The sequence below is a fragment of the Monodelphis domestica genome, chromosome 1 (assembly GCF_027887165.1).
Source record: "Monodelphis domestica isolate mMonDom1 chromosome 1, mMonDom1.pri, whole genome shotgun sequence".
Lineage (NCBI taxonomy): Eukaryota > Metazoa > Chordata > Mammalia > Didelphimorphia > Didelphidae > Monodelphis > Monodelphis domestica.
This window is the reverse complement of record NC_077227.1, coordinates 646079659-646368016: the sequence shown is the minus strand read 5'-3', so window position 1 is coordinate 646368016 and position 288358 is coordinate 646079659. Positions and strand designations below refer to the sequence as shown.

The 288358-nt window shown below is 35.1% G+C and overlaps 1 protein-coding gene and 1 pseudogene across 1 annotated transcript; one reads left to right on the top strand and one right to left on the bottom strand.

Moving 5' to 3' along the window:
• Nucleotides 1–63741: 63741 nt before the first annotated feature.
• Nucleotides 63742–64256, top strand: LOC100033331 (lipopolysaccharide-induced tumor necrosis factor-alpha factor homolog). Its single transcript, XM_056794106.1, has one exon. It carries the CDS (start codon nt 63780–63782, stop codon nt 64254–64256), a length of 477 nt encoding a protein of 158 aa, XP_056650084.1. The 5' UTR covers nt 63742–63779.
• An 88078-nt stretch (nt 64257–152334) lies between these two features.
• LOC100033329 (anamorsin-like) lies at nt 152335–153472 on the bottom strand (annotated as a pseudogene).
• Nucleotides 153473–288358: the final 134886 nt, after the last annotated feature.

Below are 288358 nucleotides of genomic sequence, written 5' to 3'. Positions count from 1 at the left end.
GACTCTTAGATTCACTGCTCACATGTGAAGAAAGCATCTTCTGCTGAGACTGATTGACTCTATCCTATCATATGAATTGTGACTCTATCTTATCATAAGAATTGGAGATAATAATCCATAGACAAATGGATGCTGGTTTTTTTTCTCTCAAGAATATATTGAATTACTGATTTTTTTTCTTATTTTTTCTTATTTCTTTTCTTTTATTTTTTATCAGAATAATTGATTTTTTCTCATGTTTTGTACTGAAGGTACACATAATTAATATTAATATTTTTTCCCTGCAGTAATACAAGTTAATATATATACTCTTGCTATAATATCAATATATGCCTAAAAGCTTCAAACTATGGGAACCTGCCATTTATTGATAAAATATTATAGGACTGTGATTAATGTTTGTGTCTGATTCCAGGAAAAGGGATAAAAACAAGGAGCACAGACTAAACCTGAATAGTGCCAATAGAGCACACAAGAAATATTAAAGTGAGACTCGAGGTTGCGACGCTTAACTTATGTTTAAGTCGTAGGACTTCCTTGTATCTACACTCTTTTCGAAGTACTCCAACAAGTACAAAGCTTGACTATCATGCTGGCTCCCTATATCCCTGAGGAAAAAATCAGCCAAGGGAATGACATTTCCCCATCAAAATAGAATTCTAATTCTTTTCTTCTTATATTATGGCAACTTCCTGTAGTCTTGGCTACAAATGGCTAAGTGAAATATTACTGCATTCTGTCCTACATACTTGTGGGATAGAAATTACTTTAAACTGGACCTATACAAGGTCTATTTTGAAATTTTCTTATGTTTTTGATTATTTTTCTATTCTTTTGATAATTGACACGTACACCCCATAACTGAACATTGCATTCTGAGCTAAACTTGATATTTTTTTTTTAATACTTACTTCAGGGGGGATTGTTTTTTAATTTAAAATCTAAGAATTTTTGAATTTTTTTTTGTTTGAGATTGTATTTTTATAAAAATCCAAGAATTTTGTTTAAGATTTTACTTTTATAAAAAAATTCAAAGATTTTGATTTTGTTCAAGAAAAGATCTTCAAGAAAGAAGCCTGAAACTTTTATATCCAGAGAATGAACTGTTGCAGAAAGATGCCAAAAACCTACACTTCATCAAGAAGATCAAGAATGAACTTTGGATGTGATTGATTGGACTGAACTTTTGATTGAACATTTATTGTAACATTTATGCCAAAAGGGACTGCCCCTAATTTGGCTTTCTGTCAATGCGCCTAGCAAACATTGGTTTTGCTTTCTTTTCTTTTCTTTTCTATTTCCTCTCTCACTATTCTAATTTCTCCTAGAAAATTGAATATTGTGTATATCTTTAGTTAGAAGTGAATTTAGAACTACAAAATGATTATGTTAAATGATCAATGGGGAGACTAGTCTCCCAATGATCATCAGGGGGGATTGTAAACCCCAAATTTCCTTAGACTTATAAATGTTGGAAATTTCACCATTGGGATATTTCATACTTGGAAAATTTCTTACTGATAGTCTATTGGAATGGGAACCCCATAGGCATGGGAGGTTCCTTCTCTTCCCTTCTTAAGATTACTTTAGGACAGAAACATTTTGCTGAACAATGGAAAGGACTTTGACCTATGCTTAAGCATAGAACAGGAATTTCTTTGAGTCTTGATTGATTTTAGAATTGATACAATGGAGATACTCCACCCTATTCAGTCCCAATAGGATTGAGTAAGGGCTGCAGCCTAGATCAAAATTTAATTATTCCAATCTCTACCATACTCAAGTTAACAGGATTTAGAAAGGGTTGTAGCAAAGGAGTAAAGATTTAATCATTTGAAAAATATGACCTTCAACAGACATGTGCAAAAGCCAGAAACCTCTGGGCGGTCCTGGGTTAAGCAAGAGCCTCCATTGACAGGGAAATGGATGAAGAGTGATTGGTAGATGTGAGGACTGAGGGGAGGCAACTTGGATGGTTTCCTTAAAGATAGGAGGGTCTGGAGACTGGAGGAGGTTGAGGTTTTGGTCGGTGTGGTTCCTGGGCTCTGAGAAGGCTTGCTCTGAAGGAAGCTGAAGGTGGGGGCCCCTGAGACTGTTTTTCCATTTTGGACACGTGAGTAATAGGGACTGGTCTCTTTTCTTTGCTCCAGCTATGTAAGGGCTTGGGCCTTTTGGCCCAGCCTAAACAGAAGGGGTATTTAAGCCCTATTCCCTTCTCTCCCCTTTCTCTCTCTCTCTCTATCTCTAATTCCTTTCTTACTCCTATTGTAATTAAACTCCAAAAAAGGCTGACGGCTGACTTGACTTTTTCATTTAGGAATTACATAGCTGATTCCTTGGCGACCTTAAATTAATATATATCAGTCTTTTAAAGTGATTCCCTTGTTACAACCTCATCTGTTTTGTTTAAGATTTTTTCACACCCACTATTTTAGAAAGCCACCTGCATATAGTAAATACTTCGTAATTCCATAATCTTTCAAATTTCTTATGTCTTTACTCAGGCTTAAAACCAGGGACAATTTTCCATTCTCCAGGTTTTAACTGGAAGGAGGCAAGCCCCTCTCCCACAAAGTTACTTTCATTATACTAATTATATTTAATTAAGTAAATGCAAATGATGTGCTTATATCATATCTTGAAACTTCCTTCAATATCTGAGACTTCTAAACCCTAGAATATTCAACCATCTCTAGCATTTTTATTCTGTAATATACCTCTAACTAAATGGCCACCTTCTCCAATTGATAAATTGCTTCAGGGAGTTTCATTTTGTGGAGGAGAACCTTGACTGGTTGGTCAACCTTCAATCGTCCCCTAACTCTAATCTCATCTGACTTTCAGACTTTAATGCCATGTTTATCTTATCAGGTAACATCATTCCCATGAATCCTCCCACTTTTTATTTTAAGTTCTCTTTTGTCCATTGTCTTCTCCAACTCAAAGGTAACATCTTTGAGAGCAATGATTGCCTTTTGTTTTAATATATTTTATCCAGTTTTTAGTACAGTACCTATCAAATCAAATAAAAGATTAATAAATATTTACTTAGTTCCTTCTTTCTAAATAAAATGTAATCTCTTTGAAGGCAGGGACTTTTTTGTTGCTGCTTTTTTATCTATAGAGATGAAGAAAATTCATTTCATGTCTTAAATTTTTTGCTAAATAAAATATATTTAGTTCATGGTCTTATACTGGTCAAATGATATACTAAAAAAGAAACACTTTTTAAAAAGGAAGAAAATGAATATATATGTATATATATACTGTATAAATGTACAGTATCCTTATTTTCATTTTCTGTTTAAAAATAATTGAACTCTATGCCTAGCACATCTTTATAAAATCTTTTTTTTAAACAACTTATTTTCTGCTTAGAATCAATTTGTTTCAAGTCAGAAAAGTGGTAAGGGCTAAGTCATGAGGATTAAGTTACTTTCCCAGGGCCACAAAGCTAAGAAGTTTGTGAGGGCAAACTTGAACCCCAAACCTCTCATCTATACAATTGCCTCTCAATCCACTGAGCCACCTTATCAAAGAGGTCCACAACCATGCCGAAGTACTTGCTGTAACAATCCACATTGTAGGACTTCCGGTTAAGATGGCGGCTTAGAGAAAGCTAAAGCTCAGATCTCCGGAAAACCCTTCCCGACCGATCTCAAAATATAAGCTCCTAAGGCGCCGAAATTCAAAACGATCAACAGCACAGACCCTGGGAAGCCTCCTCCTGGACCTGGACCCGGTTCAAAAGGTACGGCTCCCCTCAAAAGCCAGAACCCGAGATCACTTGGACCTCAGGGGTAGGAGCACAGAGTCCAAGGCTCCTGGAAGCCGCAGCCCGGCCGGGCTCAGAGAGCAGAACCCTCAGGGCCTTCTACCCAAGTCCCAGTGAAAGTTACTGCCTGGGGCTTCCGCTGCAGAGAGCTGGTGGAAACAACAGCAACCCTCAGGGCGGGCAAAACAGCCTCACGGGCTGGATCCTGCTATCCAATTCTCAGTGAAAGTCCTTACCCTCAGAGCTTGGGTTAGCTGCAGCCCATCCCCCCGCAGGCCGACGAAACAGCCTCATGGCCAGCGATTCTGAAGGCAACTTCCGGAAAGCAAGCCGGGGGGAGAGTGTGGCCTCGTGGTCCGACCCTTCCATTCCAGTTCCAGTGAGGCATATTCAGTTTAACCCAGGGAAAGCTCATAGAAGGGACAATCTGCCCTGGACTAAAGCCTCTGATCACCAGACAGAGATAAGAAAACCTAATCCTCCACATTCAGAGATGGCAGCAAACTCCACAGAAGCACAGAAGCCCGAAAATGCCAAGAAAAATAAGAAGAAAGGGGCGACTTTGGACACATTCTATGGAGCCAAAATACAAAATACAGAGCAGATAGAAGAAGATATACAAGAAAATTCTCCAAAATCTTCCAAAGGAAATAGAAACTCTCCACAAACCCATGAAGAATTTGAATCAGAAATGACCAAAAAGATGGAAGCCCTATGGGAGGAAAAGTGGGAAATAATGCAAAAGAAATTCACGCATCTACAAAACCAGTTTGACCAAACTGTAAAAGAAAACCAGGCTTTAAAGCAAGAACTAATAAAGCAAAGCCAAAACACCAAGAAATTAGAAGAGAACATAAAATATCTCACCGACAAGGTGATAGATCTGGAAAATAGAGGGAGAAGAGAAAATTTAAGAATAATTGGACTCCCAGAAAAGCCAGAAATAAACACCAAACTGGACATGGTGATACAAGATATAATCAAAGAAAATTGCCCAGAGATTCTAGAACAAGGGGGCAATACAGCCACTGACAGAGCTCACAGAACACCTTCTACACTAAACCCCCAAAAGACAACTCCCAGGAATGTAATTGCCAAATTCCAAAGCTCTCAAACAAAAGAAAAATTCCTACAGGAAGCCAGAAAAAGACAATTTAGATATAAAGGAATGCCAATCAGGGTCACACAAGACCTTGCAAGTTCTACTCTGAATGATCATAAGGCATGGAACATGATCTTCAGAAAGGCAAGAGAGCTGGGTCTCCAACCAAGAATCAGCTACCCAGCAAAACTGACTATATACTTCCAAGGGAAAGTATGGGCATTCAACAAAATAGAAGACTTCCAACTTTTTGCAAAGAAAAGACCAGAGCTCTGTGGAAAGTTTGATACCGAAAATCAAAGAGCAAGGAATACCTGAAAAGGTAAATATTAAGGAAAGGGGAAAATGTTATTTTCTTTTACTCAAACTCTCTTCTATAAGGACTACATTTATATCAATCTATGTATACTAACATGTGGGGAAAATGTAATGTATAAATAGGGGGTAAAGAAAGACCAAATAGAATAATGGTTCTCACACAAAGATTCACATGGGAAGGGGAGGGGAAGAAAACTCCTATAAGAAGGAGAGGAAGAGAGGGGGGGGTTACTTAAACCTCAATCTCAGGGAAATCAACTCTGAGAGGGAAAAACATCCAGATCCATTGGGATCTTGAATTCTATCTTACCCAACAAGGGTAAGGAGAAGGGAAAACCGAGGGGGGGAGGGGGAGAGGGAGAACAAAAAGGGAGGGAAAGAGAGGGGGTGGGGGAGAGGGAGAACAAAAAGGGAGGGAAAGAGAGGGGGGAGGGGGAGGGAAGAAAAAGGGAGGGACTAAAAAGGGAAACATCAAGGGAGGGGACAAGGGGACTGATTCAAAGTAAATCACTGGACTAAAAGGTAGAGCCGAAGAAGAAAAGGTTAGAATTAGGGAAGGCTATCAAAATGCCAGGGAGTCCACAAATGACAATCATAACTTTGAACGTGAATGGGATGAACTCACCCATAAAACGTAGACGAATAGCAGAATGGATTAGAATCCAAAATCCTACCATATGTTGTCTTCAAGAAACACACATGAGGCGGGTTGACACCCACAAGGTCAGAATTAAAGGATGGAGTAAGACCTTCTGGGCCTCAACTGATAGAAAGAAGGCAGGAGTGGTAATCATGATATCTGATAAAGTCAATGCAAAAATAGACCTGATCAAACGGGATAGGGGAGGTAATTATATTTTGTTAAAAGGGACTCTAGACAACGAGGAAATATCATTAATCAACATGTATGCACCAAATAATATAGCACCCAAATTTCTAATGGAGAAACTAGGAGAATTGAAGGAAGAAATAGACAATAAAACCATACTAGTGGGAGACTTAAACCAACCATTATCAAATTTAGATAAATCAAATCAAAAAATAAATAAGAAAGAGGTAAAAGAAGTGAATGAAATCTTAGAAAAATTAGAATTAATAGACATATGGAGAAAAATAAATAGGGATAAAAAGGAATTCACCTTCTTCTCAGCACCACATGGCACATTCACAAAAATTGACCATACATTAGGTCACAGAAACATAGCACACAAATGCAAAAAAGCAGAAATAATGAATGCAGCCTTCTCAGATCACAAGGCAATAAAAATAATGATTAGTAATGGTACATGGAAAACCAAATCTAAAACCAATTGGAAATTAAACAATATGATACTCCAAAACCGTTTAGTTAAAGAAGAAATCACAGAAACAATTAATAATTTCATCAAGGAAAATGACAATGGCGAAACATCCTTTCAAACCATTTGGGATGCAGCCAAAGCGGTAATCAGAGGCAAATTCATATCCCTGAATGCTTATATTAACAAACAAGGGAGAGCAGAGATCAATCAATTGGAAATGCAATTGAAAAAACTCGAAAGCAATCAAATTAAAAACCCCCAGCAGAAAACCAAATTAGAAATCCTAAAAATTAAGGGAGAAATTAATAAAATCGAAAGTGATAGAACTATTGATTTAATAAATCAGACAAAAAGCTGGTACTTTGAAAAAACAAACAAAATAGACAAAGTACTGGTCAATCTAATTAAAAAAAGGAAGGAAGAAAAGCAAATTCACAGCATTAAAGATGAAAAGGGGGACAGCACCTCCAATGAGGAGGAAATTAAGGCAATCATTAGAAATTACTTTGCCCAATTATATGGCAATAAATACACCAATTTAGGAGAAATGGATGAATATATACAAAAATACAAACTGCCTAGACTAACAGAAGAGGAAATAGAATTCTTAAATAATCCCATATCAGAAATTGAAATCCATCAAGCCATCAAAGAACTTCCTAAGAAAAAATCCCCAGGGCCTGATGGATTCACCTGTGAATTCTATCAAACATTCAGATAACAGTTAATCCCAATACTATACAAACTATTTGACATAATAAGCAAAGAGGGAGTTCTACCAAACTCCTTTTACGACACAAACATGGTACTGATTCCAAAACCAGGCAGGTCAAAAACAAAGAAAGAAAACTATAGGCCAATCTCCCTAATGAATATAGATGCAAAAATCTTAAATAGGATACTAGCAAAAAGACTCCAGCAAGTGATCAGAAGGATCATTCACCATGATCAAGTAGGATTTATACCAGGGATGCAGGGCTGGTTCAACATTAGGAAAACCATCCACATAATTGACCACATCAACAAGCAAACTAGCGAGAACCACATGATTATCTCAATAGATGCAGAAAAAGCCTTTGATAAAATACAACACCCATTCCTCTTAAAAACACTAGAAAGCATAGGAATAGAAGGGTCATTGCTAAAAATAATAAACAGTATATATCTAAAACCAACAGCTAATATCATCTGCAATGGGGATAAACTAGATGCATTCCCAACAAGATCAGAAGTGAAACAAGGATGCCCATTATCACCTCTACTATTTGACATTGTACTAGAAACACTAGCAGTAGCAATTAGAGAAGATAAAGGAATTGAAGGCATCAAAATAGGCAAGGAGGAGACTAAGTTATCACTCTTTGCGGATGACATGATGGTCTACTTAAAGAATCCCAGAGATTCAACCAAAAAGCTAATTGAAATAATCAACAACTTTAGCAAAGTTGCAGGATACAAAATAAACCCACATAAATCATCAGCTTTTCTATATATCTCCAACACAGCTCAGCAGCAAGAACTAGAAAGAGAAATCCCATTCAAAATCAACTTAGACAAAATAAAATACTTAGGAATCTATCTCCCAAGACAAACACAGGAACTATATGAACACAACTACAAAACACTCGCCACACAACTAAAACTAGACTTGAACAATTGGAAAAACATTAACTGCTCATGGATAGGATGAGCCAATATAATAAAAATGACCATCCTACCCAAACTTATTTATCTATTTAGTGCCATACCCATTGAACTACCAAAATACTTCTTCACTGATTTAGAAAAAACCATAACAAAGTTCATTTGGAAGAACAAAAGATCAAGGATATCCAGGGAAATAATGAAAAAAAAACACATATGATGGGGGCCTTGCAGTCCCTGACCTAAAACTATATTACAAAGCAGCAGTCATCAAAACAATTTGGTACTGGCTAAGAAACAGAAAGGAAGATCAGTGGAATAGACTGGGGGAAAGCGACCTCAGCAAGAGAGTATACGATAAACCCAAAGATCCCAGCTTTTGGGACAAAAATCCACTATTCGATAAAAACTGCTGGGAAAATTGGAAGACAGTGTGGGAGAGACTAGGAATAGATCAACACCTCACACCCTACACCAAGATAAATTCAAAATGGGTGAGTGACTTAAACATAAAGAAGGAAACCATAAGTAAATTGGGTAAACACAGAATAGTATACATGTCAGACCTTTGGGAGGGGAAAGGCTTTAAAACCAAGCAAGATATAGAAAGAATCACAAAATGTAAAATAAATAATTTTGACTACATCAAACTAAAAAGCTTTTGTACAAACAAAACCAATATAACTAAAATCAGAAGGGAAACAACAAATTGGGAAAAAATCTTCATAGAAACCTCTGACAAAGGTTTAATTACTCATATTTATAATGAGCTAAATCAATTGTACAAAAAATCAAGCCATTCTCCAATTGATAAATGGGCAAGGGAAATGGATAGGCAGTTCTCAGATAAAGAAATCAAAACTATCAACAAGCACATGAAGAAGTTTTCTACATCTCTTATAATCAGAGAGATGCAAATCAAAACAACTCTGAGGTATCACCTCACACCTAGCAGATTGGCTAACATAACAGCAAAGGAAAGTAATGAATGCTGGAGGGGATGTGGCAATGTAGGGACATTAATTATTTGCTGGTGGAGTTGTGAACTGATCCAACCATTCTGGAGGGCAATTTGGAACTATGCCCAAAGGGCGACAAAAGAATATCTACCCTTTGACCCAGCCACAGCACTGCTGGGTCTGTACCCCAAAGAGATAATGGACACAAAGACTTGTACAAAAATATTCATAGCTGCTCTCTTTGTGGTGGCCCAAAACTGGAAAACGAGGGGATGCCCATCAATTGGGGAATGGCTGAACAAACTGTGGTATATGTTGGTGATGGAGTACTATTGTGCTAAAAGGAATAATAAAGTGGAGAAGTTCCATGGAGCCTGGAACAACCTCCAGGAAGTGATGCAGAGCGAGAGGAGCAGAACCAGGAGAACATTGTACACAGAGACTAATACACTGTGGTATAATCGAATGTAATGGACTTCTCCATTAGTGGCGGTGTAATGTCCCTGAACAACTTGCAGGGATCCAGGAGAAAAAAACACCATTCATAAGCAAAGGATAAACTATGGGAGTGGAAACACCGAGAAAAAGCAACTGCCTGAATACAGAGGTTGAGGGGACATGACAGAGGAGAGACTCTAAATGAACACTCTAATGCAAATATTATCAACAAAGTAATGGGTTCAAATCAAGAAAACATCTAATGCCCAGTGGACTTACGCGTCAGCTATGGGGGGTGGGGGGGAGGAAAAGAAAATGATCTATGTCTTTAACGAATAATGCTTGGAAATGATCAAATAAAATATATTTAAAAAAAAAACAATCCACATTGTAAAAAAAAAACAAGCGAATGAAGAATGTTGTTCAGATTTATGAAAAAGCAGTCCTTTGATTTTGATTTATATATATATACATATATATATACATATATATTTAGAGTATGTACATACATACATATATATACATACATATATCTCAAACATATATTACAACTAGATAACAAAAATAAATAAAAATTAAACAAGAGGAATTTAAGCAAACTGGTGCAAATGGAAAAGAAAGATAGAAGTATAATGTGTTTAACCTTTCTCCTTATACAAATTGTATATTTTAAATATCAGTATCCTTGAATAATGCTATATGTCTGCAATGACTGAAATATCACAAGCCTTCTTTTTAAGGCTAGATTAGAAATCAGATCTACCTGACTCCAAATACAGTACTCTTTAAAATATACCCTTGAGGCATCAAGTGGCTTTATTTTATACTGTTTCTTGACACTCCAATTCATGTCTGTTGATCTCATGGTCTATTATCAGTGATTGTCATCCCAGCTCCATTTGTTAAAATAACATGTATTTGCTTTATCAAAGGGATATTTCCTTCACAGATATAACTAGAATGAAGGAGAAATATTTTCCCAAAGACCTTTCTTGGTATAAATGTCCCCTATACCATTGCGGTCTTTGAGAAGAATGGAATTAGACTCAGCATAGCTTTTATGTATCATTAATTCCTCCAACTTCAGATTTTAAATATGGAATCACATGCTGCTTAGTCTCAGCTCCAAGAGGATAGGTTTAAAAAGTAATTATAATACCCTTATTTCTAGCCACAAAACCTAACAACTAAGATTCTATCCTGGATCACAAAGAATTTTTGAAGTACACAACTTTGGAGCTATCTCCAAGCTCCTGCACCTAAAAGATGAAGTAATAAAGACAAAGTGGGAGGAGACCATATGCCCAGGTCATATGTCATCCTCAAATATGGAGAGCCTAAGTCCTTTTCATTTAAAATATGGTCTTTCTGAACTTTGGTAGTAAAAATGCTGAAGAAAAAACATATCATTTACCACTTGTTTATATGGCTATAGAATTTGGGGTTCTGGTTTTAATAGATTAGTTTATAACAAAAATAAATAATATGGAAAAGTATTGAGTAATAATATATGTATAACCCAGTGAATTTGAAGTTCCAGGAGCAGGGAGGAAAGAGGTGTGGGAGATAACATGAATCATATAACCATATAATCATATAACCATCTAACCATAGAAAAAAATTAAAAATGAATAAATAACTAATTTTAAAATAACATATGGTCTTTCTTCTTTCACTAGAATGTTACCAAGTCAGAAAGAATTATAACAAAAAATAGCAGAGGTGACCAGTGCCTTTTAAATGAACCTAGATTGAACTCACTGTTAATAAAAGAATCTTCTCTGAACTACTTAATTAATAGTCCAGAAACAAATGCAAAATATCTCTGCATACTTTAAAATCCAGATTGGAATTCCATCAGTAAATGCTCTATTCATGTTCATAATATGTGTGCTCATTGCCAGTTCCCTGCTACATTAGTTTCCTGGTGGAAGAGTAGAAGGGGGAAGGAGGAACAGAGGTGTGCATCTATCTGAGTTATAATGACATGAGAGTTGAGCTATACTAATATTCTAATCAAATAATGATTTTTAAAAGTCTGGAATCTTCTATCTTCTCCATTATTGCCAAAGGCAAAGTTTGCTAAGAAAATTATAACTTTTTTTCTTCCCTCTACACTTTTCCTAAATGAAAGTAGCTCTTTATCCTATTAGGATTTTTTTTAATACAACTTTCTCTTTGCCCTTGGAAAGGATGTTTGCCTTTTTGCTATTGCTCCTGATGGAAACCTAATGACTCTTTGCTTTTCAAACAAGCCTGATGTACTGCTATTTCTCGAGTCACAATCTGAAAGATTAGTGAGTTTCCTTATTTATAATATGACTTTGGGAGAAGAAGTGATTCTCATTGAAGAAGAAATAGCTCACCAGAAAAGCTTTAGTAGATTTACTTGACAGGAACCCCAATGTAATAGCTCTAGAGGCATTTCCTTCCTGTGTCTCCAATGACTTTCCAAAGCTCTTTAAACAGAAACCTCCCTTTTTGTGTCCAGCTCCCAGTTCCCTGTAGGGAGGAGGAATTTGGTTGCTTTCTTCTATTTTCTTAACAAAAATTCTGACAGTGATCACTGACCCAGAGTGGCGGGGTGGGGTGAGAGAATAAGGATAGTGGGTAGAGTAGACCTTTTCAAAATATAAAATTAAAAATTCATAATTTGAGGCAAAATAAGTTTTGGAAAGTATATGAATTTAAATATTTTTGGAACACTTTCTCCCTTCAAATTTCAAATTATTCAAAGTTCAAATTATTTTCTCTTAAACACATTGATTTACTTTGGAGTCCATGTTGTGTAAATTCCTGATTTTAGTATAATGTCAGAAAGAAAAAATGCAGACTGTCAGCCATCTAGTTCATTTCATAATGCCAAAAAAGAGAGAAAGGGAGGGGGAAAGAAAGGTGATAGAAAAGGGAGGGAAAAAAGAGAAAAGGGGAGAAAGAAAGAGAATAAAGGAAAGGAGGAAGGAAGGGAAGAATAAAGGTAAAAAAGGAAGGGAAAAATAATTTATTTAGCCATTTTACTTTATACTGGGCACTGTGAATTTTAAAAATACTCCACCCTACTCAGACCATACTTTAGAAGATTTGATTTAGCTATCTCCTGATTGCAACAATGAAGACACTCTCTTTAACAGAATCAGGAATGTCTTGTAGTACTTTACATTACTCCACCCTACTTAGACATACTTTAGGGGAAGATAAAGTTGTAATATCCTAATTGAACAATGAAGATACTTAATTCTCACCTTATAGAAACTAGAACTTTAAGCTAAGTCTATTTTTAGACCTTAATACAAAAAGGTGTTGAGTAACTATAACGGTTAAATTAATCACAAAAAGGTCAAGTAACTAACAAAAGGGGAACTTAACACAGAACTGTGAAGTAGCTCAAAAGATATAAACTAATCAAAGAGGGTGAGAACTAAAAGTATGGGCAGTCCTGGAGAAAGCCTTTGATGTGATTGGTAGATGTGAAAATTTAGAGGTGGAGACACAAGGGTGAAAGGTGTACATATTTGGGATTTTTTCATCTCTCAGAAACTCTTTCCCCAGAAAGTTGTGGCTGGCTGATCACTTCCTGTGAGTAGCCTGGGTGCCAGTTCAATCCTGGAACTAAGCCTGGAGGAGCTCACTCAGACAGCTTCCTTGAGATGGTCTCATGGTGAGTGATAAGACTGACTTCCTTTCCCCTTGGGCTCCGGGAGGCACCTTTGGCCAAGGCCTTTAACTCTTCTTTTTCCTCTCCCTCTTTCTTATTCTTAAATTCCTTCCCTCTATATTAATTAAATTATGATAAATTTCAAGACTGACTTGGGAATTTTATTTGGCGACCATTTAAATCTAGATTTAAAGTCACAACTCTAAATTCATCTTTACAGCACTGAGGTAAGAGATAGAGGTGTAAATAATTTAAAAAAAACTCTGAAGGAGTCCTTTCATGAAATGGCAAAATAGTTAGTTACCTTTTCATGGACTCCCTGGTTATATCTGTGTCTCACATAAATCATCTACTTCCATTACCATGCATTGTGTACAGATCCATTATTTCATGGTTAAAATGTCTATCTTGCTTTTTTGTTTCTAAGTTCATAAAGTTAACATTTGTAGCTAGAGGACTCTAGAACATGGAGGTTTTTAAGGTTAATGTTCACAAACTCCTATGATTTCTTGGAATCTCATGCTTGTAATGAAGGGATTTTTAAATCAGGGGCAGTAAGAAGCAGGCCATGGGGATCTTTAGAACATTAAATTTTGCCCTTAAAGCAAGTATGGATTCAAAAATACTATTACAGATTTTATTGTCACTCTTGAAAGTATATGTTCCTCAAAAGACTCTCTCATGTCTATTCACACCTGACCAAGTGGAAGCAGGGGTAGTCAGGTCTTAAAGAGATTCTATAAAAAGAGCTACACAAACCAGAGGCAGTCCAAGGAAGTGAAATTATATTAAAAATGGAGCTAGAGTGTTTAAGACTAGAATCTGAAATACTGAGAGTCAAAAAGAGTAGAATTAATGTGTAATGATGTAGTTTGATTCTAGGAATGCATCCAATTTCAGGAAGCCAGAAACTCTTAAAATTGGCACTTATCAATATACTATTTAAAGGAATCAATTTCAACATTAATTATTGTGTCCATTGTTATTAGGCATCAGGGATAAAAATAAAAGAAAAGAGTTCTTGCTTTTGAGGGACTTACTTCCTATAGTGAGAAACAACATATACACATATAAGTAAATACAAAATATTGATAAAGTAAACATGAGGCAATTTTGATAGGTTGAAAAGAAGGATTAGCAACTGGTAGAATCAGGAAAAACCTTATGTACAACATTTTTCTAGGACTTTTCTAGGATGTTAGGTATCCTAAGACATGAAGGTAAAGAAGAAATATATCCCAGGCATGGAAGACAAGCTATACAAAGATATGGAGAAATATAATGGAATAACAGAAGTGGGGTACAAAAAATCAATTAATTTTATATAGCTTATACCATTTGTGAAATGATGAAATGTTTGTTGCTCAATCATTTTGGTCCTGTTTAACTCTTCTTGACCACACTTAGAATTCCTTTGGCAAATATGATGGAATGGTTTGCCTTATCCAGTTGTCCTTCCCCAGTTCATGTTATAGATGAGGAATCTGAAGCAAATAGGGTTAAATGGCTTGCCCAGGGTCACATAGCTAATAAATGTCTGAGGCAGTACTTGAACTTGGACCTGAGTTCAGGCCCTGAGCTCTATCTATTTCACCACTTGATTTCCATTAAGGGAAATAAAAAGGTGTTATAAGTCTTGAAGATTCATATAAGCTGGAGCTACTGGATAATAACTTTCTTTTAATCTTATTTCATACCCAGATCCACTTATGCTTCTCCGGAATTTTTATCTTTGTCCCTCTGATTTCCTCTGGCTGAAGAATCTCTGGTCCAGACCATGCAAATAATCTGTGCTCACCTTACTTTGAGTTCTCCTGGATTTTGAATATTTCAGTGTTCTTAGTAGCCTTTCAACTGTGTGTTCTTCCCTATTTCTAGTTCCCTGGTATGTATCATCTTCATCCATTGCAGTATGAGACTACTTGAAGATTAAAACTGTTTAGTTGCTTATATTGCTATTTTCAATGTTAACATAGTACTTGGTATATAGTCAATACTTAATAAATTATCTTTCTGAAGTCTATGTAGTGTTCAGAGAGGGATAGTACCCCTCATGTGAGAGCTTGCTAAGTCTTCTTCAGGGCTGCTCATTCACCATTTCTGTTCACATTTCCCCTAACCCCCATCTTTGGCTCCAAGAAGCTGCACTATATGCAGTGGATATGGTCAAACTCCAAAATAATAAAATAAAACAAAACATCTTCGCAGACAGTCTAAACTGGTTGGTGAGTTGGAGATGTCTACCCCAGGCATGTGAAGACTTCCTCTATCAGAATGGGTGGTTGAGAACAATTTGTTCCAAAGTCCATGAAAGCAGTCATGCAAAATCCAAAACCACCACAGCTCTAAACATTGTAATGGGTCATTTGTGCCTGATATGTGATATTTCCTTCAGAACTCAAAATAGTCTGATTAGACATTGTGATTTCATTAGTTTTCAAAAACTAAGGTGGAAGAACAATAACAACACATTCAGTGTGGGATATCTATTTCAAAATGATTGGGGGAGGTAAAGAAAATAACTTTTTTACCACCTATCACTTTATTAATGTCATATTTTATCCTATGTTAGCTGTGCAGAGCATAACGAATTCCCTAATTGTGGTGCTTCCAACCAATTACTGTCAACTCTTTGAGAACAAGGATTGTCTTGTTTTTTTTTTTAATTGTATCTTTAGTACTTAGTACAAATGCATATAGTAAATGGCTAACAAATTATTTTCCTTCTATACAACCATTCATTCAAGTATTTTTAATTAAGTACTTACTTGATGGCAAGCACTATGCTAAATCCTAGGTATACAAATAGCTCTTTGAGACCTCATACCATAATTGGAATGGACAATATATTTGGGGACCATTGACCAAGCAGTGGCAGGCAGTTTGGCTTGAGAAGTCACAGAGATTGTGAATGGATTTATAGAGCAATTGCTTAGCACATAATTTCCAGGCTTAGTCGTGATGTTTTAATTACTTCTTTCACTGAAAGGAGGCAGAGTGAGAAAAATAAATGAGATGGCATTTTCTTCCAATTATGAATGCCACATGCCAACACAAGAACTGATATGAATGGTCAGAAGAGTATAATGCTCACTCAGTACTATGGTGGGAAAATGACTTGCATATAATAGGCACCTTTTTGATCTGTGTAATTGAATCATATTAACATAATTATAATTAAGGGAAATATGAAATTGTTCCTTAGTTATTTTTAATTCAATCCAACTCTTCCACCACACCCCCCCAAACATAGACCAGGATCTTCCTCCACTACTGGGCTGCATTCTTCTAAATTTCTTCTCCCTCCTTCCATTCCTTAATACCATTTAGCCAGCCCAGTTACAGAAGAAATAGGAAGATGACCCCTTCCCACTTCCTTGACTGTGTATCTGCTTACTAAGCATGATCATAACTAATTATTTTATTCCTCCAAAGCCTAGACTGCAGTACATTAGTATCAATAGCTCTTTTCTGCCATTCTATAAATAGGGAAAGTTGTGGTTACATACTACATTTGCATCTATTAAATCACCATGGCCTAATTAAAGTAGCAAATGCAGTTGAAAACATAATAAGGTAATAGATGTGAATAATCATTTTGCTACCTGTCATCATGGTTGAGAGGAAAAAGGCAATCTCATTGAAAGAACACCGTCCCCTCCTAAAGCAGAGAAAATGCATAATCTCAGTGTCAATGATTTTATATATTAAAAACTCTGCCATTAATAATGAAAAAGGAGTATATTTGCATCTATTAATAACTTGGGCTGCAGGAGGACTTGTGAACCTTTGCTAAATACATGGCATGGTTGGTGTTTTCATAATTACAATCAGCTAGACTGCTTAAGTGAGTGATGCCATTTAAATTAGGAAATTAAAATGTTTGGATGGTTTTCCTACAGATTTGGTACAAGTTCTTAAGGAAGCCAAGTGTCAACTGAATTCCATCATTTTCTATAGCCACTGATTGTGAGTTGTTTGCAATCAATCTGCAATTTGCAAAGCAGCTTCCAATAAAATATTAATGTAATCAACACTAAACTGTATGTTTCCCCTTTTTCCTGTTCATCATATCATGCCAGGATTTATCTTTTGTTTGGGGGTTCTGATGTAGCCAACCTACTAAAAACTTTACTGATAAAAGTTTGGAAACCTATGACCTCAGAGGTGTGTTAAAATTTAAATTATCTTGAAAGATAAATTTTTAGATAAGAGTATAAAGTGATTTATTATATCAGGTTTATTGTTAGGGGCCAAGATCATGACCAATAAATTGCTATTAACCTCCATAAATCTCTAATAACCAGAGATGACCTGAGCTATGTCAGGCAGTTTAATAAACAGCTTTTTAAGAGCGAATTATTCGACCTCTCCCTTGAACATCCCAAGACATCTTTAATTGGTGATAGCTAATTAAAATGTGGTCCATCAAATCCACATCCCTTCCCTAACTGGACAAGTGAAGTCTACATGTATGGTGTAAACGAATCATTCTAAAACGCTCCCATAAGCCAGAATCCATGAAAGGACTATATTCCTAAGGACAAAGAGAATGCAAAAAGCAGCATACTGGATGGTATCTATGATCCAGATCCCAGACTCAGGAATACACAGTAACTCTCCCTAATGTATACTGTATATAAAAAATAAATTCTCAATGATGGAATAGTAAAGCCTTTTTAAATAATCCTTTCTTGCCAGTCTAGGACTTTGATTTGGTAAAGCAAGCACAAGATGAGTGACTTCCTGTGGAAAGAGTAGGGTTAAACAGTAGAGTGAATTCTTTTGGTGCCGTAGAATAATAAAAATTAGAAGATATAGAATGCATTCTGATAAAACTTATAACATTGTCAACAGAAGGGTTGCATATTTTAATCACAACAGAGAAAGTAGTTTAGAATTAACTGCTTTTTGGGGCCATATAAAGGTTAAGTGACATTAAGATTCAAGGAAGGTAGAAATCAGTATAGTTCGCAGAGGCACAGGCTTATAGATATTCAGAGCTGGAAAGAACAGCAGAGAATTTCTAGTCCAAACCTTTCATTCAATAGTTCAAGGAAGAAAAAGAAAAGATCAGTATAGAAAATGAGGCTCATGGTTTGCTCTCAATTTACTTGAACCTAAAATAATCAACAATGTCTATAGATTCTAATGCATCTCTCTGATCTTTCATGTTTATAGATCTAGTCTGGTCTCCTGACATCTGTTTTTGTTTTTGTTTTTTTTTTGTTTTCTTCTGATGGTTTCTTTGGCTTGGCAAGTGACTGTAAATTAATCTCTAAGAAATCTTTATGTTTTAGTGTCCTCATAGTTCTACTACCAAAAGTGTTGTTATATGACCTCTTCAAAGACAAATATAAATTAATCCTATGTTCATTTAACTTTAGGAATAAACATTTGATGAGGTATTGTTGACAAATTTGGAAATCATTGGCAAGACTTCCTTCCAAAAAAGAGAAGAGCAAAAAGTTATGGATGTCCAGTATATGAAGGTCAAAGTCTAGCTCTTCATTCAGAAAATTTTTAAAGTGTAGGATAATATTAATTGTACTTTTTAACTCCTCCCCGTTTGTATGTGATTTAAAGGGTCTGTATACATGCTCCATGTGGAGACTACATGGGAAGATGAATAGAATTCTGTGCTTGGGCAGGAAGAATGGATTGAAATCATTCCTGCAACAATTGCTAGTTGTGTGACTTCAGGCAAGTCACAATTTCTGTGGGTGTCAGGCAACTTCCTAGGACTTTATCTATTAAATCAGAGACAGCTTTCTCATATGTTATTAGAAGCTGTCACAACATGAAGAATCTACACTGAAGAATTTATAGAGAAGGGAAGAAGAATTAAATAAGGGAAGGGAGTAAGGGAATATTCATTTATTAAGTACTACCCTGTATTAGGCACTTTGCTAAGCACTTTACATATGTTTTATCTGTTAATTTGAATATTTCTTCATATTTTAATAGGAATAGGAAGACTTCCAAAATTATATTAATATTAAAGGAGCATTGTGAGTCCTCTTCAGAAATCTCAAGATAGAGGAAAAACTGGAAAACTTCATGCCTTTTCTGAAGGAGTATTGAACAAAGAGTATTTTTTAAACAAAGTAATGGGGGCAACAAGGTGGCTTAACAGATAGAGTGCCAGACCTGGAGATGGAAAGTCCCTCAGACATTTCCTAGCTGTCAGAACCTGGGCAAGTCACTTAACCCCAATTGCCTAGGCCAAACCATTCTTCTGCCTTGGAAGTGATATATAGAATAGCTTCTAAGACAGAAAGTTAAGAGTTTTTAAAAAGGGAGTGGGGAGAGGAAGTAATGACAATGGTGTTTAAATAAGCTCTGGATTTTCACTTGAAAAAATGGTTTTCAGGGTGCTACTCAGGGTCTATGAAATATAATAAAAATTTAACAATCAGCAGTCTCTTTTCCATTCTTGCCTTCAGGTCTTCTGGAGTAGAAATGCAGGATACTTTTCCTTATTTTCTCAAGCCTCCAAAATATGTCATTTAAATTTCAACCATACTAGATTATTCATAATTTCCAAAATATTTCCATAATTGCATGTTTCTGTTTCTGTTGTTCACACTGATATCATAACCTATGATATTCTTTAATATTTGGAATGCACCTATCCATTTTAAAATCTATCTCCACTGACATTTCATCTGTTATGATAGAAGCCATCTTGGAAGATTATTATTTTCACCTCAAGCCTGATAAAAGATACTTTACATTTTTCTTAAAAGGACTAGAAATAATCCTTAACTTAATAACTAAAGTTCAGGCTAATATCATTTCCTACTTGCCTGAATACATAGGCAACCATGACAAACTAATGTGTGGCTGGTAGACCACAATGGGCAAACCAGGTAAGGTAGCTACACTTACTTGAATCAATCTGGGTGTCCTCAATGGTTATCTTTGTTGAATATTTCTCACATTCTATAATTAATCTTGCATGTACATAGTTATTTTGAGTTTGGCCCACCCTTTACACTATAAGCTTCTTGAGAGCAATGACTACTTTTTTTTTCTTTTCTTAGTTCTTAATGTTCTTAAATGACTTAGTTCTTAAATGACTGACACAAAGTAGCCACTTGATAAACACTTATTGATGTATTGAATATAGCTAAGTAAATCCTTACATGGACATTTGAATGTCTCATTCTGTTTTTGTATTGAGCAATAGAAAACTGGCCTTGGTCAGGCCCAGGCCATAACATCCACAATACCTCAAAGGTATTTTTATTTGTTAGATTTTTTAAAGATTATATTAAGCATATTTACATTTTCATATCCCCTTTAATTTTCAGTAGGATCAAATGTAACAATATTGATAAAACTTTAAGTAAACCACAAACATAAAAATGTTAACAATTACTGATTATTCATACTGAAATTTGAGGTTTGGCTTTGTGTTTTAGCTTTAGAAATACCACTTAGTTTTTCTTTGGAACTCAGTTACTTTATCTGTAAAATGGAGTTCATTTGATTCCCTCTATAGTCCCTTAGAGGCAGCATGGTATAGTGGACAGAAATCTAACCTAAGAAAAGGAAAGCTAGGGTGCAAAACTCAAGTGTAATGCACATTTTTGCTTTATAAACTCCAGTAAGACACTAATGATCTCAGAATCCCCAGACAACCTTGTAAGACCAAATTATAGATCAGTCCCCAGTTCATGTTGATAAATATATTTCTTTAATAGAAGTATCATTAACCATTTAAGTCACAGGTTTGCTCAGAAAAAAGAAATCTAAATCTGATAGTCTGCATACATTAATCTACTATACCTCTCTTGATTTTGTCCCCAGGCCATAGAGAGATATGTTTGCTCCTTCATCTGAATAATCTTGTTTTCTCTCTCTCTCATGACACTTATTGGATCCTGTCTTTCATTAAGGTTATTTGTATATGCATCTTCTCCCCATTACAAGATTATAAGTTCTTTGATAGCAAGACATTTTCACTAATCACTATCTATAGTGCCCAATGGGGACACAATGCCTGTTTATTGAATGATGTAATAAATTTAATAACTCAAAACATTTAAAGGAATAAAACAACTCAATAAATAAATCCTTCCTACTAAGCATTAACTTAATGTTTGAGATCCAATGAATGGAGATAATACTGAAGGAAATGAATTTTATCAATGAGATTTTCACTATAAATGAAAGCAGGACAAAAGAAAGCTAATATAACTAGTTCATGGATTCACTCCTTGGCTGTGATCCTTAGAGTCCTCTACCTCTATTTCCAGGCTTCATTTTCTGTTATAAAAGAAGTAGAAAGGCATGGGATGGGAGCCATTTTGTATTTTCCATACATAAATGGATAAAAGATAGATACAAAAACATATAAAATAAGTATTTATAAATCATTTGCTATGTGCCAGGTACAATGTTTGCTTTTTTTTTTTTAATTTCCATGGCTAAATCATTCCTCCAGTGGTAATCTGTTGATAATGAGCCCCAATCTACATAGCTAAACTAAATGGTAGATGGCAGATGTAGTATAACAGATTAAATATGTCCAAACGATTTCCAGCATAAGAGAACTACCAGTGTTTATGCTCCATTGCCATAACTATTGAAATCACAAAGTTACTCCTATATCAAAGAAGTTACTAAGTAAATTACTACAAGTCATAAGTCATTTAAAATATATGAAATTAAGGGTTAGAGATGATTAAATAACAAGATACTGTCTATTGAAAATGTAGGCAACCAGTAAAAATAGTCCACCATGTATCCTCTTAGACTAAATTCTGTAATTCAGTTAAGAGTGATAGATGAACATTATAACTAGATTGTTATATTACATTAACATAAATTAAATATTTAATTTCTCAATCCTTGACACACAGAGAATACTGGCAGTGAAATTAATGTTTTTAGATACGCTAAAAAGTGTAATCCTTAATTCATCCTGCCCTTTTCCCCCCACTCTTGTGTCACTTCAGAAGAGGAAGAGAGGTGTGTGGATGGATGGATGGATAGTAGTCTCTCGGTAACCGAGGATGACGATTGTCTTTGTGCGTTTTCATCTATGGTGTATAGATGAGTGTGTACAAAGACACTTGTGCATGAAGGAGATTTAAGTGGAAAAGTCATTGCACAGAGACAGTCCCACTCCCTCGGCATTGGAAGCCTGGGTCCAATGGCACGAAAAATCATTACACCTGGAGACTTCCTCAGCTGCATTGGATGGCGGTGTTGTCCTTTGTGCTCCAACACGCCCTAAGCACTCCACAGTGCTTTGCTGCGTCGCCATCTCAGCCATTGAACCTTCTTATCGGTTTCTTCCATCTGTTTGGCTGAAGCAGTCTTCACATGCTGGGTGAACAAAGCCCTGTTTCACCAGGGGTCTACGACCCGATGGCTACCCTCACAAGGTTTAGCCAGCCTGTTTGCCCGGGGTGTGGCCTCTGCCGCATGCTAGCAGCTACTAGGAGCCACAAGTGAGAGCTGGGTGTCAGGTGAGGGTCAGAGGCTGGAGAGCTGACCTAAGAGGGCATGACAAGCCCTCCATACCAGAGATACCAACCCTCCCTGAGCACCCCATACCCCATAGTAGATTATATCTACTAATTCTTCAGTCTAAGTCTAGGGTCAATCTGGGACTTCCTCAAAGGCACATGGTTCTGTCAAAGTCATCAAGGCAGTCCAGTCCCATATGTATATATGTATGTATGTATGTGTGCCATGCAGGACAAATACAATACTCATCCACATAAAAATCCTTCAAATATTTGAAGATGAGTTTTTCCTCTTTAAACAACTGAAATTTTATGAAACAACCTATGTATAAGATGATCTCTCCTCTTTTGGTCATACTAGTTGCTTTCTTCTGTATATGTTCCAGTTGCAAACTTGCAAAAGTTTCTTTAATATTTGCAACTAGATACAATGCTCTAGATTTTGTCTGTTCAAGGAAAAGGATGGAAATATAGTTTTCCCAAAATGAACATGGTATATCTCAATACAACTCCAGTTTGAATTAGTTTTTTTTTTTTTTGGTCCTCCATAAAAATCTATACATATGTTTGGCTTGCAATTCCCTAAATCTTTTTTCAATGTATATTTTTCTTTTCTATTGAATTCAGTGCTATTGATATTGTCACTATAGTTCTAAATGTATTGTAGGTGAATTAAAAATAGAATAGTAGATAAAGTCAAAGACTTTACGAGATATGAGAAAATTTGGAACAGATATTATGGGAAGTAGGATAAGTCAATTAAAATTAAATAAAAGCGTATATGTGAAGCTATATGGTTCTAGTTTATATTAGATAATAAGAATCTATTGCAAACTCAGAACAATGACCTAGTCTTATTCCAAACAGTTCCCAATAATCAGTAATAAGGATGAGGAAAGTAGATAGAAAAACCAAAATTGGGAAGCACTAAGTCAAGAATAATGGAAAACTAAGAAGTCCAATGATAAAAGCATAGAAGACAGCATATAATTAGAATTATCTAACAGTATGTTAGATATTTATGGGGTAGGGAAGCTGTCAGTAAAAAAAACAAGCATCTAGATGAATAGGGGAAGTGACTGCAAGAGTAAAAGCCACAAAAAGAGCAAAGAACATTTATAGAAAAAGAAATCAAAGTACTAAGTTATTAATGAAGATGAGCATAGGTAAATAATACATTTTCTTGCTTTTGATTTGTAAGAAAAATTTTGATAACCAATATATTTAATAAAAGCAATAAAATTATAATAATTAACCCAATTGAATTTTAAATGTGTGCTACGAGAGCTATTTCTTAGTTTTCAAAGGTTCATTGAGACTATTTGAGGGTAATAAATTATGATACATTGTTTACCAGGTTAGCAAGGACCACTAATCCAATAGCAGAAACATTGGGTTGAGACTCAAATATATATATTTATATATATATGTGTGTGTGTGTGTGTGTGTGTGTGTGTGTGTGTGTGTGTGTGTGTATAATATAGAATAATTATCTTCCCTCAAACATAAATGGGTACAACCCCTTAGAGGCACAAGAAGTAGTATAATTTAATTTCCCTTAAATGTATAATAATAGCCCTAGCTTATCCAGAATGGTAAACAGTTACTTTAGAACTCATGGCCTAGTTGTGTATACTTAGGGCACAGTGCCTTCTACTTCATGTAGTTATACAGACATTTCTGGGCCATCAGGAAAACTATGAAACTATCTGACTTTAGTTCTAGGATGGTTAGGATCTTGCTTGGATGCCTTGCTTTAAAGTAATGTCTATTTCAAGCAATTCCTTTTTTCTTCCCCTACCTGATAAGCAGCACAATGTATTTGTTTTTCCCTATTCACTTAATTCCTTTCACCTCCATTTCTCAGCCATGATTTTTTAAAAACTCATCACTATAAAAAACACTTAGGGAAAAAATGTTGTACCAATCAAAGTCATTACTTGATTCTGCCACATTACATTCAAACTTCTAAGAAATATTTACTAGGATATTTCTCCTTGTGATCATGTCAATTCAGTCAAGTCATTAGGATGAATTAATATTATTCAAAAATTTCTTAATTGTCCACTTAAAAGAGCAACATAATATAATGGACAAGTTTACTAAATCTAGAGCCAATATACTGGGTTTCGGTTCATATTCTACTTTTGACCCCAACTAGCCTTACCACTTGAGTATGGATAACCTTCTCTTATTGAGTGTGTAACTAGAATAGGTTGCCTGTTTAAAGTCAGAAAAATTAAGATGATTACTCTCTTCTTGTCCCAGGAGTGAAGATCATACTTAACTTCTTGGCTACACAAATTGAACTTGTAAGAAGGGAATAACTGGCTTCCCTGTTCCCTCTTTAACCCTAGCTCTGATAAATGGGCCTAAAGATATTTGTATCTGTTCTTTTGGGTTCATGCCTCAGTTTTAGGTATCAGCAGTGATCTCCACAAGACCCAGAGGTTCATGCCATGGAGTCCTTGGAGCCAGTATTTCAGATAGAACATGTCAGATAGCTAGCCTAACAGACAATCCCTGAAAATGTAGGAGGTTAAGGACTCAAGCCCAAGTTTGAGTGGTTTGTGACATGAAACAGAGATTACTATCTACAACAAAAATACCAGTTCATGGGTCATTTTCTCTCACAATACTTTTGAGTCATTAAGTCTCAAGTTTGTTGCTGAAATTGAACCAGATTTAAATAAATACAACTAAAAATAATTATATAAACACACAGATAAAGGTACAATAAGGCATAAATATTTTTTAAATGTAGCCCATATGTGGCCTGTTTTGATATTTATGTACAGAATAGCAATCCCATTTCTATTTTAAATTACACTACTATTCTATTATAATCATGCTGAATTTCTTGTATATTTGTTATATACCTCTGAAGTAATTGTTTTTGGAGTAGGTAATCTGACTATAAGTGGTTAAAGGGGACTAGGATGCAGGAAATCACCCATAAATGAGGTAACATTGTTAGTAGAAGACTGAAACCACTTACAGAGAGTCTAGACACTCTCCAATCGCTTTAAGGATATCTGAAAACTCTGTAGGAAAAGTGAAATGCAATCTATCTGAATTTTAGGCAATGAGAATCAGTGTAGGCCATGTTAAATGTGGAACTTTGAAATAAAATTGGGACTTCCCCATCTGGGGTGACTCAAAAATTCTGTCTGAGATTTTTTATTTTCCAGCAAAGAATCCAATGGATAGAGAATAATTGTTGCTGAACTCTTAGAAAAAGTTGGCAATGTTTTTCAAGGTGGCATATATAGTCAATTTTTCCCCAGGGGGTAAGCCTCAAGATTCAGTTCTATTTGTCAGTTTTTTCAAACTTTTCATTTATAGATTACTTAATTATTGGGTACTCACTTTTTTGTATTTTTGAAATTTGTACAAATTTTCAGTTCTAGTAAATGGTCATTTGTATGTACTTTTGAATTATATAGAAGTATTGGTATACCAAAAGCTGAAAATGGTATACTAATATTAATACTGTTCTATATTACTAAATGCCATATAAGTACTAATATTATAAGAGAGAAATCTGAAATTCTAGACTGCTAGTATTTAGTAGAAAAGTCAATATTGCCCTTTTAGCATTTAAACAGACTGACATCAATTAATTTTTGTGAAAACAAACTCTTCTCTATCGTTATGATTTAGGAATACTTGTGCCTAATGATGTGCCTAAAATCTTCATATAATTAACATCCTCTGATATTTCTCTGATTCTACTTGTTTTCTTGTCCTGATGGATGAGTTGATAATTCATTTGGTTTACCTTGAGAATAACAAATAAAAGTCCTGGAGTAATTTGGGATAAGGAACCAAGAGGAGATTGTTTGGACCTCCATGGAAAACATCTATGCTAGAAAGATTGCTAGAGAGTTTTGTTGTCTCCTGTGTAGAAAGAGACTTTTTTTTGCACTGGATTTTAATCTTCACCAGAGGAATCACTGGAAAAGTTTCCATTCTGAATGTTTTGCCATTTGGCAATGGGACAACTCCAAGTTGATACCAGATACCCAATCCCTATCATGTAAACAGTATATAGTTTGAAAAGTTCAGTGTGAGCCAGGTTTCTGTTTGTGATGCAAACCAGTTTTCTTTATCATCTACTCTTACTTTTCTTTGTGGATTATGAAAGGCCTAATAAGGCTAAGACTAAGCAAGCAGAAATATTTGCTAACTTTTGAAAAATGTTTCATATATTGTTGAATCTACAACACTGCATATTTGAAGATAATTATTTTCTTTTATAGATGTGAGAAAGTATATTATCATGCAGCATCCACTGTTTTTTTTTAAACCCTTCCCTTCCGTCTTGGAGTCCATACTGTATTTTGGCTCCAAGGCAGAAGAGTGGTAAGGGCTAGGCAATGGGGGTCAAGTGACTTGCCCAGGGTCACACAGCTGGGAAGTGGCTGAGGCCAGATTTGAACCTAGGACCTCCCATCTCTAGGCCTGGCTTTCAATCCACTGAGCTACCCAGCTGCCCCTGCATCCACTGTTTTGAGAATTCGTATGGTGCTAGAAAGCAAACAAAATATCATTACTTATATTTCATCAGAGATCCCAGAGAAATGCTCTGAAAAATGAAGGACTGTCCTCAAAAAAATGAATTGCTGTTCTTTACCAGGATGACAAATTTCAAACTTGGGGGAACATTTAATGGGGTCTTTATATGCCCAAGTCATCTAATATGAAGCCACCATTAAAGAAAATTGTCTAGCTGTGCCCCAATCTCCTTTGAAGCACTCTTCATACCCTTTTCTATAGGTGGATATAGCCTCTTTTGACTGAATATGGACTTGGAACAAGCTGAGTTACTTACCATTGGGGAGACTGAGGAAACAGAGATGACACCTTCTTTCTGGTATTTTCAGAGGCAGATCATACTTTACCCAAACTACCAATAACATGTATCAACTAGCATAAAAGGAATAGTGCACAATGCTGGGAGAATTATAAATTGATGAAACATTTCTGGAGAGAAGTCTGGAACCATGATGAAAGGACCATAAAATCATACATACCCTTTGACCCAGAGATACCACTGTTAAGTCTTTAAACCAAAAAAGATTTAAAATGGACAAAAAAAGATTAAAGAGGACAAAATATTTATAGCAGTCCTTTTTGGGATGGCAAAGAACTGGAAAATAAAGAGATGTTCATCAACTGGGGAATCTCTGAACAAATTGGAGTATAAGCCTGTAATGGAATATTCTCGTGCCATGAGAAATGACAAAAAAAAAAAAAAACCTTGAAAGATTTATATAAAGTAATATAAAGTAGAAGTGAGTAAACTGAAAAGAATGTACTCAGTAACAGTAACAGCAACAATCTATGTTGATCAACTGTAAATGAATGAACTATTACCAATAAAATAAGGATCTAGGAGAACTCCAAAAGTCGGATGACAAAAAGGATATCTACCCCCATAGAAGGACCAGATGGAGTCTGAATACAAATTGAAACATCTCATTCTTTATTTTATTTCCTCCATAAATTCTTTTCTAGTAAAAGTGATATGTTTTCTTTCACAGTATGACAAACATGGGAATATGTATTATGTTATAATATATGTATAATGCATATCATATTACTTGCTTTCTTGGTAAGGTGGAAATGAGAAAAAGATCATGAATTACAAAATATCAGAAAATGAATACTGAAAAATTATATTGGTATGTAATGTGGAAAAAATTTAAATGCATTATAATTTTAAAGGAAAAAGTGTGATTTCCCAACTTACTCATTTATCCTGCCTCTAGGAAATGTACCTCAGAGTTTTTACTTCTGTTCTGTTTCATTTTTCCTCCTAAATTTCAGTTTCCAATGGTGAAGGAAATCTTCACCAAATTAAATTTGAGCCATGATTGCCTTGAAGCCAAGATTTCAGATGAATTGCTGCAATCATTTAGCCTGGCAGGGAATCCATGAAATCAAGGGTATTGCCCAAAGGAGATTTTGAACTTGGAATTTGGACTGGAATACAGAGAAACCAAGCTAAGTGGTTTGTATATTTTAAAAAATATCTTTGAAATAGATATTCCTTTGTAAAAGTTAATCTCACTATCAATGATTAAAAGGCACTCAGAGGAACAGTTTCCTATATTTCTATATTCCAGTATCAAGTATAAAATGGGGCTTTCTTGGATTCTCCCACTTTTTAGGGGCAAATGAAAAAAAATAAAATACAACATCTGCTCTTTTTAAAAGTCACATGACATTGAAGTAGGATGATTATCTTCTTTCAACAAAATGATTTAAATAAAGCTTAGAAACAAGAATGGTAAGAAAATTCACATTCATGTTATAATTCAGTATTAACATAACAACATTAGTGAGGACTAAAATCATTTGCAGAGAACTTAAATACCCTGATCCCCCAGTCTTCTTAAGGGTAGTGAAGAACCATTATGAGGGAGTAAAATGTAAACTACCCTAAAGCTTATTTGTAAAAGGGAGGGAGAAGGTGACAATCAAAACTCAGATCCACCTGGTTGGGTTTTTGTGAGAATTAAATGAAATAATGTATATAACAACGTTCACAAAATATGAATCACAATATCAAATCCAGTATTATATTATTGTCATATATATATATATACATATACATTTTTCAGATAAGATGTCAATATAACTTTTTAAATATTTATTTTCTGATATTTCTCAATTCCTGCTTGCTCTCTCTCTCCCTCCTACATCCCTACCATCCAATTAGGCTAGAAGCACGAGGTAGATTTTATATGTATATGTATATATATATATATATATATATATGCATATATATATATATTTAGGTATACATGTAATTATATATTACATATTTCCATGTTTATCATATTGTGAAAGAAGATACACACTGTCAGTAATACAGAAAAGCTCATAGAAAAAAAAGAATGGTATGTTTCAATTTGCATTCCAATTCCTTCTGTGCCTTCTGTGATGGTGAATTTTCCTTTTTTTTGGCATGATTTTCTTGGAGTTGCCCTGGGTCATTGCCTTATTCATAAGTTGTCATTCACAATTGATCATCCTACATCATTGTTGTTACTATGTACAACATTTTCCTAATTCTATTCACTTCATTTTACATCACTTTAGGTGTCTTTCCAGGATTTATTTTTTGTGATCATCTTGTGTCATTTCTCATTGTACATTAGTTTTCCATTACAAGTATATATCACAAGTGATCAGCCATTCCTCAATCTTTGGACATCCATTTAGTTCCCCTTTGCCACCACATAAAGAGCTGCCATAAATATTTTTGTACAGGTAAGTTTTTTCCTCTATATTTAATCTCTTTTAGATACAAACCTAGTAGTGGTATTGCTGGGTTTTTTATCCCTTCTCCCATAATAGGTATTTGAACCTGGGTTCTCTAAATGAGAAATGTCAAGCTCACATTGTAGTTACTTCCCTAAGGAAGCCAACCTAGAATGAAATTTAAATGGGACAGTGAAGCTAGATGGCTCAGTAGATAGAGAGCTAGGCCAGGAGAAAAGAGTTCCTGGGTTTAAATATGTCTTTTGACACTTCCCAGTGATATGTACCTGGGCAAGTCACTTAACCAAACTGCCCAACCCTTACTATTCTGCTTTGCAACCAATACTTAGTATTGATTCTAAGATAGAAAATAAGGATTTAAAAAAAATTAATAGGGAAAAATGTAAATACAATGAAAAAATAAAAGAATAATTTTTATTTTACTAATTCACTATGCTCCCGGAGATCTATTTTCATATAAGTTTCACACAAATGCTTAAAATTGTCCATGCCTCAGCTGTCTTTGTGTCAAATGCACATCAAATATTGTATATTTTCTGGGATATAAGTTCCTGTATTGAATTACTAAGTATAAAATGGGGCTTTCCTGAATCTCCTCATTCTTGAAAGGCAGAACAGAAAAAAAAGTACATCACTTTTCCTTTTAAAAAGCTACATACTGGAAATTCAGGTAAGAATGGCGGCAATCTAGACTCAGGATGCTTCCTCTCCCCAGCACCCACTGATATAGACTACATCAAAAGCCAAAAAACAAACATTCCATAAGAATGGAGGGACTCTACAGTAGGGTGCAGCATTGAAGGTACATGGGATTTGGGAATTTCCACACTATAAGGGGGTGAAAAAGCTCCCACACAAACATTAGCAGATCTACCCTCCCCCACCTTGCCTACAGAGCCAGTCAGACCCAGTGAGCACCAGAATGAATGAGTGAGTTAAGGACACCTTTAGAGTGAGGAAGGGGCACCTCTAGGTCCTTGGGAGGTAACTAAAACCAACAAAAACCTGCCCTTGAGAGCAGCTACACCTGAAATCCTGACAGGCAGAAGAGAGCAGACCGTGGGCACTCCAGCACAGAGAAGAGCTGAAAACAGCAGCAGAGCAGCAGCTGCAGACATTTGAGAGCTTGCCTTAGGCAAAATCCTTGCTCCTTAACTCCATACACAGAGAATCTGCCCAGCTCACTCAGATTTCTGACTAAAAAGGTAAGGTACAACCTCCACAGTGATGGCAAATTGTGCCCCAGGGCAAACATCCTCCAAGAAAAAAAAAAAGGCAAAGACCCTCAAAAAATTTTACAGAGGAAAAACCCAGGCTACAGAGGAAATACAGGAGGAAATTCAAATAAATACAAAACCTTCTCCCCCCAAATGGAAATTGTCCACAAGCTCTGGAAGAATTTAAATTGGAGCTTACCAAAAAGATGAAAGCCTTCTGGCAAGAGAAGTGGGAAATGGTTCAAAAAGAAAATCAAAAAATTATAGCAGAAAACCAAAAACTAAAGCAGAAAACCAAAAGATTATAACAAAAAACAGGCCTTAAGGACCAGAATTGATCCACTGGAAACCAATGATCTTTCAAAACAGCAAGAATTAATAAAGCAGAGCCAAAAGACTGAATAAAACATAAACTATCTCACTGAAAAGGTGACAGATCAGTAAAACAGGTCACAACAAGACAGGTTAAGAATCATTGGTCTAACTGAAAAGCCAAAAATGAACAGAAATCTTGTTATCACACTTCAAGAAAGCATCCAAGAAAACTTCCCTGATGTTCTTGAATAAGGGAGCAAAACAGACATTGAAAGAGTTCAAAGAACATCCTGTACAGTAAACCACTAAAAGACAACTCCCAGGAATGTAATTGCCAAATTCCAGAGCTTTCACCCTAAGGAGAAAATTCTACAAGAAGCCAAAAAGAGACAATTCAGATACCAAGGAGCACCAATCAGGATCACACAAGACCTAGTAGCTTCCACAAGAAAGGACTGCAAGGCCTGGAGCCTGATATTCAGAAAGGCAAGAGAACTGGGTCTTCAACCAAGAATCATCTATCCATCAAAATTGACTACATACTTACAGAGGAAAGTATGGGCATTCAACAAAATAGAAGATTTCCAATATTCTTAAAGAAAAGACAAGAAATAAGTGGAAAGTATGATATCCAAACACAAAGAATCAAGAGAAACATTAAAAGGTAAATAAGAAAGAAAGGGAAAAGGGGGGAAATGTTTTTTTTAATATTCAAACTCTATTCTTTAAGGGCTACATTTAGATCAAATTATATATATTAATATATGGGGAAAATGTTATTTGTAACTCTCAAAAATTGTATTCATTATTATAGTAATTAGAAGAATAGCACAACGGAAAAGATTGGGGCATTAAGGGGTATAAGATGATATTTAAAAAAATAGAAAAATGGTGGGGGGAATAAAAGATGGTACCAAGAGATACCTGAAGAAATTAAATTGGATTATCTTTTTCACACAAAGATACACATGGGAAGGGAAGAGGAAAATATTCTTATAAGAAGGAGAGGAAGAGAGTACTAATAGGTAATACTTAAACCTTACTCTCAATGAAATCAGTTCTGAGAGGGAAGAGCAACTAGATCCATTGGGATCATGAATTCTATCTTACCCTACAGGGTAAGTGAGAAGGGAAAACTAAAGAGGCAGGGGGCGTATGGAGGGTGTACAAAAAGGGACGGAAGGAGAGGGGGGAGGGAACTTAACAGACCCTAAATTTAAATTAAAAAAAAAACAAGAAGGAAACAAAAATGGAGGGACTAGAAAGGGAAGCATATTAAGAGAGGAGATTAGGGGGATTGATTAAAAGTAAACCATTGGCTTAAAAGGATATAGCAAAAGAAGAAAGGACAGAACTAGAAGAGGATATCAAAATGCTAGGGAATTCACAAGTGACAATCATAATTTTAAGCATGAATGGGATAAACTCAACCATAAAATGTAGACGAATACGAGAGTGGATTAGAATCCAAAATTGTACCATATGTTGTCTACAAGAAACTCACCTGAAGTGGGTAGATAATCCCAAGACCAGAATTAAATGTTGAAGCAAGACCTATTGGGCTGCAACTGATAGAAAGAAGGCAGGAGTTGCAATCATGATATCAGACAAAACCAAAGTAAGGATAAACCTGATTAAAAGGGACAGGGAAGTTAAATACATCCTGACAAAAGGGAGTATAGACAATGAGGAAATATCACTAATCAAGATGTATGCACCAAATGATGTGGCATCCAGATTTCTAAAGGAGAAACTAGAAGAATTGAAGGAGGAAATAGATAGTAACACTATACTAGTGGGAGACCTGAACCTACCACTATCAAATTTAGATGAATCAAATCAAAAAATTAATATGAAAGAAGTAAAAGATGTGAATGAAATCTTAGCAAAATTAGAGTTGATATATGGAGAAAAATAAATAGGGAGAAAAAAAGAATACAACTTCTTTTCAGTAGCACATGGTATATTCAAAAATATTGACCATATACTAAATCATAAAATCATGGCATACAAATGCAGAAAAGCAGAAATAATAAATGCAAACCTTTCAGATAATAAAACAATAAAAGCAATGATCGTTAAGGGTAGATGGAGAGCCAAATAAAAATAAATTGGAAATTAAATTATATGATTCTTCAAAATCAGTTAGTTAGAGAATAAATCACAGAAACAATTAATAATTGCATAAAAGAAAATGACAATGATGAGACATCCTTTCTAACTATATGGGATGCAGCCAAAGCAGTATTCAGAGGAAAATTTATCTCCTTGAGTCCACATATTAACAAATTAGGGAGGACAGAGGTCAATAAATGAGATAGGCAAAACAAAAAACTTGAAAGAGAACGAATTAAAAATCCCCAGAGGAAAATCAAATTAGACATCCTAAAAATTAAGGGAGAAATTACTAAAATCAAAAGTGATAGAACTGTTGAACTATTAAATAAGTCTAGAAGTTGGTATTTTGAAAAAACAAGCAAAATATTAAAAGTAATGGTCAATCTAATAAAAAAGGAAAGAAGAAAACCAAATTAACCGTATCATAGATGAAAAAGGAGAACTTATATCTAATGAAGGGAAAATTAAGGCAATCATTAAAAACTATTTTGCACAATTTTATGGCAATAAATATCCCAATCTAGGTAATATGAATGAATACTTACAAAAATTTAAATTGCCTAGATTGACAGAAGAAGAAATAGAATTCTTAAATAATCCCATATCAGAGAAAGAAACTGAACAGGCCATCAAAGAACCCTAAGAAAAAATCCCCAGGCCCTGATGGATTCAAAAGTGAATTAAATCAAACATTCAAAGAACAGCTAATCCTAATACTATACGAACTATTTGACATTATAAGCAAAGAGGGAATTCTACCAAATTCTTTTTCTGACACAAATATGGAACTAATTCCAAAACCAGGCTGGTCAAAAATGGAGAAAGAAAACCACAGACCAATCTCCTTAATGAACATAGATGCAAAAATATTAAATAGAATATTAACAAAAAGACTACAGGAAGTCATCATGAGGGTTATTCAGTATGATCAGGTGGAGTTGATTCTAGGAATGCAAGGATGGTTCAACATCAGGAAAACCATCACATAATTGATCATATCAACAAGAAAACCAACAAAAATCGCATGATTATCTCAATAGATGGAGAAAAAGCCTTTGACAAGATACAACACTCATTCCTATTGAAAACACTGGGGATTATAGGAATAGAATGATCTTTCCTAAAAATAATAAATAGTATATATCTAAAACCATCAGCCAACATCATCTTCAATGGGGATAAACTAGATGCATTCCCAATAAGATGAGGAGTGAAACAAGGATGCCCATGATCATCTCTATTATTTAACATTGTACTAGAAACACTAGTAGTAGCAATTAGAGAAGAAAAAGAAATTGAAGGCAGTAAAATAGGCAATGAAGTGACAATGATATCACTCTTTGCTGATCATATGATGATCTACTTAAAGAATCCTTGAGAATCCACTAAAAAACTAGTGGAAATAATCAACAACTTTAGCAAAGTTGCAGGATACAAAATAAACCCACATAAGTCATCAGCATTTCTATATATCCCCAACTAATTTCAGCAGCAGGAATTAGAAAGAGAAATTCCATTCAAAATCACCCTATACAATATAAAATACTTAGGAGTCTATCTGCCAAGTTAAATACAGGACATATATGAACACAACTACAAAACACTTTCCACACAACTAAACCTAAATCTGAGCAATTAGAAAAACATTAGTTGCTCATGGGTAGGATGAGCTAACATAATAATAATGACCATCCTATCCAAACTTATCTATTTATTTAGCACCATACCTATTAAACTTCCAAAAAACTTTTTTAATGAATTAGAAAGAAACATAACAAAGTTCATTTGGAAGAACAAAAGATCTAGGATGTTCAAGGAAATAATAAAAAAAAGGCAAAGGAAGGTGCCCTTGCAGTACCAGATATGAAACTATTCCATAAAGCAGTGGTCATCAAAACAATTTGGTACTGGTTAAGAGACAAAAAGGAGGATCTGTGGAATAGACTTGGGGTAAGTGACCACAGCAAGACAGTCTATGACAAGCCCAAACATCCCAGCTTTTAGGGGAAAAATCCACTATTTGATGAAAACTTCTGGGAAAATTGGAAGACAGTTTGGGAAAGATTAGACTTGGATCAACACCTCACATCCTACACCAAGATAAACTCAGAATGGGTGAATGACTTGACCATAAAAAAAGAAAACTATAAGTAAATTAGGCAAACACAGAACAGTATACATGTCAGACCTTTGGGAAGGGAAAGATTTTAAATCCAAGCAAGACTTTGAAAGAGTCACAAAATGAAAAGTAAATAATTTTGACTATATCAAGTTAAAAAGTTTTTGTACAAACAAAACTAATGTAACCAAAATTAGAAGGGAAATAACACATTGGGAAACCATCTTCATAACAAAAACCTCTGACAAAGGTTTAATTACTCAAATCTACAAAGAGCTAAAATCAATTGTACAAAAAATCAAGCCATTCTCCAATATATAAATGGGCAAGGGACATGAATAGGCAATTTTCAGTCAAAGAAATCAAAACCATTAATAAGCACATTAAAAAGTGTTCTAAATCTCTTATAATCAGAGAGATGCAAATTGAAACAACTTTTAGGTATCACCTCACACCTAGAAGATTGGCTAACATGGCAGCAAAGTAAAGTAATGAATGTGGGAAGGGATGTTCATTGATGCATTACTGGTGGAGTTGTGAATTGATCCAACCATTCTGGAGGGCAATTTGGAACTATGCCCAAAGGACACTAAAATACTGTCTGCCTTTTGACCCCAAAGGGAAAATAAGAAAAAAGACATGTACAAGAATATTCATAGCTGCACTATTTGTGGTGGCAAAAAATTTGAAAATGAGGGGATGCCCTTCAATTGGGGATGGGCTGAACAAATTGCGATATCTGTTGTTGATGGAATACTATTGTGCTCAAAGGAATAATAAAGTGGAGGTATTCTATGGGAACTGGAACAACCTCCAGGAACTGATGCAGAGTGAAAGGAGCAGAACCAGAAGAACATTGTACACAGAGGCTGATACATTATGGTACAATCTGATGTAATGGACTTCTTCATTAGTGGTAATGCAATTTTCCTGAACAACTTGGAGGAATCTATGAGAAAGAACACTATCCACATTCAGAGGTAAAACTGTGAATGTAACAACACCAAAGAAAAACAATTGCGTTATTACATGGGTCGAGGGGGATATGATTTGGGATGTAGACTCTAAGTGAACATCCTAGTGCAAACACCAACTACATAGAAATAGGTTCTGAACAAGGACACATGTTATACCCAGTGGAATTGTGCATCAGTTATGGGAGGTATGGGGGGAGTGGTGGGAGGAATAGAAAATGATTTTTGTAACCAATGAATAATGTTTGAAATTGACCAAATAAAAAAATAATGTTGAAATTTTAAAAAGTGATTTTTTTCTGTTTAAAAAAATAAAATTAAATTAAAAAGCTACACACAATTGAAGTAGGATGATTATCTTTTCCATAAAAATGATTCCCATAGAGCTTAGAAACAGGAATGGTAATGAAAATTCACAGCATTATTATAACACTTCATTATTGATCTAACATTAAATGTTTTCTTTCTTTACAAGTACATGAGATATATATTAGGAATACTATAATCCCATTATTACAATTAATGAAATAGAGGCTCAGAGATTTCAATTCAGGCAACAAAATGTACTAAAGACTTACTATATGTGAGGTATTGTGCTAAACTCTAGAAATATAAAGAAAGAGGAGTGGGAAGGCTAATATTCAAACAGTGAAGATTATATGCAAATAAGTAAGTAGAAATACAATATGTACTATATACAAGAAGAAGCCCAGGAAGTCATGAAGTAAAACTGTGGTGGGAGAGAATTCTAAGCATGAGAAAGAGTCACTGAAAACAAACTTAGTGACTTGAACAAGATCACAAAGCTAATAAATATTAGACATCATATTTGAAACCAAATATTCCTGATTCCTCATCTTCTCTTTCCTAGCCTTAAAAATATACACCGAAAACTAATGAGCATATGAGATGATTTCTATTGAATAGCATGGCATTGAAATACTAGGAAGATTAAATGAGATAATTGATGGAAAGTGCTTTTTCATAATAAAATAAAATATTTTTTTTTTACATTCTGGAAACAAATCTTTCCAATTCACACTTGATTAATGGCAACAACTCTAAAGGAAAACAACAACAAAATGACAGCTGAAATATCCCAAGCTGACAAAGTGTCAACTTACCTGAGGGAACAGAGGTATTTTGAAGACATTTGATGTACTTGAATCTTGAATGCTTTCTTGATTGTCATTGGTAATGAATATTCATATATCGATTCTTTTTCTAAAGGAAAGACATGAGTGTAGAACCAGGTAAGATTTTCCTTGTTGTAAAAAGTAGGATATTACAGGATAGGAAAGTCTCCAACCCATCCCCTGAGAAGGAGTACTGCTAGTGTCTTAAATATCGCATCATTGCAACTTGTAAATGTAGAAAATCTAATCCCTTTTATGGGGGGAATATTATGGGTGTTGAAGTTAATATACTATTCTCACTTATTTATAATACTGTTTACATACACTATCTTCTCCAAGCCACCCTGTACAACAGGGTCAATATTATTTTACCCATTTTAAACATGGGGAATACGGAACTTGAAGAGCTTAAATGGCTTGCGTAAAGTCACACAGCAGTAAGAAGTTCATCTGAATTTCAAACCCAGATTTGATCATTAGAAAAATATGTGCCTTCTATTATACAATAGTGACTCCCTACAAGATCTATATCTAGTGAAGGAAATTAATATTTACATAACACTTATTATGTGTATTTTTCTAAGTGCTTTACAAAAACTGTCTCATTTGATCTTCACAACAATGATGAAGTTTGTTTTCAGTGACTCTTTCTCATGCTTAGAATTCTCTCCCACCACAGTTTTACTTCATGACTTCCTGGGCTTCTTCTTGTATATAGTACATATTGTATTTCTACTTACTTATTTGCATATAATCTTCACTGTTTGAATATTAGCCTTCCCACTCCTCTTTCTTTATATTTCTAGAGTTTAGCACAATTTTTCAATTGATAAAACTGAGGCAGACAGAGGTTGTTTCTTGTATAGGGCTGTCCAGCTCCATGGGAAATGTAGGAAGTGACTTAAGGCAGAATTTGAACTAAGGTCCTCCTTTTTCCACTGTGCCATCACTTTCCCAGACAGTTCTCACTTGTCAGAAAGACGTCCTTATTTAGAGATAATAAATTAATTTGTATAAGACTTTCTATTCCTTTAACTTAGGAAAGTTTTCAGGGTTGAGCAACCCCAAATAGCTTTGTCATGCTTCTAGCAGCTGTCTCTATGTAAAGAAATGACTGATACTCAAGAAAAGTGATATGTGCCTGAAGGACATTCTAAACTCACCAAGGAGAAGAAATGGCACAGATGCACATGACCCCAGGGAGGCAGAGGCTCTAATTCCCATCAGGGTACTGAGAAAGTGACTGAAATAGCTAGGCTCTAACCAACATCACTTCATTCATTTATGTCACTAATAGATGTTAGTTCAACTTAAGACAAATATGTTGTGCAGTATTCGAAGTTTTCCTCCATGGATTTAACCATTAGCCCTTGAAATCTATTTCACCACGTGAGAAAGAAACAAGAATCCTTACTGACCTTTCTAACAGTGGCATTGAGAGAGGAATTCAAAGCACATATATATATAATGTGTGTGTGTGTATGTTTTGAGTTCCTCTCTATGTATGAATACACACACACATATATACATATGTAGAGAGATAAGTCAATAAATACAGTAACTAGCAGTAACTATGCAATATTTTTTTTATTTTATGATTTGAGTGGTGCTGATTGCTTCCTTCTGACATAGGGTGGATGTGATCTAAATAATAGCAAAGAGGTAGAGATTAAAAGAGAAAGCATGTGCAACCAAAAAAGCAGGAATAATCAGTGAAAAAAAATAAAAGCCTCAAGGAGGGAACATACTAACTTAAATGAAATAAGTTTCTTAATCCAGTTGAAGAAAACAAATAAGAAATAATAAAGAGTGATGATTAACTATGACTACTAATAATAACAGCAATAATTTACACAAAACACCATAAGGGCTAAAACATTAAGTGATTATTCCTTTCAATTATTATTATCATCAATTAGTAATAAAGCCAATTATGTAGCAATTATCTGAAAGCTTAAAAAAATGCTGGTTGTCACTTACATTCTTCAAATCTTAGAATGGGATAAAAATGAAAACATTTCCATGGTTTTGTTCTTAATCTTCTCTCCTACACACTGTCCCTTTAGTAGATTCCGGTACAGAGGAAAGCAACTTTTACCATCTCCATGAGGGTTGGTCGGAAGGTGTGCAGACCTCATTAATGGGACTTAGTCAGTGAGCACATGTGAGACAATGGCAAAAATCTATGAAGTGAGGTAGAGGGATAGTGGTCACAGCAGGAAGCATCTCCTCTGAGGAAGGAGATAAGACCTCCTATAGTCATTTGCTGTTCAGTACTATCTGACTCTTCATGACTCCCTTGACTTTTCCATGTGGTTTTCTTGGAAAAGATACTGGCATAATTTGCTATTTCTTTTTCCAGTGTGTCCCCATTTTACAAATGAGGAATTGGGGCAAATAGGGTTTAAGCGTTTAAGCAACTTCCCAAGGGTCATACAGATAGTAAATATATGGGGCCAAATTTTAACTCAGATCTTCCCAAAGTCATACCTTGTTCTTTATCCGCTCCACAAGCTAGCTAGCTATTGCTAGTGCTGAAGAACAAAGCACTAGTCACCCATATGCTAGGTATAATTATATTTTAGCATCCTTGTATTATACCAACCAAGAAAAATTGTAAGGTTCCTAGATGGATACTGCATAGATGTGATGGACACACAGCTTGTCCAGTGGTTGAAGGATTAAAAGAAAATATTTAATTTACAAATAATATGCTATTATGCCTCAGAGGAGGTAGCAAATCCAAGTATGCTCTGAGTTCATTTATGGAAATCTCCAAAGCTACAGCAGCAGATAACAATGGGGGCATTTAAAGTTCAAAATATTTCTCTAACCATGCCCAATTCATGGTGCCAGTATATGTAGACAGAATATATTGCAAAATGATGATTGTTCATCTGTCCATGATAGACTATTTTCCCTCTCTGAATATTGTAAACCTTAAAATTTCTTAGATTTGTGAATGTTGTAAATTTCACCATTGGAATGTGAATCCCATTGGCAATGGAGGTTCCTCCTCCTCCCTTCTTAAGATTACTTTAGGACAGAAACCTTTTGCTTAACAATGGAAAGGGCTGCAGCATAGATCAAAATTTAATTATTCCAATCTCCGCCCTACTCAGGGTAACAGGATTTAGGAAGGGTTGTAGCAAAGGATCAAGATTTAATTATTTGAGAATATGACCTTCAACAGACATGTGCAAAGCCACAGACCTCTGGGAGGTCCTGGGTTAAGCTAGAGCCACCATTGGCACAGAGAAGACATGGACAGTGATTGGTAGATGTGAGAACTGAGGGGAGGGAACTTGGATGGGTTCCTTAAAGATAGCGGGGTCTGAGGACTAGAGGTGGTTGGTTGGAGAGGTTTTTGCTCTGAGAGGTGGTGCTCTGAGAAGCTTGCTCTGAAGGAAGCTGGAGGTGGAGGCCCCTGAGACTGTTTCTCCATTTTGGTCACGTGAGTGATAGGGACTGATCTCTTTTCTTTGCCTCAGCTATCTAAGGGCTTGGGCCTTTTGGCCCAACCTAAACAGAGGGGGTATTTAAGCCCTATTCCCTTCTCTCCCCTTTCTCTCTCTCTCTCTCCCTCTCTCTCTCCATCTCTAATACCTTTCTTCCTCCTGCTTGTAATTAAACTCCATAAAAGGTTGACTGCTGACTTGAGTTTTCATTAAGGAATTACATAGCTGAATTCCTTGGCGACCTTAAATTAATATATATCAGTCTTTTAAAGTGATTTCCTTGTCACAATATGTTGATCAAATATTCATTTTTCAACTCAGCAGTATAATATATAATATGTGAAATAGAGGAACAAGAAGAGAAAAGAAAAGAAAAACACTTTCCATGTAGTTGGGAAGGCTGCTTGGCTTAATTTGTATAGGACAGGCCTATAAGTCATGAAATGTCACATGAACTTCTGCTTATATATCTGTAATGGGGATAATATTACTTCTAGTATTTTATTAGGTTTGTGAGAGCTCAACTGAGTAAAGTTATTAAAGTACCTGGAAAACATTCAAATGTTGCTAATTGAGAGGCAACATGATAAAGTAGACAGTAATATATAAATGTCAGGAATTATTTATTAGTTAGGAGAGAAAACTAGTCTCTTTATCAGGAAGACATAGCCCTCAAGTCCCATATCTGGCAGATACTCACTTGGTGATCCTTAAAAAAATCATGTACTGTGCTTTGTGAAGTACATGCAAAATAAATGGTCAAGTCTAAGTGCCCTAAGTAACTCTTTAAGTCAATAAGTTGAAAAGAAGTGACCAGACTGCATTAATAGATGTTATTTCCTCACCCCAAGGTGCCCTGTATCAAAGCAATTGCAAGACCACCCCATTCCTATTATGTAAGTTACAAAAACCTATGAAGACTAAGTTATAAAGAACATCTATTTCTACTTTATTTATAGCATATGAAATTATACTCAAATTTGAGATGGAAGAAGTAAGAAGTGGTCAGGCAAAACTGAGAAGTCAATATTTTACTTTTTTAAATTTTAAATTTTTGTTTTGTGTTGATTTTTATTTTATTGTTTTTTTTGTTTCAATTATAGTTATTTTATTTGTATTATTTATTTTATGTTTGTTTTACTTAACTTTTCTTTAATTTTCCTTTAAGAGCTCATCCCAGTCCCATCCCTATTTGGGATTTGGTATGCCTCCACTTGTTATGATGTATGCTCAAGAAAAAGACCAGTATTAGGCAGACATGTTAGGGGAAATTTAAATCTAGTAATCAAAGTGTTATAAAAGTTGCAGATACTGGATTTGGATGCTGGAAGACCTCTTTTCAAATCCTGTCTCAGGCATCTGCTAATTGTTTGACTCTAGGTAAATCTCTTAGACATTCTAACACTCAAGTTCCAGACTTATAATTAGATAATGCCTATTATATCCATCTCACAGAATTGTAGTGAAATTCTAATGAGATCTCATAAACAATCACAACTTTTGGTTCCAGGAAATCAAGCAACTTTGGACTTACACAAATTGAGTTCAGTCTTCATATCCTTACTCCAAATGATCATTATCTCACTGGTCTTACTCCACAGGAAATCTATAAGGAAATCCCCAAGTAAAACCAAATATATATATGACTCAAATCTAGGCTATCTCCAATAAGTCTAATAAAGTCCCTTCTTATATGGTTCACAAGAGATATCAAGAATGGGTGCCAATGCATAGGACAGATATTAGTCAAAGGTTATTTACTACCCACCACAGAAAATTCATAAGTATCATTGAACAAATAGAGATTTTTTTAAAGTCCCATTATATTCACTACATCTTTCCAGAAGGTGAATATAATTTGAAGGATTGTCAAAAAGTTTTCCATTTCATCTTGGATATTCTACACTGACTGAGAAATTCACAATAATATGATGGAGCAATGGCAAAATTCAGATCATCTGCCCAACCCTGATATGAATTTAGTCCTTCAGATCCAAAATTGGCCTGTCTCTGTTACAAATTATGGAAATATTTTCCCTTTGGGTATCTAGTGCATGACTCTCAAACTCAGAAACTGTCAACCTTCAGAGTTCATCATCTGAAGGTTACCTTCAAAGTCTCTCCAAATGTCCATTCTCTAGATTGCTAGACTGACTTCTGTTAAAAAAAAGACATTTAAAAGGAAGATGGTAATCAGGAATATTAAGGCAAGAACAGTCTACTGTCTATTCACTGTGTGCTACTCCTGAAAATGGTCCTTTTTCTGCATCTTGGGGAGAAAAGATTGCCCCCCTCCAGGGTCACATTCTTTTCTGCAGATCCAAGTCCAGAAGGAGTCTCATCCTTATTTCCCTTTAGCCTTGCTAATTATTCTGTAGAAGGCCAGTGCAGGTAGTGGGGAAGGTAAGAGATATCTCATGAATCTTCTCAAAGCAAGTATTATAAGTCCAGCTCCATATGCAGTTCCTCTTTCTATGCTTTGTAAAATCATCAAGATGATTGGAAGGGGAGTGAATATGTCATGTCAAACTGATCAAGTGCTCATCTCATAAATTCTCATTACACATAGAACTTTAATAACTTTAAAGCATTATATATTATATTTGTATTATTATTAAATTCTAAGAATAAATTACATTTGAAATCCCTTCTCATTTCAGAACACACTTTTGTCATCAATTCACTTGTGTAGCCAACAAATATTTGTTGAATATAATATGAAAGAAAGCATACTAGAACTATGGGAGAAAGATAAATGACTCAGTCCTCAAGGAGGTTATAGTCAAGTGTGGAAATAAAACACATATGCATATAATTATAATATAAGGAAACCTAATGTACAGAAATGCCATCAGAAAGGACCAAACAGTGTGGGATAAGTTGAAACAAGGGAATAATTATGCCTCACTAGAGAAATCAAAGAATATTTCCTAAAGTAAGAGATACATTACTAGTGAAGAAAAATAATCAGATATTCAAATATGATTAGAAGAAGACTTATTGAGTAAGAATGGATGACAAGTAAAGGCAAAGAGGTGCAAAAATACAGTGTAGGATTAGTTGGTTGAGTTTGACTCTTGTAGGGTAACAGTGGGATCTGCAACTGGAAATGGTAGGTCAAAGACAAATCCAGGAAGGATTAAGTGGTATTTAATTTATTTGCCTACCATAGGGAACTTTCAAGGAAAGATGGTCCCTGCATCAGACATTAAAGAAAGAGAATGACTTTAATGACACAAAAACATATCAGTAAATTTTCAAAAACAAAAATAGATTGAAAAAATTTTAGAGGCAGAAAGAAAACTTTGTGGTGGTTCAGTGGTATCCAATCCTTTGTGATCCCATTTAAAGTTTTCTTGGCAAATATGCTGGAGTGGTTTATCATTTCCTTCTCCTCTTCATTTTCTAGGTGAGAAACTGATGCATACAGAGTGAAGTGACATGCTTAGACTTTGAGAGCTGGCCAGCAATCTCCCTGAAGGTGAGGGCTCACTCCATCTAGATGTGATGATCTGGTTAAAAAAGGGAGATGAGAAGCACTGTGTGCTCAGGCCCACATGCATTGGCTTCACAAAGTGTTCTGCAATAGCATGGAGGTTTGTTTATTATATAGGGTTTCAAGTTTCTTTGGCACACAATCAATTTTCTACATATATGATTCCATGGAACTTAACAATAAGACATGTAGCCTAAGGATATAGTCATTGGAATATTGTTGCTATAGATGAATGACATAAATAGGGTGATCTAGAGGTTAGTTCTCCCTGATGTAGGGGAATCATTTTTACTTTGGTAAGCTTTCAAAATCAATCACAATTACTTAGGAGATGGGTAACAAAACATTTCATAGCTAGGTACAAGGTTAGAAGGCAATTTAATGACAGACCAGATTTGAGGTTTTCCTCAATTTACAAGTTTTATTTTTCTTATGTTATTTTAAAGCACCTGACAATGTGGCCTGGTTTCTGTCCATAAACAGAATTCAGTGGAGTATGTCTTGAAGGTGATTGATGTTCTTGGCTTGCCTGACTTGTAGTGGGAGTGAATGTAATTTCTTTGGAATAGGAAAAGGGGGGCAATGGGTAGTAATCTCTAGATTTTAATTCTGTGAATGTAATCTTTTAGGGTAATAGTCTGGAGGGATTAAGGTGGGATATATGTTTATTCTATAAGTTTTGCTCTTATATTATTTCTTTTGTGTTGGAGAGAGAACAATAATCATCCATTATTGGGGAAAGTTAAAGAGAGAGAAGTCACAGAGGAGGATCAGTGGGGGACTCATTCTCTGGGAGCTGTCTTGCAGTCCACATTTCCACAGACTATGACCTTGTCAGTCAGTGAGGGTATGATGGCCTGCAGCACTTAGAGTCACACAACTAGTAAGTGACTAAGGTCATATTTGAACTCAAGTCTTCTTGAGTCCAGACTAGGGGCTCTTTATATTTTATACTTAGTTGCCCAAATAGAAGTTAGGGGACAACTAACAAAGTTTAAGGTGGAGGCCAACTCTTACCTAAAAGGAGGGTAACTGCAATAAGGAATTGAAATAATTTGCCATATTATTATTATTATGCCTTGAAATAGCAGAATGAAAATGCATGAGTATATGCTGTGATTCTTTATGGAATTTTCATAATTTAGTTTTGATATCTTTTATTATAAGGTATTTAGGCAGAATGTGGCATAGTTTTATGTAGTTGTCATCTCGTGAAATCCATATAGAAGTATATTTTCTGTGTAAAATTTATTTTTATATTTAAAATTTATTTTATTAGTCAATTTTCCTTGGTTACAAATATCATATTCTTTCCATCCTCACTCCCCACCCCTTCCCTTAGCCAACATGCAATTCCATTGGGTTTTACATGTGTCCTTGATCAAAATGTATTTCCATGTTGCTGATGTTTGCACTAGGATGATAATTTAGAGTCCATATCATCAATCATATCCCCATGAGCCCATGTGATCAAGCAGTTGTTTTTCTTCAGTGTCTCTACTCCCACAGTGTTTCCTCTGAATGTGGATAGTGTTCTTTCTCATAAATCCTTCAGAATTATTCTGGATCATTGCATTGCTATTAATGTAGAAGTCCATTACATTCGGTTGTACCACAGTGTATTAGTGTCTGTAAATAATTTTCTCCTGGTTCTGCTCCTCTCACTCTGTAAATTCCTGGAGGCCATTCCAATTCACATGTAATTCCTCCAGGTCATTATTCCTTTGAGCAAAATACTATTCCATCACCAACAGATACCACAATTTGTTCAGCCATTCCCCAATCAGAGGGCATCAACTAAATTTCCAAATTTTTGCCCCCACAAAGAGCACAACTAGAAATATTTTTGTATAATTATTTTTCCTTACAAACTCTTTGGGGCTAATCCCAGCACTGGCATGACTGGATCAAAGGGCAGACAGTCTTTTAGTGCCCTTTGGGTATTGTTCCAAATTGCCCTCCAGAATAATTGGATCAATTCACAACTCCACCAGCAATGCATTAATGTCCCAACTTTGCCACATCCTCTCCAATATTCATTACTTTCCTTTGCTGTAATGTTAGCCAATCTGCTGGTATGAGATGATACCTCAGAGTTGTTATAATTTGCATTTCTCTGATTATAAGAGCTTTAGTACACTTTTTCATGTGCTTATTAATAGTTTTGATTTTTTTATCAGAATATTTCCTATACATCTCCCTTGCCCAATTATCAATTCAGGAATGGCTTGATTTTTTTTTTGCACAATTGATTTAGCTCTTTATACATTTGAGTAATTAGATCTTTGTCAGAGTCTTGTTATAAAGGTTTTTCCCAATGTGTTGCTTCCATTAAAATTTTGCTTGCATTGGTTTTGTTGGTACAAAACTTTTTTTTAATTTAATGTAATTAATTAATGTAATCAAATCAAAATTATTTATTTTACATTTTCTAATTTTTTTTCTAAGTCTTGCTTGATTTTAAAATCTTTCCTTTCCCAAAGGCCAAACATGTATACTATTCTGTGTTCACCTAATTTGCTCATAGTTTCCTTCTTTATGTTCAGGTCATTCACCCATTCTGAATTTATTTTGGCATAGGTTGTAAGATGTTGATCTAAGCCAAATCTCTCCCATATAGTTTTCCAATTTTCCCAGCAGTTTTTGTCAAATAATGAATTTTTATCCCCAAAGCTTGGATATTTGGATTTATCATGTACAGTATTGCTGACGTCACTTACCCCAAGTCTATTCCACTGAGCCTCCTTTCTGTCCCTTAACCAATACCATATTGTTTTGATGACCCCTGCTTTATAGTCTAGTTTGAAATTTGGTAGTGCTAGGTCACCTTCCTTCACATTTTTTTCATTATTTCCCTGTATATCCTTTGCCTTTGTCATTCCAAATGAACTTTGTTATGTTTTTTTTTTCAGTAAAAAAGGTTTTTTTTTTTTGGTAGTCCGATGGGTATGGTACTAAATAATTAAATATACTTCAGTAGGATTGTCATTTTTATTATGTTAGCTTGTCCTACTTTATAATTGAAAATCTGTTTCCCTTGATTTCTAAAGCTCATTTAATAAATCCCTTATATATATATATATATATATATATTTATTATTTGAGATTTAAATATAATTTTATACTACCCATGAACAATTAATGTTTTTCCAATTATTTAGATCTAGTTTTAATTGCGTGGAAAGCATTTTATAGTTGTATTTATATAGTTCCTGTGTTTACATTGGCAGATAGATTCCTATATCTTTTATACAGTCAAGGGTGATTTTATATGGAATTTCTCTTTCCAATTCTTACTGCCGAGATGTGTTGGAAATATATAGAAATGCTGATGATGTATGTGGGTTTGTTTTATATCCTGCAACTTTGCTAAAGTTGTTGATTATTTCTACTAACTTTTTAGTTGATTCTCTTGGATTCTTTGAGTAGACCTATCATATCATCTACAAAAAGTGATAACTTGGTCTCCACATTGACTGTTTCAATCCCTTCATTTTCTTTTTCTTCTCTAATTGCTACTGCTAGTGTTTCTAGTACAATGCTAAATAATAGAGGTAAACATGGGCACCCTTGTTTCACTCCTGATCTTATTGGGAATGCATGTAGTTTATCCCCATTGCAGATGATATTTGAGGATGGTTTCAGAAATATGCTGTTTATTATTTTTAGTAAAGGCCCTTCTATTCCTATATCTTAGAGTGTTTTCCATAGGACTGAGTGTTGTATTTTGTAAAAGGCTTTTTCTGCATCGATTGAAATAATCATGTTATTTTTTTGGTTTGCTTATTGATAGGGTTAATTATGTGGATGGTTTTCCTAACATTGAAACTTCATAGCATTCCTGGTATAAATTCCATCGGATCATAATCAATAAGCCCCATGATCACTTGTTGGAGTCTTTTTGTTAGTATTCAATTTGAGATTTTTGCATCTATGTTCAATAAGGAAATTAATCTATAATTTTCTTTTTCTGTTTTTGACCTGCTTGTCTTTGGAATCAGTACCATATTTGTGTCATAAAAGGAATTTGGTAGAACTCCTTCTTTGCCTATTCTGTCAAATAGTTTTTATTATATTGAGATTAGTTGTCCTTTGAATGTTTGATAGAATTCATTTGTGAATCCATCTGGTCCTGGAGATTTTTTCGTAGGGAGTTCCTTGATGGCTTGTTCAATGCCTTTTTCTGATATGGGGTTATTTAAGTATTCTATTTCTTCTTCTGTTAATCTAGGCAATTTATATTTCTATAAATATTCATCCCTTTTGCCTAGATTGGCATATTTTTTTGCCATATAATTGGGCATAATTGATTTTAATGATTGCCTTACTTTCTTCTTCATTAGAGGTGAGGTTTCCCTTTCCATATTTGATACTGTTAATTTGGTTTACTTCTTTCCTTTTTTAAATTCGATTGACCAACTCTTTATCTATTTTATTTGTATTTTTTTCAAATTGCCAGCTTCTAGTCTTATTTATTAATTCAATAGTTCTTTGACTTTTGGTTTTATTAATTGCCCCTTTAATTTTTAGGATCTCTGAATTAGTTTTCATCTGAAGATTTTTAATTTGTTCACTTTCTAGTATTTTTTTAAATTTGCATGCCCAATCCATTGACCTCTGCACTCCCTAATTTGTTAATATATGAACTCAAGGATATACATTTCTTCATACATACTGCTCTGATGGCATCCCATAGATTTTGAAAGGATGTCTCATCATTGACATTTTCTTCAATGAAATTATTAATTGTTTCTATGATTTGTTTTTTAACTAACTGGTTTCAGATAATATTTTTCTCCATATATCTACTAACTCTAATCTTTATAAGATTTCATTCACATATCTTACCTCATTCTTATTTATTTGTTGCTTTAATTTATCTAGATATGATAGAGGAATGTTCAGATCTCCCACTAGTATAATTTTTCTATCTATTTCATCCTTGAGCTCCACTAGTTTCTGATTTAGCAATTTGTATGCTATGCCATTTGGTGCATACATGTTGAGTACTAATATTTTCTCATAGTCTGTACTGCCTTTTATCAGGATGTAATTATATTCCCTATCTCTTTTAACTAGATCTATTTTTACTTTAGCGTTTTCAGATATGATGATTGTGGCACCTACCTTCTTTTTCTCATTTGATACCCAATAGATTTTGCTCTATCTGCTTTACCTTTACCATGTTTGTGTCTACCTTCCTCATTTGTGTTTCTTGTAGACAACATATAGTAGGTTTTTGGTTTCTAAGCCACTCTACTATTTGCTTCCATTTTATGGGTGAGCTCATTCCATTCTCACTCAGAGTTATGATTACCAGCTGTGTATTTCCCAATATTTTGATTTCCACTTCTAATCTTGCCCTTTCTTCATTCACTATTTCCTTTTTTACCATTGTTTTATTTTAATCTGTCCTCATATTTCCCACCCTTTTTTTTTCCTTTTGTTCCCCCTACTTTCTTATTCCTTTCTTATTTTTCTTTAGGGTCTTTTTAATCTACCACCTACACTCTCTGTCCCTTGTGCTACTTCCATCTCACTAGTCCATTTGTTACCCTTCTACTTCTCCACAGGGAGGGAATCAACTCTCTGCCCCAATTGGTCTGATTGTTCTTCCCTCTTTGAGTCAATTTCAATACAAGTAGAAATTCTCTATTTCCTGTCTACAACCTCTTTACCCTTCCAGTATATTGATGTTCTTCCTCACTCCCACCATGTGGTTCTTTATGACACAAAAACTTACCCCATTAAATTTTTTTTTCTTTTCCCATGTCTTTTAATATTAACCTCTTTTTTACTTCTAATTCTTCATATACACAAACACAGACAAACAGACACACAGACACACACAAACAGACACACATATCTATATCTATATATATATGTATATATATATATATATATATGTCTTGGCATTTCATCCTATATATTTTGTCACTGTTCCCTCTAAGTATAATTCTTCTAGCTACCCAGATGATAATAACAATTTTTAAGAATTTCCAATATTCTCTTTTCTTGTAGGGAAACAAATCATTTGAACTTATTGGGTCCCTTAAATTTTTCCCCTTTTTTAATTACATTTTTGTGATTCCCTTGAGTTCTATGTTTGGGCATCTAATTTTCTGTTCACATCTCATCTTTTCTTTTTGAGTACTTGGACGTCCTCTATATAATTAAATGACCAAACTTTCCCCTGCAAGATTATAGTCAATTTTTCTGGGTAATTGATTCTTGGTTGTAAACCTCATTCCCTTGCTTTCTGGAATATCATATTCCATGCCTTTCAGTCCTTCAGTGTAGATGCAGCCAGGTCCCTTGTTATCCTAGCTGTGGTTCCATGGTATCTGAATGACTTCATCCTAATTGTAGTTTCATGGTATCTGAATGACTTCTTAGCAGCTTGTAATATTTTTTCTTTGGTCTGGTAGTTCTTGAATTTGGCTATAATATTCCTGGGTGTTGTCAATTGAGTATTAAGTACAGGAAGTGATCTGTGAATGCTTTCAATCTCCACTTTCCACTCTTTCTCTAGAATGTCAGGGCAATTTTCTTGGATAATTTGCTGTGGAATGAAGCCCAGGCTTTTTCTTTTGCCATGATCTACTGGTAGGCCATTGATTCTTAAGTTTTCTTTCCTGGAACTGTTTTCTAGATCTTCCACTTTGTGGATGAGGTGTTTTATATGTTCTTCAATTTTTTTTTCATTCTTTTGTTTTTGTTCTATAGTTTCCTTCTGTCTTGTGAAGTTATTTACTTTTAGTTGTTGGATTGTAGTTTTTAAAGACTGAATTTCATCCCTGGCTTTTTTGGTCATCCTTCTCCTTCTGGTCTCATTTTCTTTGGAGGTCATTTTTCATCTTATTTGCCTCATCTTTCATCTCCTTTGCCTCATTTTCTTTTTTTGAATATTTTATTTAGTCATTTTAGAACATTATTCCTTGATTACAAGAATAATATCCTATTCCTCCCTCCCCTCCCCCACCCTTCCCATAGTTGATGCTGAATTCCACTTGGTTTTACTTGTATCCTTGATCAGAACCTATTTCTATGTTGTTGATATTTGCACTAGGATGATCATTTAGAGTCTGCATCTCCAATCATATCCCCCTTGACCCCTGTAATGAAGCAGTAGTTTTTCTTCATTTTTCTGCTCCCACAGTTTTTCCTCCAGATGTGGATAGTGTTTTTCCTCATAGATCCCTCTGAGTTGTTCAGGATCACTGAATTACCACTAATGGAGAAGTCTATTACATTAGGTTGTATCAGATTATATAAGTCTCTGTGTATAATGCTCTCCTTGTTCTACTCCTTTCACTCTCCATCAGTTCATGGAGATCATTCCAGTTAACATAGAATTCTTCCAATTTATTATTCTTTTGAGTACAATAGTATTCCATCACCAACAGATTCCACAATTTGTTCAGCCATTACCCAATTGAAGGACATCCCCTCATTTCCCATTTTTTTTTACCACCACAAAGAGTGCAACTATAAATATTCTTGAATAAGTCTTTTTCCTTATTATCTATTTGATGTATAAATCCAGCAGTGCTATGGCTGGATCAAAAAGCAGACGGTCTTTTAGCACCCTTTGAGCATAATTCCAAATTGCCCTCTGGAATGGTTGGATCAATTCACAACTCCACCAGCAGTGCATTAAGGTCCCAACTTTGCCACATCCCCTCCTACATTCTTTACTTTCCTTTACTGTCATGTTGGCCAATTGCCTAGGTATGAGATGATACCTCAGAGTTGTTTTGATTTGCATCTTTCTGACTACAAGAAATGTAGAACATTTTTCATGTGCTTATTAATAGTTTTGATTTCTTTATTTGAAAATTGCCTACTTATGCCATTTAACTATCATTTGGAGAATGGCTTGAATTCTTTTTTGTACAATTGATTTAGCTCTTTGTAAATTTGAGTAATTAGACCTTTGTCAAATGTTTTTTTTATGAAGTTTTTTTCCAATTTGTTGTTTCCCTTCTAATTTTAGTTGCATTTTATTTTGTTGGTACAAAAGCTTTTTAATTTGATATAATCAAAATTATTTATTTTACATTTAGTGATTTTTTCCAACTCTTGCTTGGTATTAAAATCTTTCCTTTCCCAAAGATCTGACATCTATACTATTCTGTATTCACCTAATTTACTCATAGTTTCCTTTTTTATATTCAAGTCATTCACCCATTCTGAGTTTGTCTTGGTGTAGGGTGTGAGATGTTGATCCAAACATAATCTCTCCCATACTGTCTTCCAAATTTCCAAGCATTTTTTCTCAAATAGTAGATCTTGATCTGAAAAGTTAGGGTCTTTGGGCTTATTGTAGACTGTCTTGTTGAGGTTTCTTACCCCAAGTCTATTTCACTGAACTTCCTTTCAATCTCTTAGGCAGGACACCATTGCTTTATAGCATAGTTTGAGATCTGGGACTTCAAGGCCACCTTCCTTCACATTTTTTTCATTATTTCCCTGGATATCCTTGATCTTTTTGCCTCATTTTCAACCTGATTAATTTTGACTTTCAAGACACTATTTCCTGCTTCCAGATGATTTATTTTCCTTTTGAAATTCTTTTCCAAGTTGCCTTTGGCTTCTCTTAATTTATTTTGGAATTGTATTTTGAGTCCTTCCAAAGACTGTGTTCAATTCACTGGGGTTTCTGTGTTTTTGCTTGTTGTTCTTTGATCCTCCTTTGTTTCATGTTCTCTTTCTTCATTGCCTGGATAGAAGCTGTCAATTGTAATTTCTTTTTTTTGTTGTTGTTGTTTACTCACATTTCCCCCTTCTTTTCTCCCTCTCTAGTTGCCTGAAGTCTTTCTCCTTTCATTATGTACTGGATCTGTGGATTTGGGCACTTCTGTCTTGAAGGGGCTTCTTCTCTGTTTTGCTGTTTGATCAGGTTAGTCAGATCTTCCCTAGCTGACAGCAGAAGCTGAAAAGGAGCTGGACTTTCCACCCTGTTATCAAGATAATTGCCTGTAGTTTATTGTAGCCTTTGCCCTTGGAACTTAGTAAGCAAGGCTCTCAGATCATTCTGTGGGGGAAGGGTGTTGAAGCTTGAGCTTACCTGCTCTCTGAAGGCTTCTTATCTGCCCTATTGATGAGCTTGAGCCAGGGCAGAGTTGATCTGCAAATCTGGATGTGCCCTGAGGCCAAAACCTTGAGAAAATGAAGGGGGAATGGGATATTGAGCATCTTGGCTGAGAATAGACTGCCTGCTCTTCTCCAGCTGCCTCTATGCTGCCTGTGTTCAGTGCCCTGAGCCTGGCACATCTTTGACAGCAAGGTACTCCCTCAGGACTAGTACCCTTGCCCTCCCAGAGATTCTAGTCACCACTGGAGGCTCAGCACTGTAGGTAGGGTAGGGGTCTTTGGACCTTCCTTCTTTCTTCCCTTTAAACTCATGTATTGTAGAATTCAGGCTTTGGGGGGGGTACTTTTTAAGTTGGGTCCAGAGGGAGGGTTCTCTAGCTCTGTCCTATTGTTAGATTTGATTTGCAGTCCCCTCAAAACATTGTGTTTTTGATTAGTGAGAAAGGGTTTGTAGATGTCTGAACTGTTGCTATCTCTGAGCCACCAACTTCTCTGTGTAAAATTTAAAAAAAGAAAGAAAAAAAGGATATTTTGGTGGCAACACAGATGTAATGATGGACTTGGAGGGAGGAAAATCTAAGTTTGAATATTGTCTCAGAGATATTAATTGTATGATTCTAAGCAAGTCATTTTAGCACTCTAAATCTCCATTTCCCTATCTCTAAAATGTAGGAAATATTAAAGTGTTATACAAATGCCAGCTAATATTATTTTATTGTTGTAATTGTAGACATAAAAGACTAAAAAAAGATCAAGTGGAAATAAAAATATAAAGGATATGGGAGAACAAAGGAGTGGGAGGATTTGAAGATGACTTGGATCTTTAAAAGAATTATTGAGAAAATTGGGGAAGTTTTTAGTTAATGAGGAATGCTTACAATGAACTGTGAAATCTACTCACATTAATAAAGCCAGGAAAAAGTTTTTTTAAATACTGATGTTCTCTGTTAGACTTGGTAAGAGGATTTGAGGATATACATTTTTTCTCAAACAAAGTTGGTTGTCCTACCTGTGATATTCAGGTGCAATTCCATATGTGAAGAAAGAAGATGAAATATATAGAGGAAAAGAATTCAAGTCCCTTGACCCTCACTTATAAGTCTTTGATATGTGTGTTTATATTATAATGAGCATATGGAATATTACATTCCTCCATTTTGCTAACTACCAAGTGAAGAAATGATAAGACATGTGGTGCTTTTTTAAAAGGCAGTTAATTTGTCTAACTGGTGTTCCTAACAATTAACTTACTACCAATATGATCATTGCTTTCCACATGAACAAAATCTTCATACAACTATAAGTGGGACCAGTTTTATTACTTTGAAAGTTTTATCTCCAAATCAATTAGATCATTCCCTTAATGGTGAATGTTTGAAAACCAAATGTTATATAATTTTAACTCCTTGGCCCTTGAGAAGGAATGGAATGAAAATCATTTTATTAATCAAAGAGATGAAGGACTATGAACATGGAATGGTGTAGAAATTATAATATATGCTTGCTGTGTGTTTAGTGGTGCCTTTCTTTGTTATAAGAAAAATGTCACTGAACTTGAGAAGGGAGTGATTTATCTGGAATTGACCAAAAGAATAACAACATATATTAATGAAAGAAAATAAATTCAAAGCTTAATGAAAATAATTAATTGTTAGTCTTGATGACATTTTGAGATTTTCATAGATAATATCAGAGTGTCTTGCACACAGAAGGCATTAAAATATTTCATGAATTGAATATATTGAACTAAACACAAATTTGGTATATGTTGCTTAAAGCTTGGCTTATTGCACTATAAGATCAACAAGGACAAGAGCACTGTCTCATAGAAGCTTTATATTGCCTTTATTTAGTCTCAAAAGGCACCTTGATATAATGGATTCTATGCTTTCCTTCAGGAAGATTTCTCTTGGAATTCCACCTAAGAACAATAGATATGTGAAGCTGGGCAAGTTAATTCATCATTAAGCCTTATTCTTCCCATGTATAAAATGGGATTAATAACAGTACCTAATTCACAGGGCTAGCAAGAAGATAAAATAAATCAGTAGTGCCAAGCTCTTGGAAAAACCTTAAAGTGCTATATAAATACTCTTTATTAGGCTAGCACAGTGTCCTGTATATTACAGATTATTTCAAGATTGTCAGATTAGAATAAAACTGTGGTTAAAAGATGCATATAATTGAAAGACAAAAAACTAAATTGGCAAGAACAAAGCAGAATGATGATGAATCAGTGGAGAATAGACTCTTCTTTTCTTCCTCTGAAGGAGGTTTTCAGTGTCTTTCATGAAGATATCTACCTTGGGGAATTGTCTTCACTGATAGGGAAATTAGTTTGGTTTTGAAGGGTGAGAAATGGCTCTGAGGCTGTGTCAACAGGGCTTGTCAAGCCTGTTCACTTGCAGTTGCCTATTTGATCAGGTATTATACAAGAATTGCAGGAAAGATACATACATACATATATATATATACATATATAGATATAGATATAGATATATAGACATAGATATACCACAAGCTCCTAAAGCTCAAGAAGTTGGAACACTACTATTTTACTTTCTTACTAGGCCTGGGTAGATTCCCTGATATTTATCTCCAGGGCACAATCTAAGCTGAGCTTTAACTTTGTTATAGCTCCTGTTATAACTCATTTTCAGGATTTAACCCTAGCCAAACCACTTTATCTCTGCCAGTCATTCATTCTCATTTCTGCTGCATAGTTCTAGTTCAGTTCTTCAAACTAAACTTGTCATTAATGCTTTACCAAACTCCTCTATCTAAGGAAAGATAAGATGGATATTTCTCTGTATAAAGTATTTGTCTTTTACTGGATAAAGTGCATCCTCACACATCTGGCCTTTGTAACTATGTATTTGCTATCAGGTTAAAACTGGTGATTGAACCCCTGTAATTCAATGAGAATGGGGTCTTAATTTTTCTTTTGTAGTTACAGTTCTGAAGAAATTCTTATCCATACCTTTTCACAGGAGGAGAGTTTAACTTCTCATAGCCAAGATAAACCATATTCATGAGTTATTCCTTTCTATACTATCTTTTATAGATTATTCTTTTTTCATCTACACTTTTACTCTTTCACTATTCTTCAGTCTGCTTCCCTACTGTCTAAAAATAGGCCCATGTCTTCACCAGTCTCAAAATCACTGATTTGATTTTACTCTCCCCACTATCTATCATTTTATCTGTATCTATCCTTTCTTTTGTTGTTAAACTCTTTCAGATAGTTGTCTATAATAGGTTCCATTTTCTTTCTTTTTCCTCTTATCAATTTGCAGTCAGACTTTTGAGCTCATCAATTAAACGAAACTATTCTCTTCAAAGTTACCAACAATCTATTAATTTCTAAATCTACTGAACTTTCCTTATCTACAGCCTTCTGGACCTTTCTGCAGCATTTGAAGCTGTCACTGACCTCTCCTTGGTGTTTAAGTTTTCATGAAACTACTCTGTTCTGTCCCCCACCCCCTGCTTATTCCTCTTCTTCATTAGCTGGGTATCTTCATTCATTATACTCTCACTAATTGTGAGGGACACCCCAATGCTCTGTACTAGTCTCTCTTCTCTTCTCCCTCAAGGATGCTGAATTTGATGAACACATTAGTTTCTGTGGTTTCACCAAACATTTTTATAGTGTTAATTCAAATCTACTTAACCAACCTGAATTTCTCTTCTGACTTGATGACTTGCATTCTGTGAAGACTAGATTTAGCTATCTCCTGATCAGAACAATGAAGGTACTTAACTCTTCCTTAATTGGGAAAATTAAATCTACAAAAAAAATCTACAAAGAAAAAGATCTACAAAAACTCAGTTTTTGAAGTATAACTACCCATTTAACTACAATAAGGTGTTAACTAACTACAAAAGGTGAATTAACAAAAAAGGTGTTAAGTAACTAAAAAAGATATAATCTAACCAAAGAAAGTATGAACTAAGAGTGGGCAGTCCTGGATAGGAGTGTCTGCTGTGATTGGAAGATGAGAAATTTAAGGGGAGGTGACACAAGAGGAAAAGATTTTTAGAAAGAGGACCAGAAGCCAGAAGAAGAGTTTCAATTTGAGATTAGAGAATCGAGTTGGATGGAGTGGACTGGAGGAACTGAACCCCTGGAGGAACTCATGTAGGAGACCTCAGACTGCCTTCCCTTTTAGATGGTCATCATTGGTGAGTGAAAGATGGGTTTAGTGACCCCACCTTTCTGGAGGTGTGAAGCCTCTAGGAAAAGTCCATTTCCTTCTCTTTCATTCCTTAATATCTTCTCTCTATTGTAAATAAAAATACCATGAATACCATTTACTTTAGTAATTTATTTGGGATTTAGAAATTAAATCCCTGGCAACCACCTATATAAATATTCAGAGTCCAACCACAATTTAAAATTTAACAATTCCCAATTCTATTTTAGGTATCTCAGACTGAATATCCAATAATCATCTTTAAATTAACATATAAAAATCCAAATTCATTATCTATCTCCCAATATATCTCCTTTTCCTATTTTCACTATTAATGTTAAGAGTGCTACCAACAATCCAGTTATCAAAGACTGCAAATTAGATAGGTGTCATCTGAGACCTCTTACTCTCTCATGTTCTCTCTCTGTATCCATTCAGTTGCCAAATTCTGTTGTTTTTACCTTCATTATATCTCTATTATATTCTATTTTATCTCCTCTGACAATGAAACCACACTGGTGTGGCCCTTATCATCATATTTATGAATAATTGCACTTGTCTGCTGATTAGTCTACCTGTCTCAAATATCTCTCTCCTCTCCCTTCAATCAATCCTCCATTTGTTGATTTGATCCGTCAACATATACCATCCCTCTATTTAATAAAACACAAAGATTCATTTTACCCTCCAAAATAAAATATAATATTATCTTTTTGGACTTTAAATTCCTGCAAAACCGTATTCTGCTCTATCTTTCTGTTCTCTTTACCACTTGCTCCTTTCCACGTGACTTTGGCTTCCTTGTTGTTCCTCAAACATGATACTCCATCTCCCAATACTGAGCCTTATCAATAATATATTCCTATAATACTCCCTCTCCTCAATTTTGACTACAAGTTCCCCTGATATTATTCATAATCCTGCTAAATTGCCTAGATCATATTAGGCATTCAATAAATATTAGTTCACTTGATTTGAATATAAAAGCTTATGGTAACTGATATGAAATACAGAGTAACTTCCAGACCCTAGTTTTATTTCATATGTTATATGATTCAAAACTGTGGGATAGTAATGTAAATGTTAAAATTAATAGTTGGACAGTGATTACATAAAATTGTTGTCATCAGTATTTATTATATCTTGAGTCAGAAATTTATTTATAAATATTTACAAATAGAGAGGAAACAATAAAGAAGAGAAATGTGAGGGGGATACAGAAGCTATCTATATCATCAACCAAAATGTTTTGCTCCAACTGTTTAATCCAGGCAGACATTAATTAGCTCTCACCCAGAAAGGTTAGTAGTGAGTCACCACACAGCCTGCTCCAAGATGGAAGCTAGTCTCTCTAGAAGCTAGGAAAGGAGTCAGTCTTTTACTCACCCAACAAACTAATCCAAGAGTCAAAGTCCAAGTAGAAGCCAAGTTTGGAGCCCAAAATCCAAACCATAGTCTCCACAGGAGCTCCCTCAAAGACTATATATGACTATCTCCAGAGGACAATATCTTCAGATTATCTTCTCAAAGACAATCTTCTTTGATGGAGTTCTGGGCTTTCTTTTTATGGTGACTTCTTGTCCCTTCCCCTCTTCACAGGGCCAATAACAATTTCCAAATTGTCTAGGACTGCCTACAGAGCAGTGTCTGTAGGTTTGACTTCTCACCTTTTGAAGGTTAAATTCTCATCAAAAAGTTTCACAGATTCCCAGTTGATTGAATCAAAAAGGTTCACAGTTTATGATTTGGTTGAATTTCTAAGGGTGTAAATTCTCTAAGTAACTTGCTAGTTTCTTACCTAGTACTAAGTAGAATGTTTAATCTTTTGTTGATTCAATTTAAAAGTAGACAAGGGGTAGTTAATCCTGTCTTCAATGTAGTGAGGTACTAAGTAGGGGTACTTAAGTTAGTGTTAACTCAGGATAGACAATAGAATAAAGAATTCTCTTTCATAGTAAGCAGTATTGAAGAATATTCCCAAAGATCCTAATATTTTAAAGTGAACACAGCAACTAATGTGTCTGAGGCTATGTTTGAACTTGTCATGACTCAAAGTTCAGTGCTTCATCTATTGTGTCAACTAGCTCCTTTAAATAAGTATAAGGATTCTTCAACAACCTCATAAAAATTCTCCAAATCACTGATATAAGAAATCCAAATAAAAATAATTCTAAGATCCAACCTCAAATAGACAAGACTATCAAAAATGAATAAAAGAAAAATAGCATAAGTTGATGGAGTTGTAGGAGCACACATTCAGTAGTACCTTTCTGGGAGAGCCTTCAAGTGATTCAATATTCTTGAATAAAAATTAGGAATTACACTAAAAAATCAGCAAACTGTACACATTCTTGGTCCCCAGAAATAATTATTAAGAAGTCAAGGAAACAAAGGGAAACATTATTCATGCAATAATATTTATAATAGCAATTTTTATTGTTGAAAAAAATAGAAACCAAATAGATGCCTATAAAATGGAGAATGGTTAAATAAATTGTGTTCTATGAATGTGATGAGATTTTATTCTACTATGAAAAATGATGAATGTGAGAAATATGGACATTACTATGTGAATTGAAGCAGAGAGAAGTAAGCAGACTGACAAAATTTATGCAATGATCACAATTAAGTGTGGAAAAATAACTCTGAAAGACCTCAGCCTACAGAGGAAAGCAGTAGTCAATAATGGGAACAAAAGTTTGAGCCTTATCCTTCTTTATACACTTAGCTATTTTCCTGTGATGTTGGACATGACAGGATTAGTTCTCATATGAACTAAGTACTCCTCATGATTTTTTTATAAAATACCCTCTTCATACCCAAAATGGATCTATGACCCTCTCTCCCTCCTTTAACACTTTTCACAAATATATTCTGCAGTACCAAGCCAGTTCAATAATTTCTTCAGCTCTAAAACAAAGGGCCTGCCTTTCAATGCTTCACAGTTGCATGAAGTCAAGTTTTCTTACAACTTTTTCCTTGAAAATATTTTTATTTTCTCAGCAAAATGTTGTCCCTTCCTTCTGATTTCTGTCTACCCTTGTCATTCAGGTTAATAGCTAGGTCAGGTTAATTATCATTACTAAACCCTGTGGTTCCACATATTTTTTAATTGACCATTGATATATATTCAATCAACCCCCTCCTGAAGATCTCAATCAAAACTTGTTATTCCTTAAAATAGAACAGTCTCTGAAATTCAATCATATATTCAATTTATAATTCATTCCCTTTCATAATTACAAGATCATGAATATAATTAATGCTCATTCTTCTGAAAAATTCCCTGATTATCAGCATGCCTCCATTAGTACATCCCCTCCAAAACAAGTTTGCCTTCATCAATATCAGCATTAATCAATTAAGTGATTCTTCTTAAACTACTACTTGTCAAAATGACCTAATCCCAAGCAGTTGAAAAGGTAAGATGATGCATCCTTAAAACCAACTCATACTGTACAAGGCAGCCCAAGGTCACTATTGTGAATTTTAAAACTATTCAACCCTAATCAGACCATACTTTAGAAGATCTGATTTAGCTATTTTCTGACCAATAACAATAGAGATACTTGGACTAACAGAATCAGGTTTTGGGAACCCTGCATTTCTCCACCCTCCTTAGTTTAACAAGATTAGTAAGGTCTGTACTGAACTCAAGATTTAATTATCTGAGGAAATGGCCTTCAATACACATGTGCAGAAAAAGTGGGCAGACTTCTGGGCTGTCCTAAGTCAAACTAAGCTATCATTGATACAGATGGGATGCAGGAAAGTGATGTAAAACCATCTATATAAAGCATGTCACTTCCACTTTCTTCCTCTTTCCCTGGAGAGGCTACTCTGACTGGCAGCATGCTAGGCATTCCGGCAATCTTACAGTGGTGCCAGTTATTTTGTCTGGGTTTGAGGGTGAGTTTCCCTGAACCTGATTTCAGGTTCAGGAATATTTGCTTAGCCCTTTTTAGAGTTCAAGTTGACTCCTTCCTCCTTCATACTCCAAAACCTCATCTCCTACTCTCCCTACTCAGTACTAGCCAGGCGGGGTGGAGAAAACCCACTCCTTTCCTTCTTCCTTCTCCTTAATCTCCTCCACTATCAATTAAATCACCATAAAATTTCCAGCTGACTTGGGTGTTTAATTAGGATTTTATAAATAAAATTCTTGGCGACCAAGGTAATTATTACATTCAGTCTCAACCATAATTTTAACCATTACAATTTCCAGGTTTTCTCTATAAAATGTCACAATATCTTATAGAGAGCAGATGCTTAATATATGCATACAACTTGACTTGATATGCCTTTATATTGGAATCCAGTAAAAAGAAAATCGTATTGAGTTATGTAACCTCAGATAACTGCTAGGGCTATAATTTTTAAACTGTTTTATAACTAATTGGTTATAACTATTTCCTGAACTTGTTCACTTCAAGGGTAAGGGACAATGACTTCAATAATACTGATTAATTACAGAGACACTATAATAATAGGAAATAGAATACAAGACATGAAGTAGCAAGACCTGTATTCAAAGCCTACATCAAATTAGTTTTGTGATAATTACTATCGTTTAACCCTTGGATGCCTAAGATTTTTCCTTAGGATTTATCTGCTAAGTCACAGGTTGATTCTAATTTGTTTGGAAAATTTTCTAAAATTGGCCTTTAACATAAATTCAACATATATTCTCATAGTTGCAACACTCATATGTATCACCATGTCTAGATAATCTTTGTCAATGACAAGATATTATTGTTCTTAATGTTTATAGAAGAGCATTAATGTCTTGACTTGCATGGAAAATGAATTTAAGTGAGGCAGAATTGGACAAATCCATTAGTCTTAGTTTTTCTCTCATGGTCATTAAAATATTGTGACAAGGAAAAAATCAAGGAAAACAGAAGATGGAACCAGATGTAGTAGATGACTGATGTCTTCTATATCTGACCAAGCTCTGAGCACTCCACTCTGACTGATTCATCCACCTGCATTGCAGTTGGAACAAAACATTCTTATCTGCCAATTCCATTGAAAGAAGTCTTCATATATATGGAGAACACATCACATACCCCACCAATAAAATTGAACTTTTTTGGTTATCCTCAAACTGATTTAGCCCATCTGATAGGATGGTTTTATTGTGGTTTGACTAAACCTAATGATAGCTATACTTTCATTGTGAGATCATGGATCTCTCTGCCAAGGAGATCCCTATATCTTTATAGGAGGGACTCTTTCATACCAAAGTATTGTCATAAAATAATCCCAAAGGGAATTGGAATTGTGATAACATGTCCTGAATATTGAGCCTCAGAGCTCAACCTTCATAGTTGAACTCAGTGTACCAGGTCAGGGAGAACCCACACCTCTATGTGAGGGCTTTCCAAATCCTTTTCTGTTCAACTTAACTGCTTTTGGTGCTCATCTATCACCCAACTCTTACCTGTGGTTCCAAGGAGCTGTATTTTTTATGCCCAGTGATCAAACTGTTCTTTTTCTATTTTGCTTCTTTTTCTTCTGGGGAGAATGATCTTTTTATTTGGACAAATCAAACTAAAACTATTTGTTATCAGTGGATAACCAAAATGAAGTGAAGAGGTAGTAAGAGAGCATCATTGAGAGACTTCAATAAGTTCATCTCGAGGGGAGCTCAGACCTCCTGGCTTGGCTCAGCAGGCGGTGATAAAATGACCACTCCAGGACCACATAATGCTGTTCCAGAAGGAGCATCTGCTCCAACAGTGCCTCCTACCTACGAAGAGACGATGGCGATCAATAGTTATTATCCTACTCCGCCCCCTGTGCCCGTGCCAGGAGTGGTACCCGGGGCCCAGGGGAAGGGCATGAACCGTCCTGCGTACTATACTCAGCCTCTGGCAGTTCCTAATCCTAATGCAATTGCAGTTCAGACTGTGTATGTGCAGCAGGCCGTGTCCTTTTTTGACCGCCCCGTCCAGATGTGCTGTCCTTCGTGTAACAAGATGATAGTGTTCAGTCTCTCCTATAACGCAGGCGCCCTAACCTGGCTTTCGTGCTGCAGCCTTTGCTTATTGGGATGTATAGCCTGCTGTTGCTTCATTCCCTTTTGTGTGGACGCCCTTCAGGATGTCGATCACTATTGCCTGAATTGCAAAGCTCTTCTTGGTACCTATAAAGGTTTGTAGGGCCAAGGCAAAGCGTGAGAAATATGCCTACAGAGTTTGATGACGGCTTTTCAAGTCCTTCAGAAGCTTCACCACCTCTGCAGCTGATGGTGGTCCGCTCTTTGGTGGTCTGCTCTGATTTTTCCAGTGGTCCATTGAAAGGAAAACCAATCAACCAAACCAAAACCAGCCAAACCCCCACAACCTCTGAACCTCTGAACATGGTGCTTGGAGGACTTGAAAGGACATACAGACATTAGTTTGGGTGTAGTGTGCCAATGTATGAACCAAATCATCCCTGTCTTTGACTGATTGCTGGCTTATTTAAGATTGATTTTTGGTCAGCAGACCCCTTCTGCCTCTTCTGGTAGAACCTTTGTTGATGGTCTTTATGCAGAAGTCATGGGTTGCCTTGGTTTTGAGACTGAAGTGGCCAGAAAGAGATGGAACCAATCCATAGTGCCTACAGTCTGCCCCTCCCTAGGGCAGAATCTTGGTTTAGAGACCTTAGGAGATGCTATGCTCAGATACTATTCGATTAGGGACTTTTTATGAGCACAAAAATATACTTTAACTTTTTTATTGTTATTTTAAAGGAGGGATAACCTAATCATTCTTAACACAAGGTGCTTGCTACTAGATATATCTCTCTTAGTTTGTGAGAACTTGTCAGAATTAGAATTTCTCCTTTATTATTCCCTACTTCCTCAGCTATAGTAGAGTAGTCAGAGCTTTAGCACGTGAAGTGAGTGGGTCCCTCTGATCAATGAATTTCTTAGCAATTGAGGTGTTGTTTTTTTTTTAATTTTAAAGAAACTTGCTTTTGGATGGACTTATCCCTAAAATGACTGCAAAGGAAATGTTTATCAGCCCATCTTGATTAATTCTATGAATGACATCATTCTTACATATGCCAGTGTTGTATCCCTTTTGATTAAAAACAAATACACAAATCAGAAATGCAAAACCACTGCCTTTCATTTGGCTCACTGCAACTGTCAACAACTTATGCAGTAATAATTTAAAAAAGTTAAAAACTTTTGGATTCTGAGGTTATTTTTTGATAACATATGTGAAAATATGTCTTTGATTTGTAGCTATATCGTATTTCGGGAACCTCTTTACAAGAAAACCATAGGAACCTGATCTACTTCAGAGAAATCTAGAGTTGATTGTCATTCATTAAATTAGTTTAAACAAATTGCAAGATGGGATTGTTAGCCTCAGTTATCTGGCTGATAGCCCTCTCACCTAAGAAATGTATTGTGTTTAAAATCAGCATACAGACAGGACTCTGGTTCCAAGATTCCCTTACTCAGTATTGAGCAAAAGCAAAGGAAATATCTGGATAATATCTGTCTAAAAATCAGCCCTGAAATGTCGGATGGAAGCTATCCATTGGCTAAAATTTATAATTGTTATACTAATGATTAGGAAGGCTTATTTTCTTCAAGTGTGGGTGAAACCCCATCTTGCTTCCAAAGTAATGGTGAAATGTATACAGCTCTCTTGGAGTACTTTGGCTTTTATTTACAGTACTTTGGCCTTTTATTGAGCCTTTGATTTACTTGGTGAACATTTTATGAAAGGCTCCTTGTTGGTTTCGGAAAGGTTTCATATTATGTGGCAGCTGTTGCTTCCAACTCTGTCTGGCTGTCTCTCTCCCTCACTCCCTCTCACTCTGTCTCTGTCTCTGTCTCTGTCTCTCTGTCTCTCTCTCTCTCTTTCTCTCCCTTCCTCTCTGTCTCTGTCTCTCTCACTCTGTCTCTGTCTATGTGTCTCTCTCTCCATCCAACCCTTTATTAGTCACATGGTAGTAGAAAATATTTGATGAAAAGTGTGCAAATTAACCTAATCTCCAGAAAATATAGTTTAAAGTCAAGACAAATAATAATGAGATACACAAACTCAATGAATCAAATTTAATTAGAGCTTATTTGAACCTGTATTTTATCTCAATGACAGAAAAACAAACCAGAGCTTTTACATTATAAACAAAATGTACCAAAAAGCATGGTTATAGTTCCAACAAAAATACGGTTTATTCAATAATCTGCTGGGGCCTTTGTTGGTGCTATGAGGAAGATAGAATATCTATTAGATATATCTACACATTGCTAATCATTTGTTTGCTTTTACCTGCAAATAAGTCTACAGCTGTCTGGAAGGGTTTGGAAAAATAAAGAGCATCTTGATGTAGCTTATGTTGTCATTGAAACATTTATAATTTATGATCTTAAAAATCACTGCTTACTAATACCAGGTGTGTTTAGTATTCTTCCTTTGTTGTTTTGAACTCAAGATGGTTTGTTTCTAGCTGTTTTGTTCAAGTGGTATGCAAAATAGTCTCAGGCTATTATTGAAATTAATATATGCAAATTCTGTAATGCAGGCACTTTGCATTGTGGCAAAATATTTAATTGTTCATTATTAAAAATAAAATCAGGGAAAAATTTTAGGACATTCCAAAAAAAAATAAGTTCTTCTCACCAAGTCAAAATAAGCCAAATCCCAAAGCACTGAAAATAAAAAAAAAATATATATACAAATGAGATTAAGACAATGATGATGTTTTAGAACTACTGGAAAGTCAGAGAGTTTCTATTCAAACATAAAAATATGATAAAAATTATTTTATTTTTAATAATATTTTATTTTCCCTTTTACATGTAAAAACAATTTTAATACACTTTAAAAAAATTGAGCTCTTTCTCCTCTGCCCTCCATGAGAGGTAAGCAATTTGATATTGTTTATATTTGAGTGATCATGCAAAACATATCTCCATATTTTTCATGTTGTAGAAGAAACACATCGAATTACATAAATAAAATTAAGTAAAACTAGAATGCTTTGATCTGTATTCAGTGTGCATTTGTTCTTTCTCTAGTAGTAAGGAGACTTTTTTAAATAATATTTTTTGATCATTTCTAAGCATTATTCATTAAAGACAAAGATCATTTTCTTTTCCTCCCCTCATCCCCCATAGCCAACGCATGATTCCACTGGGTGTCACATGTGTTCTTGATTCGAACCCATTTCCATGTTGTCAATATTTGCATTAGAGTTTCTTTTAGAGTCTCTCCTCTGTCATGTCCCCTCAACTGCTGTAGTCAGGCAGTTGCTTTTCTTCAGTGTTTCCACTCCCATAGTTTATCCTTTGCTTATGAATAGTGTTTTTTCTCCTAGATCCCTGCAGATTGTTCAGGGACATTACACCACCACCAATGGAGAAGTTCATTACATTCGATTATACCACAGTGTATTAGTCTCTGTGAACAATGTGCTCCTGGTTCTGCTCCTCTCGCTCTGCATCACTTCCTGGAGCTTGTTCCAGTCACCATGGAATTCCTCCACTTTATTATTCCTTTTAGCACAATAGTATTCCATCACCAATATATACCACAATTTGCTCAGCCATTCCCCAATTGATGGGCATTCCCTCGTTTTAGAATTTTGGGCTGCCACAAAGAGCGCAGCTATGAATATTTTTGTACAAGTCTTTTTGTCCATTATCTCTTTGGGGTACAGACCCAGCAGTGCTATGGCTGGATCAAAGGGTAGACATTCTTTTGTCACCCTTTGGGCATAGTTCCAAATTGCCCTCCAGAATGGTTGGATCAGTTCACAACTCCACCAGCAATGAATTAATGTCCCTAATTTTCCACATCCCCTCCACCATTCATTACTTTCCTTTGCTGTCATGTTAGCCAATCTGCTAGGTGTGAGGTGATAGCTCAGAGTTGTTTTGATTTGCATCTCTCTGATTATAAGAGATTTAGAACACTTCTTCATGTGCTTATTAATAGTTTTGATTTCTTTATCTGAGAACTGCCTATCCATGTCCCTTGCCCATTTATCAATTGGAGAATGGCTTGATTTTTTTGTACAATTGATTTAGCTCTTTATAAATTTGAGTAATTAAACCTTTGTCAGAGGTTTCTATGAAGATTTTTTCCCAATTTGTTGTTTCCCTTCTGATTTTAGTTACATTGGTTTTGTTTGTACAAAAGCTTTTTAATTTGATGTAGTCAAAATTAATTATTTTGCATTTTGTGACTCTTTCTAAGTCTTGCTTGGTTTTAAAGTCTTTCCCTTCCCAAAGGTCTGACATGTATACTATTCTGTGTTTGCCTAATTTACTTATAGTTTCCTTCTTCATGTTCAAGTCATTCACCCATTTTGAATTTATATTGGTGTATGTTGAGAGGTGTTGATCCAAACCTAATCACTCCCACACGGTCTTCCAGTTTTCCATGAAGTTTTTGTCAAATAGTGGGGTTTTGTCCCAGAAGTTGGGGACTTTGGGTTTGTCATATACTGTCTTGCTGAGGTCACTTTCCCCAAGTCTATTCCACTGATCCTCCTTTCTGTCTCTTAGCCAATACCAAATTATTTTGATGAGTGCTGTTTTAAAATATAGTTTGAGATCTGGGACTTCAAGGCCCCCTTCCTTTGTTTTTTTTTTTCATTATTTCCCTGGATATCCTTGATCTTTTGTTCTTCCAAATGAACTTTGTTATGTTTTTTTCTATATCAGTAAAAAAAAATTTTGGAATTTCAATGGGTATGGCACTAAATAGAGAAATAAGTTTAGATAGGATGTTCATTTTTATTATATTGGCTCATCCTACCCATGAGCAGTTAATGTTTTTCCAATTGCTCAAGTCTAGTTTTAGTTGTGTGGAGAATGTTTTGTAGTTGTGCTCATATAGAGGGCTTCTCATGCCCTACTAGGGCAACTCTCCAACCTCTGACACTTAACTGACACCCACCTCTCCCTTGTGGCTCCTAGTGGCTGCTAGCATGGGGCAGCGGCCACACCCTGGGCAACAGCTTCGACAGGCCGGCTAAACCACGTGAGGGTAGCCATCGGGTCTTAGACCCCTGGTGAAGTAAGGCCTTGCTCACCTAGCATGTGAAGACTGCTTTGGCCAAACAGACAGAAAAAAACAAATGAGAAGGTTCAAAGGCTGAGAGGGCATCGCAACAAAGCACTGTGGAGTGCTTAGGGCATGTTGGAGCATGAAAGACAACACGGCCATCCAATGCAGCTGAGGAAGTCTCCAGGAGTAATGGTTTTTCGTGCCACTGGACCCAGGCTTCCAACGCCAAGAGGGTGAGACTGTCGCTGTGCATCAACTTTTCCTCTTAAATCTCCTTCATGCACAAGTGTTTTTGTGCACACTCATCTACATCATCATCCTCAGCTACCGAGAGACTGCTACTAATTATATAGTTCCTGTGATTGTCTCAGGAGATAGATTCCTAAGTATTTTATTTTATCTAAGGTGATTTTGAATGGGATTTCTCTTTCTAGTTCTTGCTGCTGAGCTGTGTTGGAAATATATAGAAATGCTGATGACTTATGTGGGTTTATTTTGTATCCTGCAACTTTGCTAATTAGTTGTTGATTATTTCGATTAGCTTTTTGGTTGAATCTCTAGGATTCTTTAAGTAGACCATCATGTCATCTGCAAAGAGTGATAACTTGGTCTCCTCCTTGCCTATTTTAATGCCTTCAATTTCTTTTTCTTCTCTAATTGCTACTGCTAGTGTTTCTAATACAATATCAAATAATACAGGTGATAATGGGCATCCTTGTTTCCCTCCTTATCTTAATGGGAATGCCTCTAGTTTATGTCCATTGCAGATGATATTAGTTGATGGTTTTAGATATATACTGTTTATTATTTTTAGGAATGACCCTTCTATTCTTATGCTTTCTAGTGCTTTTAATAGGAATGGGTGTTGTTTTTTATCAAAGGCTTTTTCTGCATCTTTTGAAATAATCATGTGATTTTTGTTGGTTTGCTTGTTGATGTGGTCAATTATGTGGATGGTTTTCCTTATAATGAACCAGCCCTGCATCCCTGGTATAAATCCTATTTGATCATGGTGAATGACTCTTCTGATCACTTGCTGGAGTCTTTTTGCTAGTATCCTTTTTAAGATTTTTGCATCTATATTCTTTAGGGAGATTGGTCTATAATTTTCTTTCTCTGTTTTTGACCTGCCTGGCTTTGGAATTAGTACCATGTTTGTGTCATAAAAGGAATTTGGTAGAACTCCCTCTTTGCTTATTATGTCAAATAGTTTGTATAGTATTGGGGTTAGTTGTTCTTTGAATTTTTGATAGAATTCACTGGTGAATCCATCAGACCCTGGGGGTTTTTTCTTAGGGAGTTCTTTGATGGCCTTTTGGATTTCTGTTTCTTATATGGAATTATTTAAGAAATATATTTCTTCTTCTGTTAGTATAGGCAATTTATATTTTTGTAAATATTCATCCATATCACCTAGATTGGTATTTTTGTAAGGAGACTTTTTTAACATGAGTCCTTCAGAATTGTCATGAAATATTGTATACATAAGAGTAGCCAAATCTTCACAGTTAATCATAGTTTAAAAAATGCTATTTACTATATATACAATTTTCCTGGTTCTGTTCATTTCATTTTAATCAGTTCATGTAATTCTTTACAGGTTTTTTGTTTGTTTCTTCCTTTAAAAATCATCTGGCCTGTCATTTCTTATACTTCAATAGTATTCCAAAATAATTATGATCATCCTCTCTGTTTCCAAATCTTTGCCACTATGAAAATACTATCATAAATATTTTTGTACAAATAGGACCTTTTACTTAAAAAAATATCTTTGGGATGTATATCTAGTAGTGGTTTTTCTGAGTCAAGGAGAATGAACAATTCGATAACCCTTCAAGTGCAACTCCAAAGTCCTCTCCAAAATGATTTCCTCAGTTCACAACTCGACCATATAGCATTAGAGTTCTAATTTCCCTTACATGTCCCACATTAACATTTCTCTTTTATGTCATATTAAACTGTCAGAGATAGAGAACGCAGAGTCTATCTAAGATCCAGATTTGAGTGCCCTCTCAGAGGTTGATTAACTCAGAGTATGTCTAGATAAGGTCTGAGTGCCCTCTCATACACCTTCTTTATGCTTAGCATAATAAAACATGCTATTTACTGATTTGACTGTTCCATAAACCCAGGTGACCTCACAGCCTTATCTAATTCACCTTCTCTTTGATGTTTCTCCAAGGATTGTTTTTCTGTCTGTGGTTCTTAGCTTTAAAAGATGTAAACTGCTTGAATTGAAGCACACTCATTTTGTAACCAGCAGTTGAGGTCTTTCTGACTCCAAACTTTCTCTGCTCTCCTTTTTTCCTTGCCATTACCTGAGGAACTCCTGGTCCTGGTACTACCTGCTGGGGGAGAACTTCATAATAAAACTGTCTAAATATGAGATTATGAGATGATACCTTGGGGTTATTTTAGTGTGTTTCTCTAGTTGATAAGAATTTAAAGCATTTCTTTTCACAGGACTATGGATAGTTTTGTTTTGTTTGTTTGTTTTTTAATAGGAAAATTACCTGCTCATATCTATTGAGCATTTATAAATAGGGAAATGAATTATATTGTTATAAATTTCATCCCATTATCTTTATGTTTGAGAAAAGTGACCTTTATCAAAAACATTTCTTAAAAAAGAATTTTCCCCACTTGAGCTTTTTTGTATTCCTTCTAACCTCCATTACATTAGATTTCTGCATTTTTTTCATTTAAGAAATTCAAGGTAATCATGGCTGCAATCTAGACACCACACGCTTCCTCTCACCGGCACCGAACGAAATAGACTACATCAAAGGAGCATAAAAATCAAGTTTGGAGAAACAGAAGGACACCCCAGTACGAGTTGCAATCATGATATCTGACAAAGCCAAAGCACAAATAGACCTGATCAAAAGGGATAGGGAAGGTAAATATATTCTGCTAAAAGGGAGTATAGACAATGAGGAAATATCACTAATCAACATGTATGCACCAAATGGTATAGCATCCAAATTTTTAATAGAGAAACTAGGAGAATTGAAGGAGGAAATAGACAGTAAAACCATATTAGTGGGAGACTTGAACCAACCACTATCAAATTTAGATAAATCAAACCAAAAAATAAACAAGAAAGAGGTAAAAGAGGTGAATGAAATCTTAGAAAAATTAGAGTTAATAGACATATGGAGAAAAATAAATAGGGACAAAAAAGAATACACCTTCTTTTCAGCACCACATGGCACATTCACAAAAATAGATGATACACTAGGTCATAGAAACATGGCACTCAAATGCAGAAAAGCAGAAATAATAAAGGCAGCCTTTTCAGATCACAAGGCAATAAAAATATTGATCGGCCAGGGTACATGGAGAGCCAAATCAAAATTTAATTGGAAATTAAATAACATGATACTCCAAAATCGGATAGTTAGAGAAGAAATCATAGAAACAATTAACAATTTCATTGAAGAAAATGACAACGGCAAAACATCCTTTCAAACCTTATGGGATGCTGCCAAGGCAGTACTTAGAGGAAAATTCATATCACTGAGTGCATATATTAACAAATTAGGGAGGACAGAGATCAAGGAATTGGAAATGCAAATCAAAAAACTTGAGAATGAACAAATTAAAAACCTCCAGAAGAAAACCATACTAGAGATCCTAAAAATTAAGGGAGAAATTAATAAAATCGAAAGTGACAGAACTATTAAGCTAATAAACAAGATTAGAAGCTGGTACTTTGAAAAAACAGACAAAATAAACAAAGTACTGGTTAGTCAAATTAAAAAAAAGGAAAGAAGAAAGGCAAATTAACAGCATCAAGGATGAAAAGGGGGATCTCACCTTCGATGAAGAGGAAATTAAGGTAATCATTAAAAACTACTTTGCCCAACTATATGGCAATAAATATACCAACCTAGGTGATATGGATGAATATTTACAAAAATATAAATTGCCTAGACTAACAGAAGAAGAAATAGTTTTCTTAAATAATCCCATATCAGAAAAAGAAATCCAACAGGCCATCAAAGAACTTCCTAAGAAAAAATCCCCAGGGTCTGATGGATTCACCAGTGAATTCTATCAAAAATTCAAAGAACAACTAACCGCAATACTATACAAACTATTTGACATAATAAGCAAAGAGGGAGTTCTACCAAATTCCTTTTATGACACAAACATAGTACTAATTCCAAAGCCAGGCAGGTCAAAAACAGAGAAAGAAAATTATAGACCAATCTCCATAACAAATATAGATGTAAAAATCCTAAATAGGATACTAGCAAAAAGACTCCAGCAAATGATCAGAAGGGTCATCCACCATGATCAAGTAGGATTTATACCAGGGATACAGGGCTGGTTCATTATAAGGAAAACCATCCACATAATTGACCACATCAACAAGCAAACCAACAAGAACCACATGGTTATCTCAATAGATGCAGAAAAAGCCTTTGATAAATTACAACACCCATTCTTATTAAAAACACTAGAAAGCATAGGAATAGAAGGGTCATTCCTAAAAATAATAAACAGTATATATCTAAAACCATCAGCTAATATCATCTGCAATGGGGATAAACTAAATCCATTCCCATTAAGATCAGGAGTGAAACAAGGATGCCCATTTTCACCTCTATTATTTGACATTGTATTAGAAACACTAGCAGTAGCAATTAGAGAAGAAAAAGAAATTGAAGGCATCAAAATAGGCAAGGAGGAGACCAAATTATCGCTCTTTGCAGATGACATGATGGTCTACTTAAAGAATCCTAGAGATTCAACCAACAAGCTAATCGAAATAATCAACAACTTTAGCAAAGTTGCAGGATACAAAATAAACCCACATAAGTCATCAGCATTTCTATATAATTCCAACACAGCTCAGCAGCAAGAACTAGAAAGAGAAATCCCATTCAAAATCACTTTAGACAAAATAAAATACTTAGGAATCTATTTCCCGAGACAAACACAGGATCTATATGAACACAACTACAAAACACTTTCCACACAACTAAAACTAGACTTGAACAATTGGAAGAACATTAACTGCTCATGGGTAGGACGAGCCAATATAATAAAAATGACCATCCTACCCAAACTCATCTATCTATTTAGTGCCATACACATGGAACTTCCAAAATTTTTTTTTACTGATTTAGAAAAAACCATAACAAAGTTCATTTGGAAGAACAAAAGATCAAGGATATCCAGGGAAATAATGAAAAAAAATACAAAGGAAGGGGGTCTTGCAGTCCCAGATCTCAGACTTTTTTACAAAGCAGTGGTCATCAAAACAATTTGGTACTGGCTAAGAGACAGAAAGGAGGATCAGTGGAATAGACTGGGGGCAAGCAACCTCAGCAAGACAGTATATGACAAACCGAAAGATCCCAGCTTTTGGGACAAAAATCCACTATTTCATAAAAACTGCTGGGAAAATTGGAGGACAGTATGGGAAAGATTAGGCTTAGATCAACACCTCACACCCTACACCAAGATAAATTCAAAATGGATGAATGACTTGAACATAAAGAAGGAAACTATAAGAAAATTAGGCGAACACAGAATAGTATACATGTCAGACCTTTGGGAAGGGAAATACTTCAAAACCAAGCAAGAATTAGAAAGAGTTACAAAATGCAAAATAAATAATCTGGATTACGTCAAATTAAAAAGTTTTTGTACAAACAAAACCAATGTAACCAAAATCAGAAGGGTAGCAACAAATTGGGAAACAATCTTCATAAAAACCTCTGACAAAGGTTTAATTACTAAAATTTATAAAGAACTAAATCAATTGTACAAAAAATCAAGCCATTCTCCAATTGACAAATGGGCAAGGGACATGAACAGGCAATTCTCAGCCAAAGAAATCAAAACTATTAACAAGCACATGAAAAAGTGCTCTACATCTCTTATAATCAGAGAGATGCAAATCAAAACAACTCTGAGGTATCACCTCACACCTAGCAGATTGGCTAACATGACAGCTATGGAAAGTAATGAATGCTGGAGGGGATGTGGCAAAGTGGGGACATTAATTCATTGCTGGTGGAGTTGTGAATTGATCCAACCATTCTGGAGGGCAATTTGGAACTATGTCCAAAGGGCGATAAAAGACTGTCTGCCCTTTCATCCAGCCATAGCACTGCTGGGCTTGTACCCCAAAGAGATAATGGACAAAAAGACTTGTACAAGAATATTCATAGCTGCGCTCTTTGTGGTGGCCAAAAATTGGAAAATGAGGGGATGCCCTTCAATTGGGGAATGGCTGAACAAATTGTGGTATATGTTGGTGATGGAATACTATTGTGCTAAAAGGAATAATAAAGTGGAGGAATTCCATGGAGACTGGAACAACCTCCAGGAAGTGATGCAGAGAGAAAGGAGCAGAACCAGGAAAACATTATACACAGAGACTGATACATTGTGGTACAATCGAAGGTGATGGACTTCTCCATTAGTATCAATGCAATTTCCCTGAACCATCTGCAGGGATCTAAAAAAAAAATACTACCCACAAGCAGAGGATAAACTGTGGGAGTAAAAACACCGATGAAAAGCACCTGCTTGACTACAGGGTTGGAGGAGATAAGACTAAGGAGAGACTCTAAATGAACACTATAATGCAAATTCCAACAACAGGGAAATGGGTTCGAGTCAAGAACACATGTGATAACCAGTGGAATCATGCGTCGGCTATGGGAGAGGGAAAGGCGGGGGGGGGGGGGGGAAGGGTAAGGGAGGAAAAGAAAACGATCTTTGTTTCCAGTGAATAATGTATGAAAACGACCAAATAAAATAATGTTAAAAAAAAAAGAACTAAATCAATTGTGCAAATAATCAAGCCATTCTCCAATTGACAAATGGGCAAGGGACATGAACAGGCAGTTCGCAGCCAAAGAAATCAAAACTATTAATAAGCACATGAAAAAGTGCTCTACATCTCTTATAATCATAGAGATGCAAATCAAAACAACTCTGAGGTATCACCTCACACCTAGCAGATTGGCTAACATGGCAGCTATGGAAAGTAATGAATGCTGGAGGGGATGTGGCAAAGTGGGGACATTAATTCATTGCTGGTGGAGTTGTGAATTGATCCAACCATTCTGGAGGGCAATTTGGAACTATGCCCAAAGGGTGATAAAAGAATGTCTGCCCTTTGATCCAACCATAGCACTGTTGGTTCTGTACCCCAAAGAGATAGTGGGGAAAAAGGCTTGTACAAAATTATTCATAGCTGCGCTCTTTGTGGTGGCCAAAAATTGGAAAATGAGGGGATGCCTTCAATTGGAGAATGGCTGAACAAATTGTGGTATATGTTGGTGATGGAATACTATTGTGCCAAAAGGAATAATAAAGTTGAGGAATTCCATGGAGACTGGAACAACCTCCAGGAAGTGATGCAGAGAGAAAGGAGCAGAACCAGGAAAACATTGTACACCGAGACTGATACACTGTGGTACAATCGAAGGTGATGGACATCTCCATTAGTATCAATGCAATTTCCCTGAACAATCTGCAGGGATCTAAAAAATACTAACCACAAGCAGAGGATAAACTGTGGGTGTAAAAACACCAATGAAAAGCAACTGCTTGATTACAGGGTTGGAGGAGATAAGACTGAGGAGAGATTCTAAATGAACACTATAATGCAAATTCCAACAACAGGGTAATGTGTTCGAGTCAAGAACACATGTGATAACCAGTGGAATCATGCATCGGCTATGGGAGAGGGAAAGGCAAGGGGGGCGGGGGGGGAAGGAAAAGAAAATGATCTTTGTTCCCAGTGAATAATGTATGAAAATGACCAAATAAAATAATGTTTAAAAATAAAAAAAAGAAATTCAAAATTATCCATCTTAAAAGTTGTAATAATATTTTCGATCTCTTGTTTGATCATAAACCGTAATCATATCCATAGTTTTAATAGGTAAACTAATCCATGTTCCTCCTAATTTGCCTATAATATCACTCTATGTCTATATTAGTGCACATTTTGACATTATTTTGATATTTGGCATGAGATATTGGTCTATACCTAGATTCTTCCACATTACTTTCCAGTTGTCTGAGCATATTTTGTCAAATAATGAGTTCCAGCTCAAATAGTAATACCAAGTTATTTCATATTATCTGCTGTCATTTAAAATGGAATTTCATTTATTTTAGCTTCTTCTCCTGGACTTTGTTGGTGACACATAGGAATGCTGATAATTTATGTTAATTTATTTTACATCTTGAAACTTGGCTAAAGTTGTCAATTATTTCAATAAATATTTCCTTTAATTCTTTAGGATTTTTAAGTGATTATTTGATCATTTAATTTCCAAAAGGAGGAGATTCCTCAATCTACAGGCTTTTTAGGTTAATTTCAGTTCTGTACAAAATTTTTAAATGTTTCATTTAAATTGCTACTTATATTCACTCGGAAGGTGGAGCAGTAATTATGTGAAAACATGAACTCCTTAAGAAAAGTCATGCTGAATTGATTTAAATGTCTCTTTTGATGTGTTCACTGTATTAAGAATTTGACAAAATGTTATAGACATAATGCATTTGGATTTCAGTAAGGCATCTGATAGCTTTTATTTGACATTATATGTAAATAATTCTGAGATATGAATTTTGATATTATGCATTGAGGTAGATTTGAAAAATAGATCAAATTCAATAAATAAAGATTAATCCATGTTTCAACTAGGAGAAATATATATAATAAGCCACCACAGGTCTCAATTGGTAGTACTATTTTGCTGAATAAATTTTATTTGTAACTATCATGAAAAATATACTATTATAAGGGGGATAATTATTTTAGATTTTGAGTCAATATTCAAAAAGGTAATTATAGACTGAAACTTTGTGTGAAATCTAATAATAGGAAATTTAAAAAGACATAATGGTTCCTATTTTTGTAACATTTTAAGGTTTGCAATGGATTTTACACATATTATCTCATTATTTCTTCACAATGACCCATTTTTGTTCTAATATTATAAATGAGAAATTGAGGCTTAGAGAATTTAATGACTTATTCAATGTCTCACAGCTAATTAGCAAAATCTAAAATGAAGTCCAAGTGTAACTATTATATCACATCTTCCATTTATGTTTGTATTACATTGACTACACAGGAAAAAAATCAATATACTCAAAAAGTAATTTATGTAAAAATAAACAAACAAAAATCCTGGGCTTAGTTTTTGTTTTATTTTAGTTATCAAGTAATTCATACTGTGATTCTACAGCTCAAACAGCTGAGATAATCTGATATTAAATTAATAAAATACTGACAAATATGGGGAAAGGGATATTCTGATTGGAATAAATCATGATTTATTTGATCTTAACTATTAGGTGAAATTATTTACCAGATTTTAGGAAGGGCTCTTATGACCTAGAGTATCCATAGTAATTCAACCAGTATGGTGAGAAGAAAGGCTAAAAAAAAAACTGACATGAGAATTGATGAAAAGAACTTGGAATGTTTAGCCTGGAGAAAAGAAAATATTGAGGTTCATTGTTATGTTTTTAAAAAAGGAATGTTATTGGACAAAAAGATTAGATTTGTCTCTTTGGTGCTGAAAGAGACAGGAGCAGGATGAATGGACAGATGTTATATAAAAGCAAATTTAGACTAAATGAACTTTCCTAGTCTTAGTGAATTCTCCTTCATTCAAAGCATTCTGAAGATTGGATGACTGCTTTGAGGGGACACTATATGGTAAAATCATGTGCTAGTCATGAATTGGACAAGGAGATTATTGAGATTCCTTCTATTTCTAAGAATGCATTGTTGTAATTGGAACATAGATAGAAGTTGGAGAAATGTGTGTGGTGGTGGTGGTCTGCTAGTGTATGGGAAGAGAACAATGAAATTCTCCATATATCTATAACATCTGCAGGGATTTTTGGAAAGCAATTCCACTACATTACAAATGTTCAATTCAAAATGATACTTCTGTTTTCTAAATAAAAAAAAAAAATCAGGGCCCAGCTACATGTGTAAGCATACTATGTTCAGATCATCAATTCTAGCAGCCATAGCTTTTGAAAACAAAATCATAAAATATGACTGAACATAAAGCCTGTAGATCATGGATAAATTTTCCCATGACAAGACCATTTTTTAAATCTACAACTTTGTCATCTGAGATATGTGCTTTATCAATAGTCTTTTCTTGTGTCAAGTTGTCAGGGTAACTAGATTTAAGAGAACTAGGAAGAATGGAGCAACATAATCAATAGGTATTTGTTCAGAGTTATGAATTAAATATCTCTCTTTTATTTGTTGTACTTGCCTATATATATTCTTAATACTTAAGTGAGATGACCAAATAATGAATAAAGTTTTCCCATACTTCACAGCTGGAGATGAGAATTTAGTTTGGAGCTGGGATTTTTTACTAAGATACTATATTTTTATGAATAATCATTCCTTCTCCAGTTCAGAATAAACTGCTTCCATGAAGAAAAATAGGAGATATTTAATTTCACTGGAAAGAAGGTTAAAAGTTAGCCTGAACCAAGCACCAGGCAAAGAGGCACAGTCCTAGGATCATAGTTGGAGAACTGAAAGTCAGTATAAAGGCTATCTAGTCCAACACTTGCTTTTACAGAGGAAGAACTTTAGGCCTGCAGAGTTTGAAGAACTTATCCATAGTCTTACATGGAGTTTCAGAAACAAATTCTGAACTATGATATTTTGATAGTATTTTGATGCATTTTTCTCTCCTGTTACAAATATACAAATAAAACTGAATATAGCAAAATGAAAGCTTTCGGGGCAGGGATAGGAGGAAATGGGTAAAAAGAAGATACATGCTTATTTTAGAATAGAAACTTAAAGACACAATCTCATTTAAACCCATCAGATATTTGTTAGACACCTACTATCTTCCAGGCACTGCACTAGACCATAAGAATATAATGGCAGAATCAAAATAATCTTTGCTTTCAAGGAGCATTCTTTTGAGAGAAGTGCATAATTGGGTAAATAAAAAACATACAAGTAATTTTAAGAGACAGTGGGAACCCACAAAATGGAATAATGATAAGCCTTCTCAGTAAATTCTTTCAATAAATCTTGAAATGTGCTAGAGATTTTGGGAGCAGGATCAGAAAATTGAAATTTCACATTTCAAATGTGAAATAGAGGATTCTATTTAATTCTATAAGCAATAGGGAACTACTACAACTTCATGAGTAATATAATGACCTATGTTGTAGGCATATCAATATGGCAGCTTTATAAAAGATAAACTAGAAGAGAGAGATTAGTTCAGAGTGACAGATTAGGACCTTAATACAATACAATTACAATAGTAATAGTGAGTGGTGATGAAAGTCTGAAATGGAGTGGAAGTTGTATAAAGGAGTAAAAGGAAGAGATGAAAGAGATATTGTGATACTTGGAAAATGATTGGATTGGTAAAGGAAAACATTTAGACTTCAGAATTATCTACATAAAAAGTCTAGGATGCAAAGTATCAAAAAGAAGGGAAAACTTCTTTGAACTAACACCTAACTTGTGCTCATTGAGGTCTCCTGCTTCCCCTGCCCACAGCCTCTTAGAAGCAAAATTGCTCTAGACTCTGGTGAGTCATAGCTTAGCAAAATGAAAGAAAGAATCCCACATGATGACCCCTCTTCCTCCTTTCCATTGCCATGGAGTTCTAAGCTCTAAACTGTACAGATTTGCTGAGGACTTGATAGCCAGCTTAATGGTAGCATTCTCTGCTAGAGTAAATCTCTGCAGTTTAAATGATGAGAAATAATGTGGTAGGAAGCATATCTGGGTTATCTACAGAACTCACTTCAAGAACATTACATCAAGAACTTCCCTTTCCTGACATTCAAACTCCAAAGGACTGCAATCACCTCGGGTTGAAAATAATACCAATGGGACAGTTCTCTGCACTGTTTGATCAGAATATTGAGCAAATTAGAAAAAAAGATAGGACACCATATAGTGATAAGGGCCTGTGTGACAGATAATAAAGTCTGAGGAAAGTAGCCAAGCTGAGGTTAATTCTGTTTCCCCAAAAGTCACTTGAAGCAGAAATTTAGGATGGTGAATCTACCATGGAAGAAAGCTGATGCTCAGTAATCCAGGCTTCAGGGAAACCATCATCAGAAGGGAAGGAGTCCAAAAGTGTATAATAGGGGAAAATAAGTGATGTGAAAAGGACTGAAAATATAAAAGATCTCAGATAAAAGAAAACTCAAAGATGATGAATATAAGCATGTACATCAACAGAGAACATATTAACAGCAGAAGGAAATAGGACATCTAGTTCTTTATTAAATTAAATTATTAAACTATTAAATGAGTTTCAGATAGCTATAAATAAATATAACAGAATTAAGGAAAATCTTTCAATATCTGATGAGATAAAGGACCATATGGATTTTGAAGAAGGAAATTAAAATTTATGACCTATAGAGAGAAAAAAATTGACAGGATCAAAAAAAGGTGAAATTGGAATGGCAAGGGGGCAGCTGGATGGCTCAGTGGATTGAGAACCAGGCTTAGAGATTTAAGGTCCTAGGTTCATATCTGGCCTTGGGCATTTCTTAGCTGTGTGACCGTAAGCAAGTCACTAAATTCCCATTGCCTAGCCCTTACCACTATTCTGTCTTGGAACCAATACACAATATTGATTCCAATTTGGCAGGTAAGGGTTTTAAAAAAAAGAAATTGCAATGGCAAGCCTCACCAAATAAACAAAATAGAGGGCCATTAATTGAGAATGAAAATATAAAGAAGTGAAGAACAATCTAAAAGAATAGAAGAAAAATAATTGCATAGAAATAAAATATCAACTGAATAAGAAAACATACTAATCTCAAATATAGGAATATACAAGGGAGAATATTTTGAGACAAATAAAAGGAAAAAGGAAGTGATTGCAAGACTATAAGTAAATTGTGGGCTACAAAATTGGAATGTGGTGTATTTATAGGGGCCCTGACTTGGGGATAGTTGTTTCTCTTTCACTTACAAGAATTAGAATATTTCTGGTTTAATAGTGATTAATAGATTTTTACTAGTTAATTAATTGACTAATTCATTAATTATGGTTAATAGAAGATGAGAAACTGGTTGTGGGCTAACTTTTAAAGCTATGACAAAAATTGGTTAGAGGGAAAATTCCAGGATATCTCAGAAGTTTTGATTTTATGATTAATACAGACAATCAAAAGAAACTAGATAAATACAGGTGCCATAAAAGAAAACAGAAAAAGAGTGTACATTATTATTCAGAGAAGATGGATAGTGAATAGAGTGAAGGAGAGATATTCTTTCTGGAAGGGAAAGTAAAAATGAAATAAAAATAAAGAGTACTATTTAAAGAAGAAAAGAGGAAACGAAAATCTACTTAACAGAGAGGAGAGGGGAAAGGAAAAATTAAATAATCAAAAAACAAATAAATATTAAAAAGTAAAAGGAACAAACAAGCAAAATTCCAAAGGATAAAAGTTGGAGGAAGAAAATGAATGTGAGAGGAAGTGGAAATAGGGCCATCTTATTAAAAATAAAGACTAAAATGATAAAATTAAAAAGAACATAGACTTATAAAGTAGAAACAATCATTTCAAAAAAATACAGTAGCATTGAGGGGTAAGAACTATTTAAAAGGGATTGTGGCACCAGCTGAGAATTCAGATAAAACTGAAAGGAAGAAAGGACATCTAGGAGGCAGATGTGAGGAAAGAGAATTCCAGGAATGGAACTCTAAGCAAGTAAAAATGACTGGAGTCAAGATATGTATCTAGTGTGAGTAATAACAAGGAAGTCAGTATCACTGGATCACAGTGGAGCGGGGTATGAAATATAAGACTGGAAAATGTAGGAAGGAGGCAGGTTAGGAAGGACTTCAAGTGTCAAAAGCAAGAATTTATATTTATCTTGGAGTCAATAGAGAGTCATTGAAGTTAATTGAACCCAGGGATGTTATAATTAGACCTATGCTTTAGGAATATCAATTTGATTCATAAGAATATAAGCCATTACCAAATTGACAAATAGTAAAAGGATACAAACAAGCAATTTAAAAATGATGAATTCAAAGTAGTCATATGAAATGATATGAAAAATGTTCACTTTTGATTAGAAAAATACAAATTAAAACAATAGTGAGATACCACCTCACATTTATAAGATTGGACAATATGAAAATAAAGGAGATTGGTAAATGTTGGAGGGGATGTGGGGAATTGGGACACTAATGTATTGTTGGTGGAGTTCTGAACTTATCCAACCAGTCTGGAGAGCAATTTGGAACTATGCCCAAAGGGCTATAAAAATGTCCATAACCTTTGACTGGTCATACCACTACTGGGTCTGTATCCCAAAGAGATAATAAAAAAAGGGAAAGGACCTATTTGTACAAAAGTATTTATAACAGCTCTTTTTGTAGTGGCAAAGAATTGGAAATTATAGAGATTTGTATCAGTTGGGGAATAGCTAAACAAATTGTGGTACATGTTGGTGATGGAATACTATTGTGCTCTAAAAAATGATAAGCAAGATGATTTCAGAAAAAGCTGGAAAGATCTGCAGGAACTAATGAAGTGTGAAATAAGCAAAATGGGGAGAACATTGTATACAATGATAGCAACATTGGATAATGATTATCTGTGAAATTTTACTAATCTCAGCAATGCAATGATCTTTGACAATCATGAAGTTCCTGTGACAGGAAAGACTCTCCACCTCCATAGGGAAAAAGAAAACTGTTGGAGTTGTCTTCCCTATCAGGGTATTTATGGTTTTGTTTTGGGGTTTTGGTTATATATGGCTTTACTCTTACAACAATTAACAATTTGGAAATTTGTTTTTCATGACAAAAAATAATTTTAAAAAATCTCCAGATGAGAAGTAAGGAAATAGTAATTGTATGAATTGTTATAGGAGCAGAGCATAGGAAAGTAAAACAAAAGGAATAAAAAGTCTATTAAAAATGAGTATCAATTTGATGGGAAAGTGGAGGAAAAAACCAGAAAGGTGAGATACTTGAAGCAGGTACATGAGCCAGCAGCCTCTTCTGAGGTGTGATTTAATGAGATCGGGTATCAGACTGGTTGAAATGTTAGAGGAGGAAAGGGCAAATATAAGAGATATGTAACTGAAAGTAGAAATGACAAGACTTGACAACTGATTAGAAAAAGGTCAGTTGAGGCAATGAGGACTTTAAAATGGTACATTAGGTGGCAAGTATGATGCTGACACCTTCAATAGAGGGGATTAGGAAGAGAGGAGAGGTTTAAATATCATGAGTTTAAGATGTCTCTGAATCATTCAGATTGAAAGTTTTAATAGGTATTTGGAGAAGGGAAACTGGAGGGGAGGCAGGGGCTAGAGGGGACAAGCAAATTTAAGAACCATCGCTATAGAGTTGATGGTTGGATCCTTGGCAACTAGTGAGATCAATAAATAAAATAGAATGAGAGAGAAGAGAAGGAACAGGATCATCCATAGGTAATGAATATCTGAATGAATAAAGTTATCATAGCAAGTAACATTGAGAAAGGGGAGTTTGTAGACAGGAGAAGAAGCAGGAGAGAACATTATGGAAATCTAAAAAAAAAGAATATCAAAAGACAGAATGATCCAAAGTTTCAAAGACTACAGAAAGGACTGGGAAAAGGTTATTAAATTTGATTATTCAAGGATAATTAATAACTTCGGAGAGAGGAATATTAGGGAAATGATAAAAAATAAAACTAGAGATTTTAGAAGAAAGTTAAGAGAAAATGAAGGCATCAAATAGAGATGGTCTTTTAAGTTTACTCATGAAAAGAAGAATTGGAATGATTCCCACTGGGAACAGATGCATCATGTCAGGGTGTTTTGGTTTTTGTTTTGTTTTATTTTCTAAGCATTGAAAAGGAATCAACATATTGGTAGTAAAAATGCAGCCAGTAGCCACACAGGATTAAGGATGAATGAAAAAGTTGGCATTACAAAGGAGGAAAGAAGGAAGGAAGGAAATAAGCATTTATTAACTTTCTAATATGTTCTAAGTACTATGTTAGGTGTTAATTTTTCCTTTGTTTTTTAAATTTTTGACCAAATACAATAATATTTGTTCCCCTTCAAATCTTGGTTGAATAGGTTTTCGTTGAAGAAAAGCTTTTAAATTTAATATAGTCACAGTTACCTATTTTATATCTAGTAGTGCTCTGTCTGTCTTGTTTGGACACAAATCCTTACTTTGTGCAAAAATTTGACAGATAAAAGATTCCATACTCCCCTAACTTGTTTTTTATTACCCATTATTTTTAAACTATGTATCCATTTTGACTATATCTTGGTATATGGTTTGAGGTGTTGGTCTGTGCCAAGTTTTTGCCATTTTGTTTGCCAGTTTTCCAAGGGCTTTTATGAAATAGTGACTTATTCTTCCAAAAGTTTGGATCTCTGGGTTTGTCAAAAACTAAATTACTCTAGTTATATACTAACATGTATTAATCTATTCCACTGATCCATATTTTTCATTAATTCTCCTGATATTCTTGGCTTCTTATTTTTCCAGATGAATTTCATCATTACTTTTCTAGCTCTATGAAATGATTTTTAGATAGTTTGATTGATTTGACATTGAACAAGTAAATTAAGTAGAGTTGTCATTTTTATTATATTGATTTGACCTACCCATGAGTAATTAATATTTTTTCCAATTGTCTTGGTCTGACTATATTTGTGTGAAAATTGCTTTGTAGCTGTGATCAAAGACTTTTTGCATTTGTTCTGGTAGGTAGACTCCCAGGTGCCTAGATTCTAGATTTATTTTAAATAGTATTTCTTTTTCTATCTCTTGTTTTTGGATTTTATCTGTAGTATAGAAATGCAGATGATTTCTGTGGGTTTATTTAATACTCTGCAACTCTACCAAAGTTGTTCATTGTTTTGATTAATAGTAGGGCTGGTGATAAATTATTTTGGACTACATTAGAAAGTTGTATTATGAGTTATTTCCCTCTTTTCTTTCTTCAGTTTTTTCTTTTTCCCTTGGTATTCCAAATACTCAGGTCCTTAAACATAGCAATCTGTGTCTTCTACTGCCATGCAAAAGCACATTTCCAGAGCTAAATTCCATTCTATGTCTGTATTACTGCATTGACAACTGCTCACTTGAAGGTGACCCTTGTAAACATGTGTGCCTATTGATATACACTCAGTTGATGGAATCCTAGTATAACATTTAATTTGGAGAGGGGCAGCTGGGTCACTCAGTGAATTGAGAGCCAGGCCTGGTGATTGGAGACCCTGGGTTCAAATTTGACTCAAGATGCTTCCTAGCTGTATGACTATGGGCAAGTCATTTAATTCCCATTGCCTAGCCCATATCACTCTTCTACCTTGGAACTAATATGCAGTATTGATTCTAATACGAAAGGTTAGAATTTTTAATTAAAAATTTATTGGAAGTAAAAGACACGAAAAAAGAGGAAAGGGCCAAAATGAGTTCATATAAAAATACAACCAAGACTATTTTGTACTATGAATATCTGGTTTTTATAAACATTAGCCTATTAAATATCAATGGTCTTTGAAACTTTAAAAGCTATTTTATTTTAGTCAAGATTTCTGAATTTGATACACAAGAATTCCTTGATTATTTGCTTTGATTGTCTAATTTTAATTTAAAAGGAATCTTGACATCATTATCTATATTTTAGATACAATTGTTGGAATGAGGTAATGTGAGCACAATATATGTATAAAGCTCTATAGCCTAACAAAACATGCCAAAGTAATAGAAGTTCAATCAGAGAATGCAAGATGAAAAGACCTTGCCTAGTGTCACTGATGCAAAGCATTATGAATCAAGATATGCTCAAGGTTTATCAAATGGTACTCATGAGGAATTCCCCACTGGTATACTGACAAATGCCATTAGAAAACCATTTGAGATGGTGAAGATGAAGCATATAGATGCTTTTCACCTCTGTGGACATTTTGAAAGTTCCAATTCCATTATAAGCATTAAGGTAAGGTGTTGGATTTTTGTCTTTTTTTTTTGCTTTCTTTTGTTTTAGAGGGGAGAAATTGTAGCCTCCTAACGTCCTCTTTTTCTTATTTTTATTTAATTTTCTTTTTTCTCCTACAAGTAAAAACAATTTTTGATAATGAGTTTTTTGACATTTTGTGATTCAGACTCTGTTCCTACTACCATTCACTCCCTCACCAAAGAGGTAAATAATCTGATAAAGATTGTCATCAATGTTTTTATGCAATACAGATTTCCATGTTCCCCATGTCACAAATAAATATACATGCCATATATATTAAGCAAAATTCATGAAGGAAATAAAGTGAAGGATGATATGCTTTGGTCTGTAATCAGATTCAAATGATTCCTTTTTATTTGCCTGTAGATATATTTTTAAAAACATGAGTCCTTTTCTCCCTAATCTGTGGTTTCCCTTCTAATCTTGGTTACATTAGTTTTATGTGTACAGAAATATCTTATTTAAATGTATTCAAAATTCTTCATTTCATTTTTAGTAATACTCTTCATGTCTTGTTTGGTCATAATGTCTTCCTTTATCCAAAAGTCTGACAGGTGATATTTTTTTTTTAATTTCCCTTACTTATGTATAGCATTCCCCATTATTTCTAGGTATGGTATTCATTTTGAATTAATTATGGTATATGGAGTGAGATATCGATCTAGTAAAGTTTCTACCAAACTTTTCTAGTTTTCCCAGAATGTTGCTCAGATCTTTAGTTTATCAAATGCATGGTTACCATAGTCATTAACTATGTGATGAATTTCTAACCTATTCCATTTGTCTAGTTCTATATTTCTTAACAACTACTAAATACTTTGATGATAACCCACTTTATATTATTGTTTGAGATCTGGCATAACTCTGACTTCCTCTTTCATATTTTTTTATTAATGCCCTTGATATTTTTTTCCTTTTGTTCTTCCATATGAGTATAGTTGTTATTTTTTCTAATTCTATTAAATAATTTTAATAGATTTTTATATAGCACAACATAGGTAAATTAATACATATAAGATTTTCATTTTTATTATACTTAGTCTATCATTAGCAATTAATTTTTTTTCCATTTTAAGGTCTAACTTTATTTGTGTGAAGTGTTTCATAATTGTTTTTTTAACCAAAAAAAGTTTTTTTTTTTGGTTAGGTATACTCCTAGAAATTTTATATTGTATATAATTATTTTGAGTGGAATTTCCTTTTAAAACTTGCTGTTGAACTTTATTAGAAGTCAATGGAAAAGTGGATTATTTATGTGGTTTACTTTTTATCCTAGAATTTTGCTAACATTTTTAATTGATACTCTTAGTATTTTGGTTGATTTTCTGAGAATCTCTATGTATACCTTCATATCATCTTAAAAGTGATAATTTTGTTTTCTCATTGCTTTTTTAATTCCTTAAATTTCTTTTTCTGCCCTTATTACTATTGCCAGTATTTCTAGTATAATATTAAATAGTAGTGGTGATAATTGGCATCCCTGATTTAGATCTGATCTTATTATGAAGAATTCTAGTTTATCCCCATTTCAGATAATGCTTGCTGATGGTTTTGTATAGATGTAATTTTTCAATTTAAAGAAAGCACTTTTTACTTTAATGTTTTTAATATTTTATTTATAAGAAAGGGATGTTATATTTTCACAGGGTTTTGTGTCTTTTAATATAGTAATGTGGTTTCTGTGGTTTTAATTTAATATGGTCAATTATGCTTATAGTATCCAAAATATACTTTATATTGAACTATTCTTGCATTCTTGGTAGAAAACTCACCTGGTCATGCTACATGATATATATAATATAATGCTATACATTTCTTGCTAATTTTAAAATTTTTGTATCAATATTCATTAAGGAAATTGTTCTAGACTTTTTTTCTGTTTTAGCAACTTCTCATATAGGTATCAATATCATATTTTTGTATTAAAAGGTATTAGGAAAGATTCTTTCCTCCTCTAACTTTCCCAATTGTTTTGGAGGTATTCGAGTTAATTGTTCCTGTATTGTTTACTAGCATTTACTTGTGAATCTGTTTGGCCCTGGGACTTTTTACTTTTTTTTTTCTTCACTTTAAACATTATTTTATTTGGCCATTTCCAAACAGTATTCATTGGAAACAAATTTTCTTTTTTTTTTTCCTTTTACTTTTGCTCCCCCCCCCCCTTCTTACCACCACTCCCATAGCCGATGCACGATTCCACTGGGTATCACATGTGTTCTTGGTTAGAAACCCTTTCCATGTTGTTGGTATTTGCATTAGAGGGTTCATTTAGAGTCTCTCCTCAGTCCTATCCCCTTCCCCCCTGTAGTCAAGCAGTTGCTTTTCCTCGGTGTTTTTACTCTCACAGTTTATCCTCTGCTTGTGGATAATGTTTTTTAGATTCCTGCAGATTGTTCAGGGACATTGCATTGTCCCTAATGGAGAAGTCCATTACCTTCAATCGTACCACAGTGTATCAGTCTCTGTGTATAATGTTTTCCTGGTTCTGCTCCTTTCACTCTGCATCATTTCTTGGCTGTTGTTCCAGTCTCCATGGAATTCCTCTACTTTATTATTCCTTTTAGCACAATAGTATTCCATCACCAACATATACCACAATTTGTTCAGTCATTCCCAATTGATGGGCATCCCCTCATTTTCAATTTTTGGCCACCACAAAGAGTGCAGCTATGAATATTTTGTACAAGTCTTTTTTCCTTATTATCTCTTTGGGGTATAAGCCCAGCAGTGCTATGGCTGGATCAAAGGGGAGACAGTCTTTTATCACCCTTTATGCACAGCTCCAAATTGCCCTCCAGAATGGTTGGATCAATTCACAACTCCACCAGCAATGAATTAGTGTACCTACTTTGCCACACCCCTCCGGCATTCATTACTTTCCATAGCTGTTATGTTAGCCAATCTGCTAGGTATGAGGTGGTACCTCAGAGTTGTTTTGATTTGCATCTCTCTGATAATAAGAGACTTAGAACACTTTTTCACGTGCTTATTAATAGTTTTGATTTCATTATCTGAAAACTGCCTATTCATGTCCCTTGTACATTTATCAATTGGAGAATGGCTTGATTTTTTGTACAACTGCTGTAGCTCTTTGTAAATTTGAGTAATTAAACCTTTGTCAGAGGATTTTATGAAGAGTGTTTCCCAATTCTTTGCTTCCCTTCTGATTTTAGTTACATTGGTTTTGTTTGTACAAAATCTTTTTAATTCGATGTATTCCAAATTATTTATTTAGCATTTTTTGATTCTTCCTAAGTCTTGCTTAGTTTTAAAGCCTCTACCTTCCCAAAGATCTGACATGTATACTATTCTCTGTTCACCTAATTTTCTTATAGTTTCCTTCTTTATGTTCAAGTCATTCACCCATTTTGAAATTACCTTGTTGTTGGGTGAGAGGTGTTGATATAAACCTAATCTTTCCCCCAATGTCCTCCAATTTTCCCAACAGTTTTTATGAAATAATGGATTTTTGTCCCAAAAGCTGGGATCTTTGGGTTTCTCATAGACTGTCTTGCTGAGGTCACTTACCCCGAGTCAATTCCACTCATCCTCCTTTCTGTCTCTTAGCCAGTACCAAATTGTTTTGATGACCACTGTTTTATAATATAGTCTGAGATCTGGGACTGCAAGGCCCCCTTCCCTTGTATTTTTTTTCATTATTTCCCTGGATATCCTTGATCCTTTGTTCTAACAAATGAACTTTGTTATGGTTTTTTCTAGATCAGTAAAAAAAAAAATTGGAAGTTCCATGGGTATGGCACTAAATAGATAGATGAGTTTGGGTAGGATGGTCATTTTTATTATATTGGCTCTTCCTACCAATGAGCAGTTAATGTTTTTCCAATTGTTCAAGTATAGTTTCAGTTGTGTGGAGAGTGTTTTGTAGTTGTGTTCATAAAGTTCTTGTGTTTATCTCGGGAGACAGATTCATAAGTATTTTATTTTGTCTAAGGTAATTTTGAATGGGATTTCTCTTTCTAGTTCTTGCTGCTGAGCTGTGTTGGAAATATATTGAAATGCTGATGACTTATATGGGTTTATTTTGTATCCTGCAACTTTGCTAAAGTTGTTGATTATTTCGATTAGCTTTTTGGTTGAATCTCTAGGATTCTTTAAGTAGACCATCATGTCATCTGCAAAGAGTGATAACTTGGTCTCCTCCTTGCCTATTTTAATGCCTTCAATTTCTTTTTCTTCTCTAATTGCTACTGCTAGTGTTTCTAGTACAATGTCAAATAATACAGGTGATAATGGGCATCCTTGTTTCCCTCCTTATCTTAATGGGAATGTCTCTAGTTTATCCCCATTGCAGATTATATTAGTTGATGGTTTTAGATATATACTGTTTATTATTTTTAGGAATGACCCTTCTATTCCTATGCTTTCTAGTGCTTTTAATAAGAATGGGTGTTGTTTTTTATCAAAGGCTTTTTCTGCATCTATTGAAATAATCATGAGATTTTTGTTGGTTTCCTTGTTGATGTGGTCAATTATGTGGATGGTTTTCCTTATAATGAACCAGCCCTGCATCCCTGGTATAAATCCTACTTGATCATGGTGAATGACTCTTCTGATCACTTGCTGGAGTCTTTTTGCTAGTATCCTATTTAAGATTTTTGCATCTATATTCATTAGGGAGATTGGTCTATAATTTTCTTTCTCTGTTTTTGACCTGCCTGGCTTTGGAATTAGTACCATGTTTGTGTCATGAAAGGAATTTGGTAGAACTCCCTCTTTGCTTATTATGTCAAATAGTTTGTATAGTATTGGGGTTAGTTGTTCTTTGAATTTTTGATAGAATTCACTGGTGAATCCATCAGACCCTGGGGATTTTTTCTTAGGAAGTTCTTTGATGGCCTGTTGGATTTCTGTTTCTGATACGGAATTATTTAAGAAATCTATTTCTTCTTCTGTTAGTATAGGCAATTTATATTTTTGTAGATAGTCATCCAAATCTCCTAGTTTGGTATATTTATTGCCATATAGTTGAGCAAAGTAGTTTTTAATGATTGCCTTAATTTCCTCTTTGTTGGAGGTGAGGTCCCCCTTTTCATCCTTGATGCTGTTAATTTGCCTTTCTTCTTTCCTTTTTTTAATTAGATTAACTAGTACTTTGTCTATTTTGTCTGTTTTTTCAAAGTACCAGCTTCTAGTCTTGTTTATTAGTTCAACAGTTCTATCAATTTTGATTTTATTAATTTCTCCCTTAATTTTTAGTATCTCTAGTTTGGTTTTCTTCTGGGGGTTTTTAATTTGTTCATTTTCAAGTTTTTTGATTTGCATTTCTAATTCATTGATCTCTGCCCTCCCTAATATGTTAATATATGCTCTCAGGGATATGGATTTTCCTCTAAGTACTGCCTTGGCTGCATCCCATAAGGTTTGAAAGGATGTTTCACCTTTGTCATTTTCTTTAATGAAATTGTTAATTGTTTCTATGATTTCTTCTTTAACTAACCGATTTTGGAGTATCATATTATTTAATTTCCAATTAATTTTTGATTTGGCTCTCCATGTACCCTTTTGGATTAATATTTTTACTACTTTATGATCTGAAAAGGCTGAATTTATTATTTCTGCTTTTCTGCATTTGAGTGCCATGTTTCTGTGAGCTAGTGTATGATCTATTTTTGTGAATGTGCCATGTGGTGCTGAGAAGAAGGTGTATTCCTTTTTGTCCCTATTTATTTTTCTCCATATGTCTATTAACTCTAATTTTTCTAAGATTTCATTCACCTCTTTTACCTCTTTCTCATTTATTTTTTGGTTTGATTTATCTAAATTTGATAGTGGTTGGTTCAAGTCTCCCACTAATATTGTTTTACTATCAATTTCCCCCTTCAATTCTCCTAGTTTCTCCATTAAAAATTTGGATGCTATACCATTTGGTGCATACATGTTGATTAGAGATATTTCCTCATTGTCTATATTCCCTTTTAACAGAATATATTTACTTTCCCTATCCCTTTTGCTTAGGTCTATTTTGCTTTGGTTTTGTCAGATATCATGATTGCAACTCCTGCCTTCTTTCAATCAGTTGAGGCCCAAAAGGCCTTACTCCATCTTTTAATTCTAACCTTGTGAGTATCAACCCTCCTCATATGTGTTTCTTGAAGACAATATATGGTAGGTTTTTGGGTTCTAATCCAATCTGCTTTTTGTCTACATTTTATGGGTGAGTTCATCCCATTCACGTTCAAAGTTATGATTGTCACTTGTGGATTTGCTGGCATTTTGATATCATCCCCTAGTTCTGACCTTTCTTCTTTAGCTATCTCCTTTTGAACCAGTGATTTACTTTAGGTCAGTTCCCCTAGTCCCCTCCCTTTATATGCTTCCCTTTCTAGCCCCTCCATTTTTATGCTCCCTTCCCCTCCCCCCTTTTTCTTCCCTCCCTTTTTATGCTCCCTCCACTCTCGCCCTCCTTGATTTTCCTTTCTTTCTTACCCTGTTGGATAAGATAGAATTCAGGATCCCATTGGATCTAGATGTTCTTCCCTCTCAGATTTGATTTCACTGAGAGTAAGGTTTAAGTAATTCTACTTCACACTCTCTTCCTCTTCATCTCATATGAGAGTTCTTCCCCTCCCCTTCCCATGTGTATCTTTGTATGGGAAAGATTTTTCTATTTAGTCCCCCCCCCATTTATTGAAATAAATGTTAGTATTATCGACGATTCACCCCCTCCCTTTTTCTTTCTTTGCCCCCCCCTTTCACCGAATCTTCTTGATGCCCCAGTCTTTCCCTATGCATGATTCTTCTAACTACTCTTATGATGCATACAATTTTTGAGAGTTACACATTTTCCCCACATCTTAATATATATAATTTGATATAAATGTAGTCCTTGTAGAAGAGAGTTTGACTTAAAGAAAAAGATAAGATTCATCTCCTTTTCCCTTTCTTTCATATTTGCCTTTTCATTTTTCTCTTGCTTTCTGTGATTGGATGTCAAATTTTCCACTACGTTCTGGTCTTTTTTTAGCAAATGCTTGGAAATCTTCTATTTTGTTGAATGCCCATACTTTCCCCTGGAAGTATATAGTCAATTTTGCTGGGTAGTTGATTCTTGGTTGGAGACCCTGCTCTCTTGCCTTTCTAAATATTGTGTTCCATGCTTTGAGGTCTCTTAGTGTGTTAGCCGCTAAGTCATGTGTGACCCTTATGGGAGCCCCCCATATCTGAAGTTCCTCTTCTTGGCTTCTTGTAGGATTTTCTCCTTTTCTTGGAAGCTCTTGAATTTGGCGATTACATTTCTGGGAGTTGTCTTTTAGGCATTTTGTATAGAGGGTGTTCTATGAACCCTTTCTATTTCTATTTTACTCCCTTGCTCTAGAACATGTGGGCAATTTTTCTTCTATAATCTCCTGTAGTATAGCATCGAGGTTTTTGTTTATCTCTGGTTTTTCAGGTAGACCAATAATTCTCACATTGTCTCTTCTTCCTCCGTTTTCCAAGTCTGTAACCTTTTCAGTGAGATATTTCATGTTTTCTTCTAATTCATTAATTTTATGGCTTTGCTTTATTGATTCTTGCTGTTTTGTAATCTCGCTGTTTTCCATTTGCTTAATTCTGGTCATTAGGGACTGGTTTTGATATTCAGCTTTGTCTGCCCTTCTATTATATGCTTCCATCTCTTTCTCCAATTGTAAAGTCTTGTCTATCAGACCACTAATCTCTTTCTTCTGTTTTCCTTTCCAAAAGGTTTCCATCTTTTGGGCATGCTCGCTATCTTCCAGTTGCTTAATTCTGGTCATTAGGGACTGGTTTTGCTTTTCAGCTTTGTCTGCCCTTCTATTAGATGCTTCCAGCTCCTTCTCCAATTGTGAAGTCTTGTCTATCAGGCTGCTGATCTCTTTCTCCCATTTTTTTCCAAAAGGTTTCCATCTTTTGGGTAAGCTCCAGTTTGAGATTTTCCAGAGCTTGTGGATAGTTTCCATTTTGGGAGGTATGGTCTGATTTTATTTGGATTTCATCCTCATTCTCTTCTTTTCCTTGGGTACTCCCTCCATAAAAGTTTTCAATAGTCACTTTTACCCCCTTTCTTCTTGGGGGTTTGATTTTGTTTCATGTGAGCCATCCCTTTGGTGGTTTTATTCCACTTTCTTTTTTTGGTCTGGGGTCTAGGTGATATGGGAGGTTTTCTGTGAATTTAGCTTGCCTCATACTAGTCCTTCCCAGCCTCCGAGGTTTCTTAGAGCTTGGGCCCCTGTGTTCAGCCCAACCTTCCAGGTGATCAGCACAGTCCTGGTTTGCCCCCCCAGACAGAGACTCTCCTCACTCATTTGCTGTCCCAGTGAGTGCTCTGATAGATTACTCTGGTTTGGCTGGAGGGGGGAAGGGCGGCTCAGTTCACTTTTTTGTGCGCGCTTTTCCTCCTCCTTATAGTGCGGAAATGTTCAAGCCCCACATACCTCCATTTCTGTGGGTTAATGGAGAGTCCCTCCTTTCTTCCTAAGGTGATTTTTATGCTCTTTTGAGGTAGTCTATTTCGTTCGGTCCCGGGGAGGGGAAGCGAGTTGCTTCTAGATTGCAGCCATGTTTACCCGGAAGTCCTGGGACCTTTTTCTTAGAGAATAACCTGATGGTTTGTTCTATTTTCTTTTTCTGTGATGCACTTGTTTAAGTATTCTAATTCCCTTTTTGTTGATATGGATATTTTCTTTTTTTGTAAATATTCATCTATTTTATTTTGTCAGATTTATTAACATATATTTGGACAAAATAACTTCCATTAATTGCTTTTGTTTCTTCTTTGTTGGTGATGATGTAATCTTTTTCATTTTTGATACAAATAAATTTCATAATCATCTATAAATTTTTAAATCAAATTAATCAATTACTTTTATCTTTTATATGTATTTGTTTTATACCACTTCCTTTATTTATTAGTTCAGTGCTCTTCTTAATTTCAATTTTATTTATCTTTTCTTTGATTTAAAAAATTCAATTTGACACAATTAGCATTTTATTTGTTCTTTTTCTAATTTTATTTGCATGCTTAATTCATTGATATGCTCTTTCTGTTTTATTGATGTATATATTTAGAGATATAAATTTCTCCCTAAGTAGAGAGTTATCTGAATCCCATGAATCTTGATGTATTATATCTCAACTACCATAGGTCTTTAATGAAAGTATGATTTGTGCTTTGACATTCATTTTTTAGAATAATATTATTAAGTTTCCAATTAATTTTTAAACTTTATGCTATCCTTTGTTGAATATAATTTTATTGCCTTGTTGTCTGAAAAGAATGTGTTTAATATTTCTTTTTTCTTTTTACATTTGGTTGTGAGGTTCTTTTGCCCTATTATTTGGTTCATTTTTTTGAGGATGTCTTCTACTGGTGAGAAAAAGTTCTATTTCTTTCTATTCCTATTCAATTTCTCTAAAGGTCAAACATATGCAACTTTTCTAAGTATTTTTAAAGTTCTCTTTAACTTCTTTCTTATTTATATTTTGTTTACACTTATGTACTTCTATGAGGAAAGGTTGAGGTTCCCCACTGCTAATCTTTTTATAATCCATTTCATCCACTAACTCATATAACTTCTCCTTTAGAAATTCAGTTGCTATACCACTTGGTGCAGATGTTATTGTTGCTAGTGTTTCATTGTCTATGGTTCTTTTTTATGGGGATGTAATTTATTTCCTTTTTCTCTTTTGATTAGTTTAATTTTTGCCTGTGTTTTTCCTGAGATCATGATTAGTAATTCTGATGTTTCCACTTTGGCTGAATCATACTAGATTTTGCTCTAGGCCTTTACTTTTAATATGTGTGTACCTCTCTGTTTTAAATGTTTTTGGGTTTTTTCTAATAGACAGCATATATGGGAATTTGGTTTTTCATCCAATCTGCTATCCTGTTCCAATCCTTGGGAAAGTTCATCTGATTCACAAAAACAGTTATAAGGACTAACTGTATGTTTCCCTCCATCTTATTTTTTGCCTTTTTTATCCTTGTCTCTCTCCCTTCAGTCTTTCCCTGTTTACAAATGTTTGCTTCCAAACACAACCTCCTCCACTTCACTCTTCTTTTTGTCAATCCCTCCTTTTTTATTCCCCCATAGCTCCTTCTTTTCAATAGGATAAAGTAGATTTCTATAGTTGACTGAGTGTTAGTATTATTCCCACATTGAGCTAATTCTAATGGAGTAAATTTCAATCACTACCTGCCAAACATCTCATCTTCTCACACATTGTATTAACTATTAAATACCCCTTTATGTGAAATAATTTATCCCCACTATTTCTCCTATTTTCCTCTCCCCATGGATTTCTCATTTCTGTCCCTTGATTTTTATATCACCCCATCCCATCAAGCTTCCTCTCTTCTTTCTTTCTATGCACATTACTTCTTACTGTCCTAATATGACCAACAAAAACAACCAAAAAAACCTCCCTACCTACAAGAAGGCTATGCTCAATTTCATTGGGTATGTAATTGTTGTTTATAGACATAAATCATTTTCCCTTTAGGAAATCAAATTCCCTGCATTCCTGTCCTTTAAAGTAGAAGTTGTTAAGTCCTATGTAATTTTGACTGTGGCTCAGTGATGTATGAATTGTTTCCTTCTGGCTCCATGCAATACTTTTCCCTTGCTTTAGAAGTTTTTAGCCCCAGAATATTTTATATTAGAGTATCTTTAAGAAGGCTACTGGTGGGTAAACACTTCCTATTTTCCTTTCTCATTTGAAGATATTAGGACAGTTTTTCCTGATAATTTCTGGTAATATGGGATCCAGAGTCTTTTTTAGATCATAGTTTTCATAATCTGTTTTTTTTTTTGAGTTGTTTTTCCAGTGTGGTATTTCAAATGTTCTTTTTCATTCTTTTGATTTTTTCTTATTGTATGCTGATGTTTTATGTAGCCATTAGTTTCAATTTACTCAATTTTATTTTTATAGAGTTATTTTCTTCCTGGAGTCTTTGTAATGTCTTTCCAATCTTATGATATTTTTTTGCCCATTCCTGCCTTTCCATTTGGTGATATCTTTTGAACAGTGTAAATTTAGGGGAATTGTTTGCTTTAATGTATTTCCCCACTCTGGTAACATTTAGTCCATTCAAGTCCTAAGAGAGTTATCTACCTCACTGATTTTTTGGCTTCCATTTCCATTTGGTTTGTTCTAATTTTTAGAGATTTATTTTCTTGGTGTTTTTTTGCCTCTGTTTTTATTTGGTCAATTTTTATTTGCCAAATTGTTGAAACTTTCTATCATTTGTTTAATAATTGTTTCACTTCCTTTCAGGTTCAAAGAGATCTTTGGGGCCTGGCATCCTTTCTCATTTCCTTTCAAGGCTTCACATACTGCCTTTGTGGTTGTCTTCTACATTTTTATTTTTATCTTCCCTGTCTCCATCTTTTGCTAACTTTTCCTAGCTATTATTTATTTTCTCATTACCTTTTTATCTATTGAGATTTGACTATGTTCCTGGGGTGAAGGAGACACTGATCCAAGTTCCCAGTGTAGCCTTCTTTGCTTCTGCAAGTTTCTGAGGCAGTATCTATCAGATGCAGTTCCTTGCTCAAATCAAGGAGTTAAAATTAGAGGAATGAATAAGCAAAACAAAAATATTGACTAATATTAAAATAAATAGTTATTTTTTTTAAAAAGAAGTATCAAGTAACTTCATAGAAATTGTAAGCAACACCTCACTGGAAAAAATCTACTTTTGCACATAGTCTAAATAAATACCTAGAATAAATGAAGCAAAAGATAAATAAGAATTAAAAGCTATAAAGAAAATAATTAGATTAATAGTAAGTAACTTAAGAGAGTTGTAAACATTACCAAAAAAATAAACTTTTGGAATATCAGAGTTGATGAAATAGAAGTAAATGAAAACATTTGGCAGGTTTTAAAAATATAAGAGGATATCTTGGGGTACAATATTGTAAAGGGGAAAAAGATATTCACCTCCAACTATACTTATCCTGAAAATCTGAGGATCATCCTACAGGAAAAATAATGGACCTTAATAAACTATTTTAATTTCAGATTTTAAAGTCTAGAGCTGAGTATTAACATTTTAATATAAATACAAAAGTCAAGAGAAACCCAAGAAAGTAAATTTATTTGAGTAGTCTGAAGATAACTGCATGATTTTTTAATGTTAACATACAAAAGAAACAATTGTATCATTCTTTTCTTTTATTCAAAGGCTATTGTGTGTCATCAATTTTATTCTGGTTTGGGTGAATTAATGCAAAAGAAAAACCACAGTAAATAATATAAGTGGAAAGGAGAACCATATTTTTACAAATGGGATGCATGGGAAATTTATGAATATGGATGAAGTACTAGGTGAAATAGACATGAGAAGAATATTACTCATGAAATCAACAAAAAAGTTAAACATATTTTCAGGTGTAATTATATAAATCTCAACAGAGAACACATGGGGATAGGGTAGGAGTGAGGTTAAGAGGGAAACTAATACTGAGAGTGTAAAATAGACTCCACAAGCAAAATAAATTCTATTGTAAAAGGAAAATTACTTGGAAGAGTAATGAAGTAGAGAAAGAAAATCAGCAAATAATGAGAATCTAAGGGAAAGGTTTGGGTTCACCTCTTAGAAAAATGGGAGGGACTGAACAAATTGTTTCATATGAATGAAATGAAATATTTTGTGCCATAAGAGCTGGTGATAGATATTACTTTAGAGAATCGTGGATAGTATAAACTGATATATACAGAAATTAACAGAATTAAGTGAATAATTTATCAGAGGATGGCAATGTTGTAAAGGAAAAAAACTCAAAAGATTTAAGATATCTGGCCAATTTAATGGCCAATTTTATCTTCAGGGCATCAATGTAAAGGTAAATCACCTGTCTACTGATAGAGAGGTGATGATGACACGTTTTGTGTGTATGTGTGTGTATTGTGTGTGTGTTTGTGTATGTGTGTGTTTGTAGACAATGCTAGGAATGAGTTTTCTTTAACTGTACTTACTTTTTTGGAAGTTCCCCCTCCCCATTTCAGTTTTTATTTGGGGTTTGGAGTAGAAGAAATAATGATGTCCCCCCAAAAGTAAATGAAGTATTTTATAAATGAACAGAACAGAAGAGGTCAGAATTGTGAAAGGGAATTTTTTATTCTCTTTGTCTATTTTGAGTTAATCAATCAAGAAACCCCTACTTGACACTTCATTAGCCATCAAGCAAGAGAATTCACAAGTCACTTACATAGAGAGCTCCACCTTTTTAACTCAATCAGTCAAAAACTTGTGAATTCTTTAATATGAGTTTACACCCTAAGAGGATAAGAGGGGGATACCACAGATACAGCCCCCCTGGTGGTACTAGGCAATTTGGAAGCTGTGATTGGCCCCCATGAAGAGAGAAATGGACACAAAGTGACATGGAAAGGGGACTAAAAAAAGTCCTGACCTTCCTGTCCAGAGAAGCTTTGGCTTGAATCTTCAACTTGGAGCTATGTCTGGTAACTTGACTCTTGGAGGTAGCTATGGATTTGGACCTCAGCTTTGACTTGGGACCTTGGCTCTTGGACTGCTTCTTAGATGAGTGAGTAGCTGACCTTCCTTTCCTAGCTTCTGGAGAGATTAGTTCTGGAGAGGCCTCCTTCTCCTGGAGGAGGCTGTGCTGCTGGAACCTTTGCATAAGATATTGGTTCCTCTGGCTGAGGGTTAAGGAGCCCTGCCAGGGCTGAGCCAGATACTGAAACAACATTTAGTGTGATAGGCTAGACATTTTTCTCTACCCTCTTCTTACATTTCTCTACTTCTACTTTCATGCTTTCCACATACTAAAAGTCATTTGACTTGATCTATAATATTTGTTAATCAATGACCAAAATATTACTTTAGAAGTCTCATATTTAGTCAAATCCCTAATTTTAATTCCTTACAGAATGAAACAAATTTAAAAATAATGCATGGAATTTATTGTATAATTTTCAAATAGTTTGAAATGGAAAAATTAAAGTTTTATATAGAATCTTCATTTTGTATTTTTGCATGTATATTAGATTTTTTATGTTTAAGGTTGAAATACAAAATTTTAAAAATGGAACATGAAAATAATTTCATATACATTTAGTATACAGAATTACATCCTTTTATTTAAAAAAAAGATATCATAGGATAAGAGATTCAGAACTGGAAGTAACATTAGGGTTCATTTTTTCTCAATTCACTTATTTTAGAGATGAGAAATCATCAGAATGTCATTTGTGTGTGTTCATGTAATGGTTGTTTAAGCCTTACAGAAAGTGATATGTTAGACATTTAAGCTACACTATTATTTCTCCTTATGGATATAAGCTAAATAGAAAATATATTCCTTAGTTCTAAAAGAGTAACAGGGGAACACATTGACTTTGGCAATGGCTTTAAATGGAGCAGAAATGACAATTCTTTCTATTCTTGGAAAATAGTAGTGACAGGGCCCCTCCCTCTTCCTTCCCCTAGAGAATGGATTCTTACCATTTTTTATGTGTATCACAGTCACCTGTGGACAACCAATGAAGTTAATGGACACCTTTCTAAAAATGTCTTTAAATTAACAATTAAAAATACATAGGATTACAAAGAAAATCAATTATACCAAAACACAGTCTGTAGAGAGAAGATAATAACCATGTGTTATTTAGTAGCAAGTCTAATAACTACTGTAATTTCTAAGAAGATTTGAGGGGGAAAGCATTTCAAAATATCTTTAGCAACTCTGTCATTAAAAATATACCTGTGATTTCTATCTCTGACAATATTACAGATACTGCTACTACTACTGTGGTTTCTTGCTCATTTTCATAACTGAAGGAAATGTTGAATTTCAGTTCAAAGTTAATGAAATAAAGATTTATTTTTCACATCCAACTTGACAGATCCCATGGTAACTATCCATTTATCTGGTCTATGGACCACACAGGTTCAAAACACCACTTGCTATTGCAGCAAGTGGCAGTAAAGAATTTAAACAAACTTGTTCAGCTTCCCTGCAGGAATCATGATGAGCTTGAAAAATTTGAAAAGAGGAGGTAGGTGGTCCCACACCTATCTCCTATCCCTGTGGGACTGTGGAACATGCTAATATCAACAGAGGTCAACCATTCATCACTAGAAGAGTCAGAATTCAAAGTGTGATAATTCACTATTACTCAACCCAGAGAGAAATCCAATTGTAAGGTGCCAGTGGAGATAGTCTTTCTACCCTAGGGGACAACACAGCTTTGAACTATTACACAGTTTTAGCTGAGGTACTGAATACAGAAGCTGGTCCCCAGGAAATAATTGTCTTTTGCTGGACAGTGAGGAGAAATTCATTGAAAGAAATTAAAATGAGGGGTAGGAAGGTAAGCAGTGCATATGAGACATCTGCTGGTAACTGAAGAAAGTTGTCAGAAATAGGATTTTGAAAAGGCCTGAGGAAACTGGAGACATTGCAGAATTGCTTGAGCTAGAGGTAAAAGGTGTGTGTGTGGTGGGGGGAATCAGCAATATAAACTTCTCTTATAATTAGCAGTTATCTTCCAGTCTTTTTTGGAGTAATTCAAAAGCTTATCTACTATATAATAGGCCTATCTTCAAGTTGCCTCTCCCACATTGAGTATTTTCATCATCTATCATATTTGCCAATTTGATAAAGAGGAGGGTAAGCCTCCAGTTTATTTTGATTAATACTTTATTAATAACTTAATGAAATTAATCATATGCCTATTAAGTATTTATATGCCTACTTTGAAACCCTTTCATAAGCTTTCACCACTTATTTGTTGGGGAATGGCTCTTTAATTTTCATTATCGTCATGAACATTAACCATATCTGATATTTTACTTTTACAAAAAGAAACTTTATGTATCATTTTATTTGATTCTGGTAAGAATTCTATAAAATAGATACTATTATCTTCAAGAAATAAGGAAATTGAGGCTTAAGGTGATTTGCTAGCCTATTAATAGCATTTGAACATTATGTTAAAGTTGGACTCTGCTCACCTGCAATTGCGTAGGTATTGTCCCAAGCTTTGGGCTTTATTTTGTGCAACTGTTTTCAAAACTAGTTATAGTACTCTACACATTTGCAATGTTTCCAAGGTGGTATGACTTGAAGAAAGATAATTGCTCTACTGGTCTACCCTCTAGTCTTTACCCAGAAAGAGCATTGTTAACCTAAAGCCACAAATTCTAGCTCCTCTTGGTCCTGGATCTGTGACCAAGGGCCCTGGTTTCTTGTGTCCTAGTACAAGGACTCCTCTATGCTCTGAAACTGTGATCCAGAATTCTATATTGACAGTGCAGTTGCCAACATTATCAGCTGTACTCATTACCAGTAAAGGATTACCTATAATTTCATTCTGACAAGTTGTCCAATCACCTTATAATTATCTCTAGGCTGAGCACCTCCAAAGGAAAAGAAATGAGAAAAGAAGAAAAAGTAATCATGAAAATTATGAAAAGAGAATTAATAGATTAGTAAAAAAGACACAGAATATTTAAGAAAATAACACCTTATAAACAGAATTGATCAAATGATTAAAAGGCATAATAATTTAATGAAAAAATTAAAGATTGGGAGGATATTCATAATTTGGAGAAGGGCAAATTAATGTGGCATATGCTGCTTTTCCTTTTGCAGCTGTCTCCAAAGCATATTGCTGCTGCTGGTTGTGCTTACCACCCCATGAACTCCAGGCTAACTCTCAATATCACAGATTTCTCAATCTTATCCCCTATATTAGACTAGAAAAAATGTCTTACTCTGACTTATTGTAGTCTATGCCAATCCAAAATATGAATTAATAAGTTATTTTAAAGTTATTTGGAGGAGAAATTTGTAAGAGTTAAGTTGGATTGCTGCCTGGACCTCTTTGTTCTATACCCTGGCATTGAAACTCAATCAAGATATCTCTACATTCCAACAATTCAAGGTTGCAGTGTCTTTTTTATGCCTTCACATGTACTATAACAATCTCAGACAATCTTTCTACCTGACATGTCCTTACTTTGATATAACCTATTCTCTAAAACACAGAAGGTAGGTGTTTAATAAAAATGGAAACTATCAATTATTTATTTTAACTATTATTAATTTATTATTTTTATATTCTGTAATTGAGTCATACTTCTCTTCAGTGACCACTTTGTAGCTTTTGGTTTTAATTATTGCAAAAATGGCATGTTTCTTGTACAAAAGTCTATCAAATTACTGTTCAATTGAAATATATTTTAATGAAATATTCACTATCAAAATATTTACAAATGGACTGAGATCTTTCTCCATTTTGTCTTATTCTAACACTTTCTTCGTGTATGCATTGAAGACTACATGGAACTGAAGAGTATTTTGTATACTTTTCATTTCTATCATAAATTACAATGGATAAAATTTCCATTAAACAATTGCTACTCAACTAGTGATGGGCCTCTCTATACTTAGAAAAATGATAGTTAATATTTATAATAGTACAATTTATTTTGAGTCATGTTCCAGGAACTGTGCCAAGTGTTTTATGATTATCTCATTTGATCCTCACAACAACCCTGGCAGGAAGATTCTATTATTATATCCATTTAACATATGGGAGAAATGAGGCAAACCAAGATTGAACAACATGCCCAGGGTCACATAGTTATTGAATGTCTGTGATATGATCTGAATCATGGTCATTCTGACTCCAGAAATAATATTCTATCTACTGTGCCTCCTCACTAGCTGATGAGATAGGTTGGTTTTGGACAACAAATACAATTTGTTTCTAGTCTCAAAACCAGAATTTTTCTATCTTGTGTAAAAACAAACAAACAATATAAAACCTACCAGAGATTATAGTCTTCTGTAAACTCAGTTTCTTATTATCTTGATATGTAACATCAAAGTACTGTCTCATGGAGGTATTCACATATTACTTTAAAAGTTATAAGAGGACTGATTGTCATGATATCGTTATTGTTTTAATTTTATCACTAGTTAATATTTTAAAGTATCAGACTCAGCAAAATAATATATTGCTACTATACTACATCAAGCTATATATAAAGAGTAACTACCAAGAAAATTAGCCCTGGATTCCCAATACCCTGGAAATATGGAATATATAGCAGAGCCAATGTTAAAAAGGCTTAAAGAGATTGTGTTAGTATCATGAGACAATTCAACAATAAGTGTCAATGTGATTTTAATCTATAACCCATATGTTGACTATGAGCCAGCAGAAATACTTTAGTTAGCAGAACCATCAGGAAATACATGAGTAAGGATGAATCATTAGGCAAATGTCTAGGCACAACTAATTGTAGCATGAAATCAAGTCCTATGTGTCATGGAAGCAATTCAGAAGATAAGAATTGGGGCAAGAAGCAAAATAAATTCAAAACTGGAATCTAAGTCTAGATATACTGATCACACAGTCCTTCAAAGTATGCAAATGAAATCCTCTGCAAAGACACACTTCCACAATTATTCTTTTCAACAACCCTGTGAGGCAAATAGCAGGAAAGTCTTTATTTCATATATTGACTTAATAATACTGAAGACAAACAGGTCCTAGCAAGCTAGATAAACTTGTTCAAGGTCACACAGCTAAGATATAAGTAGACTTTCTAGCTGTAAGGCTAGGTCTTTCTTTACCACAAGTAATTGCTTCCATTCAGTTTGATTTCATAGTCTTATTATTAAGGCTTTTGTAGTAGTCCTTATACCTTTTGGTAAATAAGGGGAGTTTGTATTTTCCAAGACTTATTTTTCACATACCAGGAATCAGGTCCAGTAAATTTATTTTCTATGAATTTGCTATAAATGTATATACGATGATATTTATTTACACATGACATCCATTTTTCTGAGGTCCATCTTCTTTTGAAGAATGTCATTTTGTTCTTTTAGGGCTTATGCCTTGGGATAAGTTGCAAGCTTAGTGTCAAAATATATCTCTATTTACTTAAATACATCTCAAAGTAGCCCTTTGGTAAAAAGCACTTGGTTCACTGGATATAAGTTGCCAGATAAGTTGCTACCACTTAAATTTTCCTGAGCGGAAAAAAAGGGAGAATCATTCAATCAAGGAAGATCTTTAATTTTAATGATAGAATATCATGAGTTTCAATAAGACACATTTTTATTTGAGCAACAGTCTCAAATTCCATTAGAATGCTAGACAAGGATTCTGGGAAGTTGGGAGAGAGTTGTATCCCAAGTGATAAAAAAACACATTAATATCTCACCAACATCTCTACCAATACACAAGTTCTAAGCTACAGAGACACTAGATGTAAGTGCCTTTGAGTTTCATCAAGCCATTCATACCTCACATTCTCTTGAGTAATTTTTCACAAAACACAATCTCATTTCCACAAATGACTAGCCATATCCAAGAAACCCCAGTTTCCTTCCCATTGACCAGATCATTAAATAACAAACTGAATATAATCTAGTAATAGAAGAAGGTACTAAATTCATGTATTAGCCAAAATCCTTTCATTGCAGGAAGGGTTCCAAATGAATCATCCATAAGTAACCCAAAGTGCAGCCTGTATTCTCTTGTGCCTCTCAGAACCCTATTCTCTCTATTGGAATAAAAAAATAACAATTACAAAAATTACTATTGCGACAACAATAATAATAGGATATTTATATATGCCTATATAATGTTTTAAGATTTGCAAAATAATGTACATGTATAAAACAAACATACACATATATGCATTATTATATAATCTCAATTTGTTTTCAGAAAAATTCTGTAAGGAAGATAATATTATCACCATTTTGCAGATGAGGAAATAGGCAGTAATCCTGTAACTTGTTCAGTGTCATTCAGCTATTAAGAAACTGAGGTAGAATTTGAACTTGAGTTTTCACATCTCTGAGCTCTCTATTCACTGTCCCAAGGGAAAACCTCAGAATATTTCTGTTGAATCAGTGTAGTTACAGGTGTTCAGACTTCACTGAGGTGTGTGCTTAGGTAACCTTCTAAGGTGGACATTTATTAAATCTCCTCTTATGATTCATTTAACAAAGGAAACTGTAACCAATCTGAATTTTTAAAAATCAATAACTAAACTTTATTTTTTAAATGTCAACTTAAAAAACCTGAAACTTTACATTTCAAAAAGTACTTTAAAATAATAGGATGCATTCCTGCACACCTGGAGCAATACTGCTGTCTGTGTCACAAAGGTCATATTAAAGTTCAGAAATTCTGGATAATAGTGATTATCAAGAAAAACTAGGTTTGAACATTTTCTATTGATATATTAGTGTTTACAGCTATTTTTTCTTAAATTTTTATTTAGAATATTTTTCCATGGTTACATGATTCATAATCCACTCCCTTCACCACTCTTCTCCCCCATCCTAAAGTCAACATGCAGTTCCACTGGGTTATACATATATCATTGTTCAAAACCTATTTCCATGTTATTCAAAATTGCATTATAGTGATCTTTTAAAATCAAAACCCTAATCATATCCCTATCAAACTATGTGATTAAACATATATTTTTCTAGTGCATTTTTGTTTCCAAAGTTCTTTCTCTGAATGTGAATAGTGTTCTTTCTCAAAAGTTCCTCTGGATTGTTTGACTTCCAAGATGCTATTGGAGCAAATTACCCAAACAAAATTATTTTTCATGAAAGCAAAACAAAATAATGCCCAAGGCAGATTATATAAATTTGGGTTAGTTAGATCAGGGAGGATTAGTATAAAAATGTGAAAAACAGGAGAAGTGGTTCCTTGTGGAACCTGAGTTTATTTGGGTGTATTTAGAGTCCCTTAGAATTAATACACCTATATATGAATTTCAATCTCAAGCCTAGACTAAAACATCATTAGCCTCTATAATCAACCACATAGGAATAGAATAATCGCATTGCAATCACACATTAAGAAAGGTACCTACATTCATTACATAAATAAAGAATATCACTTGCATGCATGAGGATGGCACAAACATGCTGTATAAAGTTTCACTCACATGCATCAAAATATTCACTTACATGCATGCACACATTAATCTTACACACACCCATGATCCTATAATTCCAGATACCTGAGATCATCTTTCAAGGTGAGATGACAGGCAAGTATGTATCCTGTAAAGGAGAAGGTAAGGGACTGGTGACAAACTTCAAGCAATACCAAAGAATGGAAGATATACCGACAACTGGAAAGAACTTTGAAACAAAGACATTACGGGGAATGAACTTCCGTAAAATGGGTCACATAAAATTAATTACCAATCACATTAACTTCACATATAGGGAATTACATTCACATTCACATTGGAATAAATATGCATCCACCACGACATATCTAGAACATGAACAAATTTTGCACTGACATTAGTGGCTGTGTCATAAATAAGGACAATTCATAAATTGTATATCTGTAAATAAATCTCTACTACCAGAGGATATATATGTATATATGTATTTAAATATCATATGATATATGTAAATATGTACAAATAGCAAACATATATATGTATGTATGTATATTATATATATACCATGATAATGCTCTAATCCACTAATATAGATGGGAAAGAGATAATGAAAATACTAACCGTTAATAGACAGGGAAAGAGTAGTTTAGGGTGGATAAGGGAATATTGTAACTAGAGAGGTAACATAGGGACAGAATAAATCAAATTTCATTTAGATACAAGTTTATATATATATATATATATATATATATATATATATATATATACCTATGTTATGAATTATTACATTGGAATTAGTATTGCATAATGTGCATAATGTATAGGATAGTTCAATTTTACTTAACTTAAAATTTATATTGATTGCAATAGGAATGACTTTTGTATTAAGAAATTGTTGTAAAAAATTTTTTGGCACATAATCCTAACCCTCTTTTCACAACTAAGTCTTAGCATAGGATAGGAACTTAGATTAGCAAATAGACAGATTAGGATAAGATTTATTATTTTCGGAGGGGGCAGGTTAGATGGGAATAATAAGTAACAGAGATAGATTAGAATAGACATAGAAGGTAAGTAACTGGCATGTGCCAGGGTGGTACCATGCAAACCACAGGAAATGGAGGATTTGTGACAGAGGCTTGCATTAGAGAAAAAGTGCCAAGCTGAAGAGTATGTGAAATTGATCACCTTCATGGGGGAGGGGCCACAGGAGTAGATTCCAAAGGAGGAGAAGACTCTTGCTGGGATAGCAATGAGGCTCTCTCGGTCTTGAGAAGCTGAAGAGAGAAGTTGAGAAAAAAACTTTCTCCTGAGTGTTACCAACTTTTCCTACTGGTGACTAGAAATCTTTCCTCCCAACACTTCCCAATTGAAGGGACTTTCTGAAGAGAAATCTGAGCAGACTTTACCTCAGTTCCTGTTGCCCAAGGGTGAGTCAAACTGACTTTCTCTCAGGGGGCTCAGGCTGCCAAGGCCTGAGTTTCCCCCAAACTCAAGGAGGGAAGGAAAAGGATTTAGTTAGAGACAGGGATGCCTTTTTCCCACTTTCTTTTTCCCATTCTTCCCTGCCCATTATTCCTTTTGTATTACCTGATTGAGTTTACATTAAAAGTTATCTGTTCCCTAAGCTGAGTGTGAGTGAACAGATCAAGGGGAAACCCTTTGTTCTAGAGTAGTGGATGGGGTCAAGAGGGACAAGAGCAAATTGGGGAGAGTGGATTTAGCTAAGGAGGGAAGGCAGATAGGGGGAAATTCTTGTAACCCCCTCTCCTCTCTCTGAGACATCCCATTATATCTGCTGTCTCCCTTGAACCCCACTTTGAAAAGGGGGTTCTCCTCTCTTTCCCCTCTCCATGCCAAAAGTCCAAGCTTCCCACGGGGTACAAACTTCCCTCTTTATTTTTTTAATACAATTGTCCTGGGTTATTGCATTGCTGCTGGTAGAAAAGTCTATTATTTTTGAATGTGCCACAGTGTAATCATTTCTGTGTATAATGTTCTCCTTGTTCTGCTCCTTTTGCTCTGCACCAATTCCTAGAGATCATTCTAGTTCACATGGAATTGCTCCAGTTCATAATTCCTTTTTGCACAATAATATTCCATCACCAATATATACCACAATTCATTCAGTTATTCCCTAATCTATGGACACCACTCATTTTCCAATTTTTTTGCCACCACAAAAAATGTGGCTATGAATATTTTTGTACAAGTCTTTTTCCTTATTATCTCTTTAGGGTACAAAGCCAGCAGTGGTATGCCTGGGTTAAAGGGTAGGCATTCTTTTAAAGCCCTTTGTGCATAGTTCCAAATTGCCCTCCAGAATAGTTGGACCAATTCCCAACTCCACCAGCAGCTTAATAGTATCCTAATTTTGTCACATCCCCTCTAACATTTATATCGTTCTTTTGCTGCCACATTAACTAGTCGGCTAGGGGTAAAATTGTACCTTAGAGTTGTTTTCATTTGCATTTATCTAATCAGGAGGGATTTAGAACACTTTTTTCATGTGCTGATAGTTTTGATTCCATCATGTGAAAACTGCATATTTATGTCACTTGACCATTTATTGATTGGGGAATGTCTTGATTTTTTTTTTTTTTTGAAAATTTGACTTAGTTCCTTATATATTTGGGAAATTAAACTTTTGTCAGAGAGTTTTGTTATAAAAATGTTCTTCAAATGTTTTGCTTTCCTTCTAATTCTGGTTGCATAGGGGTTTTTTGTACATTTTTAAATTTGATATAATCAGTCATTCATTTTATATTTTGTAATGTTCTCTATCTCTTGCTTGGTCATAAATCCCTTCCTTTCCCACAGATGTGACAGGTATACTATTTTATGTTCACCTAATTTATTTATGATTTCTCTATATATATTTGTCATTTACCCATTTACCCATTTTGAACTTATCTTGGCATAGGGTGTAAGATTCTCTCTCTCTTCAGTACTGTTTTCCTGTTTTCCCAGAAGTTTTTGTCAAATTGTGAGTTCTTGTCCCATAAGCTGTGGTTTTTGGGTTTATTGAATACTAACTTACTGAGGTCATTTACCCCTAGTCTATTCCACTGTTCCACCCTTATGTCTCTTAGCCAGGATCATATTGTATCGATAACCACTGCTTTATAGTACAGTTTAAGATCTGATACTGCTAGGCTCCCTATCTTCACATTTTTTTTTCATTATTTCCCTTGATATTCTTTTCTTTGGGGAGATGGGTGGTAAGTAGAACTTTTATTCCCAATTCTTTACTTGCTCTCCTGGGGAAAACAACCTTCTATTCCTAGTCTAAAGGATCTAATAGCTACAAGTATTTGATAAAACCAGTGGTAATACTTTTCAGGGAAGGGAAGGGGGAGACAGAGAAAAGACTTAGAATTTCTTTGATTAAGCAAACACAGAGAAACTCAGAGCAGCCACCAATATGTCTGTTCCTGGGTCCTATGTTCATTTCTATCTGTGACGTGAGAGGGAATAGCAATGTTACAGACAAGAGCCACTGAACCAAAAAAAAGGCAGTAATGGGGACTTCAATATTGTCCTGACCTTCCGGGGGAGCACCTTGACATCTGTTCCTTTCCACTTAGGGATGAGGGTCTCCTGGCGGTCTCTCCTCAGCCCTCACCTCCACTTCCTTGCCAATGCCCTGAAGCCCTGGGCATCTTACCTCTTGGACTGAGGGGTATGTGGAGGGGTTTGGGGCAAATGTTTTCCCAGACCAGGAGGTACACCTGGAGGCTGGTAGTCACCCTCATTAGGATCCAGACCTTCCTTACTGAGTAGAAGCCACACAGCTGGAATATGATCTCCCACTATAAGTGGGTCCAGACTAGCCTCAAGGACTACAGGGATCCAGGGATCCTCTGTCTGCTGGAAGTGCCATTTGGTGAGCTGGTGCAGGCAAGGTGCTTCAAATTCTCTGCACAGGTCACACTTTTGCCAATGGCAAGTCCTACACCAATCAACACTATTCACTGGGTAGATTTACTTTCCATCCAATCTAATACAAAGCCAAAGAAGTTGCAGATCTTGTGGCATCCTGGACCTGCATTTCTAAGGTGTCTAGAGACTGTCTTGGAACTGGAGGAGGCAGTGGTTTCTCTAAAGAACTTGCCTTCTGGTAGTTCTCCATAGCTGGTCCAGGAATCTATACTGTGCCTCTGCCTCCTCCCACCAGGAACCACTCCCATGGGGGGAATCAAGATGGCTCAGAATCCCATGATATTCTTGACCTTTTTTTATTACAGATGAACTTTGTTATAATTGTTTTTAAATTTTATAAAATGTGTTTGGTAGCTTTATAGATATGGCACTGAATAAGTAGATTAATTTGGGTACAATTGTCATTTTTATTATATTAATTCATCCTACTTAGGAGCAATTAATATTTTTCCAATTGTTTTGTTGGAAACAATTGTTTCCAATAGTTTTAATTGTGTGGGGAGTGTTTGGTAGTTGTATATAATATATATAATTACAACATATATAATTATATAAGTATTTGAATATATATAATATAATTATACATATAATTATATAACATATAATTCCTATGTTTCTCTTGGCAGATTCCTAAATATGTTATATTGTCTAGAGTAATTTTAAAAGGAATCTCTCTTTCTAACTTCTGCTGCTAAATTTTGTTGGAAATAAATAGAAATTCTCATGATTTATATGAGTTTATTTTGTACCATGCAAATTTACTAAAGTTGGTAATTTTTCCATTAGACTTTTAGTTGATTTTCTTAGGTTCTTTAAGTATACCATAATTTCATCTACAAAGAGTGATAGTTTAGTCTCTTCATTGCCTACTTTAACCCCTTCCAATTTTCTTCTCTAATTGCTACTTCTAGCATTTCTAGTACAATATTGAATAAAAGAGGCAATAATGGACAACTTCGCTTCATTCCTGATCTTACTGGGAAGGCTTCTCACTTGTTCCCATTGCAGATGATATTTGCTGATGGTTTAAAATATATACTGTTTATTATTTTAAGAAATGGCCATCTATTCCTATACTTTCTAGTGCTTTCAATAGGAATGAGTGTTGTATTTTGTCAAAGGCTTTTTCTGCATCTATTGAGATAATCATATGATTTCTCTTGGTTTGATTATTAATATGGTAAATTGTGTGGATGGTTTTTCTAAAATTAAACCATTTTTGCATTCCTTGTATAAATCTTACCTGATCATACTGGATAATTCTCATGATCACTTGCTGGAGTCTTTTTTTCCTAGAGTTCTATTTAAGATTTTTGCCTCTGTATTTATTAAGGAGATTGGTCTGTAGTTTTCTTTCTAGGTTTTTTATCTGCTTGGCTTTGGAATCAGTACCATATTTGTGTCATAAAAGGAATTTGGTAAAACTTCTTCTTTGCTTATTTTGTCAAATAATTTGTATAATATTAGGATTAGAATTAGTTGTTCTTTAAATGTTTGATAGAATTCACTTGAGAATCCATTTGGCCCTGGGGATTTTTTCTTAGGAAGTTCCTTGATGGCTTGTTCAATTTAATTTTCTGATATGGGATTGACTGAGAATACTTTTTCCTCTTTTGTTAATCTGGGTAATTTGTAATTTTTATAAATATTCACCCATTTCAACTAGATTGTCATATTTATTGCCATATAACTGAGCAAAGTAGTTCTTAATAATTGCCTTAATTTACTGTTCCTTAGAAGAGAGATTGCCCCTTTCATCTTTGATACTATTAATTTGATTTTCTTCTTTCTTTTTTATTAGATTGACTAGCACTTTATCTATTTTATTTATTTTTATCAAAGTACTATCTCCTAGGCTTACTTATGTGTTATTGGAAATCATGTACTTAAAAAACTATTATTCCCAGGAGCCCACTGACTTCCTGTCATTATGTGCTAAATTAGACAGGAGATAAATTGGGTAGGGTTCCTGATCTCACTCTCTTTCCTTCCTATTGTGGGTTGCAGTGGTGAATGCAGGCTTTTTGAATAAGTTGATTAGTTTGGCACATGATTTTATTTTGTTACCTTCTTATTTTGCAACTTCTAGTGAATATTAATAAATCTTATAAAATAATGTTTGAAGTTATTGTATATTAGTTTTATTTTTTACATTTATAGCAACCATTGAAATTGGAGAAAGAATTCTCAATTTTTTTTAAGATAGCCTAGATAAATTTTGCAAAGCCATGTTTCTACTGCCACAACTTTTTGCCACCCCTCCCTCTCAAACTCTGACAGAGCTCTGAATTATCTTCAGAGCTGCCGCATCCTCCTGTCTACTTCCATGCCTGAGTGATTCTTTCCTAGCCTGCTTCTGCCTCTCCTGATCTTCCTGCTCTTCCTGCTGCTGCTGTTGTTGTTGCTGTTGCTGATTGCTGCCACTGTGTCTTTAGAATCACCTTTATTTTTTTTTCCTCTGTGGAGGGTGAAGTATAAATCCCTTCCCCCCCCCCCTCAACATGGGTTTTCGAGCCTGAGCTAGCCACTTTTCTTCTTTGTTATATTTTTTTGTTATATAATTTTTCTTTGTTATAATTGGGTGCGCACCCAATCCTACCCCAGTTTGGCTAACCCAGATAGGCTTCCATGCTCTGCCTATGGGGGAGAGGACTGAGGTAGCATGTGACCCTGAGAGTTTTACCCCAAGGGGTAAAAAAAAAGGGGGAAAGGGGAAGAAAGGTTATTCTTCTAAACAGGAAGTAGTAAGCAAGGCTCACTCTGTGAAAACGAAGTACATTACCTATATCATTATAGCATGTTTGTTCTTCCTACCATTCTTGAGTGCAATAGTCCTTGAAATTATCATGCCTGAGATACATTGGAGAAATTAATCTCCTTACACTCCTTTGCATTTGGAGCTTCCCAGTCTCTACAATACATCTAATTTGGGATTCCTCCACACAATGTTCAGCAAAGAATTCTCCCTCACTATGGGAGATCCCAGAGGTATAACAAAAGAAACATAAATGGATAGGGAAGGAACTTTAAAGAGTATGGAGGTGAAAATTTTAAAACTTTTCAGACTCCATTGTTTTATGAAAGTCTCTATATCTTATTTTATTTTGCTTATTGTTTATGATTTAATTTTGTTGTTTTAAGTTCATATATTAATCTGATCAATACTAATCTGTTACTTTGAATTATTTGAATCTAATGTTTTTGGGGTATTTGATTTGTCCTTTTGTATTATTTTGATTTGTACCTTTCCCCTGTAACTGTGCTGAACAAAATATCATTGTATAAGCCCATAGTAATCTTGCAAAAACCCTCTTTTGGGGGAAAAAAACCCTATAGTTTCTTAGGTATACTGAGCATGTTACTAAGTTGATTGAGGTCACATGTTGCTTATACAGACTTTTCTTCCATTTTGCCTTTGTTAAATTGTCACATAGATGATGAATGGACTCTGTCAACCTGGGTAACAATCTTTGAAGATTGTTAGATATCTCAATTGTAATCTATCTCAAATTGATTTTAAGGGGTATTCAGACATGAATTTTAGGTATCTTGGTTTTTTTTTCCTCAATAGCTCTAACTGATCATTTTGCATGCCTCTGAGTTTTTTGTAACAAGAGGTAAAGGGTCCATTTAGTAGTTGAAGTGAAGTGCTATAGCATGACTACATCCCTACCTCCTCATTTATAAAATGGAATGGATGAGACATATAACAGTCTCATACAAGAGAAGTTTGGAAGTTGTTCCTAGGGTCTGGTACCCATGGATGGCTCCCAAGAGGGATCATGTCCCATTTGTAACTCTTCAGTTTACTCTACCCTTCCACCACAATGATCTAGATCCTTTGGGATATTTTTGACCCAAAAGGTTTTCATCAGCAGTACAGAGTTTTGCCTTTATTTCTGGTCTCCTCTGCCACATTTTGGAATTATGGAGTAATAGACTTTGTTAAAAGTATCTCAGCCAAGATTCAAAGATTTTCTAAACCTGAAAAACTTGTGACAAGTATCCATTAGCTACTACAGTGCTTTTTAATGCCATACAGCAGACCTATGTGAATCCTAATGATAGTGGGTTTGTTTGCTCTTATCATTAAAGGGGCTATTATAATTCAGTACTTCTTGAATGTGCATTACTACTGTTTTGAAAATCTGTAATAATCATTTACACTCACAATGTTGATCATGGCCAGGTTAAAAGGATATGGATATCATATTTTGGTGAGAAACTTTTGTATTCTACCTTTCCTTGGCTGACACAGTATATTTTAAACTATATATTTTTATTTTTAAAACATTTTTATTATTGTTTTTCCCTTGTATGTTCAATATAGCATTGAGTTTATATTTTTCTCTCCTTTTTTGAACTTGAAGCACGTGATATCAGTATTAAGAAGGATTTTTTTTTAATTTTGCACTAGGATAAGTTTAAAATATCAATTAACTTTAAAATCAATGTATACCCAAAAACTTTAGACTATAGAATCCTGTCATTCATTGTTTAAAAATTATGGTACTTTGCTAAATGATTGTGTATGATTCCAGGAGAAGGGAATACAAAAAGAGTCACTGCACAGTGACAAAGAAGCTGAAAGCTAACCTGCATAAAGCCAATCAAGCACAAGTTGAAAGAAACCAACCAATCCCAGTGGGATTGACAAAATTTTGTGCCAATACAAGAGGATTTGAACTTTTTTGTCATTCAAAGTTGAAACGTTTTTGACATATATCAGAGGCAGGTCTTCCCTGAGCCACATTCTACCAAGCACTTCACTTTGGCTGCCATCCTGGATCCAGTATCACTGAGAGAAAAGGTAAAATCAGACCAAGGCATGCTATTTCCCAATTTGCTGCTGAAATGTAGTCTCTTTTCTGTCTTTTATAGTATGTCAAACTTTCTGTAGTCCTGGCTACTGATCAGGGTAAGTGTGTAATTGATACTACAGACTTGTGGGCCATAAATCACTAAAATTGGGCCCTGATTCAAGGACCCAATGTTTCTTATATTTCTTATATTCTTATATTTCTTCCACAATTTATTTTTTTCTCTTTTTTTTTTTGGATTTTTTGATGTTTTCATTTCTCCTGCTAATTGATTCATTTACCTCATAAATCAGCCATGCATCCTTGGGTGATCCCTATGTTTTTCATCATCATCCTCAGGGGGGTAAAGTGTAATTTCTTATAAGAAAAAGTTTAAATTACTTTGAGAGTAAGTTTTTTGTATAAGAAAATTGCTATCTCTCTGAATCCAGAAAGTGAATTGTTTGGAGAAGGTGCCATGATGATGCCTGCACAGACCACATGCTGTACCAGAAGATCCAGAGTGAAATTTGAGATGTGGTGATTTGAACTGTGTGGGGTTGAATGGATTTGTTTTGTATGCATATGCTTATGCTGAAGGGGACTGCCCCCTAAATGAATTTTTGTCAATGTGCCTAGTAATCATTGGTTTTGAGATCTCAGGGGTGAATGTGCAATTGGAAATCATGTGCCTAAAAACGATGATTCCCAGGAGCCTACTGACTTCCTGTCATTACATGGTGACATAGAAAGGAGATGAATTGGGTAGAGTTCCTGGTTTCCCTCTCTTTCCTTCCCATAACAGCTTGCAGTGGTGAATGCAGGCTTTTTTAACATGTTGATCGGTTTGGCACATGTTTTTATTTTGTTACTTCTTGTGATTATTAATATATCTTATAAGATATTATATTTGATGTTGTTGAATATTAATTTTAATATTTACATTTATTAGTTCAATAGTTCTTTTACTTTCAATTTTATTAACTTTTCCTTTAATTTTTAGTATTTCAAATTTAGTTTTCATCTGGGGATCTTTAATTTGTTCTTTTTCTAATTTTTTTTACATGGAAAGTCCAATTCATTTATCTCTGCCCTCTCTATTATTTTTTAGTGTATATAAATTTTCTCCTGAGTAATGTTTTGGCTGTATCCCATAGGTTTTGGTACAATGTCTCATTTTCATTCCCTTTAATGAAGTCTACTTGTTTCTATGATTTCTTCTTTCACCCACCTGTTTAGAATAATTAGATTATTTAGTTTCCAATTAATTTTAAATGTGCCTTTCTGTGGACCCTTGTTAATTATAATTTTTACCTCGTGATCTGAAAAGTGGCATTTATTATTTCTGCTTTTCTGCCTCTGTTTATAGTATTTATATGCCCTAGTACATGGTTAGTCTTTGTATATGTACCATGTAATGCTGAGAAGAAGGTATATTCCTTTTTATCCCTTTTCAGTTTTCTCCAGATATCTATTAACTCTCATTTTTATACCATTTCATTTACTTCTATTACTTCTTTCTTATTTATTTTTTGGTTTGATTTATTTTCTTCTGAAAGGGGAAGGTTAAGATCCCCCACTAATATGGTCTTAATATCTATTTCCTCCTTGAGCTCCTTCAATTTTTTCTTTAAAAAACTATATGCTATACCATTTGGTCCATAAATGTTTAGTAAAGATATTACTTCATTATTTATAGTACCTTTTATCAAAATGTAATTTTCTTATCTCCTTTAATCAGTTCAATTACTTATTTGACTTTGTCTGGTATCATTATTGCTGCACTTGGTTTTTTACTTTAGAAGATGCATTCTGCTCCAGCCATTTACTTTGAATTTGTGTGTGTCACCTTGCCTCGAATGTGTTTCTTATAAACAACATATAGTAGGATTCTTGTTTTTAATCTACTTGCTATCAGCTTCCATTTACTGAGTGGCTATTTACCTTTAATAGACTACTTATGTTGATGAGAACCATTCTATTAACCCTACTATCATGGTTATATCTACACTAGTGAATTACATCTATTGCTCTTCCTCCTTCTATTCACCAGCTTAGAAATGTGACCTCTTTAATCAATGATTTTCTTTTCTCTCTGTATTTTTTTTGTCTCTCTACATCTAGTGCTTTCGTTTTAGTAAGTGTTTAATGAGTGATTGTTGGATCTTGTTAGAATTTGAGTAGCAAGAGATAATTTTATTTTCTGGTTTAAATAATATGACTAACCAAATAAAAATGGGAAGTTTTATATCTTATGGATGGTAGAGCACTTAAAATTAATTAAATTTACTAGATAGATGTTAGTTTAAGGTTTCAATTCATGTGAATGGTGAGAGTAGGGCCATTGTCCATTTCTCTCTCTTCCAAAGTTTATGATAATGTGAATTGATATATTTAGTGGTAAGCCATCTTTGTTTAGTCAAGTTCACACTGCTTGTATTCCCACTTTATTTACTATTTAAACAGTTTGTGAGTGGTTGCTTCATATGGAGAGTCTAGTTTTTTCTATGTAATTAGTTTAGACCTAATTGATTTTAGAGTGAGGGAACCTGAGTTGTATCCTTGATCTACTCATCTCATGATGAGTAATTGTAATTGATGGTCCCCTATGTCCTCTAATAAAGACACGTTAAAATAGAATAACTGAAGTTTCTTGCTCATGGTGTCTGGATTTAAATTTATCTCTTCCAATTTAATTCTAAACTTTTCTGGGATGCTCTGTGGGATTTTACATTAATTAGTGGGTGAATTTGTCTAGGATTAATGAATGAGACAGCCATCTGGAACCTGTTAGTGGTGTGGCCATTGTACTTGGTCATTCCAAAAATCCTAAATTAAAGTATGAAAATATTTATAGTGTCTCTTTTTATAGCAATAAAAGTTTGGAAACTAAGATGGAAGTGGCTATTTGGGGATGTCTAAATAATATATGATATCAGAATGCAATGGTATATTATTTTGCAATAAGAAATAATGTAATGGATACTTTTAGTGCAAATTGGAACAACTACCAACATTATAGTGGGAAAAATCATTTTGAAAAACTTATTTTTTTAATTTTTAAATATTTTTCCATGATTCCATGATTCATTTTCATTCACCCTCCCCTTTGCTTCCCCCATAACAATGGTAAAAACAATTCCAAATATTATCAATTGAAACCTATTTCCATATTATTCATTTTTGTAATAATCTTTTAAAACTAAAACTCCAAATCATAAAACATACAAAAAACTGGAAAATAATATTCTTTTCTTTTATGTTTCTACTCCCACACAGCTATCTATCAATGTGGGTAGTATTCTTTTTTATAAATACCTCAGCATTTTATTAAATCATTGCATTGCTACTAGCAGCTAAGTTGATTACATTTGATCATTCCTCAATGTCTCACTTTCTGTGTTCAATGTTCTCTTGGTTCTGCTCATTTAATTTCACATCATATCATGGAGGTTTCCAATTTAATATAGAAATCAAGCAGTCATCATTCTTTATAGCACAATCATATTCCATCAGCATCAGATACCACCATTAATTCATCAATTCCCCAATTGAGGGACATGCCCTCATTTTCCAATTTTTGTGCTACCACAAAAAGCTTGGCTATAAATATTTCTCTAAAACATTTTTAATTATATGTTTGGTTTACAAACCTAGGAATGGTGTTGCTGGATCAAAGGGCATTCAATCTATTAAAGCCCTTTGAGCATAATTCCTAATTGTCTTCCAGAATGATTGGATCAATTCAAAACCCACTAGCAATGCATTAGTGTCCCAATTTTGCCACATCCCCTCAAACTGTTATTTTTTTCTTGACTGCAATATAGGCCAATCTTCGAGGTGAGGGGTGGTATCTCAGAGTTTTTTTGATTTGCATTTTTCTAATCATGAGGGATTTAAAAGACTTTTTATGTGATTATTGATAGTTTTGATTGCTTCATCTGAAAACTCCCTATTATCATTCCATGACCATGTGAACTTTAGATTACTCCACCCTACTTTGTCTAAGAAAAACAGGAATGTCTACACACATCCTTAAGAATTAAGTATTTAGGAGGATGGCCTATGACAGACATGTGCTAGCAAATGACAAATCAGAAACAACTGACAGATCCCTGGGCTGTCCTAAGTCAAGTTTAAGCTACCATTGTTACATGTGGGACACAGGAAAGTGATGTGAAAACAATCTATATATTTCACATAACTTCCTCTCTGAGATCTATTTCCACAGAGTGGTGGCTCTGGCTGCAGCTTGCTGAGCGTTTCTGCATCTTGGACTGGTGGCAGCTATTGTCCAGGGTTGGTGGTAAGTTTTCCTTGATACTATGCTGGGAGAAGCTTAGTAGCCTAGTTCAGGTGAGGCATCTTCACTGAGCTCTCTCAGAGTTTAGGCTGATTCTTTTCTCCTTTACCTTACAAACACTATCCTTTTAGAAAAGCCTCTAATCTTCTTCAAAAACCTCAAGGCAGAGGTCTTTGAATTCCCTTTGGCACAGGCCAGGCAGGAGAAATCCTATACCCTCTTTCTCTCTCTTCTAGTTAATTCCTACCCTCTATATTAATTAAAATCACCATAAATTTCCAAACTGACTTGGGTATTTTATTTGAGATTTTCTCTAGTGAAAAAATTAATTTAGATTATTTCCCAACCCTAAAATTATTCTTAAAACCATTTGCCAATTGGGGATTGGCTTGATTTATTGCACATTTCACTTAGTTAGTTATGAGAAATTAGATCTTTGTCAGAGATTTTTATTATGAATTATCCCATTTTGTTGCTTCCATTTTATTTGCATTGGTTTTGTTTTTACAAAAATTTTAATTTAATGTAATCAAAATTATATGTTTCACATACTGTAATGTTCTCTATCTCTTCCTTGGTCTTAAATTATTTTCCCTCATAGATATGACAGGAATACTATTCTATGTTCACCTAATTTACTTATAATTTCCCTCATAATATTTAAGTCATTTATCAATTTTGAATTTATCTTGGTATAGGGTGTGAGATATTGATCTAAACCTAGTTTTTTTCCATACTGTTTTACAATTTTCACAGCAGTTTTTGTCAGTGGGTTTTTGTCCCAAATGCTGGTATCTTTAGGTTTACTGTACACTAGCTTGCTTAGGTATTTAACCCCAAGTCAATTGCATTGGCTTACACTTCTATCTCTTAGCCAATATTGTATTGCTTTCATGATCAGTGCTTTATAATACAGTTTAAGATCTGATCCTGCCAGGCCCCAATCCTTCACCATTATTTTTCATTATTTCACTTGATGTGCTTGATCTTCTGTGCTTCCTTTGATTTTTTAAGATTTCCAGTTTGGTCTTTATTTGAGTATTTTTAATTTGTTCTTTTTCTAGTTTAGTTTTTAGTTATATGCCTAATTCTTTGATCTCATCTTTCTCTTTTAAGCTAATATAGGCATGCATGGATACAAATTTTCCCTGAGTATGCTTTGGTTGTATCCCATAAAATTTGATATGTTGTTTCTTCCTTGTCTTTCTCTTCAATGAAATCAATAATTGTTTTAAGGATTTGTTCTTTAATCCACAAGTTTTGGAAAGTTAGGATATATAATTTCTAATTAATTTTTAATTTGCCTCTCCATGAATCCTTAATAATTATAATTTCATCTCATTATCATCTGGAAAAGTTGCATTTATTATTTCTGTTTTTCTGCATTTTTGAGAGGTTTTTATTTCTTGGTACATGTTAAATCAGTATATGTACCATGTGCTACTGTAAAGAAGGCATAATCCTTTATATCGCTATTCATTTTTCTCCATATATCTATTAACTCTAATTTTCCTAGAATTTCATTCATTTCTCTTACTTCTTTATTATTTATTTTTGGTTTGATTCCTCTAGATCTGATAGGGGAAGGTTGAGGTCCCTCACTACTATAAGTTTACTATCTATTTCCTCTTTAAGCTCCAATAGTTTCTCCTGTAAAAATTTGGATGCTATAACATTTGGTGTATATATGTTGAGTACTGATATTTCTTCATTGTCTATACTGGCTTTTATCAGGATATAATTACCTTACTTATCTCTTTTAATCAGATCTTTTTTTTTTTGCTTTAACTTTGTCAGAGATCATGATGGCTATTCCTGTCTTCTTTTATCAGTTTATGTACAATAAATTCTGCTCTAGCCTCTTACGTCTACCCTGTGTGTGCCTACCTGCCTCATGTGTATTTCTTGTTAACAATATATGGTAGGATTTTGGTTTTTTATTCACTCTGCTATTTGCTTCCCTTTAATTGGTGAATTCATTCCATTCACATTCACAGTTATGATTACCATTTTTGTATTCCCCATCATTTTGATTTCCTCTTTTAATACTGCCCTTTCTCTTTTCATTCTTTTCCTTCACACCAGTGTTTTGTTTTTAATCAGTCTCCTTTTCCCCTCCCTTATTTTATACTGGCTCCAAAAAATTTCCCATCTTTTCCCCATCCATTTTTCTTTAGAGTCTTTTAATCACAACCCTAACTTTTTTCTTCTTTATATTACTCCCCTGTCCAAATCTCTCTTCCTTATTCCCCCTTCTACTTCTCTGGAGTAAAATAGGTTTCTATATCCCAATAAATGTGGCTGTTTTTCCCTCTCTGAACTAATTCCACTTAAAGTAAGGATTAAATATTACTTGTCACCACCCTCAGACTCCCCTTCTTGTAATAGTATTCTTATTCCTAATATATCTCTTAATGTGGTATAATTTACCACATTTTACTTCTTCCTTTGCATTTCACTTAATACAATCCATTTTCCCTTAATTTTTACATATCATTCTAAATAGCTTAATAGCACAGTCTCTGCCTATGTATATTTCTTCTATCTACTATGATAATAAAAATAATTTTTTAGAATTATAGATATCAGTTTTCCAAATAGGCATATGATGAATTTTACCTCATTAATGTTTTTAATTTTTTTTCACTTTCTTCTTTACCTTTTTATGGTTCATTTGAATTTTGTATTTAGACATCAAATTTTCTGTTTAATTCTGGTCTTTTCTTTAAGAATGCTTGGAAATCATTTATTTTATTAAATGCTCATACAATCCCCTGAAAATATATACTCAGTTTTGATGGGTAGGTGATTCTTGATTATAGACCCAGTTTTCTTACCTTCTGGAATATTATATTTTATATATTGAGGTCCTTCAGTGTATAGGCTGCCAGGTCCTATTTAACCTCGACTAAGGCTATATAATATCTGAATTGTTTCATGTGTTCACTTGCAGTATTTTATCCTTGGCCTAAAAGCTCTTGAACTGGGCTATAACATTCCTGGGAGTTGTCATTTGATGATTTATTGCATGAGGTGATCTGAGAATTCTTTCAATATCTTTTATACTTATGTTCAAGGATATGAGGGAAGATTTTTTATGGGTGATAATTTCTTTTAATATGATGTCTAGGCTATTTTTTGCTCATAGCTTTCAGGTGGTCCAAGAATACTTAAATTGTCTCTCCTGGATCTATTTTCCAGGTTACTTGTTTTATTAATAAGAAATTTCTTATTTATTTTTTCATCCTTTTGATTTGTTTTATTTTTTCTTTATGTCTTAGAAATCATTAGCTACTATCCACAAACAGAGGATAAACTGTGGGAGTAAAAACACCGATGAAAAGCAACTGCTTGACTACAGGGGTTGAGGGGATATGACTGAGGAGAGACTCTAAATGAACACTCTAATGCAAATACCATCAACAGGGAAATGGGTTCAAGTCAAGAACACATGTGATAACCAGTGGAATTGTGCGTCGGCTATGGGAGAGGGAAAGGTTGTGGGAGAGGGGGTGGGGAGGAAAAGAAAATGATCTTTGTTTCCAGTGAATAATGTTTGGAAATGACCAAATAAAATAATGTTTAAAATTAAAAAATAATTATTAGTTACTAACTTCCCAAATATAGTCTTGAAAATCTGATTTCATCAATGATCTTTTGATTCTCCTTTTTGATTTGATCTATTCTGCTTTTCATGATACTCTTTTCATTATCCCTGGATTTCTTTACCTGATCTTCCAGCAGCTGATTTCTGGTCTTTAATCTGCTTATTACTTTATTTGATATCTTTTTTCTCTCTTTTTATTTGGCCAATTTTGGCTTTTAAGATGTTATTTTCTTCAATTACTTTAATTTAATTTCCCCACTTTCCTTCCCATTTTTCTTCTATTTCTCTTACTTGGTTCTTAAACTTCCTTTTACTTCTTCTGGAGCTTTCAACCAGTTCCCATTTTTTTTAGTTTACATGTTTTTCCTTGTTTCTCACCCTATCTTGTTTCTTCTGTTTTTTTTTTTTACTCTTTTTCTTCTTCAAAACTTTTCAGTGTCAAGAGTGTTCTTTGCCACTGTTATCATTTTCCAGCTCAAGGATGAGGGGTCCTGCATGATGTTGGTAATTTCTTTATTAGCTTCTGTCTCATGGGGCTTTGCTTCAGGGCTATCTTCCTTTTCCTTCCAGAGTCCTAAGCAAGTCCAGTAATATATAGCAGTGATCCTCACCACCTGGGCCTGAGATTTCCAGGGGTATATATGTGGCGTTTTTTTTTGTTGATATAGCATACTTTGCTGTGTTTTACCCTGAGATTATCTTCAGTGCCTCTGCTGCTGCACTGCCACCTCTGCTGCTACATTTGAGTGGAATCAGTGCTATTAAGCTTTGAATCTCACTGCCAGGGCCTGAAGCCTCCAGTTTTAGGTCTATGGTGCTTTTTATTTAGTGTAGCCCAAATCCTAGAATTCAGAGGGTGCTTAGTTCCTGGCTCTGTGTTGGGACAGAGGCTGGTACTAAAGAAAAAGTGTCAGGATGAAGAGTATGTGAAATTGATCACCTTGATGGGGGAGGGGCCCCAGGAGTTTGGAATCTGGAGGAGGAAAAGACTCTGGCAGAGGGAGAGAAGTTGGTCTCTCAATCAGGAGAGATAGATAAAGACTCTCCTGAGGGTTATCCACTTTTCGTGTTGGTGACTGGAAATCTCTCCCCCCAATATTTCCCAATTGAAGGGACTTTCTATAGAGAAACTTGATCAATTTTCTCCTCATCTCCTGTTGCCCAGGGGTGAGTCAACCTGACTTTCTCTCAGGGGGATAAGGCTGCTAAGGCCTAAGTTCCCCCTAAACTTGAGGAGGGAGGAAAATGGTTTAGATAGGGACAGGGACTACTTTTCCCCACTTTCCTTTTCCCATTCTTCCCTGCCTGTTATTCCTTTTGTATTACCTGATTAAGTTGACATTAAAGTTTTCTGTTCCCCAAGTTGAGTGTGAGTGAACAGAACAAGGGAAGACCCTTTGGTATCAAGTAGTGGAGGGGGGACATGAGGGACAACAGAAAATTGGGGAGAGCAGAATTATCTAAGGAGGGAAGGCAGAAGGAGGAAAAACTCTGAGTAAATCTTAACATTTGCTGTCTCTCCTGAATCCTGCTTTGAGAAAGAGGATCTGTTCTCTTTCCCCCTCTCAATACTGAAAGTCTGAATCCCTTGGAGTACAAATTAACCTTTTTTTTATAATACAGTTTCTAGTGAATAGATTGGGGTGGTGGGAGGGTGGTTTGCATACACTTTTCCTTGTGGAGTTTTGCCCCCTTATAACATGGAAATTCCCCTTCTCTGCCCAACTTTCACACTGTGTTCAGGGTGAGAATCCCTTTACTCATCCTATTTTGACTTCTGTCCTTTTGAGATGTGTTTTAAAGATCAGTTTGGAAGGATATTAAGAGCATCTTTAGGATTTTCCTGCTACTATACCACCATCTTGGCTCTGACTCCTTGAAAATTTTAGAAAAAGTCAATGGTAAATCAAAAGTGCTGAGGACAAAAAAAAATCAGTCATGTTATCCACTACTTTGTATATAGGTAAAGGACTTAAAATGCAGTAATATGTACACACAAATGCATGCATACATATATGTATATATAGAGAGAGGCCACAAAAAATTCAGAACTTTATTTTGCCTGACTACTCAGATATGGCATGAGAGATTTGTTTTTTAGGGTTTTTTATTTTTAGATTTGTGGGATCTAATATGGATAGGAAATACAGACTTGTAAAATTAATTATTTTTAAATATATAACATAATAACAATCCTGCTAATACATCTATATCGGTAGTGACCAGAAACTTTTAGTTCCCACATAGTATGGTGGAATATGCTGCTAAATTTTTGAGAACTCATACATATCCTCATGAACAGAAGACCTCCATGATTTCATTATGAAATAATGGTCTGATTTGTTTCAGAAAAATCAACCCTTCTAAGTATTGAAGGCAGCTCATCAAGTTCCCTCTTGGCTCCTAACTATCAAATTCTAATTACTAAGCCAAAGGAAAGTATTTTTTTTCCAGATTGTACTATAATGACTTTCTTTGTGAAATTGCCTGAGTAAGCAGTGCTATAATCAATTGTCTGCTTCCTACTGGGCTAAATTTCCTTCATCCTCTAATGGAAAAAAAAATATTCCCCATGAATCAGACCTTTCTGATCTTTTGTACAGTCTTTCTGCCATGCACACAATCTATTGGTTCAACTATCTAAGCCCTCAAAACAGCTATCCTGTTTTCCTGCAAGATGACTCCATAATACTTTGCCTTTCTTTGGAGGTGATCCATTGCCTCATATAATATTCCAGAGGGGAAACTCTTGCCAACTTGCTCTTATCCTTCTATTGTGAATCAACTTATAAATTAGAATATAAGTTGGTCAGATACTTCAATTTCACCATTTCTTTTATAAGTGATCACTGCAAATCTATCATCTTGGATACTAAAAGTACAGAGTAAAACTCTTCATTAAATTAGGCTTCCTGTTTAAACAAAACACTGTGCTGAATATTATTTGGGATATGTTTTCATATTGCATTTCCAAGGATGTTTATCAGAGGCAATCACCAATTTTAAATAGCTAACAAGAATTTAGGGCTTCTTGAAGATGGTGATGGTTTCTAGGTATACTTAATATTTGGCATGGTATAGGTTGGTTACATAATAAGCATTTAATAAATGTTTATTAACCATTGATTCTTGAACTAAACTGACAAGTAGCTGAAAAAGGTTCAAGAGTAACAACCTAGCTAATGCAAGGAACCAAACCTACTAAGGTGAATATGAGACAATAAGTAGTTTAATGGCTGGTATTTTTCAAATAAAGATTTCATTATTCAGGATATTCAAGTTTCTTGAAATGGAGATGGATAAAGAAATTAGCCCTTAAAACTGCCTTGTTCAGTCTCAAACTAGTTTTGTGTGAAATGTCAAACTCTTAAAATAGACTTGTAGACAATTGGGGCATATGTTCCATACAGAAAAATCAATAGATGTTCAATATATTTAAATCTGGAGAAAAAGAACAATTATCCTAAAGACAATAAGCATAATGAACTGTGATATAAAATACAGGTCTGAAAAAATGGGAAGGCTCCTGGACAAAGTTGATCTGTGGCATTATGGATTTTAAAAGTAATAATCAATAACTAAGTATTATATTTTATAAAGTTTTATTAATAATAATTAAAACAAAAGAACTGCCTGACCAGTCCAGCCACATGTTAAAAAAAAGAGGTCGAGGGAAGATTACAGCTACTTAAATAGAATCATGCAAAACATAGGGATGTAAGAAAATGGAATCCTGGGGAAAACTAAGGGACTTCTAGGAGATGAAGTCCAAATGCTCAAAATCTCCATTCAAAATCCCCCCTCCATGATCCTATTGGGAAACCAGTTTCCCCAAAGGGATCATGGAAATATAATCAATTTTAAAATTGCAATGATTAGTCAATAAGTGGAAAAGAGAATAAACCCAATGATACTAGGTTGACAAAAAGCCAATTTGGGGGCAGTCCCCTTTGTCATAAGAGTATACATTCAAAACAAAGGCATTTCAACCCCTATAGTTCAATTCACATCCCAAAGTTCACTCTGGATCTTCTAGTACAGCATGTGGTGTACTTCATGGGGCATTTTGGATTCTGGAAGGTAGCAAGTTTCTTATCCTAAAATTGCTCAAATCTAAATCAAAGTTCACAACAATAACTTGACCCCCATGGGGTGAATAATAACAAACACAGGGATCACTAGGGGATTAATGGCTCAATGATAAGGTATATGAATCAGTTTGCAAAAGAAAATAAAAAACATGAAAAAAACCAAATAAAATAGAAAAATAACTTGTGGACATAATACAAAATGTAAAAGTTTTATGTCTAAACATACTAAGTAAAGGAAAAACAGACCTATAGCAGGTTCTTGAATCAGGACCAAATTAAAATGATTTAAGAAATTATGCACTACCAAATCAGTAGCGAGGACTACAGAAAGTTTGCCACACTAAGAAAGATAGAAAAGGGACTAGATTATAGGATCCAGGTAGTAGCCAAATTTGAGATACTTGGTAGAATATGGGACAAGGAAGACCTCCCTTTAACAAATGTTAAACATGTGCAACCTTGAATCCCAAACAAGTTCAAGTCCTCTTGTCTTGGCCCAAAATTTACATCAATCCAATCAGGATTCATTGGTCTCTTTGACCTTGTGCTCAATTGGCACTATGCAGTTTAACTTTGGGCTGGATCTGTATTATTTTGTTGCTCTGTATTTGATCTTTTTACTTAAACAAATTGCCCTTATAGAACAATGCTAGTACCAGATTTTCAAGATTACCACTTTTTAATGCAATTTGAGATCTGATATAGCTGGACTCCCTTCCTTCAAAATGTTTTCATTTATTCCCTTGATATTCTTGATCTTTTATTCTTGTAGATTATTTTTTGTATTTTTATCTCTATAAAATGCTAATTGTACCTTGAATAAGTGTTGAGAGAGGGAGAGAAAGAGAGAGAGATAAAGAGAGAGATAATGAGAGAGAGAGAGAGAGAGAGAGAGAGAGAGAGAGAGAGAGAGAGAGAGAGAGAGAGAGAGAGAGAGAGAGAGAGAGAAAGGAAGAAAGACTTGGAGGGAGACAAGGAGTGATAAAACATGGGCTCCATCATGCTTGCTCCTCTAATGGTATTCAGAGAGAGATCTGCTGCTGTTCCCAAATTTTTATTGAAGAATAGTGGGAGGTAGCTAATGAACATGTGACATGGCATAGGATTTAACAATGGTTCAATTAACAATCACATAATCATAGAGGAGGAGGTTAATCAAACATGTGACTTGGTAAGGAATGTGATCTAAGAACTAGGTAGTACCCTGTGGCAGCTAACATCCTGCCTAGGAATCCTTTTGACTTTTGGACTGAAGATTTGGAAAGATAATAATCAAGAAATAATATGACCATGAGTGTGATACATGAACATACAGGTTACAATATTAATACATCAAACTTCAAGATGATATTATACCTAGGATGTTACACTTTTCCTCCTCTCCTCCTTATTTCCTTCTTTCTATCTGTCCCTTCTCTCCTTCTTACCATCATATTATATTTCTGATCTATGCCAGATATTACTCTGGGCATTGAATAGAGTAACAAACATAATTAAGACATGTTCCCTGTCCTAATTTTTAGTCTCAGAAAATAGTCTATGAAGTGTTATAGTTATAGTGTTATAGTCTTAGAGTAACTCTGTACTGAAGGGTTTTTATTTTACCAAAAATGGAAAAAGGGTGCTTTAAATTCTACCTGTTTAGCTGATTTAAAATGGAAATAAAACTTCAAAGATGCCCAGCCTGAAGGAACACTTTGTAAAATGTACCTTTCTGTTAAAAATCATAAGTACTGCCATTTAATGGTACTACCCTGGAGAGAGAATCTCTTTCAACTTTGAGCAGAAATTAGAAGAAAAAAAAACTATGACTATCTCAAAAAATATATATAGGGAACTTTGGGAAAGTGGTAAAATTTCATACTACTAAATGGTCTTAGGCCAATATATATTGGGAAATCACACTGTGTCTCTGTGTGTGTGTGTGTGTGTGTGTGTGTGAGTGTATGTATCCCAAAACTGCAGTTTTAAGGGTTTTTTTTCCATTTGAATAAATTTATTTAGTCAATTTAAAACATTATTCCTTGGTTACAATAATCACATTATTTCCCTCTCTCCCCTGCACCCAGTCTTCCCAAGGCCAACGTGCAATTTCATTGGGTATTACTTGTGTCCTTGATGAGAACCTATTTCCATGTTGTTGTTTACACTAGGATATTCACTTAGAGTCTACATCCCCAACCATATCCCTTAAACCCATGTATTCAAGCAGTTGTTTTTCTTTTGTGCTTTTACTCCCACAGTGTTTCCTCTGGATGTGCATAGTGGTTTTTTTCATAGGTTCCTCAGAGTTGTTCAGGGTCATTGCATTGCCACTCATGGAGAAGTCCATTACATTCGATTGTACCACAATGTATCAGTCTCTGTGTATAATGTTTTCCTGGTTCTGCTCCTCTCACTCTGCATCAATTCCTGGAGGTTGTTGCAGTTCCCATGAAATTCCTCCACTTTATTATTCCTTTGAGCATAATAGTATACCACCACCAACATATAAGTTTTCAGTTTTAAAACCACAGATTTTCTGTTATAGATTTAGGAAAAATCAGGAAATGGTAATGAATAATTCTTTTTGTTTATTTGAAAAGTTCATTTATTGAAGTGATGCAAAGTGAATGAGCAAAAGCAGGGGAACATTGCCATTGTACACAGTAAATGCAATAGTGTATAATGATTAACTGTGAATGACAAAAATACTATGAGCAATGCAAGGATCCCAAATAATTTCAAGGAACTCATAAAAAAAGCTATTCACTGACACACAAGTAAGTGATGGAATCTGAATTTAGACTGAAGTATAACATTTTCCACCTCCTATAGTTCATGAGTGTTTTATGTAAAAGCAATATGTCTTCTTTTACAACATGATGAACATAGAAATATACCTTCATGATATTACATATATAAACTGGATCATATTGCTTATCATCTTGTGGCAGAGGAGAGGGAAGGGATGAGGGGAGAGAATATAAATCATAAAATTTCAGAAAATGATTTCTTAATTTGTATTTTAATAACAAAATTCCACATAAGTTTTTTTAAAATCATATGATCCAAGTTGTCTACCTTTCTTCTTTCCTCACCCCTCCTCAAGCTGGCAAGAAATTCAATCTGGGATAAGTATGTATTATCTTCCTAAACATATTTCCATATTTTTCATTTTTGTACATGAATAAACATATAAAACCAAAACCCCCAAACATATGCCCAAATTAAAAAAAAATGACAAATTGTATATAAATTCCTTTCCTATTCCAAGTGCTCTTTCTCTAAAAGTGAACAATCTTCTTTTTCATAAATCCCTCAAAATTGTCCTGGATCATTTTTTTACTTTTAGTAGCAAAGTCTATCACATTTGATCATTCCACAATATTGAAGTTACTGTGTATAATTTTTTTCCTGGATCTGCTTATTTCACTCTGCATCAGCTCATGTAGGTCTTTCCAGCTCTTCCTGAAATCTTCCTGTTTATCATTCCTTAAAACATAATAATATTCTATCACCATCACATGCCACAATTTGTTCAGCCTTTTCCTAATTGAGGGACAGCCTTTAGTTTATAATTCTTTACCACCACAAAAAGAGCAGCTAGAAATATTTTTTTACAAACAAGTCGTTTCCAATTTTTTAAATTTCTTTTGTAATAATATGATCATCTGTTGGCATTTTCATTTATTTTATGGCCAAGCCTTCTCTAAAACATAATTTTGTAAATTAGTCTCTAGGGATATGGAAATGAATTAATTAGGATCCATCTATCTTCTGTAATCATAACCATAATAGCACCCACTATATACCAACCTATACTGAGACTGGCATGTTTTTCATTTTTCAACTATAAATCCCTGGAATGGAGATTAATCTATCTTCTTAGAACTTATATCATATATGTGTGTGTGTGTGTGTGTGTGTGTGTGTGTGTGTGTGTGTGTGTGTGTGTGTGTGTGTGAATTTCAAAACTACTTCATCCTATTCAGACCATTCTTTAGAAGACTGGATTTAGCTATTTCCTGATCAATAACAATAGAGATACTTGGAATAACAAAATCAGGTCTTGGAAACCACATTCTCCACCCTACTCAGTGTAAAAAGATTAGGAAGGGCTGCAGCAAACTCAAGATTTGATTATTGAATATGACCTTCAACAAATATGTGCAAAAAAGGACAGACCTCTGGGCAGTCCTAGGTCAAGCTAGAGCCACCATTGGCACATGTGAGACTCAGGAAGTGAGGTAGAGAACAGCCTCTGGAGTTCTTGGGACTTCCTGTAAAGAGGGCGAGAGTCAGTTGGAGGCTGGTTCTTGAAGTTGGGGGAGCCCTGTGGACTGCTTTTCTTCAGATTGGTCATGTGAGTGATAAGGACTAATTCCTTTCCTCTGCCTTGGCTATTCGAGGCCTTAAAGCCTGCTTTGGCTCAGCCTGAGCCAGAGTGGGGTATGAGTTAAACCTCTAAACCTCTTTCCTTCTATCCCTTTCCTTTCTCTCTCTCTCTCTCTCTCTCTCTCTCTCTCTCTCTCTCTCTCTCTCTCTCTCTCTCTCTCTCTCTCTCTATCTGTCTCTCCCTCTAATACTTTCTTCCTCCTGTTTGTAATTAAGACACCATAAAAATTTGGTAGCTGACTTGAGTGTTTCATTTTGGAATTACATAAGTGAATTCCTTGGTGACCTTAAATTAATATATATCAGTCTTTTAAAGTGATTTCACTATCACAGTTTTGACTGACCATGAAAGTTTATCGAGTCCCCTCAATTAATTTCTGAATTTTCTTGCCTTTCACTCTACTTTCTCCTCACTCAGTCAGTCCTTTTACCATCTAACTCAGCTTAAAGACACAGATGCCAGAACAGGTGAGTATAAAAGACTTCTCTCTTCTCTTTTCTCCTTAAGTTAAATTGGAAACAGCATTTTTTTCCTTTTAATCTTAAGGGGCAGTGGATTGAGAGCCAGTCCTAGAGACAGAAGGTGCTAGGTTCAAATCTGACCTCAGATACTTCCCAGCTGTGTGACTCTAATAGATAGATAGATAGCTAAATATAGTTAGCTGACCTTTGTTGATTAGCAGCGAGGAAACTCTGGAAAACAGAGCCTTTGCTTCGATCTCTCACAACAAAAACAACTACATCATCAGAGTACAATGCCCATTTTCCTGCTAAATGAGTCTCTAGGGATATGGAAATGAATTAATTAGAATCCATCTATCTTCTGCAATCATAACCATAATAGCACCCACTATATACCAACCTATACTGAGGCTGGCATGTTTTTCATTTTTCAACTATAAATTCCTGGAATGGAGATTAATCTATCTTCTTAGAACCTATATTCTACCCTTTAGATTTAGACAATGGGCATGACATCTTTGTATAGTATCATAGCAAGTTATATTTAAGTCAAACTCCTTTATGATAGCTTCCAAGGGATGGTTCTAGGTATTTAATTTCTAGTATTAAATATTTAGCATTAAATACTTGTTTAAATGAGTATAACTTCAGAAGGAACTCTAGGACCTCATTCAGAAATCTTAATTGTACCTGTAGAGGAAAAAAATTCAAAGGTAAACAGAAACAAAAAAATATAACATTGGAGAAAAATGAACAAAAAAATAAAAGGTCTATCACAGGCTAATGAAGGAAAGGAAATGGAAGTACTCTCCAATTCATCATGGTCAAAACAAAATTCATCTTGTCTTTTCTTTTCCCTCACCAATGAGATTAAAAAGAGAAAAAGAAAATAAAAAAGAAGAGTAGAGGAGTAGAGAGGAAAAATAGAGGTGAAAAAATAGGTAAGATTAGAAGTAGACAGGAAATAAAAGGAGAGGAGAAAAGAGAGTTTAAAAGACAGGAATGGGGAGGAGTGGGGTGGAGAGGAGAGGGGAGAGAAGGAATAAATAGAAGGGGAACAAGGGAGGAATGGAGACATTAGGAGTGGGGAAGAGAATAGTAAAGAGGAATTTAGAGAATCAGAGAGGGGAAGAGTGAGGAAAGAAGAAAGGAATGAAGTGTAACAAGAAGGGAAGTGAAGAGGGGGAAGGAGAGAAGAGGAGATTATAAAAGTAGTATTTCCTATTTTTAACTTCTCTGTTTATGCTGAGAGCCACATCAACCTTTTAATCATTCAAATCTCAAAAGTAGTGCTATCCTTTGCTCTTTGTTTCTTACTACTTCCTCCATCTAACCTGAAATCTGATCAATTCAACCACTATAACACTTTTCACATTACTCTGTTTTTCCCAATTATGTGACCAATGTGACAAGGAAATCACTTTAAAAGACTGATATATATATATATATATATATATATATATATATATATATATATATATATATATATATTAATTTAAGGTCGCCAAGGAATTCAGCTATGTAATTCCTAAATGAAAACTCAAGTCAGCAGTCAACCTTTTATAGAGTTTTTAATTACAAACAGGAGGAAGAAAGGTATGAGAGTGAGAGTGAGAGAGAGATAGAGAGAGAGAGAGAGAGAGAGAGAGAGAGAGAGAGAGAGAGAGAGAGAGAAAGGGCTTAAATACCCCCTCTGTTTAGGCTGGGCCAAAAGGCCCAAGCCCTTAGATAGCTGAGGCAAAGAAAAGAGATCAGTCCCTATCACTCACGTGACCAAAATGGAGAAACAGTCTCAGGGGCCTCCACCTCCAGCTTCCTTCAGAGCAAAACTTCTCAGAGCACAACCTCTCCAACCCCTTCAGTCCTCCGACCCCACTATCTTTAAGGAAACCATCTAAATTCCCTCCCCTCAGTTCTCACATCTACCAATCACTGTCCATGTCCCCCCTGTGCCAATGGTGGCTCTAGCTTAACCCAGGACCGCCCAGAGGTCTGCCCCCCTTTGCACATGTCTGTTGAAGGTCATATTCTCAAATAATTAAATTTTGATCTATGCTGCAGCCCTTCCTAAATCCTGTTAGGCTGAGTAGGGTGGAGATTGTAAGTTCCAAGACCTGGTTCTGTCATTCCAAGTATCTCTATTGTATCAATTCTAAAATCAATCATGACTCAAAGAACTTCCTGTTCTATGCTTAAGCATAGGTCAAAGCCCTTTCCATTGTTCAGCAAAAGGTTTCTGTCCTAAAGCAGTCCCAAGTAGGGAGGAGAAGGAACCTCCCATGCCAAGGGGGTTCACATTCCAATAGAGTTCCCACTATCAGTAGGAAATTCCCTCTAAGCATGAAACCTTCCAATGGTGAAATTTCCAACATTCACAAGTCTAAGAAATTTTAAGGTTTACACCATTTACATAATTTAATCCCTTGTCATCTCTCTCCAAAATTAGTGAAATAGCTTCCTTAATGACTTCAAGTCTTTCATCTCTTCAATTTATCTCGAGGTCTCCCAAAATGAAAATCTCCAGCTAAAATTCTGTCCATGTTATTCCCTGGGATAAAAGACATTTCTGACTGAAATCAATTTTCAAGGAATGTTGCTCATTATGCTCCCTTCATGCATTCTACAATCCAGCCAAAGTAACTTACTTGCAGCTTCCCAAAACATTTCATCTATGACTTCATTCTTTTGCAAAAAGCATATTTATATAAAATGAACTTCATCACTTATGCTTCTTTGAACAATTTGTGCTTTGAATATGAAATGTACTCTCATTTCTAACTTTTAGAATCCTTAGTTTCCTTCTACTTTCTGCTCTACTCAACATCAGAAATAAAGATTTACCCATTCAATAGTACCCTTGACACCCAATTTCATATTCCCTTAAAATGAACATCATTTACTGATATGCACATATATTATTTTCTCCCAGTGACATTTTGTTCTTGAGAGCAGCAGTATTAATTTATTTTTGTCTTTGTCTCCCTAGTAACAAACACAGTACCTAGTACACTTAAGTGATGCTTAATATATTTTTGTTGAATCAAATTGTAATGAGGATCTGGGCATAACAAATTTAGAGCTGGAAGGAATCTTTGAGACTGTCTAGTCCAATCACTTCATTTTGCAATCCAGGATAATTGATTTCTTTTTAACAGTTACTACTCGTAATACCTCTCATAACAATTTACAGTGTAAGTGATTAAAAACACCTTGATTAAATATTTATAGTTATAATATTTATATTCAAGGACTGAAAAATGTTTCTGGGAGATTTCTGGAGTATGCTGCCATCTCATTGCATAAAAAAAAAAAACATTTGGTGATTGCTGGGACATAAAGAATATTTAAAGTTTTTAACTTGCTTTGTGTACACAATCTCATTCGATTCTCTTAACAAGCCTAAAAGGTAAATAATATAGGCATTTTTACCCTCAACAAACAGATGAAGAAGAAAACCTAAAAGGTTAATCATCAGACATGCAATTCAAATGCAGGTGTCTCTGGACTCAAAGTGAGAACTCTTTCCATTATGCCAAGATTGCACATTTTAAAATAGGATGAGATTATTTTGATAGAAACAATTCTTAGAGTGCCAAATTGCCCCATACTTTTGTATAAACTCATTTTTTAAGTGAGAATATTCTGGGGGGGAAGGTTTCTACTTTATTTTAAATTACCATACACTTCCACTAATTTGACAGTTCAAGAAATAACAAGTGCCAGTATGTCCTAGTTTGCTCCAGAATTGTTCATAAATGGGATAATAAATCTGCTCTAGAAGTAATCAGAATTTTTGAAAGAGCTTGGGTGGATAAAATTTGGATACTAGGAAAAGGTTGCACATTTTAATATTATATTTCTTTCATGAGTTCAAATCATGTCAGATTTTCTGATCTATTAGTTGATATGATCACTCACACTAAAAGAAAATACAGGTAAATTATTAGCAGCATTAATTTTTTAAACCCTTACTTCCTATCTTGCAATCAATTCTGGATATTGGTTCCAAGGCAGAAGGGTAAGGGCTAGGCAATGGGAGTAAAGTGACTTGCCCAAGTTCACACAGCTAGAAAGTGTCTGAGGTCAAATTTGAACCCAGGATCTCCTTTATATGGACCTGGCTCTCAATCCACTGAGTCACCTAGCTGACCCTACATTAATTTTTAAGAGACTTAATACCCTGCCAAAGAAGAGGGTTAAGGAAGGCACATACAGGAGAGACAGAATTAAGATAAGAAATAAGGGTTCCAGATGAATATCATTTGACAGTTAGTTGGGCTTTTCCTGAGTAATCTTACTAGATTCTATCTTTTAGCTTTGTGACTCCCATATCTATATTTCCTGGCTTTCATTCTGAGTTTTGGACACTTATTTTAATCTGTTACACAAAGGTTTAATTTCCCAACTATATAAGGAACTAAGTCCAGTTTACAAAAAAAGCAAGCCATTTCCCAATTGACAAATTTTCAAGGGACATGAATAAGTTGTTTTCACATGAATAAATCAAAATTATCAAAAAAGCACATGAAAAAGTGTTCTAAATCCCTCCTAATTAGAGAACTGCAAATTATAACAACTCTGAGATACCACCTCACACTTAGCAGACTGGCCAATATGGCATCAAAGGAAAGTGATAAATGTTGGAGGGGATGTGGCAAAATTGGGACACTAATACACTGCTTGTTGTGTTGTGAATTGGTCCAATCTTTTGGTAGGGAAATTTGGAGCTATGAGGAAAAGGCTATGAAAGAATGCCTGTCCTTTGATCCAGCCATACCCCTGCTGGGTTTTGTAATGGTGGAAATTTAGGGGAGATGGGAGAGGGTTATAATATTGTAATGGTTAAGAATGTGGCTACAGGATTTATGTAATATTAAACAATGGCCGCCAAGGAATTTACTTATGAAATTCCTAAAAATGAAACACTCAAGTCAGAATGGAGTTTATGGAGGTTTAATCACACTGGGAGTAGGGAAAAGGATAGGGAGAGAAGGAGAGAAGAGAAAAGGGAAAAGGGGCTACTCAACCTCTGACCAAGGCAGAGGGAGTTTTAGGCCCAAAGGCCCAGGTGGAAAGAGTCAGTCCTTAACTCACGTGACCAATCTGAAGGAAAGCTGTCTGCGGGCGTCCTCCCTCTCCAAGCTCCTAACACCAACTCCTCCTAACACCAACTGGCGTCTCCCTCTCCCCACAGGAAGTGCGCGAATTCCAGAGGCTGTTCCCTACCTCACTTCCTGTGTCTCACAAAATCCAATGGTTGGCTCTAGCTTGGCTTAGGACAGCCCAGGTGGGCAGTTAGTTATTTCTGATTTGTCATTGACTAGCACATGCCCGTGTAGTGTGGGTGTGCACAATTTTTGGGTGCTAGACCAAGATGGAGACTTTTAAAATTCACAATCCCCCCTGATGATGATTGGGAGACTAGTCTCCCCAATTGATCACTAAACATAAGCATACTGTACCCCAAAAATTTCTAACTGTAAGTGTATACAAAAAAATTTTCCACTAAGAGGAAAATTATAATAGTTGTAAATATGGGAAATAGAGGAGAGAGAAAGACAGCAAACCAATGTTTTGCTGGGCGAATTGACAAAAGCCAATTAGGGGGCAGTCCCCTTTGGCATAAGAGTGTACATTCAAAAAATGTTCAATCAACCACACCCCAAGGTTCATTCTGGATCTTCCTGTAGTGAAAAGGTTTAGATATCTTTCTGCAAACAGTTCATTCTCTGGATTCAGTTAGTTAGCAAGCTTCTTCTCTGAAGATTTATCTCGAACAAAATTTAAATCTTGGATTTGATGAAATACAATCCCCCCTGAAGAAAGTGTTGAAAAAAACACTGAGTCCAGCTGAGGATTCAAGTTTCAGTTGTGGGGGTGTGTGAGTTAATTCAAAAGAAAAACAAAACAATATGAGAATAAAATCAAAAATCAAAGTCAAAAGAAGAAAAAGGGAAAAAATTAAGGGAAAAAAATATAAACCCTTTATATATGCATATTTATATTAAAGAAGAATTCAAATTCAGTATCAAAATTCAAAAAAATCTATGTATACAAAATTTGAGAAAGCAAGAATGAAATAAAAAAAAATTTTTCTTATTTTTACAGGCCCCTGTATTAGGGTCCAGTTAAGTAATTTCTAATCCCACAAGTCTGTAGGACAGAATGTAGCATAATTTTACTTCCCCATTTGCAGCCAAGGCTACAGGAAGTTGCCATACTATAGGAGAGAAAAAAGAGGACCAGATTTCTTATTTTTATATCTAGGGAAGTGTTATTCCCTCGTCTGATTTTACCTTCGTTCTCAGGGATGGATGGAGCCAGGATGGTAGCCAACCTTAGGTACTTGTCTGTAGGTATTTTCACGAAGAGTGTGGATACAGGGAAGGCCTACATCTTAACGTCTGTCAAGTGTCGCAACCCCGAGTCTCACACTAGGTTCAAGTCCTTAGTATTGGCTTAGAAATGCATTAAGTCTTCCTGGATTGGTCTTTGATTTTTAGACCTGTGAGCTCTTTTGGCATTATCCAGGTTATCTCTGTGCTCCTTGTTTGATCTCGTTCCTAGAATCAGACACAAACACTAATCATAGTCCCACAACAATTATCAATAAATGGCAGGTTCCCATAGTCTAAAGCTGTTTGGGTGCGTATTAGTAATAACAGCAAGTATATATATTTAAACTAATATTGTAGAATAAAATTAATATTGATCATATGTACTTAAAGTACATAGAAATGAGAAAAAGGGAAAAAAATAAAATAATGTAAAAATAATAATAATAATAAAATAAGGAAAAGAGGAAAAAAAAAGGAAAAAGGGAAAAAAATTAAATTTAGAAATTCAATGTGTCAAAAGCAGAATAAAACAGTTCCACTTGTCAATGGGTAGTTATCTCCAATGCATGTATAGGATAGTCAATCAGTCTCAACAGAAGATGCTCTCTTTACATGAGAACAGTGAATCCAAGAGTCCTTTTCTCCAACCTTTATAGATGTTGGAGTAGTTAACAATATTTGGAATGGTCCTTCCCAGGAAGTCTGGGTTGCTCCTGTACGCTGGAAGTTCTTTATATACACGTTGTCTCCTGGGTTCAGGTCGTGAAGCGAGAAATCTAGTGGTCCAGCTTGTACTGCAGCTCCGGATTCATGTAGCTCACGCAGTTTGTGCTGTAATTCCTGTATATAGGAAGCAATAGTAGTATCTCCCCCTAATAGCGATGTATAAGCCGGGGAGAAAGGCTTAGCCTGTATAGGCGGATGTCCAAAAAGCATCTCAAATGGTGAGATATGTAAGTCTCCTCTAGGCCTGCTTCTAAGATAAAATAGGGCCAGAGGGAGAATTTCAGGCCATTTTAAATGGGTCTCAGTGCATAATTTTCCAATCATAGTTTTAAGTTCTTTGTTCATCCTCTCAACTTGGCCTGAACTCTGGGGATGATATGGAACATGGAATTTTGGAGTTATCCCCAAGCAAGAATATATCTGGTTTAGAACAGAATCAGTAAAATGACTCCCCCTATCGGAGTCAATACGTGCTGGTAGGCCAAAGCGAGGAATAATTTCTTTTAAAAGCACCTTAGCAACAAAAGCTGCTGTGGCTCGGGCTGTAGGAAATGCTTCCGGCCATCTGGTCAGTTGGTCTACTATGACCAAACAAAATTTATATTGTCCAGCCTTTGGCATCGTTATAAAATCTATCTGCAGGTGCTCAAAAGGTGTGTAAGCCAGAGGACGTCCACCAAAGGCTTTGCCACGAAAGGCATGTTGGTTATATGCCTGGCAGGTAGAGCAGGATGAACACACTTTAGAGGCTATGGTAGTTATACCAGGGGCTATCCATACTCTCTTAACAGAGTCCACGATGCCCTGGGTACCAAAGTGGCCATTATTATGAACAGATTGGCAAATTTGGTGATAGAAACTTCTAGGGAGCAGGGGTTTTCCTTCAGATGACACCCAGACTCCATTGATCTGTTTTGCTTTGAATTTCTGTTTCCATTTTTCCACTTCCTTCTCATCATAGGAAAGTGATAAATTTGAGTCATCAGTAGTTGTTAATGTTAGAAGTAATTCAGGCCCTTCTATGGCTGCTAGCTTTGCAGCAGCATCTGCTCGGTCATTTCCCCTAGAGACAGGGTCGGTGCCACCTGTATGGGCTGAGCAATGAACTACAGCTAGGGCTTCAGGCAGCTGAAGAGCAGAAAGGACTTCATTAATAATTTCAGCATTAGCTATGGATTTTCCAGCTGAGGTTAAAAATCCTCTCTGGAGCCATAGCATCCCGACTGAGTGACAAATGCCAAAAGCATATCTAGAATCCGTATAAATTGTTGCCTTTTTATCCTTTGCAATTATACAGGCATGTTTCAGAGCTATGAGTTCAGCTCCTTGAGCGCTAATGTTAGAAGGTAATGAGGCTGACCACTCAGTGGCAAATTCTGAGACTACGGCAGCTCCACTATAGCGTATGCCATCCCTCATGAAAGAAGAACCATCAGTAAATAAGATCAGGTCTGAGTTCTTTAAGGGAGTGTCCAAGAGATCATCTCGAGGCTTTTCTGCCATGGACACTAGTGTTTCACAACTGTGTAATGGTTCTCCTGAAGTTGGTAAGTCTGGAAGCAAGGTGGCAGGATTAAGCGTTGAACAGCGTTTCAAAGTAATATTTTCATTATTTAGCAAGGTTATTTCATACCTTGTAATTCGCTGATCAGAAAATGCCTGTGTTCTCTGTCTTAGCAATAATGCTTCTACCTCATGTGGACACATAATTGTCAATGGGCATCCTAATACTAGATCAACGGTTTTTGTCACTAGTAAAGCAGTAGCAGCCACTCCTCTAAGGCATGGTGGTGCTCCTGAAGCTATTGGGTCCAACTGGGCTGAATAATAGGCAACTGGACGCTGAGAAGGCCCCAGAGTCTGAGTTAAAACGCCTGAGGCTACTCCTCTTCGCTCATGTACATACAAAGTGAATGGCTTGTTGTAATTTGGGATGCCTAGAGCAGGGGCAGATAAGATAGCCTTTTTTAGCTCTGATAGAGCTGACATGTGTTCAGGCTCTAATTTGAGGGGTTCAGGGACTGCATCCCTTGTTAGTGCTATAAGAGGTTTAGTAATTTCCCCATAGCAAGGAATCCATTGTCTGCAAAACCCTGTTGCTCCCAGAATTGCTCTTAACTGTTTTTTAGTAGTAGGAGCACTCAATTTTTGAATATTCTCAATTCGCTTGGGAGAAATAGAGCGTGCACCAGCTGTCAGAATGAACCCCAAATATTCTACTTTGGGGAGACACCACTGAACTTTATCCTTCGAGATCTTATGACCTCTTTTGTGCAATTCCAAAAGAAGGTGTTTACTATCTTCCTGACATGTTTCTGCATCCACGGAGGCCAAGAGTAGGTCATCTACATATTTTATTAATTTGCTGTTTTTAAATTTTATATTATCTGTATCTTGTCCCAAAATTTGTGCAAATAAGGTCGGACTTTCTACATAACCCTGGGGCAGCCGACTCCAGGAATATTGTATGCCATTCCAGGTGAAAGCAAAAATATGCCTCGAGTTCTCATGTATGGGTATAGAGAAAAAGGCTGAGCACAAGTCTACTACTGTAAAGTATGTAGCTGTGCTAGGAATAGAAGAAATAATAGTATTGATATTGGGAACTATGGAGTGTCTCTTTATAACGTGATTGTTCACAGCCCTCAAATCCTGTACGAATCTATAGAGGTGTTTTCCATCGGGTCCCCTTTTTGGTTTTTTAACGGGGAGGATGGGCGTGTTGTATTCAGATTTACAAGGGAAAATTATTCCTTGGTCAATTAAAGAATTTATTATTGGGGTAATGCCCTCCATTGCCTCCTTGGAAAGAGGATACTGAGGAATGCAAGGAGGTGGGCTGGATTTAGTTTTTATTTGCACGGGAGTAGCTGATTTAAGTAAGCCTACATCAGTAGAAGATGTGGCCCAAAGAGACTCTGGTATATCTGTAGGTATTTCAAAGGTGGGAGGCTCCTTTGCCTCCTGGCTCTCTGAGAGAAATACAGGGAGTAAATTTAAGGTTTCCTCGGGCACTTCTAAAGAAAGGGAGCCATCTGGGGCACACATTATTGTGGCTTGTAATTTGCATAGTAAATCTCTCCCCAGCAAATTTGTGGGAGATCCAGGCATTAAAAGAAAAGAGTGCTCAACAGTTAGGGGTCCCACACGTACCATGCGAGGAGAAAGTTTTGGGACCTTTAACGGTTTTCCTGAAACACCTACTACATTTAAAGAGCCAATAGAATCACATTTCTCATCTGGTTTGCTTACTAGAACTGACCTAGATGCTCCAGTGTCTAAAAGACAGTCATAGTATGAATTTCCTACCTTTAAAGTGACATGAGGTTCCTTACTGTTCGGGGGGGAATATATAGGGATTACTGGCATTAAAATATCAGGGTCTGGAAAATCAAAGGTCTCATTCTTTGATTCCAGGGCCCTCACCCCCCCTTCACACCTTCATAAAGATGCTTGGGCAGTTTTTTGGGACCCTCCACGCTGTTGGGGTTGTTCACCCTGAGTGTAGCGTGGTCGAGCTCCATTTCTTATATATTGTTGTTGGGCATTTCTTTTGGTAGTATCATTTTCTGTATTTTGAGGATCGTCATTTTGATTGGCATTGTGGTTCCTATATTTATTATTCCTAAAGGTGTTATTATTTCTTGTTTCCCGTAGTCTGCTCCTACAGACTATCATTGCATGGCCTCTCTTCCCACAGAAGAGGTATATTAAGGGGTTTGTTAATGATCTATCTGTGGATTCCTGCAAAGGGGCCATGGTCTCTCCCTTACTTTTCAATTGTTCCTTTAAAATTTCAATTTCTTTTTCTAAGTCTGACACTGATTTATTGTGTGTCTCAGGTTTTTTTGTACGATTCTTATAGGCATATGTTGCTACTTTCCTCAGTTCTTCGAGGTCCATAGACTCCCAGTTGGGACAGTTGGTTTCAAAGTAGTCTTTTACTGCTGAACAACAATTCCTAACGAATTGTCTGCGTATATGTTTAATGTCTTTTTCTCTGGACAAATCAAGGTCCATATATGTACTTCCTACGTCAATAAGTCTGTCCATAAAGTGGGAGGGGGTCTCATTAATTTCCTGCCGGGATTGTTCAAATTTTTCCCATGCATCAGGGCTATCAGAGCAGTCTCTCATGGCTTTTAATAATGCTTCTCTGGCCAGGGCTAGTTTTGTGTGATCCTGTACAATATTAGGGTTCCAGTGTGGATCTACAGTTGGCCAGTGATGAGCTCCTCTACCACTTTTCTTATTAGCTAGAGAGATGACATTATTTTTCTCTCTCTTTGTCAGAAATGTATCTAACAAATTCTCCACATCCAACCAAGAAGGGTCAAAGTTTCTGAATATATTTTCTAATTTTTCTATAACCAACATTGGTTCTGCCTCAAATGATTGAACATTGTGCTTGAATTTTTCTAAATCATCAGGTTTAAATGGTGTATAGTGTCTTACAGGCACCAAGTTCCCTTCTTTATTAAAGGTGGGTACTTCCCTCAATGGAAATAAACTTCTGTCTAAACTATCTGGTGTTACTGTTTCTAGGCTACTTGCTCCATTTTCAATGTTAGGATTATTAGCTGTTGGAGCATGGGGGTTGGAGATTAGAGCAAGAGTGGAGGGGAGGGTAGGGGGAAGGGCTGGGGCAGGAACAGGGGGTGGGGCTGGAGCATGAGCATGGGTGGGGGGAAGGGCAGGGGGAGGATCCGGGGCAGGAACAGGGGGTGGGGCTAGAGCATGAGCATGGGTGGGGGGAAGGACAGGGGGAGGATCCGGGGCTGAGGAGGCAGGGTAAGAGGCATGAATGGAAGGAGGAACCAGGGTGGGAGGGGCAAGAATGGCAGGGGGAGGGGCTGGGTGGTCATGATGGGGAGGAGCTGGTTGGTGTGAAGGGGCTTCTATTTGAGCCAAATCGTTTTGGGCAGGGTTGGTCAGGGAGTCTGATAATGATGGGGGATGGAGAGTTAAATCACTCCTATTGTGGGATGTTTTTAACTCCCTATCAATGTTTTGCAGGAAGGTTCTTATCTCTCCCCATTTGTCCTGTTTAATTTCATCCAGGGAAGTTTTTATCTCTCCCCATCTTCCCTGATTAAGTTCAGCCAGGGAAGTTTTTATCTCTTGCCATGTTTCCTCCCTAACTTCATCCCGTTCCATCAATTGTTGATAAATAAGAGTAATTTCTTTTTTAATTTGTTCAATACAAGCATTTTGGTTCCGAATTCTTTGATCAGTGATAGTAATCAATTCTTTATGTTGCTGATCAATAAATGTGTGCAATTCTGTAATTCTCTGATCAGTTATAATATTCTGTTCCCTAACTTTTTGAGTAAAAATATTATTCTGTTCCTGAAGTTGCTCCCCAATAAAAGTGTGGAGTTCCCTAATACGTTGATCAGTGATATTATATTGCTCCGTGATTTGGTTTTCCATAAAAGTGTGTAATTCCTTAATTTGCTTAGTAATAGAAGGAACAAGGGAGTGTTCTCTCTTAGAGGTTAGGTATATCATTGTAAGTACAACAATTACAATTCCAAGGAAGATGAATATAAAGGTCACGAAGAGGTTTATAGTTTCTGAAAAATACCATCCTAGAGGAACACCTACTAAAAATCCAATGCACTTGGTCATTGAACTTATAAGCCAATTTCGAAGCAAAGCAGACATTGGTTGTAGCCACATTTTTTTCTTTCTTTGAGTCAATTGCTAGGTTGCCTGTAGCTTTTTTTTTTTTTTTTTACAGTAGGTGGCTCCCTAGTCTACAGGGCCTATTGTGTTGTAAATTCTCCTTATCAAGCTTCTGGGAGGGGTTACAAAAACCCTCATACAGGAAGGTAGAAGCTATGAAAGGGCTGATTAGGAGTCCAATAGACCGTAAACAAAAGGCCAAACTAAACCTCCTTCTTTTACAAAGTGGGTATGGGTGGGTCCCAGCAATCTTCTTTAGTCCTCAGGCTAAAACCGCTAGGACCATGTGCTATCTTCCTTGAGCAAAGCCCACTTAAATTTTTAAGACTAGAAAGGCCAGGAAACAGAAAAAAAATGGGTTTTAAATTAGCTCCCTAGCTGTATTCAGCTGGTTTTTTGTTTTTTTTTGCTTTTTGCGGGCTAGGAGCTCCTAAGAGCTCCTTCTGAGATTCCTCTTTGCTATCTGCCTCTCAATCTACTAAGCCACCTCCTTAAAGTAAAAGGAGGCGGAAATGAGAGACAAAAAAGGGAGAAGAAAAAAATCCTGTTGACCCCAATTTAACTTAAGGAGTAAAGGGAAAAGAGAAAAGGTGTTTTATACTCACCTGTTCTGGCAGCTGTGTCTTTAAGCTAAGGTATTTGGTAACAGGACTGACGGAGCAATAAGTGGGTTGAAAAGGCAAGAAAATTCAGGAAATTTATTGAGGTTCTAGAAACCTTCCAAGCACTAAGGCAGGGCCAAGAGCCAGAGGGGGTAGCCGGGGTGGGATTTCTCCCAGGTGATAGTAAGGAGATCAGAAGACTGATAAGGTTCTTTGTCCCTTCGTGGTCGCCAACTGTAATGGTGGAAATTTAGGGGAGATGGGAGAGGGTTATAATATTGTAATGGTTAAGAATGTGGCTACAGGATTTATGTAATATTAAACAATGGCCGCCAAGGAATTTACTTATGAAATTCCTAAAAATGAAACACTCAAGTCAGAATGGAGTTTATGGAGGTTTAATCACACTGGGAGTAGGGAAAAGGATAGGGAGAGAAGGAGAGAAGAGAAAAGGGAAAAGGGGCTACTCAACCTCTGACCAAGGCAGAGGGAGTTTTAGGCCCAAAGGCCCAGGTGGAAAGAGTCAGTCCTTAACTCACGTGACCAATCTGAAGGAAAGCTGTCTGCGGGCGTCCCCCCTCTCCAAGCTCCTAACACCAACTCCTCCTAACACCAACTGGCGTCTCCCTCTCCCCACAGGAAGTGTGCGAATTCCAGAGGCTGTTCCCTACCTCACTTCCTGTGTCTCACAAAATCCAATGGTTGGCTCTAGCTTGGCTTAGGACAGCCCAGGTGGGCAGTTAGTTATTTCTGATTTGTCATTGACTAGCACATGCCCGTGTAGTGTGGGTGTGCACAATTTTTGGGTGCTAGACCAAGATGGAGACTTTTAAAATTCACAGTTTCTACCCCAAAGAGATGATAAGGAAAAAAAAAACCTGTACAAAAATATTATAGCCCCTCTCTTTGTGGTGGCAAAAATTTGGAAAATTAAAGTGTGTCCATAGATTGGGGAATGACTGAACAAATTGTGATATTTGATGGTGATGGAATATTATTGTGCTAAAAAGAATAATGAACTGGAGGAATTCCATGTGAACTGGAAAGGCCTCCAGGAATTGATACAAATCTAAAGGAATGGAACTAGGAGAACATTGTACACAGAGACTGATACATTATGGCACAATCAAATGCAATAGACTTTTCTACTAATAGCAATGCAATGACCCAGGACAATTCTGAAGTTGTGAGAGAGAATGCTGTCCACATCCAGAGAAAGAACTGTAGGAATAGAAATGCATAAGAAAAACATATGATTGATCACATAGTTTGATAGGGATATGATTAGGGTTTTGATGTTAAAATAGCAATCTACTGCAAATATGAACAACATGAAAATAAGTTTTGAACATTGATACATGTATAAACCAGTGGAATTGCTTGTCAGTTGTGGGAGGGGAGGAGCGAAGGGGGAAATCATGAATTATGTAACCATGAAAAATATTCTAAATAAAAAATAATAATCTCCTAGTTATTGCAACCAGAACACTCCACAAACAAGATAAATTTAACATGTAAAAACAAACAAAAATCAACTCTCATCTCCCCACAACAAAATATCAGTAATAATCATTATTTTCTGATTTTTTAGCCTGCAAGAATAAATTGTTAAAACTAATGCAATGTTCTCCTAGTTTTTCTGTTTCTCCTTTTACACTGGCTTCTTCCCTATCAATGTCATTTTCCCTAGAACTTTTTGCTGCATAACACTATCAATCTTCTTACTCTCCCATCACATATTAAATTATCCAGTTTCTGGATAAAAACTCCTTCTAATACTTACTGCCATCTAATATCTAGATTTAACCTTCCTTTTCAACATTATATATGTATTTTCCTTCAAATATTCCATGCTCCAGTTATATTGTCATATTCACTCTAAAAACAAACAAAAAAAAACAAGCAAATCTTTTGCTTTCCCATTTCTAGACCTTTTTTCATGCCATCCCATATTGGAATGTTATCTATTTCATTTTGATTCTGTCATTAAAATTTTATTCTTTTTTAAAACTATATACTAAGTTCTACAACCAAAAAAAATTAACCAAGTAAAAGCATAAAAATAATATGCAAAACCACAAACTCCACTGTTTATAATTTGTTTCATTATGTAAATTATAAATTTATGCTAATATAAGCATCCTCTGCTTTTGATTTCCTTTTGGATTTGCTTCTTTGAATATTTTTTCTCTTGAATTTGTGGCTGATATTTTTTATGTAATCATGTAATCATTTACTTTTTTCTTTTCCTTTCCTCTCTTTATATATTCCCCTTATTTTCTTTATATTTTCAATATTTGTCTAGTAATTTTCTAGTAACATAATGCAATTCACTACATTCAAATATCACAACATATTCAATCATTTCAACCATTCATTGTATTTGTGTTATTTACAGTTATGTTGTCATTACAAAGCTTTCATGAATATTTTCACACATACACAGCTTTTTACTCTCACAATGATGCCCTGAGAACCTAATCCTTGAAATGGTATCTCTATGTAAATGAGTAAGAACAGCTTTATAGCTTTTAAGGTATATTTACATCTTGTCTTCTTAAAAAAAAAAACCACTCACACAGACACATAGAGCTGCTCTAGCAATGCAGTATTGGACCTGCTTCTTAGCATTTAATTTTCATCACTTTAGCCCATGTGATTCTTAGCTTAAATACATTACCAGGACCATATTTAGCTAGATTGATCCATAAGCAACAGACCCAATCTGTTGCCAGGACCATAATCTTTCCAAAACAAGTCTTTACAACTTTTGTCACAACCAGTATAAATTTTGTTCCAGGGCCTCAATCTCAAGCCCTCAGGGATGCAGGGATATTTCCATAGTATGATGAGTATTAAAGTAAGACTTCTGCAGATATTTATGTCTCTAAGCCATTGTTATCCCATGAGAAACTAAACTTGAATCATATGTATCCTCAGGCAAGGATCTACTAATAACATCATGCAGGGGTGTGGAAGTTTTCCAGATATCTATCTTATTTGACTTATCTAATGTTATATTCCTTTCCTTATTTTTGTTGTTGTTGTTAGATTTACCTAGTTTTTAAAGAGGAAAATTAAAGTCCCTTACTATTATTATTTTGTTATCTATTTCTGTCTGTATCTCATTTAATTTTTCCTTTAAAAAGAGTGTTATAACACTTGATGCATAAAGGTCTAATGTTGATAGTGCTTCATTATCCAGAGTACTCACCAATATAATATAATGTAATTACCCTGTTACTCCTTCCAATGATATCCATTTTAACCAAATTCCATTAGATATCATGACTGTCAACTCTACCTTTTCTGGATCAGCTGACTCAGTATATTCTGCTCTAGTCATTCAATTTAACTCTATGTGTGTCTTTCATTTTCAGTGTGTTTCTTGCCACAATACATTGTCATGTCCTAAAAACTTTATTCAATATTGAAGACAATTCAAAATGCTAATTCCTTCAAACTAAAGAAAGATATTAATCTCCCTCTATAATCCTCAAAAGGAAGATTAACAACTCCTATCACTTGGAAATTGAATGGATAGAATTTCAGTACCATGATGGTAAGAACTATAAGTGATTTGATGAAACCATTTATATTCCCAAGAGTTCAGTGTAGTATTCTGCTCATGGGGAAAAGATATATAATTATTATTCCAATTTCCCTAAAATATTTCATTTCTTCTTTCTTTTTAATTCATTATCACCACACTAGTTCCATTAAAAAATGCTTCTCGGGGGCAGCTGGGTAGCAGCCACTTCCTAGCTGTGTGACCCTGGGCAAGTCACTTGACCCCCATTGCCTAGCCCTTACCACTCTTCTGCCTTGGAGCCAATACACAGTATTGACTCCAAGATGGAAGGTAAGGGTTTATAAAAAAAAATGCTTCTCACCTGGAGAATGTTCTCTTTTCTTTGAGTTATTTATTTTATATATATGAATTAATATAATATGTAACATAAAAATAACATAATAAAATTTGTTATAAATATGTAATAAACATCCTTATCCAAGGAAAAATTTCTCTCATTAGCTATGTCCAAAAATTTATGTCTCATTCATTCTTCCATTACCCCTTCTCCAAGAATACAGATATATGATATAGATTATAAATATAGTATTATATAATACATATTTCCCTGTTTGTTTTGTTATGAAATGACACATATTTCCTCTCTAAAATTTTCTCTTAAACATTTTTAAATGTAAGCAATATGTGTCATTTCATATCAATGAACAGGGAAATAGGTAACTCTGTTTCTTCTATGCTGGTAGAGATATTTTTTGTCAAGAGTCCCTTGTGTTTATCCTGGATCCTTGACTTGTTGATAATATTGGTCATTCACAGATGACCATCATTAATTATTGTTGTAATATTCTTCTTATTTTTTACTACTTAAAATACTTTATCAGTCACACAGCTGAAATTTCAGTTCCCCTAAATCCACATATTTGTCAACATTTGTCAAAACAGGATCCCAGTCCTTACAGATCAATAGCAAGAAAGACAAAAGTGAGTCTTGCACAAAGTAAATTATAGCCAGTTTAAGTCCTGATCTGTAGATCCCCACACAGACTACTTCTGGGTAGATGAAGAAAGGACTCTCCATTCCATAACTGAAGGGTGGTTCATGACACTGACTCCCCTGATATGCCATCAGCTAGGATAATGAGTATGAATGTACTCTACTAAAGAAAGAAGGGAGCTTAGGCCCTTCATTTAGGTGAAAGTGTTTTCTTGGTTTCTGCAGTGTCAGTTCTTTCTCTTACAGATATATAGATATAGATATAGATATGTAGATATAGATATAGATACACACACATACACACACATATACATGCCCTAGAGCTAGTATATAGGAGTGCATCATTCTATCACCTACAAATTCAGGGGTATGGAAAATGGATACAACTCCAATGCTAATTGCCAAATGGTCAGATCACAGTAAGAGTCTGAAAGAGTGAGGCTGAGTGATTCCAAAACATGAATGGATCAAAAGTTTTCAAGGATCCATTTGGACTGGAAGTTGGATACTGTAAGGTGTTTATATGCCACTCAGTTATTTTTTCCAATAAAAACAGTATGCTTGCTCATAAAAGAAGTAGTTTGTTATCAATAAATTTAGGAGATAGATCTGTGATCTGGAGATGCATTAACACTAAGGGATAACTATGTTCAAAGACAATATGATCGAAGGCAACAGAGAGGATGGGCTCGGGATCTAAAAGGTATGATCAGGCTCCCAAATGGAGAGGGTAACTTCTCCAATGTATATAACCCCTCTCTGCCACCATTAATTAGATGGAATCTCCCTAAACCTTCAATTCAAATCTCATTGAGGAATTAGACAGTTCAATGCAAATTAACCTGGCTGATTATTGCTCAATCCTTTGGTTTGTAGCAGCATATATACCTCAATTTCTGCATGTCTATCAAGCCAACCCCATCTGAGATCCCAACACAGAGCGTAGGCAGAATCAGGGAGGCAGGAGACAAACAGGCAGGACTTGAAGGATTGCTGAAATGAGTGTTGGAGTCAGTTTTTGGAATGGAATAACCTCCATGAGTCCCAGTGATTTTGCCTTTTAGGAATCATGAATATTTTTTTCACTCAAAAGGATTTTCTCCCCAGGTTTAAAGACTGGCATCCCAAGGTAGGGGCAGCTGGTACAGTGGAAGGCATTGCCCAAATAACAATTTCCAAAAGGTGACTTGCATTGAGATTTCCTCTGCTCTTTTGCTTTGTCCTGCTCCAGTTCTTCTGCTAGGCCACACATGCAATTTTTACAGACCTTCCTTCTTGTCCCTTCTCCACATGAAGCAGCCTGTAGGGAAGCTGGATCTGGCTTCTTCAAATCCTCTGGATCCAAGAATTCATTGGAATCAATGAGACCCATGCCATCATCATTCATGTCACTGGCTGAAAGTGTCCACAGCTTGCCTGCAGCAGGTTTCTCTGAAACAGCAGTCTTCTTGGGGAAGGAAAATTTAAGTTGAATAGAAGAGCCTACTTCAAAGTTTGTTTTTTTGCCAGTCACTTAAACAGAGACCAGGCTGTCACTCTGGTAACCCAGGTGTTCCTGTACTAACTGTACCTCCTCTGAGGTTAAGGACTCCTTCTGCAACTCCTTCACTTCCACAAGCCCAGAAAGTGTCAGAGCTGAACACAGTTTAGTCGCTGTATTCACTCTGCTTTCATTAACTGAGGTTGTCTCCACTGGCTCCTTCAGAAGGACTTGCCCACCTGGTCTAAGGATTCTAGCAATTTCTGCCAAAATCTCAGTGCTATACATGGTTGTACTTCCTGGAACCAGACCTGACAGAACATTGGAGCTAGATTCTTTGTGAGCAGACTGTTACAGTTGGTTGATGTTTTCCACATACACGTGACTCTCATCACCAGCTAGTACCTGTAGTTTATCCACCAGACCTTTCAGAAGCTCTACTAGAGATGACCTATCCCAGATCACTGCCACACACTGTCCATACTCTGCCATTGTTGCAATGTCAACATCCAAAAAACCAGGCTCCTACTCTTCAGCAGCCAGCTCAACATGGTTGATTCTGGTGAGAGAACAAGGTATTCTCTCCCCTCTCCAATCTAATTTATACCCTATTATGAGATTATTATTTCCAAGTCGTAGTTCCTTGTATGTTACTTCTGTGCTCAGAAACGATAAAAAAATCTCTGAATTGTATATAGAATAAAATATGCACTCTTTACTCTAATTTTCAAGACCTTCTATGTTTTAAGCAGCTGGGTGGTACAGTGGACAGAATGACTGACCGGGAGATAGGAAGATCTGTATTAAAATCTGGCTTGGGACACACTATTACTTAACCTCTCTGCCTCATATTCTATTGATAATAATAGTACCTACCTAGTAGGGTTGTTGTGAGTATCAAATGAGATATTATCTGTAAAGAACCAAATATAGTACATAACATGTGTAATAATTAAAATAGCTGAGGCCATAAACTTTTGCAGTTAAAAGAGTGGAATACTTAAATTGTAGTAGATAAAGAGTGGATGAGTAAATTGTGACCGCAGAAATATGTTTTTTATATTAAAAATAAAGTGGTCACCAGGGAAATATTCCCAATTATGAAATATACCCAAGTCAACTGGGTTTTATAGAGATTTTAATTAATTAATACAATGAGGAATTAAAGAAGGAGAGAGAGAGTAAGAAAGGAATAAGTATGAAGGGCCTTAAACCAACATGGCCTAGACCTGAGTCTTAAGAGAGAGAGATCAGTCAGTCCTTAATCACTCACCACAAGATCTGTCCAAGCAAGAATATAGACACCAGTTCAGCCAGCCATCCTTCTCCAGAGAGGGATTCTTCTGACTCTCTCAAGAGACTGCCTTCAAGAGCCTGTTTCCAGAGCTCTCTCCCAACAGCCTCCTTAGAGACCGTTTCTCTTTAGGAGACTGTCATCTCCTTATATAGGGAATTTTCTCCTATGTCACCTCCCCTAAATTCTTACATCTACCAATCACAGTAGACAGTTTTCAAAGGACAGCCCATTCTTAGTTCACACCTAAGAAGCTGTCAATTTTTGAGTAATTCATGCCAGGAAAGCTCTGAGTAAGTTTCTCACCTCTTTGTTCCTTGTAAATTCACAAGTTGCTTGACCTTTAGAAGTACTTATCACCCTTTTGTATTAGTCCTAAAATAGGCATGGCCTAAGAACTTTTTGTCCCACTATAAGTATGGGTTTAAGTACTTTTCATTGTTCAGAAAGGAGTTTACAACTTTATCTTCCCCTAAGGCATGCTTAAGTATGGTGAAGTAGAGTTCTCACATTCCTGATCTAAGTTACTTTCACTGCCCAAATGGTGAATGGTCCCAATGGGGAATTTTTAAGGTTCACAATCCAACCTTATGAAGTAGGGTCTGAGAATTTTTAAGGTTCACACATGTAATATAAAGGTTAATAAATGTTTGTTTTCTTTCTTTAGATTTGTTTCAAACTCTAGTTTCCAACTAACATTTACACATGTTAAATTCCAACAAATTTTTATTGGTTGTTTCTCTCTGAATATTGTTCACCTAATGTCTTTTTGTCTCTCTAGCTTTGTCATATAAAAGTCTTTCCCATTCTTCAAGGTCAAATTAAAATCTTGTTTGCTTTATTAACCTGTGTCTGGTCTTATGACACCCTACCCCCCCTCCCCGGCAAAGTTCTGTGTTTAAGTAATATAATGCAAGTGGTCAGAATTTTAGTCTTGCACTGAAAGATGTAAATTTGCTTTCATAGATTACACTTAATCTCATAAATCATCTTATCTTTAAAATGGGGGTGGTAAGAATAATAAGTAATATGTAATAAAAGTAAGATGTAGCACTGTCTCTACAAAGTTGTCATTTGATCAAATGATATAATTGTAGCCAAATTTGTTCATCTTAGAACACTATGTAAATATTTTATTCTGCATCATATTATATCAATTTTTGAATTTTTAAAAAAACATATTTGGATAGTTTAAAACTTTTGAGAGTTTTCAGCATGTTTGACTCATATTTGTACTGTCATAAAATACCTACCATTGTCTTACATAGAAAAGAAGCCTAATAAACATTTTTAAAACAATTTATCAAATTAGTTGAAAATTGTGTGCTTAGGTTAACTTCATGGAACTTAAACAGATTTGAATGTCAAGGTAGTTGTCCCAGAGAATGCTTGAAATCTATTTATAGTTATATAGATAAAATTATAGCAATACATTGAAAATGGAGAAACCAAGAAAGCCAGATAGGTGGAAGTGTATATACAGAACTAGATTTTAAGTAAAGAGGACTTGGGTTCAAATCCAATTTTAGGCACTTCCTAGATGTTTGATTCAAGACAAGTCATTTAACCACTTCCTTGCTTAGTTTACTTACCTTTACTACTTCTCTGGGTTAGAATGATAATCAGATTATTGTTGTAAAGTATATTGAAAAACTTAAAGCACTATATAAAACCTTAATGGCATTAGTAGTAGTAGTAGTAGTAGTAGTAGTAGTAGTAGTAGTAGTAGTAGTAGTAGTAGTAGTAGTAGTAGTAGTAGCAGGAACTCATGTATGGCATTAAGGATTTCAGATACACCTTTGAAAATTTCAACTGGAAGATTCTCTGCTTAGGTAAGCTGTGACTAAAATTATTACATTTTAATTTTTACCCTAACTAAATAATTATCCAGACTAATTTAAGTTGGCTAAAAATGGGAAAGAGTTTTTTTTGTTCATTTCTATTTATAGTTGAACTACAACTTGAAATGATAAATTAGATTCCCATTCACTATTAATGACTTTCCTGCTATTGAAGTTAATAATGATATATTTGCATGTTACTTCAAAAATTAATACTTCCCATAAATTTAAATGGTATTTTATGCCCATTATCTAATTGAATCTTTAGATTTCTCTGAGATAGTAGAGATAGTCTATCTCCTTTGAACAGAGAACACTGAAGAGCAAAATTATATGGTCACTTAGTCATCTAACCCCACAAGAACTTCTGACTTGCTACTAATTACTCTCACATAGGGCCTTTAGGAACATTTCTCTCACAAAACACTGATCTTTACCTTAGGAAAATACTTGGGCTCAGGAATGTACCCATCAAATATTGATATCTCCCAGGGCTTGTCATCCCAATTTCAAAACATTCTGATGTTACTCTGTAACCAATCATTAAGTGATCTTAGATCTCACTTCCCATGAACCTGACACATTATTTCAGATAAACTCCTTCCCTCATACTCTGAAAACGGAATCATCTCCAAAGACTCCGGTTTGATAATCTTACTTCCTTATTCCCGATTTCCTTTACTCTTGTTCTCCAACACTCATTCTATACATATTGAATAATCAACAAATAATTCAAAAATATTAGTTAATTATTTTCTCTGTTTCAGGCATTATCCTAGACTTGGAATTCCAAAGAAAATTAATGAAAAAATCCTACTAGCAATAAATCAATGTCTTTGTCTCTCCCTCTATCTCTCTGTCTCTCTGTCTCTCTCCTCACACACACATATAGGCAAACCCTCTTCAGGTTTACTCATTCACTTACTCATATCACAAATATATGCAGAGGAACATTTTTTCATTAAATAACTATTCCATTGTCTACCATAGAGATCTGGGAACCACCTGATAATTCATGTTAAAAGGTCTTGGTGGTACGCTACAAAAATCTTGAAAAATAACTCATGATAGATAATTGTAAGATTAAATTTTTCCCCTACACAGCTATCTCCCTCTATTCCAGAAATCTTGACCTTAATACAAGGATTAAGGATTAACCCAATGGTACATGATTGCTAAATTAGAAAACCATGATTAGCTCTTTAGATCTCCAGACATTTAAGGGAGCAATAACTCCTCTTCCTCCATCAGAATTTGTTGATTGAACAAATGAATAATAACAGGACTCTTTCCACTATATAGTTTACATTTTTATTTCTATGTCAAGAACAGAAATCTGTTGCTGATAAGATGTTCCTATCATCAAAACCTAATTTGGAACATTAGCCAACCAATAAACATCCATTAATTGCTTATTATGTACAAAGAAGAATGATTTTCTTAGGGATAAAAAAACAAAGTAAATAATTACAACTAGACATGTCATTCTTCTTTCGATAATCCATGAAAGAAGACATTAACTAATGAGATCTAACCAGAGAAATGATTTTAAATTGATTTATGATATTTTCTAGGAATCAGAGACAAAAAAGACAATTGTTTTGTTTTGTTTTGGTAGAAATAATCATTTTGGAAGATTAAATCTATTCTGACTTTCTTTTGTACATTCTAATCATATTAAAGATTCATTTGAATTTATTTTATGTTTTCTTACCTAAGAAAAAGTCTCAGAACAAATTATTTACAAATTGGGCCCTTTTTATAATTAATGCAATTTTAGAGAAAAATAACATTGTAGGTAACTTAGAGGCAAGAAGAAAAAAAATTAAGCCTAAATAAGGTAATTGGAAATTTAATAATAAGATAAAAATAATAAATTATATATGTGTATATATATATATATATGTATATAATTAAACCATTTTATAGGAGCAACATTTTAATCCAAATGTAGCTTTTACATGAAGGAACTTGGTAAAGTGAAAAAAAGCATTATTTTTGAAAGTGAAATAACCTATATCCTTCAGATTTCCTATTTACTATCTGTTTAATCTGAGGGTGACACAGTTAACTTTCTGATCTTGAATTTTCTCCTCTGAAAAAAAATGAAAGAACTATTCAAGATAAACTTTAAGGTCCCCTTCAGTATTAAATCACATAACTGCTATGATTTTCATTGGTAGAATTATTTCAGAGTATTTAACAAAACCTTTACAGTGAAATAATTTTTGCTATTCCAGTTAAAACTATTTAGGACACAATGTTCAAATATGTTACAACAAACTTATGTATCTGGCATCTTATTTTACTGGTTTAAAAACAAGATTCATGATGAAAAATACTGTTGAGTAAATTTGCAATTTTTTTCTTTGAGATTAGCATCCATTAATATATATTTCTATAAGTGAAAAGGTGGTGAAAAATATATTTGGAGAGAGAGAGAGAGAGAGAGAGAGAGAGAGAGAGAGAGAGAGAGAGAGAGAGAGAGAGAGAGAGAGAGAGAGATTCTTTTGATATATTTGTTCATGTATTGTCTCACCAATTAGATCCCTGAGGTCAAGGGTTTCCTTCTGCTCTTTTTTTTTGATCCTCAGTACTTTTTACAAGGTCTGCCACATAATAGGTAATTAGAATATTTATTGATCTATCAATTGCTTCTAATCCATAATTATTCATTTCTATTGTGTCTAGTCAATCTCATCATGTGTTTCTCCTTTGCCCTATTATTGAGCTACATCTTTAATTTTTGTACATTTTGATATTCCAAGTCCCAATCATGTAGTGCCACATGCAGAACATTATTAAAAGACAGGCTTTTGTTTCAAAAGGAAGCTTGGTGTAAATGAAGACACTATACTTTTTCCAAAAGGCAATCAATTTACTATCTCCCTATTGTCCAGCTATGGTTCTAGTTCATTGCCAATTTTCAACATCACTCCAAGATATTTACTGTTGGATGTGCTCTAAGAATCATTCACTCCACTAATTATGATGAACACAAACTATATTTTCCTCTACTGAATCATTTTATTAAAATGTAGTCAACAAACAATAGTGATGGTGATGTCTATTTTCTTAGCCTTTTATTTAGTGTGATGGTAATTATAAAGTTATCCTGGAACACTGTGAAAAGCTGTGTTACTCATCAATATATTTATTAAAGGTTCTCTCAGTGGATGTATAGCTTAGTCCCATAAAATATACCTGGGTGTGGAAATAGACATATAACTTTATTTTTTAATATTTTTCTCATTGTCTTTTTATTTTGTGGGAAAGAAAATATATATACATACATACATACATATATATGTGTATATATATATATATATATATACATATATATATTGAGTTCTCTTGTCCAACCTACTCAATTTACAGATAAGTAACTAAGGCCCACAGAGGCAAAAAAGGCATGCCCAATAGTTTATCTATCAGACCTATGTATAATTAATAAGGGAAGAATATATGAGCAAACATTATATAGAAAAATAAAATACATAATTTTGACTATACGAAGTTATAAAGTGTTCACACAAATAAAACAAATGCACCCAACATTAGAAAGAAAAAAGAGGGAATTTTTTTATACCACATATTACTGACAAGGGTCTTATATCTCAATTATATAGAGAACTGCCTCAAATTTAAGAGTACAAGTCATCCCTGAACTGATAAATGGTTAAAGGATATAAACAAACATTTCTCAAAGGGAGAAATTAAAACTATCTTTAGCCATATGAAAATGCTCCACATCACTATTAACTAGAGAAATAAAAAAGAAAATAACTATAAGGAACCACCTTACAGACTAGATAATATAATTTTTTAAAAAGACAATGATATGTCTTGGAGGGAATCTGGGAAAATTGGAGACTAATACACTATTGATAAAGGTGTGAAATGATACAACCATTCTGGAGAGCAATTTGGAATTATGCCCAATAGGTAATCAAACTCTGTAAAACCTTTGATCAGCATCTGAGATAGGAAGAGAGGACTTACTTGTACAAGAAAAAAAAATATACTGTTCAAGGAGCAAATAGACCTTAAGAAAATACATGGTAGAGGTTGGACACCAGAAATACAAAGGCAAAAATGAAAAGGGTCCTTTCTTTCTCCTATCTGAAAAAAATAAAATATACACATATTATAAAACAGATATGATTTTATTTCTTTGACATACAGAATTTATAGTGAGGAAACCTCATCAATTCATTTGAGCACCTCATTTATAATTTTTAGTTTTAGATATTTGCTTAGGGCACTGAGAAATTAAAGTACTTGCCCAGAATCATACAGACAATATTTATCTGAGATAGTAATCTATATAAAATAATATCAAAAGACAGAAAAAATTCATCTTCCAAACTTCAAGGCCAAATCTCTACTTGGCAACATTAACTTCGTATTCCTTTTGATAAAAAATACACACACATACAGACACACACACACACACACACACATGAACACAATTAATTCAAAGTACTTTCAGTAGAAATTCCTATTCCCTTCAGAGATAAAACAATTCTTTGTCATTTTCATTTTCTTTTAATGCTAGGAATAGCCATATTTTCTTTTTGGTGGGAAGGAGGAAAAGAAAAGGAAGCTGAACAGAGGATTTAAATTTCTGAGTAGATAACTAGAGATTGCAATCACACAACTGTTTGAGTAATAAAAATAACCTAAAGGAGTCAATAATTACCACAAGCATTTTTAAAATTAAGAATCCTATATTTTATTGTAAAAACATGTAGCAAATTTACTTATGTAGGTTTCTTTCTTTCATTTTTCCAAGTAAACTTTTTTTTTTGTCATTTTTCAAGGCAATAGGCAAACTGACAATTTTTCTTGATCAGGAAATAGGACATTTTTAACCATCATTCTAGAAGTACTTGGCAACATTTATCATTCTTATTATATTTCCTTATAGCAGATGACTTTTGACTTCCTTTATTAAGGAAAAAATAATATCTGTTGGTGATATAATTGTACTTCTTTCTCCATTAATATATTCGATAGAGAATCAATGTGGAGAATTACATGAAATAAATGAAATCCCCATTCTTCTAGAAATTAATAATTGTGTCTTTTCAAATGTTCTTTAAATGGCATAATGTTAAATTACTAGGTATATATAAATCAATGTACATATACATAGTAATATATATCCATATCCATTTATGGATGAGAGAATAGAGAATGAGAAGAAATGAAATGAGGGAGAGAGGAAAAAGTGAAATGAAATATATTACAAGGACAAAAAAAGTAGGGACTGATAGAAGTTATATTATTCTTATGGTCTCCTGAAATTAAATATCTAAGCTGTCAGAATGCATCCTCTGGTATATGAATCCCCAAAGGAATTTATTTTAATATTCATGTCTAGATATCGGCACCTTTGTTCTTTTACTCGCCACAGTGGCTTTCCCAACTTTTTCATCACTTCTCTCTCTCTTCTGTCCTTTTAGGTAAGACTTTTGTTTCATATTTCACCAAAACAATTGAGTATATCTAATGAGAATTCCCTCTTTTGCCCTTCAATTCATCTTACATAACTCAAATGCCTTCTATCACTATCTTCTCCAATCATGTCCCATGTGAAAAGATAGACATTCTTCTTGCCTGAGTAAATCTCTATACATGCAAGTGGTTCAATTTCATCCCATTTTCTCCATCAGACCACCTTTCTTATTAATCTTCACTCTTCCACCATCTATTTGTTTCAGTTTTATTTGTTTAGAGACCATGGTACCCTCCTCCTCAAAAATCTTCACTTGATCTGTCAAATTCTGTGAGGTAGTGTCCCACATCTCTCCTGCCTTTATTAGTAAAATTCTGGAATTTTAAAATTGGTTATTCTGTTTTCTTTTCTTTTCCTTTCTAATCTTAACTGTCTGAGGTCTGGTTTCTGACCTCATCATTTAATATAAATGCTCCCTTCAAATTTAGCAATGATCTTATTTAATATGACTTGTTTAATGGACTTTTCACAGTCATTATCCTCCTTGACCTCTATAAAGCCTGTGATACTGTTGATTAATGTCTTCTCTTCAACACTTCTGTTTTAGTTTCCATGACACAACTTTCTCCTGAATCTCTCACCTTGATGACAACTTCTTCTCAGTCTTTTGATGAATCCAGGTTACTCACCAATTTTAGCTATCATCCAAGGCTCTGTTCTATTCCTCTGAATCTTATAATATTATTTCACTTTGTAATCTCATAAATTTCAAGAGATTTAATAATCTCTATGTTGATGATGCTCACATGTTATATCCATTACTAATCTCTCTACTGAACTCTAGTCTACTTTTATATCACCAACAACTTATTAGACATCTCTAACTGGATGTCCTCTGTATGTCTTAAATCCAATTTGTCTAACACTGAACTCATTATTTCCCTGTTCCCTTAATCCCTTTCCTCTTCCTAAATTTCTCTTTGCCATAAAGAGAACTTTTCAGTCATCCAGGTTTGTGACTTAGGTGTCATATTTGATTCTTCATTCTGTCTCTCCTCCAATATGTAATTGATTGCCAAGTCCTATTGATTCTACTTTAGCCAAAAAAAAAAACCTTTTCTTTACTCTAACACTACTATAAAACTGGTAAAAGCCATTATTACCTCATGACTTAGATATGTTAATCACCTGATAATTATTTTTCCATTCTCAAGTTTCTGTCCATTCCAGTGTATTATGAAAAAATAAAATTGATGAGTTTTAAAAATGAAATATTTAGATGGAAAAACTGTTCAATATAGGTTCAAAACTGTTTAGACACTTTTTAAAAATAAAAGTAGATTTATTAAAGTTGGTATTAGGAGTTTGGGAAGGATGGTGGACTAGGGTGGTTCCTAATCCTTTATCAATCTTCCTGTCCCAGTTCCATCTGATCCTTGTGGATCTCTTTGGTCTCCAGCCAATCTGGAACTATTCTGTCTGCTTCACTATCTCTGTCCAATGTTTCTACCTAACTACCTAAGCTATGCCCACCAACAAAAGCCTTTGCTGTAGTACAAATAAAGTAGTTGGATAAGAAACCAAATGTCCAGACAGATCCAGTCACTCAAAGTTCATGATGATGATAGCAGAGGTAATCAGTACACTATATGCATCAAAATGGTATTATATAGGCTTCATGGAGTTTAAAGATGTCTGTGGTACAAACAAAATCTCTGGCTGAAGCTTACAGGACAATGGGACTCAAAGTAGGAGGCTTGAGATATGAGTAGAGAGAATTCAGTCCATCAGCTCCAACTGAAAGGCTCACTCCTCTCTCCCCCCACTTCCTGGCAATCCCTTAAGTGTCCCAACACCTTATTCCAAATTCTTCTCTTGCATTCTGTCCCTTGCCTTTTAGCCAAATCTGCTTTTTCTCTCTCTGCCACAACACCTTTTCTGCATTCTGATATTCCTGTCTTTCACATATTTATTATTTTTCTTTGAATGGCAGAATCAAAAGCATGCATTTAATTAACTTGGTTTAATTTGATTCAATTTAATTTGTCTTGATTCAATTAATTTTGATCAAACTTGTTATTTTGTTTATTCTTATTTAAAACAAGTTTAATATTGCCTGCATTTTTATGTTAGGCACTGTGCTGGCCTGTGGACTCTTTGGCCAGGGGACAGGGCTAAGAAGACAACCTTGAACATGTTCATTGAGGATAGGGGAGGCATCACATATGCCCAGAATGGTTTTGTCAGGGGAGGAAGCAAGCACTGGGAGGGTAAAGGAAAGGTTTTCCTAAATGGGGCTGGTTGCCATCAGCCCTATACAGGAAAAGCAAATTGGTGTCAGTCAAGGCACAGTGCAAAGGCAGGGTGGGAGCAGAGCATCTCCACAGAGGTTTGGGTCCCAGTGGGGATTTGGCAGGGGTGGGGTCATTCTTGGCCCTAGTCAGAGTGCCGAGGTCTCAGCCGGGCAATCTTGGTCCTCTTTAGATCTAGATGCCATGAAATTATGAATTAAGGTATTTGAGAGCGTGGGTAGAATGTTTAAAAACAAGTATTTAATTGGACATACTGTTTTAAAGCAAATAATAACTTGATGCTTCCCCTTTTAAACTTGGTTGTATTGGCTTTCTTTGTATAGTTTTAAATGTAATATGATAAAAATTACTTATTTTACATCTCATAATGTTATCTATTTCTTATTTGGTCATAAATTCTTCCCTTATCAATAAATTGAACTAAAAGGCAAACTATTCTATGCTCAATATCAACAACATGGAAACAGGCTCTGATCAAGGACACATGCAATACCCAGTGAAATTGCATGTCAGATATGGGAAGGGATGGGAGAGGGGAGGGAGGAAAAGCATATGATTCTTGCAACCAAGGAATAATGCTCTAAATTTACTAAATAATTTTTTTTCAAAAAATATAAAAACAACTATTCTATGCTCCCCTAATTTGGTTGAGGTATCATACTTTAGGTATAAATCCTATGTCCATTTGTACCTAATCTTAGTAGAGTTTATGACATACTAGAGTGAATTGTCTGATTTTAAGCAAGGTGAAAGTCTATGCTTTCTATGATGTAAAGCAAGACTAGAACTCCATTTGAATGTCTTTTCACATTGCTTACATTCACAAGTTTTCTCCCCAGTGTGCATTTTCTGATGTTAAACAAGTGTGGTGCTATTTTGGAATGTCTTTCTGCATTGCTTGCCTTCTTTATTACCCAGTGTGGATTCTCTAATGTTAAGCAAGACTGGAACTCTGATCGATTGTCTTACCACATTGCTTAAATTCATAATGTTTCTCCCCAGAGTGCATTCCCTCATGACCAATAAGATGGAATCTCTGACTAAATGCCTTTCCACATTGCTTGCATTCATAAGGTTTCTCTTCAGTGTGCATTCTCTGATGTCCAGTAAGGCTGGACCTGTGTATATAAGTCTTTCCACAACAATTACATTCATTAGACATTTCCACAGAGGTCATTCTTTGATGTTCAGTAAGGGATTAATTTTGAGATTCAACACAGAATTCTCTGCAGGCTAAATTATGGGGACCATCACTCACAAATATTTGTTTTTCCATTTCTTCCACAGAAAGGCTCACCTCTGTTGGAGTTGCCTTCATTTCAGGTGTGATCTCTCCTTCTGGGCAGCAGCTCCTCAGGCCTTCTTGCTCCAGCATCCACTGGGCTTCCCTCTGTTCCAAATAAGAGACTGCATCTTGCAAGGGAGCTGGAAGCCTCACAGAGAGCAGGTTCTGGGTATTCTGCAGCATAACCTCCCTGTACAGCTCCTTCTGTGGAGGGGTCAAGAGATGCTCTTCCTCCTGGGTGAAGTCCATAGCCACATCCTTGAATGTTAGCACCCCATGCGCCATGAGTCTATCACTCTCAGAGGCTATCCCCTATGATTACAGGTTCCCATTCATTGGGCACAGTAAACAGGAGGCTCCATGGCCAGCTAAGGAGGCAAAGAAGGAAAATCTTTGAATGTGAAGGAGGGGTTGACTGGGTGGGACTTTGACTTCCTGTTTCCCAGAGGCCTCTGAGCTGCCTGTGGTTCCAGGGCTCTCTATAACCATATTGACAACTGATCCCTTCAAATCAAAAATAAAACCCTTCCCCAAATCTTCTACTTCAAATCTGCAATAATACTAAAACTTTTCTCTCCACAGTCACTTCCAGATTAGTGTTTGGTTTTTTTCTTAGTGCCCATTCTTCTTAATGTTAGAATACTATTCAGCACTGTTAATTATTTCATATCTTAAAATCTTGGATGAAGAACTTGTACTACAAAAATGAATTATTCTGAAGTTGAGCATTCATGAGCATAAATTCCTGCTGCTGTTTCATATTTTCATTCATATGCTTTGAAAAAAGAAATCCCATTTTAATGGAATGGAGGATGATCCTAGATACTACAGTCCCTGCAATGGAAATATTTGGATACTTTTGATAGAATTAATCAAAAGTATCCTCAGTGATGAAGTTAAGCTCAAATGTGAACTTCTCTTCAGGGCCAGGCTCAAGGATGCTAAAGAGATTCTTATTATAAAAATAAAATGTTTATTGAAATGTATAAGGATAAAGAAGGAGTTCTAATTCTAAGGGATTCTAAATCCACCCAGATAAACTCCCTAGTTCATCAAGGAACTGTTTCTCCTGTGTTTCACAGGCTACATTGATCCTCCCTGATCTGACTAACCCAAATTTATACTATCTAAATAAAAACTACCACTATTACCTTTATAATCCTTAATTTCACCTTCAGATTATAAAATAACAAAGGCTAGCTGGTTGAGTCTCAATAAGAATACAGTTTGGATTCATTTTCCTTATACATAATGAAAAGCATTTAACAACTGAAGTTCCTAATTTTGCAGTATTATTGTGTGGAACAATTAAAATAATATTTATAAAGAATTTTTAAAACTTTAAACACAAAGATGCCAACTATTTTTAACCAATAAATATTTATTATGTTTACAACTGTGCACTTGGGTGCACAAAGAAAAGCAATTGAAATAATCTCTGTTCTCAAGGAGTCTATGTTCTTTTTAGAGTCACAATATATACATAAGCAATTTTTTGTTCTACAAGAACAATAAAATTAAATACAAATTATTAAATAGAATATATTTAGGGAAGGGGCAAGAAAGGTGCCCTTTATCAGGTGGTGGTTGAGCTGAGGTTTGGAGAAAAATATTCTTTGAAATAGAGTTGTGGAAAAAATGTTATCCACACATGAAAAATGGCAGTACAAAGACCCAGGGAAGAGAGGGAGAATATTGTATGTAAATAGTGAAAATAGTGTAAATAGAGAAGGGATAGATTTTTTCTAATATATTTTATTTGATCATTTCCAAGCATTTTTCGTTAAAGACATAGATCATTTTCTTTTCCTCCCCCTGCCCCCCATAGCCGACGCGTAAGTCCACTGGGCATTAGATGTTTTCTTGATTTGAACCCATTGCTTTGTTGATAGTATTTGCATTAGAGTGTTCATTTAGAGTCTATCCTCTGTCATGTCCCCTCAACCTCTGTATTCAGGCAGTTGCTTTTTCTCGGTGTTTCCACTCCCATAGTTTATCCTTTGCTTATGAATGGTGTTTTTTTCTCCTGGATCCCTGCAAGTTGTTCAGGGACATTACACCGCCCCTAATGGAGGAGTCCATTACGTTCGATTATACCACAGTGTATTAGTCTCTGTGTACAATGTTCTCCTGGTTCTGCTCCTCTCGCTCTGCATCACTTCCTGGAGGTTGTTCCAGTCTCCATGGAACTTCTCCACTTTATTATTCCTTTTAGCACAATAGTACTCCATCACCAACATATACCACAGTTTGTTCAGCCATTCCCCAATTGATGGGCATCCCCTCGTTTTCCAGTTTTGGGCCACCACAAAGAGTGCAGCTATGAATATTTTTGTACAAGTCTTTGTGTCCATTATCTCTTTGGGGTACAGACTCAGCAGTGCTATGGCTGGGTCAAAGGGTAGATATTCTTTTGTCACCCTTTGGGCATAGTTCCAAATTGCTCTCCAGAATGGTTGGATCAATTCACAACTCCACCAGCAATGAATTAATGTCCCTACTTTGCCACATCCCCTCCAGCATTCATTACTTTCCTTTGCTATAATGTTAGCCAATCTGCTAGGTGTGAGGTGATACCTCAGAGTTGTTTTGATTTGCATCTCTCTGATTATAAGAGATGTAGAGCACTTCTTCATGTGCTTGTTAATAGTTTTGATTTCTTTATCTGAGAACTGCCTATCCATTTCCCTTGCCCATTTATCAATTGGAGAATGGCTTGATTTTTTGTACAATTGATTTAGCTCATTATAAATATGAGTAATTAAACCTTTGTCAGAGGTTTCTATGAAGATTTTTTCCCAATTTGTTGTTTCCCTTCTGATTTTAGTCATATTGGTTTTGTTTGTACAAAAGCTTTTTAGTTTGATGTAGTCAAAATTATTTATTTTACATTTTGTGATTCTTTCTAAATCTTGCTTGGTTTTAAAGCCTTTCCCCTCCCAAAGGTCTGACATGTATACTATTCTGTGTTTACCCAATTTACTTATGGTTTCCTTCTTTATGTTTAAGACACTCACCCATTTTGAATTTATCTTGGTGTAGGGTGTGAGGTGTTGATCTATTCCTAGTCTCTCCCACACTGTCTTCCAATTTTCCCAGCAGTTTTTATCGAATAGTGGATTTTTGTCCCAAAAGCTGGGATCTTTGGGTTTATCGTATACTCTCTTGCTGAGGTCGCTTTCCCCCAGTCTATTCCACTGATCTTCCTTTCTGTTTCTTAGCCAGTACCAAATTGTTTTGATGACTGCTGCTTTGTAATATAGTTTCAGGTCAGGGACTGCAAGGCCCCCATTGTATGTGTTTTTTTTTTCATTATTTCCCTGGATATCCTTGATCTTTTGTTCTTCCAAATGAACTTTGTTATGGTTTTTTTCTAAATCAGTGAAGAAGTATTTTGGTAGTTCAATGGGTATGGCACTAAATAGATAAATAAGTTTGGGTAGGATGGTCATTTTTATTATATTGGCTCGTCCTATCCATGAGCAGTTAATGTTTTTCCATTTGTTCAGGTCTAGTTTTAGTTGTGTGGCGAGTGTTTTGTAGTTGTGTTCATATAGTTCCTGTGTATGTCTTGGGAGATAGATTCCTAGGTATTTTATTTTGTCTAAGGTGATTTTGAATGGGATTTCTCTTTCTAGTTCTTGCTGCTGAGCTGTGTTGGAGATATATAGAAAAGCTGATGATTTATGTGGGTTTATTTTGTATCCTGCAACTTTGCTAAAGTTGTTGATTATTTCAATTAGCTTTTTGGTTGAATCTCTAGGATTCTTTAAGTAGACCATCATGTCATCCGCAAAGAGTGATAACTTGGTCTCCTCCTTGCCTATTTTGATGCCTTCAATTCCTTTATCTTCTCTAATTGCTACTGCTAGTGTTTCTAGTACAATGTCAAATAGTAGAGGTGATAATGGGCATCCTTGTTTCCCTCCTGATCTTATTGGGAATGCATCTAGTTTATCCCCATTGCAGATGATATTAGCTGTTGGTTTTAGATATATACTGTTTATTATTTTTAGGAATGACCCTTCTATTCCTATGCTTTCTAGTGTTTTTAATAGGAATGGGTGTTGTATTTTATCAAAGGCTTTTTCTGCATCTATTGAGATAATCATGTGGTTCTTGCTAGTTTGCTTGTTGATGTGGTCAATTATGTGGATGGTTTTCTTAATGTTGAACCAGCCTTGCATCCCTGGTATGAATTCTACTTGATCATGGTGAATGATCCTTCTGATCACTTGCTGGAGTCTTTTTGCTAGTATCCTATTTAAGATTTTTGCATCTATATTCATTAGGGAGATTGGCATATAGTTTTCTTTCTCTGTTTTTGACCTGCCTGGTTTTGGAATCAGTACCATGTTTGTGTTGTAAAAGGAGTTTGGTAGAACTCCCTCTTTGCTTATTATGTCAAATAGTTTGTATAGTATTGGGATTAACTGTTCTCTGAATGTTTGATAGAATTCACAGGTGAATCCATCAGGCCCTGGGGATTTTTTCTTAGGAAGTTCTTTGATGGCTTGATGGATTTCAATTTCTGATATGGGATTATTTAAGAATTCTATTTCCTCTTCTGTTAGTCTAGGCAGTTTGTATTTTTGTATATATTGTAAACCTCAAATTTCCTTAGACTTATAAATGTTGGAAAATTCACCATTGGGATATTTCATACTTGGAAAATTTCTTACTGATAGTCTATTGGAATGGGAACCCCATTGGCATGGGAGGTTCCTTCTCTTCCCTTCTTAAGATTACTTTAGGACAGAAACCCTTTGCTGAACAATGGAAAGGACTTTGACCTATGCTTGAGCATAGAACAGGAATTTCTTTGAGTCTTGATTGATTTTAGAATTGATACAATGGAGATACTCCACCCTATTCAGTCCTAATAGGATTGAGTAAGGGCTGCAGCCTAGATCAAAATTTAATTATTCCAATCTCTACCATACTCAAGTTAACAGGATTTAGAAAGGGCTGTAACAAAGGAGTATAGATTTAATCATTTGAAAATATGACCTTCAACAGACATGTGCAAAAGCCAGAAACCTCTGGGCGGTCCTGGGTTAAGCGAGAGCCTCCATTGACAGGGAAATTGATGAAGAGCGATTGGTAGATGTGAGGACTGAGGGGAGGCAACTTGGATGGTGTCCTTAAAGATAGGAGGGTCTGGAGACTGAGGAGAGGATTGAGTTTTTGGTCGGTGTGGTTCCTGGGCTCTGAGGAAGCTTGCTCTGAAGGAAGCTGAAGGTGGGGGCCTCTGAGACTGTTTCTCCATTTTGGACACGTGAGTGAAAGGGACTGATCTCTTTTCTTTGCCCCAGCTATCTAAGGGCTTGGGCCTTTTGGCCCAGCCTAAACAGAAGGGGTATTTAAGCCCTATTCCCTTCTCTCCCCTTTCTCTCTCTATATATATCTCTAATTCCTTTCTTGCTCCTATTGTAATTAAACTCCAAAAAAGGCTGACGGCTGACTTGAGTTTTTCATTTAGGAATTACATAGCTGATTCCTTGGTGACCTTAAATTAATATATATCAGTCTTTTAAAGTGATTCCCTTGTAACAATATTCATCCATTTCTCCTAAATTGGTGTATTTGTTGCCATATAATTGGGCAAAGTAATTTCTAATGATTGCCTTAATTTCCACCTCATTGGAGGTGCTGTCCCCCTTTTCATCTTTAATGCTGTGAATTTGCTTTTCTTCCTTCTTTTTTTAATTAGATTGACCAGTACTTTGTCTATTTTGTTTGTTTTTTCAAAGTACCAGCTTCTTGTCTTATTTATTAAATCAATAGTTCTATCACTTTCGATTTTATTAATTTCTCCCTTAATTTTTAGGATTTCTAGTGTGGTTTTCTGCTGGGGGGGTTTAATTTGATCGCTTTCGAGTTTTTTCAATTGCATTTCCAATTGATTGATCTCTGCTCTCCCTTGTTTGTTAATATAACCTTTCAGGGATATGAATTTGCCTCTGATTACCGCTTTGGCTGCATCCCAAAAGGTTTGAAAGGATGTTTCGCCATTGTCATTTTCCTTGATGAAATTATTAATTGTTCCTATGATTTCTTCTTTAACTAAACGGTTTTGGAGTATCATATTGTTTAATTTCCAATTGGTTTTAGATTTGGTTTTCCATGTACCATTACTAATCATTATTTTTATTGCCTTGTGATCTGAGAAGGCTGCATTCATTATTTCTGCTTTTTTGCATTTGTGTGCTATGTTTCTGTGACCTAATGTATGGTCAATTTTTGTGAATGTGCCATGTGGTGCTGAGAAGAAGGTGTATTCCTTTTTATCCCTATTTATTTTTCTCCATATGTCTATTAATTCTAATTTTTCTAAGATTTCATTCACTTCTTTTACCTCTTTCTTATTTATTTTTTGATTTGATTTATCTAAATTTGATAATGGTTGGTTTAAGTCTCCCACTAGTATGGTTTTATTGTCTATTTCTTCCTTCAATTCACCTAGTTTCTCCATTAGAAATTTGGGTGCTATATTATTTGGTGCATACATGTTGATTAATGATATTTCCTCGTTGTCTAGAGTCCCTTTTAACAAAATATAATTACCTTCCATATCCCTTTTGATCAGGTCTATTTTTGCATTGGCTTTATCAGATATCATGATTACCACTCCTGCCTTCTTTCTATCAGTTGAGGCCCAGAAGGTCTTACTCCATCCTTTAATTCTGACCTTGTGGGTGTCAACCCGCCTCATGTGTGTTTCTTGAAGACAACATATGGTAGGGTTTTGGATTCTAATCCATTCTGCTATTTTTCTACGTTTTATGGGTGAGTTCATCCCATTCACGTTCAAAGTTATGATTGTCATTTGTGGACTCCCTGGCATTTTGATAGCCTTCCCTAATTCTAACCTTTTCTTCTTCGGCTCTACCTTTTAGTCCAGTGATTTACTTTGAATCAGTGCCCCTTGTCCCCTCCCTTGATGTTTCCCTTTTTAGTCCCTCCCTTTTTCTTCCCTCCCCCTCCCCCCTCTCTTCCCCTCCCTTTTTGTTCTCCCTCTCCCCCTCCCCCCCCTTGGTTTTCCCTTCTCCTTACCCTTGTTGGGTAAGATAGAATTCAAGATCCCAATGGATCTGGATGTTTTTCCCTCTCAGAGTTGATTTCCCTGAGATTGAGGTTTAAGTAAACCCCCCCCTCTCTTCCTCTCCTTCTTATAGGAGTTTTCTTCCCCTCCCCTTCCCATGTGAATCTTTGTGTGAGAACCATTATTCTATTTGGTCTTTCTTTACCCCCTATTTATACATTACATTTTCCCCACATGTTAGTATACATAGATTGATATAAATGTAGTCCTTATAGAAGAGAGTTTGAGTAAAAGAAGAAGATAACATTTTTCCCCTTTCCTTAATATTTACCTTTTCAGGTATTCCTTGCTCTTTGATTTTCGGTATCAAACTTTCCACAGAGCTCTGGTCTTTTCTTTGCAAAAAGTTGGAAGTCTTCTATTTTGTTGAATGCCCATACTTTCCCCTGGAAGTATATAGTCAGTTTTGCTGGGTAGCTGATTCTTGGTTGGAGACCCAGCTCTCTTGCCTTTCTGACGATCATGTTCCATGCCTTACGATCATTCAGAGTAGAACTTGCAAGGTCTTGTGTGACCCTGATTGGCATTCCTTTATATCTAAATTGTCTTTTTCTGGCTTCCTGTAGGATTTTTTCTTTTGTTTGATAGCTTTGGAATTTGGCAATTACATTCCTGGGAGTTGTCTTTTGGGGGTTTAGTGTAGAAGGTGTTCTGTGAGCTCTGTCAGTGGCTGTATTACCCCCTTGTTCTAGAATCTCTGGGCAATTTTCTTTGATTATATCTTGTATCACCATGTCCAGTTTGGTGTTTATTTCTGGCTTTTCTGGGAGTCCAATTATTCTTAAATTTTCTCTTCTCCCTCTATTTTCCAGATCTATCACCTTGTCAGTGAGATATTTTATGTTCTCTTCTAATTTCTTTGTGTTTTGGCTTTGCCTTATTAGTTCTTGCTTTAAAGCCTGGTTTTCTTTTACAGTTTGGTCAAACTGGTTTTGTAGATGCATGAATTTCTTTTGCATTATTTCCCACTTTTCCTCCCAGAGGGCTTCCATCTTTTTGGTTATTTCTGATTCAAATTCTTCATGGGTTTGTGGAGAGTTTCTATTTCCTTTGGAAGATTTTGAAGAATTTTCTTTTATATCTTCTTCTATCTGCTCTGTATTTTGTATTTTGGCTCCATAGAATGTGTCCAAAGTCGCCCCTTTCTTCTTATTTTTCTTGGTATTTTGGGGCTTCTGTGCTTCTGTGGAGTTTGTCATCTCTGAATGTGGAGGATTAGCTTTTCTTATCTCTGTCTGGTGATCAGAGGCTTTAGTCCTGGGCAGATGTTGGTTCTATGAGCTTTCCCTGGGTTAAACTGAATATGCCTCACTGGAACTGGAATGGAAGGGTCAGACCACGAGGCCACACTCTCCCCCCCGGCTCGCTTTCAGGAAGTTGCCTTCAGAATCTCTGGCCGTGAGGCTGTTTCGTCGGCCTGCGGGGGGATGGGCTGCAGCTTTCCCAAGCTCCGAGGGCAAGGACTTTCACTGAGACTTGGATAGCAGGATCCAGCCCGTGAGGCTGTCTTGCCCGTCCTGAGAGTTGCTGTTGTTTTGACCAGTTCTCTGCAGCGGAAGCCCCAGGCAGTAACTTTCACCGGGACTCGGGTAGAAGGCCCTGAGGGTTGTTGTTCCGAGGACCTGCTCTCTGAGCCTGGCCGGGCTGCGGCTTCTGGGAGCCTTAGACTCTGTGCTCCTACCCCTGAGGTCCGAGTGATCTCGGGTTCTGGCTTTTGAGGGGAGCCATACCTTTTGAACCTGGTCCAGGTCCAGGAGGAGGGTTCCCAGGGTCTGTGCTGTTGATCCTTTGGAATTTCGGCGCCTTAGGAGCTTATAGTTTGAGATCGGTCGTGAAGGGTTTTCCGGAGATCAGAACTTTAGCTTTCTCTAAGCCGCCATCTTAACCGGAAGTCCCGAAGGGATAGATTTTTAAAGATCCTGGTATGGCAGGAAAGGTTGTGATGGTTAAAGAAGCCAGAAAAATAGTTAAAGGACAAATTATAAAGGGCTTTAAGGGTCATATAGACACATATTATCTTAGAGTTATATAAATGTTATCATTCAAATAAATTGCAGAGATAATAAAAGTCAAGTGTGTATGACATACTGTGTAGAAAGAAAAAACTGTAGCCTGATAAATATGGTTTTCTTCCACAATTCAATACATAGTTATTTATACTATTTAAGAAAGTTCTTTTATGTTTCCTTTCATTTTGTTCAAGTGATTTATTCCTTGGAATAGAGTCAATTGAATAGATCACCCTCAATTTATATTCTTATTATAAATAAAGTAATATGTGATCAATCAATTAAGGGAAAGTATAAAATATGTCAGACTTACCTAAGGGTAATGCTGAGAAACATTAACTATCCTTTAGAGATTGTCATTGTTGTTGCTTTCAAAGCTTTATTTGAATATCCTTGGGACCCTTCTTTTACAGCTTCTAACAATTTTTCTTTTCTATTTTCACCCTAATTTAATTAAAAATCAATTATTTTTATTAATTAATTAATTTTTATTTTTAAATTTAAATTTAAAAATGTTTTAAATTAATTTAAAAAATTCAAATTTTCCCCATTCTTTTCATTAACTTAATCACTTACACAGACCTGTCCAAATACTTCATGACTACATATTTATTCAGATTTCAATTTATTTTTCAAACATTCTGCCTCATTAGATTCATTTTAATTATTTTAAAAAGTGAATTTGAGGGGCTTGTGTGTATGTGTGTGCACATGTGTGTGCACCACACAGAAGCTATTGTATGGATTAAGCCATTCTGTGCTGTAAAGTATATACTTGTACACTCTGGAATCTTTAATTTCATTCAGGTCATATTTTGATACATAATAGAGATTGTAAATCATCCATGACTGCTCATCTGAGACTTTCTCTTCTCCATGTATTCCCCAAAGTTAAACATAGAGGGTTGTTTGACTCAGTCATGAAGCATCCTCACATTTTTAGTGGACAATACAGATTATGTATTGCTCTGATTCCTGCCACCTGAAAACCTATCTCCTTAAAAAATACTCTTGTCTTTTTTGCCACTTCTTGTTTACTCTGTGTTGCATACTGCTCACACCAACATGCACTTTTGAAATGTCTTTACTTTTTATCATCAACTTCAACTTTTTGGAGACCTCAATTTCCATGACTTTTAAACATACGTAATCAAAAGAATGGTAGTATTCAAATAATGGTCCTTTATTTGAGAGAAGAATTCAGAATCAATACAATTCAAACTACTTTTATCCTCTTCAGTTTAGGGTTCAGTGTATTTTCCATTTGCAGTATCTTTATCAAGGATGTGTGTGTGTGTGTGTGTGTGTGTGTGTGTGTGAATGTGTTCTATGTGATTTCAACCAATCCAATTAACATCCATTTTGTAAGAGCCTCCTATGGGTTGAGCGGTGTAGTAGAAGCTGGGGATATCAGGAGAATTAAAAAAAAAAAAACAGTTCCTACACTCTAGGAACTTACATTCTATTGGGATGATGATTTGTAAATATAAAGTACATACAAAATAATTACAAAATAATGGAGAGCTAGTACTAGTAACCAAAGGAAGAAGTTCTTCTCATAGAAGGGAGATACTTATATTAAGCTCTGAATAAACTAAACATTCTAACAGGTAGATGTAAGGAGGAATGCTATCTAAGCATAGGGGCCAATCTATACAAAGGCATGGAGATGAGAAATAGAATGCCACATGTGAGAATAGTAAGAAAGTTAGTTTGTCTTAACAATAAAATATGAGATTAAAGGAAGTTTCAATTTCTTCATCTGAGAATTGTCTATTCATATATTTTTTCATTTGTCATTTAGATAATGCTTTGTATTCTTATAAGTTTGATTCCATTCCCTATATAGTTGAGAGATAAGGCCTTTGACAGAGATGCTTCTTATAAAGATTTTGCCCAGTTTGTTGTCTTCCTTTTAATCTTAGTTGCATTGATCTTGTTTGTGGAAAACCTTTTAAATTTAATGTAAAGTTATCTGTTTTATATCTAGTAATGTTCTTTATCTTATTTTGAATTAAATTCTTCTCTTTTCCAGATGTCTGACAGGTAAATTATTTTGTTCTCCCCTAGTCATTTGTGACATCACCCTTTGTTTCTAAATCATGTAATAGTTTTGACTTGACTTTATTATATGACATGAGGTGATGGTCTATGCCTAATTCCTGTCATACTATTTTCCAATTTTCCCAGCAATTTTTAATCTAGCAGTGAGCTCTTTATTCAACATCTTTGAACTTTGCAAATACTTTTAAATTCCAGGGGGTTTGTATTGGATCCCAGAAGTAATCCTCAAGTTTGTACTAGAGTTCCATCTACTTCAAGGTAAGGTTTGCAATTTTTAATCTTAGTAGTGCTTTCCCTCTCCATGTATCCTGTATCTTATTGGCAGGCAATTGTTTACATATCTCTCCAACTAGTCTTTGCTCTCCTTGAAAGCAGACTTCATTACTGCTTTAATTTTCTTTGTATTCCAAAGTTTTACTACACTGCCTAGAATGAAAGAGGTGTTTTATAAATGTTTGCTCAGATTTCTATTGAATACAGGGAGTGAATGGTCAGGGCTATGTTTAGGAAAATCTAAGCACTTAGATAATTGTGCAGAGAATGCATTTAGGAAAGAGAGAAGCAAGTAATTAATTTTGGAAGCTCTTACAATATTAAGCTGAGAGATGGTGACAACACAAACTACAATGATGATTATAAGAGTGCAGATGTTAGGACAAGTTAGACATTTGGGATACAAGATCAACAAGACTTGGCAATTTATAGGTTATGTTGTTAACCGATTAAATTCCTTCATTATTCCCTTATTCCTCATGAAAACAATTTGTGAAGGGTTGAAAAATTTTTGTTTCCTCACCTGGCCAACTCAGAACAAGATGATGTTAGTTATTATTATTACCAAAACAATAGATACTACATATTTAATTGAATTACAACTAGTAGTATGGTAGATTGAGAATAGGGTGTGGAGACAGGAAAACTCATCTTTATATATTCAAATTCAGCCTCAAATAAATATTAGACTTGTGACCCTGGGCAAGTAACAACCATGTTTGCCTCAGTTTCTTATCTTTAAAGTGATGTGGAGAAGGAAATGGCAGACTACTATAGTATCTTTGCCAAGAAAACCACAAGTCGGATCATGAAGCATTGAATACAAATAAAATAACTGAATAACTCAGTTGAATAATCATATTACATAGCCTTAATATTGATCTGGTCCAATTAAAAGATATATTATAGTTCTTGGCTTGAAAGAATTTACTGAAAAATATTGAGAACATGACATAACTATTATGAATACAGAGCTAAATTTTATAATTAATACAATTACTGTTAGAGGTTATAAAGGAAAGAGAAATTTGAGTTAGAGTAGTCATGGAAGACTTTTTAGAGGAGTTAAATTGCAAGTGGCTGAGAAGTTGTATAATTTTGAAGGCAGAAAGTTGGCCTCAATCCATTAAACAAGTTATCAAAGTGAGTACAAATGAATTTTTCTGAATCCAATTGGTAATAAAGTGAAATAGTTCATCAACATCACCTGGGGGAAAAATGAAAGTTCTCCTTGCTTATTACTTTTTATGCCTGATTTCTCTTTCTTCCTATCCTGATAGGTGTTCATATGAAATAATTACACTGTGAGAGCAGCATTTAGGCATCAATTGAGTGTGCCAGAATTTAATTAGGTAATTAGTTTATGTACAGTTGCATGAAAAGGCAGAATGTAATAAAAGAAGATTGGCAATATCCTAGCAGGTGTGGGTAAATGAATCTTTCTTAAGGGTCTTACTTCTAAGCAAATTTCTGATTTAAACAATGAATTTAACATTTCAATAAACTATTTGTGGTTATAGCAGAGTGGGGCAGAGTCAAGATGATAGATAAAAAACAGGCAGGACTTACATAATCTCTCCCAAATCCCCTTTTAAACAAGTTAGATTAATACCTCAAAAAATTGGGAAGCAGCAAAATACAGAAAAAGAAATGGTAAAACAGTATTTTAGTCCATGACATCTTAAAGGTTAGCAGGAAAGGTCTGTAATGTGACTGACAATGAAGACCCCACCTTGACAAGTCAGAGCACCCTTTTGGGTCCTTGAATCAGCAACAATGGCATCCAGAGGTTATAACCCATAAATACAAACATAAGGGGGCCAGACAATTGGTAAAAAGATTACAGGCATATCTTTGCTGGTGATTGGTGAAAGATTCTGTTACAATTGCATAAACATAGATCTAAGTAGCAATCCTAGGTCTCAATTTAAGAATGAGGCAGAGTACTATGTACTTATGCTTATGGTCTCAGAGAATCTGGAGCCATAGTGTAATTTCTAAACTAATGATTTAGTGAAAAACCAAGAAACAATAAAGCAGAATGAAAGGTATGAAAAAAAAGAGAGGAAAATATGAAATATCTTATTAAAAATAGATTTAGGAGAGAAAATCTGAGAATTATTGGACTATCTTAAAGCCATGATCAAGAAAAAAACTTTGGACATCACATTTCAAGAAATTATCAAAGGTCCTCAAACAAGAAAATAAAATTAAAATTGAAAGAATTTGCAGATCATCTCTAGAAAGAAATCCACAAACAACAACTTCCAGGAATATAATAGCTAAATTAAAGTACCACCAAGTTAAGGAGAATACTATTTAAGCAGCCATAAAGAAATCATTCAAATACTATTGAATACACAGGACCTAGCAGCTTCTACATTAAAGAATTGGAAGGCATGGGATATGATATGCAGGAAGACAAGAGATTTGGTTTACAACCCAGAGTCACCTATCCAGCAAAACTGAGTATATTCTTTAAGTGGAAAAAAATTGACATCCAATAAGATAGAAGATTTCCAAGGATTTCTGAGGAATAAACCAGAACTAAACCAAAAATATAAAGTCCAAACACAAGACTCAAGAGAAGCCCAAAAATGTAAATATGAAAGAGAAAATTTAAGGGACTCATCCAGGACAAAATATTTATATGTCTACATGGAAAGAGGATATCTAAAATTCTCAAAAATTTCTCTTAGTAATAGAGAAGATAGAAAGAATTTACCCAGAAAGTGAGTGGGTAAGTAAGCTGGTTATGATGATATGATGAATATGATAATATGTAAAGATTAAATTTTAGGGAATATGGGGAGACTAAGGCAGGTCGAAATTAGTTTCTCTCTGCAAGAAGTATTATATTTTTTAGAGATTTATTAAAGGTTAAAGACTAAAGAATATACAAGTAAGAAACATGTGCCTAGGCCAGAGGCCTAGACAAAATAACCTCACATCACGCAAGAGACGAACCTGCTCCAAAATGGAAGTCCAAAAGACCAAGAGAGACTCAAAAGCCTTTGAATCAGCTTAAATACCTTCTCGATCTCGGCCCAGGTGAGATTACAAGGCATTCTGGGGAAGTGGAGCAAAGGCTCATGGGGCTTGTAGTCCTGTATTCGAGTCTATTTTTTACAAATATAAGATGCTATGTATGGAAATTTGATGATATGAAATGATATATATTCTTAAATTTATTTGTGGTTAGACTGAATATATTATTAATTAGGTGGTCACCAGGGATTTAATTTCTAAATCCCAAAATGAATTACTAAAGTAAATGGAATTTATAGTAGTTTATTTACAATATATAGAATAGAAGCAAGATATTAAGGAATGAGAGAGAGAGAGAGAGAGAGAGAGAGAGAGAGAGAGAGAGAGAGAGAGAGAGAGAGAGAGAGAGAGAAACCCTGGCTTCTTTTGATATCAGTTAAAATTTCCCCAGCCAGGGGAAGAGAGTCTCAAGATCAGTCTTTCCTGGAGGCTTCATGCCTCCAGAAAGGTGGGGTCATGAAGTTAACTTTTCTCTCACCAATGCTGACAGTCTGAAAAAAGTCTGGGTATCTGTATTCCAGTAACTCTTCAAGGGTCTGTTTTCCAGTCACTCCTCCAAGTCAGTGCCTAAATGAATGCTCTTCTCTTCTGCCTTTTGTTCCTCTTCTTCAAGATCTTTTTCTCTTGTGTCACCTCCCCTAAATTTTCACATCTACCAATCACACCAGACACTTTTCTCCAGGACTGCCCATTTTTTAGTTCTCACCTTCTTTGGTTAGATTTTTCTCCAAGACTGCCAGTTCTTTGGTGCTCATGTTCTCTAGTTAGATATATCTTTTGGGGTTACTTAATACCTCTTTTGTTAATTTCACCTTTTGTAGTTACTTACCTTTTTGTAGTTAAATCTAAAAATAGATTGTAGTTTACAATTCTAGCTTCACTATAAAGGAAGAGCTAGGTACCTTCCTTGTTACAATTAGGAGATTATAATTTTATCTTCACAATAAAGAAAGAGCCAAGTATCTTCATTGTTACAATCAGGAGATAGCTGAATCCAATCTTAAATATATATATATATATATATACATATATATATATGTATGCATATATATATACATATATATGATATATGTGTGAATGATATGTAAAAAAATCAAGGGGTGAAAGAGGTTTGCAATGAGAGAAAAGTGAAGGGAGAGATAGAATGTTGTAAATTATATGAAACAAAATGTGCAAAAAATCATTATGGAGAGGGCAGGATAAGGGTTGGGATGGACAATGCTTAAACTTTAGTCTCATCATAACTGGTTCAGATAGAAGGAAAAACAAGTAAACTAAGTGGTGTAAGGGTTAAAAATTAAAGGGTTAGGCTAAATTTATGAGTGTGGTCTGCAGAAATTATTACTCAAGTCATAATGACTTTATATGGTTGTTTACTTACAAAAGGAGAAAGAGTGAAAGTAAGAAAATCAGAGAGAGAAGATAATTACTCTGTCCCAGTGTGAACCAGGCAGGCCTTCAGAGGCCCCAGCAAAGGGGAACCAGAGGTAAATTAAACAAGAGTTTTACATGAGGACTCCTCCAAGATGAGGGCTAGCAGGCCTAGTACCTATAGAACATGTCATGGAAAAGAAGTCAGCCTTTTTCACTCACCCACTTAGTAGTTCTAAGGGAAAATTGAAAGTAGTCCAAGGACTCAAGCTGAAACCCCTCCAGGATCAAGTGGAAGACCAAAGACTCTTTTATAGGAAGTTATTTCCGCTTATAAAGACCATTCCTTTTGTCACTTCCTGTGCTTTCCTTCCACTTTTACATGGACCAAGTATAGCTGTAGTTTTGCTTAGGACTGCCCATGGAGCAGTCGGTGGTTTCTTATTTGTTACCCACTATTGTACACTTGAGTCACAGACCTCCCTATACTTAAGGATGAGTGGGGTATATACACTTTTGGTGGTGATTAAATCTAAAAATGAGTAGGGGGTAGTTAATCTGATCTTCACAGTGGAGTAGAGAATTCTATCATACTACAGAGCAGTAAAAAAGAGAATAAGACAAGGGAAGGAAGAGGTAATTGAAGAGTGGAGTAAATGGGAAAGTGAAAAAAAAGAAAATGTTAAGGAGAAACAGAGTGAAAGGAAAAAAAGAGCATTATTTAAAAAGGGATAATATGATGGAGGGCAAGACACAGTAATCATAATGCTGAATGTGAATAGGATGAATACACCCATAAAAAGAAACAGATAGCAGAGTGGATTAACAAACAGAACCCTACTATATGTTGTTTACAAGAAACCCTTTTGAGGTAGGGTAATACACACAGATTCAAGGTAAAAGGCTGGAGCAGAATAAATTATGCATCATCTAAAGTAAGAAAACCAGGAGGAGCAAGTATGATACCAGACAAAGCTAAAGTAGAAATTGATCTCATTAAAATATATAAGGAAGAAAATTACATTTTGATAAAAGGTACTACAAAAATGAAGTAATATCATTACTAAACATTTATGGGCCAAATAGTATAGCATCTAGATTTATAAAGGAAAAATTAAAGGATATCTCCAAGTGATAGAGAGAGCCACAACAAGCGCCCCTGTGAGAGTAAGTGACATGAAATATATAGACCGTTTTTTGCATCACTTCCTGTCTCTCACATGTACCAATGGTAGCTTAAGCTTGACTTAGGACAGCCCAGGGGGTCTGTGAGTTGTTTCTTATTTGTCACTTACTAGTACATGTCGGTCATAGGACATCCTCCTCAACAATTAATCCTTAAGTAAGGGTGTATACATTCCTGGTTGCTAGAATTTCTAAAGACTAAGCAGGGTGGACAAAATTTAAAATTCACAAATTGCAACTTAAAAAAATTAAAAAAAGAACAAATTAAAAATTATCAGAGAAAAACTAAATTGGAAATCCTAAAAATTAAAGGAGAAAATAATAAAATTGAAATAAAAAACTATTAAACTAACGAATAAGCTTAAGAGCTTTTATTTTCAAAAAAACAAGATAGATAAAGTAATGGCAAATCTAATTAAAAAGAAAGAAGGGAATCAAATTAAAAATGTAAAAATGAAAGGGGTGATATCACCTTTAATGAAAAAGAAATTAATGTAATTATTGGAAACTATTTTGCCCAATTATTTGGCAATAAAAATTACAATCTAGGTAAAATGGATGAATATTTACAAAAATATAAATTGCTTAGATTAAAAAAGACAAAATAGAATATTTAAATAATCCCATCTCAGAAAAAGAAATTGATTTCCTACCCCTAATATTTTGTTAGACATACTATGTTTAACAGTTAAAGAAGAAAAAGAAATTGAAGGAATTAGAGTAGACAATGACAAAACTAAACTATCACTCTGAAGATAATATGATGGTATACTTAGAGCTTTTTAGAAAATAAACTACAAATTAATAAATTAACAAAGTTGCAGAATAAAAATTAAACCCACATAAATCATTAGCATTTCTATATAATTTCAACAAATTCAAGCAGCAACACTTGGAAAAATAAACTACATTTAAAATCAATCTCAACAATATAAAATATTTGGGAATCTACTTGACAAGACGAAAGTAGTGTAAAAAATAGACTTGAATACAGGACTACAATCCCCACGAGCCTTTGCTCCACTTCCCCAGAATGCCTTGTAATCTCACCTGGGCCAAGATCAAGAAGGTATTTAAGCTGATTCAAAGGCTTTTGAGAGGTCTCTCTCTTGGCTTTTTTTGGACTTCCATTTTGGAGCAGGCTGTCTCTTGCGTGATGTGAGGTTATTTTGTCTAGGCCTCTGGCCTAGGCACATGTTTCTTACTTGTATATTCTTTAATCTTTAACCTTTAATAAACCTCTAAAAAATATAATACTTCTTGCAGAGAGAAACTAATTTCTACCTGCCTCAGATGCTCAGTCTCCCCGTCTCCCCTAAATTTTAACTGTTACAGTAGCAATTATATGAAATGGACACAATTATAAAATCTTTTCTCACAAATAAAGTTATATGTAAATAATTGTGAAAATATTAATTTATCATGAATCAGCCAAGCTACAATAATAAAATGATAATCCTATCTAAATTAATTTATTTGTCCAGTGCCATACAAATTAAACTAACAAAAACAATTTTATATAACTTGAAAAAAATAATACCAACATTCACGTGGAAGAACAAAAGGTCAATATCAAGGGAACTAATGATAAAAATGTGATGGATGGTGGCTTAGATGTATCAGATATTAAATTGCATTTTTAAATAGTAATTGTCAAAACAATCTGGTATGGGCTAAGAAATAGAAAGGTGGATCAATGGAATATATTAGGGTTAAATGACATTTGCAATCAAGTGCTGGATAACCCAAAGAACCCAGATTTGGGGAATAAGAATTCACTATTTTACAAAAACTGCTGCAAAATTTGTAAAGTAGTATGGTAAAAATTGGGTTTAGATTGGTATCTCACACCCTATACTAAGATAAAGTCAAAATGGAGATCTGATTTAGACATAAAGGGTGATGTTATAGGTAAATAAGGGGAACAAAGGATAGATTACCTTTCAAATCTATGGAGAAGGGAAGAGCTTGTGACCAAACAAGTGATAGAGAACATTGAAAGATGTAAACTGAATAGTTTTGATTATATTAAATTAAAATATTTTGTGCAAACAAAACCAGTGTATCCAAGATTAGAAGGGGAAAAAAACTAACTTGGAAAAAAATTTTCATAATAAATTTCTATGATAAAGGTCTCATTTCTCTAATATATAAAGAACTAAGTCAAATTAATAAGAATCCAATTAATTCCTCAATTGATAAATGGTCAATGAATATGAATAGGCAGTTTTCAGATGAAGCAACCAAAATATTATGAAAATATATTCTAAGCCCCTCTTGATTAATGAAATGCAAATCAATGGAAAGATGAAATGCAAATCAATGGAAAGATAGAAGGAGGAGGGAAGAGAGTGTATTTTACTGGTCAATTCCTTCTACTTTGGCCAATCCTCTTTTTGGCCATCAAATGCAGCAAGGATACAACCTTGATTCTTTCTTCACTTATACTCTTCAGTAAGAGAGCACCCATGCCACTGGAAGTAGCTATGGCACAGAAAATTACACCATGAAAATTGTCCCTGTTCCAAGAGAACAGCAAGTGATCAGCCGAAAACCATTATAATGTATTTTCTCTCCTATTAATATGATTATTGTTATTCAATACTCTCCTTTTGTTCATTATATGAGAGTGTTCATTAGACGTACTAATTTATTGAATGATTTAATGAGGTATCCTTAACTGGAATAACTCAGGAAATTCATGTCAGGAAAAAATCTTGAGCACTAGATAAATACCAAATATTATGCCAGTTGCAGGGAGAGAGGACAGGGAAGAGAAAAGGAAAAAAAAAGTAAAAGAAATAATCTCTGCTCTTAGAAAATTTATGAATATTTAAGAAAGCATGAAGCAAACTATAAATACAACAAACTAATTTTAACAATCATAAAAATTCCTTTAAGTCATAACTAAATATTTTGATATTTTGAAATCTTAAGTTTTCTGTCAAAGGCAATATGTTGTAGTGAGACTTATGGGGTAATTTAAATATATATATTATATACATATATGTAAATATATGTATATGATTTCTTCTCCCTCTGTAGTTTAAAGGAAATTAATATAAAAACAAATTGTTTAACTGAATTTCTTTCAGAATTTCTGATTTTCATTTCTATTCCCCATTTCCTGTCTTTGTTTTGCATTTCCTTAATGTTTCTTCAGGGATGTGGATAGTATAGATGTTTCCCAGTAAAAGAATCGTTTTTGTAGTATTTCAGTAGGAGTTTGGGTCTCTGACTAAACAGGGGTAGGCCATCACACTACTGAAAATCTCCCAGTCATTGAATGAAAGATTAGGATATCCTATTACTTATTCATTTGATGACAGCCACATCTTAAACTATTGAATCTTCTATTATTATAAGACTCTGTGGGAACTTCTGGGTAAACATGGTGGCAGTCTAGATTCAAGACTCTTCCTCTCCTCAGCACCCCTGATATAGACTACCTCAAAAGACAAAAAAAAAATTCATAAGAAAGAAGGAATTCTATAGTAGGGTGCAGCATTGAATGTACATGAGTGTGGGGCATTTCCACACAATAAGGGGGTGAAAAAGGTCCCATCAAAATATGACTTTATCTACCCTCCCCTATCCCACCTACAGAGCCAGAGTCAGAGCCAGTGAGTGCCAGAATCAGCAAGTGAGCAAAGGGCACCTCTAGAGTGAGTAAGGGGCACCTCTAGGTCCTTCAGAGCTGACTAAGACCACCAAAGACCTACCCCTTAGAGTAGCTACACCTGAAACCCCAGCAGGCTGAAGAACGCAGACTGTGGGTGCTCCCAAAGATAACACAGAGAAGAACAGCAAACAGTAGAAGATGCAGAGATTTGAGAGCTTACCTCAGGCAAAACCCTTGCTCCTTTACTCCATACACAGAGAGCCTGCCCATATCACTCAGATTTATGACTAAAAAGGGAAGGAAAAACCTCCACAGTGATGGCAAATTGTGCCCAGGAGCTACAACCTCACTCCACCAAAAAAAAAAAAAAAAAGATACAAGAAGAGGGGGTTTACCCTGGAAAATGTTTATGGAGGAAAAACTCAGGCTTCAGAGTAAATAGAAGAGGAAATTAAAATAAATCCAAAACCTTCAAAAAAAAAAAAGGGAAATTATCCACAAGCTCTTGAATAATTTAAATTTGAACTCATCAAAAATTTGGAAGCCTTCTGGCAAGAAAAGTGGGAAATAGTTCAGAGAGAAAATAACAGTTTAAAGGACAATAACTCCCAATTGGAGAAACAGCTGGTAGCCATGAAAAGTAGGATAGACCAAACTGAAAAGGAAAAACAGTCTTTAAAGACCAGAATTAGGCAATTTGAAGACAATGATCTTGCAAAACAACAAGAATTAATAAAGCAAAGTCAAAAGACTGACAAAAATCAGAAGAAAAACAATGGCTTGATTACATGGGTAGAGGGAGATATGATTGGGGATATAGACACTAAAGGAAAATCCTAGTGTAAACATCAACAGCATGGAAATAGGTTCTGATCAAGGACACATGTAATGCCCAGTGGAATTTTTTGTCAGCAACGGGAAGGGGGAGGGGAGGGAAGGGAGGAATAGAATATGATTTTTGTAACCAAGGAATAATGTTTGAAATTTACCAAATAAAAAAGACTCTGTGGTGCAATGAAGGAATGCGGAATATTTAGTAAGAGGGCCCTACTTTGAATACAAATTCTAATATTTATTAACTGCGTGACATAGAAAAAGTCATTTAGCTATTTAGGCCATCATTTTATTTATCTGGAGGAAATGACCTTTATGATTCTATCTAAATGTAAATATATGATCTCATGATTCCTATATTTTATCTCCCATTGATCTAAATCAACTTATCACTTTTCAAAATTATGATGGGCTAAAATAGATAGATTACATTAGTCAGAGAGTCATCATAATGGAATAAGACAGCAACTAACTGACCTCTTGCAATTTCTGTTCCACCAACAGTGAAAAATGTTTTAAAATAAATTCTTGTCAGAAGAACCAATAAAATGATAGAGTGAAATAATGTCTAGTCCAAGACAATCTAAAATTTGGACAACAAAATTTAGTAACAGGGGACCACAGTAAAGCATAGATGGTGTCCAGGTAAATCACTAGCAGGCTATTGTCCAGAAAGCCAGAACCTCAGGCCTCAGCAGAAGCCTATAGGCAGTTAGTCCCCAGACAAACCAGAAGAGCAAGATGCTTGGGGCAATGTCCCCTACAGCTCAGGAGAAGAACTCAACTTTAGAATAAAGTTCAAAATCATGAAACAAGTTAGAAGAATTAACAACAAAAATAAACACATACATATGTCCATAGAAAGATACTATTATAAGAGGGAAGGACAAAATAAAAAAGTCAGAAAATATGAATGTCAATACAGCTATATGTTAAGTTTCAAAGATAATTTCATGAAACCCAAAAGGAATTCCTAACAAAGATGAAAAGGATTAAAACAACAACAACAACAACATTTAATAGTGGTAGAAGAAAAGTTGGGAAAGGAAACAAGAGTGATTTAAGAGAATAATGAAAAAAGAGTCAACAATTTGTTTAAGGAAGCAAAATAATAGAAACATATGGGGAAATTGTCTCAAGAAAACCTCTTAAAAATTAAAATTGGTTAAATTGAAAAGAAGACATAAAAATTCACTTAAGAAAGCAATTCTATAAAAATTTGAATTAAATGGAGAGCTAGATAGTACAGCAGATAGCGTATCAGGGGTGCAGTTAGAAGAAGCAGGGTTCCAATCCATCCTCAAACACTTCCTTACTATGTGACCCTGAGCAAGTCACTTAAAGTCAATTGCCTAGCCCTTATCACTCTTTAGCCTTAGTATCAATTCTTAGATATAAAGTAAGGATTTTACAATAAAATAAAAATGATAATTAGTAAATGGGAAAGGAAGTACAAAAGCTCACTGAAGAAAATAATTTCTTAAAAATTAAAAATGTGAAAGGGAAAGCTAATAATTTCATGAAACATTAATTTAAAATAAAGCAAAAGTAAATAATGAAAAATGGAAGTAAATTTGAAATATCTCATTAGAAAAACAACTATTATTGAAAAGAGATCTAGGGGAGATAATTTAAGGATTATTAAAATACCTGAAGGACATATTAAATAAAAATCCTTGATATAATATTACAAGAAATTATCAAAGGATATTTTCCTTATATTCTTGAACAAGAGGGTAAAATAGTAAATTAAAGAATCCAATGTTCACTTCCTGAAAAGGATTCCCAAAAGAAAACTCCCAGAGATTAGTCCATGGAAAAAATATTGCATTCAGCAAGAAAGAAACAAGCCAAATACCATGGATCCACAGCCAATATTTCACAGGACTTAACAATTTGTATATTGAAATGTCCGAGTGTTTGGTGTGTGTGAGGATGTGTGTATGTGGATGAACATAGTAATAGGAGATAGACAAGAAACACAAAACAAGAAAGGGGGTACACAAAAGAATTTCTAAAAGGTTGAATAATAAAAGTAGAAAATAGCTGTTTTTAAAAGTTTATCCAACTAAAGACAGGTAGGTGCATATAGTAGAGATTCCTTTACTGGAAGAAAATATTTAGTGCAAATCTTCCCTCAGATAGTTGTTTGTTATAGGACCCTGGTCAATTCATTTTACCTCTGGCAAACTTAGTCTCCTAAGTGATGAGTGTCTACTTCACAGGATTGTTGTGAATATCAAGTTAGGTTATATATGTAAAGACCTTTACAAATCTTAAAGAAATATATAAAACTTATTATTGTTTTATTTGCAATAGTATCATAAAAATTTCAGGTTATTCAAGACAAGCTTTTGAATATAATGGTATAGTATAGATTCTATATTGTTTTTTTTTTCCTTACCAGTGGCCTACAATGGAGAAGTCAATTCCAAATTCAAGTTTAAAAATGAATAATTTGTTGTTTTAGAAAAGATATATCACACTGTGATAAAGGCCAATGGTGAAGTTGAAACATCCATAAGGAGCTTTGTGGGAGAGACAGATTTCCCTGTATTCTGACCATTAGCTATCAGCATTTTCCTTGTTTAGTGTGATCTCAAGTCCTTTTGCCTGTAGGTATTTATAGTGGGAGCTCAGAGAAAGGAAACTTTCTTAAAAAATTTGAAAGGCTGTCATGTGGAAGATGAAATTGATTTGTTCTGCATAGCCCCAGAGGCCAAAACCCAAAGCACTGGATGAAGGTTGTGCAGAGAAACAAAGTAAATGTAAGGAGAAATTATTCCTAACAACTTAAATTAACAAGAAGTTAGGAAATAGGTAGGTAGAACAGTAAATAGAACTCTATGCCTAGAGAAGACCTGAATTCAAATCTCATCACAGATACTTAAAAGCTATGTGCATTTGAGAAAGTCATATAACTTTTCTCTACCTAAATGTCTTCAACAAAAGAATAGGAATAAAAATAGTACCTACTTTCCAAGATTGGCATGAAGATGAAATGAGATATTTGTAAAGTAGATGGTAGACATCATATAAACTTTAGCTATTATTATTAAGGATGGATTGACTTATGAATTTGTAGTCTCCCCCATTATGTCCATTTGTTGAATGTGTTAAAGAGTATATTCATGGTCAGGAGCAGGTAATGGATGAATTAAATGGTCTCTAAGATCTATTCCTATTCTGAACTCCTATAATTCTATAACTATTATGTTTATGGTGCAAAAACTTCATTGTCTACCTAGCTACAAATGTGACCTCTTGTATAAACTGATTAAGTTAAAATTTTTCATTATTTTGGCACACCAACATTCTTACATGTGGTTATGTGACTGAGTAACATGTTCAATTGTAAGAGAGAATTATACTGGAGAAGGATAGAAGGAAGGAATTATTAAGCACCTGTTATGTCCCAGGTACTACAAGGAATGCTTTACAAATATCCTCTCATTTGATCTACACAACCACCCCAGGAATAGATCTTATTATATTCCCAGTTCATAGCTGAGAAAACAGAGAAAGAAGTTAAGTAACTTGTCTAAGATCACAAGGATATTAAGTATTGAAGACCATATTCAAAATCTAGTCTATCTTATTCTGGCCCAGCATTCTATCCACTATGCCACTAAGCTACCTAATTCAGCAGTTAAGGACTTGATGATTCAATCCTGACTTTGTCTTGTCTATGCTACTGTAGAAAAGTCACATAACCCCACCTAGATTTTGGTTTCCTTATCTGTAAAGAGACAGTTGAATTAAGTAGCATCTAAAGTCCTTTTAACTTAAAACAATGATCATTTGTAGCAAATAAGGACCATGTAAACAAGCAGGATGTAGAAAAAGTTTTTTTTGTTGTTGTTGTTTAATTCATCATTGAATATTTATTTTTCTTCATACTATGGTAATAAAAAATCAGTTAACTCTATTTGTTCCTATTCCCTTTCCAGATTATAAATTACATTAAGCATAGAGTCTGATTCATCTGTCAAAGTGCCAGCATTGTTAGAGTGCTCTGTAAATGATAGGTGCTTAATAACTAAATACATCTTATGCTAAATTTTATTAGAACTCTCTTCAAAGTAGTTTCTCTTAAGAATTATTTCTGGCCCTCACTAGATCTACTTCTTGGGAATGCATTTGGATTTCATCAAAAAAACAAGCCTGGAGGAATTACCTCAGTTGATTTAGATAGAAATCATCTGTCCCAAGAAGGCAAAGATGTATGGCTTGAAATAATTCCTAGAGGCCTTCCTAAGATAGATTTGTTCATTAACAAATAAGCTCCTTATATTTTTTCCCTGACTTTAAATGCACGTATTGCTCTGGGAAAAAAGCTACTCTGCTGACACAGGAAAAAATGAAGGGACCATGCAAGATATTGTTTCCCTTTTCTAGTTGATATTTCAAATTCTGAATCATTTTAGGGAGTGTTACCTTTCTTAGCATTGTGTTCTGCATTACTTTCACAAGGAGGGATACCAAGACTGGGCCACATTTTATATTGAGACTTTCTTCTGATGAAGCTTCTTAGAGAAACTCCCCGGCCATTTTAGATTTTACAAAACTTTCTATCTAGTAAGGTAAAGTGGAATAGCAACAAGCTTGCCAAAGTATGAGACAGACCTGAGATCAAATGCTGCCCCAAATTTAGCTAAATAGGGATAAAAAAAAGCAACTACCTCATATTGTTGTGAAGAACAGATGAAATATTGTGTTTAAAGCAACTATCAAATCTTAAAGTGCTTTATAAACACTAGTTAGGTGGCACAGTGGATAGAGCACCAGATATGAACCCAGAATATATGAGTTTAAATCCAATCTCAGAAACTTACTTGCTCTATAAACATGGAGAATTCATTTTACCCTGTTTACCTCAGTTTCCTCATCTGTAAAATGAGTTAGAGAAGCAAGTGCCAAAACCATCCAGTATCTTTATGATTGAACAAGTCATTTTATTTTGTTCCTTAGCTCCAAAATATAGCTTTCACTTTCCATACTTGAGAGCCCATGAATTTCCTTTAGCCATGTTAGTTGCTTTCTGGAATGTCACCCCACCACACACACTCTTATCTCTTTCTATCTGATCTATCTTGTTGAAACTTATTCATAATAAAGTATAACTATTAATACATTTAGTCACAAAAAGGCACATATTTCTTTTAAGGCAATCATTTGTTTTTGTTTTTTTTGTTTTATTTGTTTTTAAAGATATTTTATTTTATCAATTCCATGTTATAACAATTTTCCACATAAGTTTTCTGAAGTTATAAGATCTGAATTGTTTCTTTCCTTCCTTCAATTTGATCTGGATTATTATTTGTATTATCATGCAAAACCTGTTTACATATTGTTCATTGTCATGAGAGAATACTCATAGAAAACCAAAGCCCCCAAATAAACTAAAATGAAAAACAGTATGTTTTGATCTGCATTTTGACTTAAACAGTTCTTTCTCTGGAGATGAATAGCATTGTTTGTCATAAGTGCTTCAGAATTGTCCTAGATCATTATTGCTGAGAGTTGCTAATTCTTTCATAGTTGATCATAACACAATATTGCAGTTTACTATATCCATTGTTCTAATACTTTTCTTTTTCTCACTCTGTATCAGTTCATGTAGGTCTTTCCAGCTCTTTTTGAAATCATCTTCTTTATCATTTCTTAAAGCGCAACAATATTCCATCACAATCATATAACAAAATTTGTTCATCCATTCTCCAATCAATGGACACCCCTCATTTTTCAATTATTTGAAGGACAACCATACTATGAAATGTCTTTGATTCATACCACATTGGCAAAATTATAATTAAGAATGAACTTGAACTAACTTTTAGGAAAAGATGGGACACTGGATTAACTCATCCCTCCCTCATTACCTAAGTGTATATAGTCTTTTAATTTTTTTCCAGATTACATGTTGATACAATTTTTAATATTCATTTTCTAATATTTTGCAATCTGTGTTCAATCCCTTCCTTCCCACCTTCCAACTTCTCAAAAATACTGGTCAAGTGATATATTTTGACATTTGATACACATTACCTTGTCCATTTTGTTGGGAAACAAGATACATATTGCTTATACTAGAGGAAAAAAGTCAGAGAAGAAAAATGGGTTATGATGCATTTCTTTTTAAAAGTTTTTATTAATATTCTTTATTTACAAGTGTCTCAGCCACACCTTCCTTTTCCTCCATCATAGAAGGCATCAACTTGGAGACAGTCATGTATAGAAATAAATTATGTCTTTCATGTTCCATTTTTCTGTTCACTTCCTTGGAAATAACATTCACAAATTATCCTTAAAGTATTAAAACTATAGCTGTGTATGACGTTCTCTTGGCTTTACTTATTTCACTTTTCATTATCCCATCTATTTCTTTCAAAGTATTTTTTAACTAGCCCACTAATCATTTTTATGTATCAATAGTATTCCATCACAATCATATACCAAAATTTGTTTAACCATTCGTCAATTGATGGGCATCCCATCAATTTCCAATTTTTTGTCACCATAAGGAAAACTGCTATTAATACTTTAGAACATGAATATTCATTTCCTTTTCCCCTAGTCTCTCTGGGAAACAAACCTAGGAATAGTACTATTGGGTTTAAGAGAATGCAGAGTTTTATAACTCTCTGTTTGTAATTCCAAACTGCTTTCCAAAATGGTTGGATCAGTTCACAGCTCCTTCAACAATATATTATTGCCTCCATTTTTCCACATCCCCTCCAACATTTGTCATTTTGCCCTTTTGTCATTTTAGCCAGTTGATGTATGTGAGATGATTTCAAAATTATTTTGGTTTGAATCTCTGTAATCAGTAGTGACTTAGAGCATTTTTTCGTTTACCTACTTATGACTTTTATTTTTATCATGAGAAAATTGTCTGTCCATACATTTGTCTATTTATCAACTTAGGAATGGTTATTATTCTTATGAATATGGCAACATTCCCTATATATTATAGATATAAGATTTCTATCTCAGAGGCTGTCTGTAAAAGTTTCTCCCAATTTTCTTCTTTCCTTCTAAAATTGGCACCTATTAGTTTATTGTACAAAATCTTTTTGATCTAATGTATAAAAATTATAAATTTTTTCATCTCACAAATCTCTGTATCTCTTATTGTCTTATAAATTCCTCTCCTACCCATAAATTATATAGGTAATATGTTCCCTATTCTTCTACTTATATTTCCTTTTGTATCTAGATCATGTACCCAGTTGGGTCTTTATCTTAGTGAACAGTGCAAGATATTGGCCCAAAATTAGTTTCTACCAGACTACTTTCCAGTGGTATCAAAAAATTTTTATGAAATAATAATTTCTTATTTCCAAAACCTAGATCTTTGGCTTAGTCAAATAGAAGGTTATTATAATATTTTGCTACTGTTGTATGTCTGTCCTATTTCACTGATCTATCTATTTAATTCTGAGCCAGTATCAGATAATTTTGAAAATTATTGCTTTATAACATAATTTAAAATCTTATACTGCTACACCTCAATCCTTTATATATTTTAATTCTTTTATATTTTTAAACATTTTTGTTCTTACAAATGTATTTTGTTATTATTATTTAGCTCAATAAAATATTTTGGTAATTTAATTTAAATGGCATTGAATAAATAGATAGATTAGGTAGGATTATAATTTTAATTATATAGGTTTTCTCTGTCTATGAACAATTAGTATTTCTCCAGTTATTTAGATCTGACTTTATTTGTGTAGAAGTTGCTTTATAAATATGTTCATGTACTTCCTGGGTTTGTTTTGGAAGGTAGACTTTCAGACATTTTACTCTAACTATTGTATTTTAAAGAGAGTATTTTTTTCATTTCTTGCAGGACTTTATTAGTAATACATAAAATTCTGATGATTTATTTGCATTTATTTTATATCTTCATATTTTGCTAAAATTAATGATATTTTCAATGAACTTTTTTGTTGAATCTTTAGGATTTTTCTGCACATATCATCATGGAATGATATGTTTCACTCTGAATTTGGACTTCATCTGTTCCTTCTGTGGTGTTGGCTCTCCTTTTTCAATATGAGGTCCTTAGAGTTGTCCCATACCTTATAAATAATGGATATAGTCTTCGTATGTGTTGCACGATTTAAGAAATTGCCTTTTTGTTCTTAAATGAAGTACAAACTCTTCATCTCACAGATGTTGTTAAAGAATCACATGAATTGACTTAAAGGTCACAGCATTTTGTTCATCTACTGGTGTTGAGACCCCCTCTCTATACAAAACCAACTCCAATAAAATAAAAGAAATTGTTTTCCTTGGTAGTGGAAATTACATAATTTCTCTGGCCCTATATGGAAATGCTAATGTAATTTGTTTTTGTTTTGTTTTATTTTTCTTTTAAGGAAGAGAAGCAGAGATTTATAGTCAGGATATGAAAGAGAAAGGTCAGAAATAGACCTAAGAGAATTTTAAAAAATTCTACCCCTTTCACAAATGGGGAATAAGAAAGAGGGTATAAGATGGTGCTTTGGATTCAAAACTGAGATAACAAGGCACACTACAGCTAGAATCAAAGGGATGTCTAAGCAAAATGAGGTGAATGTGTTTGGAATAAGTCTTTTTTCAATTAGTTCCAATGGCCCCGATTGGAAAGCATATTTATCAATCAATTACCTCAGGCTCCAATAAAAAAAGACCTGAGGATATGACTACTCTAGATTCCTTCCAGGAGTGGGTAGAAAAGATGAGGTAAGAACTGTGAGGAACTTTCCTTCAAGCCTGTGGAAGAGGAGAATGGAAGCTAACCCTTGAGACCATAGTCTTCTTGGTCCCTCTTTCTTTTACCTCCATTACACAGTGAGAAAAAAATGAGTGAAACAATTCCTTTAATTCACTTTTAGATAAATGAGTCATACACAAGCCATTTATAAAACATAATGGGAAGCATTCGGGGTTAGTCCAGCCCAAAGCTCAGAGGGATGATGTGGATGGGAAAGACGTGGGCTATCGTTGGTCCTAATGTAAGATCAGGTCTCAGGAGAAGTCCTCTGTTTTTTAGCAGAGTCCCAACCTCAATTCATCCCAAGATTAACATAGCCAATAAAAACAGCTGAGGTTGTAGAGCAGGCTGGTGAAGAGAATACAAGAAGAGATATACTGCTGGGACCTGGGTTCCTTTAAAAGGACAAGAGAAATCTAAGTATCTTCATTATTCTCCTCCCTTTATTCACTTGGTTGCCAGGAGACTGAAGAATCTAAGCAAGGGGGTATAACCAGAGAAATATCAATGAAGGATAAAAGATGATAGCATCTCAGTAAGTGTGTAAGATATAACTGTCTCTCTCCTAAAAGGCCCTTTGATAAATTCTTGGACTTTTATTCTTCTATTGAGGCCCTAATATTTAACCATTTTCAAAGTCTTAGAGGTCACCAACTGCATTCACTTCCCTGGTCTTGTTTCCTGCCCACATGCCCACTTTGATCCTGTTCGACAATGGCTGAGGTAGAGTAATTGGCATAGCTGCTGCCTTACCCCTGTCCAAGGAATTCCCAAAGATGGTAACAGAGTAGCAAGTGGTGGCAGCAGGGAAGATCCTGACATGGCCTTCCTGGCCCAGCAGGAGAGTGAGATCATTGTGTATAGAGAACTGCAAGAGCTTCAGCATCCTTGATACCAGCAGTGAGCCTGCCTCCCTGCAAAGGGAGCCTCTTGGGGACTGGGATACTATTGATAGAGTGATGAATAGACAATTTTACCAGGAGAGTATTGGACCAAGTTTATCCAGTTATTTCACAAGTGGATTGATTACAGTTATAACCAGAAAGTATCTGTAAACAGAAAGAACACATCTGGAAGTCCTTGATGCTAATTCTTGGAAGCAGGAAGCAGAATGGAAAAGAAAAGGAAAGGAAAAGCAATAAAAGAGTTGAAAGAATAATATGCAAGGCAAGATGAACAGCTACAGAGTGCAATAATTAAGAACAGGGGAGCTGAAGAAGCTTATGTAAATTATGTCAAAGAGACTTCTCCTGGCACTGAGTGGGAATTTGTGACTCTGTGATTTTAACTGGTAAACAGTCTGGAAAACAGGATGGGGATGTATCCTGCTCAGGCACTCAGTTCTCATCTCCTTTCAGTGAACTGGGAAGGCCAATGATTGCACTAAGATTACAATAGAGTCCTCTCACAGCAGTTATGATCCACAAACCCACATGAGAGATGAAAATCTGCGAAGTAGCCGCATTATATTTATTTTATTATTTATACATATTTTAAGGCTTTATAAACCCTTTTCATTCCTCTAGAAACCTTTCCCACAGGCTTATTAACCTATGGTCACTGAACCAATAAGCACCCAGGATACAGAACACAGTGCTGTGGTTGGTTGTGTTTCATTGCGTCAGCCAATAGTGTGCCACAATAAGTGTAACTCGGTGATACAGACTTAGATTTTAAAAAAGAATAGGATACAGTGAAGCCATGATAAGTGAACTGTGATGTAGCAAGGGACTACTGTATTTTAATCTTGCTCACAGAAGCAGTTCAGTCATTGGATTATCATATTGTGTTATTTTGAACCAAATCTCTTGTCTTTACTGTTGATCATTATTTGTGATTGCTTGTTTTCTTCAATTGTTTCCTTCCTGGCATTCCAAATGGGAGGGAAATGAGAACCTCCAAGAAAGCAGCCTCTTGTATTTTGTGCATTGTCATTTTCAACTTGTATTGATATAGTCTTCATATGTCACAAGATGTTTCAATTTGTTTATTTGGTTTGGGGGGGGGGGCATTTCTTGCCAATAGTGAGGCTGGGGCAAAGACCAGCAGAAGTGATGATGAGACTGAAGGAATCAGAGGAAACTAAAACTGAAGTACATGGGCCATCAGTGACTCGCCAGTAGCTTTTACTAAAAAGCTAATCATTTGGAAAAGTCTAAACAGACACCTTGAAGAAAGAAGAATTCAAGTGGTATTTTGGTGCCTTACTGAGGAATTTGATTTTGAAGAGGCCTAAGGGCAAGGAGTCACGGGGATCATGAAAAATTACCCTATTGCCCTTTGCCATTATTTGAACAAAAATTTCAATAATATGATCAAAGCAACTAAGGCATCTCAGAGATTTATTTTTACTTTTTTTTCCTCTTTCAAATATTTTGTTGGAAAACTTTTAATACATCATTGTCACTACCCAGTGATTTAGATCTAGTTTTAATTGTGTGGAAAGTGTTTTCTAATTGTGTTCATATAGTTCCTTTATTTGTCTTGGAAAAAAAATTCCTAAGTATTTTACATTGTCTAGGGTGATTTTAAATGGAATTTATCTTTCTAATTCTTGCTGCTGATATATGTTGGAAATATATAGAAATGATGATGACTTATGTAGATTTATATTGCAACCTGCAACATTGTTAAAGTTGTTGATTATTTCTACTAGCTTTTTAGTTGATTCTCTAGGATACTATAAGTAGACCATCATATTATCTGCAAATAGTGATAGCTTACTCTCCTTATTGCATATTTTAATACCTTCAATTGCTTTTTCTTCTCTACTTGCTACTGCTACTATTTCTAGTGCAATGTTAAATAATAATGGGCATCCTTGTTTCACTTCTGATCTTTTGGGAAGGCTTCTAGTTTATCCCCATTGCAAATGATGTTGGCTGATGATTTTAGCTATATACTTTTTGTTATTTTTAGGAAAGACCATTTTATTCCTAAACTTTGTTCTGTTTTCAATAGGAATGAGACTTGTATTTTGTCAAAGGCTTTTTCTGTATCTATTGCAATAATCATGTGATTTTTGTTGGTTTTCTTGTTGATAGGGTGGATTATGTGGATAGTTTTCCTAATAGTGAACCATCCTTGCATTCCTCATATAAATCCCACCTGATCATAATGAATAACACTTGTGATCACTTTCTGGAGTCTTTTTGTAGTGTTCTATTTAATATTTTTGCATCTGTGTTTATTAGGGAGATTGGTGTATAGTTTTCTTTCTCTTTTTTTGGTCTGCCTGGCTTTGGAAACTGTACCATATTTGTGTTGCAAAAGGAATTTGGTAGAACTTCTTCTTTGCTTATTACATCAAAGAGTTTGTATAGTATTGGAAATAGTTGTTCTTTGAATGTTTGATAGAATTCACTTGTGAATCCATCTGGTCCTGGGGGATTTTTTCTTAGGGAGTATTTTAATGGATTGTTAAATTGTGGTTTTTTTTCTGATAGGGGGTAATTTAGGTGTTCTGTTTCTTCTTCTGTTAATCTAGGCAATTTATATTTTTGTAAATATCCATCCATATTTCCTAGATCCTCATACAATTGGGCATGATAGTATTTAATGATTGTCTTAATTTCCTCTTCATTAGAGGTGAGGTCTTCCTTTTTATCTTTAATACTGTTCATTTGATTTTCTTCTTTCCTTTTTAAAATTAGATTGACCCATACTTTGTCTATTTTATTTCATTTTTAAAAGTGCAAGCTTCTGGTCTTATTTATTAAATCAATAGTTTTTTGACTTTTGATTTTATTAATTTCTCCTTTAATTTTAGGATCTCAAATTTAGTTTTCCTCTGAAGAATTTTAATTTGTTCACTTCCAATTTTTTTTTATTTTTCATGCCCAATTCATTGACCTGTGACCTGTTGGTTGTCTCTCAAACCGAGGAAGACGATTGTCTTTGTGCATTTTTGTACACAAAGACACCTGTGCTTGAAGATTTAAGTGGAAAAGTCGATGCACAGAGACAGTCCCACTCTCTTGGCATTGGAAGCCTGGGCCCATTAGCATGAAAAGTCATTACACCTGGAGACTTCCTCAGCTGCATTGGATGGCCCTGTTGTCTTTTGTGCTCCAACACACCCTAAGCACTCCACAGTGCCTTGCTGCATCGCCATCTCAGCCATTGAACCTTCTTGTTGGTTTCTTCCACCTGTTCCGCCAAAGCAGTCTTCACATGCTGGGTGAGCAAAGCCCTAGTTCACCAGGGGTCGACGATGACCCGGTGGCTACCCTCACAAAGTTTAGCCAGCCTGTCGAAGTCGTTGCCCAGGGTGTGGCCACTGCCGCATGCTAGCAGCTACTGGGAGCCACAAGTGAGAGCTGGGTGTCAGGTGAGGGTCTGAGGCTGGAGAGCTGCCCTAGTAGGGCATGAGAAGCCCTCCATACCAGAGATATTACCCCTCCCTGAGCACCCCATACACCCCTGACCTGTGACCTACCTAATTTGTTAATATATGAACTCAAGGATATAAATTTTCCCCTAAGTATTGCCTTGGGTACATCCCATAGATTTTGAAAGGATGTCTCATCATTGTCATTTTCTTCAGTGAAATTATTAATTGTTTCTATGATTTGTTCTTTATCTTACCAATTCTGGAGAATAATATTATTTAATTTCCAATTAATTTTTTATTTGCCTCTCCATATACCCTTACTCATAACTATTTTATTGCATTGTGATCCAAAAAGTTTGCATTTATTATTTCTGCTATTTTGCACTTGTTTGCAATGTTTTTATGCCCTAGTACCTGTTCATTCTTTGTGAATGCACCATGTGCTGCTGAAAATGTGTATTCTGTTTTGTCCCTATTTATTTTTCTCCACATATCTACTAACTCTAATTTTTCTAAGATTTCATTCACATCTCTTACCTCTTTCTTATTTATTTATTTATTTATTTATTTTTTGGTTTAGGGACTTTTATCTAGTTCTGATAGAGGAAGGTTCAGGTCTCCCACTAGTATAATTTTTCTATCTATTTCATCCTTGAGCTCCACTATAGTGTTCCTCCTTTAGAAATTTGGATGCTATGCCATTTGGTGCATACATGTTGAGTACAGATATTTCCTCATTGTCTATACTGGCTTTTATCAGAATGTAATTACCTTCCCTATCTCTTTTAACTAGATCTATTTTTACTTTGGCTTTGTCAGTTATCATGATTGTGACTCCTGCCTTCATTTTCTGAGATTGGGCATCTGCCCAAAAGATTTTGCTCCATCTACTTACATTTCCCTATGTGTGTCTAACTTCCTCATTTGTGTTTATTGTAGACAACATATGGTATGATTTTGATTTCTAAACTACTCTGCTATTTACTTCCATTTTATGAGTGAGTTCATTCCATTCATATCCAGAGTTATGATTACCAGCTCTGTATTCCCAATATTTTGCATTCCACTCCAAGTCCTTCCCTTTCTTCTTTCACTATTTCCTTATATTCCACTGTTTTGTTTTTAATCATTCCCCCTATTTCCCCCTTATTTTGCTTCCCTCCCCCCTCCCTTCTTATTCCTCTCTTAGTTTTCTTTCAAATCTTTTTCATCTATCCTCATGATCTTCCTCCCTTGTATTACTTCCATTCCCACCATTCCATTTGTTACCGGTTATCTGCCCCAATGGATCTGATGGTTCTTCCCTCTTTGAGTCAATTTCAATGCATATAACAATTAAGTATTTCCTTTATCCAATCTCTTTACCCTTCCAAACATACATACATACATACATACATACATACATACATACATATATACATATATATATATATATATATATATATATATATATATATATATCTTGGCATTTCATCCCATACATTTTGTCACTGTTCCCTCTGCTTATAAGTCTTCTAGCTACCCAGGTGATAATAAAATTTCTTAAGAGTTATCAATATTCTCTTTTCTTGTAGGGAAAGAAATCATTTTAACTTATTGGGTCCCTTAAAAAAGGTTGTTTGTGGACTTCCGGTCAAGATGGTGGCTTAGAGAAAGCTAAAGTTCAGATCTCCGGAAAACCCTTCCTGACTGATCTCAAGCTATAAGCTCCTAAGGCACCAAAATTCAAAACGATCAACAGCATAGACCCTGGGAATCCTCCTCCTGGACCTGGACCTGGATCAAAAGGTACGGCCCCCCTCAAAAGCCAGAACCCGAGATCACTTGGACCTAAGGGGTAGGAGCACAGAGTCCAAGGCTCTGGGAAGCCACGGCCCCACCCCGCTCAGAGAGCAGGGTCACCTGAAACAACAGCAACCCTCAGGGCGGGCAAGACAGCCTCACCAGCTAAATCCTGCTATCCAAGTCTCAGTGAAAGTCACTGCCCTCAGAGCTCCGGGAAGCCACGACTAGTTCCCCTGCAGAGAGCAGGGGCATCTGAAACAACAGCAACCCTCAGGGCCGACAAAAGAGCCTCACGGCCAGCTATTCTGAAGGCAACTTCTGAAAAGCAACCCAACCAAGTCCAGTCGAGCGGGCACCTTAGCAGCAGGGAAGCAGAGAGAACCGGGGGAGAGTGTAGCCCCCTGGTCCGACCTTTCCATTCCAGTTCCAGTGAAAGTCATTGCCCATACTCAATTTAACCCAGGGAAAGCTCATAGAACCGACAATATGCCCAGGGCTAAAGCCTCTGAACACCAGACAGAGATAAGAAAAGCTAATCCTCCCCATTCAGAGATGTCAAACTCCACAGAAGCACAGAAGCCCCAAAATCCCAAGAAAAATAAGAAGAAATGGGCAACTTTGGACACATTCTATGGAACCAAAATACAAAATACAGAGGAGATAGAAGACGATGCAGAAGAAAATAATCCAAAACCTTCCAAAGGAAATGGAAACTCTCCACAAACACATGAAGAATTTGAATCAGAAATGACCAAAAGATGGAAGCCTTCTGGGAGGAAAAGTGGGAAATAATGCAAAAGAAATTCACACATCTACAAAACCGGTGTGATGAAACTGAAAAGGAAAACCAGGCTTTAAAGGCCAGAATCAGGCAGCTGGAAGACAACGATCGTGTAAAAGAGCAATAATTAATAAAGCAAAGCCAAAATACCAAGAAATTAGAAGAGAACATAAAATATCTCACCGACAAGATGACAGATCTGGAAAATAGAGGGAGAAGAGATAATTTAAGAATAATTAGACTTCCAGACAAGCCAGAAATAAACACCAAACTTGACATCATGATACAAGATATAATCAAAGAAAATTGCCCAGAGATTCTAGAACAAGGGGGTAATACAGCCACTGACATAGCTCACAGAACACCTTCTACACTAAACCCTCAAAAGAAAACTCACAGGAATGTAATTGCCAAATTCCAAAGCTATCAAACAAAAGAAAAAATCCTATAGGAAGCCAGAAAAAGACAATTTAGATATAAAGGAATGCCAATCAGGGTCACACAAGACCTTGCAAGTTCTACTCTGAATGATCGTAAGGCATGGAACATGATCTTCAGAAAGGCAAGAGAGCTGGGTCTTCAACCAAGAATCAGCTACTCAGCAAAACTGACTATATACTTCCAAGGGAAAGTATGGGCATTCAACAAAATAGAAGACTTCCAACTTTTTGCAAAGAAAAGACCAGAGCTCTGTGGAAAGTTTGATACCAAAAATCAAAGAGCAAGGAATACCTGAAAAGGTAAATATTAAGGAAAGGGGAAAAATGTTATCTTCTTCTTTTACTCAAACTCTCTTCTATAAGGACTACATCTCTATCAATCTATGTATACATATATGTGGGGAAAATGTAAAGTATAAATAGGGGGTAAAGAAAGACCAAATGGAATAATCTTTCTCACACAAAGATTCACATGGGAAGGGGAGGGGAAGAAAACTCCTATAAGAAGGAGAAGAGAGGGTTTTTTACATAAAGCTTAATCTCAGGGAAATCAACTCTGAGAGGGAAAAACATCCAGATCCATTGGGATCTTGAATTCTATCTTACCCAACAAGGGAAAAGAGAAGAGAAAACCAAGGGGGGAGGGGGAGAGGGAAAACAAAAAGGGAGGGAAAGAGAGGGGGTAGGGGGAGGGAACAAAAAGAGAGGGACTAAAAAGGGAAACATCAAGGGAGGGGACAAGGGGGACTGATTCAAAGTAAATCACTGGACTAAAAGGTAGAGCCGAAGAAGAAAAGGTTAGAATTAGGGAAGGCTATCAAAATGCCAGGGAGTCCACAAATGACAATCCTAACTTTGAATGTGAATGGGATGAACTCACCCATAAAACATAGAAAAATAGCAGAATGGATTAGAATCCAAAACCCTACCATATGTTGTCTTCAAGAAACACACAGGAGGCGGGTTGACACCCACAAGGTCAGAATTAAAAGATGGAGTAAGACTTTCTGGGCCTCAACTGACAGAAAGAAGGCAGGAGTGGTAATCATGATATCTGATAAAGCCAAAGTAAAAATAGACCTGATCAAAAGGGATAGGGAAGGTAATTATATTTTGTTAAAACGGACTTTAGACAATGAGGAAATATCATTAATCAACATGTATGCACAAAATAATATAGCACCCAAATTTCTAATGGAGAAACTAGGAGAATTGAAGGAAGAAATAGACAGTAAAACCATATTAGTGGGAGACTTAAACCAACCATTATCAAATTTAGATTAATCAAATCAAAAAATAAATAAGAAAGAGGTAAAAGAAGTGAATGAAATCTTAGAAAACTTAGAATTAATAGACATATGGAGAAAAATAAATAGGAATAAAAAGGAATACACCTTCTTCTCAGCACCACATGGCACATTCACAAAAATTGACCATACATTAGGTCACAGAAACATAGCACACAAATGCAGAAAAGTAGAAATAATGAATGTAGCCTTCTCAGATCACAAATCAATAAAAATAATGATTAGTAATAGTACATGGAAAACCAAATCTAAAACAAATTGGAAATTAAACAACATGATATTCCAAAACCATTTACATAAGAAGAAATCATAGAAACAATTAATAATTTCATTGAGGAAAATGACAATGGCGAGACAGCCTTTCAAACCTTTTGGGATGCAGCCAAAGCGGAAATCAGAGTTAAATTCATATCCCTGAATGCTTATATTAACAAACTAGGGAGAGCAGAGATCAATCAATTGGAAATGCAAATTAAAAAACTCGAAAGCGATCAAATTAAAACCCCCCAGCAGAAAACCACACTAGAAATCCTAAAAATTAAGGGAGAAATTAATAAAATCTAAAGTGATAGAACTATTGATTTAATAAATAAGACTAGAAGCTGGTAAACAAAATAGACAAATCACGGGTCAATCTAATTAAAAAAAGGAAGGAAGAAAAGCAAATCAACAGCATTAAAGATGAAAAGGGGGACAGCACCTCTGATGAAGAGGAAATTAAGGCAATCATTAGAAATTACTTTGCCCAATTATATGGCAATAAATACACCAATTTAGGAGATATGGATGAATATATACAAAAATACAAACTGCCTAGACTAACAGAAGAGGAAATAGAATTCTTAAATAATCCCATATCAGAAATTGAAATCCACCAAGCCATCAAAGAACTTCCTAAGAAAAAATCCCCAAGGCCTGATGGATTCACCAGTGCATTCTATCAAACATTCAGAGAACAGTTAATCCCAATACTATACAAACTATTTGACATAATAAGCAAAGAGGGAGTTCTACCAAACTCCTTTTACGACACAAACATGGTACTGATTCCAAAACCAGGCAGGTCAAAAACAAAGAAAGAAAACTATAGACCAATCTCTCTAATGAATACAGATGCAAAAATCTTAAATAGGATACTAGCAAAAAGACTCCAGCAAGTGATCAGAAGGGTCAACCAAAATGATCAAGTAGGATTTATACCAGGGATGCAGGGCTGGTTCAACATTAGGAAAACCATCCACATAATTGACCACATCAACAAGCAAACCAGCAAGCACCACATGATTATCTCAATAGATGCAGAAAAAGCCTTTGATAAAATACAACACCCATTCCTATTAAAAACACTAGAAAACATAGGAATAGAAAGGTCGTTCCTAAAAATAATAAACAGTATATATCTAAAACCATCAGCTAATATCATCTGCAATGGGGATAAACTAGATGCATTCCCAATAAGATCAGGAGTGAAACAAGGATGCCCATTATCACCTCTACTATTTGACATTGTACTAGAAACACTAGCAGTAGCAATTAGAGAAGATAAAGGAATTGAAGGCATCAAAATAGGCAAGGAGGAGACCAAGTTATCACTCTTTGCAGATGACATGATGGTCTACTTAAAGAATCCTAGAGATTCAACCAAAAAGCTAATTGAAATAATCAACAACTTTAGCAAAGTTGCAGGATACAAAATAAACCCACATAAGTCATCAGCTTTTCTATATATCTCCAACACAGCTCAGCAGCAAAAACTAGAAAGAGAAATCCCATTCAAAATCACCTGAGACAAAATAAAATACCTAGGAATCTACCTCCTGAGACAAACACAGGAACTATATGAATACAACTACAAAACACTCTCCACACAACTAAAACTAGACTTGAGCAATTGGAAAAACATTAACTGCTCATGGATAGGACGAGCCAATATAATAAAAATGACCATCCTACCCAAACTTATTTATCTATTTAGTGCCATACCCCTTGAACTACCAAAATACTTCTTCACTGATTTAGAAAAAAATATAACAAAGTTCATTTGGAAGAACAAAAGATCAAGGATATCCAGGGAAATAATGAAAAAAAAAAACACATATGATGGGGGTCTTGCAGTCCCTGACCTTAAATTATATTACAAAGCAGCAGTCATCAAAACAATTTGGTACTGGCTAAGAAACGAAAGGAAGATCAGTGGAATAGACTGGGGGAAAGCGACCTCAGCAAGAGAGTGTACGATAAACCCAAAGATCCCAGCTTTTGGGACAAAAATCCACTATTCGATAAAAACTGCTGGGAAAATTGGAAGACAGTGTGGGAGAGACTAGGAATAGATCAACACCTCACACCCTACACCAAGATAAATTCAAAATGGGTGAGTGACTTAAACATAAAGAAGGAAACCATAAGTAAATTGGGTGAACACAGAATAGTATACATGTCAGACCTTTGGGAGGGCAAAGGCTTTACAACCAAGCAAGACATAGAAAGAATCACAAAATGTAAAATAAATAATTTTGACTACATCAAACTAAAAAGCTTTTGTACAAACAAAACCAATGTAACTAAAATCAGAAGGGAAACAACAAATTGGGAAAAAATCTTCATAGAAACCTCTGACAAAGGTTTAATTACTCATATTTATAAAGAGCTAAATCAATTGTACAAAAAATCAATCCATTCTCCGATTGATAAATGGGCAAGGGACATGGATAGGCAGTTCTCAGATAAAGAAAACGAAACTATTAATAAGCACATAAAGAAGTGTTCTAAATCTCTTATAATCAGAAAGATGCAAATCAAAACAACTCTGAGGTATCACCTCACACCTAGCAGATTGGCTAACATGATAGCAAAGGAAAGTAATGAATGCTGGAGGGGATGGGGCAAAGGGGGGACATTAATTCATTGCTGGTGGAGTTGTGAACTGATCCAACCATTCTGGAGGGCAATTTGGAACTATGCCCAAAGGGCAACAAAAGAATATCTACCCTTTGATCCAGCCATAGCACTGCTGGGTCTGTACCCCAAAGAGATAATGGACAAAAAGACTTGTACAAAAATATTCATAGCTGCGCTCTTTGTGGTGGCCAATAACTGGAAAACGAGGGGATGCCCATCAATTGGGGAATGGCTTAACAAATTGTGGTATATGTTGGTGATGGAATACTATTGTGCTAAAAGGAATAATAAAGTGGAGGAGTTCCATGGAGACTGGAACAACCTCCAGGAAGTGATGCAGAGCAAGAGGAGCAGAACCAGGAGAACATTGTACACAGAGACTAATACACTGTGGTATAATTGAATGTAATGGACTTCTCCATTAGTGGCGTTGTAATGTCCCTGAACAACTTGCAGGGATCTAGGAGAAAAAAAAAACTCTATTCATGAGCAAAGGATAAACTATGGGAGTGGAAACACCGAGGAAAAGCAACTGCCTGAATACAGTGGTTGAGGGGACATGACAGAGGAGAGACTCTAAATGAACACTCTAATGCAAATATTATCAACATAGCAATGGGTTCAAATCAAGAAAACATGTAATGCCCAGTGGATTTACGCATCGGCTATGGGGGGTGGGGGGGAGGAATAGAAAATGATCTATGTCTTCATTGAATAATGCTTGGAAATGATCAAATAAAATATAATTTTTTTTAAAAAATTTTTGTTTGTTTTTTCTATTTTCTTAATTTTTTTTTGGTGATTCTCATGAGTTCTGTGGCTGCGCATCAACTTTTCTGTTCAAGTCCAGTCTTTTCTTTATGAATGCTTGGATGTATTCTATTTTATTAAATGGCTATATTTTCCCCTGCAAGAATATAGTCGGTTTTGCTGGTTACTTGATCCTTGGTTGTAGAAATACTTCACTTGCTTTCTGTAATATCTTATCCCATTCCTTTTGGTCCTTCAGTGTAAATGCAGCCAGATTCTATGTTATCCACATTGTGGTTCCATGATATCTGAATGATTTCTTCTTAGCAACTTTTAATATTTTTTCTTTGGTCTGATAGTTCTTGAATTTGGCTATAACATTCCTGGTTGTCGTCAGTTGGGGATTAGAATAGGAGGTGATCTGTGGATTCTTTCCATCTTCACTTTTCCCTCTTGTTCTAGAATATCGGGGCAGTTTTCTTGAAAAAAGTTCCTGTAGAATGATATCCAGGCTTTTCCTTTTGTCATGGTCTTCTGATAGACCAATGATTCTTAAATTTTCTCTCCTCGAATGAATTTCTCAATCTTCTGTTTTGTGGTTGAGATGTCTCATATTTTCCTCAATTTCATTCTTTTGATTTTGTTTTATGGCTTATTTCTGCTTTTTGAAGTCATTTTCTTCTAGTTGTTGGATTCTAGTTTTTAAAGACTGAATTTCATTCCTGCCTTTTTGGTCATCTTTCTCCCTCTGGTCTGATTTTCTTTGGAGGACATCTTTCATCTTCTTTGCCTCATCTTTCAACTCCTTTGCCTCATTTTCAAGCTGAATAATTTTGGCTTTCAATACACTATTTTCTGTTTCCAGATGATTTATTTTGCTTTTTAAGTCCATTTCCCAGTTGTCTTCAGCCTCTCTTAATAATTTTTTGAATTATATTTTGAGTTCTTACAAAGCCTGTGTCCAATTCGCTGTTTTATTGCTTGGTGTTCCCTCCTCCTTCTCTGTTTCATTTGCTCTTTGTTCATTGCCTTTATAGAAATTGTCGATTGGAATTTCTTTTTTCTTTTTCTGTTGTTCATGCCTATTTCCTTCTTGTTTCACCCTCATAGTTGCTTGTAGTCTTTCTTCTTTCATTATGTCCTATATCTGTGGGTTTGGGATGTTCTGTCCTAAAGGAGCTTCTTCTCTGTTCTGCTGATTGTTCAAGTTAGTCAGATCATCCCCAGCTAAAAGCAGAAGCTGAGGACTTGAGCTTGCCACCTTGTTATCAAGGATTTTGCCTGTAATTTGTTGCAGCCTTTGTAATTAGAACTTATTCAGCAAGGCTGTCAGATCAGTCTGTGGGGGAGGGTAGTTGGAATTTGTGTTTCTCTGCCCTCTGAAGGCTTCTTATCTGCCCCATTAATAAGATTGATCCAGGGCTGAGTTGATCTGCAAAGCTGGATGTTCCCTGAGGCCAAAACCTCAAGAAGGGGGCAGGACAAGATGGAGTGTCTTGGCTAAGACTAGGCTGCCTGCTCTGAGCCTCTCCTCCAACTCTATGTCACCTGTGTTCCATGCCCTGAGCCTAGAACAGCTGAGCCAGCAAGGTACTCCCTCTGGAGTAGTGCCCTTGGCCTCCCAGAGATTTCAGCCACAGCTGGAGACTTAACACTATAGGTGGGGGAGTGGTCCTGGGACCTTTCTTCTTCCTTTTCCTTAAATCCACATGTTCTAAAATTCAGGCACTTTGGGGGCCATACCTTTTAAGTTTGGTCCAGCAGGAGAGTTCCCTAGCTCTGTTCTGTTGTTACATTTATTTTTCATTTCCCGGAAAGCATTGTGTTTTTGATTTTGTGAGGAAGGGTTTTCAGAGGTCTAAATTATTGCTGTCTCTAAGCCACCATCTTGACTCCTCCTCAAGATTTTCTGAAGAAATATATTTTAAAATTAATTGCCTAAGGACACAATTGGACACAACCTCATTGATTAGACTTCTTTAAATAATTTGGTATTGTTTTCCTCTAGTTTGTGGCCATTCTCTATAATATTTCTAATTCTGCTGATTTTACTCTTATAAGTTTATAGGAGTTTTCAAGATCTTGCTTAAAACATTTTCCTTCACCTTCACAATTACTCCTCACAGGCCTGCCTTTCATTGTTATCCTACAATAAAGGCTTTCTTATTAAAAATGTATGTATTCATTATTGTTATTTTTCAAGTATTCTTTATTTTAATTTATTAATTCAAAGACATTTTATTTTCCCAATCTGCTCACTCAAATGCTTTTCTTTCCTGGTAGAAAGTAAGTAGAACTTCTTTTAACTGCTGTTTGTGATCACAATCAATAGAGAGGTTATCTACATTTTAGAATTAATAGGACCTTGACATATTTTTATAGGGATGCACTCTCTCAGAGAAGACCTTTATTACCTTAGGTTTTTTTTTTTATCAGGATGGCTTCAGAAATTTGAAAATTGCTTCATGATACCTTTATCTCTATGGAAATAAAACGATTTTCATCATTCGTGGATGTCTTTGTCAGGCTTTACCCTTTCTTTGTCCTTTGCTTGCTTTTTGATACCAAATTCCCCAGGGTGCCTTTCCATATGGAATAAACTGATATTAAATGCACTAATATCTACATTCATTTAGCATGATAATACTAAAACGTTTCTTATGGAAAAAGAAATAACTTCAATGTTTTCTGTCATTACAAAGAGCCTTCTAAATGTTCTGCATCATTGAAGTTATGAAATTATATTTAATCATTTCCCAGGAACTTGATAATGTCATTTCTCTATGATCCTTTATATTTTATTGGTTTTATTTCTTTGCAATTAATTTTATTAATGTCAATTAACTACTGCTTGTCCTTTGTAATGTAAAGTGTTCCATGAGAACATAATTTACTATTATAAATTAAATTCTCCATTTAGATTATTGTGTTTAAAAGATGCAAATGTAACAACTTCACTTTTAAGGCCTCTATAATATGAGTCCAGCTACTTCTGCAATGTAATCACCACTACTGCCCCATGTGAACTCTTTGTTTTATATAAATTGACCTCTCATCCACAAGCATGTAGATCCCCTCCTCTGATTATTATTTCACAACACCCATTCCTTTCTCTGGAATACCTTTCATTCTCCCCTCTGCTTATCAAAATCCTCCAAATTTCAGTTTATTTCCCTCTAATTCCCTAAATCCTCTCTGAGTTCCCAAGCCTTAGTGTTTTTTTTTCTTTCTCTAAAATATGTTATATGTATTTTTCATTTAGTCATAAACTACCTATTTGTAAGAGTTGAATAATTTTAATATTAAAACCAGAAGAAAATAAAATGTAGATGGTTTTCCTAATATTGAACCATCCTTGCATTCCTGGTATAACTACTACCTGGTCATAATAAATAACCCTTGCGATCACTTGCTGTAGTGATTTTGTTAGTATCCTGTTTAAGATTTTTGCATCTGTGTTCATTAAGGAGATTGGTCTATAGTTTTCTTTCTCTGTTTTTGACCTGCCTGGCTTTGGAATCAGTACTATATTTGTGTTGTAAAAGGAATTTGGTAGAACTCCTTCTTTGCTTATTCTGTCAAATATTTTGTATAATATTGGGATTAGTTGTTCTTTGAATGTTTGATAGAATTCATTTGTGAATCCATTTGGTCCTGGGGATTTTTTCTTAGGGAAGTCCTTTGATGGCTTGTTAAATTTCTTTTTCTTATATAGGGTTGTTTAGGTAGTCTATTTCTTCCTCTGTTAGTCTAGGTAATTTATATTTTTGTAAATATTCATCCATATCACCTACATTGCCATATTTATTGCCATATAATTGGGCATAATAATTTTTAATGATTGACTTAATTCCCTCTTCATTACAGGTGAGGTCTCCTTTCATCTTGGATACAGTCAGTTTGGTTTTCTTCTTTCCTTTTTAAAATTAGATTGACCAGTACTTTGTCTATTTTATTTGTTTTTTTTCAAAGTACCAGCTTATAGTCTTCTTTATTAAATCAATAATTCTTTGAATTTTTATTTTATTAATTTACATATGATTTATAGAATTTCCAATTTAGTCTTCATCTGAGAATTTTTAATTTGTTCACTTTCAATTTTTTTTTAATTTGCATTGCCAATTCAATGACCTCTGCCCTTCTTAATTTGTTAATAAATGAACTCAAGGATATAAATTTTACCCTGAGTACTGCTTAGGCTGAATCCCATAGATTTTGAAAGGAGGTCTCATTAATGTTATTTTCTTCAATGAAATTATTAATTGTTTCTATGATTTGTTTTTTAACTAAAAGAATTCAGAGAATCATATTCTTTATTTTCCAATTAATTTTTGATTTGCCTCTCCATGTACCCTTACTAATTATTATTCTCATTGTATTGTGATCTGAGAAGGTTGCATTCATTATTTCTGCTCTTTTGCCCTTGTTTGCATTGGCCCTAGTACATAGTCAATCTTTGTGAATGTACTATGTGCTACTGAAAAGAAGGTGTATTCCTTTTTGTCCCTATTTATTTTTCTCCACATATCCTGCTAACTCCAATTTTTTCTAAGATAGCATTTACTTCTCTTACCTCTTTCTTATTTATTTTTTGGTTTGATTTATCTAGTTCTGATAGAGGAAGGTTCAGGTCTCCCACTAGTATAGTTTTTCCATCTATTTCATCCTTGAGTTCCACTAGTTTCTCCTTTAGAAATTTGGATGCTATGTCATTTGCTGCATACATGTTGAGTACTGATATTTCCTCATTGTATGTACGTCTATACTGCCTTTTATCAGAATTTAATTACCTTCTCTATCTGTTTTAATTAGATCTACTTTTACTTTTGTCTTTGTCAGATATCACGATTGCAATTCCTGCTTTCTTTTTAGTAGTTGATGTCCAAGAGATTTGGCTCCATCCTCTTACTTTTACCATATAAGTGTCTACCTTGCTCATGTTTGTTTCTTGTAGACAGCATATGGTAGGGTTTTGGATTCTAATCCACTCTGTTATTCGCTTGCATTTTATGGGTGAGTTCTTTCCATTCACATTCAGAGTAATTATTAATAGCTGTGTATTTCCCAGCATTTTGATTTCTACTCCTAGTCCTGCCTTTTCTTCTTTCACTATTTCTTTCTACACCTGTTTTGTTTTTAATCAGTCCCCCTAATTCCCACTCTTATTTTACTTCCCTTTCTACCCTCCCTTCTAATTCCCCCCTTATTTACTTTATAATCTTTTTAAAGTCCCCCCACTCTCTCCCTCCCTTCAACTTCTTCCCTCCCCACCAGTCCATTTGTTACCCTTCTACTTCCCTATAGGGCACAAATCAGTTCTCTGCCCCAGTCTATTTGATTGTTCTTCCCTCTTTGAGTCAATTTGAATGCATGAAAGAACTGAGTATTTCCTATCTCCAAACTCTTTACCATTCCAGTGTATTAATATTCTTCCTCCCTCCCTCCATGAGCTTTGTGACATAAAAATTTACCCATTTATTCTTTTCCCATTTCTCTTAGTATTAATCTCTTTTTAAACTTCAGTTGTATATATATATATATATATGTATGTATGTATGTATGTATATATATATATGCATATATATATCTATATACGTATTTATGTCTTGGCATTTCATCCTATACAGTTTGCCACTGTTACCTCTAAGTATAATTCTTCTAGCTACCCAGGTAATAATAACTATTTTTAAGAGTTACCAATATCCTTTTTCTTATAGGAATACATATCATTTTAACTCATTGGGTCCCTTAAAAAAAGGTTTTTTGTGCTTTTTCTTTTTCCCCTTTCTTAATTACCTTTTGATAATTCTCTTGGGTTTTGTGTTTGGGCAAAAAATTTTCTATTAAGGTCTGGTCTTTTTTTTTTTTTACAAATGCTTGGAATTCTTCTATTTTTTTAAATGACCATACTTTCCCCTGCAAGAATATAGTCATTTTTGCTGGGTACTTGATTCTTGGTTGTAGAAATACTTCCCTTGCTTTCTGGAATATCATATTCCATGCCTTTCAGTCCTTAAGTGTAGATACAGCCAGATCCTGTGGTATACTCACTGTAGTTCCATGGTATCTGAATGACTTCTTAGCAGCTTGTAATATTTTTTCCTTAGTCTGATAGTTCTTGAATTTGGCTATAACATTCCTGGGTGTTGTCAGTTGGGGATTAAGTATAGGAGGTGATCTGTGGATTCTTTCCATCTCCACTTTTCCCACTTTTTCTAGAATGCCGGGACAGTTTTCTTGGGTAATTTATTGTAAGATACTATCCAGGCTTTTTTCTTTTGTCATGGTCTTCAAGTTTACCAATGGTTCTTAAGTTGTTTCTACCCTGAAATGATTTTCTAAATCTTCTGTTTTGTGAAAGAGGTATTTCAAATTTTCCTCAAATTTTTCATTCTTTTGATTTTGTTTTATAGTGTCCTGCTGCCTTGTGAACTTGCTTGCTTCTAATTGTTGTATTCTGGTGTTTAATGCCTCAATTTCATCTGTGGTATTTTTGCTCATCCTTCTCCTTCTGGTCTTCAAACTCCTTTTAGAGGTTTCAGAATGATCATTGATGCAGCAATGTATTCTTCATGTGCATATTTTTGATGATTTTTGAATATAATATTTAGTTGAGTGAAATGAAAGTATTGGAGTGAAATGACATCTGATTAACACCAGGTTAAAGAAAAGTTAGAGGGAAGATATTATCAGTGATGACATTTATTGTTATGTTTTCTGGTCCCAGATGAAATAGAAAATTATTTGTCAAAAATAGGGTACTTTCTTAGCTGGTTTTATGGGAGGAAGTAAAAACAAATATAGTTAAGATTATAGTATGAGCCAGTTATCTCTTAAGTCAGAGAACAATGGCCTTATCTTGTTCTCTCAAGTGAAAAGACAAAGGGCTTATAGAGGTGATTAGATTTTTTTTTACTCCTTTGGGATTCTATGTGTGAAATGTTAGACTTCCACAGGGATATGGGAATTAACTAATTCACAAAAATCTTAAAACAGGAATGAGTCAGTTCTTAATGCAGTTATATGCATATTCATAACAAGCTATATTGATTCATTAGCAATCACTCAATGAGGAAGGATGACATTTGCAATTATAAAATTCAAAGAAGCAAAATCTACATCCATATGAATATAATAAAAGCTGTAGAGAACACACATCATTGAAAACATTGTCTAAAGACAAAGATTTGTTAACCCTGTCATAAGTGGTTTGATATGGGATGATAAAAGAGAGGGAGACCAACTGTGAGGCTATTTCCATAGTCCAGATGAGAAATGAGAATCTGATATAGTGTAGCAGCTAGGTGATTGAAGAGAATGACACAGATGTGAGAGAGATTGTTGAAGTGGAATTGACAGGATTTGATGGATGATTTCATATACATAGTAAGGGAAAGAAGGAATACAAGAAGTATTTGGGTGGCATCCTGATGATGGTATCCTTAAGTGAAAAGGAAAGATTGAAAGAGGGGAGGTTTCAAGTGGAGATGATTTTTTTACAAATGCTGCTGTTGCTGTCATCAAATTTTGTCCTTGCCATGGCTTTTGTTTTTGTTTCTGCCTTTGTTATATCATTATTATTGCTGCTGTTGCTGCTGTTATAATTACTCCACTAGAAACTTCCCACCCGACATAATATGTAACAGTATACAATGACTGTGATTCATCCAGTTATCTAATTGAAAGTCATCAAATTATATTACAATCTGGTTCACATCTTTACCCCCATCTGATATGTTTTTGATACTATGAGACATTACAGGAATGATTTTGAGAAAAATCCAAATTATATTTACAAAATTATCCTATCTATTAATTTAGTAACCATGTCAAAAATTAAATAAAATATGCTTGGTTCTTTATCAAATAATGATGGCTTTTTTATTTTTTAATTTTTTTTAATTTTATAATATTTTAGTTGATCACTTCCAGGCATTATTCATTAAAAAAAAGGATCATTTTCTTTTCCTCCCCCCCCAACCCCCATAGCCGATGAGTGATTCCACTGGATATCACATGTGTTTTAATTTGAACCCATTACCATGTTGTTAATATTTGCATCAAAGTGTTCTTTTAGTTTCTCCTCTGTCATGTCCCCTCAACCACTGAAGTCAGGCAGTTGCTTTTCCTTGGTGTTTCTACTCCCACAGTTTATCCTCTGCTTATGAATAGTGTTTTAGATCCCTGCATATTGTTCAGGGACATTACACCGCTACTAATGGAGAAGTCCATTACGTTCGATTATACCACAATGTATCAGTCTCTGTGTACAATGTTCTCCTGGTTCTGCTCCTCTCGCTTTGCATCACTTCCTGGAGGTCGTTCCAGTCTCCATGGAATTCCTCCACTTTATTATTCCTTTTAGAACAATAGTATTCCATCACCAACATATACCACAATTTGTTCAGCCATTCCCCAATTGATGGGCATCCCCTCGTTTTCCAATTTTTGGCCACCACAAAGAGCTCAGCTATGAATATTATTGTACAAGTCTTTTTCTCCATTATCTATTTGGGGTACACACCCAGTAGTGCTATGGCTGGATCAAAGGCCCAAATTGTCCTCCAGAATGGTTGGATCAGGTCACAACTCCACCAGCAATGAATTAATATCCCTACTTTGCCACATCCCCTCCAGCATTCATTACTTTCCTTTGCTATCATGTTAGCCAATCAGCTAGGTGTGAGGTGATACCTCAGAGTTGTTTTTATTTGCATCTCTCTGATTATAAGAGATTAAGAACACTTCTTCATGTGATTATTAATAGTTTTGATTTCATTATCTGAGAACTGCCTATCCATGTCCCTTGCCCATTTATCAATTGGAGAATGGCTTGATTTTTTGTACAATTGATTTAGCTCTTTATAAATTTGAGTAATTAAACCTTTGTCAGAGGTTTCAATGAAGATTTTTTCCCAATTTGTTGTTTTCCTTCTGATTTTAGTTACATTGGTTTTGTTTGTACTAAAGCTTTTTAATTTGATGTAGTCAAAATTGTTTATTTTACATTTTGTGATTCTTTCTATGTCTTGCTTGGTTTTAAAGTCTTTGCCCTACCAAAGGTCTGACATGTATACTATTATGTATTTACCCAATTTACTTATGGTTTTCTTCTTTATGTTAAGTCATTCACCCATTTTGAATTTATCTTGGTGTAAGGTGTGAGGTGTTGATCAATTCCTAATCTCTCCCACACTGTCTTCCAATTTTCCCAGCAGTTTCTATTGAATAGTGGATTTTTGTCCCAAAAGCTGGGATTTTGGGGTTTATCATATACTGTCTTGCTGAGGTTGCTTGCCCCCAGTCTATTCCACTGATCCTCCTATCTGTCTCTTACCAGTACCAAATTATTTTGATGACTGCTGCTTTGAAATATAGTTTAAGGTCTGGGACTGCAAGGTCCCCATCATTTGTAGTTTTTTTTTTCATTATTTCCCTGGATATCCTTGATCTTTTGTTATTCCAAATGAACTTATTTATAGTTTTTTTCTAAATCAGTAAAGAAATATTTTGGGAGTTCAATGGGTATGGCACTAAATAGATGAATAAGTTTGGGTAGGGTGGTCATTTTTATTATATTGGCTCATCCTATCCATGAGCAGTTAATGTTTTTCCAACTGCTCAAGTCTAGTTTTAGTTGTGTGGAGACTGTTTTGTAGTTGTGTTCATATAGTTCCTGTGTTTGTCTCGGGAGATAGATTCCTAGGTATTTTAGTCTGTCTCAGGTGATTTTGAATGGGATTTCTCTTTCTAGTTTTTGCTGCTGAGCTGTGTTGGAGATATATAGAAATGGTGATGACTTATGTGGGTTTATTTTGTATCCTGCAACTTTGCTAAAGTTGTTGATTATTTCAATTAGCTTTCTGGTTGAATCTCTAGGATTCATTAAGTAGACCATCATGTCATCTGCAAAGAGTGATAACTTGGTCTCCTCCTTGCCTATTTTGATGCCTTCAATTTCTTTTTCTTCTCTAATTGCTACTGCTAGTGTTTCGAGTACAATGTCAAATAGTAGAGGTGATAATGGGCATCCTTGTTTCACTCCTGATCTTATTGGGAATGCATCTAGTTTATCCCCATTGCAGATGATATTAGCTGATGGTTTTAGATATATACTGTTTATTATTTTTAGGAATGACCCTTCTATTCCTATGCTTTCTAGTGTTTTTAATAGGAATGGGTGTTGTATTTTATCAAAGGCTTTTTCTGCGTCTATTGAGATAATCATGTGGTTCTTGTTGGTTTGCTTGTTGATGTGGTCAATTATGTGGATGGTTTTCCTAATATTGAACCAGCCCTGCATCCCTGGTATAGATCCTACTTGATCATGGTGGTTGACCCTTCTGATCACTTGCTGGAGTCTTTTTGCTAGTATGCTATTTAAGATTTTTGCATCTATATTCATTAGGGAAATTGGTCTATAGTTTTCTTTCTCTGTTTTTGACCTGCCTGGTTTTGGAATCAGTACCATGTTTGTGTCATAAAAGGAGTTTGGTAGAATTCTCTCTTTGCTTATTATGTCAAATATTTTGTATAGTATTGGGATTAACTGTTTTCTGAATGTTTGATAGAATTCACTGGTGAATCCATCAGTCCCTGGGGATTTTTTCTTAGGAAGTTCTTTGATACTTGTTGGATTTCATTTTCTGATATGGGATTATTTAAGAATTCTATTTCCTCTTCTGTTAGTCTAGGCAGTTTGTATTTTTGTATATATTCATCCATATCACCTAAATTGGTGTACTTATTGCCATATAATTGGGCAAGGTAATTTTTAATGATTGCCTTAATTTCCACTTCATCGGAGGTGATGTCCCCCTTTTCATCTTTGATGCTGTTGATTTGCTTTTCTTCCTTCTTTTTTTAATTAGATTGACCGGTGATTTGTCTATTTTGTTTGTTATTTCAAAGTACCAGCTTTTAGTCTTATTTATTAAATCAATAGTTCTATCACTTTCGATGTTTTTAATTTTTCCCTTAATTTTTAGGATTTCTAGTTTGGTTTTCTGCTGGGGGGTTTTAATTTGATCACTTTCGAGTTTTTTGTTTTTTTTTTATTTTCCAATTGATTGATCTCTGCTCTCCCTAGTTTGTTAATATATGCACTCAGGGATATGAATTTACCTCTGATTACTGCTTGGCTGCATCCCAAAAGGTTTGAAAGAATGTCTCACCATTGTCATTTTCCTTGATGAAATTAATTGTTTCTATGATTTCTTCTCAAACTAAACAATTTTGGAGTATCATATTGTTTAATTTCCAATTAGTTTTTGATTTGGTTTTCCATGTATCATTACTGATCATTATTTTTATTACCTTGTGATCTGAAAAGGCTACATTTATTATTTCTACTTTTATGCAATTGTGTGCCATGTTTCTGTGACCTAATGTATGGTCAATCTTTTTGAATGTGCCCTGTGGTGCTGAGAAGAAGGGGTATTCCTTTTTATCCCTATTTATTTTTCTCCATATGTCTATTAACTCTAATTTTTCTAAGATTTCATTCACTTCTTTTACCTCTTTCTCACTTATTTTTTGATTTGATTTATCTAAATTTGATAATGGTTGGATTAAGTCTCCCACTAATATGGTTTTACTGTCTATTTCTTCCTTCAATTCTCCTAGTTTCTCTATGAAAAATTTGGATGCTATATTATTTGGTGCATACCTGTTGATTAATGATATTTCCTCATTATCTAAAGTCCCTTTTAACAAAATATAATTACCTTCCCTATCCCTTTTGATCAGGTCTATTTTTGCTTTGGCTTTATCAGATATCATGATTACCACTCCTACCTTCTTTCTGTCAGTTGAGGCCCAAAAGGACTTACTCCATCCTTTAATTCTGCCCTTGTGGGTGTCTACCTGGCTCATGTGTGTTTCTTGAAGACAACATATGGTAGGGTTTTGGATTCTAATCCATTCTGCTATTCGTCTATGCTTTATGGGTGAGTTCATACGATTCACATTCAAAGTTATGACTGTCACTTGTGGACTCCCTGGCATTTTGATATCCTTCGCTAATTCTAACCTTTCTTCTTCAGCTCTACATTTTTGTGCAGTGATTTACTTTAAATCAGTCCCCCTTGTCCCCTCCCTTGATATGTTTCCCTTTCTAGTCCCTCCCTTTTTGTTCCCTCCCCTTCCCCCCCTCTCTTTCCCTCCCCTTTTGTTTTCCCTCTTTCCCTCCCCCCCTTGGTTTTCCTTCTCCCTTCCCTTATTGGGTAAGATAGAAATCACGATCCCAATCGATCTGGATGTTCTTCCCTCTCAGAGTTGATTTCCCAGAGAGTAAGGTTTAAGTGAAAACTCTCTTCCTCTATTTCTTATAGGAGTTTTCTTACCCTCCCCTTCCCATGTGAATCTTTGTGTGAGGAAGATTATTCTATTTGGTCTTTTTTCCCCCCTATTTACAAATTACATTTTCCCTACATAATAGTATACATAGATTGATATAAATGTAGTCTTTAGAGAAGAGTGTTTGAGTAAAAGAAAAAGATAACATTTTTCTCCTTTTCCCTTCCTTTCATATTTACCTTTTCAGGTATTCCATGCTCTCTGTTTTTCGATACTGAACTTTCCACAGAACTCTGGTCTTTTCTTTGCAAAAACTTGGAAATCTTCTATTTTGTTGAATGCCCATACTTTTCCTTGGAAGTATATAGTTAGTTTTGCTGGATAGCTGATTCTTGGTTGAAGACCCAGCTCTCTTGCCTTTCTGAAAATCATGTTCCATGCCTTACGATCATTCAGAGTAGAACTTGCAAGGTCTTGTGTGATCCTCATTGGCATTCCTTTATATCTAAATTTTATTTTTCTGGCTTCCTATAGAATTTTTTCTTTTGTTTGAAAGCTTTGGAATTTGGCAATTACATACCTGGGATTTGTCTTTTGGGGATTTAGTGTAGAGGGTGTTCTGTGAGCTCTGTCAGTGGCTGTATTGCCCCCTTGTTCTAGAATCTCTGGGCAATTTTCTTTGATGATATCTTGTATTACAATGTCAAGTTTCCTGTTTATTTCTGGCTTTTCTGGAAGTCCAGTTATTCTTTAATTATCTCTTCTTCCTCTATTTTCCAAGTTTATCACCTTGTCTGTGAGGTATTTTATATTCTCTTCTAATTTCTTGGTCTTTTGGCTTTGCTTTATTAATTCTTGCTTGTTGTCTTCGATTTGCCTGATTCTGACTTTTAAAGCCTTGTTTTCCTTTTCACTTTGGTCAAACTGCTTTTGTAGATGCGTGAATTTCTTTTGCATTATTTCCCACTTTTCCTCTCAGAGGGCTTCCATCTTTTTGATCCTTTCCGATTCAAATTCTTCATGGGTTTGTGGAGAGTTTCCATTTCCTTTGGAAGGTTTTGGGGCATTTGCTTGTGTTTCCTATTCTATCTCCTCTGTATTTTGTATTTTTGCTCCATAAAATGTGTCCAAAGTCACCCCCTTCTTCTTGTTTTTCTTGGAATTTGGGGGCTTTTGTGCTTCTGTGGAGTTTGCCATCTCTATCTGAGTGGGGAGGACTAGCTTTTCTTATCTCTGACTGGTGTTCAGAGGTTTTAGCCCTAGGCAGATTGTCCATTCTATGCAGTTTTGTTCTGTGTTCCCGGGGAAGCCAGGTATTGCTGGTGTTTCCCTGTTACTGCCCTCCTTGGTTCAATCCCAATGCTTCTCCATTGCCTTACTTCCAAGCTCTGAGCCGGGCTTGGCCCTTTCTGAGAGGTTTTTCAGTGCCTTAGCCGGCCAGAAGAGCCAGCACTCTGATGGGTGAGGGGCCGAGGATTGGAGCTCAGAGGGCTCCTGATAAGATTAGCTTTTGCTGGGTTGAACTGAGTATGCCTTGAGGCAGGGACCTTCCATGAGAATTGAATGGAGGGATACAGCCAAGGGGTTACAGGCCCCCCCCCCCCCGTCTCTCTCTGTTTTCCTGCTCTCTGTGTTAGGTGCCCTCTTATCTGAGTCAGGTTGTTTTCAGGAAGTGGTCTTCAGAATAGCCAGCCCTGAGGCTCTGAGGTTCCCTCTGTTGCCTTGGACTTGGCGCTCTGTGTTGGTGGTGATGGGTCCTGCGACCTTCCTTCTGCCTACCCCTTAGGTCTGAGTGTTCTCAGGTTCTGGCTTTTGGGGGGGGGGCGTTACCTTTTGGTCCAGGTCCAGGAGGAGGATTCCCGGGGTCTATGCTTTTGATCATTTTGAATTTCGGTGCCCTAGGAGCATATGGTTTGAGTTTGGTAGGGAAGGGTTTCCGGAGATAAGACCTTTAGCTTTCTCTAAGCCGCCATCTTGACTGGAACTTAATGCTGGCTTTTTTAAACCACCACTTTCTTTTATAGATGTTTCTCAACTACGTATTCAATAATCAGATGAAAAATTTTCCAAGAACTATAGTCAAAATCAATTATTTATTTATTTAGTCTCTATTGTCTTCCATTTAATCAAATAAAATTGGGAAAATGTTTTATTTCCATTTTTTAGTACCCTTGCAGTCCTTCAAAGATCATTGACTGCTTACCTAGACTAGAGGAACTGAAGTCCTCATAGGCAGCCAGGTACACTTTTATTCTCAACTTGGTTATCATCTTTGTTTAGGCCATTTTTATTATCATTTCTTATATAATGGTAAGTAAAAGATGAGAAATTGAAACCTTGAGGTCATGTAATATGGAGATTGATTAAAGGAATGAGGATGTTGTTTTGTGTTTGTGTGTGTGTGTATGTTTTTGTTTTGTTTTGTTTTGTTTTGCTTTTTTAACCAAGAGAACAGAGGACTCAAGAGGAATATAATTGCAACATTCATGTGAAAGGCTGCCATGTTAGGGGGGAAATAGATTTTTATTTTTGGCTTTAGGAGGTAGAATAAAAACAATGGGCAGAATATCGGATTGATATCAAGGAAAAGTTTTCTGAAAAGTTAGAATCGTTCAAAAGAAAATTCAGTTTTCTTTGGAAGTAGAAATTAGTCAATCATTCAGTAAGTATGTATTAAGTTATTACTTTGTAAACAGCACTGTGCTTAGTTATAAGGTAGCAAGTTTCCTCTCACTGGGGCAGAGGGAAGATAACCAATTATTGGATATGATAACATGGTGCTTCCTTTCCACTTATGGTCTGGGTTGAAGGTCAATTCCAATTCTAATCATAATCTGTGATTCTACAATTCTGTGAAATCCTATTCACAGTTCTAAAACTATTAAGCCAGAATGAGGAAGGGAGAAGCTAGTAAAATTTGAATCTTTGAAAGACATTTGTGGACTTCAAATAGTAATTTTCAAGAGACTGGTGATAGAAACTATAACTGACACAGAATTAAGATATAAGTAAGTGGAAAGAGAAAGGGTGGGGAAGGAGGGGTTCGTGCTGACATTTTGAAAACAATTTTTTTTTGGTGAAAGGAAGTTTCCCTTTTCCCCAGGGAACATATCCCATCATCCTCATTTTATTTTTAGACTCCTAACTCCCTTGGCCCTATTCAAATTTGACTAAACCTAGGTCATTCTCTTCTGTTTTCCCTTAGTTGTAATTGAATACAATGGCATAGTACTTTAAATTCCTATTTTGAGCATTGGTAAGCTAACTCCTTTTCTACTTCAAAAAAGAAAAATTATTAGAAAGAAATATTTAATAACCAAAGACTTTACCTAACTTATTTTTCTTTACTTGAAATTTCATATTAATTTTCTATTTTATATTGAAGCTCTTTGCTTAGGAAATACTACTCAAGACCCAGTTTTTCCAATCTATAATGTTTCCCACAGTCACATACCTACATAATAAATGCATGCAACATTTTATAACAGGAAAAAAATAGATTATTCTATTTCTTTCTTGACAGCTAAATATTAGACTAGTAAACATGCATTTTTCATAGTCTTAACTCTTTACTACTATACTACCTGGGAAGCTTAAGTAATGAACCTAGGTTAAGTCAAAGTATTAGTATCCATTCAGTCTCATTGGGCAAATGTGGTGTCTGGAGAGAACTAACACCTTTGGCGAATGTCTTTATCAGAACTTCTCATCCACATTTGAGGTCCACTTATCACCCAATTCTCACTTGTGGCTCCAAGAAGTCATAACATGTACAGTAGCTACACCTCAGTAAAACTGCCTTGACAGATAGACTAAACTAGGTTGAAGATAACCAACAGAACTCAAACCTCTATTGAGTTATAGAGCTGAAAGCATGTGAATACTTTCCTTAGAAGACAGCAGATGAGAACAATTTGTTCCAATGGCCTTTTAGATGGTCAAAGCTTACATTGTGTAGACCTTAGAATTTAGAAATCAAAGATGCCAATGCCAGGCACTGAATCCTGGATGAATACCAGACATTTTGATTTTTGTCTTGGACTTCTATGATTCTGAAAGAGAGAATAAGGTTGATGAATTTGAGTAACATTACCTCACTTAGATTTAATTCACCAACAAGTCAAAACATGATCCATCATCCACTATTTCATTATTTTACTATTATATAATTTTAATATGTCACTATTATATATAATATATGTGGGAAAAATTACACAGAAAGTGTTTAAAATGTTGGAGGGAAGATTGATGGACAGAGAAGGCAGTTGGAGTGGGGTGGGGCGACTGGGAGAGTGGCAGTTGTTCTCAAGGCAACACTCTTTCCTGGTCTTTGGAGTGGAAGGAGTCTCTCCCTGTTTCTCGGGATAAAACCACCCCTATTCCTGGATTTTTCCCAATGATTTACTCTACTTGGACTCCTGGGTTGTGCCATTGAACAAACGGATTTTAGGGGAGTGGCTTGAACTGTAAGGCTGGTCTTTAGGGGTGTTAGCCCAAAGAGACAGGCCCTACCAGCTTTGAAAGTCAGCTATCAGGGACCCCACCCTACAGTCAAAACACAATAAAACATACCAAAAAAATGTAACTGCTCATGGACAATATGAAATGCAGTAGACTTGAGAGATAAACAACTCTTGTGTTGTCAGGATCTATCACATCCAAATAACACCTGTTAGTGAAACAAGGCTAGCAAATGAAAGCCTACTGAAGTCAGAGCTGGATATATATATATATATATATATATATATATATATATATATATATATATTTTAGAGAATGACTACTGGGGCAAAAAGTACTGTCAAGCTGAGAATAGTTTGAAAATTAGGTCTAATCTAGTCATTAAACTTTATGCCTCCCAAAGGGAGTAAATGAAAATCTCATGATAATTCTACTATTACTTGTAAGAAAGTGCCATTCCACTATTATCAGTGTACCTACCATGACAAATCCAGATGAGGCAAAAAGAGAATTCTATGAACATTTGGAGATGCTCATCATCAATATAACAAAAGAAGACAAACTTGTAATCCTTGTTAAGTTTAATACCAGAGTAGGCATAAACTAGTGATGGTAGACCTTTTAGAGATCTAGTGCTGGGCCCCATTCCCCCAAACCAAGTGCCTTGCCTGCCTCCTCCCTGAGAGCTCCTCACCCCCATTGAGTGCTGGGTATGCTGGGTATGCATTGCCACTACCTTTACCCCACACAGGGGAGAGAAGAACCACACCTATTGGGCTGCTGGAAGGAGGGGTGGGTGAGGCAAGGAATGTCCTCTGCAAGTGTAGAGGGGGGGAGGGAAGTGGCCTGAGGACTTCACCTTCCTCTACATAAACAATTCAGAGAAATAGTTATAGATGGAATTCTACCAAATTCCTTTCATCACACAAATATGGTATTGATATCTAAATGAACAAAAAAACAGAGAAAGAAAACTATAGATTCATATCCCTAATGAATATTGATGACATTTTAAACAAAATACTAGCAAGAGGACTCCAGCAATATATCACAATATCATATACTATGACCAGGTTTATAGAGGAATGCAGGGATGAATCAATATTGGGAAAACTGTAAATATAATTAACTATATCATTATCAATACCAATAGAAACAACCTGAATATTTCATTAGACTCAGAAAAAGCTTTTGATAAAATACAGGAAACACTCCTAATAAAAACCACTAATAAAAATTTGGAACAAATGAAACACTCCTCAAAATGACAATTAGCATCTCTCTAAAACCATCAGCAAAAGTTTTCTGTAATAGGAATAAACTAGAAACCTTTTTTTTTAAAACCCTTACCTTCCGTCTTGGAGTCAAGAAGAGTGGTAAGGGCTAGGCAATGGGGGTCAAGTGACTTGCCCAGGGTCACACAGCTGGGAAGTGTCTGAGGCCAGATTTGAACCTAGGACCTCCCGTCTCTAGGGCTGGCTCTCAATCCACTGAGCTACCCAGCTGCCCCCAAGCTAGAAACCTTCTTAACAGAAAAAAGAATGAAACAGCGATGGCCATTATTACCATGACTATTCAGTATTGTGCTAGGGATGCTAGCTATAGCATAAGAGAAGATATTGAAGCAATTAGGATAGGCAATGAGGAAATTAATTTATAACGCTGAAGATAATTTGATGGCATACCTAGAAAATTCTAGAGAATCAACTAAGAAACTATTAGAAACAATAAATTTAACAAAGTTGCAGGATATAAAATAAACACATAAACCCCATCAATGTTTCTCTGTGCTACCAATAAATCCCAACAAGAGATAGAAAGATAAATCTCATTTAAATTAATATAGATAATATAATATGTCTGAGAACCTCCCTGTCAAGACAATCCCAGGAACTAACTATATGATCACCACTACAAAACATTTTTTCACATAAAGTCAGATCTAAACAACTGGGAAAAAATGCTCATGGGATGGCTAAGCCATTAAAATAAAGATGGAAATTCTTTCTAGATTTACTTATTTATTCAGTGCCATACCAATAAAACTACTCACAAATTACCTAATGGAGCTAGGAAAAAGTTTATCTAGAAGAATAATAGACAAAGAATATAAAGGGGATTAATGAAAAAATATGAATAAAAGTGGCTTAGCTATATTTAATCTCAAATTATTTTATAAAACACAACAATCAAAACATTCTGGTACTGGCTCAGAAATACAGTGGAGGACCAATGGAATATATTAAGTACTCAACACATGATGGTAAATCACCAAAATAATAGCATCTGACAAACCCAAAGATCTATCATACAAAAACTGCTGGGGAAACTGGAAACTGAAACATGTCATTCTTTATTTCATACATGAATTTTGACTCTAGTGAAAGCAATATGTATCTTCTTTCACAACAGAATAGACATGGAAATTTATTTTATATGATAATACATATACAACCTATATTTTAATTACCTGTCTTCTTGGGAGGTCAGAGGAGTAGTGGGGGGGTGAGACTGTAGATTGCATAGTATCAGAAAAATTATATGCAAAAATTTTATTAATAAAATGTGGGGTAATAATAATTTATTCTAATTTTAAAAGAAACTAATTGAAATCTTCAGGATAATGTGGTAAGTTATCCCCTAGGGAATCAAGGATGCCGCTGGTGTATATTAAATAAAAGAATACAGGCTCTCCTGAAACGATCTCAGGAGGATCTCCTCTCTTATTCATGGTCAACAATACCAGCATATTCCTAAATTTGACTCCTTCTTTTAGAGAATACCCATCTGCCTGAGAGTCAGTGTGGTTTTAGAAAGGCCCAATGAATGGTCAAATGTTTTTTGTTGTCTGAAAACTCCAGGATAAATACCAGGAGCAGATCTGAGGTTTACATACACATTCATCAAAATGACCAAGGCCTCTAATATTTTACTCATACAGGATTATGGCAAAATTTATTTGCCCAGAGAATTAGTTCTGCATACAGATATGATAGCATATTCACAAACTTTCTAGATGAAGGCCAATGTTCTCACACTTTCTTGGTCATTGAGAGAGTGAATAATGACTATGTGCTTGCTCCCATGCTTTTTAGCATATTATCTTCTGATGTGGCTCTATTGCCAGACAACTTCAATGAAGACAAAAATGACAACCAGATCAACCACTTCAGTGATGGCAAACTATTTAATTTGAAAAGGCTACAAGCCAAGATCAATACAGTTGGTGCACCAGTTTTTGTTTACAAATGATTATGCATTCAGTGTAATCTCTGAGGTTGAGATGCAACAGAGTATGGACTGATTCTCTGACCCCTGTGCTAATTTTGCCATGAAAATAAGCAATAGCTAAAAAGATGTTTTTCATTAGCAAGTAACAAATTATTTCTAAGTGGAACCATTGGTCAGAGTAAATTAGGAATTTGTCATTTTATGGATAAGTCCACTTACCTTGGCAGTATACTTTCCAGGAATGCCCACATAGATGATGAGGTTAATGTATTCATTGTCAGAGCTGACTTGGCAATTGGGAGGCTCTGAATGAAATTATGCAGGAGAAGAAGTATTGAATCATATCCCAACCTGAAGATGCACAGAGCTGTTACATTTTAAGCTTGTGAAAATTTTCAGATTATTAGTATCTTGTCAGAAAACAGAACCATTTCCACTTGGATTGTCCTAGGAAGATTACAAAGATGATATGGCAAGATAAGGTTCTCGGCACTGTAGTCCTCTCTCAAGACGAATTGCCAAGCATTCAAACTCTACTGTAGGGAGTGGAACTCTGATGGGGCTGGCCTAAATGCCACATCCAATATTACCTAAAAGACTATTACCTTATTGGAGACATCACATAAGGGAAACACTCACATGGTAATCAGAAGCAGCACAGGAACATTCTCAAGGTCTCTGAAGAACTTTAGTATTGATTGTGTAACACATATTGGCATAGGGCCACTCAGCATAGCATATATAGCATGCCTGTTTCAAAGAAGCCCCTCTACTCCTTTAAGATAGAATTCCAGAAAACAAAGGAAACATGAGATGCACATATCCAGAGACATTTCTATCCCGAAAGTTTTAAAGAACTACCTGTGTTTAACTTGTGGTAGAGCCATCCAAACTCATACTAGCCTGATCAGCCACAGCCAAAAAACACTGTACCCTGACCCTAACATTGTGAAGTCATTGGGTTTCTTCTAAAACTTACAGATAACATCAGGCTTAGGCAAATGTCAACATTATTAGAACAGACTAATTAATTTTGCATCTTTATAAGAAAAAATAATAAAATGTTCTATGAATTAATTGGCCTTAGGTACCAACTTCCCACTTAAGTGCTAAAAATTGCTAGCTGTTGATGATGTCATTTTAATAATAACAAAATAAAAATATTATTAAAGAATGATTGAATTATTTGGTATTGTTAGGTATTTATATTTTAATTAACTGAACACACACATGCATGACCCCAACCAAAATAACCAAATCTTCAGTCTCTCCCTTATATAATTCCCTCCTTACTATTCTCATTGATATTAATTTCATTCAGGCCCTTATTGTCCTTTGCCTATATTATTTCAAGTAGACTCCAACTAGATCTATTTTTCTCAAACATTCTCATCATAATCCTATAAAACACTACAGAATTGGTGTTTCTGGTTTAGAAATATGATCATTTCATTGTTCAGAAAACCTTAATTGACTGCATGGTATTGATTTACATTTAAAATGAAATTCCTTAATGTGGTATTCAAGTCCTTCAGTAACCTAGTTTGATCTCCAAATCAATATATTGTACCAAAAAAAATGCCATAAAATTTGGAGTCAATAGATCTGAGTTTTTATATTAACTCTCTTATTTGGTGCTTATGTTGCTTTGAGAAGCTATCTCACTCCTATGTAATTCATTCCCTCATATCTAAATGTAGAATTTTGATTACTTATTTTGAGAATCCTTCAATGCCCAAACCTTATGTTTTAGTCTCTTGTCACTATAAAATGTCAATACAATCAATTTAGCATTTCTCAAGACTCTCTTCTGAAAAATCCTCTGTTAGATAAAAATGAAAAATGTCTTTATCAAACAATAAGGTCTCATCATCTCATTTTTCTGTCTTCAACTGATTCATGCCATGACAAGAAAATTTCATAATCAAACTCAGAACAAATTTCATCTTAAAAGGTGAAAGGTAATAGCAATATTGTGGAATGATCAAATGTGATAGACTTAGCTATTATCAGCAATACAATGATCCAGGACAATTCTGAACAACTTATAAAGAGGAATGTTATTCTACTCCAGAAAAATAAAACACTTGGAATAGGAATCCAGATGAAAGGATATGATTTTTCACTTGTTTATTTGGAATTTTGGTTTTATAAGATTATTTATTTTAAAATGTACAATACGGAATTTTGCATGATAATACATGTGTGATCCAGATTGAATTGCTTGCCATCTCTGAGACTGTGGAGGGAAGGAAGGAGGGAGATAATTTTTATCCTATAACTTTAAAAAAACTTATATAGAAATTTGCTATTACATGTAATTGGCAAAAAATAATGATAACAAAAAAGATAAGTCTTTTTCTTAAGGAAAATTTTAGAGTAATAAAAAATGCTTTATACCATCCATAAGTCAAACTAGTCTACTTACCTTCCTTTTATATTAAGGATCGTACTCTATCTCAATTTTCATTGTTTATCCATGATATGTATGTTAATCCATGCCCATATATATGTACATACACACACACACACACACACACACACACACACACACACACACACACACATATATATATAGGTATGAATGGCTAGGTGGTACAGTAGATAGAGTGCTGAATCTGAAGTAAAGACTCATCTTCCTGAATCCAAATCTGGCCTGAAATAGCTATGTGACCCTGGGCAAGTTACTTAACCCTGTTTGCTTCAGTTCCTCAATGGTAAAATAAGATTGAGAAGGAAATTGCAAACCACTCCAGTATCTTTGCTGAGAAAATTACAAATAGGATCATGAAAAGTTGGATATGACAGAAATGACTGAACAACAAGACATCTGTCTAATCCTTCCTTGGTTAACAAAATTATTGTTTAATAGCCATAAAATTAAATATATTGATTAGTAATATACTTTCAAAAGTGCTGACTTTTTGGTTAAGGCTTGTTGGAGAAAGGATTTAAACTAGTTTGCTCCAGAATATTGGCTACAACATAGACTTTAGGGTCACCAGAAATAGCCTATGATCTCCATTATCAAAAGTGAGGTGTTAAGGAGGCATTTTAGTTCATAAACCTAATTTTGAATTGGAATAACCCCATTATGGAGGAGAAATACTTTGCTGAAAATTTATATATAAAAGACTTCAAGAGAGAATGGCATATTATAGAAACATCTGAAGAACATATGAGAAATTTACATATTTAAGAGATATACTGATTCTATTATATAGGTATATTCATTGGAGGACAATTATTATTGACAGAATTCATCTACTATGATACCTGGTAGTAGTCAATTGCTTAATAGTAGTAGTAAGTAGATGATCAGACCCATTCATGCATATATAAAAGCCAATTAGCCCATTTTTAATAAATTAAAAATGTCAAACAGCTTGCATGTGAGATAGACAATATTTGACACTCTGGACAGTATATTAGAAGATCACTGAATAGGGCATTAAGGAGAACGGGACTGGGATTCCTGATTATGATCTGAGTTCTATTCATATCTCTGACACCAACTAAATGTATGACCTTTGAACAGTATTTTAATTTTCATAGGCTGTTTTTTCTCCTCATTTGTAAGATGAAAGGGATGGATGAGATGTAGACTAAACTTTTAGAATGCCTAGAAATTTTTAAATATTCTAAAATACTTTCTTAAGACCAATAATAGTGGAGACCTATTTCACTTAATTGTCATATAAAAGAATATGGAGACAATATGCTTTAGTGACTGAAAAGGCAAAAAAAAGTATTTTAAAGTTTAAATGCTATATGGTCATTTTTCAAGTAACGTGGTTAATAAGAATTCAAGGTCATTATATTTTGGTTTGCCCAGTTTTAAGAGAATTATTCACAAGTATTTTGAGCCATTTATATTCTCTTTCATAAATGACTATTATGAACTTTCTTTTGTTTCATGATATTATAAAAGAGAATTCACTGAATTTCTAAATTGCCATAAAGACATGTGTAATTGAATGAGCTTCTTGCATTCATAGTGACCTTTAGCTAGTGACTGTTATATAGCATTTTCTACAGGAACTATTCAAAGGAGTTGGTGAGATCACAAATTCCCAAAAGGTCAATGATTTTCTAGCTAGTCTTTTGATAAGGTTTTTGTTTGTCTCTTGAAGCTAATTATTATAAGTATGTATTTAGTCAATGGATTAATTTCAATAACCCAGTCCTTTCTGAATACCTAAATGAATTATTTCTATTTTGGAAAATTAGGTTTTAAGCGATTTGGAAAAAATATCCTCTAAAGTAAGAAAGGTTACTTTCTCAGGAAAGAGTCAAAGAAACTATCTATGAGGTACCAAAAAACTATCTATAAGGTGGTCAGAATGAAGCCACAAAAAAGCATTATCTTCATTTTCCTAATATTTGGTCTATACAATGTGTAGAAAACAATTTGATTAATTGGTTTTGCAGGTAATTTCTGTCAAATTGACCATTTTGTTTAATGATTATTATAGTTTTCATTTGGAAAGTAAGTTAAAGTATATTTTATTTTACATGGTTTTATGAGTAGGCATATTCTCAGTAATTAAACAAAATGGAATTCTGAGTAATTATAATGCAATTTCAATTATACTAAAAGTTTTTTGTAATTCTCATTATGGTAAAGTGAAAAAATCTAGATATTGCCTAGGTGCAGAGCATCAGAAATATGGGTAGACCAGCTTTAAAAAAAAAGACTTCAATTTGTTCATCAGAACAGAACACAATGGACTTTATTCTTTTATACTTCCTAACAGTTTATAAGCCTTGAGTGCTTTGCAAAGTCATGAATATACTACTTTTTTTGTATTTTTTCAATTGGTAAGATAATCATAGTTAAACACTCTTATTTTTCCATTATTATTAGGAAAAAAAACAAATCTTCCTTCAATAGCATTTCTTTTCCCATTACATTAGCAACCCTATACAGTTCACCTAGGATCACTAGGCAATTGAATATCAGGTTTTGACAGGGGGAAAAAGGTGTTATTTTATTAAAAAAAAAAAGGTAGGATTGGATTATTTAATAATAGGGTCACCAAAAATTTAATTTATTCAAAAGAGATTTATTTACAATTTATTTACAAAATATAGAAAGAGTGAAGTAAGAAAATCAGAGAGAGGATAGGGTAATATATCTAGCCTATTCACTAAGTAATTTACTCCCAGCCCCTGGATCAACCCAGGCAGGGAGAGTAAGTCCTTAGCTGGAGAAGCCTCAGCAAAACTGAGGACCTGGGCATATCTCTCTCAATCAGCAGATTGAGAGAGCAGAAAAATCAGCAGATTCTTCACCAGCCTCAAACTCAAACTCAGTACTCCAGTAGAAGTTGAACGTCAAATTGAACTTCCAAGCATGAATAACTGGAAAACTCTCCAAAGATGTTCTCTTGTAAACCTTAAAATTTCTTAGACTTATAAATGTTGGAAATTTCACCATTGGGAAATTTCATGCTTGTAGGGAATTTCATACTGATAGTGGGAACTCTATTGGAATGTGAACCCCATTGGCAAGGGAGGTTCCTCCTCCTCCCTTCTTAAGATTACTTTAGGACAGAAACCTTTTGCTGAACAATGGAAAGGGCTGCAGCATAGATCAAAATTTAATTATTCCAATCTCCACCCTACTCAGGGTAACAGGATTTAGGAAGAGCTGTAGCAAAGGATCAAGATTTAATTATTTAAGAATATGACCTTCAACAGACATCTGCAAAGCCACAGACCTCTGGGCCATCCTGGGTTAAGGTAGAGCCACCATTGGCACAGGGAAGACATGGACAGTGATTGGTAGATGTGAGAACTGAGGGGAGGGAACTTGGATGGTTTCCTAAAAGATAGCAGGGTCTGAGGACTGAGGGGTGGTTGGAGAATTTTTGCTCTGAGAGGTTGTGCTCTGAGAAGCTTGCTCTGAAGGAATCTGGAGGTGGAGGCCCCTGAGACTGTTTCTCCATTTTGGTCAAGTGAGTGATAGGGACTGATCTCTTTTCTTTGCCTCAGCTATCTAAGGGCTTGGGCCTTTTGGCCCAGCCTAAACAGAAGGGGTATTTAAGCCCTATTCCCTTCTCTCCCCTTTTCTCTCTCCCTCTCTCTCTCTATCTCTAATACCTTTCTTCCTCCTGTTTGTAATTAAACTCCATAAAAGGTTGACTGCTGAGTTGAGTTTTCATTTAGGAATTACATAGCTGAATTCCTTGGCGACCTTAAATTAATATATATCAGTCTTTTAAAGTGATTTCCTTGTCACACTCTGAAGAATTCCCCCACAGGAAGTTGTAACTCCCTTTTAAAGACACTTTCTTTTTCATCACTTCCTGTGCCTTCCCCTAATTTTATGTCTATAAATCACAGTTGAAGCTTTGTTTAGGATGGCCCATGGGGCAATCAGTTTGATTCTGATTCATCACCCACTATTGTACATGTGGGTCACAGACCTCCCCACTTAATAATTAAGTGGGATATTTACATTTTGGTGATTATATCTAAAAATGGGCAGATCTCCCCACTCAACTGTAAGTAGCATATTTATAATTTTGGTGATTAAATCTAAAAATGGGCAGGCAAGTTAATTTAATTTTTACAACCAGGAGAGAGTTAAATTTAATCTTCACAGTTTTAATCATTTGGATAGGGATTTGAAAATCCTTTCAGAAATTTAGTACATTTGGATTCATTCTTAATCTCTTTCCAAATAAATCACTAAGATCCATCATGTGCTTTTTGATCACTTCCTGAGTACCCAACCAGCCCATAGGGTCTTTATATGTGGTTACAACCTTTAAATTCTTGATATTGTGAATTTCAAAACTACTCAACCCTGTTCAAACCATTCTTTAGAGGATGGGATTTGACTTTTTCCTGATCAATAACAATGGAAATACTTGGAATGACAGAATCAGGTCTTGGAAACTACAATCTCCACCCTACTCAGGGTAACAGGATTTAGGAAGGGCTGCAGCAAAGCTCAAGATTTAATTATTTGAGAATATGACCTTCAACACACATGTGCAAAGGGGACAGACCTCTGGGCGGTCCTGGGTGAAGCTAGAGCCACCATTGGCACAGGTGAGACACAGGAAGTGAGGTAGAGGACAGCTGAAGAGTTCCGGGGAATTCCTGTGTGAAGGAGAGGAGGTAGTTGGAACCTGGTGCTTGGAATGGAGGCCCTCAGACTGCTTCTCCATTTGGGTCACGTGAGTGATAGGGACTGATCTCTTTTCTTTGCCTCAGCTATCCAAGGCTTTGGGCCTTTGGCCCAGCCTAAGCAGAGTGGGTATTTAAGCCCTATTCCCTTCTCTCCCCTTTCTCTCTCTCTCTCTCTCTCTCTCTCTCTCTCTCTCTCTCTCTCTCTCTCTCTCTCTCTCTCTCTCATACCTTTCTTCCTCCTGTTAGTAATTTTTAAAAACTCCATTACATAGCTGAATTCCTTGGTGACCTTAAATTAATATATATCAGTCTTTTAATGTGATTTCCATATCACAATACCCAGACACAAGTAACATCTAAAGAACAATGCTCATCACTATATATGGCATAAAATGTCATTAAGTGAAACTCAGAAAAGGAAAGCATCCATTAATTAAACATTTAGGTTTATTGCATGCACTGAAAATGGCAATGGAAATGCAAATATATAGAATGAAACAATTCTAATGAGTTTTCATTCTAATAGAAGAGATATAAAGTACATATACATGTTTGTATACAAAAATACAAATAAATATTTTTGGGTAGAATACTAGAACATTAGTCTAATATGTCTCAATAGGTTTGAAAGAAGGAAATGCTTTTCTCTTAATATCAAGGGATTTTCTATTGGAAAGAAGGGGAGAAGAGGAAGCTTATACTGATATATCTGAGTCTCCTGAGTAAAATAAGAAGTAAGGAGAGAGAAAATTAAACTAATTAGGAAAGAAGTAAATTGCATAAACTTGGCAGATTGGGAAGGACATAAATGTACAACAAGAATTCAAAGTAGATGGTGTAGAAAAAAATGGGAATATTTTGAGGAAAGGGTATATGAGAAATGAGAAGAATTTGCAAAATGGGGGTTGGTTAAGTGGAGCCTCTTCATTAAGAAATAATGAGAGAAAAAGGTGAATATAAGAAAGGGTGAGATAGAGGAGTTTCTCAAGGTGCAGGACTGTCTTATGCATAACATTTTAAAAATCTTAATATCGTGTTCCTAATAGAAACCTGTTAACAATAGATGTGCAGCTTCCAGTGCTATCAGGAGATACTGAATAGTAAGCAAAGGATACTTAAGGGAATTGGGTGGATGCTCTGTGCATGATTTATAGAAGGACATTGATGATAATTGCACAGGGAAGAAAGGAATGCAAAGATTGCCCTCTGTGTCATTGGAGGTAGTGCCAGAATATAATGGCTAATTCTACCATTAATATAGTCCTTACTTTGTAACAGGCACTGTGCTAAGTACTCTTGAATTATTGTCTCATTAAATCCTCACAACAACCCTAAGAGCTAGATGTTATTATTATACCCATATTACAAATGAGAAAAATGAGGTGAAAAGTGGTTTAATGACTTGTCCAAAGTCATACATCTAGCAAATATCTAAAGTCAAACTTGAACTCAGATCTTTCTAACTCCAAGTTTTTTTTCTGACCTACCTAGCTGTATTAATATGAGAATATTACATACAAATATATATGCATACACAAATAAACAGAGATGTATTAATATGCTTGCATGAGAAGTATATGTGCATATGCATGAATGCATTATTTATGTGTTTATATGTATGTGTCTCCACATAAATATTATAAATTAATATCACTAGCAAGAAAATAATAAGTAATGAAATGAATTAACATTCTATATTTTTAAAAGGAAAATGAAAAACTAAATCCTGAATGATGGAATAAGATCAAGAACAACAATCGGTTCTTCAAGGGATTAAAAGAAAATCTTTCAAAACCTAATGATGAAATATTGTGCAGATGAAAAGTGAAGGTAGAAGATATAGAATATCAGAATGGGAACATCAGGTAATAAATCCCATAACATGAATTTAGGTAGATCAATATTTTAAGACACTATCAGAATATGAGGAAAGATAAATGGGAAGAAGAAGGAAGAAGATAGGAGGAAACATATATTTTGTACTCTTATCAGCTTCATCAGTGGATAGCAAGAAGAAGATATATGTTAGAATATCTCAGGAAGAGGGGAGGCTTTAAGAGACTGGAAGAAGTGGCAGAAGAATTGATTAATTCTTTTTGTTTAAACTTTGGAAGATTTATGAAAGGGAATATTTTGATGAAATTCTTTTCTTATTTTTTCTCCTTTGTGCCAACTCCCACAACCCCACAGAAAAAAAGGGATGAGTTGCTGCATAGGAAAGAACAAAATATAGGTTTTACAAACCAATCAAATCCAATATACATTTATTAAATACTGACTATGTGAGAGGCCATTGTGTTTAGCACTAAGAATAGAATTACTAAAAAACAAATACAGTCAATGCCCTTAATGAGGTTATAATCCAATGGAATGGGAGAGACAAAACAAAAAGAAAAAGAAAAACAAGGAGTGGAGGAGGGTACAAGACAGGAGGTAATATCAGGAGTAGGGACATCTTGGTCTATGGCATTGAAAGCATGCAGAGCAGCTGATGCTATAGTCCATGAAAATTTCCAGATCCCTTTTGTCACTTTTATCATCTCTGTGACCCTAGATAAGTCACTTAACCTCTTTATCTTCCTCTGTTTCTTCATCTCTAAAAGTGGGGATTCCAGGGTTATTGTGAGGATAAGATAAAACAATATTTTGGAAATACTTTATGAAACTTAAAAGTACAATAGTACTATAAAATACTAGTTGTCATTATTTTTCTTACAGATAAAACAAACTAGAAATTGTAACTGAAAGAAGTGGCATATGATTCATGCCTAAAAATGGAAGTTTATTTTTTATTCAAAGGGAATAGGTTAGATAAAAAGTAATGTGAAATATCACTGTAGACTAAGAACATATACTCAAGAAAAATAAAGGACAAGAGTGGGGGAAGCATCTTGGAGAGCATTTAGATATGAATCAATGGAGATACAACTAGTAGCAATATTGATGTGGGAATATACCATTAGCCACTCAATAAGAGGCAGGAAGTTGATGAATTTTTGAAATGGATCCTAAGGTTTGGCAGGTTGTAACAAAATCAGATACAAAAGCTGAAGGCTAAGAAGGCAGGTGGAAAAAAATCTTGGAATTTTCATGGACTACAATCTTCAATATGATTATAAAAAGTGTGACAATATTTTAAAATGCTAAATAAAGTCTTTTATACATAGACTATGTATGAATAACTAATTATTATTAGAATACTGCCTCTATTAATAAATAATGGTATTCTTGGGGAAAATATATCATTATTTTGGAAAATTCTGGAAGCTACAAAATAAAATAAAAATAATAAAAATAAATAGAAGAAAATGGGCTATTGGGCAAATGACTGACTTGGAAAAATATTGAGAAAATATTATTTAAGAATTATTGGAGAACTTTCTGGGGCAGAGCCAAGATGGAAGAGTAACTAGAGTGGCATCTCCTTGTCATTACAAGAATTCTCTCTGAATAAGATTAAAATCTCACCACAAAACAAATATACAATTGAAAGAACAAAAAAGGAGACAATGAAACAACATTCAAGAAAAGAAAAATCAAAAAGGTAGGCAAACAACATTTGTTTGCACTGGCATGAAAGATCAGAGCCAGTAAGAGACTGTAGCAAGGAATGAAGAGCAAGCCAAGAACAACTACCTACCCTCCCAACCCCACATCTGCTGTGTGAATTTTAGATTTTCAACACCCTGATTAAACCTTTAAAATACTAACAAACAGGAATATCTACAACACTACTTAAAGATTAACTGTTGAGGAAGATGGCCTATGACAGACATGTGCTATTAAGTAATGAATAGGAAACAACTGACAGACCTCCTGGGCTGCCCTACGTCAAACTTAAGCTACCATTGGTACATGTGAGATGCAGGAAGTGATGTAAAAAAGAGTCTATACATTTTGCTTCTCTTCCTCTCTCTAGTCTCTTTTCGGGAGACCTGGCTCTGGCTCTTTCGCAGGATGTGGCTCTGGCTTTCTCATGGAGATGTAGCTCTTGCTCTGTCTCTATCGTGGAGAGGTTGGTCTCTGTCAGCAGTGTGGGGAGTGCTGGGTGGTGTTTGGCATCTTGGGTCTTAGAGCCTTAGTGTCTTGGCAGCATGGTGTAAGCATGCTAGGTGAGTGAGTTTAGACTGATTCCTTTTTCCTTACCTTCCAAAACACTATCCTTTTAGGAAGCCCCTAATCTTCTGAGGAGGCCTCGTGGCTTAGGCTAGGCTGGTGAAATCTTATGCTCTTTCTCTCTCTTCTTCTTAATTCCTTCCCTCTATATTAATTAAACCAGCATAAATTTCCCAAACTGTTTTGTGTATTTTTATTGGGATTTGAATTAATCCCTGGTGACTACTAGTATAATATATTCAGTCACAACCCCCTAAATTTACCCCTTCCTACTGTAACAAATTCCAAACTTAATTTTAAGTTAACATTTAGACACTGAGATCCTGCCTGGGCAAATAATGGTCCAAGCAAACCCACACCACTTGAAATTTCAAACCTGTGGCAAAGTACAGAGTCCCATCCCAGGGCAATCTGGGCTGAAAGGTGCTGAACATCCACAGTTTGGGGTGAGAACATAGTTCACAGGGGGAGCCCCTCAGGATCTTTTTGCCCCAAACTAAGGGAAGAGCTCCAGGACAGATAACTGAAGAGTGTGCCTGATTGGATCAAGAACACAGTGGGACCAAAAACTTGAGCCTAAGCCTAGGGCAAAAATTTGATCAGTCCCTGACCTGATCAAGTTCAGAATGAGATAAAAAGCTTATACCCAAGCTTGAGGAAAGTCTTTAAGCATCTCAAAATTCAACTGAATCAAAAGAGGAGGGGCCTCTCAGAGCTCTTAACCTTCAGACCATCTGGCAAACAAGTAATTACACAGAAAATAATCTGAGAATAACATCAAGGAAGAACTGAAGTTTCAGAGCATACTCCCAACTTCCAAGAAAACAGAGTCTACCTAGAATTTGATAGGAAAAATGAGCAACAAAAAAAGCACCTAATTCTAAAGTATTTTATGGAACTTAGGAGCAAGGTACAGACACAGAAGGGATCAATGAAAGCAAAGGAAACACATGCAAAGTCTAAAAGAAAAATATGGATTGGACAAAGAGTCTGGAAGAACTAAGCAATGACTTCAAAAAACAATTAAGAGAGACAGGGAAAAGTGGGGAAGAGAAAATGATGCCAGAAGAAATAGGCCAATCAAAAAAGGAGAACCAAAAACTTACAAAGGAAAATCAAGCCTTAAAAAATCAGAATTTACTATCTAGAAACTAATGATTTTATGAGAAATCACAGAACAATAAAGCAGAATAAAAAGAATGGAAAACAAAGGAAAACATAAACTATCTTATTTAAAAAAACAATGGATGTAGAAAATAGATCTAGGAGTCACAATTTGGGAATCATTGGACTACCTGAAAGCCATGATCAAGAAAAAACTTTGTAAGTCTTATTACAAGAAATTATTAATGATCCTTGAATATAAAAATAAAATTGAATTCAAAAGAATTCACAGATTGCATTTGGAAAGAAATCCTCAAATGATAACTTCCAGGAATGTAACAGCTAAATTCAAGAGCCACCAATCCAAGGACAAAATACTTCAAGCAGCTAGAAAGAAACCATTCAAATACCATGGAAGTATAATCAGGATCACTCAGGACCTAGTAGCTTCTACATTAAAGAATGGAAAGGCATAGAATATGATATTCAGGAAGGCAAAACTTTTGGGTTCACAACTCAGAATCACCTATCCAGCAAAACTGAGTATATTCTTTCAGGGTGGGGTGGTGGTCATTCAATAAGATAGAGGATTTCCAAGCATTCCTGAGGAATAGGCCATACCTAAACAAAAAAGTTGAAGTCCAAAAAGTCTACATAGAAAAAGGGAATGGATATGAATCAATTAGGTTGGAATGATCTCAAAAAAGAAAGTTAGTAGATGAGAAAGACAAAGAGGGAAGGGACAAAACCACTGTTATGTCTATGTACCAAAGAGATTAAAGAAAAATGAAAAGTATATATATATATATATATATATATATATATATATATATATATATATATTCAAAAGTACTTAAAAACATCATTTTGTGATGGCAAAGAATTTGAAATCAAGTATATGTGCATCAATCAGACAATAGCTGAATGAATTGAGGCATATAACTTTGATGAAATGCTTTTGTTTCATAGGAAAATGGTTAGAGGAGTGGTTTTAGGAAAACATGGCAAGACCTATATGAAGACCTATATGAATTAATGGAAAGTAAAATGAGAAGAACAAGGAGATCATTGTGGACAGCAGCAGAAATGTTATAATGATAAACAACTGAAATATTTGGCTTTCCCTGATGAATACAATCAAAGTACTAGTACTTTCAATGAAAAAATATTAGCCATTTCCAGAAAGAGAACTGATGAACTTTGAGTGCAAATTAACTTATGGAACTTTTCCATTTGACCCATTCTTCTTTTCATGGCCTTTTTTCTTCCTTGGATTTTTTTTTGCCTCTTTTTCCAGTACATGAATTCTGTTTTTTTAAAAAGACTCTTTTCTTCATTGACTTTTTTGCTCCCTTTTCCAGTCGACCAATTTTGTGTTTCATGCTATTATTTTCTTTTTGCAGTACTTTCATTCCTTTTCCCCATTTTTCATCAACCTGCCTTATTTGAATTTTTAATTCTTTTTCAAGAATTTTTCAATTCCCTGATGGTTTCTTTCTTTGCTCTTTGTCCCATAGAAATTTTCAAGGGTTAAAATGTTATTTTTTTCTGCTGTTCACTCATTTACTCAGCCTCTTATTGCCTGTGGAATGGAAATTCTGAAATTTACTTGCTGATTCTGTCTCCTTTTCTGGCTTCTAGGAATTGGCACTGTGAACTATTTTGTCCTGGTTCTATGTCTTCAACACTGTAGCACAAGCTTGAAAAGGTCCATTGATATGAACTTCTGAGTCTCAGTGCAGATTGGTGCCAGGATATGAGACTTCAAGTGGTAGGTGTGAGGTGCTCTTTTGTTAGTGGAACCCATGTCCTGGGATCCCAAAGTTAGTATATGTCCAAATCCTGGAATCTGGTCCAGTGGGGGGAGGGTATTGGAGGGTTGGCCAATATTCCTCTGTGTGCATTTTTGCTTCTGTTTTCCCCTTGGTGGCACATAATTTTCTGGGCTGCAACTGAGACAAAGAAGGCAGGAATAGATAATGATCTCAGACAAAGCTAAAGCAAAAATAGATCTCATTAAAAGATGAGGAATATAATTATATCTTGATGAAAGGAAGTATAAGTAAGAAAGAAATATTAATACTTAACATATATGCACCAAATTGTATAGTAGTAGGATTTCTAAAGGAACAATTAAAGGAGCTTAAGGAGGAAATAGATAGTAAAACCAAACTAGTGGTGGAGCCTAAATTTCCTCTAGCAGAACTAGATAAATTGAACCAAAAAATAAATAAGAAAGAAGTGAATGAGAAGTGAATGAAATATTGGAAAAACTGCAGCTAAGAGATATCTGGAGACAACTGAATAGGAATGAAAAAGAATATACATTCTTTTCAACAACACATGGTACATATACAAATACTGACCATGTACTAAGCCATAAAAGCATTGCAAGTAAATGTAGGAAAGCAGAAATAATAAATGCAATTTTTTTCAGTCCATAAGGCAATAAAAATGATAATCAATAAGGACTTGTAGAAAGGCAGATTTAAAAATAATTGGGAACTAAGTAATCTAATTCTAAAAAACTGGTTGTTCAAAGAGCAAATCAAAGAAATTATTATGGATTTCACTGAAGAGAATGACAATGAGGAAACTACACATGAAAATCTATGGAATGCAGCTAGAGTAGTACTCAAGAGAAAATTTATATCAACAAATTAGAGAGGGGAGAGGTTAATGAATTGGGCATGAAAATTAAAAAAATTTAGAAAGAGAACAAATTTAAAAATCCCAAGATAAATACTAAATTTGAAATTCTAAAAATTAAAGGAGACATTAATAAAGTCAAAAGTTAAAGAACTATTGAATTAATAAATGAGACTAGAAGCTGGTACTTTGAGAAAAAAACAAAATAAAGTACTGGTTAATCTAATAAAAAAAGGAAAGAAGAAAACCAAATTAACAGTATCAAAGATGAAAAGGGCAACCTCACCTCTGATAAAGAGGAAATGAAGGTAATTATTAAGAACTATGTGGTCCGACTATATGTCAATAAATATGGAAATCTAAGTGATATGAATGATTATTTACAAAAATATAAATTGCCTAGATTAACAGAAGAAGAAATAGATAACTTAAATAATCCCATATCAGAAAAAGAACTCCCTAAGAAAAAAATTCCCCAGGACAAGATGGGTTCCCAAATTAATTCTATCAAACATTCAGAGAACAACTAATCCCAATATTGTACAAAGTATTTGACAAAATAAGCAAAGAAGGACTTCTACAAAATTTCTTTTATGAAACAAATATGGTACTAATTCCAAAGGCAGGAAGACCAAAAACAAAGAAAGAAAACTACAGACCAATCTCCTTAATGGACATCAATGCAAACATCCTGAATAGAATACTAGCAAAAAGACTTCGGCAAGTTATCATGAGGATTATTCACTATTATCAGGTGGGATTTATACCAGAAATACAAGGATAGTTTAATATTAGGAAAACTATCCTCATAATCACATAATTGGCCATATCAACAACCAAACCAACAGAAATCATATGATTATCTCAATAGATACAGAAAAAGTCTTTGACAAAAATTAAAACTCTTACCTTTTGCCTTAGAATCAATACTGTGTATTTGTTGCAAGATAGAAGAATGGTAAATGCTAAGCAATGAGGGTTAAGTGACCTGCCCAGGATCACACAGCTAAGAAGTGCTGAGACTGTTTTTGAATCCAGGACCTCCTATCACTAGGCCTGATTCTTAATCCACTGGGCCACCTAGCTGCCTGCTAGATAGAAATATCTTAAAGTTCTTGTTACTTTGTTGTCATCATAGTCATTGATCTTGTTATCGTCACCTCTACAAGTATCTTGTATTTGATCCTAGAGGGAATAAGAAGTGATTTCATTTTATTGATGTCAGAAGTAGGGGTTGGTGACACCATCATAGCTAATTTCTACTGTTCTACTAAATTATACTGGGCAGTTTGAGTTTGGAAGAAAGAATCCAGAAGAGTTATATTACAGTGTCATTATGGAAATGTTTTAAGTAAATATCATTTTAGTAAAGGAAGGAGAATATTGGCTATGGAGTAACAAACAAAAACAAAAAATCAAAAACAGATATTGAACTCAGTTCCTCTATTTTCCTCATATTTTAAAGTAATTTGGTCTAATTACTTTTTTCCAAGCTCAATTTCCCAATCTATAAAAAGTGGATATTAAAATTTTAAGTTTTTTCTAACTTATGTCCCCTTGCTTATTATACATATACAGACACATACATGCATACATGCACACATACATACACACAAAAACATATTTAGAAATCATTCCATGATTTAGAGGCAAATAACATCACCAAGGGAGGAAATAATTGTATAATTTACAAATACCCATATGATACATGGGAACAAATTTTAATATATAAAATACATGCTACATATTTGCATATATTATATACATGTAAATATATACCATATTATACTACTATATATACATGCATGTATTTGGTTATAAATCCTGGAACAATTCTTAAAGAATTAAAATTGTGAGTCATCCAAATAGCAATAAAGTACAAATGGTGCCAATTATCATTTATACTTTCTTCAAGAAGAAAATTATGTCATTAAGGAAAAACATGTAGGGGGAAAAGTGGTGGAGTGGTTGTCTAATAAAGGCGAGGGATAATGAACTGCATCAGTTTGGCATTAATCTCCATCAAATGAAAAAGATCTAGAGGGAGTCCTCGAAATTTTTAGATTATCTCTCTATGAATCCTCTTTAGATACAGTATTTGTGACATGATATGGACAAGAATAATAGTGAATAAGAAGGGTGGATGAGTTAGTATCTTCATCACTGATAGGAATAGCTATATGGATGAGTTACTTTAACTTTTGGAAGAATAAGGGAATATCTTTCTTTAATCATTAGACAAATTTATTTCATGGCACCTTCTCTATGAAAATATATTGGTATGAGTAAGGGCAAATGAGATAAATCCTGACCATCGAGGGAATAGTACCAAATGTGAAGAGTTGAGTTTGGATATAATTCAGTCAAATCTGACTATCAGTCACTACTATTACCATTGTAAGAACATTGGGGGAAAGAAACATGAATATCTTCACGTGGAAAAGTTGTAAACCTTATCTTTAGTATGATCTGACTATAACTACTTTTCTTGTGTCCATTATCTCACTCTTTTTTTTATTTGTTTGTTTTTTTGATGGTCTAACAATCTCCTGATTTCTCCTTAGCTACAAAGCATTCCATCAATCAATTTCCATCAACCTATATTCTTCTTTGCTTTTACCTTGTATTCCTCCCACTCCCTTAGAAATTATGACTGCCAAGTGCTCCACTTTGAAACTCTGTTTCAAAGCACATTTCCTTCCTTACAAAGTTAAATTATTTTCAAAATTTTCAAATTTCATTACCACAAAAAGAATTAATACTAAAAGAAAAAACTAAGGGAAACAGCCAGACCTTCATAAGTACCAGATCTATCTATCTGTCCCCAAATGACTAGGATAAGTAGTTTTCTAAGTCCAGTACATCAGAAAAAATCAGATGTCTAGAGGCCCAAATAGTCTTCTCAAATACAGACTCATTATGGGCAACCTTCATTTGTAATATGGGGCAATAGTAATTCTCCTAGAATTGTGTGTGAGGGGAGTAGTAGGAAAGATAATAAAGAACAAAAGAAGGAAGAAATAAATTGAATCATCAAATAATATTGCAAAATGGCAAAGATTATTTAAATTCAAATTTATGGTTTAGTTTGCAAAAAGAGTTGTAATTCATCAAGTTTATCTATTTTTTAACATGTCTGCTACAAATACTAAGTATAAAACAATAAATAGCAGAACTGGGTAAGATAGGAGTTCCTCAAGCAAAACAATGAGTGATTATTAACCTAAAATAATAGCATAATATTAATGGATTCATCTCCATAAACCATATCCATATGTTAGCAGAGCACCTACTTAATCATATTCCTATAGTGATTTGGATGCTTGTCTTCCACATTTCAGTATTTAAATAAATTGAAAGAGTTCTTATATGTTGCTTTGCTAAGGAAATCTCAAAATGTCAGACCATGAAAAAGTGGGAGAATATAAATCTGAGTTATGGAATGTGATGGTTATTTTGTTCCAAAGTTGTTATAAATGGAAAGTGAGCAAAGTTTACAAAACAAAGTTTAACCCACACCCCTAAGTCACTTTTACTGCATATCTTCTTAAAATGTAATCAAATAAAAAAAGAATATTAGTGAGAAAGAATGCAGTAACAAGACAAGAAATCTGTTACAAATGGAGTAAACTCTAGCAAAAGTCTATTATCTAAAAATCCTCTAGGGAATTTGAGGAAACATTGGAGAGGAGACATGAGGATGTTTCTAGAACACAAAGTACTGCAGCTCATGGACTCCTATTTCCCATCTCAACCCATCTTCACTGAAAATTCATGTTACTTATCCAGCAGTTCAAAATGCATACACAATAGATTTAAAAATAAAGAAATCTGATTTTCCATTGCCTTCTCAGATGTACAATTTAAATACTAAGGGATTTGTTTTCCTACTCAGCTTGATCAAAACAATTTATCTTTCCCTGATAGTGCAATAGTAGTTTTTAGACCCCTTTTCAAACTCTTATAATTTGTTGAATAGGATTCCATTTAAAAACAGAAACCATGTATGTATATGTATATTAAATATTAGGTGGCATCATTTATGAATATTCATGGTCATTATCCTTCAGCTAAATCATTTTTTTAGAGAAAAGCCATATATATATATATATATATATATATAATATATCATGATAGAAGTATTGGGGCAAGGCAACTGCAAATTTTTGAGAGCACATGTGCCAAATACTAATCTTATATTTGAAATCCTTGGCACTCCGAAAATCTTTAAAAACCTAGCAATGATTTATTAAATTACTGCATAAAATATAATAGTTAATACATATTTATATGTAATAAAAACATTTAATTATATTTAAGACTGGCTTCTAAAATGTATACTCTAAGTTATAGGAGAATGAAAGGTTTATTTTTTTAAACCATCAGAACTGGAAAACCTCTTACACCTTCAAGGTTCCAATTTTTCCTTTGTTGCTTTTCCCTTCAACCTTCTCTGGAGGAGAGCTTTAGTGGTATTGTTGTAGTGGCTGCTATTTCTGAATTGACCTCTGAGAAAAATGTGACCTGCAAGAAAGTTTGAACAAATTTAAACTATTACAAACTCCATATTCTTATCTCAGTAAAGATCTTATTCACCAGAAGTGCCTGCCTTGGTATCAGTAACAAGCAAGGGATAGGCGGACTTTCAATGTAACTGATCTTTTATTACTTCAGGACACTGAAAATCTCTGCAGAACTACAGAAAGGGATAAAAAGGATATAATAACATCAAATTTGGAAACTCACAGGGAATATGATCAATATGTAGTGACACAGGGTCTCCTATCATATATAACATTGTTCTCTTAATTTTAAGGCTAGTGAGGGAAAATCCATTTTCAAGAATCTCAGTAATTTTCTAGTGGGAATAAAAATCCTGAATAACTCCATTTCTGGAGCTATGGTGGCCAAGGGAGAATGATTTCTTTATCATTTTGGGGACAACACAAAAGGTAACTCTGAGAGGTTATTATTGCTAGGGAATTCTATATCAGGAGTTCTTAATCTTTTTTTGGGTCATGAATCCTTTTGGTATTCTGGTGAATCTTGTGGACTCCTCAGAATAAGACTTTTAAATGTATAAAATAAATTATATCAGATAAAAATGAGATTGATCATATTTAAATATAATTGTCTTTTCTAAAGTAAGCATCACTGTTTAAGAACCTCCATTTTGGGTAGTATAATAATTCTGCTTTTGTTATTCTAAAAGAAATATTGTTGTAGTTCATTAATATGAGGGTGTGACACAGGCTGATCTTTATTCTGTATGTTATATGGCACCAAGAATAAAGTTCTTCAATGTAATTGAACTTTATTATTTTAGACATTAACTCAGAATTCACTACAGCATTACCTATGAAAATTCAAAAAATAAGAAGTAATAATATCAGTACAGATAATAATATCATTCTATTACACGAGAAAGCTTTCTCCTGTCAACAGCACATAGATATATCTGTGTGTATTAGAACAGAGAATAGTGCCTTTGTCATAGCTCTAAGTCTTTTGCTTTAATGACAAATCAGAGATTTAGATATCTCAGTTTCTCAGAAAGCTTGATTTCTCATTCTAATTATTTGTCTCACAATCAATGTTGACTTCCCATGGTAATAGATGACATTTTTCTCTACCTTTATATTATTTGTGCCAAACTTATAATGAAAGCAGATGATAGGCAGCCAATACCCTTGATTCATTTAAAAATCAATAGGATTCTTAGATGGGAATGATTAAATCTATCAGGGTCAGTGTTCACTTCCTGAGTGTTTCATATAGAGTAAAAAACCCATTACTTGCTATAATTTAATAAGATAATGGGCTACACCTAATTGAGGTTAAATGAAATATATACATGTACAACAAATATACACATATTTGAACTGAGATGCTTATATCAGCTTTCAAAAATGTGCCACTATTTAAGTTTCAAACTGGTTAAAGTTACCATTATTTCACTGATTGCAACATTTAATCAAAATGAATTACTAAAGATTAAAATTATATAAGGAAGTTTTCCTTTTATCCCCATCTTCATCTGAATTCACTTTTCAGAGGGTCTGGAAAGAGATGAGAAATTTGTTGGCCTGAATGAATTTGCAAATGATCCACCCTGTTATCATGGATACTCTTTCTTTTCTGGGTTTTTGTGACTCTCTCCTAGTTCTAGAATGACTGTGACTTGTCTTTTTCTACTTTGCTAGTCTTATATTGAACCAGGCTCTACAACTAGGAATATTTTCCTAGGCTCTTTCCATGGCACTCTTCATTTCACTCTCTGAACTTTCTTTTTTGGTGACTTTATTGGCTCCTGTGGAATTAAATTATTTTCTCTTTGTACATGAATCACATATCTATATCAATCTACATATGTGTGCATAAATGTATGTTATATATATATGCATATAGGCATATTTATAAATGGGAACATGTAACATATGGGTATATATGCCCATTTTATGCATACATAGAGGTGTATGTATCTGTATGTATATCCAGTCCTTCATTACCAGTACTAAATATTGTAAAGTAGACAATTAGGTACCTGGCCATCTTAGTGTGATCTATAAAATAGGCATTTCCCCCACTCAAACTTGGCATTTTTTCAAACATTTCTATAACTCTTAAAGAAAATCACCCTTATTCTAGACTGTCAGATTCATAATCTCAGCATCATGCTTTGCAATTCGTTCTTCCTTAGGTTACAAATCAAATCATTTGGGAAACCATCTCTAAAATATCTGTTCCATTTTACTCCTTCTCTCTACCCATTCAGCCACCACTTAAGTTTATAAACTCATAACTTTTAACCTAAGTTATTGCAATAATATCCTAATTGGTCTTCCTGTCTTAAATCATTCCCCAAGTTGACAACTTGTATCAGTTCTAAGTCAGAAGGTAAGAATTTTCCCAGAAACAAGTCTTATATCCAAGGCAGAAGAGTGATTAGGGCTAAGCAATTAGGGTCAAGTAAATTGCCTGGGTTCGCATAACTAGGAAGTGTCTGAGGCCATATTTACACCTAGTTGCTCCAGTTCTAGACCTGTCACTCTATCCACTGACCCACCTAACTACCCATGAGCAAGTCACTTAACCTCTTATCTTAGTTTCCCATTCTATAAAAAAAGAATAATAACAGCACCTACTTACTGGGGTGGCTGTGAGGATAAAATAAGATATTTGTAAGAAGCACTTAGCACAATATTTGTCACACTACTAGTGCTATGTAAATGTTCTCTGTCATTATGGCTGTTGTTATTGTGGTTGTGGTTATTAACTAACTAACTTTCCCAGCATAATACTTGGCACATAGAAAGTACTTAATATATATTTATGGCTTAATAGATTATAATATATTCCTGCTTGTCCATAACTATAATGAACCTGTCTTTTGTCTTTTAGTTAACCTTCATTTTTCTCAAATTATGTTCCATTTCTAACAGCTATACTGTGACATCAGAATAATACTGAAAAGACTGGCCTTTGTTTCAGTAAACAGCTTATCATATAACAAATTCTCTTAACCATTTGATCATGTGGCCAATAGGTAATAGTTGATTAAAGTCATTGCTCTTATAGTCATTACATTTCATGGAATATCCTTTGGCTATTTTCTTCACTATCCTATTTTTATTATCTTTAGTAGTTAACATTTATTTTTATATTTTCAATTTATGGTGCAAAAGCACATTATATTATCTGAAAGAAATTGTCAAAAGTACATTATTTTTTCCTCACTCAATGTCAGATTTGGTATATATTAGGAGCTTTGAAGAGAAGAAAACTGCCATGATTCCTGATAAGATGAATACTACTTTGTGACCAAAGCTATCTCTTTGTAAAAATGGGATTACTCACTCATTGCTTTGAAAGGAGTCATAACACCATCAAGCCGAAAAGACAGCTTTATATTTGGTGGAGTATAACAGCAATTTCTTACTCGGTTTGCTTCTAATATTGCCAACTTTCCTTTAGAGGAAAAATAGTAGGGTTTCTAGAAAGACTATTGTTCAGTTTTAGAAAGAAACTGACTGGGTTAGATAGGTTATAGTTTAAAAGTTGATGATGGTTTGTATTGCTTTTCATTTTTAAAAGTCTTCTTAAAATCCACCTTAGATATCTGGTAATTGCCCTGATAGGAGTCTTAATTTATTGATCACATTTAATATCTACCCTACTATGCCTAGAAGGAATAATATTATTATTATTTATCCTAATAGTCTTATTAATTTCTTACTTCCACATATTCTCCACCTCCATAATACCACTTATTTTCCTAGTATTTTTTGCTTGGGAAGCAGAAGTTGGTCTACTCTTACTCATAACAATCTCATACACCTACAGTAATGACTATGTTCAAAATATTAATTTTTACAATGCTAAAAATTTTATTCCCAACCTTAATATTAATCCCACTAACCTGATAATAATAAAAAAAACCTTGATTGAAAATATGTTACTCAGTGGATGTCTTTTCTAGGGGTGGGAGGTGGGAGAACATTTTTATTTTTTAATACTGTTTTAGCTGTAGGTGTAAGGAGAAGAGATAACATGGATTCCACTCAGTGAAATACATATGGCTGATGAGATAAGAAGTGACATATAGAAACTAAAACTTAATTACTGCATGTAAACTTGTCCTTCTCTGATTGGTTGAAGAAAAACATGTAGTTAAGGATAAAAAAATGTGCTCCACTCTGATTGGCTAGACCAGGTGAATATTTAGTTTAATTAGGTATTGCTAGCCTGCATTCTGATTAGCTAGCTTCCATGTATAGATTTTAATTCTCTAGTAACCAGCCAATGGTGAACGAGGGAAGGGACTATCTTTGCATCAGGGACAATAAAAGGAAAGCCTTCAGCTCTAGTATTTTGTACTTCTTGTTGGATGGAACATTAATATCACTAGCTTCTGAGTGCTCTTTCTCACAAGAATTATTATATAGAGAAGGAAGAGAAAGGCATAAACTCAGAAAGGGACAATGAGATATAAGTAAATATATGCAAAACTTGAAAGCAAAATGAGAATTGATATCAGACTCTGAAAGAGCTAAAAAAAGCATTTAAAAAAATCAAATAAAAGAAGGACAGGAAAAATGTCAAAAAGAAATGAAACCCACACAAAACAAATCAACAGTTTGGAGGTGTCATGAAAAATAATGAAAAAATAACACTTTAAAAAACAAATTTGGCCAAAATGGAAAAGGAGGTTCAAAATTCACTGAAGAAAATAATTTTCATAAAAATTAGAATTGGACAAGTGGAAGCTAGTGACTTCATGAGACACAAAGACATTAAAAAGAAATGAAAAAATGAAAAATGAAATAAAATATCAGAAAAGCAACTGGGGTGGAAAATAAATACAGGAGAGATGATTTAAGATTATTGAACTATCTGAAAGCCATGATAAGAAGGGAGGAAAAAGCTTAAACATAATATTACAAGAAATTATTAAAGATAATTTCTCTGATTTTTGAATAAGAGAGTGAAATAGAAGTTGAAAGGACAGGATTGTGAAATGGAAGAGGTGGTTGTTAAAAGCAAAGGAAAAATATTTCCTTGGAGTTGTCCTGCATCCTTGAGAGTAGTTATAATAGTTTATATTAGTTAATCCATTCACATGTGATCATGGCATACTTCCCCATTATTTTAATTCAGAACATAGTTCCTGTGGTTTCTTTTCCTTTCAGATATGAGCCTTCTCCTACTCTTGCCTTTGCCCACTGTCATGGCCTACCCCAGTAAAAATTCCATGCATTTATATTTATCTTTATAATTTAAAGGCTCAGGAAGAAACTACCTTGAGAGGTTAGCAGTCAATCAAGTTAGAGAAGAAAGTCATCCTAATAGTAAGTAAAGATTGAATTCCTCAGCTAATATAGCTGAGTAGTGTTCTTACTGACTTTTTAAAGTAAGTGTCTGATGTTAAATGGTTAAATGTGGTGCTAGTCAGTAGCATGGCTAAGCGGGAACATCAGTGGAGGCTTAAGCCAAGAGAAGACACTTCTTACTCCTTCATCTGGATAAGTGCCGAATATAACAGATCTGACCTTCAGAGTGTGACAAGAGGAATTCTCTGTTGCATTTTTCCCTCTCCTTTATGCTCTCTATTATGCAGTACAAATTTAAAGCATTTTCCTCCTATTCTTCTGTCTTTTCCTTCAGAGAAAACATCGATCCCTAAAATGAAACCATATGTGTTGTAAGCTATGAAATTTTAATTCCTTTGTTCCTCCTTCTCTCCTCTTAATCCTGGTGATAGCTTTCCCTTTCCCCAATCACACAGAAATTTTCCAAAAGGTAAGAAGATTTTATTAAGTAGAAATGGTGACATGGTCATACTTACACTTGAGGAAAATCACTTTTGTGGCTGAATAAAAGATGGATTAGAGTAGGGATAGACTTGAAGCAAGTGAATACACCAACAGGATATTGCAATAGTCCAAATGTGGGTCAATAAAGCCTTTCATTAGAATGGTGGCAGTGTCAGAAGAGAGAAAAGGGTTCGTTTGAGAGATTTTGCAAAGGTAAAATCAACAAACCTTGGTAAAAACAAGATATAGAAAATGAAGGAGAGTGAATTATACAGGATGGCGGCAAGGTTATGAGCCTGAGAGACTAACATGATAGTGTAGTCCTTGACAGAAGAAGTAAAATTATGAAGAGCAAAGAGCTTAAAAGAAAAGACAAAAAGTTCAATTGTGGATATGTTGAAAAATTACAGATCTAATCTCTCCCACAAATATTTGAAAACCACTTTCATGATCTGCTTCTCAGGCCTCTCCTCCAGGATAAATATTCTCAATTACCTCAATTGGTCCTTATTTTACATGGAATCAACGCCTTTTGTATTTGAAGGTGTTCACCCTTCAATTCTCCATTGAAACATTTGCCTTATCAAAAATTGGTACTATGTGCTCCTTCCAGTTATAAACTAGGGATAAGCAACCAAACCATTCAGACCTCTTCTTGTCTTAGTGCTTACCTAGTATCATGTCTTTCTTTGGTACCATTTCAGAGAGTAGAAAAGAAAGTTATATCTTCCTTCATAACTTTACCCTCAGAACTAGAACACAAAGATCTCAGGTTGAAAAAATTGAAACGAATATAAAATGTCCTCATTAAGGTTTGGATGAGATTTATTTTCCTCTCATATATTTTTTAGTAACCTTAGCAAATGGATAAGAGTAGAGTTATTAATAATATTTCTACTCTAATAGCCTAGTACGTTAAATGTATAATATCAAGCTCTAGTTTTTGTCTTTTTTCTGAATCATTGTACCTTTATTCTAATACAATTTCACTAGACAACAATTTGCATAAAACTCGACCTGACTTAGATTTCATCAGAGGTTTGTTACTTTTTGAAATTTTGTTATGGGATTCAGATGAGTACCCCTGGGGAACAAATTTCCATATCCTCAAACTAGCTTTTTTGACCATTTGCCCTCTCTAAGGATTCCTTAAAGCCTGTGAGTCTACATTATAGCAATTATTCTTACATATTTTGGCAATAATTAATTTATCACAATTTAGTCATAACACCTGAACAAGAATGTTGAATTCATTAGCTCTACAGGAAATACAAATCAGGGCTAGATCAAACCCTGATCTTAGGCCATCTGAAGGAACAAGATCAGTCAGGAATCTCTCTAAGGAATTTTCAGAGAAATTCCAGAATTATTTGTGATTTTACAAAACTACATACATCAATTCTAGAAATTATCCCCAAGTCAAAGATCCAATAATGGACTTCCGGGTTAACATGGCTGCAATCTAGATGTGAATTGCTTCCTCTGCCCAGCACTGAACAAAATAGACTATCTCAAAAGAGCAAAAAATAACATTTGGAAGAACAGAGGGACTCTCCAGTACCCCACAGAAATGAAGGTACATGGGGCATGAACATTTCCACACTATAAGGAGGAGGAAAAGTTTGCACAAAAACGTGAACTGAGCCACCCCTCCATCCCAACCAAACCAGAGTAAGGTATCACAGCGCTCACTGGGACAGCGAGAGAGTGAGGAGCATCTCTGTCTGGGGGGGCACACCAGGGTCCTTGGGATCTAAAGACTGCAAGGAAACGACCTCTCAGGGCGGTTTCATGGGAAAATCCTGCTCTGAGCAAAGGGGCAGCAGAGCTGAGAGGCTGATCTGAGCACAGGGGTGGCCATGCTGAGAGGCTACACTGAGGAAAGGGGAGACCACGCTGAGCACAGGGGCCTGAGCTCAAAGAAACTTTGGAGGCTGGGAAGAACTAGTGTGAGGCATCCTAAATTCACAGAAAACCCGTCCATATCACCCAGACTCCAGACCAAAAAGGAAAGGAGAATAAAACCACCAAAGAGAAGGGTCACATGGCCCAAAATCAAGCCTCCAGGAAGAAAGGGAAAAAGGTTACTATTGAAAACTTTTATGGCAGGAGTACCCAAGGAAAAGAAGAGAAAGAGGATGAAACACAAACAAAATCAAAACATGCCTCACAAAATGGAAATTATCCACAAGCTCTGGAAGAACTCAAATTAGAGCATACCCAAAAGATGGAAACCTTCTGGAAAGAAAAATTGGAGAAAGAGATCAGCAGTCTGATAGACAAGACTTCACAATTGGAGAAAGAGCTGGAAGCATCTAATAGAAGGGCAGATAAAGCTGAAAACCAAAACCAATCCCTAATGACCAGAATTAAGCAACTGGAAGACAGTGAGCATGCAAAACAGCAAGAATAAATGAAGCAAAGCCAAAAAAATTAATGAAATAGAAGAAAAAAAATATCTCACTGAAAAGGTCACAGACCTGCAAAACAGAGGAAGAAGAAACAACGTGAGAATTATTGGTCTGCCTGAAAAACCAGAGATAAACAAAAACATTAATGCTATACTACAGGAGATTATAGAAGAAAATTGCCCACATGTTCTGGAGCAAGGGGGCAAAATAGAAATAGAAAGAGTTCATAGAACACCCTCTATACTAAATCCCCAAAAGACAACCTCCAGAAATGTAATCGCCAAATTCAAGAGTTTCCAAGAAAAGGAGAAAATCCTACATTAAGCCAAAAAGAGAAGCTTCAGATATAGGGGGGCTCCCATAAGGATCACACATGACTTAGCGGCTAACACACTAAGAAACCACAAAGCATGGAACACAATATTTAGAAAGGCAAGAGAGCTGGGTCTCCAACCAAGAATCAACTACCCAGCCAAACTGACTATATATTTCCAGGGGAAAGTATGAGCATTCAACAAAATAGAAGATTTCCAAGCATTTGCAAAGAAAAGACCAGAACTCAGTGGAAAATTTGATATCCAATCACAGAAAGCAAGAGAAGCATGAAAAGGTAAATATGAAAGAAAAGGAAAAGGAGATAAATCTTATCCTTTTCTTTAATTCAAACTCTCTTCTTTTTTTTTATTTAAACATTATTTTATTTGGTCATTTTCATACATTGTTCATTGGAAACAAAGATCGTTTTCTTTTCCTCCCCCCCCCCACCGCCTTTCCCTCTCCCATAGCCGACGCATGATTCCACTGGTTATCACATGTGTTCTTGACTCGAACCCATTTCCCTGTTGTTGGAATTTGCATTATAGTGTTCATTTAGAGTCTCTCCTCAGTCATATCCCCTCCAACCCTGTAGTCAAGCAGTTGTTTTTCATCAGTGTTTTTACTCCCTCAGTTTATCCTCTGCTTGTGGGTAGTATTTTTTTTAGATCCCTGCAGATTGTTCAGGGACATTGCATTGTCCCTAATGGAGAAGTCCATTATCTTCGATTGTACCACAATGTATCAGTCTCTGTGTATAATGTTTTCCTGGTTCTGCTCCTTTCTCTCTGCATCACTTCCTGGAGGTTGTTCCAGTCTCCATGGAATTCCTCCACTTTATTATTCCTTTGAGCACAATAGTATTCCATCACCAACATATACCACAATTTGTTCAGCCATTCCCCAATTGACGGGCATCCCCTCATTTTCCAATTTTTGGACACCACAAAGACCGCAGCTATGAATATTCTTGTACAAGTCTTTTTGTCCATTATCTCTTTGGGGTACAAGCCCAGCAGTGCTATGGCTGGATCAAAGGGCAAACAATCTTTTATTGCCCTTTGGACATAGTTCCAAATTGCCCTCCAGAATGGTTGGATCAATTCACAACTCCACCAGCAATGAATTAATGTCCCCACTTTGCCACATCCCCTCCAGCATTCATTACTTTGAATAGATGTCATGTTAGCCAATCTGCTAGGTGTGAGGTGATACCTCAGAGTTGTTTTGATTTGCATCTCTCTGATTATAAGAGATGTAGAGCACTTTTTCAAGTGCTTATTAATAGTTTTGATTTCTTTGGCTGAGAACTGCCTGTTCATGTCCCTTGCCCATTTGTCAATTGGAGAATGGCTTGATTTTTTGTACAATTGATTTAGTTCTTTATAAATTTGAGTAATTAAACCTTTATCAGAGGTTTTTATGAAGATTGTTTCCCAATTTGTTGCTACCCTTCTGATTTTAGTTACATTGGTTTTGTTTGTACAAAAACTTTTCAATTTGATGTAATCCAGATTATTTATTTTGCATTTTGTAACTCTTTCTAATTCTTGCTTGGTTTTGAAGTATTTCCCTTCCTAAAGGTCTGACATGTATACTATTCTGTGTTCGCCTAATTTTCTTACAGTTTCCTTCTTTATGTTCAAGTCATTCACCCATTTTGAATTTATCTTGGTGTAGGGTGTGAGGTGTTGATCTAAGCCTAATCTTTCCCACACTGTCCTCCAATTTTCCAAGCAGTTTTTATGAAATAGTGGATTTTTGTCCCAAAAGCTGAGATCGTTGGGTTTGTCATATAATGTCTTGCTGAGGTTGCTTGCCCCCAGTCTATTCCACTGATCCTCCTTTCTGTCTCTTAGCCAGTACCAAATTGTTTTGATGACTGCTGCTTTGTAATATAGTCTGAGATCTGAGACTGCAAGACCCCCTTCCTTTGTATTTTTTTCATTATTTCCCTGGATATCCTTGATCTTTTGTTCTTCCAAATGAACTTTGTTATGTTTTTTTTTTTTTTAAATCAGTAAAAAAAATTTTTGGAAGTTCCATGGGTATGGCACTAAGTAGATAGATGAGTTTGGGTAGGATGGTCATTTTTATTATATTGGCTCGTCCTACCCATGAGCAGTTAATGTTCTTCCAATTGTTCAAGTCTAGTTTTAGTTGTGTGGAAAGTGTTTTGTAGTTGTGTTCATATAGATCCTGTGTTTGTCTCGGGAGATAGATTCCTAAGTATTTTATTTTGTCTAGGGTAATTTTGAATGGGATTTCTCTTTCTAGTTCTTGCTGCTGAGCTGTGTTGGAATTATATAGAAAGGCTGATGACTTATGTGGGTTTATTTTGTATCCTGCAACTTTACTAAAGTTGTTGATTATTTCGATTAGCTTTTTGGTTGAATCTCTAGGATTCTTTAAGTAGACCATCATGTCATCTGCAAAGAGCGATAATTTGGTCTCCTCCTTGCCTATTTTGATGCCTTCAATTTCTTTTTCTTCTCTAATTGCTACTGCTAGTGTTTCTAATACAATGTCAAATAATAGAAGTGATAATGGGCATCCTTGTTTCACTCCTGATCTTAATGGGAATGGATTTAGTTTATCCCCATTGCAGATGATATTAGCTGATGGTTTTAGATATATACTGTTTATTATTTTTAGGAATGACCCTTCTATTCCTATGCTTTCTAGTGTTTATTAGGAATGTGTGTTGTATTTTATCAAAGGCTTTTTCTGCATCTATTGAGATAATCATGTGGTTCTTGTTGGTTTGCATGTTGATGTGGTCAATTATGTGGATAGTTTTCCTAATGTTGAACCAGCCCTGCATCCCTGGTATAAATCCTACTTGATCATGGTGGATGACCCTTCTAATCACTTGCTGGAGTCTTTTTGCTAGTATCCTATTTAAGATTTTTGCATCTATATTCATTAGGGAGATTGGTCTATAATTTTCTTTCTCTGTTTTTGGCCTGCCTGGTTTTGGAATCAGTACCATGCTTGTGTCATAAAAGGAGTTTGGTAGAACTCCCTCTTTGCTTATTATGTCAAATAGTTTGTATAGTATTGGGATTAACTGTTCTCTGAATGTTTGATAGAATTCGCTGGTGAATCCATCAGGCCCTGGGGATTTTTTCTTAGGAAGTTCTTTGATGGCCTGTTGGATTTCTTTTTCTGATATGGGATTATTTAAGAAAACTATTTCTTCTTCTGTTAGTCTAGGCAAATTATTTTTGTAAATATTCATCCATATCACCTAGGTTGGTATATTTATTGCCATATAGTTGGGCAAAGTAGTTATTAATGATTGCCTTAATTTCCTCTTCATTGGAGGTGAGATCCCCCTTCTCATCCTTGATGCTGTTAATTTGCCTTTCTTCTTTCCTTTTTTTAATTAAATTAACCAGTACTTTGTCTATTTTGTCTGTTTTTTCAAAGTACCAACTTCTAGTCTTGTTTATTAGCTCAATAGTTCTGTCACTTTCTATTTTATTAATTTCTCCCTTAATTTTTAGGATCTCTAGTATGGTTTTCTTCTGGGGGTTTTTAGTTTGTTCATTCTCAAGTTTTTTGATTTGCATTTCCAATTCCTTGGTCTCTGTCCTCCCTAATTTGTTAATATATGCACTCAGGGATATGAATTTTCCTCTAAGTACTGACTTTGCTGCATCCCATAAGGTTTGAAAGGATGTTTCGCCATTGTCATTTTCTTCAACAAAATTGTTAATTGTTTCTATGATTTCTTCTCTAACTATCCGATTTTGGAGTATCATGTTATTTAATTTCCAATTAATTTTTGATTTGGGTCTCCATGTACCCTTTCCGATCAACATTATAATTGGCTTGTGGTCTGAAAAGGCTGCAGTTAATATTTCTGCTTTTCTGCATTTGAGTGGCATGTTTCTATGACCTAGTGTATGATCTTTTTTTGTGAATGTGCCATGTGGTGCTGAAAAGAAGGTGTATTCTTTTTTGTCCCTATTTATTTTTCTCCATATGTCTATTAACTCTAATTTTTCTAAGATTTCATTCACCTCTTTTACCTCTTTCTTGTTTATTTTTTGGTTTCATTTATCTAAATTTGATAGTGGTTGATTCAAGTCTCCCACTAATATGGTTTTACTGTCTATTTCCTCCTTCAATTCTCCTAGTTTCTCTATTAAAAATTTGGATGCTATACCATTTGGTGCATACATGTTGATTAGTGATATTTCCTCATTGTCTATACTTCCTTCTAGCAGAATATATTTACCTTCCCTGTCCCTTTTGATCAGGTCTATTTGTACTTTGGCTTTGTCAGATATCATGATTGCAACTCCTGCCTTCTTTCTATCAGTTGAGGCCCAAAAGGTCTTACTCCAACCTTTAATTCTAACCTTGTGAGTGTCAACCCGTCTCATATGTGTTTCTTGAAGACAACATATGGTAGGGTTTTGGGTTCTAATCCAATCTGCTATTTGTCTACGTTTTATGGGTGAGTTCATCCCATTCACGTTCAAAGTTATGATTGTTATTTGTGGATTTGCTGGCATTTTGATATCTTCCCCTAGTTCTGACCTTTCTTCTTTAGCTTTCTCCTTTTGAACCAGTGATTTACTTTAGGTCAGTCCCCCTAGTCCCCTCCCTTGAGATGCTTCCCTTTCTAGCCCCTCCCTTTTTATGCTCCCTTCCCCTCCCCCCTCTCCTTCCCTCCCTTTTTGTACTCCCTCCCCCCTCCCCCTCCTTGGGTTTCCTTTCTTTCTTGCCCTAATGGATAAGATAGAATTCAGGATCCCACTGGATCTAGATGTTCTTCCCTCTCAGATTTGATTTCACTGAGAGTAAGGTTTAAGTAATTCTACTTCACGCTCTCTTCCTCTCCTTCTCATATGAGAGTTCTTCCCCTCACCTTCCCATGTGTATCTTTATATGGGAAAGTTTATTCTATTGATTCCCCCCCCCTATTTCTTGAAGTTAATCTTAGTATTATCGTGATTCCCTCCTCCCTTTTCCTTTCTTTGCCCCAACTTTCCCCAAATCTTCTTAATGCCCCAATCTTTCCCTATGCATGTTTCTTCTAACTACTCTTATGATGATACAATTTATGAGAGTTACACAAAACATTTTCCCCACATATTAATATATATAATTTGATGTAAATGTAGTCCTTATAGAAGAGAGTTTGACTTAAAGAAAAAGATAAGATTTATCTCCTTTTCCCTTTCTTTCATATTTACCTGTTAATGTTTCTCTTGCTTTCTGTGCTTGGATATCGAACTTTCCACAGAGCTCTGGTCTTTTCTTAGCAAATGCTTGGAAATCTTCTATTTTGTTGAATGCCCATACTTTCCCCTGGAAGTATATAGTCAGTTTTGCTGGGTAGTTGATTCTTGGTTGGAGACCCAGCTCTCTTGCCTTTCTAAATATCATGTTCCATGCTTTGCGGTCTCTTAGTGTGTTAGCCGCTAAGTCGTGTGTGATCCTTATGGGAGCCCCCTTATATCTGAAGCTCTTCTTCTTGGCTTCTTGTAGGATTTTCTCCTTTACTTCGAAGCTCTTGAATTTGGCAATTACATTCCTAGGGGTTGTCTTTTGGGGATTTAGTATAGAAGGTGTTCTATGAATCCTTTCTATTTCTATTTTGCCCCCTTGCTCCAGAACGTGAGGGCAATTTTCTTTTATAATCTCCTATAGAATAATATCCAATTTGTTGTTTACCTCTGGTTTTTCTGGGAGACCGATAATTCGGAGATTTTCTCGTCTCTCCCTGTTTTCCAGGTTTGTGACCTTCTCAGTGAGATATTTTATGTTTTCTTCTAATTCATTAATTTTTTGGGTTTGCTTTATTGATTCTTGCAGTTTTATCATCTCACTTTCTTCGAGGTGCTTAATTCTGGTCATTAGGGACTGGTTTTGCTTTTCAGCCTTGTCTGCCCTTCTATTGGATGCTTCAAGTTCTTTTTCCAATTGAGCATTCTTATCTGTCAGACAGCTGATCTCTTTCTCCCATTTTTCTTTCCAGGTTTCCATCTTTTGGATAAGTTCCAGTTTGAGATCTTCCAGAGCTTGTTGATAGTTTCCATTTTGGGAGGCGTGTTCTGAATTTTTTTGGATTTCTTCCTCATTCTCCTCTTTTCCTTGGGTACTTCCACCATAAAAGTTTTCAATAGTCACTTTTTTCCCTTTCTTCCTGGAGGCTTGATTTTGGGCCATGTGAGCCATCCCTTTGGTGGTTTTATTCCCCTTTCCTTTTTGGTCTGGGATCTGGGTTATATGTGTGGTTTTTCTGTGAATTTAGGTTGCTTCAGACTATTTCTTCCCAGCCTCCAAGGTTTGTTAGAGAGCTGGGTCCCTGATCACAGCCACACTGCCCAGGTGTTCAGCTCCGCCCAGATAATCAGCGCATGGTCCGCCCTGGTGTTCAGCACAGCCCGCCCGGGTGTTCAGCGCAGCCCGCCCCAAGTACAGCTCCGCTGGATTCTCCAGTGAAAGCGCCCTGAGACGTTTTTTCCTGGCAGTCCCCAGATCCCAAGGACCCTGGAGTGCCCCCCCCAGACAGAGACGCTCCCCACTCACTCGCTGTCCCGGTGAGCGCTCACGTAGCTCACTCTGGTTTAGTGGGGGAGGTTGGGTGGGGGAAGGGCGGCTCAGTTCACTTTTCTGTGCAAGCTTTTCCTTCTTATTTTAGTGTGGAAATGTTCAAGCCCCACGTACCTTTGCCTCTGTGGGGTACTGGGGAGTCCTTTTGTTCCTCCAAAGGTGATTTTATGCTCCTTTGATGTAGTCTATTTCGTTCGGTGCCAGGGAGAGGAAGCGTGTGGCGTCTAGATTGCAGCCATGACTACCCGGAAGTCAAACTCTCTTCTATAAGGACTACATTTAAATCAAATTATATACATTAATATATGTGGAAAATGTATTGTGTAATTCTCAAAAATTGTATGCACTATAAGAGTAGTTAGAAGAATCAGGCATAGGGAAAGATTGGGGCATCAAGAAGATTTGGTGAAAGTGGGGGTAAAGAAAGGAAAAGGGGGGAAGAGTTGACAAAACTAAGATTTACTTCAAGAAATAGGGGGGAACTAAATATAATAATCTTTCCCATACAATGATACACATGGGAAGGGGAGGGGAAGATCTCTCATATGAGAAGGAGAGGAAGAGGGCGAGAAGTGGTATTACTTAAACCTTACTCTCAGTGAAATCAACTCTGAGATGGAAGAACATCTGGATCCAGTGGGATCCTGAATTCTATCTTATCCAACAGGGTAAGAAAGAAAGGGAAATCAAAGAGGGGGAGAGGGGAGGGAATATAAAAAGGAAGGGAAGTAGAGGGGGGAGGGGAAGGGAGCATAAAAAGGGAGGGGCTAGAAAGGGAAGCATCTCAAGGGAGGGGACTAGGGGGACTAACCTAAAGTAAATCACTGGTTCAAAATAATATAGCTAGTGAAGAAAGGTCAGGACTAGGGGAAGATATCAAAATGCCAGGGAATACACAAGTGACAATCATAACTTTGAACGTGAATGGGATGAACTCACCCATAAAACATAGACAAATAGCAGATTGGATTAGAACCCAAAACCCTATCATATGTTTTCTTCAAGAAACAAATATGAGACAGGTTGATACTCACAAGGTTAGAATTAAAGGATGGAATAAGATTTTTTTGGGCCTCAACTGATAGAAAGAAGGCAGGTGTCAGCTATGGGGGTGGGGGGTAGGAAAAGAAAATGATCTATGTCTTTAATGAATAATGCTTGGAAATGATCAAATAAAATATATTTTTAAAAAAAGAAAGAAAGAAGGCAGGAGTTGCAATCACGATATCTGACAAAGCCAAGCACAAATAGACTTAATCAAAAGGGATAGGGAAGGTAAATATATTCTGCTAAAAGGAAGTATAGACAATGAGGAAATATCACTAATCAACATGTATGCACCAAATGGAATAGCATCCAAATTTCTAATGGAGAAATTAGGAGAATTGAAGGAGGAAATAGACAGTAAAACCATATTAGAGGGAGACTTGAACCAACCACTATCAAATTTAGATAAATCAAACCAAAAAATAAATAAGAAAGAGGTAAAAGAGGTGAAGGAAATCTTAGAAATATTAGAGTTAATAGAATATAGAAAAAAATAAATAGGGACAAAAAGGAATATACCTTCTTCTCAGCACCACATGGCACAATCACAAAAATAGATCATACACTAGGTCACAGAAACATGGCACTCAAATGCAGAAAATCAGAAATAATAAATGCAACCTTTTCAAATTATAAAGCAATAAAAATATTGTTCAGTAAAAGTACATGGAGAGCCAAATCAAAAATTAATTGGAAATTAAATAACATAATACTCCAAAATTGGTTAGTAAGAGAAGAAATCATAGAAACAATTAATAATTTTTTGAGGAAAATGACAATGGTGACACATCCTTTCAAACCTTATGGGATGCAGCAAAGGCAGTATGTAAAAGAACATTCATATCCCTGAGTGCATATATTAATAAATTAGGGAGGGCAGAGATCAATGAATTGGAAATACAAATCAAAAACCTTGAAAATGAACAAATTAAAAACCTCCAGAAGAAAACCAAACTAGAGATCCTAAAAATTAAGGGAGAAGGTAATAAAATCAAAAGTGACAAAAGTATTGCACTAATAAACAAGACTAGAAGCTGGTACTTTGAGAAAACCGACAAAATAGACAAAGTACTGGTCAATCTAATTTTAAAAAATGGAAGAAGAATGGCAAATTAACAGGATCAAGGATGAAAAGGTGGACCTCACCACCAATGAAGAGGAAATTAAGTCAATCATTAAAAACTACTTTGCCCAACTATATGGCAATAAATATACAAACCTAGGTGATATGGATGAATATTTACAAAAATATAAATTGCCTAGACTAACAGAAGAAGAAATAGATTACTTAAATAATTCCATATCAGAAAAATAATCCAACATGCCATCAAAGAACTTCCTAAGAAAAAATCCACAAGACCCGATGGATTCACAAGTGAATTCTATCAAACATTCTAAAAACAGCTAACCCCAATAATATACAAAGTATTTGACATAATAAGCAAAGAGGGAGTTCTACCAAATTCCTTTTATGACACAAACATGGTTCTGATCCCAAAGCCAGGCAGGCCAAAAACAGAGAAAGAATTTATAGACCAATCTCCCTAATGAATATAGATGTAAAAATCTTAAATAGGATACTAGCAAAAAGACTCCAGGGGGCAGCTGGGTAGCACAGTGGATTGAGAACCAGTCCTAGAGATGGGAGGTCCTAGGTTCAAATCTGGATTCAGCCACTTCCCACCTGTGTGACCCTGGGCAATTCACTTGACCCCCATTGCCTAGTCCTTACCATTCTTCTGCCTTGGAGCCAACACACAATATTGACTCCAAGACAGAAGGTAAGGGTTTAAAAAAAAAAGACTCCAGCAAGTGATCAGAAGTCATCCACCATGATCAAGTAGGATTTATACCAGGGATGCAGGGCTGGTTCAATATTAGGAAAACCACCCACATAATTGACCACATCAATAAGCTAACCAACAAGAACCACATGATTATCTCAATAGATGCAGAAAAAGCCTTTGATAAAATACAACACCCATTCCTATTAAAAACACTAGAAAGCATTGGAATAGAACAGTCGTTCCTAAAAATAATAAACAGTATATATCTAAAACCATCAGCTAATATCATCTGCAATGGGGATAAACTAAATCCATTCCCATTAAGATCAGGAGTGAAACAAGGATGCCCATTATCACTTCTATTATTTGACATTGTACTAAAAATACTAGCAGTAGCAATTAGAGAAGAAAAAGAAATTGAAGGCATTGAAATGGGCAAGGAGGAGACCAAATTATCACTCTTTGCGGATGACATGATGGTCTACTTAAAGAATCCTAGAGATTCAACCAAAAAGCTAATCGAAATAATCAACAACTTTAGCAAAGTTGCAGGATACAAAATAAACCCACATAAGTCATAAGCATTTCTATACATCTCCAACACAGCTCAGCAGCAAAAAATTAGAAAGAGAAATCCCATTCAAAATCACCTTAGACAAAATAAAATACTTAGGATTCTATCTCCCGAAACAAACTCAGGGACTATATGAACACAACTACAAAACACTCTCCACACATCTAAAACTAGACTTGAACAATTGGAAGAACATTAACTGCTCATGGGTAGGACGAGCCAATATAATAAAAATGACAATCCTACCCAAACTCATTTATCTGTTTAGAGCCATACCCATTGAACTTCCTAAATATATTTTACTGATTTAGAAAAAAACATGACAAAGTTAATTTGGAAAAACAAAGGATCAAGGATATCCAGGGAAACAATGAAAAAAAAAATACAAAGGATGAGGGCCTTGCAGTCCCAGATCTCAGACTATATTATAAAGCAGTGGTCATCAAAACATTTTGGTACTGGCTAAGAGACAGAAAGGAGGATCAGTGGAATAGACTCGGGGTAATAATAGACTCCACAGGAAAGTATATGACAAACCCAGAGAACCCAGCTTTTGGGACAAACATACACTATTTCATAAAAACCTGCTGGGAAAATTGGAGGATAGTGTAGGAAAGATTAGGTTTAGATCAACACCTCACATGCTATACCAAGATAAACTCAAAATGGGTAATTGACTTGAACATAAAAAAGGAAACTATAAGAAAATTAGGTGAACACCGAATAGTATACATGTCAGACCTTTGGGAAGGTAAAGATTTTAAAACCAAGCAAGACTTAGAAAGAATCACAAAATGCAAAATAAATAATTTGGAATATATCAAATTAAAAAGGTTTTGTACAAGCAAAACCAATGTAACTAAAATCAGAAGGGTAGCATCAAATTGGGTAACAATCTTCATAACAAAAACCTCTGACAAAGTTTAATTACTCAAATTTACAAAGAGCTAAATCAATTGTACAAAAAATCAAGCCATTCTCCAATTGACAAATGGGCAAGGGACATGAGCAGGCAGTTCTCAGCCAAAGAAATCAAAACTATTAATAAGCACATGAAAAAGTGCTCTACATCTCTTATAATCAGAGAGATGCAAATCAACGCAACCCTGAGGTATCGCCTCACACCTAGCAGATTCGCTAACATGATAGCTATGGAAAGTAATGAATGCTGGAGGAGGCAAAGTAGAGACACCAATTCATTGCTGGTGGAGTTGTGAATTGATCCAACCATTCTGGAGAGCAATTTGGAACTATGCCCAAAGGGTGATAAAAGACTGTCTGCCCTTTGATCCAGCTATAGCACTGTTGGGTTTGTACCCCAAAGAGGTAATAAGGAAAAAAATTGTACAAAAATATTCATAGCTTCACTCTTTGTGGGTGGCCAAAAATTGGAAAATGAGGGGATGCCCTTCAATTGGGGAATTGCTGAACAAATTGTGGTATATGTTGGTGATGGAATACTATTGTGCTAAAAGGAATAATAAAGTGGAGGAATTCCATGGACTCTGGAACAACCTCCAGGAAGTGATGCAGAGCAAAAGGAGCAGAACCAGGAAATCATTATACACAGAGACTGATACACTGTGGTACAATCGAAGATAATGGACTTCTCCATTAGGGACAATGCAATGTCCCTGAACAATCTGCAGGGATCTAAAAAACAATATCCACAAGCAGAGGATAAACTTTGAGAGTAAAAACACCAAAGAAAAGTAATTGCTTGACTACAGGGGTTGAGGGGATATGACTGAGGAGAGACTCTAAATGAACATTCTAGAGCAAATACCAACAACATGGAAATGGGTTCCAGTCAAGAACAAATGTGATACCCATTGGAATCATGTGGTGGGTATGGGAGTGGTGGTGGGAATGTGGGGGGGTGGAGAGGAAAAGAAAATGATTTTTGTTTCCAATGAATAATGTTTGGAAATGACCAAATAAAATAATGTTAAAAAAAAAGATCCAATTATGAGAACAGAACATCTATCTGTTCTCTTTCACTTTCTCTCTCTCTATCTCTGTCTGTCTCTCTCCTCTTTTCCTTCAAAACTCTCTGCTTAAAAAGCAGAACACAACTTCCATTCTTCCTTCACAAACCTGCATACTCAAACTTTATTAACTTTAGATCAAAGTCCCTCTTTCTTCTGAATTCAAACCCGACATACCTTCTTCACCTTCTCTGACTTGCTTTTACCATCATAAGTTAAACAACCATTTCCCTTGGTATCACTTCAATTGCTAATCGGTAACCCAAAAGAATTCTGATTCAAATGATTACATCATTGAACCATCTTTAGCATAGGATTATCTATTTTCAAGATCAAGAAGTTCAATATAATAATAAAGTTAGTCCAACTTTAATATGCTGGGATGAAAACCATTTGATAATTTTAAGCAAAAAACCATTTTTGCTAATTTTAAACACTTAAAACCATCTTTTCCCCTTCAAACCTCTTATGGTACAAAGGTAGATAAGGATGGAATGCCCTCTTCTTGAGGCTCTACTGCTAATACCTATTTTACAAAACCTATATGTGGCTTTTCTATACAAACTGAAATTTCACTGTCTGACAAAATTAAAATTAGTATGTTATTTTCTAAACCCACATATATACATGATCACAATTTTAAAATAAAATACCAATAAATACCTCTAAAATACAGATTTAAGCATTACTTCCTTCTGGCTAGACGACAGGGAAAGGAGATTTATCAGATTTTCTTATCTCTCCCTGTTTACCTTAAAACAGAAGATAATTAATAGGTTATTCTACAAGTTGGAAAAAAAACCTTAGTTTTAAAAGTGTAAGACATTTAAAAATCGCCTAAATAGGGCTTTCTCACCAGCTGCTTCTCTGTTCAGAATCAACCCTCTTCCTCTCTACAGAAGAGGAGGAAGGCAGATCAGATCCGTGAACTGATAGCTTCCCCATTTCCTTTTCCCCATCTCCCCCTGGATTTCTCAGTGGGCCCTTGCCTTAAAATCCAAGTAAAGAGTAGAGTTTAGAGAACTGGGAGCCTAATGAGGGAATAAATTTGAAAGGTAATGTGGTTCTGTCCATAAAATATGTCCAATTGCCACCTGGTGTTAGAATTTAGGGTAACAAAAAGCCAATTTCCTCATCATTTTTCCCCTTGATATTGCTCAGCTATTTAACATGAGAGAAAACAAATAACAAAAAATCCAAATGAATTTTCTCTCAGGCTGCTTAGACTTGATCTCTTCCCAACAGGAGAGGCCTGCAAGAATGCTTCTCCCTTTGTCTGAATTCGTTTGGCTAGTCCCTATCTGGCTTCACCTCAGGCTGAAAAAAAAATTCAATTGTAAGTAGAGGATGGTATTACAATTTTAGGGTGCCATGGATAGGCCATGCCTATTGCTTACCAAGGATGTAACATGGCCAATCAACATTACAAAAAGAAATTAGTTGCCTTCTCTTTAAGCTGTTTAGTGCCTTTTTTTCAATTGTTAAGGGGAATCTCGAGGTACTCTCTGTCTCTGTCCCATTTAGATGTGGAATGGCCAATTCCACACTGGAGGGTTAACAACTGTGCATCAACAGAGGTTGCCTGACCAAGAGCACTCAGTTTATCACTGAGGCGAGACTTCCCACACACCAGAATATCTTCCAGTATAGAAGGGGAAACCAATAGATAGACCCCAAACTCCAGCGGCCAGAATGATCTGGGGCTTATGGGAGAGAGAGCACGAACAACGTCCCACAAAGATATTTCCCAAAACATGGGGGTTTCAGGAGTCAAAGAAAAGACTCCTTCTTACCTGAGAAGCTGTGTCCTTGTGGATGATCCAGGGTACAGGAGTAGCTTTCAGGAGAGCCAAAATCATTGGGTGCCAAAATGTTATGGGGTCAGATGAGTGCCCCTGGGGTTTGGGAAGGATACCTTTTGCAAGAATGCAAGACTCCAAAACTTAGCTTAAAAACAAAAAAGAAATTTATTAATTTAAAAAGTAATGTTGAGAATGGCCAGGAGGATAGCAAGGGGGAACAGTAAGATGGGGAGCAGTTCCTGGGAGGACAGCAAGGATGGAAAAGCCGTTCTCCAGACGACATCAATTCTGGGGATTTTATACTCTTTACATCAGATGCTATGTCATGGTGTGGATGTGACTTAGAATGGTAAGTCCTTAGGCATTTGGTGGGGTGGGGTGGTCATCTGACTGGGGTCTGCCTGGAGGCATAAAGATTCATCTCTTTGTCCATCTTAAATCTAGAGGATGATCAAATAGGATAAACATCTCAGGATCCTAGGGGGTGTCATTGGGTGTTTCTAAGTTCAGAGTCACAAGGATGCAAGGGAGCGAGGGAGTTTCCCTGATAATAGCTCACCTGGGTTTCTGGGGCTACAGTGCCCATGTCAATATGACAAGGATTTTATTAGCAACATGACCTCTCATTAAGGACATTTATAAGTTATTTTATACATTATATTATATATAGCATAGTATATAATAATTAATATTATATATTAGGAGGTATAGGGTTAATGTGGCCTTCTTAGAGAAGATTTTGAACCCATAGATATAAAGATACAATGATGATATACACACTTATAAACATATGTTTGTGTAGAGACAGTTCTTTCTTTACATAAATTTGCATAATGCAAATTCAACATTATGCAAAGAATTCTGAAGGAAAAACACATTTCAATTCTGATTTTAAAATCATGCAGGATTCCATAATGTTTATTGTCAGGAGAGGCTGCTATGGCAAGCAGAAGAAGCAAAAATCTAGAAAGGTCCCAGAGTTGTTGCAAAAAATGATAGATGAATGTCCCTACTTGTGGGAGAAAATATTTAATGTAGATGAAACTAACCTTTTTTATCAAAGAATGCCATCTTGAATCTACATCTCTGTGGAGGAAGAAATAAAAAAACCTCTGGCAGGCCATAAAGCTTAAAAAAAATAAAAAGATTTCTTTTTCAGCTTGGAGAGAATACATCTGGGACTTGTAAATTAAAATCTGTTCCCATACACTATTCAGAGAATCCCAAATCTTTGAAAGGAATCAGTGAGGCAGCTCTACCTGTGTGTTATTTTACTAGCCATGAGGCATAGAAAAGTTTTATTATATTTGAACAATGGTTTATGCACTGCTTCATTCCAGAAGTTGAAAAGTTTTATAATGATGATTGAGTTCCTTTCAAGATTCTACTTATTTTGGATAATGCCCCAGGTCACCTTCCCCATATGGATGATTTTAATGGAAATGTAAAGATGTCTCACCTCAATGTATAGATTAAGGATTGATTGTGAATTTCAAAGAGTATTTATTCATATGCTACATTTCACTATGCAATAGCAGCTTTGGGTGTAGATAAAGAACTGTCATTAAAAGATCTATAAAATTCCTATAATATTGACATTTCAATCTAAAATATTGCTAAGGCATAAGAAGATATCATAGAAAGTTATATAAAGAGAGTTTGGGGAAAAGTGTGTCCACAGTTTGTTCCCAATTTTCTTGGATTTGACAGAGATGATTTTTTTTTAAAAAAGAAGTGAGTAACAAAATTAGAAAATTAGCATGAGAATTAGATCTCAAAGAGGATGAGAATGATGCAGAGGAGTTGATTGAGTGTCAATGGAAAAAATTGTTGAAGATATGACAAATTGCAAAGATTGTAGAAGAAGAAAGAGAAGCTTTAAAATCCAATGCCAAACTAAAAAAAAGTACACAGTGAAACAGTATACAGAAATGGTTCATCATTTAATTGAATTGTTTTCTTGTATTGAAAAATATAATTACAAGTATTCCAAGAGTTAAAAAATTCAAAGATTAGTTGAGGACAACATTGCTTACTATTTATTGTCAGATATATAGGGAAAAAAAGAGAACCAGGGTCCAAACATATGTTGATAGCTTCATAAAAATGATTAACTATCAATGGTAAAGTCTTAGTACAGAGAGTGGGGAAGAGCCAGCATAATGTTCACCCGTGTTAATTTTACTGTAGGATACTATGTTCTCACTAACTTTGCCTTTCATTTCATAATTTTGTTTATTATCATGTATAATAATAATCTAAATTTTGGTACATGTAAATATATTATTTTGTGTATGCCTTTGTTATATAGGCTAACCAAAATGGATGGGTAGGGTAAAATTCACATAATGTAAAAATTATTTTATGTAGAAATCTGCTGAAGAGCCCACTTATATAAAGCAAGAACAGTTTGTGTATAAATAAAGATGAATACATATACACATTAATATAAATACATAAATACATACATATTTAATGAAGACAATTAAATGAGGGTTTTTTCCCCTTGCATATATACCCTAAATTTACATCATGCCATCTCTCTCAGTATCTCTTCAAAACACCTCTTGCATCCAGAGATTAGACATCATTTCTATGATAACTTTCTATCTCTGGGTGACAGAAGGTTTGCACATAAGAAAAAGTGCCAGGCTGAATATTTCTCTTCATTGGGGGAGGGGCCCCAGTGAGCTGGAATCTTGAGAAGCCAGAGGGTTCCTTCTGAAGAGCAGTTGGTTTCTCCCTCTTGAGAAGCTGAAGGGCTGGTTAAGACTTTCTCCTGAGGGTTACCCACCTTTTTCCTGCTAATGACTAGAAATCCTTCCCCCCCCAACATTTCTCAATTGAGAGGAGTACTGAAGAAAAACCTGAGAAAAGGCATTTTGAATCTGTCAGACTTTACCTCAGCTCCTGTTGCCCTGGATCTAAACTATGACCAGGGGATAAACCCAGGGTCATTCAACCTGACTATCTTTCAGGGGACTCAGGCTGCCAAAGCCTGAGTTCCCCTCAAATTTGAGGAGGGAGGGAAAAGGGGTTAGAGAGATCCCCTTTTCCCCACTTTTCTTTCCCATTCTTTTCCCTGCCAGCCATTTCTTTGTATTACCCTAATTGAATTAATTTACATTAAAGTGGTTATCTTTTTCCCAAATTTGAATCAAGTGTGAGTGGAACAGCTTAACAAGGGAGAGAAATATTTTGGCTCTAGTAGTGGAGGAGGAGGAGGACAAGAGGGACAAAAGCCAATCTGTGAGAGCAGTCATAGCTGAGGAGGGAAGGCTAAAGAGAGAAACTAATCAAACCCCTTCTTCTCTCTCTTTGAGCCAACCTAAACATCAGCTGACTCTCCTAGATCCTGTTTCTTTTACCACCACACACCTTCTCCATTACATAAATATATGCATATATTATGAAGGCCATTAAATGAAGGTTTTTCCCTTGTATATATACCCTAAACTTACATCATGTAATCTCTCAGTATCTGTTCAAAAGACCTCTTGCATCCAGAGATTAGATATCTTTTCTATGATAATTCTATCTCTGGGTGGTCCAAATATATTTCCTATCTACAGGTGGTATTCTAGCTTCTTGAGGAGATGTCTCAGCTTCTTAATTAGTTTCACAATTAATTAGGTCACATCTGCTCCTCCCAATATGCCCTATATGGTAATTACCTATCATCAGTTAGTCAGCAAAGGTCCAAGACCCCACCACTCATTGTCCAGATGTGTGCCTGATATGTTTGATAGACATTCCACTTACTTGATGAATTACACCCTATTGCAAAATGCTAGCTTATAAAAATACTTAATATATGACATTAGCTTCACTAAATAACTTTATAAAATATTTACTAGAATTCTAATAATTACAAATAAATCATCATTACAGATTAATCATTTCTTTTGTCTAAATACCAATTGATTCTATCATCTCGGGTCTTTTTTAAAAGGGTACAGGGTCAGAGATTCTCATTCATTTCATACTGAATAATATTTTTATAAACAAAATATCAGAAGTCTGCATTTTATACTCAAACTATATGATCAAATATTTGCATTTAATATATTCTGACATTTCAAATAGTTGGCAATTTAATCATTTTTCCTAGATTAAGATGAATAGTTTTAAATAAAATTTGCTTTGAAGAGTTTAGAGAGGAATACACATTGTATTTCATTAATCTTTCAATTTATGTTTATTATATAATGATTTCTTTAAATTTTAAGTAAATCTATTTGGATTTACCATAGATTATATTAGCAAATTTGTTAGTATTTATCTTCATCCTTCTTAAAAAATAAAATATAGTTTATTACAATTGAATTGATTTGATCTTTCACTCAATGTATGAAATGAAATGGAAAATTTGGAGCAAGTATAAAAACATCCTTCAAAAATAGCCTGGCAACTTGCTTAGCCATTCCTCAATTGATAGACATACTGTAAACCTCAAATTTCTCAGACTTATGAATGTTAGGGCTTTCCCCCATTGGGGAATCTTCTACTTAAAAAAATTCTCTAGCAGATGGTGAGAACTCTACTTGAGTGTGGGGGCTCCTTGCCTTGGGAAAATCCCTACTCCACCCTACTTAGGACTGCTTTAGGACAGAGAGCTCCTTGAAGTACTTTGATCCAGGCTTATGGAAGGGACAGGAAGTTCTTTGAGTCATGACTGTTTTAGAATTGATACAATGGGATACTAAGTACCTATAAAGGTGGGGCAACTTGTAAACTACTTAAACCTAAAAGGGTGATAACTTATTCAGAGGTTTTTTCTAATGAAATTTGTCCACAGAGCAGCAGTATTTTCCTGACTTACTAAAGAGATTAAAACTACTCAGCTGTGAATTCAAAATGGCAGTCCTTTATAAACATCTACAGTGATTGGTAGATGTAAGGACTTAGGGGAGGTGACAGAGAAGATTTTGCCCTTAAAAATAAAAGCTCAGGGAAGAGCTGGGAAGTCATTCTGAAACATTCAGATTGGAGAAACTCATTCTGAGGAGACTGATTCTGAAACATTCAGATGGAGGAGGGAGCTGGTGAAAGCAGCTGAGATACTGCTGCTCTGGTGTCATTAGGAATCCTTACTAAGTCAGATCTTATGGTGAGTTATAAAAAACTGATTTCTCTTTTAAGACTCAGGTCTAGGCCATATTGGCTTGAGGGCCTTCATACTTATTCCTTTCTTACTCTCTCTCTCTCTTTCTTTGATTACTCATTGTATTGTTAATTAAAATCTCTATAAAACCCAATTGACTTGGGTATTTGAATAATTGGGAATATTTCCCTGGCGACCACCTTATATTTGATTTTTAAACCCAAGACACTTTAGTGAAACATATTCCTGTGGTCAAAATTATTCATCCTCTCTTATATCTATCACAATTTATATCTTCTACTATTTTAACCACTACAGTTTAAGACCTCAACCATTTTAAATCTCACAATACCTTCAATTTTCAGTTATTTTTCAACACAAAGAAAACTGAAAAAAAATGTTTTAGAGCATATCAGTTATTTTTTTCTTACCCTTATCACCTAGGAAATAAGCCTAATAGTGGTATTGCTAGATCAATAGGTATGCATAGTTTTATAGCTCTTTGAGCCTAAATCCATATTATTCTCCAAAATTTTTGGATCAGTTCACAGTTCATCCAATGGTATATTAATGTCCCCATTTTCTTTATCCCCTCCAACATTTGTTATTTTGACTTTTTAACATTTTAGCCAATATAATGAGAAATTATATTTATTATATAATGACTTCTTTGAAAATTGTGTAAATAGACTTCCAGTCAAGATGGCGGCTTAGAGAAAGCTAAAGTTCAGATCTCCGGAAAACCCTTCCCGACCGATCTCAAACTATAAGCTCCTAAGGCGCCAAAATTCAAGACGCTCAACAGCATAGACCCTGTGAATCCTCCTCCTGGACCTGGACTTGGATCAGAAGGTACAGCCCCCCTCAAAAGCCAGAACCCGAGGTCACTTGGACCTAAGGGGTAGGAGCGCAGAGTCCAAGGCTCCAGGAAGCTGCAGCCCCTCCCCGCTCAGAGAGCAGGGTCGTCGGAAACAACAACAACCCTCAGGGCCTTCTATCCGAGTCACAGTGAAAGTCACTGCCCTCAGAGCTCAGGGAAGCCGCAGCCCATCCCCCTGCAGACTGACAAAACAGCCTCATGGCCAGCTATTCTGAAGGCAACTTCCGGAAAGCAACCCGACCCAGAGAGCCAGGGGATAGTGTGGCCCCCTGGTCAGACACTTCCACTTCAGTTCCAGTGAGGCATACTCAATTTAACCCAGGGAAACCTCATAGAACCGACATTCTGCCCAGGACTAAAGCCTCTGAACACCAGACAGAGATAAGAAAAGCTAATCCTCCACATTCAGAGATGGCAAACTCCACAGAAGCACAGAAGCCCCAAAATACCAAGAAAAATAAGAAGAAAGCGGCGACTTTGGACACATTCTATGGAGCCAAAATACAAAATACAGAGGAGATAGAAGATGATATACAAGAAAATGCTCCAAAATCTTACAAAGGAAATGGAAACTCTCCACAAACCCATGAAGAATTTCAATCAGAAATGACCAAAAAGATGGAAGCCTTCTGGGAGGAAAAGTGGGAAATAATGCAAAAGAAATTCACGCATCTACAAAAGCAGTTTTTTCCAAAGTGAAAAGGAAAACCAGGCTATAAATGCCAGAATCAGGCAGCTGGAAGACAAAGATCGTGTAAAAGAGCAATAATTAATAAAGCAAAGCCAAAATACCAAGAAATTAGAAGAGAACATAAAATATCTCACCAACAAGGTGACAGATCTGGAAAATAGAGGAAGAAGAGATAATTTAAGAATAATTGGACTCCCAGTAAAGCCAGAAATAAACACCAAACTGGACATGGTGATACAAGATATAATCAAAGAAAATTGCCCAGAGATTCTAGAACAAGGGGGCAATACAGCCACTGACAGAGCTCACAGAACACCTTCTACACTAAACCCAGAAAAGACAACTCCCAGGAATGTAATTGCCAAATTCCAAAGCTATCAAACAAAAGAAAAAATCCTACAGGAAGCCAGAAAAAGACAATTTAGATATAAAGGAATGCCAATCAGGGTCACACAAGACCTTGCAAGTTCTACTCTGAATGATCGTAAGGCATGGAACATGATCTTCAGAAAGGCAAGAGAGCTGGGTCTCCAACCAAGAATCAGCTACCCAGCAAAACGGACTATATACTTCCCAGGGAAAGTATGGGCATTCAACAAAATAGAAGATTTCCAACTTTTTGCAAAGAAAAGACCAGAGCTCTGTGGAAAGTTTGATACCGAAAATCAAGGAGCAAGGAATACCTGAAAAGGTAAATATTAAGGAAAGGGGGAAAATGTTATCTTCTTCTTTTACTCAAACTCTCTTCTATAAGGACTACATCTCTATCAATCTATGTATACATATATGTGGGGAAAATGTAAAGTATAAATAGGGGGTAAAGAAAGACCAAATAGAATTATCTTTCTCACACAAAGATTCACATGGGAAGGGGAGGGGAAGAAAACTCCTAAAAGAAGGAGAGGTGGAGAGGGGTTTTTTTACTTAAACCTTAATCTCAGGGAAATCAACTCTGAGAGGGAAAAACATCCAGATCCATTGGGATCTTGAATTCTATCTTACCCAACAAGGGTAGGGAGAAGGGAAAACCAAAGGGGGAGGGGGAGAATGAGAACAAAAAGATAGGGAAAGAGAGGGGGCAGGGGGAGGGAACAAAAAGGGAGGGACTAAAAAGGGAAACATCAAGGGAGGGGACAAGGGGGACTGATTCAAAGTAAATCACTGAACTGAAAGGTAGAGCCGAAGAAGAAAAGGTTAGAATTAGGGAAGGCTATCAAAATGCCAGGGAGTCCACAAATGACAATCATAACTTTGAACGTGAATGGGATGAACTCACCCATAAAACGTAGACAAATAGCAGAATGGATTAGAATCCAAAACCTTACCATATGTTGTCTTCAAGAAACACACATGAGGCGGGTTGAGACCCACAAGGTCAGAATTAAAGGATGGAGTAAGACCTTCTGGGCCTCAACTGATAGAAAGAAGGCAGGAGTGGTAATCATGATATCTGATAAAGCCAATGCAAAAATAGACCTGATCAAAAGGGATAGGGAAGGTAATTATATTTTGTTAAAAGGGACTCTAGACAATGAGGAAATATCATTAATCAACATGTATGCACAAAATAATATAGCACCCAAATTTCTAATGGAGAAACTAGGAGAATTGAAGGAAGAAATAGACGATAAAACCATACTAGTGGGAGACTTAAACCAACCATTACCAAATTTAGATAAATCAAATAAAAAATAAATAAGAAAGAGGTAAAAGAAGTGAATGAAATCTTAGAAAAATTAGAATTAATAGACATATGGAGAAAAATAAATAGGGATAAAAAGGAATACACCTTCTTCTCAGCACCACATGGCACATTCGCAAAAATTGACCATACATTAGGTCACAGAAACATAGCACACAAATGCAGAAAAGCAGAAATTATGAATGCAGCCGTCTCAGATCACAAGGCAATAAAAATAATGATTAGTAATGGTACATGGAAAACCAAATCTAAAACCAATTGGAAATTAAACAATATGATACTCCAAAACTGTTTAGTTAAAGAAGAAATCATAGAAACAATTAATAATTTCATCGAGGAAAATGACAATGGCGAAACATCCTTTCAAACCTTTTTGGATGGAGCCAAAGCGGTAATCAGAGGTAAATTCATATCCCTGAATGCTTATATTAACAAATAAGGGAGAGCAGAGATAAATCAATTGGAAATGCAAAGGAAAAAACTCGAAAGCAATCAAATTAAAACGCCCCAGCAGAAAACCAAACTAGAAATCCTAAAAATTAATGGAGAAATAAATAAAATCGAAAGTGATAGAACTATTGATTTAATAAATAAGACAAAAAGCTGGTACTTTGAAAAAACAAACAAAATACACAAATCACGGGTCAATCTAATTAAAAAAAGGAAGGAAGAAAAGCAAATTAACAGCATTAAAGATGAAAAGGGGGACAGCACGTCCGATGAAGATGAAATTAAGGCAATCATTAGAAATTACTTTGCCCAATTATATGGCAATAAATACACCAATTTAGGAGAAATGGATGAATATATACAAAAATACAAACTGCCTAGACTAACAGAAGAGGAAATAGAATTCTTAAATAATCCCATATCAGAAAATGAAATCCAACAAGCCATCAAAGAACTTCCTAAGAAAAAATCCCCAGGGCCTGATGGATTCACCAGTGAATTCTATCAAACATTCAGAGAACAGTTAATCCAAATACTATACAAAATATTTGACATAATAAGCAAAGAGGGAGTTCTACCAAACTCCTTTTATGACACAAACATGGTGCTGATTCCAAAACCAGGCAGGCCAAAAACAGAGAAAGAAAATTATAGACCAATCTCCCTAATGAATATAGATGCAAAAATCTTAAATATGATACTAGCAAAAAGACTCCAGCAAGTGATCAGAAGGATCATTTACCATGATCAAGTAGGATTCATACCAGGGATGCAGGGCTGGCTAAACATTAGGAAAACCATCCACATAATTGACCACATCAACAATCAAACTAGCAAGAACCATATGATTATCTCAATAGATGCAGAAAAAGCATTTGATAAAATACAACACCCATTCCTACTAAAAACACTAGAAAGCATAGGAATAGAAGGGTCATTCCTAAAAATAATAAACAGTATATATCTAAAACCAACAGCTAATATCATCTGCAATGGGGATAAACTAGATGCATTCCCAATAAGATCAGGAGTGAAACAAGGATGCCTATTATCACCTCTACTATTTGACATTGTACTAGAAACACTAGCAGTAGCAATTAGAGAAGATAAAGGAATTGAAGGCATCGAAATAGGCAAGGAGGAGACCAAGTTATCACTCTTTGCGGATGACATGATGGTTTACTTAAAGAATCCTAGAGATTCAACCAAAAAGCTAATCGAAATAATCAACAACTTTAGCAAAGTTGCAGGATACAAAATAAACCCACATAAATCATCAGCTTTTCTATATATCTCCAAAACAGCTCAGCAGCAAGAACTAGAAAGAGAAATCCCATTCAAAATCACCTTAGACAAAATAAAATACCCTGAATCTACCTCCCAAGACAAACACAGGAACTATATGAACACAACTACAAAACACTCTCCACACAACTAAAACTTGACTTGAGCAAATGGAAAAACATTAACTGCTCATGGATAGGACGAGCCAATATAATAAAAATGACCATCCAACCCAAACTTATTTATCTATTTAGTGCCATAACCATTGAACTACCAAAATACTTCTTCACTGATTTAGAAAAAAACCATAACAAAGTTCATTTGGAAGAACAAAAGATCAAGGATATCCAGGGAAATAATGAAAAAAAAACGCATATGATGGGGGCCTTGCAGTCCCTGACCTTAAACTATATTACAAAGCAGCAGTCATCAAAATAATTTGGTACTGGCTAAGAGACAGAAAGGAAGATCAGTGGAATAGACTGGGGGAAAGCGACCTCAGCAAGACAGTATACGATAAACCCAAAGATCCCAGCTTTTGGGACAAAAATCCACTATTCGATAAAAACTGCTGGGAAAATTGGAAGACAGTGTGGGAGAGACTAGGAATAGATCAAGACCTCACACCCTACACCAAGATAAATTCAAAATGGTTGAGTGACTTAAACATAAAGAAGGAAACCATAAGTAAATTGGGTAAACACAGAATAGTATACATGTCAGACCTTTGGGAGGGGAAAGGCTTTAAAACCAAGCAAGACATAGAAAGAATCACAAAATGTAAAATAAATAATTATGACTACATCAAACTAAAAAGCTTTTGTACAAACAAAACCAATGTAACTAAAATCAGAAGGGAAACAACAAATTGGGAAAAAATCTTCATAGAAACCTCTGACAAAGGTTTAATTACTCATATTTATAAACAGCTAAATCAATTGTACAAAAAATCAAGCCATTCTCCAATTGATAAATGGGCAAGGGACATGGATAGGCAGTTCTCAGATAAAGAAATCAAAACTATTAACAAGCACATGAAGAAGTGTTCTAAATCTCTTATAATCAGAGAGATGCAAATAAAAACAACTCTGAGGTATCACCTCACACCTAGTAGATTGGCCAACATAACAGCAAAGGAAAGTAATGAATGCAGGAGGGGATGTGGCCAAGTAGGGACATTAATTCATTGCTGGTGGAGTTGTGAACTGATCCAACCATTCTGGAGGGCAATTTGGAACTATGCCCAAAGGGTGACAAAAGAATATCTACCCTTTGATCCAGCCATAGCATTGCTGGGTCTGTACCCCAAAGAGATAATGGACAAAAAGACTTGTACAAAAATATTCATAGCTGCGATCTTTGTGGTAGCCAAAACTGGAAAACGAGGGGATGCCCATCAATTGTGGAATGGCTGAACAAACTGTGGTATATGTTGGTGATGGAATACTATTTTGCTAAAAGGAATAATAAAGTGGAGGAGTTCCATGGAGACTGGAACAACCTCCAGGAAGTGATGCAGAGCGAAAGGAGCAGAACCAGGAGAACATTGTACACAGAGACTAATACACTGTGGTATAATCGAACGTAATGGACGTCTCCATTAATGGCGGTGTAATGTCCCTGAACAATTTGCAGGGATCCAGGAGAAAAAAACACTATTCATAAGCAAAGGATAAACTATGGGAGTGGAAACACCGAGGAAAAGCAACTGCCTGAATATAGTGGTTGAGGGGACATGACAGAGGAGAGACTCTAAATGAACACTCTAATGCAAATATTATCAACAAAACAATGGGTTCAAATCAAGAAAACATCTAATGCCCAGTGGATTTACATATCGGCTATGGGGGGTGGGGGGGAGGAAAAGAAAATGATCTATGTCTTTAACGAATAATGCTTGGAAATGATCAAATAAATATATTAAAAAAAAGAAAATTGTGTAAATATAAGTATGTTGGCCATGATTTGCCTTTATCCCTTTCAAAAATGAAATCATAAAGCGTGAAATGAGAATAATCAAGAGAGCACTATATACATTAACAGGTATACTGTTTGAAGAATGGCATGTGTATGTCTACCTCTCCCCCCAAAAAAGAATCAGAAATAAATAAGATTCAGTTTTATAAACACATATTTCTTTCTGTCAAATCATGCCTTCTCTAACATAAAGAAATGAGAAAACGAGTGAATCAGTTAGATATTTTAAAGTAACAAATGAATAAATAAATTTAAATTTAAAAATAAATGATATGGCACCATCAGTTTCACTGAATTAAAGAGATATAGTAGGTCAGAGAAAATTCATTGCGAAAATGTAATGCAAATTGTAGGAGATAGTGTAGGCGCATTTTATGTATTAAAAGAAAAAATTTCTTTATATTTTTTTCTTAAACATGATTTTCTCAGGATCCAAGAGCTGGCTTACAAATTAAAATATTAAATAAAATATATGGAATTCATTGGATTCTATAATCATGAGCAGGTTCATTTTTAATTTAGTAGTATGTATGAGGGCAGCCTAAAATGGTAGATTTGAGATCATGATTTAAAGGTTGATATTAGATACTGTTAGAGCAGAGCACAGAAAGGATCATCTTAGTGCTCTCTCTCTCTCTCTCTCTCTCTCTCTCTCTCTCTCTCTCTCTCTCTCTCTCTCTCTCTCTCTCTCTCTCTCTCTTCTCTCTCTCTCTCTCTCTTTGTCTCTCTCTCTCTCTCTCTGTCTCTCAACCTTTTGTTCTCTATCTAAAGAAGCCAAAAGAAGCATGTAACTTAGACTACTTTACAGAAGAGTCAAAAGGATAGAGATGAAAAATTGATGAAGCAAATATACCAACAAACCTTCTAACCTGAAGGAAACCAGGAGATTTGTGGGGAAAAAGTTTACCTTAATAGATTTCAGTCTATATTGAAATTCAATTTTGGTGCCAACTCCTTCCTAGGAAAGTGTTGGTGTCTAAATATTTGGACATTGAAACAGGATGAGATGATTCTACTCATCACATTGGAAATGACAAAGAACCATGTTTGGACCACCATAGAAGAGAGCAAGGAAGCCAGGTGCTTGCTATTAATAGCAGTTTCTTTTATCTCATTCATACACTTTCCTCTAAATACTCCAAATCTCATATTTTCTTCTGACTTCTAAAAAAATATCCTTGAAAAATATTTACCAGAATTTATATGCTAGACTCTTAATCTTTATCTTTATGGTGTGTTTTGTGTTTTAACCACTGATTTAAGTGATTTAGGGACCTTCTATTGGAAAGACTCCCTCCATCAAGGCAATAGTATCCACAATCTTTTTGTTTTCTTTAAGACTTCCTGGCAATATGATGATTCTTAGATTAGTTCTTTGGAATCTATTTTCCAGATCATATGTTTTTTTTTTTTCAATGAGAGATTTCAAATTGTCTTTTTAAAATTTTTTTTAATTTCTTCTATTATTTCTTGATGTCTCATAAAGTCATTGGTTTCCACTTGTCCAATTTAATTTTTAGGAAGTCATTTTCTTCTTTGGGATTTTGTACTACCCTTCTTAGAGAGTTATTTTTTTCTATTTGAGGTATTGTATTTCCTTCTTAGGTAACTTTTCTTCAGAAAGTTTCAGTTCTAAGATGCTAATATTTTCCTATCATTTTCTTTCAAGTTTTTTCTTCTAAGTCTCTTACTATTTGTTTTTCTTTTTTCAAGATCTCTTCTAGGGTTTATTTTAGGCTTGATATCCTTTCCACTGTTCCTTTGAGGCTTCACAAATTTTCATTTTGCATTGCTATCTTCTGAGATGTATTTTTGATTATATCTATTATTAAAATATTTTTCTAGTGTCAGGGTTTTACTCTCTTCATTGCTCCTTGGGAGTTATTTGTTCCTTTTATTTTGTCTATATGCTGACAGTTAATTCTATTTCCAGGATAGAAGGCACACTGTCCTATTTTTAGCATTGTGCCTGGGATTCGCTCAGCTTTCTGGGTCTCAGACTGAGCACTCTACAGAGACATTCTGGTTGGATTGCTGTGTAGAATTTTGCAGCAATTCACTCCAACTAGTTGGAATTGTAGTCTTCCCACTCCTACCCAGGCCTTATTCAGCTAAGTTCCTCACATGGTTGCCTGAGATAGATCACACCCTGACTCTAATCAGGTTGGACTATACAGGGCTGCTTTCCTTCCACTGCTGATTGTAACATATTGTGTTGGTTTCTGCTTTTACTGTATTGAAACAGGATAGGACTGAATAATCTTTTTTTTCTGCCATTTGAGTCCTACTGAGACTTGTTCAGCATTCATTCCTCATACCCCAGGGTGATCAGTCCTCTTTTCTGGTTGTTTGGAGGATGATTGGCTGGCTTTGAGTGTTTCTTACTTTGACATCTTGGCCTGATCTCTGACTGATGTTGTCACTGCCACGGCTGTCTTAGCTGCCCCTGTGGCTACTGTGTTGGCTATTAAAATGTCTAGGACAACCACCTCGATGTTTCCCCAACCAGCAATTGTTCTTCAAACACTCACTTGGAGGTCTGTCCGTGATATGAAGAATTTAAAGGATTTGCCCATGATCACAAAACTAATATATCTCAGAAGTCAAATGACTCGGATTTCCTAAGTCTAAAGGCAAAACTGTTTTTGTTATGCCACACAGACTCTTAGTCTGTATATATTCCTTCCCAAAGGATAGCAAAATAACAAAATGGTTAATAATATCTATTGTGATAACATCAGGAAGTTATTGAAAAATATTATCATAGGTGATATGAGTACTTTTCCCATATTCTAAAAAGATACTATGTGAAAAACAATAGAGTTTCTACTTCGAGTCCATAACTGGGATGAGTTTTTTGTATATATATATTTATGTAATTGGGAGTAAAGGTTTCAGTAGTTGTTTTGAAGGCTGTAACTCCAGATAGCTACATCCTAAAAATAACTGTAGTGTTCTTCTATGTTGCATATCATCTCCTATTAACTCCCCCAATGTATATTTTAAGAGCCTTTACAACATCTCTATGTATTCAAAACTTGTTTTGAGTTCAAAGGCATTCCAAGCATCTTTGGATATTTCTTATTACTGTGACTAATTAGAATTTCTTAGGAAAGAATAAAGGAGAGAGAAAAGGATATTTTTAAAAATAGAAATTAATATATTGATATATCTTACCTAGTGACACCCTCATAGGTGATCTTTTTTTTTAATAATATGAGACTTTAAAAGGTCCCAAAAATATGTTAAAATTTGAAATTCAAACTTTGGTAAATCATGATCTTTCCTTAAACATTAAGTTGTGATGTAGATCAAGAAGGCAGAACAAAGACAGAGATTCTTCTGAGATCTCCCAAATATACCTCCAAGAAATGTCAAAGTAACACTTTAAAATGAATTCTAGAGCAGCAGAACCAACAAAAGTAAGGGGTGAGAAATATTTCCATTCTAATATAACTAATAATTAGAGCAGTAAAGGTCTATCCTAATGACATGAAAAAGGATCTCAGCCTAACAAAGGCAACATGCCAAGAAAATCAGTAGCTTGCATTGAGAGTGACTGAATCATGGTGGTAGTGTGATTTTTCAGAGTTCTCATCCCACAAAAAACAATGGAGTTGGATAACTGATCAATAAAAGCTAACAGAGGACCCTTTATTATCATTGGGAGGAGGTCTATTTAACATTAACCAAGTGATTCTGCGGTACAATTCCAGGGTAAATAGAAGTGATAACAAGCTCAGGAGACCTTGATCATAGTTCCATGGTTGAAAAGAGTGACTGTAATCACTCTTAGACCAGATCCAGGCCACCAGAGTACTGAACATGTCTCTCTTTAGATCATACCATGTTGGAAGAACTTCTCACAAACCCACAGAGCTAGCTTTGAAAACGGTGACAATGAAAACCTGAAACTTGGTAAGGTATTACCACAAAAGCAGAGCCCAAATATAATATCAAAGTAAAAGTCAATAAATAAGGTAGGAAAAATTAACAAAAAAAAAAATACCTGATCATAGAAAGTTACTGTAGTAAAAGGGAAGATCAAAACAAAAACACAGAAGTCATCAAATTAAAGAAGTTACATGCAAAGCCTGATATAAAAATATGAATGTGTCTCTGACCCTGGAAGATCTCAAAATGATTTTTAATGAAATAAGGAAGGCAGAAAAAGAATTGGGATGAAAAATGAGAGTGATTTTGGAAAATCATGAAAAAAGAATCAATAGTTTGGTAAAGGAACTACAAAAATATACTGAAGAGAATAGTATTCTAAAAAACAGAATAGGCCAAATGGCAAAAGTGGTACAACAAACCACTGAAGAGAACTTCTTAAAAATCAGGATTGGTCAAATTTAAAATAATGTACAAAAAGTTCCTTAAACAGCAGAATTGGTCAATTTTAAAATGTACAGGAATTGACTAAAGAAAATAACTCTTTCAAAAATAGAATTGACCAAGTTGGAAAGGAAGTACAAAATCTAAGTAAAGAAAACAATTTCTTTAAATAATAGCATTAATCAAGTGGAAAGTAATTCTTCCATGGTAACTGCAACAATCGAAATAATTAAAAGAAATAATAAGTGAAAAAAACATTTAGTTAAAAGGTATCAAAGACAATTAAGTAATATGAATACTAATCATATATACATTAATACTGTAACATCTAAATTCTTAAAGAAAAAGCTAAATGTTGAAAGGAGAAAAAATGTAGTAATACTTTTTTATTATTTAATAGTATTATTTATAATTTAATGGTAATACTAATAGGGGGACCTGAACCTTTCCCTCTCCAATCTTGATAAAAAATAACCAAAAAAGAGAAAGACATTGAAGATAAAAATTTTGGATGTTAGGTATGATAGACCTCTTGAAAAAGTGAATGGGAATAGAAAAAATGTCTGACAACTAAAGGAACAAAAGAAGAAATATTAAATTATGTCTTCTAGATGATAATGCAACCATTGCATTCAATAAAGGGCTGTGGAAATATAAATTAAAAATTATTGGAAGGGGTAGCTACTTGGCTCAGTGAAAAAGAGTACCAGGCCCAGAGATGGGAGTTCCTAGGTTCAAATCTGGCTTCAGCTACTTCCTCGTGTAAAATCTCCATTTAATTGTTACACTAGCTATGTGACCCTCAAGTCACAATTTCCATTGCCTTTACCACCCTTCTGCTTAAGAACTAATACATTCTGCTGATTCTAAGATGGAAGATAAGGACTTAAAATTAATTGAAAACCAATAAATCTATCCTCAGGAATAACTATGTCAAAGAAAAATTATAAAAACCATTAATAATTTCATTAAAGGGAATAATAACACTAACAGAATATACCAAAAATTTTGGGAAATGACCAAAGTTGTACTAAGGAGAATATATATTTGAACAACAAATACAGCTCATTTTATGGGAAAAACTAATAAAATAAATAAAATATTGACTAATTTGATTTGAAAGAGAAAGATGACAACCAACTTATTAGTACCAAAGGTGGTGGTAAATTCACCACAAATGAAAAAAGAAATTAAAACAACTTTTAGGAACTATGTTGGCCAATTATATGCCAAAAATTTTGAAAATCAAAGCAAAAAGATGCATATTTACAAAAATTTAAATTCCCCAGAATCACAGGAAAGAAAATAGAATAATTAAATAGCCTGTTAAAAATGGTACTGAAGAGATAGAGTCAAGATGGTCTCGTAGAAGGAGAAGAAGTTCAGACCTCTGAAAACCCTTCCTTAGTGTCACAAACTGTATGTTCCCAGGGGACTGAAAATCAAACCTAACAACAAGACAGAGCCAAGGAACCCTCCTGCTGGACTCAATTCAAAAGGTACAACCCCCAAAAAGCCAGAATCTGAGAACTTGGGTTTAAGGGAAAGGCAAAAGGAAGGTCCCAGGACCTGTCCCCCTACCCACCTAGAGTGCTGAAACTCCAGTGGCAGCAGGAACTTCTGGGTGGGCAAAGGTGCTGGTCTGGAGGGTATACCTTGTAGGCAGGGCTGTACCAAGGTAAAAGCATTGAACACAGATGTTGGGGAATGAGCTAGAGAAGGAGAATAGACCTGGCAGCCTGGCCAGAACTGTGGAGATCCTCCATATTTGCTCCAGCCTTCCCAGAGGTCTTGGACTCAGAGAACACCCAGGCCAACCAAACTGAACTTCATCCCATCAAAAGTCTTCAGAACTCGGGGAAGTCGAGGCTCCACACCACACCTAATTGAATGCTGGACTTTAATCCAATCAAAAACCTACAGAGGACAGGGAAACTCAAACCCCCAACAACCCCCCTCAGAGACTGCACCAAAAGATCTTCTGTCAAAGCTCCAAGAGGGGAGATTGACAGAAGCCCCCAAAACCAAAAAAAAATGAGAGGAGAAAGAGCACAGACAAATACAGGGAGCAAAGAAGGGGTGAATATGAGAAAACAACAGAAAAAGAAGAAAGAAATTACAATGGACAGCTTCTATACAGTGAACAGAACAGAGAGGGAGGAATCAGCAAATCATAAATCAGAATTCCCAGCGAATTGTATACAGACTGTGGGAGGACTCAAAATGCAATTCAAAACACAATTAAGAGAGGCTGAAGACAATTGGGAAAATAACTTAAAAACTAAGATAAGTCATCTGGAAACAGAGACACTTGAACTTTCTCATTTTAACGAGAAAATAGTGTCTTGAAAGCCAAAATCAACAAGCTGGAAAATG

Coding starts and splice junctions, on each gene's coding strand:
- LOC100033331 (XM_056794106.1), top strand. CDS start 63,780: ATGACCACTCCAGGACCACATAATGCTGTTCCAGAAGGAGCATCTGCT.